Genomic DNA, 288,358 nt, shown 5'->3' with positions numbered 1-288,358 from the left:
ACACATCGCTGAGGAGAAGTACTACCGCGAATCGAAGTCTTTCCTAATAACTGGATTCGCCCTGTATCTTGCCATGTAAGTATAGAAACAACCCGTTATTTGTTGTTCAACTTGACTTCACTTCTGCGGAAGCATCGGTAACTGTGAAAAAAACTAAAATTAAGCTGAGGGGACATTTACAGTCCATTGTGATTGAGAAATATCTTATCATGTGCTGACAAAAAAACAGTGTAACATCCATGAAATTGTCGTCTTATCATCAACTTGTGATTTGTTCTCTATCATGCAGTGTTCTCCACCTGTTACGAAGTGCCATCGCCAAGAGAGCCGCCCTTGAGAAGGAACTGGAGGAGGCCAGTGCTAAACCGTCCCCAAAAAGTGCGCATGTGCAGTCTGAGGAAATCGAAGCCTTGAAGGTACACCCGAAAACCCGTTAGCCAAGAGTGAGAGAGTGCTTAAAATGCCGATTAACATCACAATGTGCAATATTTGTACAAATATAAGTTGAATTGCGTACGGGTTAGTACATACGAAATTCATTGATCCCTTTTAGCAGGTAGACCCGGATCAATGTCCCCCATGGTTAAATCAGCAGAAGAGAGGACATCCATTTGTGTAGATTTATATATTCAAAATGCAAATAACTAACCCTTAACTGGAGACTGATAGCATCATCCTAGAACATCCCTTTTGGAGAAAGAATTATAGTAGCGTTTGCGAATTTGATTGGTTTAGCACGAATATTACACAGTTATTTTCACTGCTTACATTTATTACCATATGATGCTTTGCAGAAAAGTGGAATCGAAGCCAAGGTAGAACTCAAAGAAGCCAAACAAGGTAAATATTAGCACTATTGTCACCGAACTTGCTCCTCGTATATAATGCGATAGCGCATGCGTAGAAGGTCTCTGGAATGACAGGATGTCGGTCGAACGAGTAGACGAAATTTCGTACTAATACGTCCCTTTATTTTAGCGTTTATTCACAATAAACGTCCGTTTATTCACAATAATGTCGACCGTATTGGAGACTTTGAGTGTACCCGCAAAACAGAGTATTAATTCTTACGGCTTCGGGCGCACAGAGTATTAATACTTACGGCCTACTCGCTGATCGAATCAGTCAGTTCGCTGGTTTTATTACAGTGATACCTGCCCGGACTAAGATCTGGGCCCGAGCACTTTACTCACAGAAACCCTGTGATTTTTATGTTTTATTTATTTCCCAGCTCTGTCTAAGGCTGAAGCTGAACTTGGTGAGATGAAAGAGAAGTACCTGAGAATGAACGTGGACTATGACGAGTTATCGAAAAATTATCAGAAACTCCAGGTACGAGAAATTCGGTGAATGCTTCGCTCGTGCGATCGTTCAAGCAAATGATTGTTGAAGGAAATCTTCAACATCATTCATCCAATAACAATCATCCTTCTGCAGCCCCTTATTTTAGTTCGTCTGTACGGAGCACTTGTTGCAACCTTTTACAATGCTTGCCTTTTTGAATTTTCTCAAAGGTGAGAACGTCGAAATGCAAAATAAAACTTGCTTTGCCACCACAGTTCATCATTGAAAACATGTCACCTTATCGTTGGAAAACGAAACTTAGTGCGGACTAAAATACAGTTGTCAACAATATCGGTTACCTTCAAGGACATGACACAAGCGTTGAGTGTTTTGACACGATGGGCACTGGGGCATGCAGACATGGTTATGGGAGTAGAATGAGAGTACATCTGTTGTTGCCAATGACGTGATGAAATCTAGAAATCATGTTAACAAAAATGTATGTTTACTCATTTCCTACGGTCAATATGCCGAATTTATGTAAATTTCTCAAATCCTAGTTAAGCTTGGTTCTTCCACCTTGGCACTTTTGGTCAGCCTACGGTCCTGTTGGCAATATGTGTCTTTAAAGCGCAAGTCTCATATTATGCGGAAAGAAGTTACTTTCTCTAAGCATCGATTTATTTTCAATTTTATGATCATTTGGGAAGAGTATTTTATCTGCCTGAACTTTAAATCATTATGATGAAAGATTGTTTAGCAAAAGCTTCATCCCTCTCACAGACATAACACATAAAAAACTATGATTTCTGGCCGCCGTCAGAAATATATTCTAGTGTTCCAAGGGGCCAAATGGTTGATGTAATAAAGAGCTAAACTTAGAGTTATGGGCGTTTGATGATTAAAACACGCGTGAGACAAACGAAACTCATTGTGTTCAGTGTGGGAGGCTGGACTTTATCTCTATCTCCATTATTGTGTTCGCGTGATATACTCAGTCACCGCTCAGAGTTTATGACAGAAATTTTTGGTGTATGGGAGGGGGAAGTTAAAATCATTGTTTCAGCGTCGGATTTTCGTAATTATGAACTTTCGATTCGGGAATGTGGGAATTAGGTCAAACATGATATACATCGTATTTCGTTTGCCACGCGCGTGTCGTATTTTCGGATTCTTTACACGCACGTCATGCGTGGTCAATGTAAAGGCTGTCCCTGTATGGTCTCATATAGCCAATGTATTGCCCAGTACCCAATCAAAAATGCTTTGCTAGGTTTTGTTTTTTTCTTTTTCAGGAACAAACCAACGTGTCGGAGGAGTCTAAGAAAGATCTGTAATAACACGTCAGGTCTGCTAAAGTTGGAATGGAGTGAAAAATAATTCTAGAAACAGCTGAGCGTTGGCAATAAGAGTGTTTCCAAAGAAGATAGACAACAGTTTGAAATTAGGTGATGATGTCTGTTGGAAATTGAAGCTCACACTACTATGTCTAAATCAGAACAATTACAAATATTTTACATTATAGAGTTTCGAGCGTAAAAATTATCTTTCTTGCTTGTAAACAAATCATTGGAGATTTTAGATGTCCAGTTCATTACATATTATTCATGATGTAGTTTGAGATGTGATACTCATATTGTTAGAATTATTCCGAGATAATATTACACAATAGATCACATCAATTCACTTCAGTAAAGACTTGTGCTTGTTAAAAAAGGATTGCTGTAAAACTTTGTCGGCATACGATTCGGATATATGTGCCATGTAATTACCGCCTAGTAGACGAGCGCGCCTCCACACGAAGTCATCGAGATTATTCTTTTGTTTTCTTCAAATCACGGCTGTCACTGTTTTCAAGCTACCCATCACTCGTTGACAGTTGTCTCTCGGTTGTTTTGCACTCTTGTTACCGCCTTATTCCTTCCTAGACCTATCGTACACGAGGATAGGAGCAGCATTTTACCAGGGAAGGAGATACGATGTCATTTGGTATGACATGCCGGTTTTTTTTAATTTCAAACATAAAGTAAAAATGGAAAATGTAAATATATGGTCTCGCTTTTCTTGATTCTATAAGTGATGATTTAGCGTTTGCCTTAGAAAATATGTTTCTCATGAGACAAAATAAGATAGTGATATTTATGTGCTTGGTTTTTCAATAAAACAGTTCCTATCCTGCGGTATTTGCTGATTGACTTCGTACGTAAGCGAGCCTAGAACAGCTGACTGTGATATAACATGGTCGGATACGTGAACCAACAAGGGATAATACTGGTGATGTAGTTCGAGTATGGCGAGTGAATAGATTAGACAGTATTGCAACTTACAATACGTGGGAAAATTCCATTCTTATTCAAATATAAGTCTTAAACTCTATAAGCAAGACAGCTTGTTTCGGCTAATTCTTGTACGATGCGGCGTACTCAGAACATTCAAATCAGTAGGGCGCTACAAAATAGCCTCTTGTCAATACTGTGCGTGAGGTCACTTAATTCGGATTGAATGATGACATTGGTATTTCAAAACATGATGGATCCAAAGGGAGTGTAGCAACGCCCTCTGTGTTGAAGCCAGTGCCATTTCTTCTCACATGCGTGTGCTCGTACGTTTTGCTTGAAGTTTTTTGAAAGTTTATTTAAAAATGTAAGGTGAATAATCAAATCTATATAATTGTAAATCTGTAAAGAAAAACATCGAACAGCTGCTGCAGCTGTTAGATCATAGAGCCTCCAGGATCTACGGTTAGATTTTGGAATTAATGAATGACAGGAATATGTAATATTTAAACCCAAAATAGATTATCAGAGGTTTAAAATTCTGTACGTAAGTTCAATAGGTCTGACCTCGTCATAACAACCAGGGCTCCGCATTTGATATTCCCTTGTCTCTTTTGTCATGCTGCGTATACCTTGTTATTCGGTTCCTCAACGAACGTGTTACCAGAGATGAACCAGGGTCTAGACTTGTAGATGATTAACAAGAATCATTTATTTCTTCGACAACGCTCCATTGCAGAAGTATTCGCTGATGATGAGAGGGCTGGTCTTGCAAAATTGCACGTCTTCCTAAGATTTTGTCTAAATTGTAGCACATCATACAAAATTTATTTTATCATACAACTGAAAATAGAAGTTCATCTCGTCGTGAAACTCAATTTGAAATCATTCTTAGAGTGATCATGTGGCCCAACTTTACATTTCATCATAGTACTACTATTATTAGCCCCCTCAGGCGAAGTCGAAGGGACTTATGGATTGGTTCCGTCAGTCTGTCTATCTGTCCGTCCACGCAGATATCTCAGACATGCATGAGACAATTTCTTTCAAACTCCGGCGATACAAGGATAATACACTATGGCATACACATGCACGTCCATTGTTTTTTGTATGGCGTGCACAACTAGTGCTAATTGGCATAATTAGTTATTTTGAAAAAGTTCTCTGTCTAGACAGACTTCGCCAAATTTGGTGAAATTTTGTACGCATGTTGGTCATACACACACGACTCTAATAGCGCACAAATACATATGTCAGCATTGTGTCAATTAATTGCCCAATTTGCATATTTAATTAATTTAATTTTCATAATTCAGGTTGCAAAAAATACGCAAATTCCATGAATCTTAGTACAGATGTTGAGATCTCAGTGCTGTTATATTGTGCAATCATATTTAGAAGTATCATGTCATTAATTGCTAATTTGCATATTTTCATAATTAGGATAATATGTCAGAATTGTCTAGAAATACTGCAGCATATTACAACCATTTTCAGTATTAGACAGCGAAGCCACTGCAGTGAACTGCATAAAACTGCTTACACTAATTACATGTAGTTTCAGCTGTAGCAAGCTGGCAAAGTCGACAACATTAACGACACAAGATCAGCTTTAACTCTGCATGTGGGCATTCAAAATAAATTACACCCGTGCCACTTTAGTGTTGATCAAGCCTACTTGATACAGACAGAAATGCTGCGTGTATAAAGACAAAACAGGCCCTGCCAAGGCTTGTATAGAGCTAAAAATTGAGACCCCGTGTTAAAAATTGAGACACAAGATATCACTTCCATTCATGAAAGCCTCTACTCGATAATTTGTTTATTGAGGCAACACGCATGAGCTCACTGCTATAGCATCAAGTAAATTGTATGTCCCATGCAGACAGTCTATCTGAGGAAGTTGAAATAAACAAGATTTGTTCATGAACCAGAGTATGGTAATGTTACATTGTATCTTAATCTTGAACACAGGGTGCCAATCGTTTCATTTACAAACCCAGACAGAGATAGTAACAGAAACTTCCCAGTTATAACGACACTACACGCCAATCTGCCAGCTGGCTACAGCTGAAACTAATTAGTTTTATTGCAGTTCACTGCTGTAATTTCGCTGTCTAATACTGAAAATGGTTGTAAATGAAACGCAGTACAAATCTTGAGCAGACAGTGTTGTTATAGTGTGCAAAGGCATTTTGCAGTATCATGTCAATTAATCAGTTGGGGGTAATCTTTCAAGGTCTTGCCTCTGTTAAGTCCCAGAGACTAATGTTATGCTGACGAGACAGGAATCACGCGGTTTCCAGTTGTTGACATCAATAACTCGTGGAATGGACATTCCAACCTCTCCCTGAGACAGCGTATCTTCGAATAAACGCCATCCCAATCTAAGAAAGCGCCTTCCAGATGTCTCACTGAATCTTCGGTAACTTCGAATGCGTTTCGTCCGTGTAGAATACGGGTATTATCAAACATGATGACGTCCCCTGTCAGAGAATATCAGTATATTATCAGACAAGGCAATTGCTAATACTTCGCCTCGACAAAGGCTCAGACAGGGGATATACTTTATAATCCTGTACTTCACACAAAAACATTGAATCAATAGCAAAATAATGTTCCTTTAGTGAGCAGAAGTGTCACTGTTGATTATGTGTTTATATGGAACCATAGGTTCAATTCTTCTGACCACTTACCAGGTTGCATTCGATAGATGACTGTATTCTCTTCCCGATGTATGATGTCATTGTAAGTCGTTATGGCTTTGTAGAACGGGTACACCTGCTCTACAGGCATGCGCAGTCTGGTGTCCCTCACTGGATTGTTGAAATGCACTTGTGCCAGCTTGCCGTGTCTGTTGAGGCTGTTCTGAAAATACAAAAAAGTGTCCCCATTTGATCAACACTGACAAACACGCATCTGTGGGCAAGAGTCACCAGTCACCTTCAACAACAGCACGTGCTCCGAACAGGAGTCAAATATGAGCATCACGATCATGGCGAAATCATTCGCAGTTTTGTCGAAAGTTGAACACGTCCCCGACCAAATACAAAGAAGGCATCTCAAAACTTGTAAAGCCGGTCATTTATCATATTTTAAAAGAAGCTGAATGAGAGAGCCCCTTGATTCTATCAAATTTGAACGAATTTAGTCACTGAGAAAACGTGTAATCCAGGAATAACGGAAAAAAATAAAAAAAAATAAAAAAATAGCTGATTACATTTGTATTTTGCAAACATTTGTGAATCTTGGTATTTTTTTTGAAGTGAGTTCATTTCAATATTCCTACGGCGTTATGAGGAAGAAGTGGTTCAGGTGTGGCATGTTTTTCCCAACATTCCTATCTGCCTCACTTGTGTCCAGAGGAAATCACGGGCATACATGGAAGGATAGGGTTTATTTACGTATATTGAAAAGGCTTGACCCGTGTACACGCCCAAGGAAATCCGTAAGCTCCATGAGATAATGACAGTTCCTGGAATTCATACTGGATGCAACATATCATGCTTCTTTCATAAAGGCTCATCCAGCCTAAAAGAGGTAAAGCTTTTGAAAAAACAAATCAAAATGCCAAAATTTTCGTCGAGGGTATTTCAATAAGTAAGTGACATGTCAAATATAGAATGCTACTTATGCATGAAAGTGGGGGATAGTGGTTTCAGAAAGAAGCAGATTCGATACCCATCGATGACAGCTTATAACGGACAAGCTTTTTAAAATAGGAATTTTGAATATTTTGACTTAAACGTCTTTGCGTTTACCTGAAAATTGGCCGAGCATATTTATTATAATATTCACCAAATGGCATTTCTACACCTTTGTCTATGAAGTCGCAGTGGGTGTTACAAAGTATCTCGAAGGCTGCGGGGTCCTCTTCCTTAAGTTGCAGGGCAGTCTTGAAACCGTCGGCGAAAACGCTCTCTCCGCCGGTCTTGCTTTGCTTGATACAGTGAAATACTAAAATCTATAATTGAAGAGGTAGAAATGTTGGACAAAGATTCAAGGTTTTTAGACACACTCATAACATTTGTTTATGCAGAATTTCATCTATCTCACAAGCTCATAGTTCAATACACAGTTCCGTTTTGTTGAATTCTGTCAGCGGAGGATGAAATGCCACAAAGTTGTCATGATGTTTCTGTAAGGCTCACTTTGAAGCTCTAAGTTTTCGCAGTCTAACTTTTAATTTCCCAAACGAGGTAATGTAGGGATCTTATATATCGGTAAAGTCTTCAGGGCTCCCACCTAGACTGGAAGATCCGTCGCTCGAGGGCGCTCTCTTTACTCGTAGAGAGCGCCCTCGAGCGACGGATCATCCAGTCTAGCTCCTACCTTAAACAAAGCGAAATCAGTCGCTACCAACCTATTCAGTATACTGGTAAGGAATAACTTTACCCGCATGATTGAAATGTCAACTCCCAGTGTCTTTTACAAGAATGAGGTTTCTAATGAAAAGCCAGTCTGGGGTATTAAAACAATATAGTCAAACCTGAGAAACAAAATACTGCTCTAAACATGGTTGATGGTAACACAGGGCGTGTTTCAGACCCTTTTGTTTTTGAGAATGCTTTTAACATTTTCTGTTTTTCATTATTTCAAAAATATTTAATAATTCCGTCGACAAAACTGGAAAATGTTATGTTACATAATGCCACATTCTCAAAATTTGTTAAAAGGCACCACTACAGGTATAGACAATATCACTGATAACTTGTTGCGTGTTTGTCACCAATTGTTTCATCGTCTCTTACAAAAGTGTTAAATTTTAGCATCGGACAGAGCAACTTTTCCAGGAATTTTCAAGTGCGCTAGAATCGTTCCGATTTATACTTATACTCGAATGTTAATGAAATGCCAAAATTTTTTTTAAATGTCATGTGCATCGCAATTTTTATGATTTTTGTCCTGCTAGTGTTTTAAAGACAATGCAGTGGTTGTCTTTTTGGGAGTTCTTTCTGAACCTTTCAGAGGCGTTTGGTCAACTTGTTACTCTTCTCAAAAAAACTTTCCTTGGTATGGGCTACAAAAAAACAATCTATATCGGTCTACATCATACCTTTCCGATCGTTCAAAGACCGTCTTTCAAATAGGTAAAACCCCGAAATGTTAACGGGTACTTGATACTTTGTTCTTTGTTTTCAACGATTTTCATTTATGATTTACCATGGTCTTTAACCTTTAATTCTCGCTTAGGCATAAGCCAAAGATCTGACTCTTCTTTCACTAGGGTTTCTCTTTTTCAGAAAGTGAATTGTTCACTTCAAAACAAAGCCATTTGCTTGTGTATTTTGTTAAAAGAAATGGTGTGGAAGTCAATGCTATATAAGTTGAAATTGTTTCACTTTACGCAAGAAGTTTCTCTTGTTAATTCTGAGAAGACACCGGGTCGGAGTGACTGACTTTGGACAATTTGATTTCATAACTTACGCCAGGTGGAGAGCGACATTGTGGCAGGTCAGTGTGTAGTCCCAGTTTGTGTCCAGTGTAGGCCAAATTGTTAGCCCCTACCTTGCTTTTTACGGTTTGAAAGTACCTGCAGAATGATAATGAGACGATTTAAAATGTCAGATCATAAAGCGTTTTGTAATCAACTAAGAGATTACTTTGTCTTCACGAGATGCTGTTTGTCGATTACAAAGTAAAAGATGTCACTTTTAGGACAATTACTTTCTCCTTTCATTATTGTTTACAGTGGAACAAAATTTTGGATGAAGTGTGATCGATTTCTCTTTGATACACTAGCAGATAGATGGCAGATAGCAATAGCCTCATTGAATGAAAATCACTGTTACCTGTACACTTGGTCGCTGTGATTATTGTCTCTCTCAATGGTACGAGCACGTGACAGTGATGTCCGATTTGTCCTTGAACGAGTTATTTTTACTCCTTGAGTTTCCATTGACAATACAACAGAGCCAGTTTCAACAGCGTGCCACACGTATTCACAAACCTCCGCGGTCTGATGGTTATATTTGGATATCTGTTAAGAAGTACGTCACGCGTTCGCGAAGTAATTTTGCCTATGTTGAATCGCAAGTAAAGTTAACAACTCTCTCAACAATAGCGAAAAGAACTCTGGTCGTACAGACAACAAAGCAAATCTAAATCTCTATTGCTAATAATGACAATGAACGGCACACACAGATGTAGATGTTTACATGTATATGTAAACATATACATACATTTATATATATATATATATATATATATATATATATATATATATATATATATTTATATATATATATATATAAACATAAACGAGGACATCCGTATACTTCGAGACAAACACACACACACACACACACACATATATATATATATATATATATATATATATATATATATATATATATATATATATATATATATATATATATACAGTGGTGAATGAAAAGTGACCCATGCGGGACTCGAACCCACACCCCCCGTATACATTACGGATGCTCTACCAACTGAGCTAATGGATCAGTCGGTACAATGTGGGCGGTCCTGACTCTTAGATGGGGCTTTTCATTCGTTGTGCGTTGATGGTGAGTAAGGCGGCTAAACTCATCACCTAACCTTTCAACCTATATATATATATATATATATATATATATATATATATATATATATATATATATATATATATATATATATATATATATATATATATATATATATATATATATATATATATATATATATATAATATATATATATATATATATATCTGTGTGTGGGGGTGTATGGGTGTGTGTGTGTGAACAAAATGCTAAAAAACTTGTTAAATGATACAGTCGTAACTTAAACAAGGACAATATCGAAGCAATAAAACTTGGTATGGCAATCGTATTCTAGGGCAATAAAATTGTTATGTAAAGCGAAGCTTGTTACGTACCCATCGCTGGTAATTTTCAGGAACGATATCCTGTCAACAAGTTTTGCTACATGCCCAGTTTCCGCTGGAACATCCTTCAAAAGTGTTAGTCCTACGTCTCGTAAGTCTTCAAGAAAATTCAACAACTTCGTATCATCTCTCATTATTTCGTTGAACTGAAATGTTGGCAGGTGATCGAGAAGCTCAGATCCCCACATACGGATATTTTCCTTTGGAAGTTCGTCTTCGAACCTTACGTCATGTAGCAGGCTGGTTTCAAAAGGGGACGTGTGATTGTCTGGCCAGTGGATGTCCACTTTGCTCCCGTCTTCGGACATGGCAACACCGATTGGTTCAATATCTACATCCAAGTTCTCCATTAAGATTATCCTGCCACGCGCATCGTGGTGCCAGCACGAAGGACAGCGGCAGTTGTCTCGCAGCCACACGAAAGGATATCTGGAAGTGGTTCCGTCATTCCACTCCAACAGTACCATTTTGGACGATCTCACAAATATTTGACTTTTTCGCTAAAGAAGGTTTTGCCACACCATCAACAGTTGGAGTGGTTTGCGAGGCCAGATTGCGAGCCGAGAAGGCCACTCGGACACTGTTACGTGCGGAATAGCCTCCATTTTTATGATGACCATAGGACATCACAAATGTTGAGGTCGTACAAAGCCAATGGAGTCGTGCTGCCTTGAGGTTGACGACGTTGTACAGACTCGTTACGAACAAAGCGAATGCTGCTGGGGAGCGGCAAAATCGATCTGCATCGGCCTGCAAGTCGTAACATCGCTGACTACGCACTGGGAAGCTTAACAGTGTCTCGATCAGCCCAAACACCGTTGACCCTCACAATCACTGACTGAGGAGTGACGTCAGTAGGTGAAATGCACTTGAGCGAGGTGAATGAGAGATTAGACGATACAGAAGAGCAAATGATACAGAAAGTGTGTGAAAAATGTTGTGCCATTTCTGTATGTTGAAACTTTGAATATTGGTTTGGTCGTTGAAAGATTCGAACTTCATTTTATTCACTCCGCTGTGATCAAAAACTGACGTAAGAACCGCCAAGTACCCTGATGATTCGCGGTCAAGAATACTATAGTATGCTACGTCACAGTCCTTCGGGTCGTGACTATTTAGGCAAAAAATAAATAAATTGTGCTGTTGCGATAACATGGTTTTCAAAAATAGAGTAGGTAGGTCGGAAGGAAATCTTTAGTTTCCAAAATATTTTTATTTTTAAATATGCACTTTCAGGGGTTCAGGGGTTCAAACACTGGCCAAAACATTTCCAGAAAAATGTATCATACATATAAAAGGAAAAAAGACATAAAAGACATCCACGTTCTAGCAAAAATCAACTGCCAATTAACGAACGCGTGATTTTACAGGTTTTTTCTTTCCTTTTTTTTACTTCCGTGTTTACGTAGCTCTAAAAAGTTCATGGTCGGTAGGTAAAAAATAGGTATGTCGGGTTATCGGAACAGTACAATTTTTTTTTTGTTCGGCCTTACATTTGAAAGAGATATCGTTAAAAACAGACATGCATCTGGGCACTATCGAGAATTTTCTATACTTAACAGAACACATTTAAATAGGGGTTTCTTGCGTAAATTTCTACTGGGACATCAAAACAGATTTGATTTAAAATATTTGGTGGATCATAATGTGAATGGATTGTTTTGTATAAAAAGTACATGTCAAGGGTTAGTCTTCTATTGTATAACTTAGGAATATTCAGAATTCTGCAATAAAATGGGTTTCTGGATTTGCTGCTGTGAAAATCGAGTTTGTGACAAATGTGCTTCACATAATTTTCTACAATAACAGAACACATTTAAATAGGGGTTTCTTGCGTAAATTTCTACTGGGACATCAAAACAGATTTGATTTAAAATATTTGGTGGATCATAACGTGAATGGATTGTTTTGTATAAAAGTACATGTCAAGGTTAGTCTTCTATTGTATAACTTAGGAATATTCAGAATTCTGCAATAAAATGGGTTTCTGGATTTGCTGCTGTGAAAATCGAGTTTGTGACAAATGTGCTTCACATACTTAATTTGTACTCGCGCATTTTTTTCTGACAGGCCCTGCTGATGGATTGACCACACAACAGAGCCGTACTCTAGAATAGATCTTACATAAACAAAATACAGAGCATAATTGCTGATATGTCATTGAATGGCTGGCAGAGACGCTTAATAAAACCAGAGATTTGAAGGCTCGAGAACAATTTTATTGATGTGAAAAGAATAATTAAGATTGAAGTAAGGTAAATGTCAAAATCCTTGATAACAGAGACCCATTGAAGAGGAGTACCATTGATGGAGTAATCAAGAGAGGAAATGACTTTTTAAGTGTAAAACTGATAAATTTACATTTACTGATATTAGGTGACAGCTTCCAGTTGTTACACCATTCAAGCCATTGCGTGTTCATGTCACTTGCTGCTGAGGTCAGGTTAAGTCATGTCAGATCAGATCAGGTCAGGTCAGGTCAATTTACTATCAGAATAAACCCACTGCATTTTGTTTTTGATGAGATGCTTATAATTGTGTGTGCAAAATTGTCGACTTTTTAGATAAAAAAAGTTCCTATCCTGCAGTATTTTCTGATTGACTTCGTACGTAAGCCAGCCTATAACAACTGACTGTGATAGAACATGGTTAGACCAATTGACAAACACAGAGATAATAATGGCGATGTATTTCGAATACCATGAAAGAATAGATATGACAGTTTAGAAAACTCAGTTTTTATCTAATGCTAGTCATAAACTTTATCAGCAAGGTACCTTGGTTAGGCTAATTCTTATGTCTATTTCTATTCTACTATGTGATGGCATGGCATTTCAAATCTGAAATGAGTGTAGCAACGCCCTCTGTGTTTAAAGCCAGTATAATTTTGTCTCAGAAGTATATGCTAATAATGTTTTCCTCTAATTATTTTTTGAAAGTAAAGTTTATTCCAACATTAACGTATATAGTCAAATCTATATAATTGTAAATCTGTAAAGCAAATATCGAAGGAGCCATTTGGACATAGAGACTCTAGGATCTACAGTGCGTTTCACCTAGGTACCGCAACTCAGCGTATGAGACGGACACAATCCACGTACGAAACACACGATTAGCTTGGGTATCACGGACACATTTCAAAGCCACCGACTCGTCGATTTATTACAGTAAACCAGCATGGGGCAGCCGCTGTCTAGACTGAGAGATAAACAGTTGACCAGACTTGATCTACAATGTAACTTTTTCTTGTACAATTTCAGCTAAGAGTTCAAGAGGTGATGGTATTCTCAACAGAAACTACTAAAAGCCACACATTGTAGATCAAATGTATCTCTCAGTCTAGACAGAACGGCTGTCCCATGCTGGTTTACTGTAATTAATCAATGAGTCGGTGACTTTCAAATGTGTCGTGATACCCAAACTTATCGTTTGTTTTGTACGTGGATTGTGTCCGTCTCGTACGCTGAGTTGCGGTACATAGGTGAAATGCACTGTATGGTTAGACTTGGGAATCCCTTTGATCAAATATTTTTAATAATAAATGACAGGAATATGGAATATTCAAATCCAAAATAGATGACCGGATGTTTAAAACTTATGTTCGTAAGTTCAATAGATCTATCCTCAGCATGACGACGAGAGATCCACCTTTGATATTACCTAGTCTCTTTTGTCTTATTACTTCAATCCACTTGTTCTTCGGTTCCTGAACGATCAGGATGCCAGAGATCAACCATGGTCTAGACTTGTGGATGACGAACAAAAATCGTTTGTCACTTCTTCGACAAAGCTCAACGCAGAGCTTACTGCTGATGATGAAAGGGCTAGTCAACTAAACTTGCAACTCTCTCTTCAAGGCTTAGTCTAAAATGTAGCACAATTACAGATTTAAATTATCCTAGTACTAAAGGTTAATTATTACAATCACCTTCCGTTATCGTTCTTTAATTTAATTTAAACTTTTGGTTTGCTTGTGAAGACATACATTGATGTCTTTTTTAAAATTAGAAACTGCTTGATCGCTAGCAATTATCAATGAAATACCCATTGAAGGTGTAAATTTAAAAGGTAACGCATCATAACTTCTGAAATTTATTTGAAACATAGAGTCAACGACACTTGGCTCACACTTGATTCAATGTGGCAGGCCAGAGTAAATATACTTTTAACTAAGTTTACCCGTGGGAACATCTATACTAAGTTCAAAGCAATCGTACGAGTGATTTCAGAAAAAATATTTTTTGGCCAAAAATGGGGGAATATTGACCAAAAAAGACAAATATGAAAATTTCGATACAATTAGAAGACACTCTACTATGGTTGTCTCTAGATACATGCATACTAAGTTTCAAAGCAATCAGAATAATTAATTCAGAGAAAATGATTTTTTGACCTTAAATGGGGAAAATGCTCCAAAAATAAAAGTATTAAACTTTCACCAAACTCTTAACAAATCTCACAGAGGCAAACCCTAGGATCATGCATACCAAGTTTCAATGCAACTGGACAAGCGCTTTGAGAGAAGAAGATTTTTGACTAAAAAGGAGAAAAATTGCCCCAAAATACAACTATCAAAATTTCACCACAATTTCAACAAATCAGACTAAAGTCACCATAAAGAACCTGCATAGCAAATTTATATTAAAGCTGGCCTGTGGTTACAGAGTTTTAGTAATTTGCATGATTTTCCCTTTTCACATCACTTGCATATTTTTGAACTGACATGTTCATTTGAACAAATTCACATCTCCACCCCTGGGTGCACCTGTACACCAAATACTAAGATGGTAGGTGCCGCGGTTTTGGAGTTTTTGATGTGGATGGACATACATACATACATTCATCAATGCATGCATACATACATACATACATACATACATACATACATACATACATACATACATACATACATACATACATACATACATACATACATACATACATACATGCATGCATGCATGCATGCATGCATGCATGCATGCATGCATGCATGCATGCATGCATACATACATACATACATACATACATACATACATACACACACACACCACACAACATACAGACAGACAGACAGACAGACAGACAGACAGACAGACAGACAGACAGACAGACAGACAGACAGACAGACAGACAGACAGACAGACAGACAGACAGACAGACAGACAGACAGACAGACGCCACCGACTTACAATATAAGCTCTCTTTGGTATAGATACATATACCACATGTGAGCTAAAACACGAAAATAAATCTGAAAATAGAACAAGCTTTGACTGCTTATTTCTATGCATGGCTTTTCGGTAGTGTAAATACACCCGAAGATTCCTTTTGTTAGTTGGAGGCACTCTCTGCGGGTTTTGCCTCAATTATGCTTGCACTATATCCCCTGGGGCACGACAATGGAATCACTTGGTTTCCGGTTGTGTCAATATTCGTGGAAGGACATTCACAGCCTCTCTAACTTCAAATGCGTTTCGTCCATATAGAACACGGCTATTATCAAACATAAGTAATTCACCTGAAAAAGAATGACAGCAAATATCAGACAAGGCAATAGCTAATACTTCGCCTCGGCAAAGTCTCAGACAGGGGATAGACACTATCTTGCAGATGACAAAAAGACATGGATCAAGATGTAAGTGTAATATAACGTTCCTTCACTGTGTACAAGTATTGATTATGTGTTTTTTTGGAACCAGAGGCTCAGTTCATCTGACATTTACCAGGTTGCATTCGATATATGACTGTATTCTCTTCCCGATGTATGATGTCGTTGTAAGTAGTTATGACTTTGTAGAAGGGGTACACCTGTTCTACAGGCATGCGCAGTCTGGTGTCCCTTACCGGATTGTTGAAATGCGCTTGTGCAAGATTGCCGTGTCTATCAAAACTGTTTTGAAAATTACAAAAAAAATAATGTCCCGATTTGATCAACATTCACAAACACGCATGTGCGGGTAACAGCGGTCCAATAGAAGTCACTTTCAACAACAGCACACGTTCCTATAGGAGTCAAATATGAGCATGATGATAAAGAGGTCACCACAAAACCATCGACAGTTTTGTCGAAATTTCAATACATCCTAGTTCAAATATAAAGAAAGCATCTCAAAACTATGAAGTTAGTAGTTTATCATATTTTCAAACGGTACTTGATGAGAATGCCCCTTCATTCGATCATATTTGAAAGAATTTTGTCACCGAGAAGGTGTTTTGCCAAGAATAAAAAAAAATAAATTAAAAAAGATAAACATGCTAATTCCATTAGTAATGCGCAAACATTTGTTACCCTTAGTGTCATTTCTTAAGTGAATTTACCTCAGTTTTTCTACGGTCCTATGAGAACGAAATGGCTGAGGTATAGCAAATATTTTTTCTCCCAAGTTCCCCATTTGTTTTATTTGTGTTCATCGCAGATAGCTGAAATCGCGGACGAAACGCCTGAACTTAATATTGATATCATTGAACTGGCTTGACCCGTCATCAGCTTTGTAAGGGCGTCTTCTAAGCTCTTCTGAAACTCACACCTACTGCGAAACATAGCGCTACTGTCCTAAAAGCTCATCCTCCTCAATAAAGGTAAAACTTTCAAAAAAATTTTCATCAACAGCTCTTCAATATCTCTATGAACAATCTTATTTTTGCAGGATGGTGCTTTGGAAACGAAGCAGATTGGATACTCATCGACGACAGCTTGACACAGACGTGCTCTATAAAAAGATAAAAACAGGAATTTGAAATTTTGTGATGCAAACTTCTTTAACAACGTTTACCTGAAAATTGGCCAAGCACTTTTATTGTAATATTCACCCAATGGCATTTCTACACCTTTATCTATGAAGTCGCAGTGGGTGTTGCAAAGTATCTCGAAGGCTGCGGGATCCTCTTCCTTAAGTTGCAGGGCAGTCTTGAAACCGTCGGCGAAAACGCTCTCTCCGCCAGTCTTGCTTTGCTGGATACAGTGAAATATTAACATCTGTGACAGAAGAGTTAGAAATGTTGGATAAAAATTCAGGGTTTTTAGACACACCCATAACATTTGTTTTTGTTGAATTTCACCTATTTTAAAAGCTCAAATTTGAATACACTAATCAGTTTGAGACACTAATCAGTTTTGTAGAAATCTTTCCGTGAAGTAATAAATCCACACGACTAGTATCATGTCTCATAGTCTGGTAGATCATGGTTGAATAAAGGAAATGCTCTGTTAAACGTGAATGAGCCTCCAGGATAGATATTTGGAGTCTCAAAGTTTTATTTTATGCTTCTGTATGGCTCATTTGAAGCACTAGGAGTAAATAACAGCACGAAAACGATTTCCCTTAGCCGAAAACCTGAAATTTCATGAATTTTTATTTTAAAAAAGTAAAATATCAGTTAAATTATGAAGATGTTCGATTTGGAGAAGTAATTTTTGCTTTAGTTGCCTTTGCATATTCCATTGCTGATATTTATGAGGAAAACATTAATTTTAAGGCTATTGTCTGGGCTATTTTAAACACTAACCGTGTAGTACCTTGTTTTCAGATTTTGTCATCTTTTTGTTGCAGTAGATGGTAAAATGCAGTGCAGGGGAAAACCGGATATTCGGTTGGCATGGCGACAATTTCAGGGTTAAAAATATGAGGAAATTTGTGGCAAAGATATCTATTCAACGAAAAGTCATACAATAACCGAATTTTTCTGTAGCATTCAGATGTATATGTATTACAATATGAACCTAAATCTATGACTGTATAAGATGTCAATATAAATTAAATCATAGTCATCTCGGTAAGATTGAAAAATTAATAAATTTCACAACTTTCCGTCAAGTTTCTACTATGACATGATTGGATGACCTTGTTTTCTGAGGTTTATTTTGTAAAGTATTTAATTTCACATATGTTGGCTGATTTTCATTGCATTCCAACCATGCTTTCAAGAGTTATTACTGCCACAAGAAACGAATGCAGTACAAAACACAATTGTTAGGAGTATTGGATTGAAATGTTTACAACATAAAGGTGATACTCATACTTCATGCAAAGTTTACGACCTCAAAATAGGGTATTCGACAAGTTTAAATGTCGGTTAGAATTCTATTTACAAAGCCTGGTTGTAATTGCTTTCTAAGTGAAAAATGAACTGTTAATTATCAAAAAAACATTGATTTTATAATCAGCATGATAATGAAATTCATGTGAGATTCTTTACTTGTTATGTATATGGACACCATAACGTCTAATATGGTTTGTTTTCTGGTTTAATTGCTATACCTGAATGAAAATCTTCATATGCCTTACAGTAATATCCACACAAAATATAAAAAAGAATCATTTGTTGCAAATTTCTTCCGATTACTCATTGATCTGGCTTTTTTAGACTGCAATTAGTCTCAAACTCACAATTTCCACAACGCCAATATTTTTACCTCTGAAAAAGCTGCTTCAATAAGCAAGCAAATGGTCACTACTTCATACATGATGCCATAACTCAACAAAGTTTTTAGGCAACCAAAAATAGCGATTTACCTGTTTTGAATATATAATTAGACTAAATAAAATTTGACCAGGGGTCAGAGGGAAAAAACGCGATTTTTCTCGATTTTAGTTAATATTTTTTTGAAGAATGATATAAGTACTGTGCGTGCAAGTTCCCTTTGTGTTCAAGTGTTGTGCAGGTGTACATTCTCTCCCGCATATCAGGCGTTTGGCTTTTGTGCAGGTGTTACGCTGAACATGTAAATTACCCCCTCCCTTTATACAGCCGAGTTTGAATTTAGGCAGTTCAGACCACCTCGGTAAATTTGAGTGTGTAGACTCTCGTAACACTGTGTTCGGTGTCAAGATTTCCGTCTTTTTCCGTTTGCACATGGTACAACTGGCTATCGCCCCCCGAAAGTGTCACAATCTGAGGTAAGCAAGAGCGCTTTTCCTGTATAACTCTTCTTTCCTTCAAGTGTGCAGGTCAACGAACATTGTTCCTTGTACGATGACGTGGCATTTATATGTACGTACAGAATGGCCGTCGGCAGACTACAGTATCGTAGACCCAATTTAGTTTCCAGTGAAAATTACAACAAAAGTCTTAAATTTACTTGAAGTGAATTCTTTGTAATTTCTTCGTTTCAATTTACCTGCCATGTAATTTCATTTAAGCACAAATTTATTTGCCATGTAATTTTCTTTTCTTTACTATTCAGAACCGTATTTCGTACTCCGTATGACAAATGCCGTATGCCGTGCGCCGTATGCCGTGTTTTGAACTTCGTATTCTGTATTCTGTATACACTCTTTATTGAGTCTGCATGTGTGTATATGCAGTTTCAAAGGAATTAAAAGGAGTCAAACGTGATACGAGTTTCCTGAGTGTGTTCATCGGGGGCCCATAGCGACGTAGAATTTTCAGATTCTACATAGTTCTCAGATTTCGCAGACAAACAAGTCAAGTTCTGAGCCATGGCATGCAAAGGTGGTGTTGACCAGCAACCTACAAGGGCAACTTCAGACGTTTCGGACCACGTGGTAACATTTGTAGTGGTAGTTCAACTTCTTCATCAGATGTGGAAGAAGAGAACCAGACCAGCTACCCGAAGACTGAAGGTAAGTCAATTGATCATCTCAATAAGTTAAAGAGATCGGCAATTGCTTACCGTGGACATATGACTAGAGTGTACATGGAAATTGAAACTCTGTTAATGAAGTCCACCCATTACGAAGAAGTTAAGCGCAAGTGCGTGGATATAGATAGACTGTTAGACTCCTATCAAAGGACATGTCATGAATACAAAAAGTATGTTTCTCAAGAAGAAAGAGACAACGTTGAACTTGAGTATGAAGCAGAAATTAAAAGAAAACAATGTTTGGATCAGCGCCTTGGAAATTGGATGGCAACTAGCAGTACAATACCTCCAGAAATCAAGCAGAAACGAACAATTGTTTGTCACGACCAGTCTACTGGCCATTTGCCAACGAAGAATGCCCAGGTGAGTACTGTTGCTGCACCAACCATTTGTGAAACACTGTCTGAAGCTTCAGTTCGTTCACATCGTTCTCAATGTAAAGAACATTCGAGAAATTCTACTTCTAGCCGTAAGAAAGAAAGTGCTCCTAGAGAAGATGTTAACAGAGCTCAAGGTAGTCGAGAATCTTCTGTCAAGAGTGAAAACTTTTCTGTGTCAAGTTCAAAGTCAAGTTGTGCGTCGAAGTCCGCAAAGAAGATTTTAATTGCACAGTTCGAACTTGATAGGTTGAAGCAAGAAATGAAAGTCATGGAAGCTGAGCATAGAGTGAAATTAGCAGAAATGGACGGTGAATTACTTGAAGATAAGTCAGCCGTTTCTCAGACTACAGAGATGCCAAGTGATATGGAACAAGTAAACAGGTATTTCCAGTCATTTCCTGTTCATTCTCAAAGTCAGAAACCTGACCATGATATTACTAACTCACGACCTGAATGTGAAAAAGCTGAAGGTTTGAATCCAAATGCACAAGAATAGCATCCATGTGACCCAACAGAAAATTATAGAGGATATAGGCCAGATGAAATGGAACCTTTTGATCATCAGCAAGATGCTATTGAACGTATGCTTGTACACCAACGTGAAACTATGCAGGCACTTACACTTAATTTAAGTATGCCAAAACGTGAATTCCTGTCATTTGATGGAGATCCTGTGTCTTATCCAGTCTTCACTAAAAATTTTGAAGTGAATGTCGAACAACAGGTCACAGATGACAATACCAGATTAGCATATCTGATACAGCACTGTACTGGACCAGCGAAGGAGGCAATAAAGAACTGCGTCATTTTGCCACCGGATCAAGGGTATAAAGAGGCAAAGAGAATACTGCATCACAACTTTGGGCAAAAACATCTTATTGTTAGAGCTACAATAGACAAAGTTGTTAAAGGACCACAACTTAAAGGGTTTGAAACCGACAAATTGCTTCAATTAGCCCGGAACATGAAGAGCTGTAATCTTAGTTCATTTCATATGAATTACAGAGCTGACATTAACTCCATGGATACTCTAGAAAAAATCGTCAAGCGCTTACCAACATATCTGCAAGCTGATTGGGCAAAGGAAGCTGGTAAGTTGATATATTCTGGAACTGAACCTGAATTCTCCCATTTGACGCAATTTGTGGAAAGTAGAGCAGCCATAGCTAACACGAGGTTTGGTAAATTGATTGGATCCAAACCAGACTCTGATAAAGATGCAAGACCAAAGACAAAGGGCAAGTTTGTGCAACCATCAACAAAGGTAACAACTTTAACCACACAGGGTAGTAATGTTGATAAGACCAGCAGGACATTTGCGAACCCAGCAGCGAAATCTGATCGTGCTGACAGGCAAAACACAGAAACTGGGTGTTTGTTTTGTAAAGGTCAACACACAATCGACAGATGCTGTATATCTGCAGGAAAATCGTACGAAGATAGGAAAGGTTTTATCAGAAAACACAAGTTATGTGATTGTTGCCTTGAAGCAAGTCCTCCACACATCGCTAGAAATTGTAAGAGTGGTTTGTTCTGCCCTGTTACCAATTGTGGAAGACGCCATCATGCTCTATTACATCCCATTTCTTCATCTGACACACGCCAAGCAAGTAATGCAAGTAATAATGCATATCCTTTATCAAGCAGTCCTTCATCTTTGCCAACATCTGGAAGACAAACGGAAAGGCAAGAAAATGAAGATACTCCAGGCTCGAGCAATGGTGCCAGTGGTACATCATATTGTGGTACTGTTCACGACTAGCAGACCTCGCATCAGTCTTCAAGTCGTTCCTGTCAGAGTCGGTAAACCAAATGGTGGGCCAGAAATCGAAACCTATGCCTTCCTCGACAGTGGATCTGACACTACAATATGTCTTGATAGCCTAGGGACCGTCTTGAGCTTAATGGGAGGTCAGTCAACTACACTTTATCAACATTAAATGATGAAAAGAGTAAGCATGGTCTAGAAGTCCAGCTTGATGTGAAATCGTTACACGACTCCATGGGTGTGTATCTGGATAAAGTTTGGACAACAGACAAGCTTCCAATATCTGAAAACAGTATTCCATCTGTGAGAGACACACAGAGATGGTCACATCTCAAAGATGTTCAACTGCCCGAATTGAAGAATAAAGAGGTGACCATCCTAATTGGCAATGACGTTCCTGAAGCACATTGGATTTTGGAAGAAAGACGAGGAGGAAGAAAACAGCCATATGCAGTGAAAACACTCCTTGGTTGGACTCTCATTGGACCAATGGCTGGATCAAAGACACTTGATGCTAATGTCAACTACATAAAGATGGACCAAGCCCTCAACTGTGAAAATTCTTTCCAGTGTGCAGAAACTATTTCTTCTATATTGCAGCAGATGTACAATACAGACTTCAGTGAATCTCTACATGACACCAGGGTATGTATGTCATTAGAAGATAAAAGAGCCAAGGCAATCATGGATCGCTCTATTTGTTTGCATAATGGGCATTATCAACTAAACTCCCATGGCAGTTTGATACACCAACATTACCGAACAACAAACAGTTGGCTGAGAAGAGACTACACTTGCTAAAGAGACGCCTTCTTAAAGATGACACACTACTTGACAGATATTCATCAACTATGGAGGATTATATTTCACAAGGCCATGCAAGGAGAGTCCCTAAAGAAGAAAATGTTGTGGTAAAAGACCAACCTGTATGGTACTTACCTCACCATCCGGTAATCAACCCTCACAAACCAGACAAATGTAGAGTTGTGTTTGATTGTGCAGCCAAATATGGTGGTACATCTCTGAATGATCAGCTCCTTCAGGGCCCAGATATGACAAATTCTCTCATTGGAGTCCTACTTCGGTTTCGACAGGATCCAGTAGCACTGGTAGCTGACATAAAACAAATGTTTCACCAAGTACGAGTTGATCCATCAGACTGTGATGTCTTGAGATTTCTGTGGTGGCCCAATGGTGATTTAACCAAAGATCCTATCGACCATCAAATGTTAGTTCATCTATTTGGCGCAACTTCATCACCAAGCTGTGCATCGTATGCTCTCAGAAGGACAGCAGATGACAACAGAGGCAACTTTGATTCAGACATTATTAACTCTGTGTATAGAAACTTTTATGTTGATGATTTCTTGAAATCTGTTCTCAATTCTTCAGTAGCAAAGAAGTTCGTCGAAGAAATAACCTCTCTGTTATCAGAAGGAGGATTTCAGTTAACAAAGTGGATCTCAAACAGCAGAGAAGTCTTATCGTCAATACCGGCTGCAGAAAGAGCGCCATCTGTCATGAACCTCGACCTGAGTGATCTACCTGTGGACAGAGCTTTGGGGTTGCAGTGGGATGTAGAGGAAGATGTGTTCAAGTTCAAGGTGGGTAAAGAAGTAAAGGATGAAACTCGAAGAGGATTGCTCTCTGTTGTAGCTTCTGTCTATGATCCTCTTGGCTTAGTTGCACCATTTATCCTACCAGCAAAGCAAATTCTCCAACAGCTGTGTAAAATTGGTTACAACTGGGATGAAAAGGTACCAGAAGAGTATCTCGCTGGTTGGCAGAGATGGTACAACGGAATACTTCTACTCAGAGATATTGCTATTCCAAGATGCTACAAACCCCAACACTTCGGAAGACTAGAAAGTGTTGAACTTCATCATTTCTCAGATGCATCCATGGAAGGATACGGTGTTGCATCATATCTTCGCCTCGTAGATGTCAGTGGTAGCATACATTGTTGTCTCATAGTGGGAAAGTCTAGAGTTGCTCCAATGAAGACTGTGACAATTCCAAGACTAGAGCTGACAGCTGCAACAGTGTCTGCGAAGATCAGCAAACAACTTCATGAAGAATTACAACTACCAATACATCAGGAGCAGTTCTGGACAGACTCTACCATAGTACTACAGTACATTCGCAACTCAACGAGGAGGTTCCAAACATTCGTTGCTAATCGTATTCAAGTGATTCACGATGCATCGACACCAAGCCAATGGCATCATGTACCATCTGAGCTGAATCCTGCAGATTGTGCATCACGTGGTATACAACTTGACCACATCAATGGTAGATTATTGCAGTTATGGTATGAAGGTCCACAGTTTTTGTGGCAACCACGGTCAAGCTGGCCAACCCAACCTACTGATTTACCAGAAATTTCTGAAGATGACAAAGAACTGAAGAAAGCCAAAGTTTATGCAATGCAGAAGAACACCTCTCCTGATGATTCAGATAGCCTTGAATCCCTAATGTACAGATGTTCATCATGGTATAAACTTCAAAAATCAGTCGCTTGGTTACTACGATACAAAAGGTATCTATCCACCAAATATGGAAGATGCAATGGTGGTACCATCGAAGCTGGCCGACAAACAGTCCAAGAACTTACTCTAGCTACAAAGGAAATTGTTAAACTGGTTCAGAAGAAAGCATTTCCACAGGAAATCACGACGATGAAACCACCAAGTGGAAGACGGGATAGCAAAGGATATATCAGCCCTCTTAGTAAGTTAAATCCAGTCATCTTAAATGGTGTTCTGTGTGTTGGAGGAAGATTACATAATGCCTCAATCAGTCAACAATCTAAACATCCGATGATTTTACCTCATAGTCATCATGTCACAGAAATAATCATTCGACATTTCCATGAGAAGGAAGGCCATGTGGGATCCAGTCACGTACTCTCTCTCATCAGGAAGGAATTTTGGATCACCAGAGGTCTCTCTACAGTAAGAAGAGTGCTTAGAAAGTGTATCCTCTGCAGAAATTGAATGCGACTCCTGTAAAACAATAATGGCTCCACTTCCAGCACCAAGAGTAACACAAGGTGAACCTCCATTCTCTTCAGTCGGTATAGATTATTTTGGTCCTCTAATGGTTAAATGGAGAAGAGGAACAGCAAAGAGGTATGGATGCCTTTTCACATGTATGGCTATTCGTGCAGTCCACATAGAAGTATCTCACAGCCTGTCAACAGATTCTTTTATTCAAGCTATTTGGCGTTTCATAAGTCGTCGTGGACCACCAGTATCGATATATAGTGATAATGGAACCAATTTTCGTGGAGCAGAAGAAGAGGTAAAGAAAGCTCTTCAAAAGTGGAACCAGGACAAAATAACAGATTCTCTGCATTCACGAAATATCCAGTGGTATTTCAACCCACCAGCAGCCAGTCACACTGGAGGAGTATGGGAGCGAATGATCCGGTCTGTAAAAAGAATTCTGCGATCACTCATGAGCAACCAGTTAGTCGATGATGAGACTCTACTTACCTTGTTATCTGAAGTTGAAAGAATACTGAATGACAGACCATTGGTACAGCAGTCTGATGATCCCAATGACATGGAAGTTCTAACACCAAACAGTCTGTTACTGCTACGACGTAACCCATGTACCTCAAGTGATCTTCCGGCAGCCCTAACTCTCCATGATCGGAGAAGGCAAGCACAACGTATGGCAGATAATTTTTGGCAGCGATGGACCACAGAATATCTCCCTTCACTTCAGCAAAGGCAGAAATGGTTACGACCGAGACGAAACCTTGTACCAGGGGATTTGGTGATTATCATGGATGAAAACCAACCAAGAGGCTACTGGTTGAAAGGTGTAATACAGCACACATTTCCAGATCGGTATGGCAACACTCGCCAAGTGATAGTCAAAACTGCAAATGGTGTACTTCGGCGAGATGTGCGGAAATTGTGTTTGTTAGAAGAAGCTCAGTAATGCAAATGATGTTAATAAATGATGAAAATAAGACTTAAAGTCGAAATTATAGTTAATGCAGCAGTTCAAAGTATATAGGTTTCAATATCATTTATTGTCATTGAAATATTTTAACAGTTCTCCTCTGTTCTATTTCAGGTCTTGCACGAAAAAGTTGTTTGAAAAATGCTCCTTGGATTGTGCGCTTTTTGGGGCCGGTATGTGCGTGCAAGTTCCCTTTGTGTTCAAGTGTTGTGCAGGTGTACATTCTCTCCCGCATATCAGGCGTTTGGCTTTTGTGCAGGTGTTACGCTGAACATGTAAATTACCCCCTCCCTTTATACAGCCGAGTTTGAATTTAGGCAGTTCAGACCACCTCGGTAAATTTGAGTGTGTAGACTCTCGTAACACTGTGTTCGGTGTCAAGATTTCCGTCTTTTTCCGTTTGCACATGGTACAACTGGCTATCGCCCCCCGAAAGTGTCACAATCTGAGGTAAGCAAGAGCGCTTTTCCTGTATAACTCTTCTTTCCTTCAAGTGTGCAGGTCAACGAACATTGTTCCTTGTACGATGACGTGGCATTTATATGTACGTACAGAATGGCCGTCGGCAGACTACAGTATCGTAGACCCAATTTAGTTTCCAGTGAAAATTACAACAAAAGTCTTAAATTTACTTGAAGTGAATTCTTTGTAATTTCTTCGTTTCAATTTACCTGCCATGTAATTTCATTTAAGCACAAATTTATTTGCCATGTAATTTTCTTTTCTTTACTATTCAGAACCGTATTTCGTACTCCGTATGACAAATGCCGTATGCCGTGCGCCGTATGCCGTGTTTTGAACTTCGTATTCTGTATTCTGTATACACTCTTTATTGAGTCTGCATGTGTGTATATGCAGTTTCAAAGAATTAAAAGGAGTCAAACGTGATACGAGTTTCCTGAGTGTGTTCATCGGGGGCCCATAGCGACGTAGAATTTTCAGATTCTACAATATAGCTTATTTGAAAGTATACATGTCGAGGGTGACAATGAAGGAAAAAAATAAAATTTGATTTTTTGAGCATTTTGACCGACATTAGCCCAGACGATGGCCTTAAAGCATTTGGCAAGAAATCCCATACTTTCAGTATGGTGAAAAAAATCAACACTGATCAATGGTGTAAACATTTTTCCAAATTACAAATGTAAACTGATCACTAATTTGTTTAAAATTAAAATTCAAAAATTTCAAAGAAATGTTGATATCTGTACTCAATCACAGAAAAATTCACAACGAAAAAATCACAATGTGACATTTATGGTTTTTAAACCAATATTTTTGTGTGTTATCTTACACTTAATGGGTTTTGTACTGTAAAGCCTATAATTGTTGCATAAAAAGCATCGATGGCAATTATGAAATAGATTTACAGGAATTTCTACTAAAACACATGGGACTTCTTCTTTTAGTTGGTCATTCAAAGTTAGTTCTCATACAAATCAAGAAATTTCTTGCAACAGACACAACAAACCATGCAAGATTTCTTGCAAGGGACACACCCATCCATGCAAGAAATTTCTTGCAAGGGACACACCTATCCATGCAAGAAATTTCTTGCAACAGACACACCCATCCATGCAAGAAATTTCTTGCAAGGGACACACCCACAGATGCAAAAAAATTGCAAGGGACACAACCATCCATGCAAGAAATTTCTTGCAACAGACACACCAATCCATGCAAGAAATTTCTTGCAAGGGACACACCTATCCATGCAAGAAATTTCTTGCAAGGGACACACCCATCCATGCAAGAAATTTCTTGCAAGGGACACACCCATCCATGCAAGAAATTTCTTGCAAGGGACACACCCACCCATGCAAGAAATTTCTTGCGAGGGACACACCCATCCATGCAAGAAATTTCTTACAAGGGACACACCCATCCATGCAAGAAATTTCTTGCAAGGGACACACCCATCCATGCAAGAAATTGCTTGCAAGGGACACACCCATCCATGCAAGAAATTTCTTGCAAGGGACACACCCATCCATGCAAGAAATTTCTTGCAAGGGACACACCCATCCATGCAAGAAATTTCTTGCAAGGGACACACCCACCCATGCAAGAAATTGCTTGCAAGGGACACACCCATCCATGCGAGAAATTTCTTACAAGGTATACACCTATCCATGCAAGAAATGTCCACAGGGGCTCAGAAGTGGCTATATAAGTCAATATTACAGCGTTTTTCTTTCTTTTTCAATGTTAAAAATAAACTAGCTGAAGAGCACAACACTTGTGTAGCTGTCTTTTGTGTAGCTTGTATTGGCATGTATAGTGCGCCCTCAATAGGGAGTGTGATCATATGTAAATGCGACCTTTAGTTCCGTGACCTCTAGCCATGCCTACTTCCTGTCCTCGCTATGCTTACTGTACTAATGGGAAATTAGTACAGTAAACACACCGACGTCAGTAAACACAGCGACGTCTGTACGCATGGCCGGCCATATGGAGAGGGAAGTAGGCATGGCTAGAGGTCACGGAACTAAAGGTCACATTTACATATGATCACACTCCCTATTGAGGGCGCACTATACATGCCAATACAAGCTACACACAAAAGACAGCTACACAAGTGTTGTGCTCTTCAGCTAGTTATTTTTAACATTGAAAAGAAAGAAAAACGCTGTAATATTGACTTATATAGCCACTTCTGAGCCCCTGTGGACATTTCTTGCATGGATAGGTGTATACCTTGTAAGAAATTTCTCGCATGGATGGGTGTGTCCCTTGCAAGCAATTTCCATCTTCCAGTGTTTATTTGTGAAGACTGCTTTCTCTGCAATTCCTGTTTCTACAGTACCAAAATTTCGGAGGACGACCCGGTGTATGGTTACGGCAGTAAAGTTGTCACCTCAACTCACAACGGGCACGTAGGCCTTGGTCATCGTTTCCGTATCATAACTGTTTTGGTTTATTCCCCTACGTCTAAAAAGCCGTTGGCTTTCTAGCCGTCTAACATTTTTATTCTGGTACGGTAACTTTTGATTTAACGCTGTACTCGACACTCGTTTACTTCAGTATTTTGTTCATCAGCATCATCATGAACACCAGCATCATCATGGGCTGTCGGCATTATATAATCTTGTTATTGTTCTCCAGTCTAATTTTATGCATTGGAGATGTGAAAACAGCTGCTGGAAGTCCCATTACCTACACCTGGCCTCGTGCAGCCAAATTTTCCAAGTCCAGAATTGTTTACTATAGTAACCACATCGCAACATATAATATCATTTTGCAAAGCAAGATCACACCAATACACGTGGAATTTTCGAATCTGCTTCTGTCTGGAGACATCCATGTTAACCCTGGACCACCTAAATTTCCTTGCGGTGCTTGCAATAAACCAGTGCGTAAAAATCAGTACGGGTTGAAATGTTCTACATGTGAGTACTGGTTTCATACGAGGTGCGAAAGAATCACCGATTCGGATTACTCAAGGCTATGGGATGCATTTCAGGAAGATTGGAACTGCACAAAGTGTTCGTTACCTATCCCATCAGACTCTTTCTACAGCGATCCTGGTTCTGATCTGCATTCAATACAAGGTAACACAGACGATTCGCTACTAACAAATACGCAAGTGGCTGAAAACAGAACTGGTGAAGGTGTTATCTCTCATGATCTTGTCAGATTGTATTATCAGAATACTCGGAGTATTTGTAACAAGCTTGATTCGTTCAACATGTTTTTCAGTGATGGCGCTTTTGACTTAATTGCCATCACCGAAACTTGGTTACATAGTGGTGTTAATGACTCAGAAATTTTACATGATAATTACATCATTTACCGCAAAGATAGAGACAGACATGCACATGTCACTTCTAAATCTCGGGGCGGTGGCGTGCTGTTAGCTGTTAACAAATGTTTGCCTAGTATCCACAAACCTGATTTGGAAACTGATGAGTTAGAAATTCTGTGGTTAATGCTACCTTTCCGTCGTTACAGTGTTTTTGTTGGTGTTGTTTATATTCCACCTGATGCAACGTCTGATTTGCTTGACAAACTGGAGATGTCAATCTCTCGTGTCATCAGACGTTGCTAAACAGCATGATTTATTTATCTCTGTGGAGACTTTAATCTCCCAGATATCATTTGGCGTCAACACGACGGAAATGTTGCTGAACCGGTCACTTGGAATTCCATTAAATCAGATAAATTTATTGAAACCCTTTCTGAGCACAGTCTTTTCCAATTAAATTATCATTGTACTAGAAATTCCAATATTCTTGACCTGATTTGCGCTAATGACACAGGCGTGTCAGTCAGCGTGTGTGAGGGGGCTGTGCAATCAGATCATCTGCCGCTAGAATGCCATCTCTCATGTAAAGTTGACAAAGGTGTAAAGTCTGCTGATAAATTTGTCTTTAATTATAGAAAGGCTGATTTTGATCATCTTAGAAAGCAGCTGCAATTGATTCCCTGGAATATCTTAAATTCATTCGAGGTAGAAGACTGCGTGCAGATCTTCTATGATTTTCTGTACGCAGCAATCAAAGACAGCGTTCCTATCTCCAGAATTCGTTCACGTAAATACCCACAATGGTACACGACTGATATGATTCTCTTGCTGCGCGAGAAAAGTAAAGCTCATTCCCGTTTTAAACGTACAGGCAAGCATTCTGACTACCTGACCTTTTCTCGTTTACGTGCCCAATTCAAGATCTACAGCGTGCTACTTATGCTGAGTTTATCAACAACATTCAGGTGTCGATTATCGATAATTCTAAACGCTTTTGGTCATTTGTTAAATGCAAACGTAAATGTTCTTCTTTCCCCTCAACTTTATGCTACAACGATTCTCAATGCTCGACCATCGATGATATCACGGAAATGTTCCGTTGTTATTTTTTGAGCACATATTGTGCAGATTCTGATTCTGATCTTACCGATGTCCCATCCTGTCAGGTTTTCAAAATGATACTTTAGTAATTTGCACTTTACAGTTGACGAAGTTTCTAGGGCTCTGAAGACGGTCGATTGTAGTAAGGCATGCGGCCCAGACAAAATTCCACCCACAATTTTATTACAGTGCACAGATGAGTTAAGTGTCCCGCTCTGCATTATTTTTAATAAGTCTCTCAGTGCTGGCTATTTTCCGTCTGCCTTTAAAATCGCGAATGTTGTTCCGATTTTTAAGTCTGGTGCTAGAAACGATGTCACAAACTATAGACCTATATCTCTTTTGCCACTTTTTAGCAAGATTTTTGAGGGTTTAGTTCATAAGTATAATATTTACAATCACGTTAAAAGTACAATTCACGATTCTCAGCATGGGTTTCTTCCGCGCAGATCAACAGCCACTAATCTTCTGTCATACAACAAGTTTATTACTGAGGCTGTTTCCACTGGTCTTCAAGTAGATACCATTTACACCGGTTTTTCAAAAGCTTTCGATTCAGTTAATCATAAGCTTTTGGTTCACAAATTAAATTATTACGGCATACATGGAAACCTACTCTCTTGGTTTTATTCGTACCTAGAGGGTAGGAGACAAAGGGTTGTTATCGGTGGGCACGAGTCTGCGGAGATGTGTGTTCCCTCTGGTGTTCCTCAAGGCTCACTACTGGGTCCGCTTTTATTTATTTTATATATCAATGACCTGCCCATGTCTATCCATCATTCGACCATGTTTCTGTATGCCGATGATTCGAAATTTTCTCGGATCATCAAAACTGAATCGGATTGCAGACTATTGCAATCAGATATCTCTCTTGTTGGTAATTGGTGCAAAGCATGGAAAGTGAAACTAAATCTTAAAAAGTGTTTTGTTATTTCATTCTCCAACAAGCGTATTCCAGTTCATTCCAATTATAAGCTTTACAAGCAATCAATCACACGTGTTGATGTCATCAAGGATCTTGGTGTTTATTTCTCCAAAAATCTAAGCTTTGTACATCATATCATTGCACAATCAAAGAGCACATCAATTGATCAATTGATCAAACGGACTTGCTGCGACTTCACTAATACCACTGCCATCAAAAGTATTTACATTGCACTTGTTAGGAGTATCCTTGAGTATTGTTCAGTAGTGTGGTCTCCACACCAGAAGTCGTACATTGACAAAATTGAACGAGTTCAGAAGAAATTTATTAAATTTCTTTGTTTTAAGGAGGGTGTGGAGTACATGTTGATAATTATTTTACATTATGTTCTTATTTTAACTTTCGCCTCTTTTTATTCGTCGTCAAGTTTTAGATCTTTGTTTTATTCACAAGTGTGTCAATTTCATTACCGATTGTCCAGATATTATTGCTCCTTCACTTTCTTTGTGCCCCCAAGGCGTCTCAGGTCTTCTGACCTTTTCCGGATTCCAAATCACCGCGTTAACCTGTCTAAATATTGTTTTTCGTCTCGGGCAATGTCACTTTTAAATAGTGTCTATCGTTTTGATATTGATTTGTTTACCAGTCTTAGTGCTTTTAAAACACAAGTGTCATCTGTTTTATTATCTCTTGCTGATAGTCATTTTACTATCGAGAGTTTTTGATGTTTGTCAGTCTCTGTTGTTACTAGTTTAGTGACTTTTTTTTAAAATTAGTTTCTGCATGTTGTAATTTGTCTTTTTCTTGTTTTAATTTTTCTCTGTTTGCATCCAGTTATTGGGCTATGCCTGTTGGATGTCAGAACGAATAAATAAATAAATAAATAAATAAATAAATAAATAAAAATTTCTTGCATGGGTGGGTGTGTCCCTTGCAAGAAATTTCTTGCATGGATGGGTGTGTCCCTTGTAAGAAATTCCTTGCATGGATGGGTGTGTCCCTTGCAAGCAATTTCTTGCATGGTTGGGTGTGTCCCTTGCAAGCAATTTCTTGCATGGATGGGTGTGTCCCTTGTAAGAAATTTCTTGCATGGATGGGTGTGTCCTTCGCAAGAAATTCTTGCATGGGTGGGTGTGTCCCTTGCAAGAAATTTCTTGCATGTATGGGCGTGTCCCTTGTAAAAATTTCTTGCATGGATGGGTGTGTCCCTTGCAAGAAATTTCTTGCATGGATGGGTGTGTCCCTTGTAAGAAATCTTGCATGGTTTGTTGTGTCTGTTGCAAGAAATTTCTTGATTTGTATGAGAACTAACTTTGAATGACCAACTAAAAGAAGAAGTCCCATGTGTTTTAGTGGAAATTCCTGTAAATCTATTTCATAATTGCCATCGATGCTTTTTATGCAACAATTATAGGCTTTACAGTACAAAACCCATTAAGTGTAAGATAACACACAAAATCTTGGTTTAAAAAACCATAAATGTCACATTGTGATTTTTTCGTTGTGAATTTTTCTGTGATTGAGTACAGATATCAACATTTCTTTGAAATTTTTGAATTTTATTTTAAACAAATTAGTGATCAGTTTTACATTTGTAATTTGGAAAAATGTTTACAGCATTGATCAGTGTTGATTTTTTTCACCATACTTGAAAGTATGGGATTTCTTGCCAAATGCTTTAAAATTAATGTTTTCCTCATAAATATCAGCAATGGAATATGCAAAGGCAACTAAAGCAAAAATTACTTCTCCAAATCTGAACATCTTCATAATTTAACTGATATTTTTACTTTTTTAAAATGAAAATTCATGAAATTTCAGGTTTTCGGCTAAAGGGAAATCGTTTTCGTGCTGTTATTACTCCTAGTGCTTCAAAATGAGCCATACAGAAGCATAAAATAAAACTTTGAGACTCCAAATATCTATCCTGGAGGCACATTTACGCTTAACAGAGCATTTCCTTTATTCAACCATGATCTACCAGACTATGAGACATGATACTAGTCGTGTGGATTTATTACTTCACGGAAAGATTTCCCCAAAACTGATCAGTGTATTCAAATTTGAGCTTTTAAAATAGGTGAAATTCAACAAAAACAAATGTTATGGGTGTGTCTAAAAACCCTGAATTTTTATCCAACATTTCTAACTCTTCTGTCACAGATGTTAATATTTCACTGTATCCAGCAAAGCAAGACTGGCGGAGAGAGCGTTTTCGCCGACGGTTTCAAGACTGCCCTGCAACTTAAGGAAGAGGATCCCGCAGCCTTCGAGATACTTTCCAACACCCACTGCGACTTCATGGACAAAGGTGTAGAAATACCATTGGGTAAAATTTACAATAAAAGTGCTTGGCCAATTTTCAGGTAAACGTTGTTAAAGAAGTTTGCATCACAAAATTTCAAATTCCTGTTTTTATCTTTTTATAGAGCACGTCCGTGTCAAGCTGTCGTCGATGAGTATCCAATCTGCTTCGTTTCGAAAGCACCATCCTGCAAAAATAAGATTGTTCATAGAGATATTGAAAAGCTGCTGATGAAAATTTTGGCAATTATTTTTTTAAAAGTTTTACCTTTATTGAGGAGGATGAGCTTTTAGGACAGTAGCGCTATGTTTCGCAGTAGGTGTGAGTTTCAGAAGAGCTTAGAAGACGCCCTTACAAAGCTGATGACGGGTCAAGCCAGTTCAATGATATCAATATTAAGTTCAGGTGTTTCGTCAGCGATTTCAGCTATCCTCGAATCCCTAGTGTATACCTTGCGATGAACACAAATAAAACAAATGGGGAACTTGGGAGAAAAAATATTTGCTATACCTCAGCCATTTCGTTCTCATAGGACCGTAGAAAAACTGAGGTAAATTCACTTAAGAAATGACACTAAGGGTAACAAATGTTTTGCGCATTAGGCCTACTAATGGAATTAGCATTTTTATTTATAATATTTATTTTTTTTATTCTTGGCAAAACACCTTCTCGGTGACAAAATTCTTTCAAAACTACCAACTTCATAGTTTTGAGATGCTTTCTTATATTTGAACTAGGATGTATTGAAATTCGACAAAACTGTCGATGGTTTTGTGGTGACCTCTTTATCATCATGCTCATATTTGACTCCTATAAGACCGCATGCTGCTGTTGAAAGTGACTACTATTGGACCGCTGTTACCCGCACATGCGTGTTTGTGAATGTTGATCAAATCGGGACATTATTTTTTTGTAATTTTCAAAACAGTTTTGATAGACACGGCAATCTTGCACAAGTGCATTTCAACAATCCAGTAAGGGACACCAGACTGCGCATGCCTGTGGAGAAGGTGTACCCATTCTACAAAGTCATAACGACTTACAATGACATCATACATCGGGAAGAGAATACAGTCATATATCGAATGCAACCTGGTAAATGTCAGATGAACTGAGCCTCTGGTTCCAAAAAAACACATAATCAATACTTGTACACAGTGAAGGAACGTTATATTACAGTTACATCTTGATCCATGTCTTTGTGTCATCTGCAAGATAGTGTCTGTCCCCTGTCTGAGACTTTGCCGAGGCGAAGTATTAGCTATTGCCTTGTCTGATATTTGCTGTCATTCTTTTTCAGGTGAATTACTTATGTTTGATAATAGCCGTGTTCTATATGGACGAAACACATTTGAAGTTAGAGAGGCTGGGAATGTCCTTCCACGAATATTGACACAACCGGAAACCAAGTGATTCCATTGTGAAATTAGTACAGTAAACACATCGACGTCAGTAAACACAGCGACGTCTGTACGCATCTCAGGTATGTTAATGCATGGTTATAGGCTTACGTACATGTAAAATCAGTTTGAGCATCTTTTTAATCAGACCTGTCAGAAAGTTGTGAAAATTGCCAAAAATATGTTTCGCATTTGATTAAGTTGAATTTATCATGATATATTACCTTAGTCAGGTCACGTGACCATAATCTGTTATTTTCCCGCCAAAATTGTATATTGCAAATAACTGAATATTCCAACCGCTAAACATCAAAATATTTAAAATATTATGACCAATTAATGTAAAATGGGATGGGAACTTGTGTTACAACTAGTGGCAGATGCAAAATTATTGAATTTTGAATATTATTTCTTCACAAAAAACAACAAATATAATATTTTTGACGTTTTACATGAATATTTTGAATATCAGAAAGAAGTAAAGATAGAGTTTCATGAGTGGCCATGTATTTTTGAAAGAATATGATAGATGTTGTTTCCAAAATGCAAAGAAAATCAAGAAAATTTACGGTTTACGGTTGGAATATTAAAATTAATAAAGACGTAAATTTTGGCGGGAAAATATCAGATTTGGTCACGTGACTCAACTCGTCAAGATTCAGGCAGACATTTTTTGAAAGAATTTAATAATTCCAATAATTAGGCCAAATATCAATCAAATCTGGTGGTTTTTAAAGATAATTGATCATTTTCTTACTTTTGGGCTTGATGGGTACAAACACCCATGCATTAACTTACTTGAGATGGCCGGCCATATGGAGAGGGAAGTAGGCATGGCTAGAGGTCACGGAACTAAAGGTCACATTTACATATGATCACACTCCTATTGAGGGCGCACTATACATGCCAATACAAGCTACACAAAAGACAGCTACACAAGTGTTGTGCTCTTCAGCTAGTTTATTTTACATGAAAACATGAAAAGAAAGAAAAACGCTGTAATATTGACTTATATAGCCACTTCTGAGCCCCTGTGAAATGTCTTACAAGGTATACACCCATCCATGCAAGAAATTTCTTACAAGGGACACATCCATCCATGCAAGAAATTTCTTGCAAGGGACACACCCAACCATGCAAGAAATAGCTTGCAAGGGACACACCCACCCATGCAAGAAATTGCTTGCAAGGGACACACCCATCCATGCAAGAAATTTCTTACAAGGGACACACCCATCCATGCAAGAAATTTCTTGCAAGGGACCACAGGGAACAGATGAAAGGACCCTGGGGTGGGGAGGAGGTTTTTTTGTGCAACGGTTTACCTTATTTATTTCATTAATTTTGACTGTGATATTTCAAATAAAGAGTTCAACTCCACACCGTCTGACTGCTTTATATATTACCGACAAGTCCTTATCTCCTCTCCAACTTGTGTATACACCACTGTAATTGCTCCGAAAACATTGCCAACTTGCTAATCCGCTGTCCGTATCAGCGGATTAAGTGATGAGTCAACACCACAGCCGTCACACACGTAGTAAAATAAGGAAAGGGTTGAAGATCTCAGACACATTGTTAAAAAAAAAAACGCAAATCTGAGCAGATATAGAAGTCAATCGAAATTTAACGACTATCAAAAGCATCGCTATACGATGAACTGTTACATGCCAAAGTACGCCGTCTAAAATGGTCATCTTGAGCCAGAAAACCAACCTACATTTTTGAGTCGGTCATGGTCCGATGTCGTCCGTAAGAGCGGAAGTCGGAAGTAGAACCTTTTGACCTCAAACCTTTTTATTTCCAATCCAGAAGTAACATATTTCCCATGATGCGTTTGATGTTACATAATGTCAAAGTTAGTACATCATGCTCAAAATGAGCAAAAGTTTTATAAGATCACGCTACACGACTGATTTAATCAATCCTACAAAATCAAACAAGGGACACACCATCCCAAGGATTCAATTCCTTTTTGTCACAAAATGTTGCTAACGATGAGTTCGAGAATATAACCAAAACTTCTGTAAATCCTGCACGGAAAGAGCTGAAGGGCGAGGTATCACGTTTCCTGCCTCTGCATCTACACAAACCTCCTTGGTCAATCGAGGTGGTAGCTTCAACAGCCACAGATAAGGAGAATTTTTCTCCTTGTGGCGAGGCTCAGACAGCATCAACCGAACCGAACACCGCTGCAGGCAGCTCAATATGGATTGATGTCATCGTGTATGCCAGTATCATACACTATCCATATTCAGATATTATTCGATGCCACCATCGTCACCGTACATCTATAGCGTCTATCGTAAACGTAGCACACCGTCATCGACTGTGACTGACTCGTTTGCCCGGCCTCCCCGCTAATACATCAGCGACAATCCGTACCAATGAAGTTCTCACCTACAGGTACTCCAAAAGAACCTCAACAATGTGCACATCGTATTAACAAAACATCTTGAATGGCAGGAACACGATTAGACTTCCTAATATTAACCCCAGTTATTACCAGGATTACGAATTTACTGACATTTTCTTGCCCGTTCTCGTGTGTTTTTCACTTCCGCGTCCATGTGTAGCGTAAGTTATAGTATTTTCCCCAAAGACGGACAGCCCTAGCTTCACTTTCCGAGAACAAGATTGATAAAATTATCAACTTTTTATTCAGTTTTTTGTTTGTGTGCTGGTACTGCAAGCACGCCTTTTCAATGAAAACGATTTCATGGTATTTGATACATTGTCTGTGTATTCTGTCTGTAAAAACGTCAGCGGCTGCGTTTGGGTTGTTGCGCGGCACAACAGAGGGTCAACGCTGACTTTTATATATTTTCGCTGTATTGTTATGCACTTTCCACAGTATCATTCCTCAAACACGCAATTCAACGACGACAGCACATAATCTGACTGAACTGAAAGGATGGACTTAGCTTTTTAAAGTTCCAGGGTAGGAAAATTTAGTCAGGAACTTAATCTATGTCATTAATGTTGCTGTTCTCCTTCAGGCCGTCCAGATCATGTATTTTAATTTTTTCTGAGCTGTGTCTCCACATGGCTGTTGTTAGTGACTTTTTAACTTTTCTACATTTTCTCTCCTGATCGGTCGGACGGTAGCCTAGTTGATTTCATCACAGACAAGGAGCTTCAATTTCCCTCCACGAGAATAGTTTAAGCGTCCACGCTCGTAGATTTCAGGTTTCCGATTTTTTCCCAATATTTTCTCTCCACAACCGATCGCACCAGGTCGTGGCTGTAAATTGTTGAATTTTCACAACATTTTCTCAACGACCGTGACTTTCAGGTATTCAACTTCATTTTCTGTCCACGACCGGTTGAGGTAGTGGCCGTAAAGTGTTAAATTTTTCCCGACATTTTCTCAACGATTGGTCATGAGGTTATGGCTTTCAAGCTTTGACTTTTTTCCCCGGTAATTATTTTCAACGACCGGTCGTGGCTATAAAGTGTTGAATTAAGCCCGAAATTTTGTCAATGATCGGTGATGAGGTTATGGCTTTCAGGTTTTTACTTTTTTTCCCGTAATGTTTCTCCATGACCGATCGTGAGGTCGTGGCTGTAAGTGTAAAGTGTGGAATTTTTGCCAACATTTGTCTACACGACCGGTCGCGAGGTTGTTGCTTTCAGTAATTTCTCTCAATGGCCGGTCACTAGGGAGCTCCTTTACCGTTTATTTATGAATAATAAGTTGTGTACCTTCCTGTTTATTTACGAATTCATGAATATTTTAAGCGTCCACTAGTTTTTAACGGACGACATCGTGACACTGTGTCTGTGATTTTCAACCCTTTCCTTATTTTAATGCGAGTGGGACGGCTGTGTTGTTGACTCAATCACTTAATCCGCTGATACGGACAGCGGATTAGCAAGTTGGCAATGTTTTCGGAAGCAATTACAGTGGTGTATACACAAGTTGGAGAGGAGATAAGGACTTGTCGGTAATATATAAAGCTGTCAGACGGTGTGGAGTTGAACTCTTTATTTGAAATATCACAGTGTCAAAATTAATAAATTACTTGTAGCAATAAAGAAAACAGGTGTGGAGTTGAACTCTTTATTTGAAATATCACAGTCAAAATTAATAAAATCAATTAAGTTAAAGCGTTGCCCAAAAAACCCTCCCTCCCACCCCAGGGGACTGATTTCTTTCCCCTATGAAGGGACACACCCACCCATGCAAGAAATTGCTTGCAAGGGACACACCCATCCATGCAAGAAATTTCTTACAAGGGACACACCCATCCATGCAAGAAATTTCTTGCAAGGGACACACCCACCCATGCAAGAAATTGCTTGCAAGGGACACAACCCATCCATGCACAGGTGACCCAATAGGTTCTGAGTTTTTCACACTGTTTTCTCTATCATTTTCTCTTCTTTCTTCATGCTCTGAATGATCGGAATAAATAAAATAAATGGTTTATATAACCTAACCTAGACTCTGTGACTCTTTATTTATTTTACACTCCATTACAAGGACGTATATCTCTCATACACACATGCTGTAATTAATTAGTCAACACAACTAATTATGTTAATCGTGGACTTATCAGGGATTTTACGGTTGGTCAACATCGCGAAAGATAGGAATGGTTACTAAAACGGGAAGGTAAGAAGCTCTCCTGAAATGTGTCCAGAAATTACCAAATTGCGGCCAGTCATGACCATTTATCCAAAATCTACTGCAGCCAATGTATTTCGATGGCCGAGGAGAGCCAGCTACTCTTATTTCAAACGTTTAAATGGTCGCGAACAGTGCAAACCCTGCCAGTGCCTTGCCTGCAGTTCATGGCATGAGGACGTCCGTAAAGCAGGAAGTCGGAAGTTGGAACCTTTGACCTTTACGTTGTTATATGTGGGCAAACTTGTAAACATATTTCCCAGGGACAAGTCTGATTTTGACTAGGGTCAAAGTTCGTGTGGTTAAGCGTGGTTCTCTCAATCCATGCAATCGGGTGGTGTTGCTAAGGTTTTGTCTGCCCGCCGTCCGTGGGTGTACGGACGGTGGTCTGCCTTTCAGTTTAGCTGTGCGTTCTCGATAATTTTGCTGTATTTTTTCTCACAAACATTGGAAATTCGTTAAGTTTTAAGAAACATTAATTTTATATGAGGAATATTCTAGCTTGTATCCTCGAATTAAATCAGCCGATTTTCTTTGATACAGTTTTTTATATGGTTTGGAGAACTCTTTGGGGCGGCGTCAGATAACAAGTGGAATGAGACAACAACATTTCGTTCATGTAAGGAAATCATATAGCAAGTACTTCTTGCGCTGGTGCAAACTCTACGAAATATTATGATATCAAAGATGTTTTCCATGATAGTTTACAAGGTTTCTTGTCTAAATTCGCGGAAATCATCAAGAATAATCTAAAAAATACTACACGTAATTATGACTACATTTTGTATGTGTAGAGGTGTTGTTTGCCGTTCCGAACGTATATGTTCTACACGTACGCGACGTATGGTTATCACTGATCAGCTGATGATGGAACGTAATTACGTGTAACTAAACTTCTCCATAACGATATGTTACCGGCAGACATGGAGATAATAGCGAGTGAATAGAAATGACGGTGACTGGTTTAAAAAATTCACAGTGCTGGTAAAAATTCTCACAGGCTTCTTAACGTAGTGACCGACATCATCGGTGATGTCAGTTTGTGTTTCGATGTTGCTTGGTCACCACTCAGGTGACTTTAGTGACGGGCTGCTCTGAGCCTCGTCAATCGCTTGTACGCCAGAAAAAGAACGGTCTGCGAGTAGTCATGTCGGAAAAAGCTGGAAAAACTGCGATAGTTTGGTGATTTTTGAGCGGATTTCTGGTAGTGGTAGGCCCCTAATAACCATGTTGTCGATGAGTGTTGGCAATTTGGTTGGAAAATTTTCGAAATATCGACAAACAAAGTTGCGACAAGCGTGCTGTCGGGCAGAACATGGACGTTCCCATGGCTGTGGTGGTGACGTTTAAGTCAAAACCAGCCGTAAAAGGCAGAAATCCCGTCCGAAAACACCACAGCTATGGACCCAAAGCTAGCCTAACAGTACAAACGAAGTTTTATAGCCCGTGCGCCGCTTCTTTCGGGAATTTTGCTAACAGCAAAAGGCACGATTGAAAATCGATGAATTCCTTAGACTGACCATGGAGCTAGAAACTAGCTCCATGTAGCGACCAACTCTCTTTTATTATGCGAAAAAAAAAACCGGCGACTCTTTGACGCCGTACAGTCATTCTAGTCATGAGCTTGGTTGCTACCGTATACCAGAAAACAACCGACTTTAACGTCAAAGGCCTATTGCTGGTACGTACTTTGAGACAGAAAATAACGATATGTTAGCGGTAGACATGGAGTTAATAGCGAGTGCAGAGAAATGAAGGTGACTGGTTTAAAAAATTCACAGTGCTGGCCAAAATTCTCCAGTGTGTGCTCCTGCTAATGTGTCACCATTGTGCCTTGAATCACGACGCGGTTTGTAAATTATACTCGGTATATACACTCGCAGAAAACGACGGCGTGAAGCATACATCTATATAATTTTGTTGAAAAACTCATGAAACGGCAACTCCGGCGATCTTTTTCTGCTTGGTCGGTCGATACTTTCTGGGTGGCATTTGTACATGGAGCAGGACCATGTCTGCTTAGTTATGTTAGAATTTGGCGCTTGGCAACGAAAAGCATGCGCGTTTCCAGCGTTCCTTTCGATCTAACTTCCCGTTTATTTTTGAATAATGAGCAGTGTTTGTTTGCGCATATCATGAATATATAAGCGTCCACTAGGTTTACGGACGTCCTCGGGACCATAGGCGGCCCATACATATTGATAAGCTTATTATTAAGTTTTTCTCAGTTTTCTCTGTCACTGTCAGCCCCTCTCCTTTTCTTCATGCTCTGACTGATCGTAGTAAATAAAATAAATGACTATATAGCCTAACCTATAGCCTCTTGACTCTTTATTCATTTTACACTCCATTACAAGGACGTATATCTCTCATACACACATGCTGTAATTGATTAGTCAACACAACTAATTATGCTAATCCGTGGACTTATCAGAGGTTGGTCAACATCGGAAAGATAGTGATGTTAATGAAAAAGGAGAAGGTATGAAGATCTTGGGAAACATGTCCCGAGGACGTCCGTAAACCTAGTGGACGCTTATATATTCATGATATGCGCAAACAAACACTGCTCATTATTCAAAAATAAACGGGAAGTTAGATCGAAAGGAACACTGAAACGCGCATGCTTTTCGTTGCCAAGCGCCAAATTCTAACATAACTAAGCAGACATGGTCCTGCTCCATGTAACAAATGCCACCCAGAAAGTATCGACCGACCAAGCAGAAAAAGATCGCCGGAGTTGCCGTTTCATGAGTTTTTCAACAAAATTATATAGATGTATGTTTCACGTCGTCGTTTTCTGGGAGTGTATATACCAAGTATAATTTACAAACCGCGTCGTGATTCAAGGCACAATGGTGACACATTAGCAGGAGCACACACTGGAGAATTTTGGCCAGCACTGTGAATTTTTAAACCAGTCACCTTCATTTCTCTGCACTCGCTATTAACTCCATGTCTACCGGTAACATATCGTTATTTTCTGTCTCAAAATACGTACCAGCAACAGGCCTTTGACGTCAAAGTCGGTTATTTTCTGGTGTACGGTAGCAACCAAGCTCATGACTAGAATGACTGTACGGCGTCAAAGAGTTAATGTCGCCGGTTACTTTTTCGCATAGTAAAAGAGAGTTGGTCGCTACATAGAGCTAGTTTCTAGCTCCATGGTCGCTACTAGTCTAAGGAATTCATCGATTTTCAATCGTACCTTATGCAGTGTTAGTGCACAAAATTCCCGAAAGAAGCGGCGCACGGGCTATAAAACTTCGTTTATACTGTTAGGCTAGCTTTGGGTCCATATTTTCCACCCAAATTGCCAACACTCATCGACAACATGGTTATTAGGAGCCTACCACTACCAGAAATCCGCTCGAAAATCACCAAGCTATCGCCGTTTTTCCAGCTTTTTCCGACATGGCTACTCGCAGACCGTTCTTTTTCTGGCGTACTTGTAAGCGATTGTGCTCAGTGTAGCCCGTCTCTAAAGTCACCTGAGCGGTGACCTCGCACATCGAAACACAAACTGACATCACCGATGATGTCGGCCACTACGTTAAGAAGCCTGTGAGAATTTTTACCAGCACTGTGAATTTTTTAAACCAGTCACCGTCATTTCTATTCACTCGCTATTATCTCCATGTCTGCCGGTAACATATCGTTATGGAGAAGTTTAGTTACACGTAATTACGTTCCATCGTCAGCTGATCAGTGATAACCATACGTCGCGTCGCGTACGTGTAGAACATATGTTCGGAACGGCAAACAACACCTCTACACATACAAAATGTAGTCATAATTACGTGTAGTATTTTTTAGATATTCTTGATGATTTCCGCGAATTTAGACAAGAAACCTTGTAAACTATCATGGAAAACATCGTTGATATCATAATATTTCGTAGAGTTTGCACTCAGCGCAAGAAGTACTTGCTATATGATTTCCTTACATGAACGAAATGTTTCTTAAAACTTAAACGAATTTCCAATGTTTGTGAGAAAAAATACAGCAAAATTATCGAGAACGCAAAGCAGACATTAGGCAGACCACCGTCCCTCCACCCACGGACGGTGGGCAGACAAAACCTTAGCAACACCACCCGATTGAGAGAACCACGCTTAACCACACGAACTTTGACCCTAGTCAAAATCAGGGAAATATGTTTACAAGTTTGCCCACATATAAACAACGTAAAGGTCAAAGGTTTCAACTTCCGACTTCCTGCTTTACGGACGTCCTCATGCCATGAACTGCAGGCAAGGCACTGGCAGGGTTTGCACTGTTCGCGACCATTTAAACGTTTGAAATAAGAGTAGCTGGCTCCCCTCGGCCATCGAAATACATTGGCTGCAGTAGATTTTGGATAAATGGTCATGACTGGCCGCAATTTGGTAATTTCTGGACACATTTCAGGAGAGCTTCTTACCTTCCCGTTTTAGTAACCATTCCTATCTTTCGCGATGTTGACCAACCCGTAAAATCCCTGATAAGTCCACGGATTAGCATAATTAGTTGTGTTGACTAATTAATTACAGCAAGGGTGTATGAGAGATATACGTCCTTGTAATGGAGTGTAAAATAAATAAAGAGTTACAGAGGCTAGGTTATGTTATATAAACCATTTATTTTATTTATTCCGATCATTCAGAGCATGAAGAAAGAAGAGAAATGATAGAGAAAACACTGAAAAACTCATTAGTACTTATTGGGTCGCCTGTGTCGGGACACGTTTCCCATGATCTTCATACCTTCCCCTTTTTCATTAACATCACTATCTTTCCGATGTTGACCAACCTCTGATAAGTCCACAGATTAGCATAATTAGTTGTGTTGACTAATTAATTACAGCATGTGTGTATGAGAGATATACGTCCTTGTAATGGAGTGTAAAATAAATAAAGAGTCACAGAGGCTAGGTTAGGTTATATAAACCATTTATTTTATTTATTCCGATCATTCAGAGCATGAAGAAAGAAGAGAAAATGATAGAGAAAACAGTGTGAAAAACTCAGAACCTATTGGGTCGCCTGTGCTCCATGCAAGAATATTCTTACAAGGGACACACCTATCCATGCAAGAAATTTTCTGCAAGAGGCACACCCATCCATGCAAGAAATTTCTTGCAGGGTACACACCCATCTATGCAAGAAATTTCTTGCAAGGGACACATCCACCCATGCAAGAAATTTCTTGCAAGGGACACACCCATCCATGCAAAAATTTCTTGCAAAGGACTCACCCATCCATGCAAGAAATTTCTTACAAGGGACACGCCCATACATGCAAGAAATTTCTTACAACAGACACACCTATCCATGCAAGAACTTTCTTACAAGGTATACACCCATCCATGCAAGAAATTTCTTGCAAAGGACACACCTATCCATGCAAGAAATTTCTTGCAATAGTCTAGTCGGAAGGTAGGGTTCCCATGCACCCCATGGATGTATTTTTTTAACCTACATTTTTGTAATCCTTAGGGTCTATATTTAATGAATTTTGATGTTCCCAAAATCAAATCGTGTCCCAGGGGTTCATTTGGCGCCATCTTTACCGCCATCTTGGCCGCCATCTTGGATTTCAACAATTGGGTAGGGGTCACGTATCTACCGCTCGACGGAAACAGAAACAATAAAATACTATAAACGTTACATTTTTAGAAAGCCAAGATCATGGCCTTTTCATTGATATATAACTTAATAGGGATTAATTAATATTCGAACGTCGATTAGACTTTATATCGGTCATTGGCCGTAAATCGTAAAATTTGCTAAATTTCACACCCAATAATTAAGTTCCCGTTCCTCCAAACAATTTTTCATAAGATATTTATATATTTTTTGGAAGAACTTAGTGCAATAAACAAGAAAAACAAGATTAAAAGTATGTGTCTTGAGATTTAGTGGGTGCATGAGCTTGTTTTCTTATTACGCGGTATGCCACATATCCGTGTGTAACATAAGGGGTAGGGGTAATGTTTCCCTTTCTGTTTCGAATCATGAATGATGAAACCATAAAAATGTTACATTTTTTGAAAGTGCTGCATCAGACCTTTCTAAAAATATATAGATTTATGGGGAAAAATTGCATATTAAAAAGTTACAAAGCTTAAACCTTTCGGTTTGTGTCGATTTCAAGTGATTTTTTAAGAACGAAATTACAACATATGGGGTAGGGGTAATGTTTCCCTTTCTGCCTCGAACCATGAATTACGAAACCATATAAATATTATACTGTTTGAAAGCTCTGAAATTAGCCTTTCCAAACATGTATAGTTTTATTGGGAAAAGTCCATATTTAAAGTCACACAGCTTATGCCTTTCAGCTTGTGTCAATTTTAAGTGATTTTTTAAGAACGAAATTACAACACATGGGGTAGGGGTAATGTTTACCTTTCTCCCTCAAACCATGAATTATGAAACAATATAAATGTTATACTGTTTGAAAGCTCTGAAGTGGGCCTTTCCAACATGTATAGTTTTATTGGAAAAGTCCATATTTTAAAGTTACAAAGCTTAAAACTTTCAGTTTGTGTAAATTTTAAGTCATTTTTAAGAACGAAATTACAACATATGGGGTAGGGGTAATGTTTCCCTTTCTGCCTTGAACCATGAATTATGAAACCATATAAATGTTATACCGTTTGAAAGCTCTGAAATGGGCCTTTCCAAACATGTATAGTCTTATTGGGAAAATTCCATATTTTAAATTTACAAAGCTCAAGCCTTTCAGTTAGTGTCAATTTTAAGTGATTTTTTTAAACAAAATTATAATATAAGGGGTAGGGGTAATGTTTCCCGTTCTGCCTTGGACCATGAATTATGAAACCATATAAATGTTATACTGTTTGAAAGCTCTGAAATGGGCCTTTCCAAACATGTATAGTTTCATTGGGGAAAGTTGCATATTTGAAAGTTACAAAGCTTAAGCCGTTCAGTTTGTGTCAATTTTAAGTGATTTTTTGAACAATATGCACAAAACAGTTAGTCCGTTGGCCAGGTATCGAAATCATCCCCTCTAAGGCATTTTACCCACTATGATTTTCTGTTAGCTAGTATTCTCAGCTGTCATAATCTGCTTATTTTCCATTTAACTGATGGTGTGTGAGAGTGTAACGACTTGTTTGTGAAGGGCTGTCACGCCTCAGTAGTAAAATAGGGATGGGTTAGGGGTAACATATTTACCGCTAGTCGGAAAAAAAACAAAAAGTACCATAAACAATACATTCTTAGAAAGCCCAGATAATCCCTTACCATTGGTATAAAACTAAATGGGGATAAATCGATATTCAAACATCGATTAGATTTTATATCGGACATGAAATGTAAATTGTAAAATTTGCTTAATTTCAAAAAACCAATAATTAGTTCATGTTCCTCCAAACAATTTTTACAAGGTATTTATATATCATTTGAAAGAACTTAATGCAATAGAGAAGTAAAAAACATTAAAAGAGTGTATCTTCTTGAGACTTAGGGGGTCGTCGATTGTTTACCTAATATATGGTGTGCCGTACACCCCTCTATAGTATACATTTAAGGGATAGGGGTATGGGTAATGTTTCCTCTCCTACAAAACGCTGCGAATAAGGAAGCCAAATAAATATCATATCTCTGAAACACTAAGGCAGTTGTTTTTCCAACAAGATATGTCTTGATGGGGTAAACTCAAAAATTATGCAGTGACAATGCCTAAACTCAAAAGTTTGTGTTACTTAACTGACATTTACTTGTTAAAAGGAACATAGAAAAATACTCTATAGGCATTAAATAGCACTAAAAAGCTAAAATGGTGGTTAATAAAAGACGTTTTACTCATTTCAATAACTCAAATTAGGGAAAGAAAGTTAACAGCTATAATATGTCAAAAATTATATATTCCAAACCCACAAACACTAAATTGGATGTCATAGTCGTCATGCAAAGTTGATATGACAGCAGCAACAATCAATCCCTTTTCTTTAATTGTATCGCGAGAGATATATAAGCAATAAAGCACCACTTTGAAAGGATACCACACGGTTTCGACCGGTAAACAACATATACGCACGAACTTCAGTCGTGTGTATAAGGAGTGAAATGGTCAAAACCGAGCTCGAGTGGTGTACCCAACTTATAGGGGTTGTTTATCGCTATATTATATCAGTATATTGAAACTTGTGATGAAAATACAAACAATGTGAAACAAACCCACTTTGGAGATAGGAATGGCCAACTTTACAGTATATCGTAAATACATGCACAGTCACGTGACCGTCTGGGCAAATCAGAGCTCACTATTAATAGTGTTACTTTTAATACCACACGGGAACACGAGAGAATCTTTTATCGCTGAAAACCAATCACCATTAATCCACAATATAGCTTCTCCATAATAAGATAAGATGGATCGACAACACTTTACCTTCCTTTAATACCAGAAAACAAGAGATCATAACCAATTTTTCGAAATATTTTACAACGCAGAACACTATATACTCCCAATGAGGATTACATTTTCGACTTGGTACTAAAATTCAATAGCAAAATAATTCTGGAACCAAAACCCGAAAAGCCAAATGTCACAGAACGCATTCAAATTACGCAACTAAATAGTAAACAGAAGGCGAACAAACACTCTCTACACCAAGCAATAAGAAGGCGAGACAAACCTCAGAAAATGACTAAAAAGGCTTATATTCCCATTGACACCTCAATGTTTAAAATGCCTTGTGAGTGAATCTATCATTAGTTTCTTATCATGGATGACATTTAACCAATGTTAGACCCTGACGTCTTTGAAGCAAAGACCCTAAAAACGGACGTTTTAGGGTCAATGCTTGAAGATACCATTCCCACCAGCATGATCGAATCAGAGAGATTAGATTGATCTAACTTTCGAGTTAGATCAGCCACCAACAGCTGAGAAAAAATAAGTCAACATAATCATCAGAGTCAAGCGAGGTAGACAACGGCTTCACACATTATACTCCACAGAGAGGACATTCTTACACAATTCACAAAAAGCGTTCAAAAGCTTCGTTAAAGGCATTGTTCGCGATCCCAAGGATGGGCATGGCTGGTGGTGTGGCAAATGCAAAATGTTAGTCATGCTGAATCAAGGTGTAATCAAGTAATAGCTTATTTATAGATTGGGAAAATCCTAATCCTGATAGTAATGATGGAATATAAACTTTGTGAAAAGTTGAGAAAATTTGCCACTTCTTTGATTTGTATGTTTTACATTCATGTTGTACTAGCCTGTACTATACATGAACAGTCAATACACCTGGCAAGTATTCTGTGCTTTTCTTTTATAGTTAGGTCCCCGCAATCCGAGATAAGTCTTTCTATAGTGTCAACCATTCTCTTCGATTACTGTAATCTACTCCAATAAATTCCCATTTAACTCATTTGTATGATTACAGGGAAGCCTAAGCCTATCTCTTACAGTCTAAGATTTGAGATATTTGACAACAATATATATGCAATTTTCATATTTTTCATAGGCCTAAATAACACACAGAAGAAAGTCATACTCAATGTTTTGTCCAATTGAAAGTCAAATTTTCACCGAAACAAGTAGAGGTGGCCATCTGTAAGCCAAACGAGAATTAATATTAGCAAAGATGGATATTAATTGAGCCTTTCCCATTTCCGATCCCAGTTACTCATACAACGGGGTATAAGCGAAAGCCAAGAGTATCGAATGTGTTGAAACCTAAGTGGCCCCTATTCAGTACCACGTAGCCTACAGGTACACCTTAAAAGCATACTTACCAGGCCAAAATACCGAGTGTTGATTCCTTCAAAAGTGGCAACACCTGGAAAGACACTGCGGCAACCATTTATCTCCCTGATCTCTAACTATTTACCTCTACACCCAATAAAGCACCGGGACTCAAGACAGTTGTACATCACAAACTTAAGAGAGCGATCGAAGACACTCGCTACACAGAACGCAGGATGGAAGGCTGTAAAGACGATTCTTCAAATAGGCAAAAAAGAGGCTAAAAACAACACAAACATTCACAGCAACGACGACAGGTCGGGTTTTCTTCCTATACTACGGTACAAAACCAAACCAAAGGGTCTTTCAAAGTCCACCGCACTTCCCTTAAAGCCCGGCTCGAAATGGACTGGGATCATGATTAGTGCCAAGTTTGGTTGGGCGTTTTGGGGCATGGCTCTGCATAATGAGTCTGTTGGTAACGGTTGCGATCGTTCGCATTATCTGCGGATCTGTTTGCTCTCAGATCACGCTCAGGCTCGGACTAATATAGATACGTACAGCCTTCGTTTCAAGGTTCGTTTCAGTCTTGCCATGGCAAATACTCGAAATAAAAAAGAAAGGAAAACTATCAACTTAATCAAACAAGAGTTTGCTTGAATGAATTTACGGAAGTTTCAGGCCATATCACGTTCGTTATGTGAATGATTCAGCTGCTGACCGCATGTACATACGGAATATTGGCGCCATCTAAAGTCGAATAATTATCAAAAAAGTAAAAAGCTTATATCTGGGCTTTCTAAGAATGTATTGTTTATGGTACTTTTGTGTTTTTGTTTCCGACTAGCGGTAAATATGTTACCCCTAACCCATTCCTATTTTACTACCGAGGGCGTGACAGCCCTTCACAAACAAGTCGTTACACTCTCACACACCATCAGTTAAATGGAAAATAAGCAGATTATGACAGCTGAGAATACTAGCTAACAGAAAATCATAGTGGGTAAAATGCCTTAGAGGGGATGATTTCGATACTGGCCAACGGACTAACTGTTTTGTGCATATGTGTTCAAAAAATCACTTAAATTGACACAAACTGAAAGGCTTAAGCTTTGTAACTTTCAAATATGCAACTTTCCCCGATGAAACTATACATTTTGGAAAGGCCCATTTCAGAGCTTTCAAACAGTATAACATTTATATGGTTTCATAATTCATGGTTCAAGGCAGAACGGGAAACATTACCCCTACCCTTATATTATAATTTTGTTCAAAAAATCACTTAAAATTGACACAAACTGAAAGGCTTAAGCTTTGTAACTTTCAAATATGCAACTTTCCCAATAAGACTATACATGTTTGGAAAGGCCAATTTCAGAGCTTTCAAACAGTATAACATTTATATGGTTTCATAATTCATGGTTCAAGGCAGAACGGGAAACATTACCCCTACCCCTTATATTATAATTTTGTTTAAAAAATCACTTAAAATTGACACAAACTGAAAGTATAAGCTTTGTAACTTTAAAATATGGACTTTTACCAATAAGACTATACATGTTTGGAAAGGCCCATTTCAGAGCTTTCAAACGGTATAACATTTATATGGTTTCATAATTCATGGTTCAAGGCAGAACGGGAAACATTACCCCTACCCCTTATATTAAAATTTTGTTTAAAAAATCACTTAAAATTGACACAAACTGAAAGGCATAAGCTTTGTAACTTTAAAATATGGACTTTTCCCAATAAGACTATACATGTTTGGAAAGGCCCATTTCAGAGCTTTCAAATAGTATAACATTTATGTGGTTTCATATTGATGGTTCGAGGCAGAACGGGAAACATTACCCCTACCCCTTATATTATAATTTTGTTCAAAAAATCACTTAAAATTGACACAAACTGAAAGGCTTAAGCTTTGTAACTTTCAAATATGCAACTTTTCCCAATAAAACTATACATGTTTGGAAAGGCCTATTTCAGAGCTTTCAAACAGTATAACATTTATATGGTTTCATAATTCATGGTTCAAGGCAGAACGGGAAACATTACCCCTACCCCTTATATTATAATTTTGTTTAAAAAATCACTTAAAATTGACACAAACTGAAAGGTATAAGCTTTGTAACTTTAAAATATGGACTTTTACCAATAAGACTATACATGTTTGGAAAGGCCCATTTCAGAGCTTTCAAACGGTATAACATTTATATGGTTTCATAATTCATGGTTCAAGGCAGAACGGGAAACATTACCCCTACCCCTTATATTATAATTTTGTTTAAAAAAAATGACTTAAAGTTGACACAAACTGAAAGGTTTAAGCTTTGTAACTTTAAAATATGGACTTTTCCCAATAAGACTAAGCATGTTTGTAAACGCCAATTTCAGAGCTTTCAAATAGTATAACATTTATGTGGTTTCATAATTCATGGTTCGAGGCAGAAAGGGAAACATTACCCCTACCTCATATGTTGTAATTTCGTCCTTAAAAAATCACTTAAAATTTACACAAACTGAAAGGCATAAGCTTTGTAACTTTAAAATATGGACTTTTCCCAATAAAACTATACATGTTTGGAAAGGCCCATTTCAGAGCTTTCAAACAGTATAACATTTATATGGTTTCGTAATTCATGGTTCGAGGCAGAAAGGGAAACATTACCCTACCCCATATGTTGTAATTTCGTTCTTAAAAAATCACTTGAAATCGACACAAACCGAAAGGTTTAAGCTTTGTAACTTTTTAATATGCAATTTTTCCCATAAATCTATATATTTTTAGAAAGGTCTGATGCAGCACTTTCAAAAAATGTAACATTTTTATGGTTTCATCATTCATGATTCGAAACAGAAGGGAAACATTACCCCTACCCCTTATGTTACACACGGATATGTGGCATACGCGTAATAAAAAACAAGCTCATGCACCCACTAAATCTCAAGACACATACTTTTAATCTTGTTTTTCTTGTTTATTGCACTAAGTTCTTCCAAAATATATAAATACCTTATGAAAAATTGTTTGGAGGAACGGGAACTTAATTATTGGGTGTGAAATTTAGCAAATTTTACGATTTACGGCCAATGACCGATATAAAGTCTAATCGACGTTCGAATATTAATTAATCCCTATTAAGTTATATATCAATGAAAAGGCCATGATCTTGGCTTTCTAAAAATGTAACGTTTATAGTATTTTATTGTTTCTGTTTCCGTCGAGCGGTAGATACGTGACCCCTACCCAATTGTTGAAATCCAAGATGGCGGCCAAGATGGCGGCAAAGATGGCGCCAAATGAACCCCATGGGACACGATTTGATTTTGGGAACATCAAAATTCATTAAATATAGACCCTAAGGATTACAAAAATGTAGGTTAAAAAAATACATCCATGGGGTGCATGGGAACCCTACCTTCCGACCCGACTAAAAGGGACACACCCACCCATGCAAGAAATTTCTTGCAAGGGACACACCCATCCATGCAAAAAATTTCTTGCAAAGGACACACCCATCCATGCAAGAAATTTTTTGCAAGGGACACACCCATCTATGCAAGAAATGTCTTGCAAGGGACACACCCACCCGTGCAAGAAATTTCTTGCAACAGACACACCTAGACTGAAAGATTCAGTCGCGTGCGGGCGCTCCGGCGCACTGCGACCTACGACCCTTTACCACGACTGAAGGCACACTGTACTTGGCCGCGGCAAACTCAAAGAAAAAAAGTACCGCCCACAACTGACTTCACAGACTTTTCAAATATGTAAATCATGGTAGTGTAATTTGAATATTGCTCACGTGGGCTGTTTATGGCATAATGAACACGCGGTAGTCAAGACAACAATGTCAATCAACTGCATCGGCAGCGCCGACATTGCATAATCGCTCTACTCGGCAGATGAAAACAACGACACGTGTGTGTAAGCTTTATAGGCTAGCCGCTTGTCGGAGAAAAAACTTACATGTAGATACAATTGTCTGTATGGCTCAATTGACGCCTATAAAAAAAAACTCCATAGCGTCTTTCGCGCTGAGCGCAGCAGAATGTGCAGTCTGTGGGGAGCTCGGAAGAAAAGGTCGATCTTTTCGAAAACGACCGATATCGAGAAACTGAAGCAACTCTACACAAACAAAACATTGTACCGTACACACTAATCCAAACTTCCCTACAAAAATCTGAGGCGAAACTGTATGGGATGGGGATTTGAGCAAGGTTCTGGGTCAGTATAATAACTGGATCGACACCCGAATCAGCGTTCAACCGCTTTATTGACTAGAACTCAACAACACTAAAACTAGTACTGAACAGTAACATCTAGAACGTGAGAAAAGTATCCATTTTTGGCGGGATACCGCAACATCACAAACTCGATGTGATTGGCTAATGAATACTGAAAGCTGATTGGCTATCACAGTTCAGTCTGAATCCACACAAGTCCACGAAAATAAACTTTCATCTCCGATATTTCTCCCAGGCCGCGGAATTTATGAGAAATAGCTCAATCAATATATCGAATGAAAACATGAACATTGTTTTATCTAAACACCAAATGAAATGCGGAAATGTGTCTTTACTCAGTTATTGTAATGCACATTAATGAGAGCAAGAGTTAACTTCTAATGGGTAAAGTTTGTTCACGGGTCTACTTGTATGTCCCATGGCTGTCTTAATCTCCGCTGATCTTACAAGGTTGTCGCGTCCGTAGTTGAGTCTTTCAACTTTAGCCAAACTCCAATTTAGGCGTCGCTTCACGTCGTCCTGAACAAGTACTATGTCTCCAACCTTGATGGCATTTACAGTTTTTCCGGACAAGTTATGGCTCTCCGCGTAGAGCTGGTAAATACTCTGACACCCATCGACGCCAGAATCGCGTGTGAAGTGTAGTTAGCAGAGTATAGCGTTTGTTTAACTCATCGTGGTTGCCATATGTAGGGTCAGTGAGTTCGTCATCATCAACAGATAGATATGGCAACGTAGTCAAGGGACGACCATGCAGTAGATGAGCTGGAGTTAACGGTATATTGTCTCTAACGTCGGCAGAGACATACGTTATCGGCCGGTCGTTCAGCATTGCCTCGACTTCAGTTAGCAGGGTGTTCAGCTCATCGTAGGTTACATACGCACGTCCCAGAGTTTTCTTTATGGCGTTCTTCGTTAGCCCAATCAATCGCTCCCAAAACCCCCCAAACCATGGGGCTCGTTTGGGTATGAATTTCCATTCAACTCGTTTATTCACCAAGTAGTCCTTCACTTCAGGCGCGTCGAATAATCGGTTCAATTCGTCTGATGCTGATATGAAGTTAGTCGCGTTGTCCGAGATCATTTTACTAGGAAGTGAACGTCTCGCTGCGAAGCGACGGAATGCTTGCAGGAAACCTCTCGTCGATAAGTCAGTGACTAGCTCTAAATGAACCGCGCGTGTTACTGCACAGGTGAATAGGCACGCGTACACCTTAGTGTCACGTACAGTTTTCGTAGATTTGATGTACAACGCTCCAGTAAAGTCTACTCCTGTCACAGTAAACGGTGGTGTAATGTTCACACGGTCTGTTTGTAGTGCCTGTACTGGATATGTGTACGAAGTTCCGCTTATCTTACGGCATGTGACGCACTTTCTCAGGAGAGATCTCGCAGTATGTCGTAGTTTCGGGATCCAGAATCGCTGCTGTAAGTTTGTTACAGTTGACTGGACTCCAGCGTGAAGAAGTCGTGAATGTGCGTCGAGAATTAAGTGATCGGTGAATCGATGATTGTTCGGCAATAAAATCGGGAATTTCACATCGTAGCCAATAGGCGCGTTCTGTAATCTTCCATCGCATCTCAGTATTCCGCTTTCGTCGGCGAAAAGTTTCAGTTGTTTCTGTGTTGTAGCAAACTGTACTTTCTGTTGCACTGAACGTCTGCCGTAAGTCTCTTGTTGGATATGTTTGATCCAAATGAGTTCCGCGTGTTGTATTTCATCTGCAGTGATGGGTCCGCGTTTCCGAACAGTTGATTTCTTCAAATTCGAGACGAATCTTAAGACCAAGGCAGACACGCGAAGGAGTTTTGGCAGTTTGCTGTATCTGTTCGCGTCCACAATGAATTGTATACCAGTCACTGGCATTTCGCGTTCCGGTTCGCTGACAATTTTGTTATCTCCTGTTTGATCTGAGTTACCAAGGAGATCGTCGTCTCTTGCAGCTGACAGTGAAACGTGGTGTATAGCACTGTCAAACAGTTCGCTGATTGGCCAGTCGCCGTGGTGTAACCAAGAGGGTCCATTCCACCAAAGTTTGTTTGTCTCAAGGTTACGCGCAGAAATCCCTCGGGTTAGCAAATCTGCTGGATTTTCCTTGGTAGGACAGTATTTAGCTGTGCAGGAAATTCCTCTGATTTCCTTGACGCGATTGGCAATAAAGACTGGAAGTTTCTTGTCGCTGTTTAACCAGTGTAGAACTATCTCGCTGTCTGACCATAAATACACTGTTGAAATACGTAGTTTTATCCATAAATGCGTTGCACAAGAACTTTATTAGCCTGGAGCCAACCAAGGCAGCCATCAACTCCAACTGAGGTAAAGTTAGTTCTTTGAGAGGCGCAACTCGAGTTTTGGCCATCACGATTGCGGTCTTGTTGCCATGACGAAGGTATGCGACCGCACCATATGCCTTCTTGCTTGCATCGGCAAACACGTGTAAGTCGTGGTCTTGGCTGTCAGGTTGAATTGGAGAATCGAAGTACTGTCGCTTGAATTTCAGCTCTGTAGTTTTACTGAGATCATGCGCTATATCTGTCCACTGTTTACACATTTCGTTACCAAGGGGTTCATCCCAGGCCAGTCCTTTCTTCCATAATTGTTGTATGAACACCTTTGCCTTGACATGAACTGGAGAGAGGTAGCCAAGAGGGTCGTACAAGCTCGCTGTTGTTCTGACGACTTCGCGTTTCGTGGTGAGACTATCGATCGGTTTGTGATCTTTCTTGGCGTACGTTAGTTCATCTGTTTCAGTCAACCAACGGAGTCCAAGTGCGTTTACGTTAGTGTCCGGTTCGAGTTTATTGTCTCTTTCTGCAAGCACGCGAATATCTTCACAGTTAGACGACCAGCTTCGTAGATTAAATCCGCACGATTCAAACAGGTGGTTTGACTCTTCATAGTATTCGACCGCATCGTCGTTGTTATCGGTTCCGCTGAGGATATTATCCACGTAAATATTGTTCTCGAGGTCGGTCGAAGTTGGGGTGCGTTCGTGAGATTCTAAGTGGGTCTTTACAACCGCGTTGAGGATGAATGGGGAGCTGACGGCGCCAAAGAGTATCACCTTGAAACAATACGTTTTGAACGGACTTTCCGGGTTCATTGGTTCGGATAACCACAAGAACTTTGTAAACTGACGGTCACTTTCATCCAATCGCACGTGTAGAAAGGCCTTTTCGATGTCGCTCGAAAAGGCGATGCGGTTTACCCGAAATCGAAGTAGAATTTGCGTTAGGTCGTTCAGTAGAGGCGGGCCCGTTAGTAGGCAATCGTTCAAACTTGGAGAATCGGTCGACTGCTTGCAACTACAGTCATAAACAATCCGTATTGGCGTCGTGGCTGAATCTTTCTTGACTGGGTGATGTGGCAGATAGTGGCCACTGCGACGCTCGCTTTCATTATCTGTGGTTTTTTCGATGAAATCCCGCGCCTTTTGGTCGGAAATGATTTTGTCATAAGCCTCCAGAATGTCCGGTGTCAGTCTGCGAGCCATAGAACGCGTACGCATCTCCGCGATATTGTAGTTTGTAGGTAGGGCCGGGTGGTCTGGTTTCCATGGCAACCATGCCACATACTTGCCATTTTCGATGCGCAAGTGAGTGTCTCTGTACAGTTCGAAGTCATCTTTCGTTTTGTTGTTTTCGAGCAGTTCGTCTTTGATGCCGATTGTCTCGAGATCCCAATAAACTCTGAGTTGAGACTCCTCTTCGTAGGTGTCTGTGAGAATGTGTAGAATCGTGGCTGGGTTTTTGGTCGCCTTTCCTGAGTGAATGGGACCGGAAAGGAGATATCCGAACTTTGAGGACACGGCGGTAGGTCCTGAGCCACGAATCACGCGATCTTCTACAAAATCCCAATAATAGTCCGCACCGATCAACACAGATATCTCGAATGAAGTAGCATCCAAACGGGTGAGCATCGACGGGGGAGCTAGTTTCAGTTCTCGTAGGTAGGGTACATCGATGAGCGATCGTGTGACAAAGTTAGTCATTCTTGTGGTGATCTGAGGTACGACGAGCACAGAAATGTCTATTTTCTGTCCAGAGAGCGTATTCAGTGTAAGCGTGGTTACATCGATTGATCTTTCGCGAGGTTGATTGTCACCGAATGATGTCAGCCGAATTACTTCAGTGCCTTTAATCTTCAAACCGAGTTTTGTAGCGAAAGTTCTCGTGACGAATGAACGCGTAGCACCTTCGTCGAATAACACCGTAGCGTCAACTGTTTGGCGTTTCGTAGAGACTGGAACGACGGCTGTTTTGAGAAGGATTGGTCCGTTTCGCGAGTTACTGGCATTGTAGCTCTCCTCCGTCTTGGCAAATTGAACGTGTGTCTCAGTAGCTGGGGTATTTTCGGTTGCCTTTGCAGTTTTATCAGTGTTATTGTCCGTGTGATCTTGATGAAGAGACGTATGATGTTTTCTGCGGCATACACGACAACTGAATCTTGATTTGCACTCACTGACTCGGTGCTTTCCCAAGCAATTGAAACAAAGTTTATCGCGTTTCACAATATCAAGTCGCTTGGCGCGATCTGAGACGACAATGCAGTCGTTGGGAAAATGAGAGTCCTCACAATAGGCACACTATCTTGATTTCTTGGGTTTAGCTGGAGAAACTTTGGTGTGAAATGCGGTGGTCATGGATGGTTTGTCGGAGGAATCGCAGTCTAGTTCATCGGTTGAGCATCCAGCATGAAGTGCATTGATTTCCTTGTGAATCGCTTTCCTTAGGTCGGCCTGGTTCAACTCGTTGTTACCGTGTTCCCATGCGATTTGTTTGCGAGTATTTACGGGAAGTTTTTCCAACACTATGGGTACAAGTAAATCTCCATACGATTCTTCACTTTCCCCAAGAGATTGAAGGCCGCAAATAAAGATCTCAAGGGTGTCGTAGAAATTTCTGAGACTACTGAGTTCTCCTGTGGGAGTAGACATGTCCCACAACGCTTTCATGTAGGCGCTTATGATTTTGTGTTTCTGGCCATACCGTTCATCCAAAAGTTGAAGTGCATGTCCGTAGTTTAAACTCGTGAGAGATAGACCTTCGATGGTCCGAGCTGCCTCACCTTGAAGCTGAGCGCGTAAGTACTGGAATTTCTGTACGTCTCCCAGATTTTTGTCGTCATTTACAGCAGACTTGAAGGCGTCAAAGAAACTCACCCATTTCAGTATGTCCCCAGAGAAGGTGGGTAGTTGAAGTTTCGGTAGACTAGTGGTTTTCACAGAAGTAGACTGAGTCGCGGGTACCCGTAGGAAACGTGCAGATCTTCATTTGGCTGCAGCAGATCGGTTTCAGAGCTGTGACAGCTCAAACCAGCTTTAATGCAGATCTGCACAGAGCGTTTGGAGCTGTCATTTGTCTGCTGCAGATTCGAGTGTCTCTGGAAGACGAAATGCAGACTTGTGCAGCTCTTGGCCGATCGGTCAACAGCCGTTATGCAGCTCAAAATCGTTCGAAGTAAAACTTTGTTGACACTACAATTGTCACAGCTCTATGGCAGCTCGAAACGTTCACTGGCAGCAAAACATGAGCCAGTCAAGGTATATATAAGGGTATGCACCACCGTAGTTGAGTTTTCGTTTCTAGTAGAGTGAAGTTATAAGGACGGTCAGGTATTTAATGAGTTCAGTCCATTTTCAAATTAAAATTTGCGTGCGTCCGTTTTGCGATCTCGGCTCAGAAAATTGATCGAGTACGCGTGTACGTGTACATGTAGTCTATCAGCGTAATCCTATGGGCACACATATAAAAACGCCGGGAAAGCCCTGTGCATCAATGAGAAGTTGCCTTATAATTATCAACGTGTCTTCCTCAGAATCATTGTTCATTCGATGTTAAGCTGTGCTCCGTTTTACCTTTGATATTTGTAGATCCGAGCACCGCTACTTTTGCTACTCCCCACAGGTCCGAACATCAAATCATAGACCCTTGAGAAAAACGTGTACGTTGCATGTTGTTGTTGGTTAGGCTGCATCACGCATGATGACGTCATTTATCATGTGAAAAGTTGTCCGCGATTGGTCAGATTCGCTAAATGACCCAGGTCACGCAGGTCAAAGTGTTAGCGGCAAGACACATCGACCGTTAATCTACACGTATTGAATTAGCTTCAGGGTTACTCTGTCATGTTTCTTTGCTAAACTTTGGATGAAATTTCGCCGAAAACGGTATCCAAACTTTGATAAAATGGTAGCAAATTGAACGAGTATACTTGACGACATATTCAACGTACCAATAGGTCTCGCCGTCAGGAGAAATGAGGTCAAACCATGGATATATTGCCTGCAAATTGCAATTGCAAACGGCATTGCAAACCGCATACTGATCCCAATGATACTATAGGTAAGTTACTTTGACATATCTCCTTCATATGCGTTTTTTATTTGTACAGATCTTTCTGAAGATTACATTCGGTATATCGAGGATATCTAGTTGATTCAAAGTTCAAGCCAGGCATCAGTAAAACTGCCGATTTGCGATTGTACGGTTCAAGAAGACAGGGTGCTGAAATAATATACACAGTCAATCCAACACAATTGTCATCAATAAAATTGCCGATTTTCGATCACCATGTAATCAGTGTTTCATCTAGGCTTTTGATCTGCTTCATGAAAATGCTGTTGAAACAATATACTACACGTAAATTTTCCGTACGCTGATTTTGCATATGAAAGCCTGCCAGTTGAGAGTTACGTGTACGTTCACAAAGTTCATTGCCCTAGCCCGATACGGTTTCTGTGTCACATTATCTCTGTACGATTGAGAAAAGGAGACAAACTGAAGTTTTTATGCATTGTATGGATGTCCATAACACTCTGAAAATAATTCTGATAGCAAAATCGACACGAACAATCGGACTTTATTGTCACAGAAACGTGTTCAGTGCAGACGGCATGCAATGAAAGTCACAAGCAAACTGTGGTGTCAATGGCCCACACAATGGGTCCTGTTTTTGAATTCAGTGAACAGACAAACTTATTTTTCGGGGCAAATAAACCCGTACAAGTTACAAGTTAAGTTCCCAAAAATTTTAAAATCCCCTCGAAAATTCCAGTGGAAGGGGACCAATCCCCCCACCCTGGTGTAGTATCCTAGATGAAACACTGTGTACCGGTAATATGGTTCAGTGTTTGCCAGCCTGCAGCCTTGCTTCACTTTCTTTTTCATCGACAGGCCTTAACTGGCTTATTGATAGTTCGCTAATGTAAATTCTCACTGGATTTTAAAGCTACGTGAACCTTTTGTCTGCATTTAAGCACTGTAAATCATATATTTTCACATTTCAGTAACTTGTGTTTCTCATTCTTCTATCATTTCAGAGTTCATCTGTGACTGGTATTAAGGCTTCACGTTGAAGGAAAACTTCACAGTTTTACACTATAAAAGTATCAAAAACGCGAGCGATTAAATTTAGAGCGTAGCCCTACATGTATCATTGTGTCGTTTCAGCATGGAAATCCCTTGGTTTGAGTGAGTAAACAGAATTTGTAAACATGTTTGCTGCGAAGTGATTTTACATAAAGTAACACTTTTACTTCCCATGGTCCATCTGGGTGAATTGTATCTATTTAAATTACACCCTCGCGATTCTTCTTTTCATTAAATGCCAAAACAATGTGTATTGCTTGATATATAGTTTGATGTCCTTTCCATATAGAGGATCTCAATTTCATTACTACTACCGGTATTTGTTCAAAGCTTCCTATATTTATTCTATACATCAGAATACCTTTGTTGGAATTGATAAGTACTGGAAATATTTGAATAAACTACAAGAACTTTGATCTATTTTACAATTCTGAGATTAACTCTTCACAATTTCTCAGAAGAAGTTTGATTCATCAAACAATGCTGAGGTAAACATCTCACAATATCTCCAACATCAGTTGTTCATGACAGTAAACTTGGACTAGTTTGTACTAGTTTTGATATAACATTATGCTAGCTTCATAAAGGTTTTAGACTTTTTTCCTTTGTTCTATTCAGTGTAATTTTTCCCGTAACCTTTAGTAATAAATGAGTGTTTCTTCATCCTACATCAGGTGTTATCTTTTTCTACTCACATGTGAGCTAATTCACTGGTATGGTAACTTTGATGAGGTGTGTCACATTTATCTAACAGGGTGACGAGGATCTCCAGCTGCTTGTGTTGTATTGTTGTGAGCCATTGAAGTGAGCATGACATGAGGTAGAAATAATATATTTTTGTGTGTGCAAATAAAATATGACCCATTACATGCAGTATGATAATGGTGAATGAGCAATGTCCATTTTGAGCTGTTATATGTCTTCAAGTGGTCTAATATGAGCTGCTGTATGTCTGCAGGTCAAAGTCATGGGCTGAAAGTTGTCTGCAATGAGCTGTGGCATGTCTGCAGGTCAAAAGTCATGGGCTGAAAGTTGTCTGCTATGAGCTGCTGTATGTCTGCAGGTCAAAAGTCACGGGCTGCATTTGAGCTGTCATGTGTATGTCATTGATCTGCATACCATGCCCCATGAGCTGCAATTTGCAGCTCAAAGCTAATTATATATGCACAAAATCAGACCATTTGCAGATATCTGCAAGTGATCTGCTACAGCCGAGCTGCGAAGATCTGAAACAGCCATCTGGCAGGTCTGCAGGTTTGGTAAGGGTAAAGCTCCTCCGTTGTTAGATCTGGCTGGTGATGAGCTTTCCGGATTTCTGTCGATAAATCTGCATATCTTACGTTTCCTGTCGAACACGTTATGGAGATAGTCGTCGGCCTCTTCGATGACTCCTTCGAGTGCACCCTCTTCAACACTTTCGATTATTTTCAAATCTACTGATGCAAGAATATCGTACTTAGAGTTTATCAACTCACTCAGAGTGATGAGATTGTCCAGGGCAGTCGTCTTGTTGGCTTCAGAGTCGAAAGAGGCGATGAGATTTTCGGCCTTGTTGAAGAGTTTGGTCAGCGAAGCCCGATGGCCTCTTCTCGTTCCCTTCAGTCTCGTGAGTGGTGTCGATACGGGTTGCTCTGGAGCGTCTGCCATCCTGGTCTCGGCACCAAAAAATGTATGGGATGGGGATTTGAGCAAGGTTCTGGGTCAGTATAATAACTGGATCGACACCCGAATCAGCGTTCAACCGCTTTATTGACTAGAACTCAACAACACTAAAACTAGTACTGAACAGTAACATCTAGAACGTGAGAAAAGTATCCATTTTTGGCGGGATACCGCAACATCACAAACTCGATGTGATTGGCTAATGAATACTGAAAGCTGATTGGCTATCACAGTTCAGTCTGAATCCGCACAAGTCCACGAAAATAAACTTTCATCTCCGATAGAAACAAATATTTTTATTAACACAAACAATCGGATAAGAATGTAGGAACACATTTTTGAAACGAATCAAACACAAACTCGACACAAAAACATTTTGGATAGTTAGGTGGGGAGCCTCTTTCACATTTTTACTTTCGCGCTGAGCGCAGCAGAATGTGCAGTCTGCGGAGAGACTGTACTCTCGGAAGAAAAGGTCGATCTTTTCGAAAATGACCGATATCGCCGAGAAACTGAAGCAACTCTACAGTGGAGCCTGCCTTTGTAAAAAATAAACACAGTGTGCTTCGTCGATGGCAATTCCAACAAGATTTTCTTGATAGACATCGCAACTGAGTAATCTCCGCCACTCTCTCGTCATGATAGCCTCTCTGGCGAACTGAACACAACCTGGAATTTACCACGCACAATTTGTTCCTTGGTACGTACGTCGTTTCGGAGATCTGAACCGATCAAAGCCGCCTTCACACCCATTTCGCTGCACTTCTGCACTTGATCTTTCATGAGTGAAATCAGGGGCGAAATCCCCAGAGCGATCGATCCTGAACGGTTCTTAAGTGTGTCCATAACTTTGGGTGCCAGCGTGTAAATCATAGATTTCCCATACCGTGGGGCCCCGTTGGTAAAATAGCGGATACATCTCTGCCGCCGCAAAAACTCTTTGAGTGCGTCTCTTTGCTCTCTTTTCAACATAATATTATATAGGCCTACATCAGGACATTTACTGACTGCCTCGGCAATGCGAGTCGGCGATTGTTCGGATCGGCCATAATGATCAAATCGGAACGCTAGCCACAGACGTCAACGTGAGTATAGCTTCGGCCGTTTGATTTTCAATACTTCGAGTTTGAGAAAACACGTTGTGTTTGTTGACAAACGAGACATGATATAAGCTAATAGGCGGGACAAAAGCCGGGCGACAGTTTTGAATATGCTAATCACGATCACGCACTGAGTGAGCGATGTGGGCGGTCTTGTTACCCTACATACTGTCAATTAACTCGTTTCTGTAATACGATTGGTTCCAACAAAATTTTGTTGGAGAACAGGATTTCAACAGTGTGCCTTCAGTCGTGGTAAAGGGTCGTAGGTCGCAGTGCGCCGGAGCGCCCGCACGCGACTGAATCTTTCAGTCTACAGACACACCCATCCATGCAAGAAATTTCTTGCAACAGACACACCCACCCATGCAAGAAATTTCTTGCAAGGGACACACCCACAGATGCAAAAAATTGCAAGGGACACAACTATCCATGTAAGAAATTTCTTGCAAGGGACACACCCATCCCTGCAAGAAATTTCTTGCAAGGGACACACCCATCCATGCAAGAAATTTCTTGCACGGAACACACCCACCAATGCAAGAAATTTCTTGCAAGGGACACACCCACCCATGCAAGAATTTCTTGCAAGGGACACACCCATCCATGCAAGAAATTTCTTACAAGGGACACACCCATCCATGCAAGAAATTTCTTGCAAGGGACACACCCATCCATGCAAATAAAGTTTTCACTGTTCAAAATTTATTTTCCCCATTGAGTTAAAATAGAGATCTGGTTCATTTCGAATTTTAAATATCGGTTAATTAAAGGTAGTAAGTTGCATTGCAACATTTTTTAGCTTTTTAAAGGCTTCTTTGACTTTTGAGATTAGAAGTCAGATATAATAGCGTGTTAATTTTACTTTTCTACCCCAACTATCGGCTTTTAGGAGACAGAAGTTGTCGACATTCGGATAGTTTTCACGTGATCACTGCAGGAAGGAAATTATAATAAATCATGTATATTTTTTATTTTTTAGTCCTGGCGGATTGTGTTGCATCATTTATGAGTTCAATAGAATTCAATCTCATTACTGTGCACTACTTTATACGTGCTGTTAGGTGCACAGCTAACGTAAATGACCCTGAGTCACAGATCCGTCTAGCGATAGCCTAGAAACACACTTCTGTTTATTCCCTTGCGAAAGAGATGGAGAGCCACAATTCTATGAAAAGCTTAGAACTGCAATATTTCTCAGCGGTTGAAAGAGCAGACGTCCCAACCCTGCAAGATATTTTGAGACACAAGTCCCGATTCGATGTCAGTGCTGTAAATACCGACGGCAAAACTGCCTTTCAATTGGCAGTAAGGCGTAAGAGCGCTGGTGAGTTTGCTAATGCTTATCTGTCTGTCTGTCTGTCTGTCTGTGTCTGTCTGTCTGTCTGTGTCTGTCTGTCTGTCTGTATTTTTTCTGTCAGTGTTTGTCTGTCTGTCTGTGTATATACCTGGCTGTTTGTTTGTCTGTCTGTCTGTGCGTCTATCCGTCTGTCTGTCTTTTCCTGTGTTTGTATTATGGTTTTGAAAGTAGAATTATTTGGATTATTTGGAAACATGTCACTTTCATCATCAATATTTGGATCAAGAGACAGAAAATTTGCACCAGACGCCGAAATCGGGAGTACGTCTTTCTCTTCCACCCCCTTGTCCATGATAAGTGCGAAAGAAATGTTCCCACCAGTTCTCGTGGTTGACGTATTTGACGTTAGAAACATTTTGAAAGATGCTTACTCTTTTCAAACTGGATATAGTGCGTTATCAACTGTTCTGCTTCCTGATATTCCGCAGCACATATATATGTTGCCTGAAGCATGTTTCTGTAGAACTGTACATACGCTGTGCAGTGTTGGATCTAGAACGTGGCACCTAGAAAAAGGGTTAAGGTATAAAAGGTATGGCGACTTGACCTCATGTCTAAATATCGTTTTAGATTGTTTTAAGATACAAAGGGGGAAAATTAAACCATTCATATCACAAATCCCTGGTATAATGTTGTTTCTGACGGTAAAGTGATTGACGGATTGATGCAAAGCGCTATGGATAGCTAAAGTAGTATTACCAAGATTTGGATTTTGTATCAATCATCATACTTACGCTTGATGAAATGGGTATACTGCGCCATTTTACAATCTGTAACTCTAAGTAATGTGTACTCGTCCTCTAGAAAGGATTGCTCAACCAACCAACGTATACGTGAAGGGAGATAGGGGTGGCCTTTTGAAAGTTATAAACATTTAAAGTTTAGAGGTTTCATACATGTACTTGCGTCTTCCTTTTGCTATTGACTAGATTTTCCGTATTTTGTAGGTAAGATAGGACTAAATTTTATACTCGTGCTTATAAAATATCCAAAGTATGTCACCTATCACGTCAAAATAGTGGTTTTGTCAAAACTATCACTGAATTCAAGTGTCTTTGTCTCGAGTCGAAGCGTGACCTCATGACTGTGTATGTGCACGACGTACGTAACGATCAACATCAGTAATAGCGGGAAGTCTATTTCCCTAGCAATTCCCTTGATTGAAACAATTGTTTAAATATCTTTATAGACGATGGTTATATAACTTTGAGTGCATAAATGATATCCAGGCTGTAGGTTACTTGTAACACACAGTTTCATTAAAAGCATTGAGTACACCATAGCGCCCGGCCAAAATTGCATTAACTTATTAATTATACGTCGGCAAGCTCATGAAAGTGATTCGTAAGCTGCAAATATGATAAAACTAGATGACAAAGGAAAATATATATTAATAATATCAACCTCAAGACTGTTTTTGCTACCGAGTGAACTTCGAGACCTTTGTTAATTAGGGAATGAAAATACCCGTTTCCTTATCTGCTGTGAAAACAATTTCCATGCATAACATTAAACTTATTAAGTCTGTTTCTAGCTCTGGTGACTAGAAAGAAAACATGAATGCTACGTTCAATGTTTTTACTTCAAATTGCTCTGTTTTATTGTTTTGATTATCTTTGTAATGTTTTCAATGTAAACATCTTGCAAGCTTGTGCTTTGGCTATGGGTCTTTATTCAGTAGTTCTAGGCCATCGGCCCAGCATACTTAACATAGTAGCATCAATATACAAAAATTGACAGGAAAATAATAATTACAAACACTCAGAAAAATTGATTATCATTTATCCTCCTTTCTCACTTTCATAGCGTGAAAAGAGAAAGCGGCTAGACGTTGCATTATATTTGGATCATCAGATGTCATCAGAGAAATAAATTTTCTTTCTGTTGGTGGACTGAAAAAATAACGAGGAATATACTCATCCTCAAGTTATCAAAAAAGTACAAAGTAAAACAAAATGGTATTGATTTTCGACTTCGTTACTATCATATAGCAAACATACTCTTTCATTTGCATCATTTTTTCAATTTTCTGTCAGTCTTAATACGCAAATAGTGAGAAGAGCATCTCAATCGAGCTAACATAGACATGTGTACATTAATTTTGACAACAGAAAGATATTTTTCTGGTGTAAGTGAACACTATGCAAATAACTCTTTAAGTTCTCTACAAAAGTACATATGAAGCTATTCTCATCGGGAACTTCTTGTTGCTCCCATACTTCTTGCAAATTACAGAGACACAGTAAGTTTTTGACGTGGTGTATCCATGTGGGTTTGACCTGACACCAGATTTATCAATGTGATATAGCATTTCATAACACTTCCTTGGAAAGCGGTTTTCTGGCATTTTTAAAAGTTTACACCAATATTTAACACATTTTTGGCTGTATACAAGTTAAACTGGAAATCTGCCACACTCGCCCAACACTGCAACATTTGGGGTATTACCTGAAACACCAAGAAAACTCTTACATGCCAAATACTGGATTCTTTCAAGATAATCATATTTTGCATAACCCCATACTTCTGAGCCATAGGTCAGTATTGGCAACACCATTTAATCAAAAATCTTGAAAAAAGTATCATATGTAAAACGACCTGTCTTGTTACTCGCTCTAATAATACCCATTAGTACTTTTCTTGCTTGTTGTGCAAGTGTTTTTGTGGACATTGTCCACTGCAACCTACAGGAAAACAGAATACCCAAATACTTATAATACGACACAACGTTAACTTTTTCTCCATTATAAAACCATTTTTTCTGTTTTTGCAAGGTAACCACCAGCTTTAAATACAACTACTTTGGTCTTCTGTAAGTTTACCGTCATTTTCCATTTTTTACAATAGGAATGCAAAGAATTCAAAAGGCGCTGCAGACCAATTACAGTGTCAGAAAAAAGTACAACGTCATCTGCGAATAATAAACATAATATTTCAGTTAAAGCAGGAGAAAGTTGTATAACACGCTGACCACTATTCTGTACATCATGTGTCATACATCCCTGTCGAACTCCGACCAGGCAGTTGAAATATTTAGTAAAATTACAATTGATTCTCACACAAGATTTAACGTCATTATACATGGCATTCAAAATTTTAAACATTTTTCCATTAATACCACCTTTCAAAAGTATGAACCAAAGTCTCTGACGTTCAACAGTGTCAAATGCTTTTGCAAAATCAACAAAGGCACATAAAACTTACCACGTTTCCTCGATAAATATTTTTGGATGACTGACTGCAAAATAAAAATGTTATCTACTGTTGAATACCCATGTCGAAAACCTGCTTGTGTTCATCGATTTTTTAAGTGCATCTGCCCAAAAGGGAAGACGATTATTCAAAATCGAAGTGAAAATCTTACTAAAAATGCTCAATAAAGAAATCCCTCTGTAATTGTCAGGAGAGTTAGATGAACCACTTTTATGAAGAGGTACAATGATTGCCTTAGACCAATCGTTCGGGAAGATACCAGTATCAAATAGTCTATTGAAAAGGATATTCAAATATGGTGTCAAAAATGACTTGTGGATTTAAAAAATTCTCCCAACAGCAAGTCAGGACCAGCTGATTTTCCATTTTTCAATTTTTGATAGCCCTTTCAATTTCATCATTTGTAATAGGACTATTTAAGAAGTCCCAATTTAACTCTGATTCGTGGTTTACAATGTCATCTACAGAGCTTATCATACTATCTAGTTCATCAGAAAGGGAAAAGTCATCGTTAACAGATACATTACTTTGAAATAAATTGTTGAAATAATCGTAAAATACATCGGGATGGATGTCATTTTGGACTCTACGCACAGACATACAGCGCCTTACAGAAGCCCAAAACTGTTTCGAATCTGTGAAAGCAAGAATGGACAATTTTGCCTTTTGTTCATTTAAAAAGAACGTGTTTTGTTTCGACAAACATTTCTAAATTCATTTCTGGCATCTTTATACAATTTCAACTCTGTTTCGCCACTGTTATTTCTAAATTTTCTCAGAAAACAATATTTCTTTTTCTTTAAGGAAATACACTCATTGTCAAACCAAATAGGCTGTTGTCTATGATTTGGCCTGGTCGGCGAAATTTTCTTTACCATGTTACAGTGTTCAGCAGCGTACATAAAGGCACTGCCAAGTTTATCAATAAAATTCGCTACACTAAAATCAGGCAATAGAATAACATCTTCAAGACCATTATTTGCCATAAACAGCTGAACAGAGTTAGAAAAATCAGTCTCTTTTTCAGAAACCCATGAGCATTTACGTAAAACTCGATTACACATGTGATCTGTACTGATAGCATTTTGTTTCACTGACACATTTGAAGCTAATGAAAATGACAAAGGAAAGTGGTCAGATTCACTGCGTAGTTCTATTGAAAAGGATTGAACACTTGTGAAAAGTTCTGAAGATACCAATGTGTAATCTACAACACTTGCACCCGTGTTAGCAGTACATGTAAATTCTGCCTTATTCTGATCAACACCAACTCTACCATTCAAGATATGTAAATTGTAAGTACAGCACAGTGACAAGAGAGATCGACCATACAAATTTACATCTTTGTCTTTTGACACTCGTGTCAAATTAAAGGAGTCATTATCATAACTATACGAAGAATCAGTGACATCCTCAGTATTGTCATCCATGGTATATAATCAGGTTCTTCACCTGTACGAGCGTTGAAGTCACCTGTGATGATGACATAAACCTCTTGTAGATTTTAAGAATCTCAGACAATTCATTTTCGAAAAGTTCAACACCATCTGTAGATGTCAAACTATCATAGACTTTCGAATATCGTGGTGATATGTAAACACTACAAAAACACATCTTTATCCAGAGTAAAGATTTGTCCCTTGAAAAGTAAAAAATACAGTCATGTAGTTTGGAAGTGATTTTTGTAACATACGGAACAAGTTTGTTACGTATTACTGTGCAAACACCGCCTGGATAACGACCATGATCGGTGATTCTTTTCCGCACTCTGTTAAAGACAGTAAAACTAGGAAAATTACAGTCAAACTGAGATACATTTTCGGACCATGTTTCTATGAAGGAAATGACATCATAGTTCAGTATATAATTAGCAAAATCAAAAGACGGAAGTTTGTGTTTTTAAACCTTGTATATCCATGTTAAAAAGATACTGAATCTATACCTGGGCCTTGGCCGAGTCCTCAGTGCTTTGGCTATATTATGAAGCAACATTCTATTCTATATCGAGGACTCAGTGTCTGCTTTTAAAAACTTGTTCAGCTTCTGACAGAGTGTAAATAATACAGCTCAATGAGTATAATTATTAGGAAGTTACTAAAGTGAAAATACAGAAAAGGAATCTGGAAACTTGGATTAAGTTTTTTCGGAAATTATTTAAATGATATCGATACTGTAACAATAAAGTGATAAATTGTAAAGGAGTGCTCCCTGTACATCGATCCATTGCTGTGATATGCGGAGGTATTGTATGCAGTATTTATTATGTCTGTCCTACCTCTATGATCTCAATCCTGAAAAAGAAATGCGTAAATTCGTGCAAATAAATGCAGATTCCTAGACTTTTTTGCCATTCCTACAGATTTTACTTGAATTGAATACTAATTTCCGCTTCTATGGCAATTTTAAGAGTTCATGTGTTCTCGAAATGGCTACCGAAGTACTTTAAATAAAGATGGGAGAAAGCACTCAAGGAGAGGATTGGGCAACTCTGTTCTTCCCGTTTGGGTTATAGTAAAAATTTATATTCTTTAACCTGAGTGGACAGTATTGCTGGTGGATATTTACTTGTCCCCGAGTCTGTCTGATAGCTCAGTAAAAAGCTTCGCGCTTTTCCGATTATATATGTGTGTGTACTGTTTCTGTATGTCGTCTGCTCCACGCACACCGTGTTGCTCGTCGCGCACAGAATTGCAACATCTAAGTCAATTGCTGTGACCAACTCTTTTGGGTTGGAAGCAGTGGCCGACTGGTTTTGTGTGAGGCCTATCAGCTAGGCGATGTTGCCGTGAGTGTGTGGGGATTCGAATCCCGTTTGGGTTATAGTAAAATTTATATTCCAAGAACATTTCAAGGTGACCTAAATACTGTCAGCGCCCCATCATTTTATGTAGGGGCCGAAATGGCCCCTGATTCTATAATCCTAGAATCATTCACCATATCGGTAGTAAAAACATCACGAGATGTCATACGTTTTGCCAAAAGCATCATTTGTAGTTTTAGATTCTGAGAGGGACAATAACTGTAATAGATGATGCCGTATTTCTCCGCGAAGGCGCCAAGGGTCGCAGCATTTAGATTTATTTTGAAATTGGGGTTGGGATGGGCGTTCAACCCTGACCGCATCTCGACACACACTCATTTCCAGGTTTCGTTTCGAACTTTCTTTCCTGAACATTTCTTACCTTATGGCAAAATATAGAAAATAAAGTCACTGAAACATACAATCTTTATAAACTTGACATTACAAACGCGAATGCTATGCATAAATGACGAAGTGAGGCAGTGAGGTAAGAACAGGCGCGTGTGGAGGCAGGCTAAAGATTGTCTATTCCAATTAAAAGTGTGATTGTTAAATTTCAGCAACTATTTTGAAAAAAGGAAAACAGAAAGAGAACAAAGTTATTTCAATATTTTAGGAATTTTTAATACCGACAAACTCGCTACAAGTTTTTCGAATCTGCAGCCTGTTTTTACTATGTGCAAGACGTAAACCATATGACACTGACTGGGGACCAATATTCACGCGCATGTTGTCTCTCTTCTAATGGTTTTCTGCGGACAGGCCTTACGAAAGAACGATGAAGTTTCTTGTTTAAACATCTCGAAGACCACCATATTTAAGTGTTGGCCTGAATCACATGTCTATTTAAATCGTATTTTTATTCTGGAAATCACGAATTACTTCTATATATGCTGGAATGATACAGCATATTTTGTAAACCGCGTCATGTTATTGTAGATAAGGTAATTACTTTCATGACTGACAGAAGTCCATTGAGAAGTCTACTATAAAATTAGACGTGTTCACAAACAAAACACATACAACGTTTGTTTACAAGTTACCACAAGGTAGTTCTACTCAATTAAAGTATATCGAGGTTTCATTTTACAACAACGAAAACACACTTGCAGTATGAAAAGTTCCTATTTTTGAGTTTAAAATACTGTTTTACCCGATAGACGTCGTAAGAGTATTATACACCACGATGTCAATATTGGAGACGCCTTATTTCACGCAATCGAAGAAAAGTTCATCAAAGCCATCGAACTGATACTGAATCATCCACAGGTAAGTTGTCTGTGGTAGCCATACTGTTTGTAGCTCTAGTGTCCGCAAATGAGAGCAAGCAAGTCAGAGTCTGAGCATTTGTGTGGTGTTTCTGATTGTCAATCTGATGGCACGACGTTCAAAGATCGACTTATCATGTTTTGATGAAATTTTGTAGATGATTAGGCTGGAGCTCTTGACGGGGAGAATTATAGTGAATTTAAAAATAGCTTGAAATTACAACGTGCTTGGTTGATTAGAAAAACGTTTCTGGCGATAAAATAACGTCAACTGCACCAATTGCAACAGTTACCTTTTGATAGATTTTGCTACAGTTTAACCCAATACGACGTCCAGGCGGTTCTCATTTTGAGAATACGTTCATTGTAGTAAAATGCCAATCGGTGTCCCGACCCGTACACATTGTACCCCCCAAAAAAACTATCGTTAGTATTCTGTGCAGTTTCATCGCCGGGAATGTGATAAAGGCACTGTAAGAATGTTCAAGCAGCCAGTGTACGGGTGATTGTTCAAGTTGGAACGTGGCAACACTGACGATGTTGACCGTGAGAACGTCGTATTGATTAAATTGTTACAAAATTTATCGAAGGACAAATTTTGTAATGAATGCAAGTGGCGAGATTTTCAACGGCCAGGAACGTTTTTCTTATCACCCAAGCACGTTCAAGTTCCAAGCTATTTCGAAATTAAGTATAAGCGGACGTTACATGGCCTTTTCTTTACAAAATGATCCTTTTCTTTCAAAAAGATTTGTTGAATTTTTATGAATTTGTGAACCCGAGATGGAATATCGGTAAGGTTTACTTTTGGTTCGACAAGCAGTCGTAAGTTCGGTGAGAAAGTAGACATTTATGCAAATATATGCAGATTTCCTTGCTCCTTTACCTCCCGTATAATTTTTCAAAAAAATATTTATTATAGCCTATACATAAAAATTGGTAGCCGAGAGTAAGTGACCATTTACCCTCCTTACGTAAGACAAATGGCCTGTCTGGTGAGCGTGACATCCAATTTTTCCCATATTCAATGTCTGACTATAATAAGACAGTATATGAATCCTGATTGCACCGATTCCGACCGCCAAGCGTCATTTATGATACTTAGGGTTGGTTATGCTGACAGTTTGATAAGCATTACACACTGATTGTTAGCATATTTAATAAGGCTATATCAATACTGAATGTACTGATTTTAACCAGACCTCTCGATCATTTTGGTCACACTTAGGCCTGGAAGTACTAAAAGTTTGATGGGCATGACATATTAATTTTTTGCTCATTTGCATATTTGATGAATTGCCGTAATAAGGCAATATATTAATACTGAAAGAATGGACATAAACTGGACCTCTGATATTCATTGATCATACTTAGGTTGGGTCGACAGTTCAGGAACTTACAAAATATAGTAAATTAGAATTTTTGATAACTTTTTTACAACATTGAGGCTATGATCTCTGGTATGACGTCAACCTATGTTGTTGCTAGGCTATAATTACTGAAAATATGACATCCAGTGTGAACCAGCCCCCCCCCCCCACACACACACACACACACACACGCTTAAATCCCCTATCTGTTAATTTTCTAACAAAATATTAATTAAATCACTTCTTACATGGCTAGGATTATTCGTGATCTGAACTTCACACAATTTGATGTTTTATATATAGTTTGCTTTTTCCAACGTATGTGGTCACCAAATTGAGCCTAGATTAGCGTGTAATATTTAGCCTCGTTTGAAGAAAAATTAAATATCTGGTAAATATTCGTCACGTGAGGATATTTACTATAACTAGTAAATTCCCGCAATTGTTTAGAATTTGCTCAAAGTTTGCTGAGTACAGCCTTATTATAATTGGCACATGGGCATACCTCTATAATTCATATACAGCACTGTACGCGGCCTCGCGTCTTTGGCGTGCAATATCTTCAAAAGCACGTGCAAAAATTATCGAGGAGGCCTGAATGGCTCCGAGAAAGAGCATGAAGGTATAAAGGTATGGCGACTTGACCTCATGCCTAAATATCGGTTTTTATGATTGTTGTTAAGCTACAAAGTGGAAAAATTAAACCATTCGATATCACAAATCGACGGTATGATGTTATTTCTGACGGAAAAGTGATTGGCGGATTGATGCAAAGCGTTATAAGCTAAGTTAGTGTTACCAAGATTTGGATTTTGTATCAATTATTATACTTACGCTTGATGAAATGGGTGTACTGTGTAACATCTAAGTAACGTGTACCCTTCCTCTAGAAAGGATTGCTCAACCAACCATAGTATACATGAAGGGAGATAGGGATTGCGTTTGGAAATTTATAAACATTTGAAAGTTTAGAGGTACATACGTGTACTTGCGTCCTCCTTTTGCTATTGACTAGATTTTCCTTAATTTGTAGGTACGATAAGACTAAATTTATGCTCGTGGTTATGAAATATCCAACGTCTGCAACCCAACACGTCGCAGTAGTGGTTTTGTCAAAACTATCACTGCATTCAAGTGTCTGTGTCTCGAGTCAAAGCGTGACCTCATGACTGTGTATACGCAAAACGTACGTAACGATCAACATCAGTAACAGCGGGAAGTCTATTTCCCTAGCAATGCCCTTGATTGAAACAATTGTTAAAATATAATTATGGTTATATAACTTTGAGTGCATAACGATATCTAGGCTGTAGGCTACTCGTACCTCTGAGACAAAGTTTCACTAAAAGTACTGAGTACACCATAGCGCGCGGCGCCAGAATTGCATTAACTTTTTAATCTTTACTTTGGGGATAGAATTAGATGACAAAGGAAAATGAATATTTAATTATTACCGAGTGAACTTCGAGAGATCAAGGATGGCAGACCTTTAGGAATTACGGAATGAGAATACCCGTTTCCTTATCTGCTGTGAAAACAATTTTTATGCAGATCAATTAGACTTATTAAGTCTGCTTCTAGATCTGGTGACTAGAAAGAAACATAAATGCTATGTTCAATGTTTTTACTTCAAATTGCCCCATTTTGTTGTTTTAATTATCTTTATAATGTTTTCAATGTAAACATTTTGCAAGCTTGTGCTTTGGCTATATTATGAAAGCAATTTTTTGTTATATAGAGGACTCAGAGTCTGCTTTTTAAAGCCTGTACAGCTTGTGACAGAGTTTAAATAATACAGCTAAATGAATACATTTATTAGGGAACTACTAAAGTGAAAATACAGAAGAGGAATCTGGAAACTTTGATTGAGTTTTTCGGAAATTATTTAAATGATACAATAAACTTATAATTTATAAAGGAGTGCTCCTTATACTTATCCATATTTGTAATCTCCGTCATAACTCCATGATCTCAATCATGAAAAGGAAATGCATAAATTCGCGTAAATAAATGCAACACGATTGGAATTAATTTGGGATAATTGGATGATGTCGATTTAATCTACAAATTTTATCTCATCTGCTTTTCTTTTTATATTACAAACTTGTTTTTATGAGTATTTGCGATATTGCAACATTCAGCAATATGGCACCTAACACTTTTGAGAAATTGGCAGAATATGAATATCTAATTATCCCAAATAAGTTCCAATCGTGTTTGCAGATTCTTAGGCTTTTTGCCATTTCTAAAGATTTCGGATAACCCAGTTTTAGTTGAATTCGATACTAATTGCGAGTTCTATGGCAATTTTAAGAAAACATGTGTTCACGAAATGGCTACCGAAGTACATAAAATGGGGAAAGCGCTCGAGCAGAGTATAAAACACGTGTAGACTGATAAACAATGACAGGGCAACTCTTTTTTTTCCAAGTGCATTTCAAAGTTAGCCCCCCCTCCCCCAAAAAAGTCATGGCCGCATCATTTTTATGTAGTGGGGCAATATCCCCTGATTCTACTATCGCAGATTCGACACTGCATAACCAGAATTAAACGTATACAAAATTTTAAGTTACACTGGTCAAACGTAAATATATTCAGTTAATGTACAAAGTGTGGCGATTATGATATGCTCATTATTATCTTTTATCATTATATCTATTATCATTATTATCTCATTTTCATATTTGAGGGCATTCTGTCGTATGGCTGTATATCAAAACTGAATCAACTTGATTTAGTTAATTAGACTTCTTGAAAGTGCATTGGTTACACTTGTATTTCGACGTGATGGAAGTTTGATGAGTGTGACAACAGGGCATTGAGGACAATATTCGTGTAGTAGTTATGAGGAAGAAATGTCATATGTTAAGTATTTTTATAATACAAGCCTTACTTTTGCCATGTGTGTTTCTATTACCTCGTCCTCGCTATCTCTGTATAGTATTTTATAAGAAAACAGTCCACATTCTGTTAATTACTCTCTCTAATACCCTCCATTAATTTGTTCTACGATCTCTAATTCAGGGGATTATCTCCCTGGCTCAATTAATCGTTTGCAGCTTATAAGGTAAGCGACGGAAAGGAAGGAAACTCAGGGTTTGATTTAAACAAATGCATTTTCTGAGAGTTATGTGACATCAATTTTCAAAGAACGTCAGCACAAGACTTTGTACCGAACAAAAAGAAGAACACTGACTGGTTATTTCGAGGATTCAATAATCTTAAACACAGTAAAACGATAGACTGGTTCTACCAGTCTATGGCATGAGGATAGAAGTAACGTCGAAGACAGGAAAGGAAAGGCCTGTATATTTATTATATGGTCGCATAAGTTAAATAAGCGAAATTCATTCGTTTACGCGCGGTTGGCCTCCATTCAAGTAGTGAACTTCACTTGCGCACTTTCATTTTGTGATCACAAGTTCTCTTTACATTGTGTGTAAAAATAAGTAAAAACTTCACACTCTTACCAACAAATTTTGCTGTAGCTGCTTCCAACTCATACCTGTCATGCTATGTTTGGTACTCAAATTTAATCGCTCATTTTCTTGACAATATAACATGGTCAGGGGAGACATATTTTTCAGAAGGGTTATCAAAATGCTACATCGTACTCTCAGGCAGACATCAATATTTCGCACTTTTGAACTGTCGTTTAGTGTTAGGGGGGGGTTGATGTAAACGAGGGAATTTCGTTTCTTGAACATGTGCGACAATCTGAGACAGTTCCTTAGTCATGCTGGAAGTTCATGAGTGAGATTTGCTATGATATCAGGCTTTTAATGAATTCCTTTTGGTACACTGTGTCAGCTGAAGTCTGACTTTGATTATATTATTATGCATATAATGATTTACGTTACGTCATTGTGTTAACGAGTCCTACATAATCATGCAGAATGTGCTTTGTGAAGTGATATCCGGTTGAAATGGAAAGTTACTGTATTTGTATTCACCAAATCATGCAGGGTCAAGACTTGATCGATGCTCAAGCTGGAAGTTCAAGCGAAGAATTCCACCCAGAACACACTCCCCTGATATTGGCCGCACACCACAATAACCACGATATCATCAAGGTATTCTATCTTGTACGAGGGTAGTTTGGACTGTGTAGGTGTATTTGTACAAATAAAGGGTGCGGTTGTTATTAATAGAGTATAAGCTGGATTGAGCGCCCTCTGCAAGCGTATGGGCATTCCTGCAGTAGCCTCCACTACAGTATTGTAGCCCGTCTTTCTCAGCGTACATTATGTACTCTGCTACTAGTATCCATGTTTAGACAAAACAGTGAATTACAGGCTGATAATGCTCAAGCGTGCCATATTGTCATTTAACCCGACATCGTTTTTTAAGTTACTCATTAAGAACGGAGCAACTCCAATTGCTGTATCCAGCTATCAGACAGAGAACCACACCATTCAACGCTCCATCGGTACACTGAATGTATACAAGGCACTGGCTAGTGAAGCTTACATGTGCGTCATGGAAACGGAGACAGAGACTAAACCAGACCCCTTCCGAAGAGCTTTGAGGTATGGAACAGTTGGAGAACACCAAATAAATTCTGGCATCCATTTCATATCGCAACTGCTGATTAGAATATCTAAACTCCTGCAGCTACATTGTATGTCATGAAATTAGAAATATTAAGTCTACTTTGTACAATGGGTGTCACACATATACGTCTTTTTACTTGGGCAGGGCCTTCCAATGCTCACTGTTAACCAAAAGGAAATGGATTCGACTGCGACAACACGTAGAAATATCAGTGGACAAAAGGTTCAATAGTCGACGATCAGACTTATCTTCTTACACTATGGGAAATTCTTAACAGCAAAATGAATAACGTCGAGTTTACGCTAAGCGTTTTTCAAGTTGACATAATCCATAGGGTATATTTTGATTTTGCAAATCCTCAATAAGAATGAACATCTCCATTATTTGGAGAATTGGTCAAGAACATTGGCAAAAAGCACTCGCCGAATAGTGAGGCCTAAGCTAGCCGTTGACTGCTTTGCTTTGCTTATTAACTTGCCTTATTACGCCAATGGAAAGCAGATTTGCTTTTTATGCCATACCATTTGTTTGTGTTTCACTAACTTATGAATGACTATAGGAAAAGTATACAGATTGGTAATACATCTGTCTTTTTTCAATATTTCCGATACTAATTTGTTCGCCCTTTGTATGCGATATTTCTATGCCTTTCCATGGTAACAATAATCCGAAAAAGTATACCAACTGTTCTGACTCATTCCAGGACACCTAATAACTTAAATTTAAATGTGCTTTACATGTTCTTACACATGCATGAGAACCGCACACATTACTTTTTGTTTTCACAGCTATGTCACAAATTGCGCAGAGAGAGTTCCAAAGAGTATGAATTTCGCGAAGAGTACCTAGAGCTTGCTTCAAAATGTGAGCAGTTCTCTGCTGATTTGCTCGGCCAGACACGGGATTCCGCCGAGCTGAAAATTGTACTCAGTCATGACTCCCAGATGGGTAAAAGAGGCGTTGGTAAGGAAGGTCGCCCGATGAAAGTCTTGTATGCCGTACAAAGACGGCATAAGAAGGTAAAATGAGACTTATCGAAGGATATGCTAGGTGATACTAAATTTGTTCATTACCTCGACCAAAAAAAAATGAACACAAAGCCAGCATTTGTGTTACTCAACACAATGTTTACATTTCTTGCACGGGTGATAATAAAACAAGGACGCACATTTTTTAAACCAAAGAAACTGGACGTAAATTAGCGGGGTGTATTTCGCATGACAGCGCAGGAAAAAATCATGTTTTCCAAAAATGTATGACGTTCCTTAAAAGTAAGTTTCATTTCACTATATATAGTAGTCTGTGAGGCAAACTATCTCTTCATTTGTGTATGCTTGAGCATTGATGAACATATAATAGATCAGAACACGGTGATTAAAAGCTTGCTTAGATGGCGAACAAATATGCTAAAACTTCACTAAAAATCTGTTAAATATGAGAGTCTTTGGGGCAAACTATGAAACTCGTCAATACAGAGCCAATTACTGTCGAAGTTAGCTGTTCGATCGATTTAATTTGCGTGAATGTCTTTTATCCACTCCAATCGTCTGCGGTATTAGTATTCCCATGATGGTCAACTATTGTTTTAATTTCTCATGCTCGCACTTTGACAGTCAGCATTATTGTGTTTACAACCATAAACTGTTTATGATTGACACCACTGATACATTGGATAATCTCTGAAGACTAGTTTTATGCAAAATTTGTTTTGTGTCACATGCAGACTGATTTATCGGTATGATTTGCATCGAGTAAAAGTTCTATAAGGTACCCCCTCATGGTACTCTGGAATTTTAAAGAATACCCTTTTTTCATGAACCTCCCATTTTTTCTTCGACCCTGCTTTAATTGTGCTCATTACGAACCTACATAAACGGATATATGCTATATGCAAAAATTGCGTCTTGACTGTTAAAGGAAGGATAATGTTCCAAATGTCATAGTTGGCGATTTATTCTGGAGACAACTCAAGATTGGTGAGATTTGACTAGTCTAAAGAGATCTCCTTGTAAGAAGCATGTATCTCAAATGTATTGGTACAATGAACATCAGGTAGTTCCCTCCAACTTCACTCATTGAGTGTGACAAAATTTCCTTCCAACTAGGGTTTTGAGTAGAGATAAGATAAGAGCATCCCGATTGATCTCATCTTTATCATTCCAGATAAATTTGAATACTATATCTTTTATTTCTTTAATAATACTCCTGGTATCATGGTTGCTATATGGATGAATTGTGAGAAGCCAATGTTTTCAAGATTTGAATTTTACCAATGGTGGAGAGCCCTCTCTGGGAGCAAAGTGTGAAATGTTGCTTTGGTCTAGCTGAAAAAGAAATGAAATCTTCTTGAGTTGCTCTACTGTAGATATATGACAAGTAAACACCTATCTAGTATTGTAATACCGTCAGAAAATTTATGTCAGCTCTTTTCATCCCGGAATTGCAAGAACTACTTATCCAGAGTGCTTCTGTTTTTGCCGGTTCAACATTAAACTGGAAAATTTGCTGAATCTGTCAATTGTCTATAGAAGTGAATCTTCAACTGCATGCAAAGAATTTAAAGGCACATGAGCTGCAACTTTTGGCATTATTTTGATGATTTTATATAAAGATTAGAATTAGTTCATAGAAATGTCCTTACTCAGAGATGTTTACCCAAGTATAATTATCCACTGAGTGGGACTGCATGGGGAGGTTTCAGTAAGACAAATAATAAACGAGTGCCACACCCAAATATGGCCATCTCCATACAACTACATGATAACCAGCATAAATAGTGCATGTACATATTTGAATCTTTACATGGTGCAACCAAATGATAGGACGGAAAGGGATTCACTCCACTTTGATAAAAATTTCTCCTTTTTTAACATAACATGGCAAGATTTTGAAAATTGCGGGAAATTTAAAATGAACAAAAATCTGTTCAACTTCTTGCCTATTCCGCCACAAGCAAACATTGCTGAGGCATACTTCATGACTCTATCATGCAACTTTCAGATTGCAATGAATATCTGAGGAAATTGGAGGTTTGACAAATTTTGCAGAGTTGCAGCTCATGGACCTTTAGGACAACTGACACAATGATAATAATAATATAAGTATTATATAGAAATGATAACGCGAATAATAATAGGTTAAATTTCACTAGTAGGGTATTTTGGGTCGAAAAGACCAAATACGATATCGATTTTACTGCCCCATGTTTCCATGGTAACCATTTTAGGGGTTGAAATTTCAGTTTTTTCTAATATCCAATGAAAAGTTAATTTGATTTTTCCCAAATTCCATTAAAAGTAATCCCAGTTACTATGCAAATGCTCTCCTAAGTGTATTTATCACAGCATGAACTCCATGTTCATTTTTGTTTTATGTTGCCATGGTAACCATTTTGGTAACCACAGTTTTTTCATTCAAAACATAATTCACTGTTTTCTATTTATTTTATTGATTTCTAAGTAACAACTCTTAACATTTGTTCTATAATAATAATAATTGTAATTTCTTTGCCTTCATTCTAGGAAGAATAATAAAGATAATGTATATGGGGGCCATTCTGGTCAAAATTATGTTTTCCGTTAATTTTAGTGTGTTAGAATTAATTTTATATACACCAGAAATAATTTTCAAGCACTTTTAATTTGTTTCATGAAGTCATCACAAATAAGTGTTATATAGTTATAGTACTAACTCATTATGCATTCATCGAATTAAGATTATGCCTTCAAATTAATTAATTCTACAAGTATCTCAAATTAATTTTATGAACACTATTCCCCTTAGCACCCAATGTACCATTATTTATCACAAGAAGTAACAGTAGCACACATTTTTTTATTTAAAACATAATTCACTGGTACTTATTGATTTTATGGATTTATAACTAAGGACGAATTAATATTCATTTTATAATAATTTATTTTGATTTCTTTGCCTCATTCCAGGAAGAATAATGAAGGCAAATTATTGTGAAGACAAATTGTTTCTGATTGTTTAACTAAAGTAAAATTATGACCATGTAGTGGTGCATCATTTTTTGTGTGACCTGGCGTGACCCCATTAACTCTGATTAGCTAGATCTCCCCTTTCCATGATGGCAATGGCTAAATTTGAACATGGTGCCTGTATACCTTTAAAAATTTTGACTAGGGCTCTAAATAAAATTAAACTAACCACAAGTTTCACTGAATTTTGCCCTATTTCTCATCGGTTGCTTGTTTGTTTGTTTAATCAAACACACCATTTACACATGTAATATGTGTTTATTAACCTCGGAATAAATAGTGTTTTTTTATGTATTCTGTCAAACATGATATTTACACATGTGTTGCGATTTTACCGTGGTTTTGAGAGCTAGACGTCGCCATAGAAAACAATGGATTTGGGTCAAACTATGAAGGTGAAAGGGTTAAAATACTGGCTTTTATAGGTAAGGGTCGCATCAAAAAACTGTAACAACTAATTTGCATATCGGACGTCGGAGAAAGCAATTGTGCGAAGTCGTCGGAAACATTCATTGCAACAATTTACCCTAATATAAAGATTCGGCGGTCAATTGAACTGCGAATGCTAACCAACCAATAGCACGAGATCGGAGACGAAGTTCTACTGTCACGCGCACATAGACTCAATTGCACATGCTGATTTTGACAGACTACACTGGCATAGACTCTCCACAGTAGCGTTGCCTTGTTTTGTGCGAGCTCACGATGGGCCTACATTCGAAGGCTACGCTGTGCAGCTGTGAGCATGAGCTGCCAGACACAGCGACTATCGGTTTTTGCAAGTATATGAATATTCATAAGGGTAGTGACGTCAAAAGAAACACCTATCTAACTGGGCGGAAAGAATATATACTATAGTAACTGGGTGGAGAGAATATATACCATAGTAGCTGGTAGACCAATATACGCGGTATCTTTTTATTTTTCATTTTTAATTTTATTTGGCTATGGTACTTGTCATTTTTTTTATTAACGGATGTGTGGACTTCTATAAAGTACCCGGATCAGGCAGAAATCCGACCGGTCGCTTGCAAGAACATCCAGACCCTGGGATTCGAGTCGCGTCTCTGAAGGGCGCGCGCGTGTTCCAACAGGGAAGAACGCGAATCGCAGGGTCTCTGCCAGACTACACTGGCAGGGCGAAACATGCGAAATGCAGAAAAATATTTATTCTGCAATGCCAATATGACGCTTACGAGGTAAGTCTGAATAAATTTTAAATTTTACATCAGAATGAATCCAAACATGTGGGGGATATGTATGCGAGAAGTTTTAGGTGTTGAATGCCAGAAAAAATGCGCCAGAAATTCTTCTTTCCAACTCTAGGCTGGCCACGCGAGTCTTAGTAGACCTACCGTATATATACTAAGGAAGACGTAAAAAGATCGATGTTTACAAAAAAACTTAGGGCCTAATTGCTTAAGTTTGGGGTGGGGGGTTGGCCAAATAAATTTCTGTGCAGTCATAAACGATTTTACTTCTTTTTAGCAAATTTTATAATTCAAGACTGCTTTTTGTTGTTTTTGTTGTGTTCTGTTGGGTTGCAATAAGAGTAGGCCTATTTTTGTAAATTAATAATGGTTTTCCGTTTTTATTTAATTCAATGGTACATTGGTACGTTTATGAAAGAATTAGTACAGGACACGTGTCCGATATGTTTTTCAATTTTAGGTCAGTTCTAGTTAGGTAGGGGGTCCTGAGACCTAACTTAAGCAATGAAGTTAGATTTATATAATGAACTTTAGATGTTACCCCTACACACAGTCCCTCCACCAAACGGTCAGGAAACGCTATTGTCAAAACGTGCGAACGAGGGGATTAGCTGGTAGGATGCGCGTTGCGCTGGCGTTCGCTGTTGATGACGTCACACCAGCTGTAGCGTCCCCTCAAAGAGTGGGTACGGTGGTGTCGTCTTCGACGAAGAAACTAGCCTGAATCGGCCGTAAAGTGTACAGCTATTTTTAAACGTCAGCATATTCTCGATAAGCAATATTTCTTTATAAGGAAAGTGGGTGATCTTTTTATTCCCAATCGATTTTCAGCGCTAAATCGGCGTTTGTATTCGCTATCGCGTGTAGGTCATTTTCATTGAATTGCGTCTTTATGTGTCAGGAGAACATGAATTTTTGTTCGCTCTACACTGCAAAATTATGACGGTCTGTTTCATTCTGATGTCTGTACTTGTGATTAAAGTATACGTAAAATTACTCTGACGAACCCAGTTTTTGAATAAAGGTTTATAATGAGACGCAAACTGATAGTTTATTGTGTAATGCTTTGCTCTGCAATTTAGAAAATGGCGTCCACTGACGATCTGTGTTCGCGTTGTGTGAAGAGTCGAAATATTCATGGTTTTTCGTTTTGATGACTGGTCAAATAAGTTCGATTGGGACCTATTTATCTGATTGAAAGCAATTTCAACTTATTTTAGCGATTCAATAACTGCAAATCGAAGTATAAGGGAAGGATAGAAAAGCAGATGACCCAAACTCGGCCGAACGCCATTTGTTTTTGCGACCCTCGCAGAGTCGATGTTCGATCCTTTGAAATCTTTTTTGATCTCTGTGCCTTGCGTACTACATGGTATTTAACGTAGATTTTCTTGATTTGGTACTTGTATAAACACCATTTAAAATACTGTGACGACGCAATTTTTGTGATCAAACGTATCCATTGGCGGGAATTTTACGTGAAAATATTGTTTTGATTCAACCCATTGCGGTTTTTCTGGCGTGTCATGAAGCCCTATCGAGCCATGTGCTTGATGTGTCACACAGGTCTCCCGGTAGCTGTAAAACAATGCCGCTACGAATGCCGCTACGAATAGGAAAATGTACATCAAAGAAAGGTCATTTTTGTTTCGATGTCCTATGTCCTAGAAAATCGCTGGCTCCTTGCACTCGTTTTCACGGACGGGGCATGTGAACTTCGTTTTAACTTAAACTTAAAGTTATACAATCGGAAAACTGTAGACCTCTTCACTCTGTTCCTCTAAAATGTGTTGAAATCGATGTCTGGTCTTCAAAAGAAATGAAATCATGGTCGTAATGATTGCATTGGTGTTGACTGCAAGCGTAGTCTAGTCAAACGCAACCAGCACGTGTAAATACGAAACACAACCTATGTACGCATGCACATTGTCCTTTAGTTCATTGCATGTCAGGTAAAAATGGTGTCATCCTTTATGCTAATGTTAGACCAAGTCGCGATAATTTCTTTACGCCAATAAACAGTGTAACGGAAGCGCAACGCGCATCAGGACAATAAAAATACATTGCGTTTCCCGACCGTTTTGTGGAGGGACTGTGCCCTACAGTATGGAAAATATTCGTTCGGTGGTCGCAGCAAAGACATGTCACTGCAGAGAGAGAGGAGAGAGAGAGAGAGAGAGAGAGAGAGAGAGAGAGAGAGAGAGAGAGAGAGAGAGAGAGAGAGAGAGAGAGAGAGAGAGAGAGAGAGAGAGAGAGAGAGAGATTGTTAATTTATCTTGGAAATCGTTTTCATAGTCGTGAGTTTCGATGTAAGAAAACTAAAAACAAAATTAAATTGAACAGATATAACGTGTAACCATAAAGTTCGCACAAAAGTTAAAAATCTATACCTGCTGGTATCGCTTAAACTGCTTAGTGTCACTTTTCTGACAAGCATTACCCCTTTGCTTAATGATATCCCCCTCTCTCCGTACAGTATGATGCATAATTCTGCGCTGCACGTACGACAATTAGAAGTCATCCCAATTAAGAAAATTAAAATAACAACTCCTCTTTTTCAGATTCCCACAGCTTCAATTAACTGTTATTAGATTTCCATATAATATCACTGCCCCTAAACTTGTAGTAGTAATAATAATAATAATAACAAGGCAGTATTGCTGAAGGTAATGAGTACTTGGGCCGTGATAGAGTAATTTTGAGGACAATATATACTACTATTCAAATATGGTCTTGAATTTCCTCCTGTCAATTAGGCATTTGATTAACTGGTTATTAAACGAAGCAATGGCATGACAACGGCAAAATATGTCTAGCAACTTTTGTGGAGTTTGAAGCAGGGGTTCATTATTTATAGTGGAAATTGCTTAAACTCCTTAAATATTCAAATTACAGCAAATTTCTTTTGTTCTCGATGGTAGATGTCTAATATTTAGATGGGCATATTTAGATTCCTACCCTATAGTTATCCCTATATAGCAAAAATCGGACATCCAGCTCTATTGGCTTGCTCAGAATTAGATATGTACATAATTAATGAGGTACAATATGTGGTGTCATAAGGTGTTCCATCATACCAAATATGAAGGGTGTAGCACTTGTGGTTACTGAGTTGTGGACAAATATATATATTTGAGGTCAAAGGTCATTGAGGTCACGTGACATTTTGTCAAAATAATTGTATTGCTAAGTTATTCCTATATACCAAAAATCAGACCTCTAGCTCTATTGGCTCGCTCAAAATTAGATATGCGCATAATTGATGAGGTACAATATGTGGTGTCATAAGGTGTCTTATCATACCAAATATGAAGGATGTAGCACTTGTGGTTACTGAGTTGTGGACAAATATATATATTTGAGGTCAAAGGTCATTGAGGTCACGTCAAATTTTGTCATAATAATTGTATTGCTAAGTTATTCCTATATACCAAAAATCAGACCTCTAGCTCTATTGGCTCGCTCAAAATAAGATATGCGCATAATTAATGAGGTACAATATATGGTGTCATAAGGTGTCCTATCATACCAAATATGAAGGGTGTAGCACTTGTGGTTACTGAGTTGTGGACAAATATGTATATTTGAGGTCAAAGGTCATTGAGGTCACGTGACGTTTTGTCAAACAAATTATATTGTTAACTTATCCCTATATACCAAAATCAGACCTCTAGCTCTATTGGCTCGCTCAAAATTAGATATGCACATAATTAATGGGTACAATATGTGGCGTCATAAGGTGTCCCATCATACCAAATATGAAAGGTTTAGCACTTGTGGTTACTGAGTTATGGACAATAATGTATATTTGAGGTCAAAGGTCACCAAGGTCACATGATATTTTGTCAAAATGTCTGAGATATCTGCGTGAACCGATGGACTCACTGATGGACTCACGGACGGATATGAACCAATATATAAGCCCCCTGGACTTTATCCGTGGGGACAAAAAACTGTGTCACTGCATCCTTTAGGCAATATGAATACGATGAGAAACTAAATTTTTATTTTTCTTGGCCTTATACATGGGAGCTATGGAGAATTGCCTTATACATGGGAGTCTATGGAGGTGTAAACTAAAAAGTCCTCTAACACGGCCAAATTCGATCGCATTGTAAAAACATATCGACGTGCATCTGTATGGGGTTGGGTACTATTCTTGTGCAAAGTTTGAAAGAAATTGACCAGGGCATGTCTGAGATATCTGCGTGAACGGACGGACGGACGGACTGACATGACCAAACCTATAACTCCCCCAGGACTTCGTCCGTGGGCACTAAAAACAACGCAACAGTTATTACAGCTACACCGGCGGTAGGTTCATATCCAGAGCCCCGTACGGTCGAGGTCTGCCGCCGTCGCTTGAAAACAATCTCATAAACCTGGCCATATGGGCAACTGTGTATGTGCAGCTGGGTACTTGACTTCCCGGAGAAGGCGAGCTGTCACGTTCAAGCTCAGGATTATTTGTCGATCAAATTTCAGTAAATTTACCTTACCTGGATGAAATTTTGTCTATAGGCTGAAATTTCGCCGACATTTGACAAAATTGCATCGATTTTTCAGGTTCATATCCGACATTTTTGAGTTTTGAGTGCAGACAGAAATAAGTTTTGAGGCAACATGGCTGCGACCCCATGTTGACCCCTAGCCCAGCGTACGATGCTATGTGCTACAGCTAACACACAGCATGTACGCAGGGCTAGCGAGAGAGTTGCCGACATCGACGGTTATTTACGAGAAGTGAATAAAAGACTGTCATTGTTGGAAGCGATCGAGTAGCTGAGGTAGGCTGGGATACGACTTGGGCCCAAGAACGCTGAATTTCGGCAGTAATTTGGCTTTTTACGTCAAGTCCCAAAATGGATTTGAAGTCACCGACCCTACGTACGGTCTTTGCAGGGCTGTGGTGAGCGGGGCGATTAGCTGTAGCGGAACACACAGCATCGTACGCAGGGCTAGTTGACCCCAAGTGAAAATGTGTTCGCGATCAAATCTTCCGATATTTTTTTCAGAATTTTCGACAAAATCATTGCTTCTTAAATCTTTTGTAAAATATAAAATACTAAAATAAAAATGCGATGTGCCATGTCTCCAGATTTCTAAAATATCGTTAGTTGACCGTTCGACGGAATACTCATTTCGCAAACTTTTGACGCAGTTGAAATTCAATACTGACCGCCAAATAATCTTAATGAGACGAGATCATTCTAGACATCCTCCAAATTATCCAACCATTCGCGTTAGAGTTCAGCTCGCTTAGAGTATATCATAACATTCTTCGGCCTTCGTTTAGATCGACCCTAATCTCTCCCATTTAGGAAATAAATACACAAGCTACCTTGACAAAACTTCGCGCACCATCCAGGACCAAACGCACTACAAATCTGTCTTGACGTCATCATCTCTTACATGGTAATCGGCATACCGTATTTTTTAGCAAAGAGACACAGAATACGTCGGAGTATTCAGTTTCAAAACGTATTACATTGTGTGATGTTGTCAAAAAAGGTAATGTTACTGCAGTGGTATAAATTACAAAACACAAAAGTTCAAATCAGTTTTTTTTGGACTGGCTTTACCCAACATTTCATATTGTTTCTTATGCCAGATTTGACCACGTGCTTACTGGCGACCCCTTTACATGCAAATTTTGTGTCAAATGGTGTGTTCTCCTGGAAAAACAAACGTACGATTTCTATATGAAGGAGGCGAAATTTGCCCTCAAAACTCGAAACCACCCCTTTATGGGGTGTACCTAGCTATTTTGAACGAGCTTCTCGAATCTGCAGCTCTATTTCGAAATGATGGTCTGGTTTTCTCAGCTCAAGGATAAGTGTTCTCCATCGCTGTGGGCATTACTATTCTCAACTGGGGGTACAGTTTTCCAGTCGTAATGTTTTTCATTGTGTCCGGGATATAAAACCTTTCCTTTCCACAATTTTACTTTGGTTAACACTAGTCCACGTCTTGTCAGCGATTAAACATGTTTCAAGTTTAAATGTTAAATTCTGGTCTCGATCCCTCTTGTTCGACCAAACTGAAATTACCCCTCCCACTTTGGCTCGTCCAGTGGGTGTAGCAAGGGTCGTGCCATCGCCTAGGAAACGGAGGGTGCATTAATGTTGCATTTCGATGCACATTTTGATTATATTCAGAAGATTTTGTGGCAAAAACTCAGATAGAGAAGCATTAACATTCACATCTCACTTATTCAAGACTGGCTGAGAGCAGCACTTCCATTCAGTTAACATCATTACGCCATTTATTATGCCAAGAAAGATGAAGCCAAGACATTTTGCCCTCCCTGGTCTCAGCCAGATATGGTTATACCTTACAGAGTTTTTTCCCACGGAATGAAAACAAATGTACTTGGGCTGAGGCCCAAGTACAATAATAATAATAATAATAATAATAATAATAATAATAAAAATAATAATAATAACAACTCCTCATCACTGATGACACAGTCCTCGCTGGATTATGGTGTTTGAATTATAGTGATTGAATTATATGCTTGATAGCTTCATTACAGAGGAGAGGGTAAATTTGTTAATAGTTGGGAAATCACATGATACAGGTCTGTTGAGGGTCATGTTTGTGTACTTGGGACAGTAAAGTTATGGCTGTTGGTATTTTCCATGGCAAGATCATGGTTACATTTATTTTATTATTGATTTTCATAAATTGCTGCAGCCAAATTGGATCACATGGCACCATTAATTGATAAGCACATGCACACTACTATAAAATGTCTGTGTGCCATTTTTTGAAAGAAATCGGTTCAGGGATAGTTGAGTTATGGTTCAAAAACATGAAAACATCGCGACAAAATGGCCGCCCGGCGGCCATATCGGATCGTATTGCGAAATAAATTGACATGCATATGTATGCCACAGTACTTTATCCTTGCACACAGTTTGAAAAAAATTGGCTCAGCGGTGACAGACACATGGCTGCTGACGGACGAGACGGACGGGACCCGATCTATGAGTCCCCGCCGAACTGTGTCCGCGAATACTACTACTACTACTACTACTACTACTACTACTACTACTACTACTACTACTACTACTACTACTACTACTACTACTACTACTACTACTACTACTACTACTACTGCTGCTGCTACTGCTACTACTACTACTTATAATAGTTATTATTATTATTATTATTATTATTATTATTATTATTATTATTATTTTTATTATTATTATTTATTTATTTATTTATTTATTATTTTATTTATTTATTTATTTATTTATTTATTTATTTATTTATTTATTCATTTATTTATTTATTTGTAAAGAATCTATATCCACTGTAATAAAAGTGTTCAAAGACGGTACATTGAAAACCACACTGCTATTTAAACCAGATATGAAATGAATATGCTCACGTGTTTTACAACAGGTTCATTAATAGTAGTGTGCTTCACAGAACAATGAGATACATGTATATGTTATCATTATATGTAGCAGGTTTCATCAATTTTCGCACGGTACTCTCAGAATTATTTCACTAATTACAAACCTTTATTTAATATGCAAATGAGCTGTTTACTAACTTGACACTGGTCAATGCTTGATGGGACAATTAGATATCTATCAAATCAAAATTTGTAGCACGTTTTATCAATTTGAAATTTAATGCTGTAATTTTGGGGTAATATCACGAATTAAATATGCAAAGTTCATTAAATATGTAAATAAACCCAAGCTGGTAGATAAACGCAAGCTGGTAGATAAATACAATATCTCTCTTCGACAAATGATCACTGATGGCATCGGTGACATTTGGCCTTAGTTAGTGACCACTACCTATCTGACTTATAGATTGATATATGGCGGGTGCCACATGTGGGGGAGGATGCGCTTACTATTTTCGAAACACCTGACATCACTTCTTGGTCTTCTGGCCAGAGGTCCATATATCTTTCTTTCATGAATATGACTTTGTTTGTGTACCGTCTATTTACTGTCTATTCTGTGCTGTTTTGTGTCTATGTTTACAACTATTGTCTTGCGAATTCTGACCTACTGTCATTGGATTATGGATTGGTATGATTGCGATTATTTTGACTGTTCGATGATTAATAGCACAATTAAATATTTATCGAAACAATATCTGTAGGACGTTTCACAAAATTTGGTGCCGAATTTCAGAGTTATATACCAATTTACAAAGTTTATTTAATATGCAAATGAACCCTTAAATAACTTTACACTACTAAATGCTTTACAGTTAGATATCTGTCGTATCAGTATGTGCAGCAGTTTTCATCACATTTGATGCAGTTATTTCGGAGTTATATGACTAATTATAAGACTTCATGAAATATGCAAATGAGCTAATTATTAACTTGAACTGCTCAATGCTTCTCAGTACAATTGGATATTTATCAGATCAACATCTGTAGCAAGTTTCATCAAATTTAACGCTGTAATTTTGGAGTAATATCACTATTTACAAAGTTCATTAAATATGCAAATGAACCCTTAATTAACTTCACACAACTAAATGCTCTACACTACAATTAGATATCTGTCGGATCAGTATCTGCAGCAGATTTCATCACATTTGGTGCAGTTATTTTGGAGTTATATCACTAATTACAAAACTTCATAAAATATGCAAATGACCTATTTGTTAACTTGACACTGCCAAATGCTTCTCAGTACAATTGGATATTTATCAAAACAATATCTGTACCAAATTTCACTGACTTGGGTGCCGTAATTTCAGAGTTATATACCTAATTACAAAGTTCATTAAATATGCAAATCAACCCTTAATTAATTTCACACTACTAAATGCTTTACACTACAGTTAGATATCAGTCGGATCAGTATCTGCAGCAGATTTCATCACATTTGGTGAAGTTATATCGGAGTAATATGACTAATTACAAACCTTCATAAAATATGCAAATGAGCTATTTATCAACGTTACACTGCCTAATGCTTCTAAGTATTATTGGATATATATCAGATCAATATTTGTTGCAAGTATCATCAAGTTTTGTCCAGAAATTTCAGAGTTATCTCATTAATAACAAAAGTTCATTAAATATGCAAATGAGAAGGTAATTGACATGACACTCACATTATCATCATAATGTTCTAAGATTGTCATCTGTGAAAAGTTTCATGAAATTTTATGCAGTATTTCTTGATATATGTGTACACTGTCATCACCGTCTCCATTGGGAAACCATTGTATGGAAAAAACGATATTGCATAACTTCATTAGCAGGCAAGCCACACTTATCAAAATCTAACCAGTTCTTGCAAGTAGCATATGGTACCTTTGTACCAATTCTGACTAGAATCTGTTCAGGCGTTTTTGAGTTATCGCGTAAACAGATAGACAGACACATACACACGCACACACGGACAAGGAGACAGACATCGCTATGACATTACCCCACGTGTTTACACACGTGAGCTAAAAACGGAAAAAGATTAAATAATATACAGTTGTTAATTTCATTTATAGTATTCAATTATTATACAAATAACGGGCGACGCGCTAACCATTAACGTTTATTTTTGGGCAAGGTTGAGAGGACTTGCCTCGCCCATTAATTTTGGCTTTCCTCGAGCCCGCGTCCATAAATAAATGTTAATGGTCTGGGTAAAGTCTGTTATTTTCATTATATTATCAAAAAAACCAAGAAAACCGTCAAAATTTCCGAAAATTTCAGGAGCGAACGACAACTTTGCCCCAGAAACTGAGCAATACGCGACACACTGTCACGCGCGCTGTAATAATTTGGCAAGTCCGGAGATGTTTCAGAAGAAAAGTATCTCAACTTTGCCACAAGTGCTCCATTTTATTTGTGATTGATTATGATTTACGTTTCAGCTGTAAATTTACGATACTTTGAGTTGTTAATCTTATTATTCATATTCTGGAGCATGTAAACAAACCATTACTGGTATTATATTACCATCCCCTGCCCGTCGCAATTTGATTGGTCGAGCTGAACCACGTGACTGACCACAAATACACAGTAATGGTTTGTTTGCAAGTCCGTGAATATGAATAATAAGATTAACAACTCAAAGTATCGTAACTTTACAGCTCAAACGTAAATCATAATCAATCACAAAATAAAATGGAGCACTTGTAGGTCAAGTTGAGATACTTTTTTCTGAAAACATCTCCGGATTTGCAAAATTTTTTACAGCGCGCGTGACAGTGCGTCGCGTATTGCTCAGTTTCTGGGGCAAAGTTGTCGTTCGCTCCTGAAATTTTCGGAAATTTTGACGGTTTTCTTGGGTTCTCTGATAATATAATGGAAATAACAGACTCCGCTCTGACCATTAATGTTTATTTGTGGGCGCTGGCTCGAGGAAAGCCAAATTAACGGGCTCGGCAAGCCTCGCCCGTTAATTTTTGGCTTTGCTCTCGCCCTTGCCCACAAATAAACGTTAATGGTCAGCGCGTCGCCCGTTATTTCTATATTTGAGGTCAGTCACGTTGTTAACCCGACCAATCAAAATGCGACGGGCAGGGCACGGTATATAATATATATCATATAATGCATGGTTAGTCATACAGTGTCAAGTTCAAGATAACATTTCAGCTCACAGCCGCAGACAACTCCTTATGGCGTAGTGGTTAGAGTGGGTACTCTAATAAGGCGTCCTGAGTTCGAATCCCAGATAGGCGTAGGGCAAAATTTGAATGTAACTTGTAAAATTTGAAGGTAGTGTGAAAGTAACGCTTATCAAGGCATGGTACAAGGTAAATCATGTGGCGACAGTAGTAGAAAAGATGCACACGTAGTTTTCGCGTTTGTTCGAGAACCTTCCATTTTCATCAGTTTCGATTTGACATCATTTTCGACAAACCAACATTGTCGTTATAAAGTGTTAAGGGGTAAATGTCCGGGTGGTAAGGTGATTGTCCACAGGGTATTTGTCTGCGTGGTAACTGCCCTAGAACCCTCAAAGGAGCTCGAAAACTTGCCCCAACAATTTACCCATGCAAATTCCATAGTGTTTTATTCAAAAGGGCAATGCAGGCACCAACATTAAAATTTGAACGCTATCTCACCAGTATGTTTTCGGGAAAAGTTATTTTGTCATAAATGAATATAATTGCACGAAAAGGTTACACACTGCACGAGGCAGTCCTCGAAGTCGCTCGTAAGATTCATGGATGCTGACATCTCGAAGTTGAAGGCACAGGCGTAGAAATTATTTGGCTACTAATGGGCCACTGCATGCCATTCACGACCACGCAAGTAAACGGATTCTCTGAACCCCAAGGTCCTTTGTTTATCCACAGTTCGTTGTTCATCCACATTGTCAAAAGCAATTAGGTGAACTCTGGTACCGTGGGTTGGAGAATTGGCGAGATTCAGGTTCGATATGGGCCTTCATCATCTCCACTCTGATGATGATGGCATTTCCCGTACTAGGTCTGCTGTACCTCATCTATCCGTATGGAAAATTTGGAAGATTCATGAGATACCGTGAGTGATACTATTGACACGCTTTCTTAAAATGATATAAAACAGTCTTCAAATCTAAAAAGCGACGATACATTATGTCCTCCACTTTACTTAGTTATGATAATTTTGCCCCAAGTATCTTGAATCATACAAAAGTGGCAAATTTTACGTTCAAAGACAAATCCTTGATCCTCAGTCACATGACAAGAACGTACCTATACATCGATCATTTTCACACATCGTTCATTTTCTGACAGACTAGATGGAAGCCTTAAATCAAGCCTGGTATTTTACAAAAAGCGAAGAAAGGATTAAAATCTCGACATTAAACACAAACTATGTGATGTCGTTTTCACAACCGCTGTCCTCGCGCTTTGTGGTATTATCATGTAAACCCTTTTCTTGTAAAAGGTAGGCATTCTTGTTCAAAGATGAAGAGAATTAAAATTAAAATTGCTGAGTAATTATAAATGAAGAGCTCATCTTAACATTGTCACAGTATCTATGTAACTGTGTCATCATCTACATCAATATATGCCTTTCTTTGCAGATACATCAAGTTTCTGATGCACACAGGATCGTATATTTGTTTCTTGGTCTTCCTATTCCTGACGACAGCACATCTGAACAACACTTATGGTAAACATTACAAGTCTGTAGTAGGAGAGCTTAGATTCGAACAAATGCTCAGTCAACAACGAGGGTCTCTTCCCACAAAGTTGGAACTCTTCATTACACTTTGGATCTTTGGTATGTCTTCGCTTTCGATAGCTCCTTATCTTAAAACGGCCAGTAGCCGTTAATTTGAAGATTATGTTTCAATATTGTCTTTCTGTATGGCTACATCAAAATGTATGTATCCCCAAAGCATGTATGTATGTATGTATGTATGTATGTATGTATGTATGTATGTATGTATGTATGTATGTATGTATGTATGTATGTATGTATGTATGTATGTATGTATGTATGTATGTATGTATGTATGTATGTATGTATGTATGTATGTATGTATGTATGTATGTATGTATGTATGTATGTATGTATGTATGTATGTATGTATGCATGCATGCATGCATGCATGCATGTATGTATGTATGTATGTATGTATGTACATGTATGTATGTATGTATGTATGTATGTATGTATGTATGTATGTATGTATGTATGTATGTATGTATGTATGTATGTATGTATGTATGTATGTATGTATGTATGTATGTATGTATGTATGTATGTATATGTATGTATGTATGTATGTATGTATGTATGTATGCATGAATGCATGCATGCATGCATGCATGCATGCATGCATGTATGTGTGTATGTATGTATGTATGTATGTATGTATGTATGTATGTATGTATGTATGTATGTATGTATGTATGTATGTATGTATGTATGTATGTATGTATGTATGTATGTATGTATGTATGTATGTATTTACATGTATGTATTTACATGTATATATGTATGTATACGTATTCTGATATCATTTGTAATATCAGATCAATTGTACAATGACCTCTGCGGGTTTTCTTTACTTTTTCTTCAAGGAATGACATGGCGAGAGATCCGTGAAATGTGGAATTCTGGCCTCTCTGATTACTTGAGAAACGCCTGGAATATACTTGATCTAATGCAACTTGGATTGTACTGGGTTTGGCTAGGCCTTAGGACCGCCTCCATAGTTACAGTATGTCAGACTTTTGAAAGATATTTCGGCATTAATGTAAAATAAATAAGACAAAATGCGTCTTCTCAGGAAAACAGAGAAGATGTCTAGTTAGCCGAGGGGATGATATGCTTATAAACATCACTGATCCTTGAGAGATAGCCATATGAAATTTATAGAAAAAGTGAGTTTCTAATTGCCAGCATATTCGGAGTAATTAACATTTTTATAAAACTAATCTCTATTGTGACTATTCATTTAGATATTTGCGGCCGAAGTCGCCTATCCACCCGCTATTTACTTAACGTTGTGCACTGAGCAAGACCATAACATTTCGCCAGTCTTGAATGATAATTCAGTTGCCCCCTCGTTCGCCAAGAAACCGACGGAGAATATATTTTCAAGGTAGTATGCGCATCGAAAATGAACGACACAAATCTTTGCTCAAACCTTCCTAAAGAAACGTTCCATCATCCTCTTTCAAAATCAAGAAAAGAATAAAAATAAGGGGTCACCGTGGAAAGTTTGGTAACAGAGAAATACATTACCATATATTGACCATTTATGTTAGAGCTTTGTCAGTGGCGGTGAATGCCAGATTATTACTGATGATGTATCCGATTATCCAGTATTGTGATCAAATATGTTTCCCAATCATTCTACAAATTCCTTTGCATTGCGAAAATAGCATATAGTACCCCTTCCCATCCCAAAATGGACAAAAGCCAGTTTGCACTCCACCATGTACTTGGCTTCGCCGCGTACATTATATTACGGTGTGCAAAGTTTGCTTTCGTCCATTATGGTCCAGGTTTGGGTTTATTTTTGCGTAAATTAAAATGGCCGCTGTTCCTGTATTAACGTACGTGTAAAAATAAAGTTCTAATTGTCACAAAGTAAGATGGCGAGAACTTTCCTTACTCCAAAGGCTTCATGATAAGCCCCCACAAGCAGTAATTCAGAAATTTTTTACGAACATTTAAGATTCCAAATATCTGTCACCGAGGCTCATTCTACTTAAAGTTCCATTAGCTGTATCTTCTGGCGATTTTTCCGTTAGTTTTGATTGAAATGATCACTGGCTCATGTTGAAGAGTCTGTCAAATAACAGAGAATCGCATATTATTCGGAAACATTACGTGCCCGACAACTAAATAACATGTGATTTTACAAGGAAAATTTCAATTTTGTCGGACAGAAATACAAACTCTGTTGACACGTGGATTCCAACGTAGGCATTCTTCTGCACCTGCGCGAGCCATTTACAGCAATTTAAAAATAAATATTCATTACTTATGCCCGGTACTTACGTCGTAGTCCATTGTCCGAACACGTTGCGTAGCCAGATGTCTGGCAATCCACGACGCAATGTTGTTTTGATCCCGCATATCTGCGTTCTCCCCAGCACGCTGAGCATGCCAGACGTCAACAAACGAGCTCGGAAGGGCAACACGTTTGTACAAAAATTAGCAGTTTTATGTGGCTATAACATCACTAATCATGTTTTTTTCTTCGTAAAACAACATTTTGCAACAAATATGAGCCCCCAACATGGAATTTTCCGGGGTAAAAATGGTCAAAAGTTACAAATAATGGCCCTTTAATACAAAAGTGGACAGCTTCCTCTAATTTTCTTGCTGTATGTAGCATAGGCGCACGACGAATTTTAAAATCAATTATCTGAATTTTAATGTTGAAACATGCATTTTATTAACAAATGTGCAAACGGAAATCGTGCGTCCAGATTTTTGAGGCATACAGTGAACATAGCTCTGCATGGCTGGGCTATGTGTTACCGGTGTTATACGGCCTCCCACCGTGGGAGTGAACAGTGAACAGTGCCATGGCATCACTACACTACATTGCAGTGCACGGCTGTGGCCGTTTAGCTCTGCTGTTACTTACACACTCGGCGAATTCTAAAACCACTTGTCTGTAATTGAATGGTGAGACATGCTGTGAGCAGCGCCCATAACACAGCTGTGGCCGCTCGGCTGTCTTGTACACATTACACACTTAAGTATTGGGAAAATAATTTTTTAAAAATCCGTAAAATAAAATTTCGGCAACCCTGGCGATTCAAACTTCTCCGTGTTGTCGCATGCGTGGTACTAAATCGATCGACTGGGTTCTTGAAACACAAAACGCTAATTTTACCTCCGGACAACTCCCGTGACACCGCCATTTTGAAGGCTATTCCTCAGTACGAATAACAATGACGTATTGGTTTAAAAGGAAAGTATGCGCATGCGTCAACTTCAAGCTGCACACTTTGAAAATGGCGCTGGCACGGGACTTGTCCGTAAAAAACATAGCGGTAAGGGAGCGTTCAGTTATTATGGCCGGGGGTGGGCCGGCAAAATCCAGGGGGGGGGGTCACCTCAAATTTGAAAACTGCAAAGGGGGTCATGTATTTTTCAAAGAGCTCAGAAGGGGGGCTCACTTTATTTTCATAAGTGTCCGTCCCGTCAAAAAGCAGTTTCAGTCTTCAGAAATATTCTGGGAGATAAAAATGATTTGTTGCATGATATCATTCTGAGTTATTCACCTGTAAATCTGAACAAAAGTATAATTATCTGTCACATGAACATCTTGACTTGACAACTCTGAGGCTTGTCTTATTATAAATCAAGCTCACTGAGGGCAATGAACAATTCCTATTGCTTACATATTAGAGATATAGCAAGTTTTGTCAGGGAAATTATTTAACAGTTACCTGTACTGAGACTACTAGTACCATGAAAAGTTAAATAATACTTTTAGGTGAAATTCCACTATCATAATTGTTGTCCACATCTGAACTTTTAAATACCCTATTTGAATCAAGTACATTTGTATCAATTATCAAACACCTATAAAAGCACAAATTAATTTAATTTAGCATTGTAAAAAAATTATTCTTAGTTTTCTCATAGACTCCAGTGTATAGTGAATCAGCATTTCAGTGAAATTCCAAAATCTAATTTCTTGCACACACATCAACCTTAAACCATCCTAGGCTAACTAAGTACTTTAAAATGAATTATCAAATGTCTATAAATACACAGATTTTGATAGTTTTGTATTGGAAAAAATTATTCATATTTTCCTCATAGACTCCCATGTACAGTGAATCTACATTTTGGTATAATTCCAAAATCCAATTTCTGGCGAACACATCCATTTGTTACCACCCTAATCTAATCAAATACATTGATATCAATAATCGAGAGTACATAAATACATGGATTTACCTATTTTTGTATTGGAAAAAAATTATTCATACTTTCCTCATAGACTCCCATGTATAGTGGATGAACATTTTCAGTGAAATTCCATAATCAGATTTCTTGTATACATAATATGCACCTTTAACCATCATATTCTAATCAAGTACAATTATGTTAATTATTGAACGTCTGTATATGCACAAGTATACCAAGTTTTTCATTGGAAAAAAAATTATTCACAATTTTATCATTGACTCCCATGTATAGTGGATGAACATTTTTGGTGAAATTCTAAGGTCAAACTTTTTGTCCACATGCCAGTTGTAACAACCCTATTTCATTTAAGTACATTTATGTAATTTATCAAATATCTATAAATGCATAGATATAGTTTTGCATTGAAAAAGTATTACATAGATTCCTCATACATGTATGAGAAAATATATGTATACCATGTACAGTGAATCAACATTATCAACAGCTGATTTTAATTAAATCCAAATATCAAAATATGTACACACACGCTTGCGCAAAAATATTGCGATCCACCAGTAATTTCTGTCCAACCCCTTTGAGGGGTAATTTCAAAATTATAGCAAGTCAGAATGGGAAATCTGAGCATTAACACCTTTTGAGTTTGTAAGGAAGGTCATTTGAAAAAATCTAAGCTCTTTTTTGGGGGGATTCTATCGCTCCATACCCTGAGGTGTTTGTGTGTGCAGCTAATTTACTCAAGCAATGTGGGGGGGGGGGGTCATGAAATCTTTGTCATCTTGAAAGGGGGGGTCATCAATTTTTTGGTGCAATGGGTAGGGGGGTTCACTTATTTTGACTGATGCGCAGGAAGAATTTGCCGGCCCACCCCCGGCCATAATAACTGAACGCTCCCTAATTATCAGCCGTAGATAGGGCCGATGTTGACTTTACAAGTTAGGAAAACAATCGATCGATTTTTGTGAGTATTCCCTTGATTAAGTTGAAGTTTGAATCTCGAGGATGGCCAATAACCGTTAATTTTGTCTAATTATTCCCAACGGACACCGTCCGGGGGGACTTGTAGGTTTGGTCATGTTTGTGCGACCGTGCGTCCGTCCGTCCGTCCGTCCGTCCGTTCACACAGATATCTCAGAGATGCCTGGAGCAATTTCGTTCAAACTTGGTACAAGGATTATTACCTAGCCATACATATGCATGTCGATTTGCTTTACGATCCGATCCAATATGGCCGTCTGGCGGCCATTTTGTTCCTGTATTTGATGTTGGTGCGTACGTTCATGCAAATTTCTCAGTGATGCTAGGAGCGATTCCATTCAAATTTGGTACATAGATTACTCTCTATTTTATACATATGCACATTGACATTGACCTATATCATACATATGCATGTCAATTTGTTTCGTGATACAATCCAATATGGCTGCCGTGCCGCCATTTTGTTACGATTTTGTCATGTACGGAGCCATAACTCAGGCGCATCTCAACCAATTTTATTCAAAGTTGGTACAAGGACATTGACCTATATCATACATATGCATGTCAATTTGTTTAACGATATGATCCAATATGGCCGCATGGCGGCCATTTTGTTACAATTTTTTCATGTCCTTAGCCATAACTCAGACATGTATCATCTGATTTTATTCAAAGTTGGTACAAGGACATTGACTAATGTCATAAATCTGCATGTCAATTGGTTTCACAATCAAATGCAATATGGCTGCCTTGTGGCCATTTTGTTATGATTTTGTCATCTCCTGAGCCATAATTTGGATACGTATCAACTGATTTTTTTCAAAGTTGGCACAAGGACATTGACCTGTCATATCATAAATATGCATGTCTTTTGTTTTACAGTCCAATGCAATATAATGGCTGCCTGGTGGCCATGGTCATACATATGCACATCAATTTGTTTAACGACAAGTAGCAGTATCATGTCAATTATTGAATTTTCGTAATTAGTCAGATATGTCAAGAAATACTGCATCAACTTTCATGAAACTGGTAGAGATGTTGAGCTCACATTGCTTTAACAGTAAAAAAGACATTTATCAGTGTCAAGTTGATTAATTTTTAATTGCATATGTAATGAATTACAGTGATATATTCACAAATACTGCGGTAACCCTTTTCCTACCAAGTCCATATTTCACCAAGGTCAAGATGATTAAAATTAATGAAAGACAACATATTCCATATGGTGTATTTAACATAGCATTGAACATTTGAAGGCTGTTGAAAACATAAATACTGTAAACTTGATTTTGTTTTACTAAAGACGCTACAACAGACCAAGCCAAGTGGGTGAAAATACATCATGCTTTGGCTCAATACCGCTTTTTACTGACTTGGCAGGAAAAGGGTTCAGGTTGATGAAACTTGGTACAGATTTTGATCTCATAGTGTTGTAAATACAAATCAATGACACTTAGTGGTATCATTTATAGATATAAATTAATTGCTAGTTTGCATTTACATAATGGATTTTTTTATGGTGAATGTCCAAAGTACTGCATCAAACTTTATGAAATATGGTACCGGTGATAATCTGTCAGTGTTAGGATAGGATGCAAAAATGTTTGGCAGCATCCTGTCGATTAAGTACTAATTGATTCATTTTAATGACCTTTTGTATTAGTATGGCGGCTTACATTGGTTTTTTTGTTTTCACCACCATGGAACTCATTTTTGGCCATTAAGCCCCATCTGTATCGCAGTATTTTTAATCACAGACCTAATTAATGAAGAGGACTCTTTCCTCTCAGAGGACTTGTAATTAAAGTAAAAGTGGGGACTGTGTCATTGTCAATGACTTGTTTAAAATTATTTTCTCAATACTTTCGTACCTTTAGAGTAATGTGTACAAGACAGCCTAGCGGCCGCAGTCATGTTCTGGGCGCTGCTCACTGTATGTCTCAAAAGCTGTCTGTATGATTTCCGTTCGCACAGTTATCAATAAATGCATGTTTCAACATTAAAATTGTAGACAAGTGATTTTAAAAGTCGCCATTTGTCTCAAAAGCTGTCTGTATGATTTCCGTTCGTACAGTTATCAATAAATGCATGTTTCAACATTAAATTGTAGACAAGTGATTTTAAAAGTCACCATTTGTATTAAGCCAGTAACGTTAACAGTAGAGCTGAGCGGCCACAGCCGTGCAAGGGGCGCTGTTCACTGTATTTCCCAATAGCTACCCGTACGATTTCCGTTTGCACAGATTTTGATAAAATGCATGTTTCAACATTAAAATTGTAGACAAGTGATTTTAAATTTCGCCGTTTCTATAAAGTTAGTAACGTTAAGAGTAGAGCTGAGCGGCCACAGCCGTGCAAGGGGCACTGTTCACTGTATTTCTCAATAGCTACCCGTACGATTTCCGTTTGCACAGATTTTGATAAAATGCATGTTTCAACATTAAAATTACAGACAAGGGGTTTTAAAAGACGTCGTGCGCCTGTGGTATGTAGTACATGGAAGTCATTCTTTGCGTAAAAAAATCGTTTTATCATCCATGAGAATGACGTCACCCCAAACTTATGGCACAAATTCGAACTAAAAATTTCACTAATTGGTTCTTCAGTCTCTCCGCTTCAAGTCGATTGAGATTGCAGTTGTTTATAAACGCTTAATAAGAACGAGGCACCCAATAAATACTTTATTTTATTTTTTATTTATTTTATTTTATTTGCTCATCAACAGCGCCATCAGGCAGCCACTTACAGACAAGAAAATAAAGAAAAGATAAAATACACTAAAATTTAAACAACAAAAAGTACCGTAAACATCAAACAATGACAAAAATAAATTAATGTCTTTTAAAAGTTGAATGAGATTCTTCAAAAACATCGACATAGCAAACCGTATCAAACAAATCATTAAAAAGTCATGACGTACGTCCAATCAGGCCATTTTTTTGTAACATCAACTGTAGAGTAAGGGATGTGTAATAGAGGTCTATGTCTAGCAGAGTATCTACACTGTAAAATAGCGGACGCTAGACGCGTCTTACGCGTTCAAAATGTACATGTCGGTGTTCAAATTTGAACGGCTGGTGTTCATATTGTTAACACTAGTGTTCATAATATTAACAATGATGTTCTAAACCTGAACACTTAAACAACGATCTCCTTCAAGTGTTCAAAAACTCAGCATCATAGACATTTTACAATACTGTGAAACAATTAACAGTCTTTTGTGTTTTTTACTTTACAATGGCTATATTAACTTTAGTATTGCTTCACTGTCCGGTAAACGTACACGGATTTGGTGTAACGAATTTCACACTAAGTGAAAAATATTTCCGGCCTGCAATTGCTGAAAGCATGTTTTTTCTAAAAAAGGAAGTATACAAAATAATTTTACACGTTTATTACGGGTTGAAAGTTTAAAAATTGGAAAAGAAAATCAGAAAACCACCATGAACGTTTTAATTTTAACATCGGCGTGCAAGAAGCGTTCTACTTCTAAACACTTGGTGTTCAAGTTTGGTGTCTTTTCCTATCCCATGATGCATCCAAACGGAAGTTGCGACATTTTTCTTGTAAGCGCACCCTGAAGTCGTGATCGTGCGGAAGCAAGACCAGAAAGGGTAAGTTTCCTCTCCAAAATAGTGAAAGCTATTAGATTTTTGAAGCATCTATATTATCGTCCTTTGAAATTAATTGTATTGTACCTTGAAATAGCTTAACTACGTGAAGAAACCTTTTTTTCTTTCAGTGGCTGGTATACCAACAACTGGCTGTGAATACGCAGTGGTACTTTTGGCCATGGCCTATCGATCGATCTCACTTGGGTCAAGGGTCATCGCAACACAACTGTAGCGATAACCCTTGACCTGAGCGCGATCGATACGCCTTGCATAGTGCTGCTGCGTAATCACAGCTAACACATGTCTTTTAGTAGACACAATCGCATGTAAAACATCAGGTAAACATCGTAGAGTATACATTGTATTGTTTCAGCAAATGAGAGTTTGGCTTTTTTATTTTAATCAGTTGATGACAAGAAGCAGCAAATATTTTGTAACAGTATTGAAGAGAGGCACTGTATATGAAAGTCTCCCCTTTTCCTTAACCTAATCAGTCCCTTGTCTTTCATTTAAAGTTTCATCTCGCCATATTACCTATTGTTGCATTTTTTCAGGATGTAAAAAGTTGGATTTAACTGAAAATCGAAGAGTTGTTACAGAAGCTGGTAATACAGATAATGAAGAAGATGAGTGTACAGGTAGCTGTCTGGAAACAAGTGTGAGAACCTCAGTTCATCTGTAATGTACATTTAAACTTCCAAGGGTCAGTAACTGAATTTTGATAAATTTCTGTATTTTTGTTCTGAATTAATCTAAGCTTTGGTAGCATGCTATGATCTTTGATAGCTTATGCCCTTGTAACATTTAGTTGATCATAGCCTGCTACCAAACCGTAGATTATTTTGTATTGTAGCTCAACACGTCTCTTGTACTTAGCAACTGGTTTTTAGCTTTGCTGTCAGTTAAATAGGTGGATGCATGTGTAGCATTATCCTCAAATTTGTACATCCAGAGGTTTTTCTTCAAAACAGCCTGTACGAATCCTTTAATATTTGGATTTCCTAATCAGATATGTTCAAATTATGCTGAAATATGCAAATTTATTTCTGAGGCAAATTTTGCTATTTTTTGGCAAAAATCTTCTTCTCTTTTACTTACGTCTTCAATATTTGGTAAACATGTCCCTAAAAATGACCTTAGTCAAATTTGTGCTAGTTGTGATGAAATATTCAAATTTTTATATTTCATGGCAAGTTTTGTCATTTTTGGTCAAAAAATCTTTAAAAAATCTTTTTCAAAACTGCTAATCGGACGGCTTTGATATTTAGGACATAGATCTCTACTGATAGTCTTTTTCAGATTGTTCAAATTATGCAGAAATTTACACTTTGTATTTTTAGGACATTAAGGACATTTCACACATTTTTAAGACATTAGGGATTACCAGAATTTGATATATTCAAGTTATGATGAAATGTACATTTTTTTCATTTTAAGGGTGATTTTTACCATTTTTGGTAAAAAAAATTGTATAAAAATTAATAGCAGGGTACACCAGAATTCGAAAGGTCTTTACGAATATGTTTTAAATTTCTGAGAAGTTATTTTTTGAAATGTCACCAATTTATTTCAGGGTTTATTTAAAGATATTACAAACAAACAAACCTTTTTTCTTTATGAAGGACTTTGTTGGACAAGGAAATAGGTTTACCCTGCCAAGGACCCATTTTCCCCACTTTCTGCATGTTGTGCCTTACTGTGACACTTTGACAACTTAACATGTTGTGTTTACTTTAGTGTGGATATACCATATATACCATGTGCTCTAGAGAAGCCTTGACTAACTCCTTTTTTCTTCAAATTTACAATTATCTATACAAGAGGAAATTTCTTTAAGAAACCATCTTACAAAAATGGGGTATGCACTTTTCAACACAATAAGTATGCCAAATTTTGAGCTTTTTCAGATGATTTTTGTACATTTTAAACAAGTATGAACATAAAACGTAATCCACAATATGGTGATTTTTATTGCTTATGTTTTTGATAGGAAGGTGTTAACACTGTTAGTTTTTTCCATTGACAAACTTTACATACAAAGTTGCGATGTTTATTAGCCCATTTTACAGTAAATTATTGTATTTCATTCTAGAAATGTTTCGTGTATTTTTAGAATAAATAATTTTACTGGATATCAATGGTCTGTAATGTTATTTCAAGGCTTGAACATCCCGTGAACGCCCAAAATTAAAGGTGTTCAACAAGCGCGCATCATGTGTTCTAGCCTTTAACACACTTATCGTTGAACGGCGTCCATGCGTTCAAAAAGTGTTACAGCCCTTTGAACGCGTAAAAGCGTTCAATTTTTAGAACACATTTCCTGTGCAACGTGTGTTCAGATATGGAACACATGGCGTTCAATATAATGTCTGATGAACACGTAGCGTTCAAAATCTGCACACGTGTGTTCAAAAATTGAACGTTGGTTGAACACGTAGTGTTAAATTTCTGAACGTCTAGAGGCGTTCAAAAAGTGTTACAAAAAGGCGTTTAATTGGTGTTCTATCCTTTAACACTTAACTTTACAGTGTAGGTACGCATAGGCCGTAAAAACCTGTACAATCCGTAGAGTCATATAATGATAAAAGCATTTACGCACAAACATACAATCAAAATAGTTTCCTACGTAAGAACAGAGATAGAATTTTAAATAAATTACAGAGCAATTTATAGTCACAATTACACCAAGATGAAGAGTCACTGTGACATCCCTGCTTATGATGTAAATATCTAAGAAAACGTTTCTGAATTGACTCAATACGGTTTGCCTGACTGTCAGAAATTGAATTGAAAATGACTGTATTATATTCTAAAATTGGACGCACCATAGTAATAAACAGATGTCGAAGGACAGCAACTTGAATGATCAAATTAAAATTGCGTTTAATGAGACCAATTATGCGATTGGTTTTATCTACAATAGAGTCAATGTGATGAACAAAAGTGAGTTTGGAATCAAAAATGATACCCAAATCCTTAATGTGAGAACGTGATCGAGCATACAATTATCTACTTGGTAATGAAACTTAATAGGTTTCTTTTTTAAGGTGATGGTAAGTACCTTACATTTGCTAGCATTCAAATCTAAGCGCCAAATTTTTGACCACTGAACAAGTTTATCTACAGACTTTTGTAAGTGCTTGCTATCATCAAGAGTTTTAACACGACTGAAAGTTTGGCATCGTCTGCAAACAGCAATGACTGAACAGATACAGTCATCGGCAACTCATTTATGTATAATATATATAACAGAGGCCCAAGAATGGAACCTTGTGGCACACCGGATGTTATCTGGCACCAAGTCGGCGCTGCTCCATTTACTAGTACATATTGCTGCCTATTATTCAAATAACTTTTCAACCATTTCAGAATATTGTGATGAATGCCAAAATACTGTAATTTGTAGAGCAGTAAAACATGATCAACTCTATCAAAAGCCTTGCTGAAATCTGTATAGATAACATCAAGTTGTTGCGTACTTTCTATTGCATTGATAACATTTTTCACAAGAACAGCAAGATTGGTTGTGCAAGAGCGCTGTTTTGTTGTGATAACTGGACTAATAGAGTATAAATATTAGCACAGATTAGCCTTTCAAACAATTTTGCTGTAGTTGAAAGTAGCGAGACTGGCCACAGGCGGCCCAATCACTATTAATAAGCTTATTATTGAGTTTTTCTCAGTTTTCTCTGTGACTGTCAGTCCCTCTCGTTTTTTCATGCTCTGACTGATCGTAGTAAATAAAATAAATGACTATATAGCCTAACCTATCGCCACCTGACTCTTTATTTTTTACACCCCATTACAAGGACGTTTATCTCTCATATACACATCTTGTAATTAATTAGTCAACACAACTAATTATGCTAATCCGTGGACTTATCAAGGGTTGGTCAACATTGCAAAGATAGAGATGTAAATAATTAGTCAACACAACTAATTATGCTAATCCGTGGACTTATCAACATTGCAAAGATAGAGATGTAAATGAAAAAGGAGTTAGTAACCTTTCCTATCTTTCGCGATGTTGACTAACCTATAAAATCCCTGATAAGTCCACGGATTAGCATAATTAGTCATGTTGACTAATTAATTACAAGATGTGTGTATATGAGAGATAAACGTCCTTGTAATGGGGTGTAAAATAAATAAAGAGTCAAGAGGCTAGGTTAGGCTATAAAGTCATTTCTTTTTATTTACTACGATCAGTCAGAGCATGAAGAAAAGGAAAAGAACTGATAGAAAAAAACTGAGAAAAACTCAATAAATTGCCCTTTTCCAGATGTCAGGAAAATACCCGGAGAGAGTGATGTTACAAATAGCTTCCAAACTGGGACAGATAGTCCAATTGAGCATTTTGATAAAACATGATTACTAATATTATCAGCACCCTGGACCTTCTCAACATTGATACTCAAAACCAAGTGAAAGAACCAGGAATTAAATGTTTTTTCACTGTTTTATGTTTAGGTATATCGTAAAACAAACAGAGCTAGATGACATCTATAGTTTTTCGTACGATGACAGTCACAATGGTATCAAGAGTGATGTTACAAATAGCTTCCAAACTGGGACAGATAGTCCAATTGAACATTTTGATAACGCATGATTACTAATATTATCAGCATCCTGGACCTTCTCCACATTGATACTCAAAACCAAGTGAAAGAACCAGGAGTTAAGGCCAGAGAAAAAAAATCTTGTTCATCGGATTTTTTGGACCAAGTCCCAGGAGCGGCGAGCGAAAATTTTTTTTTATTTTTTTTAGGCCGAAGGTAAACGCGGTGGCATTTTTGCACAGATGCAGACAAGGCAAGATAATTGTTTCCCTTTTTACCAGAAATATCTCAGACAAGAAACACTGATACTGGTAACTGAATTCAATACTATATTTCCCAACAATAACATAGGCCATTACATTCACAGTTAGTGTTTGCACAACATATCCTGAGCATTTCAACATTCTCTCAGAATAAAACTGAAATGTACAGCAAATCACTGAAATTCAACAATTCAGTATTGTCCTTTAATATTGTCCTGGTGGGACCTAGCATCTGAGTTTTTTCATTTTACTTTGGCCCCATGTTTTGGCCTCTTTACCACTGTCTATATATACACATTTTACACAATGGTCTAACAACACTGTACTGTGATCGGAGTGAAGTTATATAGTCATCATTCAGATCGTACTTTAACATCGACGCAACCATGTGTTTTGTCATTGCCGTAAATTTTTATACTTTCGATGCAATTTTCATTCAATCGGATGCACCGTCACCTGCTGTCACGATCTTGTTGAACAAATCGCCGAACGTAATATCAGGACAAACACTGCACTGAATAGCGTCTCTGGAACTAACTGTTGGCCATCACGTAGAATGTTGGCGATCAAATTAATACTCATTCGACATGTACTAACCTTTACAAAACGAGCAAATTTCTGGCCAAATCGACCCACTTTGCGTCGTGATTCGCCAAATTCAGACGTAACAACAACGTGTTGGCGGTCAACTAAGTCCGAACACGAATGAAGTCTCATTCAGAATCCCGTGCCAGCGAAAACCCGACACAGTGTAGGGCGCCACCAGCGGCAGTACTAAAAATATTTGTAATGCGGAAGTAAGAATTTGCCGCGATCAAAAAAAAATTCCAAATATGCCAAAGTAGAAGCGGCGATTCCGATGAACAATTTATTTTTTCTTCCTGGCCTAAATGTTGTTTTTTTTCACTGTTTTATGTGTAGGTATATCGTAAACAAAGAGAGCTAGATGACATCCATAGTTTTTCGTACGATGACAGTCACAATGGTATCAAGTTCAGGCTACCAATGAAACCACGTTTTGGAATGTGACAGATGTTATGGAACACTTCGGCTCCTCCGTCAAAAGTACAACGCCGACCTACTTTACCTCCCTTACAAACACTAAGATAAATCAAGAATTGGATGAAGCTCTGAAACAGGTATTGGATGCCATCGCCAAAGTCGTCGATAAGATCGGGATCACAGCGGTCTACGAAGAAGCAATCGCAAACATATCCCTGCAACTGAATAGGCTCGGCCAGGCCGTTTCTGGCAGCGGCGCAGAAGATTACTTGAAGGATAACATTCCCCTTCTTACCGTTCTGGGTGGAGTATTGCAAAGAGTCATGTACCCGGAGCGGCGCAAATACTGGAACCAGTACGACCCGACGCTACTTGCGGATCTCGTCATAGCTGTCGCCAATGTCATTAGCGTCATGCGTTTCCTGAGGATGATGGTGATAAACGAATACATGGGACCTCTTCAGATCTCTGTCGGCAAAATGTTGACGGACATTATGAAGTTTATGTGCATCTTTGGTTTAGTGTGGGTTGCGTTCGCAGTGGGCTTGACTCAGGTTTACTGGGGATACGCCCCGACGCGATACTTGACTGCATGAACAATTATCTGTCGTATGAAGAATGTTATGGGAAAAAATTCTTCGCAGAGTAAATACGAGATAATTATATCGTATCTATAATTACAAGTCACTTACTCGATAGTCTAAATCTGATCACAACTTTCTGACATGCCTCTCTTTCGGTTCGTCTCCTTCACGGATTTCAACATTTCTGTTTTAATGCCAATCTCTCAGCTGTTCTGTCTCTTGACTCCTCCGCACATCTCCAACTATGTCTATGTAACTTGATTTGTCTGTCTGTCCGTCACTTCTTGTCTGTCTTCCTTCTCTCTTCTCCCTCCCTCTTTCCCTTTCGTCCCTCCAACCTCTCTCTCTCTCTCTCTCTCTCTCTCTCTCTCTCTCTCTCTCTCTCTCTCTCTCTCTCTCTCTCTCTCTCTCTCTCTCTCTCTATATATATATATATATATATATATATATATATATGCAGGCTTATTTAATTATAGTCTCCTTAGCTTTGTCATCGTTGCCATGCTCAACCCTCTGATGTTATTAAATGAGGTGTCATGTAGACAGGTACAACGCATGTATAGTAAATAGCAAAGATCTACAATCTGCATCGCGTCCAAACTTTCTCATATGATAGCGTAAGACCCCTTTGTACTCTATACTCTCTCAGAGAAGGGTTAAAATTAAAGAACAAAGCGTTCGGACGATAAGGTCTTTTTCAACAATTACTGTGGATACCATTAAGAGTGAACTGTATAATTTTTTGACTTGACCCCCTTTACAATGACGTTGATATGAAACGGAAGAGCAACAGACGTGTTAGACGCAACTAATAATGGATCATCGATCAAACTTGTATGCGTTCATCGATTTTCAAATGATGTCTAAGAATATCACTAAACGCTTTTCAGTCGTACGAGGGTGTAAAACGATGGGCATAATTAATCATCTGCGACTTAAGATAGTACGCGCCTCGAATATGAAAGACTTCAACTTTTGCTCAAAGTTTCTGCAACTCTAAACTAGTACCTTTATAAATCATAATGAAATTGGAGATGACAATGCAAAATTTGGTACTAGAGAAGCAAGTAACCAAACATTTACCGACACTTGAAATTCAAAGTGGTCACCATGCCTGTGTTAATTTTTGTGAGAAAAAGTAACTTTTCCGATTTTCACAGAAATAGGTCGTAAAAAATGAGCTCTGCGTGGTCATTTCTTTCAAATAAATGTTTAGTTGCAATTATGATTTCATTGTAAATTGCTCTTGAAGCCGCTAACTGAGCATGTGTTGGTGAGTGGATTTCTGTCTGTTATATAGTCAATTATATTCTTGTTTTCTATGTTGAAATCCACATTTGTCTTCCTGTCTTCCTCACCGTGCATCTCGCGGAGCAGTATATCGGCGTCATTGAAGACTCTGTTTTGGTCTCTGTACGGACTGATCGATCTGGAAGCACTGCAGGTTGAAGCCGACCACCTGTCAACAGAATTCGTTGGAGGGTTACTGTTCGCCTGTTATCAAATTGTAGCCGTCATAATTCTACTAAATCTCCTCATTGCATTGATGGGAACACCTATGACAGTATTGTGGTAAGCATCCGGATTGTGTTAGCCAATTTTAATCATTCACTATCCTCCAATCTCCCTCCATAAAAAATTCTATCCTCAAAAGCATTTCAGAACATCATAGGACCATCAGGGCACGAATTGTAAGATTCTGTACTCTACAATGTCCGAAAGGTATTTTAGGGTTGGTTTTTATAGCATCACTTTCAGTATGGGTGATAAAAGTGCGTAGGGACACAATTCTGCTGGTGTTTACTTTAGGTGAGATGTCGAAATGAAGAAAATTGCTTGGTCGTGGTATTCGTGAAACTTGCTGGTACTGAACTCAAGGCTACGTCCCTTAATCACAAGTACCGTGCTTATACTTTATAATGTCCTGTTTCCCTAAAATCAATATGCATTGAACATGTAACAACACTGTAACGGAATAAACGACAGAAACACAGTAACTGCCTCAAATACAAGTGAGGGACTCACATTCGTCAACGACGATGGGATCGCAAGGAAATTGCAGTTAATTTTCTCAAATAAAATCGATTATCTTTTACAGGAAAATGCGGACATTGAATGGAAATTCTATCGCTCCGACATGTGGATGGATTATTTCAGCAGAGGTGTCACTGAAGCGCCCCCATTCAATATCTTGCCGAGTAGCAGGTCCTTCATCAAGTGTTTTCGACGGATCTACCACTGCCTCTGCTGCCGAAAGGATGTTAAAATGGAAACAAAGGTCGGTATTTTTATGGTTCATGTTGAATTGTGATTTTCATACAGTATAATACCATCATCACCATCATCGTCATCGTCACCTCTGCTACCACCACCACCACCACCGTCGGTACCATATGTTCGCCTTGACTTATTCATTATGCATCGGTTGCATTCGCCAAATGAGTTATTCTTCAATCTATGTTCCATGATGGATTCATTGATTGACTGATGTGATCGAATATGAAGAGTGGTTGAAAAACTACAGATCGGTGGGATGATTAAAACTTTGTGCATTATTTCAAGATACGGGACCTGTTTAGGAGATCAAGGGAGAGTAACAAGGAGACAAGAGATGGGATACAGTGAGACATTGCTGGATGATGAAAGCAGACGATCGATGAAGCTAAAAACTATAGCTGTCAATGATTTGAGCAAATGTTGGAGATGACAGACAAGGCGAAACCAACTACCTGAGGGGATAAGACCTAAAGTCATCAGCTGATGAATTTAAGAAGAAAATACTGGGTGCTTGATGTTGACTTGGGAAACACAGGGGAATGTATACGCTGATAGCAATCACTTGCATTCTTTTTGTATTTCGTTGACAGGTTACGCGAAGAAAACGAATTAATCAAAGAAAGTCAGGAATATTACGAGGCAAGCAAAACATGTTCAGTCGTTTTAGTTTGGTGCGTTTACTGCGATAAGTTACTCCGGGCCCCATGAAGGTTGACATTACGTTTTGTGTTATTTATAAAGGGAGATACACAAGGTTAAATGTACCCTACATTTACAAACTGAGCATCTCTGCGAACATGTGCACATACAGCACATTTGTTCGACATAAGTGCAAAGTCTGAAAGCGTATCCTCATGACCCGTACTTCCCGTTGTCTTGTCTGAGAACTGTTGTGTACATAAAAGAAAACAGTTTTCTGCGATCGCCATTTCCCCACAGCGGAATGGTAATAGAAAATAATGTTTGTGCCGATATTTATCACGAAATTATGAAACCATTCAAAATGTTTAGTACCGTGGTAAAAATGCTACTTCTAAAGATAAAGCAAACAATAATTCTGCAATTTTCGATGAAGTGTCACAATCACCGTTAGTTTAAATTTAGAAAGTGCCATGCCAGGCACGAACCCAGGGAGTACTAGTAACGACGAAAGATTACAGGTGTCAGAGAGAGAGCGAGAGTGTGTGTTATCTCATTCACCTTTCTGTGAAATGTAATTTCCTCTTCTTTCATTTTCGCCGTTCCAGGTCGTTTGTAGGCGTCTCATTCAGAGATATCGCACTGACAAATTGGCTCAGTGTATCGACAACTCTAGTGGCGGTTATTCTTCAAGCAGTGACTTGGCCAGGTAATTTCGAAGTTAAAAAATAATTTCAGGAAGAATAAGCGCTAATGGGTTAACTTCGTTCTCGGTGAGTGAATAATGATCAGGCTGGAGCAGTCCAATCTAACCAGTTGAACATGTCTCCAGTTGTGAAATACTATATTATTTCTGGCTGATCGACAGGGGCTGTAATTTTCCTCATCTCTGATTATAGTTTGCAACGTGGAACAATTATATGTTGTTTTGATGGGGTTTCGGAATATTGTTGGTAAAACTCTGCTACCAAATATCAGAAAATATATATTATACCCTCTACATACCAGAAACCTCGGTTAGATTAAGTAGATCCCGAAAGTGGACGAGTGGAGTTTTGCTCACATTTTCCTCTCAACGAAACTCAACCATACTCTTACCAAATCCAGAATAAAAACCAAGGGTCACTGCGCAAAGTATTGGTGCTAAATAAACAAATATATTAATCTGTCATTTACCGATATTTCAAATGCAAAATGACCACCATCTAAATGTTAACTTTATGATAAGAATTCTTTTTAAATTTTCGGAAAATCTAAATACTCCAAGAACTTTTAAAATGAGCCCCCATAAGTGGTAGATCAGAAAAGCATTGTGAAAATTTGAGCGTCAGAATGTCTTTCCCCGAGGCGCATTCTACCTGAAGTGGCTTGCTACTCTCACTTTCTCTACGTGAAACTGAACACTATCATATGTTATTTGTTTTTTACAATTAGATTAGAACTACGCGATATGATCCAGCGCCTGGAGAGGTCAATCCATCAACTCAGGGAGGAATTACGAGACAAGCTGCGAGGTATCGATGACAGCCGACAGCAAGCCGATTGGAGGGGAGAAGATGCGGGCAGAGTGAAACGCGGCCACCAGATGGGAAAGTTTCGTCGAGTTGAAGACTGTTCTGCAAGCGCACAGGATGAAAGATAAAAAGTCCCCAGTGACAGGACATTTGTGTCGACAGACACAACAGAAAGTTAGAGGAAAGGATACTATCTGTTAGGCTTTGTAATATTTCCATTAATTTTCTGAACAAATATTCAATTTTACTGTTTACAAATGAATTCTCCTTTATTTAGATTAAGATCCATGTGTTTGCAATAACAACTTGACATTGATGATTACATAGTACGAGCTGTGCTGATACGTTGAACACTGGGCTTTTTGGGGTCATTCAAGGAGTAGAACTAGAAATTGTAGTTTGCAGATAGAACATACTACAAATAGATAAGCATATGATGAGGAGATACCCATTTAATAAATATTCATAATGTGTGAATGAAGCAGACGCTGGACAACATGAAGGATACTGGACTAAAGCGTCCTCATGGTTAAAATCAGTTATTGCCTTAATGATAGCTTTAATCATGAATCAATACAGACAGAATCTCTAGAATAATAATGAATTGTATTGTAGCTAGGCGTGAGCGAACTTTTCTGACTCTTCACTCTGCAGAGAAAAAGTTATGTCAACGATTGACAACGTGAATTTCATAGGAACAGTTTGGTAAATTATTAACTTCGGTAGAGTATTACCTACACAATTATCGAGTTGCATCTCCAAAGGCGCTCGTAATTATATCGCAGTTGGTTAAATTTATAATTAACCACTTTCGAAAACCAAAAACATCATCACAATTACCCTGCCTTACTGTTCTGCATTTAATTTAAACTTTTGGTGTGCTTGAGAAGACGTACTGTTGGACTTAGGTATCTTTTTTAACTGCCAAATCGCCACCAATTACAAGTGGATTCCGCAATGTAAGTGCAAAGTTGAAAGCTAACGGATGACAACATCTGTACTGTATCTGAAAAACAAATATAAATCTGACAAAAATAAATCTGACAATAGAACAAGCTTTGACTGCTTTTTTGGCTTTTAGGTACTGCGAATAGACCCGAAGATACATGAAGATTCCTTCCGGATTTTGCCTCAGTTATGCCCGTAGTCTATCCTTAGAGACAGGGCACGGGAATCACACGGTTTCCGGTTGTTAACATCACTCGTGGAAGGGCATTCCCAGCCTCTCCCTGAGGCATCGTATCTTCGAATGCACGCCATCCCAATCCAAGAAAGCGCTTTCCAGATGTCTCACTGAATCTTCGGTAACTTCGAATGCGTTTCGACCATGTAGGATACGGCTATTATCAAACATTAGTAATTCACCTGAAAAAGAAGGGCAGTATATAATCGGCCAAGGCAATTGCTGATACATGTATTTCGGTTTGAGAATGGCTCAGACAAAACGACAATTGAAAAGGCGTTATAATCTTACATATTACACAAAAACATTGATCAACAGGTAACTGCAAAATAATATTCCTTCACTGCATATAATTGTTGATTATGTGTTTATATGGAACCATAGGTTCAATTCTTCTTGCACTTACCAGGTTGCATTCGATGGATGACTGTATTGTCTTCCCGGTGTATGATGTCATTGTAAGTTGTTATTGCTTTGTAGAATGGGTACACCTTCTCCACAGGCATGCGCAGTCTGGTGTCCCTAACTGGATTGTTGAAATGCACTTGTGCAAGATTGCCATGCCTGTCAAAGCTGTTTTGACAATAACCAAAAATAGTGTCTCAATTTGATCAACATAGACAAACACACATGTGTAGGTAACATTGCTGCAATACTGGTCACTTTCATTAACCGCACGTGCCGTAACAGGAGCCGGATATGAGCAACAAGATAATAAGGTTGCCTCAAAGCCATTTCCGATTTAATCGTTCGAAATTTCAAAACGTCCCCGATAAAATATAAGGAAGGCCAAAACTCGTAAAGCTTGTAATATATCATTAATTTAAGACTGCTGAATGAGAACGTCTATTGATTCGATCCAATTTGAAAGATGTCGGTCATTAAAAAGGTGTTTTTGCAAAGAATAACAAAACAGAGCGCCAATGCAATGACTGTGAGATTCCATTTTTATCACAATCTAATGTGACATTAAGGTATTACGCGCCTCCAAATTGAAAGATTTAAACTCGTTCAAACTTTCCTTGAGAAAATTTCAACCACTCCATTTCAAAATCGAGAATAACCTTACAAATTTTGGTACAAGAGACGCAAATGACCCAAGATTTACCTACAGTGCGTTTCACCTAGGTACCGCAACTCAGCGTATGAGACGGACACAATCCACGTACAAACACACGATTAGCTTGTGTATCACGGACACATTTCAAAGCCACCGACTCGTCGATTAATTACAGTAAACCAGCATGGGGCAGCCGCTGTCTAGACTGAGAGATAAACCGTTGACTCGACTTGATCTACAATGTAACTGTTTCTTTTACAATTTCAGCAAAGAGTTCAAGAGGTGAAGGTATTCTCAACAGAAACTAACTAAAAAGCCACACATTGTAGATCAAGTGTATCTCTCAGTCTAGACAGAGCGGCTGCCCTATGTTGGTTTACTGTAATTAATCAATGAGTCGGTGACTTTCAAATGTGTCGTGATACCCACGCTTATCGTTTGTTTTTAACATGGATTGTGTCCGTCTCATACGCTGAGTTGCGGTACCTATGTGAAACGCACTGTATTTTTAAATTCAAAATGGCCGCCATCCCTGTGTTAACTCTATGAAGAAAAATACAATTTTTGAATTCCGAGAAACTAGGCCGGTGAAAAGTCTTCCTACACCAAGAGCTTTAAAATGAACCCCCTCTAGTGGTATACCAGAAAAGAATTGTAAAAGTTTGAGAGTCCAAATATCTGTCCCAGAGGCGCATTCTACCTTAATGTGAACTGTGTCTATTTGAAAAAACTCACTATCATCTTGGTCAAAGTAAAGTTATCGTGTGCGGGTAGTTTTGTAATAATTCAGAAAAGTTCACGTGAACACATGGTCGGAAACATCAAATTTGAAGGCATAAGCTGCTCTTTACTTAAAAAAATGATGGTGATCCACAAAGATGTTCTCTCAGAAAATATGATGCCGCTAACTTTTTGTCTCTACACAAACGAGTTGCGGCTGATATAGCTCCGCTGTGATATTTCAGACAAGATAACAAGTGTAGCTGGTTTGTCAATTTAGGGAATACTGATGAACATGGGACTTGCGGATATGAAAGTCCAACACGTGATCATTAGCATACATCATTGCTAGTTGTATGCTGGTACACTTTGCCTGAGTACTAACATTTAATGATAGCTCAACTCTCCCAACAAATATTGTTTCATTAAAATCAGCAAAAAAATTCCAAAAAATAGAAATATGCATATTTTGTCATAATTTCAACAAATCTGAATAGGGCCATTCCTATAAACCTGCACACAAAAGCTATCGGAATAGGAGATTCTAAGAATGTTGATAATTTTTGAGATTTTATTACCAAAAATTGCAAAACTTGTCCAAAAATACAGCTTGCATATTTGTCACGATTTGTACAGCACTTATATTGATCATCCCAACGGGCCTTCATATCAAATTTCAAAGAAATATCATAAGCGGGATCAATTTTTTTTATAACAGTATAAAACTGTCCCAAAATCAAATATGCAAATTCCAGCTTGATTGTAAAACGATCAAATTATTTGATCAAAACAGGAAAGTGCCTGAAAAATATAAATATACAAATTTCACTATAGTTTGCATAAACCTTACATTGGTCATACCTAGCAACCTGGCATACCAAATATCAAACCAATTGGACGAGCAGTTTCAGAGAAGAAAATAAAATTCCATTTTTATCACTTGTTGAAATTCGATTTCGGTGTTGACCGAAAACACGAAAATTGTCCCAAAATACAAATGTGCATATTCCAGCAAGATTTGAACCTTGATACCAAGTTTCAAAACAATCAGACAAGCGGTATCAGAGAAGATGTTTTGACCAAAATCACGGAAATCGCCTAACAATTCAAATATGAAAATTCTGGCAAGATTTGAACATATCTTACTGAAGTGAATCAACCGAACCTTAATACCAAGGTTCAAAGTACCGCGTCTTGGACAGCAAATCTAAAAGTGATTTGCCTTGTCTCTCATCAGTAGATTTAGTTGACACAACAAAGCAGAAGTACTTGAAATTGAATTTCAAGAAGTGATTATTGGTATAAGGTTCCATACACAGACGGTGCGTTCATAATAGCCAGACATATAAAACATTTGCAAAGTAATCACAGTTCTCAAAATAACAATTCTCTATTCTAAAACTGTTGATATCTCTCATTTCATTTACATTTTAATAGATAAAATATGTAACAACACTTGTAAAATTTCAACTTAATAGCTACAAAATAATAATCAGAGGATCTCGACCTATGCTTTCTGAGTACTAGACTTTTAACCATTTTCACCTATTTTTACCTAATTTGCGTATTTGACACATGTTCATTTGTACAATTTCACAACTCCACCCTTTTATGCATCTGCACACCAAATTTCTGAATTCTATTAGGAGGGAATGGCTGTGGCATTTGTCTTTCTCAAAAGTTGCTATTGGTATTACTGATAGGAACGTGTTAATTTGTATGTAATATTTACAACAAATAGAACTGCCTTGACCCTCAGCTCAAGGGCGTCTTCCTCCTATTCAAATCGCTGGAAGATACCATGTATCATGCTCGTCATCCTGATAACGGTAACACTATTGAAAAACAAACCAAAATTCCAAAGTTTCCGTTGAGGGCATTTCAATATATCAGTGACATGTCAGATGAAGAATGTTATTTCTGCATGGGAGGTAGGGTCGTAGTTTCGGGAAGAAGCAAATCCAATACCAATCGATGACAGCTTAACACGGACGTGCTCTATAAACAGATGAAAACATGAATTTTAAATTTTGTGTTTACAATGAAACTTCTTTGACGATATTTACCTGAAAATTGGCCGAGCATATTTTTTATAATATTCCGATTGAAAACTATCCGAATTTTCTACCCTGGGTAGGTAACACTGCTGGTGGACAGAATTGTCCCCGAGGTTATCGTTCGCCCAGTTAAAGCGATGAAATTCGTTTCTTCGCTTCGATAAAGTGTGTATGTGCGATGTGTGATAGTGAGCATGCGTGCGTGAGTGCTTCACGAACTCTACAACGTGTTGAGCGGCCTCAGTCAGAAAAATGTAACAACTTAGCCGGCTATTGAACCACTCTTTTTTGGGAGTGGAGATTTAGCCGACTGGTTCTGTCTGTGGCCTTTCAGCTAGGCGACTGATGCCGTATGTTGTGGGTTCGAATCCGATTGAAAACTATCCGAATTCACCCACTGGCATTAATACACCTTTGTCCATGAAGTCGCAGTGAGTGTTGGAAAGTATCTCGAAGGCTTCCGGGTCCTCTTCCTTAAGTTGTAGGGCAGTCTTGAAACCGTCGGCGAAAATGCTCTCTCCACCGATTTTGCTTTGCTGGATACAGTGAAGTACTAACAACTATGATCGAAAAGGTAGAAAGGCTGGACATTAGTACAGGGTTGTGAAATACTCATAACAGTTGCTTGCTTTGTATTTTATCACTTACACAAGCCAACATTTGAAACACTGTAGTTTTTGGAATTCTGTAAGTGAAGTAAAAAATCCGCTCGACTCGTATCAGGTAAGTCCGTTGGTTCATGGTTGGATGAAGAAAATACTGCGCGCCTCAAGTACAGATATTCGAACTCTCAACCTTTATAAAATGTTTCTGTATGGTACATTTTGAAGCTTTTCGAGCAAATAAAGTTTTCATCGTCAAAAATTTATTTTTCCCAATCGAGTTGAAATCGGGGATCGTTTTGACTTTCAAATATCAGTAAAATGATGGGTAATTTGTTACTTTGGTACTAAACTTTGCAAGGTAATCCATGCAGCTCAACTGTGTGAGGCTCTTGCTAGCCTGCACAAAGGGAAATCGGTCGCTACCAACCTTAACATTGTATACTGGCAAGGAATAAATTTGTCCATGTGCATTGAAACGTCACAACGCCAGTGCCTTTTTGCCAGAACTCAGACATAAAGGTTCTTATCCGAAGGCAGCCTGGAATATTTACAAGAACACATTAAAACCTAGGAAACAAAATACTTCTCCGATCAAGGTTGACTTTACCCTTAGGCGTGTTTTGGACCCTTCTGCAATTGCCAATGCCTTTAATTGTCTCTCTTCCGATATTTCAAACACTTTAAAGGTTTCTGTGAACAACAACCCCTTATTCTCTTTATAAGTAGATAATCGCCGAGGAAGAGTTGATGATGCTACATTAGATATTCCACATCTTTCCTCATAGTTTGTTAAAAAAGGCATTACTGCAGGCCAAGTCAACGGGTGCAGACAGAATTACTGCAAACTTGTTTGCGTATTGGTGTACTAGTTATTTCATCGTCTCTTACAAAAGTGTTAAGTTTTAGCATTGACAGAGAACAACTTTTCCTGTAATTTTCAAGTGAGCCAGAATCGTTCCAATTTATTTTGCTGAGGACGCTTGGGGCCGCGGTAATATGGACGAAATGTCGAAATGTACTATAGTCAGATTTTAACCGTTATCTAAGAGGTTTAAGAAAATCATGTACATAGTCATTTTTTAGGAATTTGTCTGATAAGTGTTTGCTGCACATGACAAAGTCAGGATTCAGAAATTCGATCATTTGTGCCATACGGCCCTGCTGCGTATCTATGACGATTTGTTAGAAAACATCGACAGCAGTCGTCTTTTTGAAGTCTTCTTTCTAGACCTTTAGATGTGTTAGGTCTTGTTGCTCACAGTAGCCATCTCAAGAAGCTTTCCTTGTATGGGCTACGAGAAAGGGAATCTAAATTTGTCCGCATCATACTTACCTTTCGGATCGTGCACAGATCGTCTGTCGTATGGGTAAGACCTCAGAAAGTCAACGAGTAATGGTTGGTGAACATATCTACTTTGTCCTTTGTTGTTTACAGTTCTCATCAATGTTTTACCATTGTTTTTTAAACCTTTAATTCTCACTTGGATATACATGTTCGCCGGTGACCTGACTCATCTTACAATAGGGTTTTCGATTTCCTAGGTTTACTAGTGACTTAGTTCTACACTTGAAAACAAAGCAATACCCTTGTGTATAGTTGGTTAAGAGTAGTGGTGTGGCAATCAAAGTTATGTTAGCTGAGTCTCGCCAGAGTCTTCTTACTACTGATTTATTTGAGTGCCGAAAAAATGATATTGCCACACTTTACACCAATATTTCTATTGTTAATTCTGAGAAAATACCAGGCAAGGGTGACTGACTCTAAACAATTTGATTTGATGACTTACGTCAGGTGGGAAGCGATAATGTGGCAGGTCAGTGTGGAGTCCCAGTTTGTGTCCGGTGTAGGCCAAATTGTTAATCCCTGCCATGCTTTTTATCGTGTGAATGTACCTGTAACATTGGCATTATAAAAAAGACAATTTTGAAATGTGAGGTCATAAAACGCTAACTTTGTCATCAGACAAACTGACAAAATATATAAAAATGGCCGCAAAATGACCATACTAGCTCACAAAACAAAATGATGTACAACTGTATGTCATGGCAAAGGGAGACCTCAGGACACTGCCATCTTGTTATAGAGACCTGGAGTCACAAGTGGTGCTTCAATAAAACTTGTGAGTCAGTTTCAGTTACTGAAAGCATTACCATGCAGACTGTAACCTAACCTCACATTCCCGAAACGACTGAAATGTGTCTAAGCATGTCATGACCCACATGCGTCAATTCATTAAAATTGCAAATGAGCTAATTATGATATTTCAGACTCACCAAAGTTTGAGTATAACTTAATTGAGGTATTACCTGTGCACCTCTGCATTTGATAAAATTCGGTATGTTCCTTTGATATATTGCCTAATACTTAAAGTCAGTGAATATGGAAATTAGCAAATAATAACATAATATTCACCAGACTGTCAGCATATAAATTTCAGTATACGCGTTGTTCTTTGGAAGTCTCCAAAAATTCATCTGTATTAGTTTTGACATATGTTATGACCTAGTCAAAGCACTTCATCAAATGCGCAGATGAGTTCATAGTCAGAATGCCTTGGTCATTGAAATTGTAGCAAAAGTAGACCTACACATGATCACTGACTATCTGATGTTTAGTAAACATCAGTGCATTCAATAATGATTAATGGCCTAATTAGAGAAGTTCATCAAATATGCAAATGACCTAATAATCAGAATGTCATGCCCATCAAACTTACAGTATGGGGTGGCCCAAGTATGATTAATGAATTGCAAAGGTTTAGTCCAAATCAATGCCTTCAGAATTGATATATGACCTAATTACAGAAAGTCATCAAACATTCAAATTAGCTACGTAATCAGAGCATTGTGCTTATCAAACTTATAGCATAAGTGGATCTAAATATGATCAATGAATAGCGGAGGTTTGGTCGAAATCCATGGATTAAGTATTGATATACGGCCTAATCAGAAAACATTCATTAAATATAAAATTTAGCAAATTATTAGTATCTCACAGTTATCAAACATTTAGCATTACTTGTCCTACATAAGACAAAACCACGTCTGAGGTCTATTATGACGCCGAAAACGTCGAAGGGCTCACTCGACCGGGTAACCATGGAAACCGGTCAGTACATCGTTCACCGGCCCGCTAACTCCCCGGATGTTCCTATTCAAATCAATGTACTCATTTGCTCTCACATCGAGGCATGTAATTAAAACATCACGCACTTACATATGAATAGAATACCTTACTGTGAATAGAAATACGTTTTTCGGCCCAAATGATTATGTAAAGCCAAACTTGTTACATACCCATGGCTGGTAATTTTCAGGTACGATATCCTGTCAACAAGTTTTGCTACATGCCCAGTTTCCGCTGGTGCATTCTGCAAAAGTGTCAGTCCTACGTCTCGTAAGTCTTCAAGAAAATTCAACAACTTCGTCTCATCTTTCATTATTTCGTTGAACTGGAACGTTGGCAGTTGTTCGAGAAGCTCAGATCCCCACATACGGATATTTTTCTTTGGCACTTCGTCTTCGAACCTTACGTCATGTAGCATGCTGGTAGCAAACGGGGACAGGTGGTTGTCTGGCCAGTGGATGTCCACCTTTGCCCCGTCATCGGACACGGTGATACCATTTGGTTGGATGTCTACATTCAAATCTGCGGTCAAGGCGATCCTGCTTTCTGTGTCTGGATGCCAGCACGCCCTGCAGCGACAGTTGTCGCGCAACCACACGAAGGGATATCTAGAAACGGTTCCGTCATTCCACTCTAACAGCAGCATATGTGACGACTCACAGATTTGTGCCTTTTTCGCTAAGGGACTGGTCAGTTTCTTCGGCCTGGGGGGGGCCGGTGGATTATTTTTTGCCGACGTCAAAAAGTGGCTGACCCCCCCTATTCCAAATTTTGAAAACAGGGTGACCCCCCCCCCTATTCCAAATTTCGAAAACAGGGTGACCCCCCCCCTGGCGCGCGACATAGGTAAAACAAAAGGTGGACATAAATTATATATATATATATATATATATATATATATATATATATATATATATATATATATTATATTTTACATTTTACATATATTTATATTTTAAATAGTCATGCTATATTTAATGAAATTGTTGACATGCCAGTTGTAAGATAGGAATTTCAAAGTGTCAATCTTAAAGTTTGAACACAGTACATTTTGAATGAGCTGTATTTTGAATGAGCTGTGAATGTATTTCACACTTTCTATGCTTAACCAGATGTCCTGAACTGTTGTACAGAAATGGATGTCAATCATTAATATCAAAGAGGAAAAAGCAGTGAATCAAAAACTTTGATGGGTGTTAAGACTTGCCAACCATCCAATTAAATCTCCTGAGGAGCCAAAGAGAGCTTTTTAGCCAAATCTGATGTGTACAGTGTCTGAGAGGACCTTTCTTGTAACATTGAAACCATAGAAGCACAGCTAATAATGACAAAAACTGCCTTTTTAACTGTTATTTTGTTCATAAAAAAGCATCTTTCTACAGAAAACCTGTGACAAAAAGGAAAATAATTGCATTAATGAGAAGGAAAGATATCTTGTCATTTTTCTATCTCTAAAATAAGTCACTGTATCAAATATATATTGTGAAATATTTGTGCTGTTGCTTTCTCATACTGAATTCTCATAGAGAGAACAGAAAAGTATCAGGAATTTTTCATCCTTTTCATATGAAATGCAGACTTCATAATGGTACACTTTCACTTAGCAAACATCAAGATATCTCTGATTTATTAAAGTATGGCGCCCGAAGGGCGCGCCGAAAAATATGAAACATCCTGATATCTCTGATATATATGCCTTGTATATTAAAGTCATGCACCTGAAGGGCATGCTGAAAAATGTCTGATATATTAAAGTAATGAGCTTGAAAAGCATACTGAAAAATATGGAATGTACAGATATCTCTGATGTATGTATGTACGCTTGATATGTTAAAGTGGGGCGTGCTGAAAAATATGACTGATTATTAAAGTCACGCGCCTGAAGGGTGCGCCGAAAAATACAACTGAATGATGAAATTTGTGGCTGACACTAGTATTTTAGGCAATGATGAGCCTGTGTCAAAATTCAAAAACACACTGACCCCCCTATTGGGCATTTCAAAAACATGGTGACCCCCCCCCCCTATCACCAAAGTCAAAAACAGGGTGACCCCCCCATGAATCCACCGCCCCCCCCCCCAGGCTGAAGAAACTGACCAGTCCCTAACGGAGGTTTGGCACGCCTAGAGCAGATAGGGTGGCTTGCGAGGCCAGATTGCGAACCGAGAAGGCCACTCTGGCACTGTTACATGCGGAATAGCCTCCATTTTTGTGATGACCACAGGATATCACAGATGTTGAGGTCGTACTAAGCCATGGAGTCGTGCTGACTAGAGGTTGACGACGTTGCACAGACTCGTTCAGAGCAAATCTCCAGCTGCCGGAGAGCGGCAAAATCGATCTGCATCGGCCTGCAAGTCGTAACATTGCAGACAACGGGCTGGGAAGCTTGTTATAAGTGTGTCAATGAACTTTGCCCTTAAAAGCTTGAACTCGTACATCATTGTTTCTGATAAGCTTATGTTAGGGAGCTTTCAGGAATTACAAGGGGTGGGCCGGGGGAATTGGGGGAGGGTCATTTTTTATAAACCTATCTTGGGGGAGGGTCACTTTTGACAGAAGTTGATTTTATGACCAAAACTTTGATTGTCAATATGATATTTCCTGAATAGGAAATCACCAACAAAATACGTACACATTGTAGACCGCCTTGCATAGTAAATTGACATTTCAGTGAAATTCCAAAATCAAATTTCTTACACAACCATAGACTTGTAACCACTCTAGTCTAATCAAGAACAATAATCTAAATAATCAAGCATACATAAATGCACAGATTTATCTAATTTTGTACTGAGAAAAAATTATTCATAGTTTCATCATAGACCGCAATGCATAGTGAATCGACATTTCAGTGAAATTCCAAAATCAAATTTCTTGCACAACCATTGACTTGTAACCACTCTAGTCTAATCAAGAACAATAATGTGAATAATCAAGCATACATAAATGCACAGATTTATCTAATTTTGTACTGAAAAAAATTATTCATAGTTTCATCATAGACCGCAATGCATAGTGAATCGACATTTCGGTGAAATTCCAAAATCAAATTTCTTACACAACCATAGACTTGTAACCACTCTAGTCTAATCAAGAAAATTAATATCAATAATCAAGAGTACTCAAATGGAAAGATTTACCTATTTTTGTACTGAAAAAAATTATTCATAGTTTCATCATAGACCGCAATGCATAGTGAATCAACATTTAGGTGAAATTCCAAAATCAAATTTCTTACACAACCAAAGACTTGTAACCACTCTAGTCTTATTAAGAACAATAATCTAAATAATCAAGCATACATAAATGCACAGATTTATCTAATTTTGTACTGAAAAAAAATTATTCATAGTTTCATCATAGACCCCTATGCATAGTGAATCGACATTTCAGAGAAATTCCAAAATCAAATTTCTTACACAACCATAGACTTGTAACCACTCTAGTCTAATCAAGAAAATTAATATCAATAATCAAGAGTACTCAAATGGAAAGATTTACTTATTTTGTATTGGAAAAAACTATTCATAATATCATCATAGACACCATGGATAGTGAACCAACTTTTTAGATGAAATTCAGAAATAAATTTCTTGTACACAAATGCACATTTTACTTCCCTATTCAAGCAAAGTACATTTAAATACATTATCAAACATATATAAAATACAGATATAGCATGTTTTGTGGAGGTAAATTGTCAATAATTTGCCTGATAGACTCCATGTATTATTATTTGATATTTTTGGATGAAGCACTAAATCAGCTACATCTTGCCTTCTTATAGTTGCACAAAATATGGTGACCCTCCCTCAAATGTATGAAATACCATATATCTTCAAAAATTCTTGCGTGATAAATTGCGACTGTCCCTCCAAAAACACCAGCCCTCCCCTCTGTAATTTGTCCCTAACATAACAATTGAACCAATTGTTATGTAAATTGGCTGATACTGTTTTAGTTATTCCTGGGGAGAATACCGCAGTGGTTGGGGGGAGGGTCAAGTTTTAGAATGTCGGACAAGGGGGAGGGTCACATTTTAGACAGGAGGATATGGGGGAGGGTCACATTTTACGGTACAGGTACAGAAATTCCCCCGGCCCACCCCCTGTAATTACTGAAAGCTCCCTACGTCACAGTCCCTCGGACCGTGCCTATACGTATGTAGCTTCTTGTATTTCTCCCATGCCACGCATGCATTTTTTAATATTTTTTTGGTCTTTTTTTGAAAAAGACAAATTATTCCAACAAAATGACAAATAAAACAAATCTACATAATTGTGAATGTGTCGAGAGCGAAAGAACAAAATTATATATACCTATATGCAGCTTCCTTTTAGAAAGATAAGTTTAATCATTCTAAAAAGAAGCCTCATACGTGCATATATTTCTTCTTTTTAGAAAAAAAATTATTCAAATAAAATGGCAAATATTAACAAATCTACATATTACCTGTAAATGTGTCGAGCGAACGAAAAAAATTACAAAGCAACTTGTTTGAAAAAAATAGTAATTTGACTAGAAAGAAGAGAAAGGAAAGGGTCTAAAAAATCATATCATCATATGAATGCGTTGTTCAGGACACATCCTTCTCCTTTAAGTCTTACAAGGCTTGAAAACTTCGTGATGAGATTGTCAGCTTTGTTTATCATCTTATAAGTGAAGCACTGTGTATTTATCTATGAAGAAAGATAGTATTTTAGTTACATAACATAGGACTGGACGATAACTTTCATCCCACCTAGAGTAGATGAATTTCTAATATTCCAAACAGTGTTTTTTACAAAGGAAGTGATACAGTATATTGTGTCTGATGTTGCATCACTATCATTTTCGCCACATCACAACTGAAAGACATAAGGCCGCCATGACACTAAAGTCAGGCTTTACTTAGCGCGTATTGAAATTTTCATATTCGACATTTTCTATAATAATATTTTAGTAACGGCGAATTACTGTCTCCTCAGTAATGCGGGCTTGTGGAAGTCCATGGGTCACTATTTTATCGGCTTGACTGTGTCCAGTACTATGTGCCTAGTCAGTATATTATCTGCCTGCGTGCATTTTAGCTCTGTACACTGCACAGCGACAATAAATAATTTTTGTTCGACATTACATCACTGAAAAAGAGACAACAGGTCTCAGAGAAAAATATTTTTAACAAGTCATCGTTCATGATATGGTCCGCGTGTGATAAACTCATCCTTGTAGCTGTTGATCCCTGTTTGGATTGTAACATGTATTGACTGTGATTGGTAAATCAACGATCGGACTTCGCGCGATTGATTGCAATTTGCGATCTAAATGCTGGTGACCTAGTTTTAGTTTTGTTACTGCAAGGCAGGTACTTAAAAATGCGTGAGACAGTTTGGCCTGTGTAAGGCTACAACTCGACAGTGACGTATAACATGGTACACTGATTATTTGGCAAAAGTTGAGGTGCTAAAGGAAATATATGGTACAACATTATTGCACCAAGTTTGAATGTTATCGGTTCAGATCCCCAAAGAAGTGACTCTGGACGCAAGGAAATCGTAACAAATGGCCGCCCGGCAACCATGCTGGATGTTACTTTTGCGACACAAATTAACGTGGATATGTATTATAGTACATTGTCTTTAAACCAACTTTGGCGGAGATCTGTCCAGGTATGTCTGTGCTTTTGCTCTGGGCGTGAAAATTAGCTACAAAATGGCCGACGGCGGTCATAACGCCATGTACCAAATTTTTAAGAATTCAGTTCAAGCACGTCTGAGTATAATTGGTTGTGAATACGAAATAGTTGTACAAAAAATCATATCGGATTTAATTCATCGCAAAACAAATCGACGTGCCAAATGTGAGTCATTTTATTAGTCCCCACGGACACCGTCCGGGGGGACTTATAGGTTTGGTCATGTCCGTGCGTGCGTCCGTGCGTGCGTGCGTCCGTCCGTCCGTTCTCGCAGATATCTCAGACATGCCCAGGTCAATTTCTTTCAAACTTTGCACAAGGATAGTACCCTACCCCATACAGATGCACGTCGATTTGTTTCACAATGCAATCAAATTTGACCGTGTTAGAGGACTTTTTAGTTTTCACCTCCATAGACTCCCATGTATAAGGCAGTCTCCATAGACTCCCATGTATAAGGCAGTCCATAGACTCCCATGTATAAGGCAGTCCATAGACTCCCATGTATAAGGCCAAGAAAAATAAAAATTTAGTTTCTCATCGTATTCATATCGCAAAAAGGATGCAGTGACACAGTTTTTTGTACCCACGGATGAAGTCCAGGGGGCTTATAGATTGGGTCATGTCCGTCTGTGAGTCCATCCGTGAGTCCATCTGTTCATGCAGATATCTCAGATATTTTGACAAAATGTCATGTGACCTTGGTGACCTTTGACCTCAAATATATATATTTGTCCATAACTCAGTAACCACAAGTGGTACACCCTTCATATATATTATGATGGGACAGCTTATGACGCCACATATTGTACCTCATTAATTATGCGCATATCTAATTTTGAGCGAGCCAATAGAGCTAGAGGTCTGATTTTTGGTATATAGGGATAACTTAGCAATACTATTTTTTTTTCAAAATGTCACGTGACCTCGGTGACCTTTGACCTCAAATATATATATTTGTCCATAACTCAGTAGCCACAAGTGCTACACCCTTAATGTATGGTATAATGGGAGAGCTTATGACGCCACATATTGTACCTCATTAATTATGCGCATATCTAATTTTGAGCAAGCCAATAGAGCTACAGGTCTGATTTTTGGTATATAGGGATAACTTAGCAATACAATTTTTTTGACAAAATGTCACGTGACCTCAGTGACCTTTGACCTCAAATATACATATTTGTCCATAACTCAGTAACCACAAGTGCTACACCCTTCATATATGGTATGATGGGACAGCTTATGACGCCACATATTGTACCTCATTAATTATGCGCATATCTAATTTTGAGCAAGTCAATAGAGCTAGAGGTCTGATTTTTGGTATATAGGGATAACTTAGCAATACAATTTTTTTGACAAAATGTCACGTGACGTCGGTGACCTTTGACCTCAAATATACATATTTGTCCATAACTCAGTAACCACAAGTGCTACACCCTTCATATATGGTATGATGGGACAGCTTATGACGCCACATATTGTACCTCATTAATTATGCGCATATCTAATTTTGAGCAAGCCAATAGAGCTAGAGGTCTGATTTTTGGTATATAGGGATAACTTAGCAATAAATTTTTTGACAAAATGTCACATGACCTCGGAGACCTTTGACCTCAAATATATATATTTGTCCATAACTCAGTAACCACAAGTGGTACACCCTTCATATATGGTATGATGGGACAGCTTATGACGCCACATATTGTACCTCATTAATTATGCGCATATCTAATTTTGAGCGAGTCAATAGACTAGAGGTCTGATTTTTGGTATATAGAGATAACTTAGCAATACAATTTTTTTTGACAAATGTCACGTGACCTTGGTGACCTTTGACCTCAAATATACATATTTGTCCATAACTCAGTAACCACAAGTGGTACACCCTTCATATATGGTATGATGGGAGACCTTATGATGCTTCATACTGTACCTCATTAATTATGCATATATCTAATTCTGAGCAAGCCCATAGAGCTGGATGTCTGATTTTTAGTATATAAGGATAACTATAGGATAGAAATATTTTTACCAAATGTCATGTGACCTCGATGACCTTTGACCTGAAATATACGTTTATGTCGATAAATACGTAACCACAAGTGCTATGTCCTTTATATCTATACCCTCTAATTCTGATAGGATATTAGACCTTAAGATGTCACATCTTGTACCTCATTATTATGCGCATATGTATTTCTTGGCTGGCCAATACAGTTAGAGGTCTGATCTTTTTTCCCGATTTAGAACCGTAACTTAGACATGCCTCATGTGTTTCAAATTGGGAACAACGACATAGACCTATGTGCCCATAGATCTCAACATATACACTCCAGTGATACTTCTTAATGACCACATTTCCCTGCTCCATCAAGACTAATACTCCTATTATAAGTGGGGACTATGTCATTGTCAATGACTTGTTATCCTATAAGTTTATTATCCTTGTACCAGCTTTCACATTGAAATAATATGGTTCAAACATGTAGGAGAAACTGCTCCAGAGCAGACGCACGTACGCACGCACGGGGCCGTTCTGAACAGCCCCCCCCCCCCCCCGCCACATTTGCTGAAGAGCGTTCAGTTATCATCGAATGAGACATACTATTCTCAAGTCACTGCCACTTGAATCTCTCAAATCAGAGAAATGGTGCTGCAATATCCACAATGTATGCAACAACTGGATCATCTGTTGTGGTGTAGCGAATAGTCTGCTTACATGCACAAGTCAAGACAGTGCGTTGGCAAGAGCGGGTTACTGCAAACACGCTGATATGATCGTTCCCACTTGTCAACAATCAGGTAGATCGCTGGTTACTTGGAGCCATGGACCAAACTTTGGGTAGGAGAGAGACCAACACATGAGAATTAATGCGTTGAGAAAAGGCTTACAAAGTCCCAATCACACCAAATAGTCAATTTAAAGAGCGCCTTCATACGAACTCATCAAGATTATTCTTTTGTTTTCTTCCAATCACAGCTGTCACATGGTGCTTATAACTACCCACAACTCGTTGACAGTTGTTGCTCAGCTGTTTTGCACCCGTGCCAAAAAATTTACAGTCGATTAACCGCATTCCCTATCATCGACATTTCGCCTTGAGTCTGTCTCTTTGAATGTGACAATTTTAGCCAATCGCTTGCGTCATCAGTAGATTAATCGAGAGCTTCCTCTTCACAAGGCACATTAATATGTCCATGCATGTCATTATTTTTATTAAAAGAGCAAGAACATGTCATTATTTTTTCCTAAAAAAAGCTAGAAGACTACATGTAAAGAAATGATGCCAAGAGAAATATCCTCCTACTGTCGTCAATTATACTGCTCTCGATATTTCGGAGAGAAATATAAGCTGCGTTTAATTCTACTCAGACTGAAAGATCCGTCGCTAGAGGACGCCCTCGAGCGACGGATCTTTCAGTCTAAATTCTACTCGGCACAAACAATAACATCATGATCCCCACGTGTAAGATACTCCTTATCAGGCGTTGATTGACAAGGATCTATTCCTTATGCCATGACTTTCAGCTGTTGGAAAGGTGGCGGTCATGAATATTTGAACTTACTTATCCTACATCACCCGTCAGGGCATCCTGCAGACCTCCGTCTTTTGGGACAAGGAGAACGCGTGAAGTTTTCTATCATGAGTGTACTCGAACCTAAACGTTTAATAGCACATTTAAAGGAATGCTACGCACGGTCCCTTCTCTCAGTCTTAATAGACAGCATTGCGGTATAATAAAACCTGTACGGCTCAGCTGTGCATAATAAAATATATGTTAAGTTAATCGCTTGGGAGGCTTGGGGGAAAAAGAAATTTTGCAGATGGCGTGTCCTCTTTTCTGAACTGACGAAGTCCATATATGAACACAGTCTGAAAGGAGGGTACTTCATTTGCATGCATAATTAGGGATTTAGTTCAAATTCGAACAGCGCCCTCTAGCCAGTGAGTGACGGTTATGGCATTTTTCGCCAGAATTTTATCCGCAGATATCTCAGCCTTCGTTTAGCATCCGTCCTGTTTCAAGTTAGCGGCTGAATTGTACTCTTAGTTAGTTTTCGCCGATGAATTTTTGTGGGGTTTTATCGATTCGTTTTTGCGTTAGCCTTATTTTCATGGTTTTCGAGCGATCGAAAATGCCGTTCACTAAACACTGCCTCAAAAGCATATCCAAAGTCAAATTTCCATGAGAAGAAGGGAGATGACGTATCTTGAGTAGGTCCATACGATCTGAAAAAATCTCAGTGGCTTAAGCCTCCGTTTTTGAAACACGTCTCGTTGAAGTTGACTATGCAGCGACGTTCATGTGTTAAATCTAACATGGCGACCAGCGTACAGCTTGAGTGAGTGTACACGTAGACTCTTTCAGCTCTTTCTCGGTCCTAACCGGCTAACTTAGCAGATTTTTTCGGTTCTATTTATGTTTTCAATGATTGCACGATTGTGACGAGGAAGCCAGACTGCAAGCTTGTGTTACCTCTGGACCTCACTGGCCAACACCATCTGCCTGGCTGGCTTCTCGGTAAAGTCGTGGACAGCGCAAATGGAAAAAAAAGACACTACGGTGACACCGCGATAGAAGGGCTACATTTATCACTGTATGCGCACACTTAGTATATAGTGGAAGACACCCGTCGTACTGACTAGCAGTGCTGTTTCGTTTATGAGTGATTTTTTCGTTTTCGCATTCTAGTAGCTAGCAATCATACAAAAACTGTAGGAAATAACATCGGCCGCAAAAAATCTCCGTGGATAAATACGGCTACCCTGTATCCCGCACACGAGTACGTGAATATACAATAGATGCGGCTAGAATGATAGCCGGTGAACAGCTGCGCGCTGCGGCCGTCCCTGCTAGCATTGCCGGTGATCTGCGACCTACCCTACCTGCGATCTACTCTTCCACTCATGAATAATTAATTAGATTTTTGCAAGCCTGACAGCGAATTCTATTCAGACTACACAGCCTATTTCAAAACGGAGTGTGGTAAATACGAAAGTGTAATGGGAGAAACGTGGTTTTTACGATCACGCAATCATAGAGAGGTTATGCTTACAGGTGATGAACTTCTTGTCCATGTTTAGTAACCTTTCCAATGTTTTGCACGTATCACCGCGCATCATTATGATTTGATCATTGACAGTCCTCGCATGTGACTCGGAGTCGTTGACGGGTCAAGTCGTAGAGAGATAAAATTCGTCTAACTACCTCCATCCATGGCCAAGCTGAACTGAGAGGTATGTTTTTCCTAGTCTTCTGAATGTGAAAATGTTGGGTCAAGACAACAACGCAACATGACAAGCCCGGCGAAGTCGTCAATGTGTGGCACGATTTTCATGGAGCTAGTGTATTGATCATAGTGTCGATTGGATTGATCAACAGTTAATTTTGGAATACAGAATGTGTGAATGTGATGAAACTGTTCGACTTGTGAACGCTGATGGTCTTAATTAGTGTACTGTCGGTCGCTCATGTCAAAAAGCGTTCTTGTTTTTGAAGTACCGCTGCTTGTTGTTATTTTCCTGTACAGAGTGAAGACTTACAAATGCACGGAACTTGTCAAGTATGACCGATGAAGTGATAAAGTGTATGACAAGGCCAACGCAAGGCAAGGCTAAAACCTATGTGATACTCATTATTCAAAGAGCGGTACAATAAAGGTGTATTTCATCTTCTACTGAACTATCATTGCAATAAATACATTTTGTGTCTTGTATACTTCTTCCCCTATATCTACCAGTGTCTGTACAGGATGGCAATATCCCAAAGTAAATAGGGCATGAATTGGACAACCATCCCTCAGTAAGATGTTAAATAAATAGTTGTACCTTTCATGGGTGTTTTTAAATATTCTATATCTCTCACTCCTTGGATGTTTGGAAGGTATAATTCGGTTTCTCCATTTCTAGGTCAGGATTAAAATGCAAAACTGTAAGCAAATGTTTTATATTGTGACTAATTGTTTTATACAGTTGTTATCAGAAAATTCTGTTTGACATACACCCATAAGTTATGGATAATTTTGCCTATCCTTTTTCACCAAAAATCTGTTTTATTTGATCAAATCTCGACCCCATGTGAAGACATGGAAATAAAACACTTTAAAGTTATTTTGTCTTATTTTAATATGCCTTATTTAGTTGGCAGTGGGGTTGCTATCTATATGACCTGCATAAGAGACGACATGAAAAGTTCAACATCTGATAAAAAAATGTATATTTCTATTGCTGTAAATTATCATAGTTTGATAGAGGGAAGATAGCTGGAAATGGGAGTATAGATGGCAATGGGAGTATAGATGGCAATGGGAGTATAGATGGCAATGGAAAATAGATGACCTGCATAAGAGACGACGTCAAAATTTCTGACCCAACACCCAAACGCCCACCTCCATTGAAACTTAATTGATGAATATCAATAATCAGAGGTTCCCATTTAATCTTCACTGTGATAATTCCAATCATACTTAAAACATTACCAGGATGGAAAGTTGCAAATAACGACAATGTTATAATGAAAAAAAACCACAACATTTATTTCTGTTAAAAAGGCTTATCGGTAAGATAAGTCCCTGTAATATAAGCAGGTCAATATATAAATGTCTTTCAGACAAAATCAAACAAGAATATCGTTTTATGCAGGATGAAACTTTTTTGGGTTAAACCCCCTCACCACAAACCCACCCCACCCCAAACTTAAAGAATTCGGATTTTTATTTTTTGACGTGGTCTCGAAGGGAAGTGATATGGTTACCAGGCTCAAGCTATACCTGCGAACTACACTTCCCCGGCGACCATTAACACTGGCTGCACTGAATAGCTGTGACGCCTGTGACTATTATGTGGTGAGGTTTTTGGCATCGATAACCAACCCCTAATTATTGTTTTAGAATGGCTTAATATTGACTGGAGTCTATAAATTGAACGAAATCAGCAAAATATATTTGGGAAGCGTAAATCGCAAGGGAAGTATAGATCGCAGAGGTATCGGCGAGGTAAACTTCCTGCGGCCAACACTGCACTTCCCCGTGCCGATGGATGTGAATCTTATGTTGCGGGGTTTGTGGTATCGAAAATTATTTGATCCTGCATAATTGTTTTCGAATGTTTAGTATAAGTTTGAATTATCAATCGAACGAAACAGTAAAATGCATCTGGGAAGCGTTGATCGCAAAGGGAAGTATAGATCGCAAGGGAGGATAGATCGCAGAATTACCGGCGAGCTATACTTCCTGCGATCAACAATGGCTGCCATTGTGGTGATAGTAGTTAATCGTATGTTGCGATCTTTGTGGCATCGACATCGATCAACGGTCACTGATAATTGTTTTGGAGTGATTTAGTATTAAATCGAATTTATAAATTGAACGGTAATAATAAAATACGTTTGAGAACCTATATAGCAGAGGGAAGTATAGATCGCAAGGGAAGGATAGATCGCAGAGTTACCTGCGAGCTATACTTCCTGCGATCAACACTGGCTGCCATTGTGGTGATGCCAGTGAATCGTATGTTGGGAGGCTTGTGACATCGGTAATCGGTCCCGGATAATTGTTTTGGCATGACTTAGTATTACATCGAATTTATCAACTGATTAGCAATAATAAAATATGTTTGAGAAGCCTGGAGGCAAAGGGAAGAATAGATCACAGTGTTACCTGCGAGCTATACTTCCTGTGATCAACACTGGCTGCCATTGTGGTGATGCCAGTGAATCGTATAATTGCGAGGCTTGTTGCATCGAAAATCTATCCCGGATAATTGTCCAGGTATGATTTAATATTACATCGAATTTACCAACTGAAAAGTAATAATAAAATAGGTTGGAGAAGCATAAATAGCAGAGGGAAGTATAGATCGCAAGGGAAGGATAGATCGCAAAGTTACCTGCGAGCTATGCTTCCTGCGATCAACACTGGCTGCTATTGTGGTGATGCCAGTGAATCGTATTTTGCGAGGTTTGTGACATCGACATCGATCCCGGATAATTGTTTTAGTATGATTTAATATTACATCAAATTTATCAATTGAACGGTAATAATAAAATACGTAGCTCGCAAAGGGAAGTATTGATCCCAGTCACCTGCATCTACGATTATGATCATTGCTCCGCGATCAGACCGACACTGCCTTTAGATAGGGTGACTTCATTTATTGAAGTTAGATGTTGCGACATTCACGGTACGTATCGAGGTGTGGTAGTTAGCTTGTGACAATTCTTCTGTGAACCGAAAGAACAGATATGCTTGCTATAAGTTGTAAAATTTGTTGGAGTTGCGTAGATAGCAAGGGAAGTATTGATCGCAGGTGTGTTTGATAGAAAACCATGCGATCTACCCAACTCTATCTTGTAGTAATTTGATCTATAAGCTTACTTGTAGGCCTACCATTTAGATGAATATTTTATTTATTTGATTTATTAAAGGATGGATGTGCCGATTATGCTTAAATCTTTAAATTTGTCAGGACATTATTTATTCCATCATGAGTTTCTTACCTTCACATCGCAAGTAATTACAACCATCTCACCATGGCTAATACACCAAATAGCCGACAATACACATGATAAAACATGAATATTAATAATTCCGAAATAATACACAATCAGACCATACCACATGTACGAAACATTAAAATACACTAATGAGAATTGTGGAGCAACCTTGCTCTATTTTACTCAGACATTAGTATAGAGTTTATAACACAATGCAAGGAAGTAATGGCTAGAGGAAAGTTGTAAATTTCCCACTTAGAAGATTTGCAGTCGTCACAACAAAATTACTGGCTGCAAACAGATTAGAGCGAAAACGGTGATTAGCGAAAAGCACGCAAACTTTGCCGAATTTGCAGTTTGCTCCTTACGACGCTCGCGTTCGCTAAGGATCTGAAATACAAAATGAAAATGAAATATAAATCAACTGAAGGCCTCCTTTACATCATGCACTGTAGGCCTAACGGACTGAATGTACGGCTACAGTTGGCTGCAAATCTGCAATCGTGGAGCGTAGATGGCAAGGCAGCATAGCTCGCAAGTCAGCATAGATCGCAGTATATACCTGCGATCTATTCACCCATCTTTCACGGGCGCACATGAAATTTGCATAAACCTGTACATTTTTGCATAAATCTAATTAATTATTCATGAGTGGAAGAGTAGATCGCAGGTAGGGTAGGTCGCAGATCACCGGCAACGGTGCGTGCTCGAATTAGACATGGCACATTTTATAACTCATGTAGGCCCTAGCAAAAATTTGATTTTTTTAAAGTATTGATGGTCATAATGTGACATAAATTATATACTTCATTTATATATTACATCAGTGACCCGATTATAGGAGTAAACTTTGAAAAAAATGAAAGATTAATCGTGTAACGCCCGCGCCGTGTGAACGACAAGTGGTTTGGTCGCAGTAAACAGCGTGGAGTGTACGTAGCGTGACGGGTGTTCGTATACTCATAGACCCTCGAGATCTACGTATACAGCGATATGGTAACTGCATGCCAACATTCAACACTGCCGCAAATACATGTCCATGGTCGCACGGTCATGAAAATTTCACCAAATGTTGATAATAGGTAAATAAATATTATCTGAAATTTTCGGCTTGGCTTAAGACCTCTAAGGTCATTATCGAGCTGTTTACGAAAAAGGTGAAGTTTACTTCCGCATTTGGCGGGTCGACCTCGCCACCCACTTTGTAGCGATTTAAATAAAATCTTCTCAACTTTTGTGAGTTAACCCTAGGAAAACAGATCATTAGTATGTATGCTACAACTGAAAGCAAAAATTATAGTTCTAGCTATTGTACGTTTTGCTTCACGTCGATATTTAAAGCCCGCCCTTTCGCCGCATTTTATCCCTCACTGCAGTGGCGGTCAGCGTAACGAAAACGAGGCTCTACAACACGAACTTTTATGCAAATTTCATAGGCTCCTTTCAGACTGAACAACCATATCACAGATCCATTGCAGCTTCCAACATTCTTTAGCATTGGATTATGCGCATTCTAGCCCTGGTATTACAATTGCAACTGATTATAAATACTGAAGATAAATTTTAGTCGACTGATGATGAAAGTGTGGCAAACTTTCGAAACATAGAGGATTGTGGTGTTATACAGTTTCTCCTTTCTGCATAAGTAGAGATTGTACAATGACACGCAGACTACAGCTGTGTCTCGTCGAGTCTCATTAGTTCATACACAAAACGGCGGAATATAAAATGCACTTGCAAAATACGCACTATCATACACTAAACGTAAACTGCCAAACAACCAAGATATAAACGATATATATTAAAATTGCATGTGATGAAGTATTTGCATCAGCGAAATATTGGTGACTTACTGGATTGAATTCCTTCTTTCGACACTTCCCATTCTGTCGAGGGATAGCGCACATTTCTCGCATACTTTGGTTTGCCGCAGACCATGTGGGCCCAACCGCTACCATACTGCCACGGGCGGCCTGACCGTCAGGCCGTTCACAAGTTCGAGGTTCAGGAGTGACGGGATGTAAACAATCACGAATGCGATCGTCGTGCTCTGGATCATTTTAGAAACGTCTCTGCAACCTCAACGGTCGAGGTCTTGAACGGATACGTTCATCATGTCGGTTTTGTTGCTAGCGTGTTGATTGAAATTTCATTTGTCTATACGAGTACGGCAGCGCAAAATTTCCAGGGTTTTCAAAAAAAAGCAAGAGTGATGCATACTTTTCTATTGAGAACAGGCACCGATTTCTTCCTAGTGGCAACACGGCCTTTTTAGCCCGACTTCTTGTGTCTATATTCATTCGAATTCCGCATGCGCACGTGAATGCAGTGAGAAAATAGATCAGGGATTGAAACTCGGAAGATTGTGTAAGATTCCATCAGAGATTGAAACTCCGACAGATTGTTTAAAATTCTGGGCAAGATCTGTCAAGTGTCTTGAAAACAGACTCGGACAAGTCGCTTAATCCCCAGGGCTGTTAACGGTGTTAGACGAACGAATCAATACGTGACATGGCTCAGCAAAATAGTCCCTTGTCGGTTACACTATGTACATCATTTTGCACGATAAAATCAACGACAGCACAACAATATTCTATTACTATGAGAAGCCATTGTGCCCCATTTTGAAATTCTTTACGAAATAAAAAAAAATGTTCGACATTAAACAAGGAAACTCCACGTGTAAACTTTTTTATTACGTAAAACGAAAGTAGATAAAATTATTCTCCACACACATCACAGATTATGTACAGAATACGAGTCTACCATGCCTTGAAATAAAAATTACCTACTTCTTAGACACGTGCTGTATATAAACCGCAAGATGCAGTAGAACAGAAATTTTCATCATTATTTTTCTTTGTTTATTTATTTATTTTATTTATATATTTATTAAATTTATTTATATATCTATTTATTCATTCATGTATATTTTTGTTGTCAGGAAAAACACCTTAGAAGCAATGAGAAACGTAGATGCCTGTCGCTATGGTTACAGCTATAAAAGTCTCATTTCCTTAAGGCAGTTTGAGTTAAACTGAGACATTAACATTAAACTACTTGAATAGTACATTTATTCCATACTCAAAGGCAAATATTCAAATCTAACGAACAATGTTCTTGGCATTCAATGAAATACTCTAAGTACCTCAATGATCATATATAAATCATGGCATTCCGTAGAGTAGAAACTACACAAATATTGTAATTATTGGTGGCTAAGTGGCGACATGCCATTTCTATACATTTTAACAAGCATTACTTACGCATTTTTCGGCTTTATATAGGTGTATGGAATTATAACGTTTTACATGAAGAGTAATTACAATTTCCCCTATACGTCCAACTAACAGACGCGACACTTGACACACATTCCTTCAAAAAGTATTCGATGGCCAATGGTGTAACTCAGCATTTTACAAATGCTTTTCTCCCGTATTCGCTATGAATCTTGAAGTTTGAGATTTTGGTTCAACTCTTTTTGGTGATATTGTTAGGCAGAAATGAAAAAAAAAATGTTCATATCATCGGAAAGTAGAAATATGTGCATTTCTGAAAAAAATGCAACCGGTTTCCTCTGCCGACGCGAGAGAAGAAGCATTGGAAGGCAGCAAAATAGTATGGTAATGCTGATAAATGCCCAAGATCACTGAAACTGCCAATCTTTGACAAATTCTTGTGAATTTGGCTTTTCATCTTTCAGGAAACTTTCCTAGCCACCTGAACTCCTGGGAAATACTTCAAACTTGTTTTTGAATTCGGCTGAACTGACGGATCGTCTTCGAAAATTTGGGTATTGCTCGAGAGAGTTATGCAAAGATGCAGCATTTAAAGGGAAGCAGTCGTCGGAACTGCGCGTGTGAGACTTCTTGTTAACAAAATAATGTATTTCATGCACGATATCTAGATGCATCAAGTCAACATAGCTGCAACATTTAAATTTTACATGTTTAAACTTTCATCAATCGCCAACGTACCATAGATACAGTGTTTACATCGGTCGTAGGGGTCCCTGGCAACCTTTGAGCAGAGTTCCGACGACTGCCTCCCTTTAAGGCTAATTTTCACAGGCAAATGCAGAAGCGACATGATGACACCGCGACGCTTGGCCTGATACATTGTAAATTTTCTTCATCTTCAAGATTCTACGTGCTGCGTTTTGTTAAAAATTAATGTAAACACAAAGATTTCACGTATTTGAACCTGGTACCCTTTTGATTTTATGACGACAGGTAAGCATTCTGTATTTTACAGACGTACTACAACTTGTTCTAACAACGATTCGAATTCGTGTTAATTTTTCCCGTCGACACGACGTCTTCCCCTCAAGCTACGTAGGGTCCACTAGCATATTTCCCGAACGAACGACATATTCCAGCTTTCCAAATAGAAGTGGCTTGTTGGAATACGTCTATTGACAGAGACACCAAAAACATGGCTGCTTATGGACTTTTAGAAAAACATTGCCATCTACGGGTAAAACAATCTTGAAGCCCTCTCTACTGGAGTGAAAATTTCCTATCTTCGTACATATTTGGCTTGCGACTGCTTGATCGTCCAATGTTGAACTCTTCTGAACCCGTTGTCGATGCTATACTCCTCCTCGATCGATAGTAATTTCTGTGTAACTCCATGTACTTCCCGACGCTCATTCCCCGTAGTAAGCTCACCATTCCACGTATCGTGAACTCGACGCTCCGGAGGGCCGTGTAAGACTCGGTCAGAAAATTTCCCAGCGTCCTCGTAACCTGACGAATTCTGCGGGGGCCGCCGGCGTCCCACACTGGGACGTGTGTGGTAGCCCTGACGGCAGCCTCGAACACACCCCGAACGCCCTGTCGTTCGTAGGCTGAGCATTCCAAATACCCGGCCGCGCCGCATTTTTTAGCAACTTTTGTGGCCACTGATGTTTTTACAGGTTTGTCGCAGCGATTATTACCGTCCCCGGATGCGGACAGTGTTGCCAGTTTGTCCAGTTGCGTACCGACAAGCAGAAATGGTGTCTTGGGACTCCACTTTTTGATGTCAGGTATCCAGATATCCTTGGCAACTTGCAGAGAGTGAGATGACGTCACAGCAAAGCATACGATGAAGACGTCTGCGCCGTGGTACGAGACTGGCCGAAGTCGACCGAAATCTTCCTGACAACGAAAAAAAAAGGAGAAACATATACGTGAACCAAACGTTAACTGAATATTACGATCCAGTGTATTAAAAATGTTGTATTGCGCAGTTCTCTGTAAATTAACATTTTCGTTTTCTCAGATTTCATCTCCATAAGCTGACCATGAAGTCCAAGTGAAAGTTTGTTAAAAATGTAATTCCTGACTAATTGATCTCCAATATGTCTTCCAGTGCGCAATTTTACAGTTACAATTAATATTAACAGCAAAATCAATCGGATTGGGAGCGGACATTTAAGAGGTCACAGCAAACTTTCAAAAGTTTGATATGTAATGCAAATTTATATGACATGAAACCGCAATGTTTTCACGTTGATTGTGGGGTAGAGTAACCGTGGTTGATTCAACATTGATGTTATGAGCAATATCACTACCGAGTTTCATCAAATTTGGTATTGTCATCGTCGATACATAGCTTCATATTAAAAGTGTCATTAAATATATGCAAATTGTCCGCTAAATGTCTTTCACTGCTTATAGATCTTTGAATCATTAATACATGTACCAAGTTTCGTAAGATTTGGTCAAGTCCTTCCAGATACTGTGTATATCCCCTATTACGACAGTTCCTGAAATATGCAACTGAACAATATCATTGACGTTGAACTGCTGAAATGACCTCGAGGACTATCACAGAGAAAACATGTTTCCAGCAACCCGAGCTTAAAGCCCCATTTGGCAAAACAATTGTTTCTCATTCTAGGTCTCTTACAAAAACGGTGTAGCAGCCGCGCGGTTTGTTTTTACTCAATTTGTTTTCCTCTGTTTTCAGCTTACAAGAATTAACTACAGACGTAAAAATCAACAAATTTCAATAAACAGCAGTTTACACACGCATTGACTGAGTTGACAAGCTGAATACTGTGTTTCTTAATATGCTTTAAAGGGATACAGTTTTCGGAACTGCGCTCAAAGGTCGTATGGGACCCATACGACCAGCGTAAACACTGTAGCCAAGGTACGATGGTGATTGATGAAAGTTAAAAGTTAAAACGTGTTTGTCATAATCTACATCGTATAATTTAAAATACTGTAGCTATGATGATGAGGTGCATCTAGATATCGTGCATGAAATACATTGTATGTGAACAAGAAACTCGCACAGGCGCAGTTCCGACGACCTTTAAGGAGTAGTATAAGAATCTAGAAGATAAGAAAAATAGTGGAACAAATCACAAAGGTCCTTCTAAAAAGTGTATTTTCATCATGTGAAAATCACTTTCTTGTTTCAACTAAAGTAATGTCGAAATGCCCAGAGTTCAATGTCCGATGTTATCGTTGATGGCTGGATTTGGGTCCAAGCTGCCATCTATTTGTCAATAATAAGATTGCATGTTGTGTTGACAGGACTTTTACTTAACATTTCAACATACTCTAAACAGAAGCTTGCTTGACAGAACAAAAACACTGAAAACATTGTAAGAAGTTACCGCTATTGTCCCGTGCAGGTCATTGACCCTATGGAATTCTGCCAATTTGAATGCTCTTTTGTTGATCAACAACTGAAATGATCGGAAGTTCTCGACCGACCCTCCATATAATCAGGAGGCACACGTCGCACATTGTTAGACATATGTAAATGGCGAGTTATGGCAGCAATTTGCACCGTACTGGATAAATCTCCTGATTCATGAGACAAATTCAAAACTACATAAAGAGAGAGGCGATTCTGGCCTTCCAGGCCAGTTATGATCCTTATAAATTTACATACATAATGACGAGTACCATTATTATTTCGGCCCCGAAACGATCGTATGTAGGTACGGGCCATTATTGGCTGACTACTTTTCGAAGTGTAGAAACAGTGAATTTAGCGGATGACTAGTGATTCCTATCAAGACAGAAATTTTGCGTTAATGGTTTCCAGAGATATGGAATGATGGCATGATTACCAAAAGTGACATAATGGTATTGAGACGCCCTACAATTCCGTGTCTGTTACGCAAGATATCAAGACATTTACATGTTAAAAGTGAGGAATAATGGCTTCCATGGCAGCGTGTGACTCGCCGTGATACGTTTCATTCCTTGAAACTATGCAACTTCAAGGACGGAAACGTCATCCGGGCACGCATAACTCTTACCTCCCCTGTTGTATCCCACAACGTCAAAGAGTAGACCTGTCCGTCCAATTTTAATTTCACTGAAAACAATAGATAAAAAATGTACGTCACTAATGGAGAAATCTTGCCCACACAAAACCACAGATTATTTTTGTGGACTTAACACTTGAGTAAGAATCTTGATAAACTAATTATATGTGAGTTGGGAACGTTTTTGGAATAATTGCAGCTTGTGAAACGTCAAATTCAAAGTGATATTTTCCTTGTTTATTTTGGGGGTCATTAACATATTTTGTATAACCACGAAAATAATTTATTTGCGAATGGTTACTTTCAAATCTCCTCGCCAAAACTTTTCGTAACAAACCTAAATGGTCGTCATATCAATGCAATTCCCCCAAAAAGTTTGAGCCGTGTTAATCACAAAACTGTACTTGATGTGGGGAAGTGCCGGACCTGACCAACCCACAGTCAATCAAGAGACGTTGCGGATTTGACCTTGCATCAAACAAGAACCATTTAGGCCAAAGTTTCCAAGAGCAGGATCGATTATGCGCCGGTGCATTTTTAGCTACACGTGTACAAATCACAGCTTCTCCATCAGGTCTGAATGGCAGTTCCTGGAATTTACATGTCATCCAATGGATGTATTAGGGGCCAGTAGATGTAACATTCATTATTTTTTTACGATTTCTGTCTTAAATGTCAACTACAATTTCTTGTTCTTCTCCCAAAAGCCCACTGAGATGTGCAGTATTCAGCTAGTCAACTCGGTCTAACATGTGTAAACTGCCCTGTTATCCTTGAAAAATGGATTCTAGTCAGGACTACATTCAAATGTACACAGTGTATGATGTATACTGTACGCAAACAGAGCATTACACTTAAAGACGCTGTGTTGACAAGCTAAATAGTGGTGTTTCAACATGATCTGAGGAGTAGGAATACTTGCAGTTGACATATAAAACAACCATAATGGAAAAACAACTCATCAAAAAGCTCTAGCTTACATTATGGTCTACGTTTTACAGTTCATGACGAATGGGAACTAAAACTTTTTCTAGCGATCAACAATGATATCGAGCGTTACGCCCAGCTTCCATTGGTACGGTGTTTTATATTTATCATGTGTATGGGTGCGGGCTACAGTCACGACAATGGACAAGCACATTATTACTGTTCGCTATTTTTGTTCTTCGTTCCATAAAAATTCATGAAAGCTTTAGGCTAGACGCACCGACGTTTTTAAACAGAGCTCGGCGGCTGCAGTGGGCATTAGCTGTCACGTCGGACTCTCACGGGTCGACAAGCTGCTGTCGGCTTATTAGTCTGAGTTACGCTGACCACAAATTGTTTAGTTAGTTTATTGGTTTGTTTGTATGTTACTATGTTGGGACCATGTTCTTTGAACCATGCAATTGAAATTATCTGTACGCTTGGGTGTATTCTTACGAAAACAGTGCATGAGATTCATTTGCGGGTCGTTCAAGAACATAGTTCCAATCTCCGTCACCTTGGAGAATGCGCCATCCTAGGTGAATTTGACAGGTTGATGGAGTAGCTTTTTGACGGACTTGCCAATGCGGGCCGAATTTCAGACGATGTAAACCGCTGGGCATGCACAGATTAAAGCTTAAAATGACTTGAAAGCGAATGCGTTTGAATATATTTACACTGTGATAGGAGCTGGCATTCTGACGACACTTATCGTCTGCTGAAATCTTTTTGACGGACGAACGCGTTACATATAGTCTGATGACAATTTTACTTATGGCTACGGCACAGTTAAACAGGAGAGATTTACTCCTGGAGGGGGATTAGCTTTACACTAGTAGGATGACCTTTTTCTCCCTTCATCAATCAGTGCAGGCTGTTTCGTGAGAGACGTTTCCTGTGTGTGCAGTGTCGGGGAAAGCATACAGCGACATCTCACTGTGTTTTCTGTTTTCCTACAGTCTATGCTGTGTGTAAATTTGATTTCTATTTTGGCAATTTCAGAATCAGAATCACATGGGGGAACACGACTACAATGTAAGCACATAAAGTGAACAACACCACTCTCCTCTGGATGCACTGTCTCATGTAAGGATTTCATGATGTCATTCTCATTTTTGCGAAATGTTACAATCAGACACGACCGGTCAGGTACGCGCAGTAGTTTATCCTGTGATACTTCCGTTGCCGTGGTTACTCGGAAGATATTTATTGGAGTCGGATATTTAGAGAAAATGAGCATTGCGATTGTACATTGAATCGAGGAGACTAAATGCAGAAAAAGGGCGAACAGTGATATTTACGTGTGTACGCAATGTATATTTATGTATGTATGTGATATATATATATATATATATATATATATATATATATATATATTGTGTGTGTGTGTGTGTGTGTGTCTGTCTGTCTGTCTGTCTGTCTGTCTGTCTGTCTGTCTGCCTGCCTGCCTGCCTGCCTGTCTGTCTGTGTATCTGTAGTATCCCTGTGTGTATCTGTGTGTATATATGTATGTACAAATAGGTGAACTCATGCCGACAGTCGTGCATGACAATAGTTATGGTCGCAGTGCAAGGCAGCTGGCCATAACTGACTGGGGTCGTGACATTCGATACCATATGCCGAAACAAGGGCCTGCTGTGAAGATAAACACGAATGACAGCGATATGACGATTGGAGCAGAGTCAAGTTTCATCAACTCTCGAAATAAATATGGAAAAATTGTTTACCTGATGTGGAAAGACTCTCTCTCTCTCTCTCTCTCTCTCTCTCTCTCTCTCTGCATCGCTCGCTACTTGCTCGTGTATCTCTGTCAGGTTCACCCACATCATTACATCAGTGTAATTGCTACGTTGTGCTAGGTACGGGGATGGTCCTACCCGGATGTGTACGATGAAATATAGAAATGTAGTGCGTCCTTGCCAGCAAAAATGAAAGGAATTCATAAATGTCTGACATGGGAGCCAAATGCGGACTTGAGAGAAGTTCGCGTCCTTCCACTGAATATGATGCTACAAACCTCCGTAGTCTGATAATAATTACTAAGCCCAAGTGGTGGAAGGACGGTGGCCCAAGTATTATTTATAAGCTTACATTTATGGAAGTGGCGTTACTTAACACACACCACTGGTTCAGATGGCGGTTGCCGTATGAACTCAAATCATCACTCGACCCCTACGTCTGACACACCCACCTGCCGTGTACTCGAAGACTGTGGGTACATATTCAGGAGGCCATTCTTTGCCTTCCATCAACGTGACAAAGCTCTGCAGTAGAAGCGTCTTCTCCGCGCTCTGATCCCCAACCACTACACATTTCACGATCTTCATTGCTGCGCCGACTTTGCTGAGCTATCCTCTTGCGGCGAACGAGCGCCTTGTTGTAGTTGCCGAGTTCTAAATGCGGTACAAATAGTATACATATGAGGCACGGTCTACAACGGACACAGACTCGACGGGAACCGTGCGAAAGACGTACAACTACAAGTCGACCCGGTCGGTTAACCACGACTGCACTGGCGGGTAAACTATTCATGCAAATGACGTTCCTACTACGAGTATCCTATGATAAATCGCCAGGGAGTGCCATGTCGCCTATTGCCGCTCCAAAGTTCCCCTTCTGCTGGTTTACAGCGAGGAAATGACACGAACTTTACCCTGTGTTGTCGTGTGTACTGTACCTTTGTACTGCACAAAAGCACATACACAAACTAGGCCTGTACACGAACAGTGAACACAATTTTATGAAGTTTCCCGGTTCCAAAGAAAGCGCGCCCTCATACGACCCCAATTTGTCAATCCCAACACTGAGGAGATGCTCATGCTCGCCCAGTGCAGTCTTCGGTTTCATAATAACTGTCTCTGGAAAAGCCATTATCAAACCCGACAATCGCTGACGTCAGATGTTCGTGGATTCTGTAAACGAATATAGGGTGGACATGGTTTCCTACCTTTGTTGTTACATGTACACAGAACCTTCCCTTTTCAAATACGATCCAAAATTCGCTTGAAGTTCAGGAAGTTGTCAGTAACGGTCAACATGTCAACAATTTTCTGCTATTTCTGTGATTCTTCTAAATTTCAATTAAATATTATGCTGAAACAGTGGACATTTACGGGCTTCTTTCAGATCACGGACTCTGGCGAAGCGTGACAAGTCTTCCTTCTTAAAATTGGGAATAACTGTGAAGATGTTACACGTAAGGCTGAGTTCACAAACACCTCCGGAAGAGGGTGTGAGCCTCGGTCTCTAGATTCTATAGGTTTTGAAGTCCCCCATAATTACCCCCTCCCCACAAGTCGCAAAAATAGGTGTTCAGTCCGCAGGGGTGGTGACGGACTGCACAGTTCATTTTTTGCGCATGCCAAGACACGTATTATCTTGTCTTTTTGAACCAAAAGTATAATAATGATCATTAGAAGATAAAAGTGGAAACAAAAGTAACATAAAAACAAACATTCAACACCATGGCCAAGTAAACGCTTGTCTGGTCCCCTGACCCATTTCTACAGCGCAGCCAGCGGTAGAAATGGGTCAGGGGATCAGACTAAGTAAATGCTTCACGCGAGAAAGAATAGTTTTAAACACAAAAATAGTTTTAATGATTGTACATATCTTCTCTATACATGCTCTTCAACAAGGAACGTTTCTGTTCACGGGACGAGGTGACCGGAGTAGTTTCAATGTATGGGTGTGAGAAAGTACCTATGTTTATTATAATTTATTTGTACTGTAAATACACAATTTATAACCAATTTATTTTTTAAACTTTACTTTTTTGTGACTTTAGTTGAACATTAGTCCACAATGATACATTTAACCGGCAGCAGTATTTTTTCATGTCCCTTTTCGGTCCCAAAGTATCTTAAATTCCCCCTCCACGTGCCTTCAATTTGTTCAAGCCTCCTCAATCGCCCCGCCCTCCACCAGTTTTTGTGAAGGCAGCCGTATTATGAAATCTGCTCAAGGATATACCACATACATGTTACGTCATCACTGACGTTAATAACATTTCGACGTTTCAAACAAACTCCAGGCTCCCTGCATTCGCTACTTGACAGAATGCCTAACGTCTACAAGGTGACGTGTCCCTCCGGTAATTTCATCGACAATACTTTTCTTTGCCACTGGCAGTTTGATTTTGAATAACAAAGTAAGCAAATTCGCTTGGTGCCTATCACACAAACATGCTGCCATTCCCATATAGACTTCGCAAAATATTGGGATTTGCCTGTGTTCCTTGATGAAATTAATGAGATTGCATGCGTAGGGATACAACGGTGGGTATCTTTGGGATAGGCCGAAGGTTCCTAGAAAAAACTTGCCGACCGACTCGGAGGAAATGTTTGTTTATTAAGTGTTGATGAACCTAACCCAATATGGGAGGAAAATTGCCCATCCCCCTCCCCTGTTTGGAGTGTTTTTCGTCCCATTTCCTCCGGCTCCCTATCAATACTTGCTAGCTATTTTACGTGTACATGTAAACCATGCTATAGTGCTATTATGAAAGACAACAAAACACGTACACGCTTCACATATCCGGTATCATCATTGAAAAGTGGAAATCAACGTGCCAGCAGTTGACAAGACAAGCTGTCTTTTGACCTTTATTTTGGTTATTGTGTTCCTTGATTGCAAGTGTGATTTATGCTTCCTGCCCAACGTAAATTAGTCAAGTGTAGTCGGTTAAATTGCTGCAATGTGAAAGAGAGCTACAACCCTGTATATTTAACATATAAATACCTCATGACGTAATTGTTGGGAGACAGCACATGAATGTCCTTCGTACACAAGCTTTTGAAAAGTTCAAAGGCGAGGGCTATACATATTTCTGTCAGAAGAGCAGAGTAGACCACATAGTTTCGATAGCTGGTGTAATTTATGCGAATTTACCATTGTATGTGAGAAAACACAGATCGTTGACTTGCGTGTTAGTCTATTATTGACGCCGGAGAATATTTTGTCAAGAAATTTAATACAGTGCGAGTGAAAAATGAAACCCTATACGTGATCAGTGTAAAGTTTATGCACTCATAAAGAGTTGGCGTGGCTATATATTTGTTGAGTTGAACTTTACAGAGTACGCGAGAACTGCACGGATTTTTACTAACCCTTTCGTATCGGAGTATATTACCATTCGCTTTGTGGGTCACTTTTTATTGCGAAACTCTCCTTTAGGCTGCGTTCACAAAAAATGGTTAGGGGGGGCTGGAGGAATTCAGGGGGGATTCGAAAATTTTTGGGGTAGTAGAGGGGGGGACTTAAAAATTTTGCTCTGCCTGCAGGGGGGGACTTAAAAATTTTTCGGTTCCCCTTTGAGTTTTACATTTTCCAAGTTTTTGTAGGTAATTCAATGAAAAATGAATACCCATTTTTATGTCATCCAATTGTTGTAATGTTAGTAATAATTTAACAAAATCTAGAACCATTTTGTCACATTTCATGACTTTTATCTCGACAAAATCTAAATTTTTGTGATCTGTCATAAAAAAAACAAACTTGAGCCTGGTAACAGGGCAGAAGCAGCAACTGTTGATGATTTTTGCAATATTTCTATGTAGTAAACGCAGTTTCTTGTTGTCTCCCTACAGCATGCTCAAACACACAATATTCAGTTTGTCGACACAGTCTGTATATATAAATATGTATTAGGTGATAATTTATTAGAGTCCAGACTGACAGTCAGTTGTCAGTGACACAAACACAGGCTGTGATAGCAAGCTGAATACTGGACAGTTCAACATGCTGTAGGTAGTAGAACAAGAGCGCAGTTGTATAAACTTTATTGAACAAAAATTACGGTATTGTCAAAATTATCAAATTTAATACAGCTACTCCCTGCAGGCAGTGTCACTCTTACATACTGCCCTGCTACTGCAGTATCACTGTCACTGCATACCTGAGCAGTGATAGAGATAGCTCTGACTCTGATGTACATGGTCATTGAGGAAGAGTTTGGATCAAATGACACTCATGACAGTGAAAACTACTCGTACCAAAGATTAGGCCAGAGAGCAACACATGGAAGACCAGGGATTTTTGAATTCTGGCATATGAGAATAATCAAATATTAAAGAAAAAATGCTTGTTTTCTTAATTTTCAAATTCTCTTCATAAAATAATACAAAAGTAAAACTTTGAGCAGTAAAGACTAAATGAAAGAATATGTGACTAATGGAATTATTTATTTTTTAATAAATTTTGCCATTATTACATCCAACATTTCTGAGATTGAAATATTTATTTGATGGAATATTGTAACTTTCCAGTATCGCCAATTTTGAATAGCATCTAATTCATATATGTCTTGTACTTTGTGAAACAATTTTTGGTGGGTCACTGTGCTGAGCTTTTTACAATATGGCAATTAGCCAGAATTCACAATTTGCCTACTCTCTCATGATCGTCATTTTGTGTGCTCTTCGGCAGGAGCAACTGACCTGGCCAGAGTTGAATTAACTCAAGTTGACTTAGATTGATAAATCCAAAAATTTCACTGATGCATTTAAAAATGAATCAATTTAAAAACTTGCCTTAGGAATATGACTTTACAAAGTGCTAATAACAGGTAGTCTTGAACACCTGTGAGCGGAATGGCGCAATACAAGTTTATTTTTGTCCGCGCACACATCCTTTACAAATATGTTGGCTTGTGATAGTTGGGGGGGGACTTGAAAATTTTTGATCATATAGAGGGGGGGCATTTGAAAAACTTTTAGGGTATTGAGGGGGGATCTGAAAAAAAAAGGATTTCAATCACGATTCCTCCAGGCCCCCCTAATCATTATTTGTGAACGCAGCCTTATGTGAGAGACAAATAGTCATCTAATCGGCATCCAAGAACTGATGTCAATCTGATTAGAATCAATTGTAGAGATGGGGCGGTCTTTTTGCACGGTTGTATTGCGGGGGACCGCAGAAAGACCGTAATACGATAGCGTAAGACCAACCCATCCCTACATAAGATTTTAATCAGATTGGAACTGATGTTCTGAACGATCAAAGTTAGCCAACCAACAGATTTTGAGAAATTGTAATGTAGGTATTTTTACGCATAAATTCTTACGTATTTAAAAACAAATGAAATTTGCTGCCCCGGTTACAATTCTAGATATGAGCTATAACGTAATCGACATATATGAGCTTTCAAAATGTCATCCCCTTGCTGCATAACCCCCCCCCCCGCCCGCCTACAGGCAAAGTCCCGACAACAATCGAATCATACTCCCTGTCCGCTCATGTTGGCCTTATTTTCAAATTACCTGCTCTATGCGCTCAGCAGCAGAATGAAATGTTCCCGACCGCTAACCAAGAAAGATCTTCCTACCCGCTGATAAGGAAAAATAGCGCACTCACGAATAGCGTATTGCACGATAGTTTTGTTACTACTCCTTAACGATGGAACACATCTATCGGCTTGACCTTAATTAACCTTACAACCCCCCCTCGCCCCGGGTGACTGCGACTCACGTTGAAACTGGAAAAATAGCGAGGGCGTCGAGGCAATGTTTGTGAGGGCGCCGCTATATCTTGCCTTCTCTTCAAATTTAACAATATATATTCATTTCTGTTGTTCTCAAATATGCCATAGTGCGATGTGGTAACATTTACATCACTTAGATCTGCTGGGAATTTTCTAAATTTAAGTTTTCATGACAGTGTTCGCGGGTTTAACATTTAAATATGCTATTCCCTCGTCTCTTCGGAAGCAACATATCAGTATATAATTGACATTCTATCGGTCAAACCACAGTCACCTGTGGTCTATTCCGCTCTGCGTCTATATATGCGCCCCATAGACGTCTGTACATACATGTATGCCTATGAACACATCTATGGAGCACATATATGGACGCAGAGCGGAATAGACCACAGGTGACTGTGGTCAAACAGACCGTGAGGAAACATCTTCAGTTCCATCATACATAAAAGGTCACGTTGGTTTTGTTGCCGTTAATAATTGTATTGATTACGATGTCGTTATTTTTTATTGATTATCACAAATATATAACAAGCTTGTGAAGGCCATATGTGAGTCAGATCGGTACTTTCAGAAGTCACTACAGTTGTTGAGGAGGCAGCTGTATACATGTAATGTATGGGACATTAGTTTTTTGTATGATGACCTTAGACCAGAGGCATCAATTAACATTCTTTGACAGTTTGTAATCTTTCTTTTTCTTTTCTATGGACCACTTAAGTCTGAAATAAACATAATAATATAATAACATGGGGGCATAAATGTCTTGCTTTGAAGACAGTGGCTGGCCTCAGTCATGACCTTTCGAACAAAACCGAAATATTTTGTCGCGATTCCTCGGAATAGATGCGCAAATCACTGTCCGTAATGCTTGCAAAGTGTATCCAGTTCATGAAGAGGGTGAAATTGGGAGTGTTGGCATTTTGAAATAGCCATGGATGATGGCTGTATATAATAACATGGGGGCATAAATGTCTTGCTTTGAAGACAGTGGCTGGCCTCAGTCATGACCTTTCGAACAAAACCGAAATATTTTGTCGCGATTCCTCGGAATAGATGCGCAAATCACTGTCCGTAATGCTTGCAAAGTGTATCCAGTTCATGAAGAGGGTGAAATTGGGAGTGTTGGCATTTTGAAATAGCCATGGATGATGGCTGTAAAGAGCAGTATACCTATTGAAACGTAAATTGTACTAAAAAAAACAGTCAGGTGAGGTCATGCACCATCTGGTCTGGGCATTTTCTGTTTCCATGGCCATAAGGGTAGACAAAGCAGAGTGTATTCTGGTTGATATCCTGAGGTCACGTCCGGCAACACAGCACAAATAGTTCAAAAGCGGACATAGAGCATGCATCAATGCGACCGACAATAGTCATGAAACACCTGTCTGGCAAGGCAAGCCATGAAATGGAAAACAGACGACAACAACACAGCGTTGTGTAATATTAGCTGTCAGTTGTTGTTGGTAACAAATTTCGCTCCACGACGGTATTGTAATCGAGTTACCTAATCCGATTCCCTCAAGGGTTGACGTTAATGAAATTCCTTAAAGGGGTTTTGTATATTATTACAGATTTTGGTGTAAAACTCAATGTAACGAACTCTTGGTTATTCTTTACATGGTGGGTAAATCAATTGAAATTTATACTTATTAACTGGTTTGGTGGAGTGGGCGCGAGTTTATCTAATTTGTTTTGTAAACTGTAGTACACATCAGTTCTGAAACAATTCGTGGCCAAAGTCGTTGCCTTTCAAAGATAGTTTTGTCAATTTTGTAATTCAGAAGTGTTTTTCAGAAGTGTTTTCTTTTCTTGGAAAACATGCTCAAACGCTGGTCGGCAAGTCATAACTGTGACCCTAAAAGAACTGATTAAGGTTTTTTCAACAAATTGCAAAATCGGTGTCTATAGTATAGCAAGCGTTTACTGGCCAGTCATGCAATTGAAAGAAGTGTTATTAACTGTGTTAAGTCTTAGACGCTGCTCCCAGAAACTCTGACCCGAGACTAAAAGCTCAAAACCGCTCTATGTTGATTATTTTTCACACTGAGATCAACTGGACAAAATTTAACCGAAACTAGCCATGGATGGTGTGATGATGGTGGTGGTGGTGGTGGTGGTGGTGGTGATTGTGATGATGATGATGGTGATGGTGATGATGATGAACGAATATTATCCGCGAGATCAAGAATAATTGCGATGGATTACAACTATTTGCTGTAAATCATTGTAAACCCCGGTGTGTCTATATTCTGATGTGGCGTCATTGTTATACATGATACTCCTGATGTAGTCTAAGTTCATAGCATAAGTGGAATCACACTTTGTTGTGACGGTAAGGTCAAAGTTCAATGGGTTAATCCAAATTGATTTGCGCAAGCAATTTGTCACACTCCATAGCCTTATTTTTACAGTATGTTAGTCCACAGTCCCTCTATCCACAGAGGGACTGTGGTTAGTCAAAGTTTCGAAGCAATGACTTCGACTGACATTTTATCAGGTGATCCGAGTCCATCCTTCGATTTGTCTTTCCGATCGAAGTTGAATGGGATGATTTCCAAACCAATAAATTACAACAATTGGGGAACTTCTCGTAAAGAAACTAATTGAAGCAAATTTGTTTGGAGATCGTTAAATGCTTTCACTTTTCACAACAGCGTGACAGAAGCGCGCTGTTTTGTGCTGTTTCCATACACTACACTGTTGATCACCACGGGAATCTGTCACAGGTGATTTCAGACAGACAATTGTGTATGCGTTTTCGTATGTGCTATTGATGTCACGCGTCTCTCTTCCGACAGTTTGAAAATAAAGAAAAGTCGACCGATAAAAGGGAACAAACACGTAAATATTCACCACCTCAACAATGCCCAACAAGCTACACACTCCCATACATTGGTAAACGCCATTGATCGGTATTGGAAACCTCTGTGCGGTCGCTACCATTTGTAAGTAGGGTGTTGTAGAGAAACCTCCACATTTGAAACAGTTGTAATGACGACGTCTGTCCTGTTAAAGACAATTTTTGCAATTTTAGAGAGGAGATCAAGGGTAGGACAGGCACATTCTAGCGAAACAAGGTGTTTTCTACTGTTTAAAGGTGCTAACGGAATAGCGACGCTCGCGAAAGGGGCAGTGGTATTGCCCGTCTCCACAGAAACCGGGACGCCAACAGACCGGTGACTTAAACAATACCTGGCATTTAAGGGGTGCCATTATTAATATATTGCGTAGAGGAGACGTGTAGTGTAATATGGTGTCAGAATAAGCGACCCAGACTTCGACAAGAATGCTATAAAGGTGAGGAAAGCAACCTTTTTCCTGCACGGTTCCACCAAAACGACAGTAGGTGTAAGTGTTTTTTGTCGGACAACACAAGTTTACCGGCAGTATGTCTGAGCGCCAGACTACTGTGTGGAAGTCATTTGCCTTGTCATTTGTCCAGCCTTTCAATAGCTGAACAAAGTCGAAGGTTATTGTGTAGCCACGGAGTGACCGCGGTGTAGCATACAAATGGCGGCGATATTAACCAACCATAGGAGTCCCCTAAACGGACCAAGCGACTTGGCTGCCCGCTTTACTTCGTAGTTTTTACTTCATTTAATATTTGAGTATATTATTTCATTTGAGGTTGACCCAAACGTCAACAAATTCTGGCAGATCCGGGTTCTGGAGGAACGCTATGTTTGTTTACCGATATCAGCGGCTACCTGTATCTTGTTTGGCTGGTTATTTTGATTCAATGTTAAACATAAGGTTGTTTGTTCGGGTACACATGTTATTAGTTCACGTTGCGTTGGAGTTGGGCACCATACCTGAGGCAATGGACGTCTCTGTGGTACCCCAAGCTCAGACTCGAGAAACTGTTGTCTATAGGTCGTCTAATTGTGTTGCTTTTGGTAAGTATAGGGTGAGCAAAGAGCACAGTCGATGCATGGTCCTGTCCTACTCAGTAGGGGCTAGTCTATCTGTCGATAACGGGTTCAAAAAGGTCGGTCTCTTTTATTGGTATATTGCACGACACTCAGCGAGAGACGGTAAACATTGGCGCGGCTATTGTTTGCCCTCCATACGTACTTGGTCATAGCCCTTTACACTTGCTATTCAGGTAAAAGTGTAGAGTAAAGCTGTGTAGAGCGAGGTCCTTCTATTTTAAGTGCCTCTAGTGCAATCACGCACTATGGGCTTTGTGAAGAATCTTACTGTAAAGTTGGCGATTACTAATAGTTTATGAAGTGTTCTTTCACCTGTAAATAAGAGAACAACGACAGTGTAAACGAACAATCGTGAATTCACGTGTATGTTTGTATCATGAAGGTAGCACACGATTGCAGACTACCACCTCCACGGTATGTATGTATGTATGTATGTATGTATGTATGTATGTATGTATGTACGCATACTTACAAACTGTATATCAATAATACCGATGTATATACGTAGATAGTAAACAGACAATTTAGACAAACTGAACAAAGAGACAGACGAGCAACACTACGGCAAACTAAGAGGAATTCTCTTGGGTATATGTATTACTTTATACGTATGAATGAATAACTTCTTTTATCTTTGAAGAAAATGGCATATTTATTAATACCATACAAAACTGCAGCCCATAATTGTTATGGACTTATTTATTGCAGATCATCTTGTATGAAACTGTACAGGTGACAAGACTCAGACCGAGGGAGTTACCCGAGAGAAATTTTGCCAGTGGACACACAATGATAACCTGTTGATTGTATTCTTTGTCAGCCACGAATTGATGTTAGTAGATTTCGCGTGACCAGACAGTCTCGAGCGATCGGCTAGAGGAACAATGGCTGAAGGGGAGACAGAACAGATTAACCGTACATCTGCGGTCGGTTCTCGGCGATCTTCGGCAAGGAGCAGCAGGAGCAACGAATCCCGCCGATCTGGCCAGAGGAGCGGCTACGACTACGCCATTAGACCATTCGGATTCCACAACAAGACGAATTTCATCGCCACGGACAATCTCATCGTTAGACGCAGCGACAGTTACACGCTGCGGAAACCTCCCCCAGACGATGACATATGGAAACGCCCTCCCCCTGACTTTCGCCCTCAGGTGTGGAGGCCCAAACCGCCTAAAAGGAACACACAAGACAGTATGATGCCGTGGAAGTACGGCACTTTTCCCGGGGATTATAAAAATAAATTCGTGAAACCGAAGCCTCAGGTTTTACCGTTTCTACTTCAAGAGCCTAGATCTGCCAGTCCAGAGTTTGCAACCAGGTTTAGAGTGCCGGATCCATACGAAGCCAAACTCATGTTTGTCAAAAGTGGGGTTCATCCAAGGGGCTCCTACGTCATGCCAAAACCACACGATTTCAGAGGGGTGAGTATGCAACCGTCATTGTCAGAAATTAATTACTTGTGAACAACATGACGTTGGATAGTACAACGTTGATCGTACTCTCCATGACAACTGGCACCATGGCAACTGATTACCAGTTGTCAAGTGTATGGTTTCATCAGAAGTCACAATCTCGCTATATCGTGTACACATGGGTAGGAATGCAAATTTATAGAAAATTGTTTGGGATTTTGTACGTATTGAGACAAAGTTGCGTGAATCTATCTCGTGCACCGTTAAAGAATGGTAAATATCTCTCGAACAATCCTACTTTTCAAGTCAGTAATAGATTCAGTTCATACGAAAAAAGAAAGTATAAAGACTACTATTATAGTGTCTCATGATAAACAAATCCATAATACTGACGCATTTTGAATTGATTCAGGTAGTAGTCGCCTCGAAAGAGAAAGACTTAAACATTCGCTTAAACTTTCCTCGAGGACACATTCAACCACTTTCTCTCAAAATCAAGAATAAGACTCGGGGGTCACCGTGCTAAATGTCGATACTAGAGAAACATCACCCAACATTTATCGTCAATTGAAATTTAAAATGGCCGCCATCCCAGTGTTATCTCTATGAGAGAAAATTAAATTTCTGACTTCCACAAGACTAAGCCGGTGAAAATTTTACTTGCTCCAAGAGCTACAACGAGTGGTAGACCAGAAAAGTGTTGGAACAATATCTGTCACCGAGGCGCATTCTTCTCTACTCATTAGATGCATAATTCATTACTGAAACATGCAATAAATACATACTCATTTGATACATAATTCATAACTGAAAAATGAAGTTGCTTTAAATAGATACATAACTCATTAGAACAAATCTACACGTAAACGCATGAACAGTTTTTCAGTAAGCTATGGTTGCACTGGGTCAACTCACCGCCTGGCGAAAGATGTATCTGAAAAAAATGTTGTTTAGAGACAGAGCAAGAAGTGCATTTTAGGTGGAAATGACCATAGTTTTTCTCGAAGGTCTATGAAATGACGAGTAAAATAAAATGACTGAATAAAATGAATTGCCACTTTCCCCTTCGTTGATTTCAAAATTTCAGAAATGCCTCAAAATAAGCCCCAATTTACAATTTTTCGTCGTAATCGTGTCGTTCTGCATGGACTTGATGTTCCATCACGTCGTGCACGCATAGTTTTGAAACATAATTTATGCTTCATTCTATTTTCAACATAGACCAAATCGGTGATTATGTCTTCATTATCACGAGTCATTCGGCAAATTAATTGTTCGAACAAAATTATCGCTTTTGTCTTTTTTTCTCACTTGCCTGAGGGGATTTCCATAGCAACAGCCTTGTTTACACTGTCAGTGGCAGTTTCTCGTATTTCTTTAATTCCTGACCGTGCAATGACGTATATGTCCGCCGTATGAAAACTGTACAGAAGTCATCACAACACAATTGTTTGCAGTCACTTGTAGCTTATCGGCTTCTGATAACGCCAACTTGGCAACGAAAATGACAGTGGTTGTGCTTGCTCTTGAAGTGATAACTTGGTTGGCAACCCTTCACAGAACAGTAGTGAACGCACTGTTAGCTCTTCAAGAGTTTTAAAAGTAATGCACTTGTGGCATGCAACACTCATGACGTCCGTCTTGTAATCCAAAATAGCTGTTTATCTGGAAAGTTATGGTAATTTTAATGCAGAGGCTGCTGAGACATTGCGTTGAAATTGTAAGCCTGCGCAGATAAGCTTGGATTTTGTTCACAGTCACGAAGGGCTTCTTGTTATGATAGGCGAAACGTTCTACTCCCGTCAAACGCTAACTAACCCCACATGATTATTAAGAAGTCTTGCAGTTGTACTCAAGCAATACAGCGCATCTATATTTGCTTGTTCCGAAGTGGTCTAACAGGCCATCGCCGAACACATGGCGTTTACACGAATCACGAAAGATCACGAAAGATCAACGATACAACTCAAGCGACCTCAAGCATCACGCATCGCCGAACGTTGACGTCGACGGCGATGGCTCTATGACGACACGGCAATTCTCGCGAGTGCGCAAACATGTCACGCGCTTACAGTAAAGTACATGCGGCGTGAAGTCATCAAACTCAATTTCCAATGCAAACAATATCGATTTAAACTCACAGACGCCGGTGTAATTTACTTCGCATAGTGATATATATCATACTCCAAATATCAACAGGAGGTAGATTTATTTCTTGGTCTGTTCTAATGTAGCGGCTACCCGTTTGCCATTGCCTCGCGATTGAAGGGGGAGGGGATCTTGCCAGCCACATGAAAATTAACTGATTATAATCAAATCTCTTGTTTTGATTTCAAATTCAATTAGAGGCGGGGTGATGATCAGATTAAGTCCCTGGCGTATTGAGTTACCTGCGAGATTGTTGTGACTGAACGCGTGTTATCCGAGTTGCTATGGAGATATCTCAGGTGTGCAAAAAAGAGCGCGCTGTAATCAACATGTAATTGACACAGGAGACATTGGTTGATTAAGAGAAGCTGTACAGACGTTTACATTCGGTTTCGCCACTTAACGATAAGTGCCTGTGTGTTACTCAACAGAAATTTGCAATTTCCTTCAATTGGATTGAGGGCAAAAAATACCCTTTAATAAACTACAGATGTGACCAGCTGATGTTAATTTATGAAGTGTTTTTTGTCTGGCCATATTTACACATATCTGCGTGGATAGAATTGAAAAAGTTGGCTGCCAAGAAACATAGACAAGGGCATCACGCCCACTGAGAAGAAAAATATGGCTGTCAGAGCCGCACTTGTCCCCCGTTAACCTAATTCCAACCGGAAAGGTCGCGTTCTCCGATCGACGTTTTAAACACTCGAATTTCCCCTTTAGTTAGGTATGACATGACTTTAATAAATATCATGAGTCTGAAGGGTCTCTTGTTTTACTTGGAAGATCCTCCTAAGAACGAAAGCCAAAAAAAAAAAAATTGCTACGATCAATGCCAAGGCAAATAGACCAACGTCAAGTACGTATTTAGAAACTCATCAGACTTCATGCGTTGATCGAGTTGCCTGAACTGTCGAGCAAAATGAAACAACTTTACACAATTAGTCATGTTGCAAGCACGTATAAGGTCTACTTCATTTTTCGTATGTTAATGATATGCAAATACAATAAGACTAGTTGCAGATTGAGATCACTGATCAATGTGCATTCTACATTCTCGCTGACTCAAATGACATCTCTACCAGTGTAAGAATGTTTTATAAACAGAAAACTGCATTGTTGATATTTTCCTAGCTTTGAGACAGTATTAACCTTTGGAATACCTCCTTTGATCTCGGCAAATGGTTTCAAGCGATGATTTACGGCGAATATCACATTGTGTATGCATGCAGCAATCTGTTCTCTGTCTGCTTTAAATGAAATCTAGTTTTGACAAGATCAATATTTTTAACATGGGAACGTTTTTTCTGCCTTACGTTTGCATTTAGCTTGGTTGTTAATATATGTATGCATAAACAGATAGTATGAGCGACACACACACATGTATGTATGTGTATATATATATATATATATATATATATATATATATATATATATATATATATATATATATATATATATATATATATATATATATATATATATATATATATATATATATATATATATACTGCATATAGTTATAAAACTGTAAATTGCTTTGTATTTGCAAATATTACAAACTGTCAACTTCTTGGTTTAAATGAAAATCTTGTCCGTGCAGATATGTACAAAAATGATAACTATGTGACTTTTATCGTTGCAGTATCCACCAATATCATCATTAGGTTTGCCAGATTTCGAAGTGTTCGGAGAACACGATCCTTACAACTTGAAGTTCAAGTCAGAAAACTTGGATATCAGTAAGTATGAACTCCGTGGGCAGGTTGAATGGTCAAAGTCCGGAGACTATGCCACTGTAATTGGCCGCGGTATAACCAAGGTTGACCTTTTGTTGATCTAGCTTTTAGTGCCTTTTATTTCCCTACAAAAAAGTATGTGAAAATTTGTATGTAAGCCCATCCTTTGAAATACAGCTTTAAATTCATAATCCTCACCGATTAGTTTTTGCGTTATTCAGAAAGGCCAAAACAAGCCATTACAGCTCAGACAGATGCTTTCGATTGAAAGTCAAAGGATTATGCCTAACTCCATGTAAGAAACTTTAGAACACGTCCCCATAAGTTTCACTAAAAATTCACCTCCCTGTCAGTTGTGGCTAAGTTCCTCGAGGGGGGGGGGGGGGGGGGGGGGTAGCGTGGGTTGGTTCAAGTTTGAGATCTACTGACCAAGAAGTGGGGTTAAAACTAAGGGATGGAACAGAGTTTAGCTAATTTTGAAAGCTGTTAGAGAAGGAGGCAGTAAATATGTAAATTGTTGGTTCAGACGTTGGCATAATTTCTATCAATCTGATTAAAATCAGATGTAGAGTATGGCGACGTCTTCTTATGCGTACGCTGCATAAGAAGGACGTCGCCGTACTCTACATCTGATTTTAATCAGATTGAATTTCTATGAAAGGGGCGGTACACCCACGAAACTAATACCTGAGTACCGTCCCGGCTAAAACCCGTGTAATCGCTTAAACCGAGAATTCCATGTGTATTGTTGGGAACACAACAGCTTCACGCCACATTAAACGCTGAGCTGTGAAAAATAGCCCTATATCTAACCTTATCACCTTTTACCCTAATATGGGTCATTTGACATAAGAGGTATCACACAGACAAATGGAACTCTCCGGTCTGTTCTTGTTTCAAACGAGCTTATACAGATGCCTGCTATTGTTATAGTAGACTTGCTAGGTGAAAATCCTGAAGTGAACAAAATATCACATTGTCACTGGACAAATCTGTCTATCGACCGGCTTCCAGCTAATTCAAAATGTTCTCTACAGCACAAATTTTCATAGTACATACTATGCACTACTTTAGGGAACGCGTTTTCTATGGAAACCTATTTTTATATCAAATGTAGTACTGTTAGATTCTAGTTTCATTTATAAATAAACGAGAAAAATAAAACAAGCAACGAGACGTTTAAATTTGAATTTACACGTTCTGTAAACACGAATGTTGAAGATTGAGTGTATCTTGTATTTAAGTGTATTTGTAGAAACTAGCGTACCTGAACCTGTTTAATTAACTGGTCACCAGATCGAATTGTTTGGGGAGTTCCACATGTATATTAACATTTGTTAGTTTATTAAGAACAAACGTTTCGTCAACATCCAGATCCATTGAAGACGTAAAGGATGATGTAACATTCGGTACAGCTACACGCATCCTTACTTATAAATACGAGGTAGTTCGGAATGTGATCTATACTACTGTACATATATAAATACCACAATTTTTCTGGAACATCTCTCTCTCTCTCTCTCTCTCTCTCTCTCTCTCTCTCTCTCTCTCTCTCTCACACACACACACACATACATACATACATACAATATCACGAACAGATAACGAATGCGCAATGATGTCACAAAGACTTTTCCACCGCGAATTTAATTCAACCTGTTTACTGACAGTGAACTAAATTCATCCAATTTACCCAGTACAAACGACATTCATAAGAAATTCAATGGTTTAATGGACTTGTCGGTTAGTTGTTATGTAAGATTTCCGTCGTGTTGGCAGGAACACAGTTGGAAGTAAAGTTTCAAAGGAAACCGCTTTCCAATGTAATGAACGGGCCCTTTTTAACCATAGCGTCATCACATGATGCATGCACTTATCCATGGCGGCAGTATATAGATGATATATCCTGCTCGAAATATTGCGCTGAGCGCAGTTGGTTCTCGTCTGCTCCCGCCCGGTATCTTTTGATTAATCGTGTCAATTAGTGCACGGAATGTCAGAAACCCTCTTTCTTCCCACGCTGTTAGAATCATGAGCTTCTTTACTGAGTGTTATTTCATCGGCAGAGGCAAACATCCCTTTATGAATGACATCCTACTTCTGTGTTCATTTCATTTGAACGCATCTAAGAACGAGTTACGAATATATGATATTCATGATGGTGAAAACTGTTATTATCTCAATCAATTATGTGTGTATATACATGGCATTACACACATTTTATATATATATATATATATATATATATATATATATATATATATATATATAATATAATTAATAAAAGATTATAAGAAATCGCAGATTAGCACACGCAAGTGTACTTATTGTATAATGGTTGATGTTTGAACATATAGTTTAATAACATAGCTGTTTTTTCTGTGCTGTGTTCAGTTTATGGCCTGAAACAACCTCCGGATCCCCGATCCATGGGGAAACAGATGGGCGAGCCGCCGTTGAAAGGCAAACCAAGATATGAACCAGACTTGATTATGCCCAGGGATAAATGGCCGACTAAATCAGGAGCATTTACGGTAGGTTAGCGACACATGTCCCCAAGATGTGTGTAAATTAGCAAAGGCTCGAAATTCTCAAGTGTTGAAGTTATTTGTTTTCTAACCAGTTGTATTGACTGGTAGCTCTTCGAAATGTAATCTGGCGTTAGTTTTCACCAATGAATCTCAAAACAGCTGTCATTTCGTTTATTTTCTGACAAAGACTGCAAGGCCTTTTTCACGCCCGTAATCTGTTCTTAGTTTTCGTGGTATTTCTAAATCCATTTAGACAAGCATTCTTCCGATGCCGTTGACCGTATATGCTCCATGGAAAATTTCCTTGAAAAGCTGACTTCTGAATTATTTATTTAGTTGGCACGACACTCGCTAACGGAATGATAAATAAACGTGGCGAATAAAGTACTCCAGCTGTATTTATGAAGAATTTCAATGGCAAGTAGTTAAACTACTTTTATTTCAACATCCTTGCAGAGATATCGAAGAATGCACAGAAGTCCGCACAGCGCCCTCATGGAACATATAGAGGACAGACTTTCGAGGAAGTGGGCCAAGGAAAGAGAGGCGCGGGATAGAATAGAGCGAGAGCTCGAGGAGGAAAGGAAACAACTAAAGGAGCAAGAACTGTTAGCAAAAGAACTGGAAGCGGCAACCTCATCAATGGCAAATTAACGAAATTCAGCGTCATAGCAACCGTCAAAGTCGGATCAATTTCCACCAATAAACTTCTTTCTGGTCTCCACGGTAACGGGCTTGACTAAATCTGTGGTGGCAATTTATCCAAGGAACTACTCAGACCAACTGATACTTAAATGGAAAGGAAGTCATGAATGTTGCAACGAGTTGAAATGCGGCCGAACAGTAAAAATGGCGGCAGGTGCCTTGTGGAATATTTTCGACGACTTCTGATAAACAAAAGGTTTACAAAAATCACCGAAATTATCCATTCACATGGTATATAAATATTTAAGGGTACAATAACTGAAACCTTTGATCACATATCCATTATTTTTCCCCGAGAAAACGGATGTATGCAGGTCCAGTAAAACTGGTACTGCTGACAAATTACTCTGTTCGGATATACAGCTGTTAACAACAAAATTTGAGTCACCTAACGCACACCGGCTGTCACGGTTGACAAAAGTTGAAGACTAGGCATTTTGGAGTGAAAAGGAAGGTGTACTTTAAAACAACAAAAGTACTGGAAAATCGTAAACAGTTACAGATAATTGGGCTTAAATTGATAAAAACGCTGACCCTAACCTTCCACGAGGATCTTTGCCGCGACCCGGGTGACTGCAATGAACTTCCAGTTCACTTGAAATAGATACTTCTTGTACATTGAGTTTGTTGTTTTTGTTTTACTATTCTTTGTGACGGAGTTCTCAAGATCGTGCCAGAATACGTCAGCCATTTTTGATAGAGTACGAACAGTCTGTTGATGCAATACAGTAAAAATGTTGGGCTGTTCTCTCTTCTTCCACTCGATCAAAAGCATTTTACGTATATGAAAAGATGGGCACTCATGAAATTTTAAGTTCATATATGCCAAACCACTGAGTTCCAGGCCCTGGGTTTGAGAAAGGTCACCCCTTCATGTTGGGGAGTGCAGTACAAAGTGCTGCATGGCGAACAATTAGATTTTCGGGATCATAAAATCTTGAAACATCGCACAAATTCGCCGTCATACAAGTAGACTACAATAAAACCAGGATAAACAAAAAGTCTTTATAGGACCACAGGCTAATTAGGCGTCAATAGTCTAAGAATATGATATTAAGTGTCATCATAATTACGAAATATTGATATTACTTGTAAAAGTTTTTTTTTGATATTTCATGAGGTTTGAGCTTCCTTTCTGCTCTACAATACGAGGAATTTCACTCAACGGGTACGGATCATAACTGAAAAAGACGTCTTCTGGGCGTCCAATATAGTACAGGTGTATATATTAAGGGCATCTATACACTATATTGGACTCCAAGAAAACCGCTATGTAGTGTGTGACGGAATCGACAAAATGATTTTTCAAGTATGAGAACCGAAAGGGAGCTCAACGCAGATGAAATTCCCAAAACTAATTTATTAATGATATTCATATTTTATGATTATGATGTTAATATAAGATTTCTCAGACTATTCACGTCTAGTTAGCCTATGATAGGACTTGTTGAACTCAGCAGTGCCGACAGTGTTGGTCTCTTTCTGCAATATTATCAAAAAACCGTCCACGATACATTTTTATCAAACTTATTTTTTACAAATAAAATGTTGTGCTTTTTGTGTGATATTTTTTAACTGACACAAAAATAGAATATGGCTTGATCTAGCTATATACATTCTTTCAGCATTGGCTGGTTATATCAGCTGTATTTAAAACAATTTACACGTACTGGAGTGTGGATACCTGTGACTGTGTTAATTCAAATTAATTGGCCAATCGGACATTTATGCATTTTAGTTGATTTATGGATCAATAAATGAAATAACAGAATAAAGTTGTGTTTGACTAAGCTCCTTGTATTCGAATTATTGACATGATTTCTATAGATTTCTCGGTATAGAACCCAACACTGAATAATTCATTCAACTCTGATGGAAATAATGGGAAATGCATTCACAATGTACACAAACTCATTCCTAATTGACCCCAAGGGGGCGCCATATAATATCCACGAATGGATTTGTGTTCAAATTGAACGATTTATAGACATTTCTCGGTATGGAAATAGGCACTCTAATTAAACTACAACTGAGGTGGAAATTCTTTCGCCAGTATGAAATGCATTCACAATGTACAAAAACTCACTCTTAATTGCCCTCAGGGGGCGCCATAACATCGATGGACGGGAATCTACAAATTTTCGTGATGTGGATGTAACTCCAGTAACGGAAAGGGAGTGAATAAATTAGATGTTTTTTTCTCTATCTATTGGTAACTGTGATAAGATGCAAATAAATAATATTCGGATTTTCGAGGAAGTGGAAGGAAAATGTATGTTTGGTGTGTGCTCTCGGACTTGCTTTCAAATTTTAGTGAAATATTCTGTACAAAATAACTATCCAAGAATCAATGTTATTGTACTCAGAATACTCAGAAAGTGCAGAATCTTGTCATCAGTCCCTTTTCAGAAAAAGAATTTCAAATTTTGCCAAACCATAGTGTCATCAGTGGGTTTCTTATTAGAATCAGTTCACAACTATTATTACACAGAAATGGGGAGGTTTCAGTGAATCAAGATCTTCTAGTTTCAAAAACATAATACTGTAAATGTTTTAAACTTGCTTCAATTTTGCTATCCCAACTTCTCTGTGACAATACAGCATGTTCGAAATGTGAAAATGCAATAAGTCATCATAATGCATGGGGAGTATTGGTTTTTAATTCAGCCATCTTTTCCTATACAATATGTAACCTCTGGGGGCAGTATTTTCACATTAAAACTTTTCAATACATTTCTGATCTACTTTATGTATTAACTCCATTTGAAATGTCTGGAGTCAACGAAGTTGTGTTTATTTCGCGAAAATAGCAAATTGAAATTTCTAAGAAAGGGGGGGGGGGGGCTAGAGTTAAAACAGGGTGGCAGCCATTTGAATTTCAAAGATCAGTAAATATTTGATGAGATGATTCTCTCATCGTACATTTGGCTCAGTGGCCCCGGTTTATACTTTGATTGTGACAGGAAATAGTTTATTTAAACATTAAATATAAAGCATCAGAATGCTAATAGCGACATGAAACATCAAACAATCATTTATCAATGTATCATTTCAATAAATCACATTTATTGACGAATTCATTACAAAATAGAACATTTGCACTTGGAATTTTAGCTGTAATCGATTTCGTATGTTGATAGAGGGCGCTTTTTTCCATCATTGACTCTCCAACTTCTTCAATTTTTTCCAGTAATCGGCGACTTCAATTCCTTCCCATGTCTTGTTTTTGAGTGGTTTGAAGAACCTGGCAAAATAAATAATGTTTTACATGCGAAACTGTTCAACATGGGGCCTGGGGGCACCGACGTCCTTTGTACCTCCTTACTGTTTATTAATTGCCATAAATGTGAAATTTGGCAAAAAGTCAAATTGTTTTGACATAAATGAAAGTTATTTGAACTGGTTGGTTACCGCTCCAGCATAAGTTCAAGTGTGGATTATAAGTATCAACAACCTTGATATGAACCATTGACTAAAAAACATTTGCTTGTTACACTCACCACACTTGTGCTTAGTATTTGGAGTGTACACCTATCTACAATACAATGATAAAAAGTTTGGACTCTGTAGGTCAACAGTGCATCTTTAATGTATGAGACTAAATAAGTTACCCCTCAAGTATGTATAGGCCAAAAACAATATTTAATTTTGAATTATGTAGTGCAGGGAAGGACATACAATATGGTGAAAAGCAAACTAAATATAAAAACTGAATATACAATTATATGGAAATGTTGTTTTACAGTCATGAGTATCTGGTGTGTGCCGAGAGACAAATATTAAAATTGGACAGTATCATCCTGACCACAGTTTGTCTGACTGGTTGTTTCCTTCTGATTTTCTGACACGGTGATAGGTACAAAATATTATGCTATTCACGATAGTTATACAACATAGCTTGCATTTTGTTCACAGTAGAACTGAGTTTTACATGTAAGATAACTTTCTCGTAAACTGTAAATTCTGGCTTCTGGCAGCTCAAACGTCGCAATACTACATTTTTTGATATGATATGGAGTGATTTGCACACATGCAGTGACAGTCGATATATTCATAGTATGAGAGTCTACTGTACATTAAAGCATAGTGATGTTGACAACTACATGCATGCCAGTGCACGATTTCAAAGTAGCCAGGAGGAAATTCTAATGGTCTTTTAGTGGAAATATACTAGGTATTAAACGACAGTGAAACAAACAACATTAGTTATCGTGACCTTGCTAAACTGCAATCTCGGATCATGTATGATCTGATGATCATGCCAAATTACCATGTCGGATTTAGCCCTGCGTACGATGCTGTGTGTTCCGCTACAGCTATTCGCCCCGCTCACCACAGCCCTGCAAAGACCCGTACGTAGGGTCGGTGACTTCAAATCCATTTTGGGACTTGACGTAAAAAGCCAAATTACTGCCGAAATTCAGCGTTCTTGGGCCCAAGTCGTATCCCTGCCCCCTCAGCTACTCGATCGCTTCCAAAAATGCCAGTCTTTTATTCACTTTTCGTAAATAACCGTCGATGTCGGCAACTCTCTCGCTAGCCCTGCGTACGTACGCAGTGCATTCCCTGTGTGCGTTCCTAACACACAGCATCGTACGCAGGGCTAGCGAGAGAGCTGCCGACATCGACGGCTATTAAGTAAAAGATGATGTCAAAATCAATGCACAACTGTCGAAATTACCCAAAATAAGCAACAGAAAACTAAAAGTTATCGCTGTGTCGAAAGGACAGTATATCAACATAAAAAGACGCTAGTTTGTTATGACATGGAGGCCGGAGGTAGAAGGACAGAGCATTCCCTCGCTCTCACCCAGCTATTAGTACGGGCCGCCGGTGGGATTGCCTCGCTATTAAAAGCAATGGATTCGCCGGTACTGGGGAGTACGGAGGCCATCATTCTTCAGTCTATCGAAGGAGCGGTTCGTGCCAAAAAATACATGACAGCAATCAATATACGCTAAAACCAACCTAAAACGTCAAAATTTCGCAACTGACCGAGAAACATAACTTGTTATGTGCGCATGCGCATATTAAGGGAGACCCATTTGATTTCGGGGGGGGGGGGTATGCAGGAAGTGGGTATGGGAACTTTTTTTGTTAGAGAGACAGCATTTTTTTATTTCTACAGTCAGACCTGCATCAATTTTTTTTTCAAATGGAGTAGCAGTGCAATTTTCAAATTTAAGCCAGTGTTTCACATATCACAGGATGTTTTTATTTATTCATTTTACATTCCAACAAATGACAAACAAAATGGAAAGTCTATTATATATATAACTTTAAATTTTAGAACACTTTTTTGGCAAATCAACTGTGATCAGTACTATACCTGCTTTTCTTTAAAACAGTCAATTCCTTTTAAGTTCTCAGGGGAGATGTTATCTTTTGTGGTCAGAGAAACAAGGCTCACACATTGTATTCAATTATATTTGTTGTTCCTCAATTTTCATTGTCAACTTGTAATCTTTCTAACATATTTATATTGAGAGAATAATGTATTGGTTTTAACACTAGTTTATTGACTCCTATCTTGTGTTTTAAATTTTCACGATTTAGAGAAGTCAAATAGTCCCATCTAGATATTGCCTATACCATTGAGATATTGCAACAGAAATCCTGAAACAGATTTCTTGGGTCAGAAAAGGGAAGGAAAACATCAAGTGCACCGAGGTGTACAGTAGTGAATGCTTATATCATAAGTGCTGGAAAAAAAACACATAAGAATTACTTGTGGTAAAAAGATTTGCGTGCCTTTGGCAGCATGCCAGCAAAGAATACATGAGAATGAAGTTTCCCAAATTTTGCTCATTTCAACAGCATTGTGACAATTCCTTTTTATTTCTGTCTGTTATGAGAATATTTTTCCTTAAGCCATTACAGGCTTAATTTTTGTCTTTTATTTTACCTGGTGACAATTTTTTTTCCTCGAAATCCTCCATACCCCCCCCCAGAAATCAAGTGGTTTTCTCCCTAAGTGAGCCCCTGACCTATACGGGCCAGTGGATTACTTCCTCAGTAGAACTGATATGCCTGCCAGTACCGGTGTTTATCGCCTACGGAGGCCATCATTCTTCAGTCGATCAAAGGCGCCTTTCGTACCAAAAAATACACGACAGCTGCAAAAGTGCATCACTGTCAACTTCATAACTATAGAACAAAGTAAAAAATGTGTCCATACCGAGAAACAAGATGGCGTCCGTTTCGATTTTTCAACTCAGATTTTGTCCTACAGTTGTGCGCATGCGCAGACGGTAGCTTTAGCGAAAGTGAGGCAAAATCAAGTAAATATAAAATAAAATGGATAAAAATATTGTTTAAAAATAATGTAAGGCATGTATCACCAAATTTTGAACATTTCTGACGGTATTTCAACTATACGAACACCCATGCCAAACATCACAATAATCAAATCAGTGGTTTTGAGGAAAAAGTGAAAATAGTGGTTTTCAGAAAAAAGCTAAAAAAGTGACTTTAAAATGATTCAATCAAAAAAAGAAAAAAGACCGTTTGAGATACATGCCCAAGTGACCACCAGACCAAATTTCAGAAAAAGTTACTGAAGCGTTTCTGAGATACCTGCGTCCACAGCATACGGCCCACTATGTTGGCCGTATTGGGCCGCGCCATCACATTAGTACCTTGTGCCCACAGGGCACAAAGTACTAATAAATTGACTGTCAACTTAAAAAACCAAGTTTCTATCCAGGAAAGGGGTGATTCATGTTATTGAACGTATAAAAATATTGTTTTAAGCCATTTACTTTTATTGCATGCTTTTGTCATGTTTGATTCATTTCTGGCAATTCATTGAAACCTCTATAAGTCTATTGTTCATGCACTGAATGTAAAAAGAACTTTGAAACTCTTTGTGTTTTGACAAATTAAATCACAATTTCAACCTTCTGGGGGGGGGAGGAAGAGGAATATGAGAGTGTTTGCCACTAAATTTAACATTTGCTTAACTTTAAGCAAACTAAGCATTATGTAGACTTTCATTAAAAAAATTTCCAAAAAACCTAAACTGCATGTCAGGAACACTGTTGACTTACTTTTCCATGATATCAGACAAGGTATCTTTCTCCACAGTTGATAATGTTCTATTTACGCTGTCTAGATTGGTTTGAAGATTGACCATCCTTTACATGCAAAAAAGCATATATAATCCCATTTTGATTTTTCTTTCAAATGATCATTATCTTCATTTGGAAGCAGTGATATGTCTCTATCTGATGAGGGTATCTCCTTTGATGGGTTCGTTAAACATACACAATTTTGTGAAACATTTTAATAAAAAAAACAAAAAATTATTCTACTGATTTTCTGAAAAGATTAATTTTTCCCAACCATAAATTAAAATAGAATTTGTAAATTGGTATAAAAAGTCACATGACAAGGATATAACCAGAAAATTCATATTTTTCTTTGTCATCGGTAAAGCAACTTTCATCAATAAAGCATCTGTTAGCCATATGATATGTTAAGCTTTCTGCTGATATGGAAGCTGTATGACATACATTCAAAGAACAAAACTGCTAGCAAAACTGCTAGAAGAGTTTGCTTTTCTTGCTAAAGACTACTTTCAGAGTGGTTTTCATTTTTATCAGTTGTCTGAAATTACATGGAGATTTTGCGACATTTTCAAAAACTTTTGGCAATTTCTGGTAATATATGTACCGGTATAGTCTTTGCTGTTTTGAGTTAGCTTATTTCTCAGGATTGCACTGCATGCTTTAGTCCACTTTGACAACTTTAAAGCTGCTCAGCTTACCAGTCACACAAAATTTATAAATTCATCGGTCCACAACACTGTCAGGGCTGTTTGATTTGGTAGTCTAGTCATAGACCCTCTATGGTCTGGTGGCTGATTATGGAACAGCCATGTGACAAACTCACCTTGCAGTGCTTACAAGAGTTGTTGGCACTCCCTCCTGGTTGAGAGTGAAGTGCATAGCCAGTTTGGATATGTCCACATCTTTACTTTGACAATATTCAGCAGCCTCTTTGCAGGCTGTTCTGATCTCAGCGGTAGCTGGGTGCCAAGATGGCGGACCTCTGTGTGTCAACAAACCCATGGAGATCGGAGAAGCATTGACAACCCTATGCCCTTTTCCTGAATAAGAAATACAGGCAGAATTATTCAATTTTCAGAACCAAGCATCCAGTAACAAGAGAAATAAAATGTCACTCACACTACAGTATGAAGAAGCTACATCTTTCATATTGTTTTATAACCTTCTAAATTTGTGTTTGTATATTGCTAGTTGTAATAACTCATGCCAGCAGATTGTCTATCATTACTGTCTAAGCAAACTTTGAATAAGTATTTCAACTTTGCCCTCTGACCCGCTGACCTACCTTGAAGTATGGCAGATGATCCATCAATGAGGAGTCGTTCATTGAGCAATGGCAGTAGGTCAGTATAGTGTCTATTTTCACTGTACTTTTTTCAATCACATTCCTGGAGGGCAGGTAAAAGAAAACACAAAACATGTTGAAATGTTCTGTCTATTTTTAAAATTAAAGTTTAATGCAGGTCTATATATTTTATAAACATACACAGAAGTTATTTGATAGAAAAGTCTTCACAGAGTGAAGTGCATGTGAAGAGTTTGACATTTCATGATAAGGCCAATTAAAGAAAATTCATTGTTTGCTGTCCTTGGATTTTTGAAAAACCTACCAGCCAGTCAGGCGAAAAAACAAACAGAGAAAAAAAACACAAGTGTATTAACATAAGCTAAATTTTCATCTGGTTTCCTTTGGAAAAATAATGTTTTTATTTGTAATAGTGTTAATATTGAGTTTGTTTTCTTAATTTTCTTTGAAAATCTACCAGCACGCGGACGGCAAACAATGAATCCCATTTAAAGTGCCTAATGAAGTACTGCAAAACTTGACCACGAGTGCCAAAGAGGTGAAAAATTATCTAAAGGGTAGAAAATAGCATTCATGAGCATGTTCACACCTGAAATTTTCCATTGGATACCCTGTTATTCCAATAAATCTGGCCTTTCCGGCTTCTTTCACTTTCTGCAAGGCCGGAAGAGTTTCGTTCACTATGGTATCAAGGCTTGGAGCAAATTCCATGTCATGAACCTACCAGCAAAGAATGTGAAAGAAATAATGCATGAAATCATGATATCACTGAAGGGTATTAGGATGTTGTTGTTCACTGTGTTGTTATTAATCTAATTTGTAACAAAGGCTATCCATTCAACATGTGATTTATTTGCAGTTAAAAACTATCTACTGTTGATTGACCAATCAGAGTGCTCAATTCAGGGTGTTTTATTTACTCATAAAGCCTTGTCACCAAATTCCAAAAACGAATGACAGCGCTGTAGTAAAGTACTGTCCAATCACAAGTGAACATGTCATATTCTGTAGACATCTGGTACATTTTAATATTCAAATTTTGTAACACAGCGGAAACCAGCTGAAAAACAAAATCTGCTGTGCCCTAGGGCATTTATATAATGTGCACTAGGGCATTTATAGAATGTTTCATTACATTGGAAGGCTATTTCACAAATAAAAGTTTTAATTCATATCCTAAACATGTTACATTGACAAAGGGGACGGTTGACGTAAACACTTTGAAAACGAAAATATATCAGTTAGGGGCGATAGTTTTTAAAGTCGGATAAAACCCTCGTACTCAGGCTCTTCTGGTATATAAAGTCCAACCCTACGATAAAATGTCTCGGCCTGCGGCCTCGACATTTTATCGTTGGGTTGGACTTTATATACCAGAAGAGCCCTCGTACTCAGGCTTTATCCTATACATATATAGGTTGAGGGCGCTCTCCATTATCCATTCCCTCATATACGAGACCTTCAATGACTGACTAAATCATGGCTAGTATCATGAGTCTGAGTGACAAATCTTTCAGTCTGGTAATTACCATAATTACCCTCTTAATAAATTCTATGTAAGAACATTATATATATATATATATATATATATATATATATATATATATATATATATATATATATATATATATATATATATATATATATATATATATATATTATATATAATATATATATAATATGTTGATGACATCAACAATTTTGTGATGAACAAACTGTCAGTCCTGACAAGAGGACAGTCTTTCAGTAAAAGTTTTAAATCAAGTCTTGTTAAAAGTCATTAGTCAAGTTTCAGTGCATTTGAAAATATCAATGGCTATTAGACTGTTTATAAGCTCTGATAATTACCTTTTATAGTCTTTGTATTAACGGGTAAAAATGTTTCGTTGCTTTTAAATATACTCAAGTCCGCAAAATTAAGCATATTTTGCATCTGCCCACATTTGTGAAGAAGTTTTGAATTCTCAAAGTTTATTGGTCTCTCTCTCTCTCTCTCTCTCTCTCTCTCTCATTGTTCAGATTACAAGTCATCATTAACTAGTACACTGTATGTCTCTGTATGTTTGAATTTTGGATAATTTCTAACCTGGATTATATCAACATAGTCCAGTCCCAGCCTTTGCAGACTCTCATCCACGCTCTGTATCGTCCTTTCAGCGGAGAAGTCAAACATCTCTTCAGGATTGGCTTTGTAGCGACACACTTTAGTTGCAATGTAATATGACTGCCTTGGTATGCCGGCAAGTGCCTACAAGATGCATGTACAGTATCAATAGTTAAAGGAAGCACGACAAGTATGCAGACGTTTATTGTGATTTCAAAAACTATGTCTTGGTGTCCAAAATGTTCATTTTCTATACTGAAACCATCCTCTGAAAATACACTTGACAGTTTCTCTGAGCCTTTTATCATAAATTTGTAAAATCTCTTTCCAAAGTGGTAAAAGTTGCAACTGCCAATTCAAATCTAGTTGGAAAGTCCCTGACTACTACCCGGTAGATTTGGGCTGAGTGTTGAAATTATCACCTGTCAGTTATGTCGGATTTGATGTGACATCTGAATTCTGAATATTTTTGAAAATAACAAAACTATACCTGAACTTGAATTTGTAATAGTTGTAAAGACATCTTGGGCTAAAAACAGACATGTCACAAAATTCAAGTGGTTTAAGCTGGAGCTTTTACAAACACTGGGTTTATATAAAAGGTTTACCTTGCCAAGAACTGTCTCTGATTTGCCATGGCCGTACCAGGGTGCAGTGTCTATGTAATTGATACCACTCTTGACAGCATGGTGGACAACCTGTATAGACTCAGTGTCATCCGTGTCGTGGAATACACTGCCTAGGGATGAAGCTCCTAGAAAATGAAAAATTAAATATACAGCAAATTTTATTCTTTGTTAATTCCTGATCATTTTAAGGGATGTAGTCATCAAGTCTAAATGTGAGACACTAAACATCGCATTTCTTTTTTTTTGAGAAAGGTATGACAAACTTTTGTACATTTTGACTTTCATATTTTACTGTAATGCCTGGTTTCAATCATTGCGGTCAATGATGAATGCCCAAAAAATTAAAATAAGCTAATAAAATTAAATGTCTAATTCATGATAATACACACTGAACTAATGACAAACCAAAACTAAGAACCGAGACTTTCAAGCCAGTCTCTCCAAGAGGCTTGTAAATCATCCTCTTCACTGCTTCATTGTCATGGAAACCATCCACGTGTGTGGCCGGAAAACTGAAAATGAAATTGAACATTCTTAGTGTATGGCTCCACAGTGCGAATCGTGTCTTTTGCTTCAGTCAAAAAGTACACTAAACCACAACAAACACTTTATTGATGCATGGTATGTTTTGCTTCCATTCTACATTAACTTTTGACGAAATTAAATTACTAGGCTTATCTGCAGTTTCAAGACTTACAAGTAAATTTATACTGAATGGACTGCTAATCTGCTGGTTGGATCACATTATCATTTAACAGGATCACAGATATTTATCAATTCCTGTAGAGATGATTGAAAGGGGCATGTAATGATGTGATAGAAGCATCCTTCTACCTGGAGCCATGATATTTTTTGACAAATTTGTCCATAAGTATTGAGAAGCCATTATTAAACAGTTCCTTTACAACCTCAATTTGTGATACCTATCCCTTGATTAATTATTTTCTTTTCATAGTTTTGATGATATCTTTTGACTTTTTGAAGTATAAGTGTCAAGGTATCTTTTGTTTTATGGTCAATGAATTTTCTGTAGCATATCATCGTAATTTTAAATTCTCAGCCTTGAGTGTACTGTTTGTTCACAATATACTGCTGAAATCACTAATGTGTTCAAAACGTAAAAACAAAGACACTGCCGCCAGCACGTCTGACCGCAACTTTTTCCGGCTGTCAGAAAGACATGTCAACCGAAAACATGAACCCGCCACATTCAAAACATCGACGCGCGAAACAGAAAAGTTTGACTGCCCAGACCAAAAACATAAAACCACGCCCACCTTCCAAACGCCGACCACCGCACACTTACGCTGTGTTTGAAGCGTGTTTGTGCACAGCTTTTCTCTTGATTTGCTTACTGGTTTACTAGACTTGGTTCAAGTTCATGATTTGTAATCGTGTGAGTTGGGTGATCGCTTGGAATGCAATGATTTGTGTTCTGTTTTCAACTGAAACGTGTGAGTAGGATATGATTATGAACGCATTGAGTGGGGTGAACGCGATACAGGGAAGTTTCACCCGGCACTCACTGTAGCTGCACAGACTAAATAAAAACGCGTTTGATCGCTACGTAAACCTGACCTGGGCTGCCAAATTTACACGATGAACTTTTACAGATCATTTTATTTTTCGAAAATTCACCGACTTGAACCAATTCTCTGCTGGTTAATTTACCTTCGTCCTATGATACCCTAATGGCTCAAACGGAGATATAGGAGTGGAAAGGCAATCTTGCCCAAGTTGCAGGATTGTAATGGAAATCTTACTGCGTGGTGGGGATAAAGTACTGGCGATTTTCTCGTCATGCAGAGAGGTGGCGAAAAGTTCCGTTTCAGCGATCGTGGGTTACGAAATTAATGGCAACGCTTTGTATCGTGTCAAGTGTTAGATATCTCTCAAAGAAAAACAAAGCAAAAGAAAATGACGAATATGGCAATAGTGCAGACGATGTCTCAACCAGTGCCGTCGCACGATGTGTGAGAAGCCAATGATCAGTTTGGGAATGGACTTTTAAAAAACTGACGCCTGCAGTAGCCTATGAGAAATTCACCGATGAGAATATTGCTAACTGTGATGAATATGTGAATTCTTTTCTGAACAACACTCAAACAAAATCCAGTTCTTTGATTTCCAGTTCTTGCATATTTCACAAAGTCCTATAGTCCATGATTACGAGCCATGCTTCCAGTTGTTTCTCCCGCGGCGTGTCGATGTTCTGTTCGGGTAAATCCTGTTCATCATCTCACAATTTTTTTCAATTTTCCAAAGATGAACGACAGAATGTCTGCCGGCCGCGCCAGTCGACAGGACCACGATGTCTGAACAACGTCTGAGAAAGTTGTTGATCGTGAAATTTGAGGTCAAAATTGGAGGCGTGGTTTAACAGATTTGCTCTGGCGGGTAGAACTTTTCTATTTCGCGCCACGATCTTTTGAGTTTGGCGGGTCGATGTTTTCACTTGACAAGTTGAGTGACAGCTGGGAATATCTTGCGGTAAGACGCGCTGGCGGCTGGGCCTTTGTTTTGACGTTTTGAACACATCAGTGATTTCAGCAGTATGGATGTCTCAAAAATTGTGTTTATTTTGTAGGGGCCTGTTTTATATCGTACTGTCTCATCGGTCAAACAACAACAAGCAAACAAACGAATACATTAAAATGAATGAATTGAATGAATGGATCATAGCTATATACAAACAAAAAAACAAACAAACAAACAAATAATAAAACAAACAAATAATAAATAAATAAATAAATAAATAAGCAAGCATCACTGGCAACTCAGAGTCCCGTATTAAGTCAGACAGCTCTGAAATCTTGAATGTCGGTCTTGACTGACTTCCATACGCCTATCACCTGTGGCGAACGTAAGACATTGCCATTGTTGATTGTGGGATCTGGGTGGTGCCCGGATTTTGCTGAGTTTTCATGACTTTCTTTCCCTCGATAAATGAGCTCTGCCTACTGTACCTGTCTTCCGCCATACTTGTCCCTGTGATAAACGTCACAAAACCCAAGATTCAGTCGTGTCTTCAAACTTCCCGCAATGCTAACTGTATAAATGTTGACAACGAGAATACATACGAGAATGCATGACTCGCTTGATTTAGGTCACTTGTTCAGGGTTCAGAGTTCAAGGGTTACAATTTCGAAAAGGAGGCTGAAATCACCTGACTTTCATCGACCAACCCTACGAAGTATTCATCATGCTCTCTCGATCAGCTGTTCGCCTCCTTTGCCAGCCTCTGGCTCACTTACCAAAGTCCGCCTTTCGGTGTTTAGCGACAAGGTAGGTCTGTTATATTTGTCATATAAACGATTTGATCATATGTTTACGAGAACTACTGTTTTGCTTCAAACATCATATGTGCATTCGTTCCTTATGATAATAGCAGATTACGATTGATATGGTTGACGGCCAGGCCAAGTAGTTATGTAATTTTACGTCAATTTTCCTATCTTTTAACAAAGCAGATATCATTCATTCTATAGACTATCACATCCTGCATGTTTAGACACAGATAACGATTTTGAGTATGCAAGCCTAGGCTTTCTGCAATGCAGAGTTCTCCTAGTATATAACAAGATTAGAACTCGAGAAGAATATTTGACGTGATGTATTGATTTCTAAGGGCAGTCATAGTATTTTCGTGGTACAACTAATTTAGTAATTATGAACTGCACCCCATGGTTGAATATATTTCGAAAACAGTAATAATAATAAATAATAATAATAATAATAATAATAATAATAATAATACATCGTATGTGTGTAAATATGTAATATGAAAATATTTCTAACATTTAATCAGTATATATCTCTGAAAGAGTTGGCCATCACTTAGACCACTTGCAAAATTATATACAGGTTAATTGCTGCAAATGAATGAAATGGGTTAAAAAAAGCATAAGAGATAAATATCTGATCACACCTTCGCTTGAGTTAAAACTGTTAAATAAGATAACACCATGAAAAATAAGTTGGGCGTTTGTTGTGTGTTTCAATGATAAAAAGTAAGAATGTTCTGATAGTTGAACCCTTAAACAAAAAAGTCGACATGGCCATTTCCTCAAATTGTAACCTATTGTTACAGAACAATTACATTGTTGTGGAAGGAAAAAAATGCTTTTGTACTGGTGCTGAAGCTGATCCACACATGGTATTGTACTTGTCAAATGACGTGTATTACTTTGTTGTTTCCTGTGTATTGTTTCCTTTTTTAAATCCAGCTGAATTAGACAAACAATAAAAGAGAAATGGGCACGTATAAACAATTGCAATATCTTGAATAGGTAGGAGACAACACGATTTGATGGTCAAGTCTGTGTCACCAGCGGTGAAATTCATGGTTAGAAATTCTAGTGTAAATATAATCATTGCGTATTCATCCCAATTTTTATATCATTGTTCCTAGAAGAAGGAATGAAATATCTAGCTGCAGAAGTAACTAGTAAAACTCCAGAGTTCATATTTTGTGACATTTCACCAGTGCAGAAATGACAAATAAGAAAGCAATACCTTGTACAGCTTGTCAGTTTTCGTAAGTTTTTGGGAAAAACACTACAACTTTCAAAATTACAAAACATTTTCTGGATCTATCTATCTGGACCCAGGATTTAACAATCAAACTATAAATTAGATATCTCAGATGTCCTTGTTTCTTACATTTTTTGTCGTTTCATGGAATTATTTTTCAATGAATTTATTTATTCTATATCAAATGTGGCAATCTGTCCATTTTACATGTAAAACCCAAGTAACTTGGTTTGAATTTGACAGGTAGACAGTGACACTAATCAATAATGGCAGTGGCCACCAGAAATCTCAAATTTGTAGTGTCTAACTGTTTGTTTGTTTGTTTGATTTGCGTCAATTCCACAGAGCCATGGCAGCTGATTTGACTCAAGGTCTGGATGAAACACAAGTGCAATTGTTGAAAGAAGAATGCATAGTGATTGACGAGAATGACAAAGTCATCGGATCAGACTCCAAGAAAACCTGCCACTTAATGGAAAATATTGACAAAGGTAAATTCCACTAAATTTTTGCGCATCTTAGGTTTATTTTACAAAGGTTTGAAGTGATATGACCAGTTCATACTGAATTCAGTCTCAGAGAATTGATGATCATATTCGGGATGTGTCGTTCTCATTTTATGAATAATTAAACCGACCCATCGCCTGCAGGGAAATGTATAGAAAGATTTGGATACAGATGGTAGATTTTAAAATGATTGAATATTCAGTTCCCATTTTGTTACATGCATATATATAATGGGAGATATCGTTACCCATAATAAACCATATGTGTCTGTATGTCTGTCTGTCTGTGTGTATGTTTCTATATCCTGAACTATCTGATTTGGAAAATTCATAGGAAAAAATGTAAGCAGTGTTTCATCTAGAGAGGGGGATGGGGGATTCCCCTTCTGTTGACATATTGGCACCCCTAGTAATTCGTCAAGGGGGACCAGAGCCCCCTTGAAATGGTGCCAGTCACACCTTCGAGATACAAGTAGAACACATGAACTGGTGAAATACCCCCTACATTTTCTGATAAAGGGGGAAAATCCCCCCTGTTGATGTCATCCTGGATGAAAGACTGTGTAAGGTGTGTTACCGTATTATGCATTCCAAGAGCCATGATGCTGTTTTCTTACCCCAATATGCTATCAATAAACTAAACCTTACACTTATTTGTTCAGACAACATTTTGTCGAAGAACAGATATTCAATACCATGCCTTCAGTCATGGTTAAGGTTAGAGTAGACAGACTACCTATACACAAATTAATTTTTCACTCAAACATTTGTACAGACTTGTCACTTTTCAGACAGGGGTCGCCAACTGCAATCTGACATACATTTCTCTTACGCTGCATTCCTGTTGATATCGTATTCATCCAAATAGGTCTACTTCACAGAGCATTCAGTGTGTTTCTCTTCAACCCAAACAATGAACTCTTGCTACAACAGAGATCTGATGAAAAGATCACATTTCCAGGTAAGTGTACTTCTCCCTGTCCTCTTAAACATGGTTCAGCTTTTCCCATTCCTTCTACAAGATCATTGAGTACTGAGTAGAAATTTGAATGGAGTTGACAAAACTGGTAACTAAAAGTTTTGATCATGTCAGCAAGAAACTTAGTCATGCACACTCATTCTGTCATCCTGAACAAGCAGTAAGGAATATCAAGATGATCTGAAAGTAAGCAGTGTTTGCAGTCGATGCTTTGAGAGAGAAAATACTTAGAATTACAACACCACTTTTAAATTGTTCTTAAAAGCTCTTAATTGTATGGAACTCACAATCATACAACCATTTCTGCTGAAAATGATATATTCTTACTGTAATACCATTTAGGTGCATTTATTGGATTTCAAATGTGTGCAGGTAACAATAATATCAAAAATGTTGTATGAAATGTCGGCAGTGAACACTGTCATATAAGTTATTATAGCAGAAGAAAGTTTAGCAATGTCAGTATTTTGTGGACACTGATTGACTGAATTATGTATGTATCATGGTTCACTATGTTACAGAATACTCTCTCTTAATTTTTCTTTGTTTTACCCTATCTTTTCCCTTCCCCTATCAGGCTATTGGACTAACACATGCTGCAGTCATCCGCTCAGCTTTGAAGCAGAACTTGAAGAAAAAGACTGCCTAGGTGTGAAGCGAGCAGCTCAGAGAAAACTTGAACATGAACTTGGTATCAAAGCAGAACAGGTAAGATACATGTATATCAGTATCAGCTTATTATGTCTTTTAACCTGAAAACCCGCAACATCGAGAGCAAGATTCCAGTGGTTCTGGTTTTGTTGCAAAAGATTATAGGTCAGAATAGGTATGTTGACTTTAGGTTACAGTGTGATAAATTTTGATTTGCTTGCAGTCAAACTATCATCTCTAAGTTGCATTTGCTTTGACAAGAAGTGATCAATTCAATGCCCTATACACTGGATATAGATATTTACTTTTCAAATGTCAAAATCTCCCTTTAGTCAGTTGTTGTCAAAGTGAATATCTGATACTTTGGGTGATGTAATTGGCTGGAAAAACATGCTATATTATCAAAAACATGGAAAGAAGTCAAGAAGAAGATGTGTTCTTCTGATTTGTTTGAATCTGATAAGCTCTTTTACCATATAGTAAGAAAGTTTATAGCAACTTGGAACAGTGTTTGTGAAAGTTCACGGTACTTGGCACAGTTGAAAAAATGACTATGTACAGGCTAGCATGAAAACAAACACTGATAATATTAATGATTTGATTTTTTTATCTCTATATCAAGAAACTTTTTTTCCCATCTAGTTCATTTTATGCAATTTTTCGTTTCATTTTGCAGGCACCTCTTGATGGCTTTGATTACCTGACTAGGATCCACTATAAAGCGCCCTCAAACGGCCAGTGGGGAGAGCATGAAATTGACTACATTCTGTTCATGAAGGGGAGCGTCAATGTGGAACCCAATCTCAACGAAGTTCAAGCATACCGTTACGTGAACATTGAGCAGCTGAAAGAATTTATTGCCAATTCTGAAAAGGACGGAATCAAGCTGACTCCATGGTTCAAATTGATTGTCAACAACTTCCTCTACAAATGGTGGGAAAATATGAACAGTCTTGAACAATTTCGTGATCACAAGACAATTCATCGAATGTAAACCCAGGAAACACTGAAATTCAGAATCAGGGCACTCTAATTATGCCATGCAACAGCTTTGTTATATATCGAATCACTGCAATTTTTTATCTCTGACCGTGTCTGGCAATGGCAGACCTATTTATGAAAGTTTTTTGGAGTCATTCATGAGCAAGAATAGAAATCCATTGGCAACAAATAGGCATTCATTTTCTGAACATTCAGAGTGCACACGTCTCTTCCGTCTAACAGTCATCAGACTGACATGTTTGAATTTACATATATTACGTGTATACCAAACAATTCTAGGTTTTATTTCTCCCTTTGCAAATTCACTGGAGAAACAGGTTGGAAAAATAAAAACTTTTTTATCACAAATAGGGACATATTAATATTATGCACATTTCAGAAAAGTGCATTGTAGCTGATTTCACTTGAATTGGCATGTGCAATAATAAGGTGAATTGTACGTATGCAGCTGTTCGTTGATGTCAGAAATTCACAAGATTCAAATGAATCCAGCAGAATGGTTTGTTGGCAAATTATTAGAAATTATTTCTCAGCACTTTTTTTATGAGGTATCATGTAATTTTCCATGGAAATATATTTTGATTACAATGTTTGTATTTCGTTCATGGTTTACTCTTGAACATGAAAGTGACATCAACAGAACCAAATGGTCTCGTAAATAATATTTGTATATTATTTTTTTAAACCCGTTCAATGAACTCGCATTTGTGCTGTGATTTGTGCTGTACAAGTCAATGAGACACCCCAGCTACTCATGGTCTATGATGTGCTACAGAATATTTCTCATATCATATTTACTGCTTCATTTTCCTTTCGCTCCCCAGAAACCACCTGCAATGTAAATCGGGTTGGGCAAGCTATCACAAGCTGGTGCCAAAGTTACCAAATTTTTGTATTTCAGTTACTGGTAATCACCAACATAATAGAACTTGATGCACTGCAAATCATGGCTGGAAATATTTCATATCATTATTTTGTAGAAATCAAGGTAATAATGTATGGAGGTGTATTTCAATATGTGTTTTAAATAAAATACCATGGATGGTTGTCCAAGATAGGCACTAAGTTAGTCTTGTGTTGTTTATTAAGAATGTACATACCTTTTTCAAGATGATAGAAATGCTTTTCTTTGTTGGTATTGATATCAGGATTTCAGCTAAACCACTGTTGCTTTTCCATGATTCATTTTTCTAAGAAAAAATTAAATTTATTCGCAAGGTAAAACCCTGATAGTAGATGTACATCAACATTGTAAGTATTAGTTGAAACAAGTGCATGTCAAATGACACCCGTGGATGTTTTGACAGCCATCCCCACCAAAAAGTTTGGAAGTGTGGAAATCTGACCAAAAAAGCACTATTTCAAAACTCCCCCAAAGATGATAAGCTGCTGTTCTTGGCAGTTGGGGGCTTTTAAATTACTGGCAGGTATTGAACAATGAACATTTCAAAACAAAATCTAACTCTGGTGATTATGCATACGGCTAGCCCTTATACACAGTCTACCTTGAGTGTGAATTCACACATGATTATTTAAATGTGGCCAAAATCCCTCCCCAAAATTAATGTAATGGCAGGTACATCCACCATTAACATGGGAATTCACATACAAGCATACATAGTGAAGTAAAGAAAACGTTCCACTTCTTTCAGTAAATGAGAATGTTGTGATTGGAAGGAGAAAATAAAAATGTACTGCCATGATTTCAAGGTACATCTTTTACTTTCAAGGCTGATGTGGCTTGAAAATTTAGCTCAAAGTCATAAAGTTTGTTGTCGTATATAAAGAACAAAGTATTCATCCATGAAGCACTGTAGTCTCTACAGGTAATGGATAACTTCTAGATGGCGCCCTCTATAGTCGACTACCCTGGTATTCCTTCTCACTCTCGCTGACCGAGAGAGCATTTCTCAGTCACAAAGTGCTTAAACTTTTTTTTCTGCAATTCGTAACTGCAGTTTTTGACAGCTACAAAGTATGTGCTTTGAAAGAAGGAGATTGGATGATCATGAGGAGATGAAAGTCTGGTTGCTGCTTTTTCTTGGGCCACCCCACCCCTCACTATAACACTTGTTCTGTCATGACAGCTGATAATGAGAGAGATCTGATTTTGTAAAGTTATTGATGTAGATTTTGAATGATGCATATTGAAGTGATGTGACACATCTCCAGGACTGTAGTAAAAATCAACGGAATATTTTTCACAAGGAGTTCATCCCTGGGTGTACAGTCTATTTCATATCTGGTGAATGAAGCGGCTGTTCAGAAGTACTCTCTCTGCTATCATCTTAGATTTGAATAGTATCATTACAGAACTTAGTTTTAGGATGTACTTTGGCTTCATATATGTAGTAACTATAAAATTATGTCTCTGCACTCAAACTTTCATTGGCAAATTTGCCATGTTGTCTGCAGATTTTGACTCTTTGCAGTCAGAACACTCTGGACAAGTTTGCTCTGTGACACTCATTCTTGAAAAATTCTGGACATTTCTGCTAGTTACAGAACTGGTTTTGAGCAGACATTGGTTTACTACTCCTGATCAAATGTCCACTTTACATTTCATGTGTTCTGGCTTACGATTAACTTCTTGAATTATTTATTGTTGTTGGAGCATTGACTCTATCAAACATATGGAAAAGATACACTACAGCACGTTTCGTCTTTTTTTGCCATATTGTTATTTATTTAACTGCATATAAAAGATACATATTCATTTGAATCTACTATCCATATTTTCAGTAAAACTTGTCATAACATGATTCATTTTCATCAAATGCCTTTTTAAAACCATGCTAGTAAAATGTTCTGTACTCCAGTCTGAGCAGGAAAAAACAAAAAAGGAAATCAGTAAAAAGTGAGTTGTGTTAATTCATATAAATAACCACAGAACAAATCGGGGCAAAGTAAACTCGTATGGCGCCATCAACATATCACATACTATGTACTTTCGTTTTTATCCAAGTTTGCGGGGAAGCAGGATGTCCCCAAATTTTAACCTAATATATACCAGGGCATGCAGGTAACAACCTCAAAATCAATCATATTTACAGGAAGTTCATCTTGAGTGGAGAATATGTAAAAAAGGCATACTATATAGGGCTTTGATACATTGGTTTAACAAAAACTTCTACAAACTGGGCAATGTATGTTCACTGATGCTACCATAAAATAATAAATGACACAGATATAATATAAAATAAGAGAGACTTGAAGACACTTCATACAAGTTGACATTTGGACAGCACTGGAACTGCAAAATAGACATGCAAACACAATGTACCGATCACGACATGATAAACAAACTAAAATCAAAAGACAAAAATCTTTGCTTGCAAATGGGACATTTTGATAAGTTCTACACCTCCTTTGGAGAAGGGGAGCTTTTTCCCGCATGCACAGGAAACAATGTTCTCTGCAAATCATGATCAAAACTCTTAATTTTGAAACATTTACACCAATGGTATATCTTCCAGTTGTAGCATTGTTCTGATGACTGGAATTTCTATATCCTTGAACACAGTTTGAATGTCACGGTCATTGACATTCTCTGGTCCATGGATATCTGACGTTTGCTGCCACTTTCAGTTCTGACTTTCCAGTGACATTTCATAAGAAAACGGTGTAATAATGTATATTTTCTGCGGGTTTTGCAGCAACATATTTGCCAGTTCTAGGGACACTTGGCCTTACCACAAGTGGCAATAACTGTACAACAAAGTAGCACGAGGACAATGCTATCAGGCGTAACCACTTTTTTCTACTGACACCCCCCTTTGATAGTGGAAGATTCCAATTATTTCATTAATTTGCACCGCATCATGGTCCCCAATACACAGGAAATATGGATGAGTGAAAGCTTTTTTGAGGTATACAGCGAGATGGGTTTCAATTGTTGAGATGACAAGGAGGATGCATGGCAATTTCCATCAATTGGATGTTTCTAATCTGGAGATAACTAATGATAAACAGTTGATATCCATGAACTGTTGAATGCTGGTAAGAAAATATGTGGCCACAAACTGCGTATGGGTTTAAATGTAATGCTCAGTGCAGTGACCAGGACTACATGAATGAGAAAAAGGGTTTTTTTTTTTCAAATTGTTTGTTGTTTACAAAAATAATGAATGGCAAGAAAAGAATAAAAACAAAAAGATGTAACTGAGGTAGTTGGCATTTTTTGTTGCTTTGTACATCTATCACAAACCCATTTTTGATAAATTGCTACCACAGGGCTCTAAAAGTTGTGGGGCCTCACCTGACGAACACTATCTATGTAGCTCAAGAGGAGTGGTTTTTTCTTGCCCAAATAATTACAGATTGTGCAAATCATCATTTATACTCTTGATGGCACGACGGTTTCTTTCTCATGAGCGGGCAATGTTTACTCCGTATTTAATCAACTAATCTTCGTGACAGAATCTGCGTAATTACTAGAAGCTGGGTAGATATATGAAACTTTTGATACTACATCGTTTGACAAGATATGGGTTGAAATGTACCACATACCGAAACTAAACAAATAAAGCTCATACCAGTTGTGTAAGTTACGGCAATGGATTGTGCACTGAACAGACCCCACAAGCACCTGAAATTTATAGTATGTTACACATGATGCTTTAAAACAAGTTGAGGAAGGTCAAAGTTTCCATGGGAAAAATGTTTATGCATTTCCATTCATGAAGTGTTATGTCAGTTTACTGGAGGCCAAGACTGGCTGTGACAAACCTTGACCAAACATTTCTAGAAGTTGGGATAAATATCATAACAACTATCCTACTGGATAATGTATTTCACTATACATGAGGTTACCTGTATGGATTTATGCTTACTACCTAAAAAAGAACTTACAATTTTTGCCATCCAGGGAAATGGGTTGATAATACTGACAATGTGTTTGCCTATGAAAAAAAAAACAAAACAATTTACACAGACAACCGTAGAGGGGGCAACACTCATAAAATGCATAAAAACAGATGTATGCACCCATTCTATCTATGCTTCAGTGTAGAACACAAAACCTCCTCTGACCAACTCACTCACTTGAAAAATAAAGCGTTTCCATTTCGACCTCCTGCTGCAAAATCCAGGAAAGTATGTGTAAAATTGTTCGTAAATGATTACAAAGCTAGGGAAATTCACATGAATTATATCTACAATTTCAAAAAAGCTAATCGTAAAGAGAAAAAAAAATTGCTCATTGCGGGTGATATAAATTATTAAAAGTCAATGCCTTCATGGAGATTATTTTTTTTTGTTTTAGTGATATACAAAACGAAACAACCCTTGGAAATTAACTTTGATATGTATTTATACAGAATTCACAGTGTATTTCAATGACATTTATGAAAGAGATCTCTATGCGCTGAATCCATAGTCATTTGCCGACGATCAAGTGTTTTTTTTCGCGTTTCTCAAGGAGCCACAGCTACCCCTATTTTCAAAAGTGGTTCAATCCTCACCAAAAATATTACACTGTACATTCAGGATTAAACCAACGATGACTATGAATGTAGGTGTAAACTGGCCCATTGGATGACGGAGGGGAAGCACTTTTTTTTGTCCCTGAAGTAACCATCATATGAGTTCACCCCGGAAAAATGTTACATCACAATAATATCTGGTAAATGTCCAATTGAATTTCACGATCTGTCACCAAAACCTTCGGTGGTAAATATGGTAGATAAGATGCTATTTACACCTTTACCCAATACTAAAAATGAGGGTAAGTTTTATAGAGTGGTGGATCTTTATGATTCCACCATAGGGGTTAAAAACTTGTAACCTTCACTTCCAGGCATTGTGTAGAGAGATTCTCAGACAATGCTTGATATCGTAATTTTTAGCAAGTCCAGCTTAACTGCGATAGTGGATCCAAGAGCAGTAGAAGGTAAAACTCACGCTTCAACAAATTACATACTTCCAAAATATGGTATTGACATGTGACAGCTCATGCTGACCAATAGCGGCCATGCTGTTGTAACAACGACTGTTCACATGGTCACAACCAATCGCAACCCTTGTTTCAGACCTTTTCAGGATCCCTGGTGTCTCTGTAGAAATACCTTGCGTCTCCATACTCATGCACATCTCCGTAGTTTGAAGTTTCCCTATTATTCCTGGAATCTGCGTAGTTTCTTGCGTCCCTGTAATGCCTGGAGCCGGGACTGTTCCTACTGTCTCCGTACACCCTATTCTGGCCGTAGTAAAGATCGTCATCCAAATTACTGGAATGCCTGTAGCTCTTCGGTGCTGCGTACTTGCTACTATGGTTGTTCCTCGTGTCTCTGTAGTCACCGTGATCAAATCTATCCCCGTAGTGTCCGGAATTTTCATAGTTTCTGAGATTGCTGTAATTCCCCTGGTCAGTATAATTTCTAGGGTCAGCGTAATTCCCGGCATTGTGATTGCTGGCATCTACGTCCCTATAGGGCGTACTCCTCCCCTGATAGTCTGTTCTGAGCGATGGAGTTGCCCGCCCCTGAGAGCTCTCTCCGTGATACTGTCCACGGCTTCCGAGCCCTTGTTGCGGCTGAGTCTGTGATTGTGCCTGCTTCTGCACCGGAAGTGACGGAGTCGTCCTCCCTTGCACATTGGAATGTCCTCTGTCTGAAAGTTGGGACCGGGAATGAGGCTGCGTCTGTGCCTGTAGCTTTGACGGTCTGCCAAGGCTACCGTAGGAATAGGCAGTCCTCGGCTGCTGGGCGTAGTAATCTGAGTATCTCAATTCTGGTTTAGTGTGATCCATATAATTGTAAGTGCGTGGTTTAGAAGGTGAAGCTCCATAGGGGTTCGGAGAGTCTCGGCCTTCTTGATATCTAACAAAAGAAGAAAAATAATATTGATTAATTATGACTTAAGCTCATGACAGTCTTTTCCCTGGTGACTGGTTTTATGCACTTTCATGCATACAGACTTGGTTTTGAAAAAGTGAGAAAAATTTTTCTCTTACGGTGACAAACAAAAGCAGACACCAATTTCTTATTCCTGGTATGTGTTGAAACACTACATCAATATTTTTTGTTGCAGTATATTCCAGCATATATTTGATAAGAGATACATAAATTCCTTAGTCACCAATCTAGGTTGTGTACTTTATTTCAAAATGCGCTGAGGTTGCTTCAAATATTGTCTGCCTACATGGTCGTCTTATAAGATGGGCTGTCAAACTTCTCACATTTGGCAATTGCCTGTGTTACAGGCCATACAAAGTATACATCATATTGACTCTATTTGTCAATCATATCTCTGAGACTGGGCCTCTGGCAGGCAATATTTGAAGCAAGTTTGACACATTTGGAAACAAATTATATCGCATCAATATTTATCAAGTAAAGTGTATTGTTTGTGTCTCTAATCTTGAAGTTTGTTCTGAAATTGGTTACGGCACGCAAAAAGAACCGTGAACACACACTGCCTATCTGCATATCAATTAAGACAGCTACGAGTTCTTTCACAGCTAACGCCTGAAGGCTGGCCAGGATTACTGAAATACCACTGATTTGACAGTATGACAAAAAGCCACTCAGCAGATTCTATAAATGTGGATTTTTGCTTTTGCTTTGGTTGGTTTACCAATCGCATACTATATCATGACCACCAAATTTATCTCCACACAAGGTAGATTGTAAATTACTTGGATCTTGGCAAGCTACACTTCAGTTCATCATGATCTTATGGGGTATGTTCTAGTCCCTCACTATGGTAGGCATCCATAGGCAGGCGGCTTACTGCTGTAATATGAATTGGATCCATTATACTAAAGCCATGTTTTAGTTTTCTCTTGGTGTGAGATTTGACACATTTTCGAAAAACTTTCATGAACATATACTCCAACGGGGTGACATCACAGATTTTCCACAGCCATACGTGACAGTGGACCAACAGTAATGATCAAACTTCACAATCTAGAAATAGGATATCAGCTGCTAACTATGCTACAAGACCATGTAAAGCTTGTGGTGGAAACCAACTTCTGCATTATTAAAAGCTGTTCAAATTACAGCGTGGAAGATTTTTGACAAATAGTTGTTGATGACAGTCAATCAAAATGTTGTGTTATTCACTGCAGTTCCTGTGGTGACCTGATCATGTGTTCAAGTGTTCTCTAAACAGTAAAAATTCTGGTGACAATCCCAGTCGTCATCATGGATGTTTAGAAAAGTGTCAACATTTCCATAATGCGACTTCCATTCTTCATCAGAATATACATTATAAGTTGAACAGCTACAGCTTCAAAGAATGATGCATTAGTAACAATGAATATGAAGACAAGGTGACTACGTGGGGTGCTATGTTGTTTAATACCTTCAAAGCCAGTACCTTTCCCCAAGTGAAATTTAAAGCTGAGTTATTTTTGTACATTCCAGATTTATTCTCATTGTGTTGGGCTAAAAACTTGTAGGCAAGTGTCTTTTGATAGATGAAAATTGAAACAATATACACCGGAAGGTGGGATTGGAGATGTGCACATGGCTTTGAAGGGAGTTCAAACACTAGTTTTATGCCGGGGACTGTATGCCGGGAGAGGCAGGTCACTAGGACTGTAGAAAGAGCACTGTAGAGCCAAACTTCCCGCATAGCACAGCACAACAAAGCGAAACACAGTATCGGCGGAAACCCTTCACAGCCATGCTTGCTCCAAAGAAAAAGCACCAATACCACGGCATGTCAAAGTCCATGCGGTTATTAACCCTGCCGGCAGCTCACCTCGACTTATTGTATTCTGAATCTGTTGCCTTGGCGACCGATGAGGATGAAGGCTCCTGGAATCTTTGCTCTCTCTGAGTTAAATACTGGGAGATGTGGGCGTCAGTTGAGCTATAGTTGCTATTGTTACTGTCCTGTTAAAGATAGAGTTGTTCGGAGTGCGTAGAAATGAGTGTTAAGCTTACAATGAAACCACTTAAGTTACAAACAAATGATGAATAAAAAGTCACAGAACATGTAAAGGAATGACACATTATTGAGTTGCACGATAAATGTGATCTGGGGGAATTTGAACAGAATTACATGTAGAACTGATCAGGTGGCAATACATGGTAGCCTGTTATTATGTATGCTGACAAACCTATCCGTTTTTGAGCCAGAAAATCTGTAATAAAAAGTCACTATTTGGAATTATTTTGTTGTCATTTTATATGTTCTTCCTCCGAAACAGTTTTTATAAGCAGAGTTTTAGTAGTAGTTACACATTCTTATTACTACAGAATTAATCCTGGGTAATTACGCCAGGGATCAGAGTTAGAGTGATCAGAGTGTTAGACAAAAAATCCCACAAAAACACGTTTTACATATATTGAATTCATTTCCAGGCAACTAACATATTTCAGCGTTAGTTTGTCACAAGGTTGAGTAAATTAACAGAAATCAGTAAGTCAGAACACAACGGCTGGTACAACATGTTGCCACTCAATCGAGTTCATTAGTTATTGAAGTGTTGTGGTATGTCATGACAGTATGAAATTTGTTATTACGTAGGACAGACCTTGATGAGCATAACACATAGCCTTTACTCTTAAACTGAATATTTTGTTTCACACATAGAATGCAGCCACACAATTTATTAGGGGATCAACTTAAAACAGGCTCCTGTTATCTACATTAGGAGAAAAACCAGAGAATAGTAAGATATTTCATGATTTTCTGAGCTGTAGTTGGGGATGGGGTGGTGGGGGATGAGGATATAACTTGATCCAGACCCCTTTCTTCCATGCCCCAAGTTTTTTTTGACTTACTGTTTGATTATCCTCGGCATTGTCTAGATCATCTCTTGCGTATTGTCCTTGCCTCTGTTGGTGGCGCTGTTGATGCTGCTGACGGAGTTGTAACATTCGCTCGGCTTTGCTCACAGCTTCTTGGCTACCAGCGTTTCTGTTCTGTAGTTGTTGTTGTTGCTGTTCAAGCTGTTTCTGTAATGCCTGCTGTTCCCGTAACTTCCGATGTTGCTCTTGTATCCTAGCATAATAATGGAATGAACGAGGGGAAAATGCATTTCCACATTACTTTAAGTGAGAAATGTACCTGTGAAGAGTTCCACTACTTTTCACTCTAGCCAAAAGCAGTATTCCCTCTGAGCCAATTTGACACACTGCTAGCTAATGAGTTTTCACACTTACTAAAGAAATTTATACATGTTACATGCATAGGTGTTGGGCAGACTTAACCCTTTGAGCGCCAAAGTCAATTTTTGTCGCCTTTATAAAATATATCCCAGTCAATTTTTTCAGATTTTTGTCACAATTTTGACAAGAAGTGTAGCCAATGAAATGTGATTTCCATTTGGTCAAAAATTATCAAGAAAATTTCAGAAAAATCCATAAAAATTAGTAAAATGTTGCACTAATTTTTGGCGGGAAAAATAACAGCAGTCAAAGGGTTAAAGGAATATCTAGAAATTCCTACACTGATTCAAGGACACACTACTCAAATAGCGAATAATTTTTCAGGAAAAAATCTGTGAGTAAATGAAAATATCAAGTTAAAACTATTGTTGTCCTGTTTCTGTTCTTGTTCTATGACAAGAAACTTGACAATGATTAAGAGCCTTAGTGGGAAGCTGAATATTATTTATCTACATTCAAATCAGATTTATTGTTACATATGACATCAAAAATGGTCCAATATAATAACCATAATCATTCAAGGTGAAATCATCACGAGGTCTGTGACACATATTTTGTTTAAACATTAAGTTGGACCATCCAATCAAAGTTACTGTTTCAAAATTATTTTCAAATTAATTTTATCTTCAAATGCAATTTTTTTTAAAATTTGATTTATTTTCAAATTCATTTTTTTTCCAAATTTCAATTCTTTACAAATTCATTTTTCCACATTAAAATTCCTCCAAATGTTCTGTAATTGGCCACACCTGTGCTATTTAAGACAATGGTAGTACTGGTAATGAAAGGTAGGTGGGTTTCAAATACATATAAGTACTAACCTTTGGTGTTCATCTTTGGCAGCCTGCCTGGCCTTGTACCTCTCAATTTCTTCCTGCTTCTGTTTCTCCATCAACTCCGTTTTCTGACTCTCTGATTGTCTGGATTCACCGTACGGCCTTCGTTTCTGCCCAAACCTGTGTGGTTGATGCAAAATTCATGATTCAAAAATGATGTCATGAAAACCTATGAAACTGTCAATATGGGTTGCTGTTAAGAGAACATAAGTGAAAGTGCCTCTTAATTTGCATAATCTAACAAATTTCTTCAGACTTCAGCTCAGTATGGCACCTGTAAGCAAAAGTCTGGAAAAATAATCATTGATGATTTACTTGTCATGTTTTGCACCACAACAGCAAAACTTTTTTAAAGTAAGGTAAACACTGTATCTTAATAATGCGGTTTCAATGAATAGATGTAACGCTCGGGGCTTTTATTCATAACACATGTGCAAGTCATTGTGAGTTTTGTCAATTTTTCATTAGTCATTTCTGGCATATAGGGTTTTCCACAAGGGGATTTTGAGGGAAGGGCAACCCTGTTTTCTGAGCAATCTATTCATATGTTAATAGCCACACAAAAGAAGACATTTTCAGTACAAAAGAATATGCAAATTATGCAAATGTGAAAACTGGTCATTCCTCTGTTTTTCCTTGCTGTGGAGAACACGGGATGATATTTGAATATTCACGACACATAATCAACATCGACACATTTGCTTACTTGAACAATCCCTTGAAGATACTGCCACCTTTCTTTTTCTGTTTTGGAGGTTTGAGCGGCTTGCCAGAGACGGGATCTGACGTGTTGGTCAGCGAGTCTACCGAGGACCTCGTCGAACCCGTCGGTGATCTGCTCCTTGACTCAAGCTCATCACTGATCTCTTCCACTGAAGCGTAAAATAATCAGCAAAACGAAAGTGATGATGACGTACGATGTTAGAAAATGACAAGAGAAAGGACAAGAGGGGTTTTTTGTGATAGATGATCGTGCATCATGCTGTAGGTGTGAAGATTTTGTATGACGACATAGACATCCTTCACAGCGACACTTCACAATCACTGCGATTTTACACCACAATATCAATGGCAGTAATGTCACTTCTCAAGCATACTGGATCCGATCCTCTTTATGGTTTAGTAAATTACGTATTTCCAGGAGCTTTTTAATGTTAAAGAGTGGAAACATACCCTCTAGGATAATGAGACTGTCATTGTATTAAAGCTACAAATGGGTCCCGTATTATGCAGGCTTGCACTGGTAATTGCTACCTGCTTGATTGTTGTTTGCTTGTTTGTGGTTTTGTTTCACTTTAGATCACTGTCATTGTTTTATCTAAGTAAGCAACTGGTGCAATGTATCAGAAAGTGCTTGAATGAAATGAATACAATACAGCACACATACACTTCCAGCATTTCAAATATGCTTGTAAGATTCAATTGAAAAGAATATGATGCATGGTTGCAAATTTATCTGTAAACACTTTACATATGAGGTATCAATTTCATCATGTATATACCAGTAAGTTGAAGAGAATGTTAATCTAGAGAGAGCTTCTGTAGAATCCTTACCACCTCAAAATTTGCAGGTCAAAGGTGGCTTTATAGAATACCCCCGGGAGAATACCCAGAGGTCGCGGTAAAATATTTTGTTGTGCGGATTTTTTACGCGTTCAATGAAAAAAATGCGTCAAAATCATTTGACTGTGCGTCAAAAGCGTGTTTACTTCAATTAACAGAACAATGTAGCCACAAGAACGTAACTAAACATTACCGGATACAACTTGAATCATTTTCCAGTCAACGATGAGCATCGCATTACACAATGTGATCAAAAGAACGATGATCAAACTCAACGATAAATGTTCAATAATAAACGCCCCAAAATACAACACTGGGGTCAGACACCATTACAAAGTCATGGATTTGATGTCAGAAAAACGGTGGGTAATCAAAATCTTTCTGGTTTTTTTTTTTAAATTCTTTTATGGATCGATCAAGTTGCTCTGTAAAAATTCCGATTGTGTCACTGGCATTGAACCAGAGTGAACACACCAGCACTATGGCTGAACACATGCAAAAACTACAGTTTACAGTTTCCGGACAATCGTCTCTCGAACGTTATTGTCATGTTGTTGTTATATAATTATTTCTTTCTGTTCTTTGCATTAAACGCTGTGACGGCACGATCTATATCAAAGTCAGGTAGCTCGGGCCCGTGTATCGAAATCAGCATCAAAGTGTCAACGTGTTTGTCCGTTAGTCGACTGCGCCGGGCTGTCTTGATTCTGTTCTGTGTACTAAAACCTCGCTCACATGGCACGCTGGACATCGGCAAAACTAATGCCAAAGTTGCCAAAACCTTGAACTCTGGAAAAATGTCCGCGTAATCTTCAATGAGGACACCACAAGCTTCTTCAAATGTACGAACGCCGTGACCCGCCAGGGAACGTTTTACCGTCACGAACTGTTCACGTAAATCATCCCCGTTTACAATAGGTGGGACCTCCACGTTGTCATCGTTGCGTCTTGGTGTACCATAGAAATCAGCCAGCACTTCCATTTCAGCCATAGCGTAATCATTCAGGTTTTCAGCGGGGTATTTATGTACATTTAGAACCCTGTCTAAACAGCTGAGTATGTGAAGATCTTGGTCGGGAAATCGCTCATGAAGACTTGCTATTAGATGATCAATGAACCCACGGCGAACCCCGTTATAGGCATTGACATTGACATCTGACGCATACGTGAGTCGGTGCCCTCTGAAGTGGCGATCGGTCTGTCGAAACTCCCGTTCAAATTGCTGCTCTTTCACACCAGACATACCATTACGTCGCAACTCAGCTAGACTGGCAATCGTAGCACTGACCACGGGTTTCACCACCGACAAATTCACGTTCTCGCGTTGAAACACTAAATTCAGTCGATCCATTACAGGAAGTACGTCGGACAAAGTATGGGTTAAAGCTACGAAAGAGAACTGCTTTATCTGTCGTAGAATTCCATCGGCAGTTGGGTTATTGCGCGCGTCTTCGTCTAACTCCATTATCAATGCTGGCCAGTTACATTCGATGGCTTTTACTGCCCTTGACAGTGACAACCAACGTACGGAGCAAGGTTGTTTTAGACTTAAAAAGTCTGCGTTATCCAAGGCCCTGTTCAGTTCCCGTAGACGCTCATATCGGAGGCCGAATATTCAAAGTAGTTGTAGATGGAGTTGACAGTACGCCTGTAGTTAGCTACTGGTTCAATCCCCTTGGTTGCGTCTGAAGATGCCAATGCGACTCTGTGTGCAGCGCAATGGATTTGCGTCAAAAACGGGTTCACTCGCTGCATACGAACACCAACGCCATTGTGCCGTCCAGTCATAACAGATGCTCCGTCAGAGCCAAGGCCGATGACCTTGGCAGTATCGATATTCATTTTCTCAAGCTGAGAAAATATCGCGGCTGTCACAGTCTCTGCATTGCCAGCGGTGATTGTGATGTTTCCTGCAAATATATTCTTTGGTTTGCCATTTTTGATGATTCTTAGAAACATGATCAGTTTCTTGTCAATGGTGATGTTCACTGTCTCATCGACTATTACAGATATTAGAGGACTGGCTTCAATTTCCTCATACAGATCTTCATTGATAACTTGGGCGATTGCCTGCTGCATTTCTTCTATGCTGCTATGATGTTTGTAGGTCGGGACATCGCAAAGGGCTTTACATTCATTTTGTTGATTAAGTTCGATCAGCGACGAAAAAACGGAGTCGGGCATTTCATTTTTCGCCATGGTATACAAGATACGCATCATTGCAGTGTGAGAGTCCACTTTCTTGGCAGAGTTTTCCGATAAGACGCACTGCATGCGTGATTTCAGAGGTTTGTTTTTGACAGCAGTTCTGTGTTCTTCCGTATCTCGGTGTCGCTTCAAAGCCGATATCTGGAGATCGCCGCATCCGTAAAGACTGGTGAATGTGTTTTTCATTCCACCACTGTGACATACTGTACAAAACATTCTGTCGACTTCGCGACCGCCTAATGACAACCTTTGCTTTTCCAACCACTGAAACTCATTTTCCCATTCAGGGCGGTATTTTCTTACTGTTACGATCTTGGCTCTTTTCTTTGGGGAGTCGTTTGTTGTCAAACCCTCTCGACTTTCGGCAAGCTTATCTACGGCCGTTTCATCAGCAGTGGCACTGGCAGTATCTGGGCTCGTAAACTCATTATTTTCGACTGACCTTGTTATTTCACTCCCACCTGCTGCAGTTGCTAGCGTATCACTATTTGCATTCGTTCCAGTGGCGGGTGTTCGAGTGAAGTGATAAGACAGTAAACTTGGTTGTATTTTTTTCGGCATCGTGCAATTACCGTCTCAACAAACATCGAAAATATTATGAGGCAATTTGTGTACGGTTAACGGAAATTTTGAAATGTTGCAATCTTTATTTCTTATCGAATCGTTCTTCGTAAAATTGATACATTTTGACTCAGCTGAGAAGACCAAGCATGCTGAGCCCTCATGATTGATTTATACACCCTTCCAACGCGCGCGGTGCATTGATATGCTAATTTGTGAAAGAAAGAAAGCAACAAGCTCGACTAGCGATTGTGCTGTGTACTGTTTTTTAGGTCGCTGCTCTGTTGCGTGAGCTGACGACATCGCGACACAGGTTGTGGAAGCACTGAAAGATATTTCCTACGCGTCATCATTTACGCACGACATTTCATTTTTGCGTAAAAAAAAATATTTTTGCGTCAAATACGTATGTTTTTTGCGTAAACGCGACCTCTGATACCCCAATGCATTTTGGGTAAAGTCAGCTATTTTCAGAGATAGATGCTTTAGAAACGTCTAGGAGACAGTTGCCATGGAGAGATCTTTACCTGCTTCCAGAGGCTCTTCCTCCTCCTCTTCCTCATCCTCATCATCATCTTGATTTCTGTCGTCATAGGAACGATCCACAGCAGCCCTGAAACTCTCATTACAGCCTCTCCCTCGAACAACTTTGGCTTTAGGTCTGGGGTAGGGAGTGTCATCATCCGTGGCAACTTGGGCAACCATGGTCTGTAGGCTTTCCAAGGAGCTAGACTTAACCATTCCCAGGGCTGGTCCCAACTCGCTGTTCTCTGCTGGTGATGCTGTGAATGAGATTACAAAACAAAGTTACGGATCACAGCCCTCTTGACTAAAGTTGGAGAGAGTGAAGACTATTGCCATGGTTTAGCAGTCAAAGCTCACTTTCATACTGCACCTATGGTGTTGCCTCTCTGTATATTTCGGATACATGACACAAACACAGAGTTGTACACTTTTTTCAACCAGTCAATAAAAATGTACATTTCCTGTATGCTATTTTAATAGCACTCAGAAGCGTACTTTTGGGGTTTTTTTTAACAAGAGGCGATACTTATGCAATAGTACAGGGTGGCTTGCAATTTATGTACCTGTAATCATTGAGATAGAAATGGCAAGTTCAAACCATCCATAACTGTAGTACACCTCACTCCAATAAATGCATTGACTCATATCCCACACCTCTCTTTTAATTAAAACATCACGTTAAATTTAAATGAGTCCTTCCATCACCACTGTTGAATGCATGCCTGTTATTAACAATGATGCGGTTGAATTGATGCACTTGTTAAGTGTGGATGATGAGATTAATTTTCTGTTTCAGTCGACTTTTTCTTTATTGTTACCATGTTTGCATTCCCAAATATAAATGCATCGTTTCATCTAATGAACACAAATTTATAATATCCAGACACTTCTTGATCACACAAAAACCAGGTAAGGTTCCAGTTCTGCTTCCATCCGACTGATTAACTGGATTTTCCCCATATTTCAGTTACCTGTCAAATTTTACACTCTATCAATCAGTGGTGCATGCAAGACACTTGGAAAGGACAGCGCTCTGATAGTCATCCGCAATGTGATGACACCGAATATGAACGCGTAAATCTTCTCAACTGTCCAATAAAAATGCAAATCCACAATATATAACGCACAGGCTGATGCTTTATTGTTATTGTGTGATGTACGTTATGAAATATGTCCCAGCATTTCACATGATGTTAGTCAGTATGTCTCTAGTTTGCCTGCAGAATATGAATCAGTCACTACAATGTAGATATTACAGTAATGAATTACTGACAGTTCTTTACGGTGACAAGCCATAACCTTAGCAAGCCCCAATCCTCTAATATATCAAGCAGTTACACTGGCGTGATTTACTCTCCCATGCAACTTGTGCGTTGCATAGCAACAGTTGCTATGGCAATGAGATGTTAGAAATGTAATTTGTGGGGCTAAAAGACATGGAGATGTCAGGAGTAATACCCAATAGGTATGACGTGGGAATTGAGCAAAATAATACCCTATTGATGAGACGTGGAAATGTGTGAAGTAATTCCCAACATGTGTGAAGTAATACCAGAGAAATGCGTGAAGTAACATCCTCAATACGTATAAAGTAATACCCAACAGGTATAAAATAATACCCGATATGTGTGAAGTAAAATCCAGGATGTGATACCCGATGGGTATAAAGTAATACCCAATATGTACCCAAAATGTAATACCCAATAGGTACTGTATGAAGTTACACCCACGATGTGATACCCAATAGGTATGAAGTAAATCTATATGTATGAAGTAATACCCAATAAGTAATAGCCACTACGGTAGATATAAAGTTATCCGATCTAGACAGTTTTGCTAGGAAAACAGTCAAACAGAAAATCTACCGATAAAGAATTTGCCTTTTTTCCCCCAGTTTACTCTCACCTTCTAAAAGAGAAAAAATATTCAAAGAGTATATCAAGTCAATAACCTTTTGATTTCTAATTTCAAGACAATGCCTCAAAAATGAGGTCTTTTTGTTCTTCTCCAATTCATAAATACAGAAAGTCTTACACATTGGTTTACCTTGACAATAGAAAACATAGCGTGGAATCACTCCATTATTTGGAATTGTATTGTTTTGGCCAAAACAATTAGTTCTCACTCTCTTTCACTCAGGCAGAACCGTTTTGGTATGTCTAGCACACTTCTGATTTCAAAATATCTGTTGAAACACTACAGCCTCAACAACTACATGCGTGGAAATGTAAGTTTCGGACTCCTGAAGTAAATAATTACAATCAACCAATCAGATATAGCCTTTTGAGCCACTGCACATCGAACCCAAATTTTTTGGCGCAGCAGTGTCAAGGAATTTGCATGACACATTATGCAAATGAGTCATGCAAATGAATATGAATTTCAGTCAATAATCTGTAATGTGCACCCTTGGAGAGAACATTTGTTGACAAGACAAGGCTTGGTGAAAATTACATCTTAGAGTTTTTATGATATCGATGGGAAAAATTAAAATGTTAGTCCAATGAGTATGAAATGTTAAGGCTAGGGTGAACCAAGTTGCCTGAATGCATGAGAGATTACAATTACAGCGATTGTATACTGCTTTGGCGTGTGAGTAATGCTCGTCTCCCGATGGTTAGATGATGAGGAGCATAACACTCTACGTTAGAAATCCGCTACTGGAAAGATGGAGAAACAACGGTCGAAAAATATTATGGAATACCTGGACGTGACTGGGAAGACTCAGTCTCCGCATGTTCTGGAAAATAGAAGAGTTTGGTTTTGATAGAACTAAAGCTGACATTGATTGGTGACACAGGCAATCTTGTAGTCTGCGCATACTCAAAATTTTGTAAAGAAGTAACCAAGCTGATCTGATGGGGCGAAAGGTGTATTGCGGTGATTTGGGGGGGCCAGCCAGTTATAATAATAAAAATTCAAAAAAAACTTCTAAAAAAACTCAAACTTAATGTACACGTATTGATAGACTAACATACACACAGACAAACTGCACTGACAACACACAACATAACAGATGGCATATGGTTCATACATGGTCAGAAGCGGCTGACGTCAAAATGCAAACTTGAGGAAATACTTGACGTCCGGGTGTTTTGACATTTCAAGGTTAAAGATACTATATTTGTGAATGAGAGAAAGTGTGTTTTGGGCAGGTGTTAGCAAAGTCTATTTATATTCTGTGTGTCGCTTGTGAATGATGTGTCGATGGACTAAAAAGATGCTGAACAAGGACTTGTATGTTTTGTCTCAGTAGCTATGGAATTTATATATGCATGCAGAACATGACTGTCCCTTATGATATGAGAAGACAAAAATTGTTGTCTTCAATATGCACCAGCGTAGAACGGCATCTACATGTAAACCCTGAACCCTATCGCCTTCATTGCTATGTGTACAGGTCCAACCCAACAACTGAAAACAATGCAACTGGGCCAAACCATTAGCTGTGAAAGGTTTAACCCTTTCACCACCATGGTTTGTCCCAAATCCATTGTTTTCTATGGTAAAGTTGGACCTGTATACAGGGAACTGGGGGTGAAAGGGTTAATGTGCATTTCCAATTTGAAAACAACTTGAACATATCTCCATTCTGTGTCTCCCCAAAGCTGTGATTCAAATGTGGAGCTGAACGGATATATTAGCCAGACCAATTTCATGCTTTGGGGGAAACAGTATTAAACAGTAAGCGACCCAACATTGGGTGCTGTAACTCAACAGACTATTAACAAATGAGAAGAAAGAACTGCACAGAATTTTCGCAAAAGGTGCAATATCCAATTCGAGCATCCATATTTGTGCTTTTCATGATGACCATGAAGGATAACTTGTCACATCAAATCTTTAGATATATTTTGATTTCAATACTGTTAAGAAATACGCAAATGCTGAATAGAGCGTCTGTGTTGAGGAATCAAAGCATCTACACCTACCTACTAACCATTTAAGCATATTTGTTGGTAAAGCAGTGCTAGGGTCAAGCTGTATTCAAACTCAACAAGCTGTGCACCTACTTAAAAGCTCACTGTGGATTTTATTAGCTCATTCTGAATAGCCATGAATGCAAAACCCGAATTAACTTGCTCTGGCTTTCAAATGAAATATTCTATCAAAACAAAAAAAAACAGTGCGTCATCATGGCTGCACAATGATGTCATAATAATAACAAATGTTGGAGACGAACCAGAAATGAAATAGGAGCTATTGTTTGGGCTATATTGGGTTTCAACTCCAATTATGACAGATCAGGAAAAACACTGACTCTGACTCTGTATGAAATCGAGATTTCACAATTGTTTTCTTGAAGGCTTTTAATTAAGGTGGCCTTAATTGAAAAAAATACCAATTTTCATTTGGAATATTGCCATATTTCATAAAATTTATCTTACACACTTGAATTTTGTTTTTCAAAAAAGAACTGCAATATAACTTCAAAATAAACCTTGTTTGGTATGGTTTTTATGCCTAAAACTGGTTGAAAAGAGCAAGAAAATCTTGAGAAACAACAGCTACACTGTTTTAGATACCAACGTAACTTTGCAAAATCAGTGTTTGATTGTGGTGCCTTTTTTTCATAGCAATACTGCTGTTATTGACCATGATGTAGTTTAGAATCTAAAGATAGTGAAACTAATGAACAGACAAAACTTGGCATTGACGTGCAAATACGCATGTTACAAGATCTGTTGGTGTATAATAGAATGAGATTTTAAACTTTTTTGAACTAATGTGGCAAAAAATACTCATTGAACGTGATTGTCACTGTGATCCTATGAGAGCCCACCAGTACATGTGCATTTCCAATGTTATTGTTGATACCAAAATTTAAATCTGTACTACCGGTAGAATTCATTGTCAATACACAAATTGCATATTGCACGTAATGTGTTTTGTTTACAGCGTAACACTTTGTTTTTCAGCATACTTTACAGAGAAGAACAAAGAAAAATATTTGATTTCTGATACAAAAATAATGATGATAATATTTTCAAGAATTAAAGCAACCTGTCCCATTTTTTAGAGCAGCACGAAGACTTGACTGTGGGCACAACTGGACAGTAAACACAAATTACATTGGCTTCGGATGACTGAGACGATGCATGCAGGCAGGGTGCTGTTACAGAAATTGTATCAGATCTGTGTACCAAATGGTTGCACACTCACATACACTGATAGACAGGTTGACAGACAGGCTGTCAGAGACAGCAACACAAAGAACAGCAAAACCCACATGAATTTAAAGACAAATATAGATAATGCAGTGCATTTGGGAATTCAAAGTGGCAAGACAGGTGGATAAAGATATTTATAAAAAAGTAATAAACTATAGAGGAAAACTTAGTGTGTAGGCTGACAGCATCCATTAGCAGCAAGACAGATTGGTTGACACAAGACATACACACAAAACACACAATAAACAGATATATTGCCACTTAATGATCATTACATTATGAACTTGACAGATGCACAAAAAAGCCTACATTAACAATATAAACAGGTCCCCCTACTGAGTAACTTTTCACCATATCTGAGCAATTAGAAATCCTGGCTGATATAAAGTAAAGAAACGGGATTTGACATATCCCCCCTGGGCGAAAGGATACTGACTCTGGCAACAGTTCGCACAGTACAGATGATCGGAACCACTTCAGGGTGGAAAAAACCCCAGAAATTTTAGATTCTTCTGAGAGGAGATCACTTTTCTGCAAGTTTACTGATGCCAATGCAGAATTACAAGATAATCCTTGGTTTATTAGGTGTTTGGAAAAGGTATCGATTCACTTATGACATTATTCAATACATGTAACTAAAGTGGCCTTGGTATTTCTTTAAACAGGGGACAATAGTATATAGAACTACTGCAATATCAAGGACTCTTTTAGAGTGTCATAAATTTTGCATGTGGACACGAGAAACGAGGAATCATCTTGTATGTTATTCCCGACGCAGAAAATGTCTTCGAGATAGAACATACACCATCTCATCCTGGCTAATCTAGATCTGTCATATTCTGATACAATCAATGTCAAAAATACTCAACTGAAATTGACAGAACACTTTACAGGTTTTCTCCTGGTATGCTACACTCCTTTTGATAGAATCGTAAAAGGCTCTTTGGTGACACGGCCTCTGATTATCAATACATTAACTGTACGACTCTCATGGGAAATCAACAGATTCCAGTGTATTGAAAAAAAAACCTGTGAGTTGAATACTAATAGTGCCAGTGCCTCATTACAGGCACACTTAGTATCTTCCCTTACAAAATTTGCCGCTTAATTTCAATATCCTGTGACATCCAGTAGGCTTTCATGAAATTCAAGGACGTCGCTCAGCCATAGACCGTGTGTTGCACTCCTTTGTTGTACACAAATTGTGAAACGGCAATGACCTGAATGCTGTGTGTTTCTTACAGGATGTACTGGGTGTGTTTCCTTTCATCTTGAGATAAATGTTTCAGTTTTTAATGTTGCAATAAACTTCAAAATAATCTAATTCAAAATTTATGAAATCCAGTCTCACACATACCTGCAAAACTATCTCTTGCCGAGATGGTCGTGAAAATGCAGATATATTTTGGGAAAATTTTATATCCTTCATATTAACATGTCTTCCATTGACAAATGAGCCATTGGAGGAAATTAGAACACAACTCTGAACATAATAACAGAGTTTCTTCAAGCAGAAAATAAAATAATACAGTTTCAATTGAGCGGTAAATATTATGGCATTTCACTGACAACTACTCATCCTGGGAGAACACGACATACATGTATACAGCACTTACCATCAGCAGCTGTGGATCTGTTGAGGAGTGAGTCGGCAGAATTAACACGAACTAAAGTCCCTGGAGAGGTAATGGCAGGAGCTATACAGATTGACAAAATGGAAAAAAAAACGACATTAAAAACGTTAATTAAAAAAATTCTTTTTCTGTAGAAACTATACATGACCAGCCATTTATGTGACTTAATCTATATCTTGCTGCCAAGTAAGTGTGGAAATTATTGGAAAACGAATCAAGCATCACCACAAATTCAAACACCGCATCTTCACGCACAGTGCAATCATTGCTAACAACACCACATTTCAGAAACTGTAGATGATCATTTGCAACCCCAAAATATCATGATTCAGTCTTGCTCCTTCCACAGTACAAACAGCAAACACTCATCAGCACAATCACTTTTTCACTAACAAAACACAAACTGCTCCACCAAAACTTGAGCAATTTCTCAGATGCAAACACACAGCGCGCACACTGTAATTTAATTTTAATTTGGGGAGGGATTATCGTTAATCGCACGTAAAAGTGAACGCATTAAATTAATTTCACTTCTGTTGCTTATTCAAATAATCCTGTAAATGCCTACGGTTGATGACTCAATAAGCAAATTACACTAGAATTACGATGACCATGTACTTATCAAACTCACTGAATACTAAACAGGCAGAATACAACAATAGAACTACCGGTGAAAATACCGGACTATATTCTCATAATGTTACGGTACTCTGACCTGCTCTCAAGGAATCTACACACAATTTTCCTCTACAACCGTTTTTTTTTTGAAATTTCAACATTCTCCTGAACTCCTAAACCAGTACAGGACATCCCTTCATTTTGTAAGTGAGGGGTTGTTTAAACCAGTAAGTGCCAAATTCCGGCACCAAGGTTAGGGTTGCTACAGCAAAGTTTGACCACAAATACAAGAGACATCAATCACAAGACTAAATTGTCAAGTGTGTATGAACTTGAGATGTCAGGCTTACATGTGGTGAAATACATCACACACTGAATCCCGCCACTGAGTGTTCTCACTGTGTGTAAGAGTTGTCCCTCGTGTCGCATGGCTCCCGACGATGTCTTTCCATACACTGGTGCTCTCCTACGTCTCGGCATCTCTGCACAGATTGCACACCGGGTGCCACCCAACAGATGGCATCAACAGCATCAGGCTAGCCGGAAACCACTCACACAGTTAACTAGCGTCACAGCACTAATTTTTCCCAAGTTGAAACATTTTCAATGACATATTTGATGTTAGTTCTCATGTGAACTGCACTTGAAAGGTATACACCGATGCCAAGATACACTAGACTCGATCACCGACTTATTGCACAACAGCCACATGCCACTGATTGAACATGAATGGTGAATCTAACTAGTGTTGATGTTGTCCCCTGTTATTACAGTTATGGACTCAACCACTTGGCAGACAGGGGTGATCAAGGTCTGAATGACAAATTGCAAGAGAACATTCTAGTTGTCCTGACAATGGTATAATCCTCATTGCTTTAGGGCATTTCAATAAATAAAAATGTCCTTGTACGAGCTGCTTGCCCTGAAATACCTTTTAACATGTAAAAAAATATGATTTCATATGATATATTGTTTTATCCTACTTATGATTCTATTGATGAAAATGAAATCTCAGGGCACGATTTACATTATTTACTATCTTTCAACCTGTTTTCCACACATGCATGTATAATGTTTCCCGTTCACAGTTGGAAGAGGAACACACAATACTGACGATTTCGTTTCAAATATCTCCATCTCTACGGAGTCTACGATTTGTCCACATGGCTGAGCATGAAGGTCAGCTTGGTCTTATACCTTTCTTGACATCATGCAGCAACTCAGGCAACACGCAGATTAAGTGATGAATATTTAACTGGAAACAACTCCGACCAAGGATAGAGTGTCTTGTCATCTCCATTATTGAAGATTTCGTTTTTTTCACCAATATCGCATGGATTCAATACAATGGATCTTTTCCACCCAGCCATGAAATTCTCTACCCCACAAGACTTCTCAGTTAGCTCAAATCCAGTGCAACGACAATACAGATTGCGTGTCAGAAACTACTTCCACCAGTGAGTTCAGTCAAAACCTCAGATATCCTAATTCCACCGTTCCATGTAAACGGCTTCACTGCACACGTCAATAACCATTAAGGGATCAAACGCAGTCACACTTTAATACCAAAGAGGAATTAAGATAATCCAATGTAGGCGTAGACTTTGAGATGAATACATACAAAAATAGCGCCAATGGCACTTGATCACAACTGGCACATTGTGAAACTACTCATAATTAATGAGGTACAATATGTGGCGTCATGCGGTGTCCCATCATACCATATATGAAGGGTGTAGCACTTGTGGTTACTGAGTTATGGACAAATATGTATATTTCAGGTCAAATGTCACTGAGGTCATGTGACATTTTGTCAAAAAAATTGAATTGCTAAGTCATCCCTATATACCAAAAATCAGACCTAGCTCTATTGGCTCGCTCAAAATTAGATATGCACATAATTAATGAGGTACAATATGTGGCGTCATAAGGTGTCCCATCATACCATATATGAAGGGTGTAGCACTTGTGGTTACTGAGTTATGGAAAAATATGTATATTTGAGGTCAAAGGTCACCGAGGTCACGGGAGATTTTGTCAAAATATTTTATATATCTGCGTGAACGGAGGGACATGACCCAATCTATAAGGCCCTGGACTTCATCCATGGGGACTAAAAACTGTGTCACTGAATCCTTTTTGCAATATGAATATGATGACAAACTAAATTTTTATTTTACTTGGCCTTATACATGGGATTCTATAGACAGCTGACTTATACATGGTAGTCTATGGTGGTGTAAACTAAAAAGTTCTCTAACATGGCCAAATCGACGTGCATCTGTATGGGGTAGGGTACTATCCTTGTGCAAAGTTTGAAAGAAATTGACCAGGGCATGTCTGAGATATCTGCGTGAACAGACGGACGGATGCACACACGGACGCAGGCACGCACACACTGACATGACCAAACCTATAAGTCCCCCCGGACGGTGTCCATGGAGACTAATTAGACAGACCACGAAGTCAATGAGCAACATACAGCTGAAAGACTATTTTTCACATTGCGATTTTAAGCCCATTTTTATGAGAAAAGGGACATGTATATGTATATGGAGAAAACAGCAGAACTGAAGACATATTTGTAAATTGTTTGTTAAGTGACAATCATATATGCATCTCTTGAAATTTTGTGGTTATAAAGTATAACAATAGTGTAAGAATAACGAGGTTAGAATAAGTTAGTAAAGCTAAGTTGACAGTAATTAAGATTACAAAATTTATACACTAAGCTGAGGAAATCTGAATGAAATAAATGTTGAAAAGTAGCAAAGTCATGGTCATCTTTTGTCTAATACCTTGTGTAAGTTCATGAACTTTACATAAATCTTGCTATAGATTTGTTGCTAATGTGCAATAACTGTGTTTCAGATCATTTGAGAGCAATCCATCCATGACAGGTTTAAATAGTAATATACTTCTATTTAAAGGAGAGAAACTTCTCAAATAATTTTTTTCCCTGTAATTTCCTGTGAGAACACATGGACATGCGTAGGACTCTATGCTGGTGCTACCTTGCAACTTGTCATGGCATTGTCTAACCTGTTCACCCCAATTTCCTGTAGACAGGTCCACACTCACCATTGATAACAATGGGTTTGGGCCATACCATGGTAGTGAAAGACTGTAACATGTGAGGTCATGGATACTTAATCTCAGGAATGTCAAAGTCTGTATATTGACTCAAGGATGTTTACATAACAAATGCTTAGGGTCATCTCAAAAGTGAGAATCTAAACTATGAAATATGTTTTTTTTTATTGCTTTTGATACCCAAAAGAGCATAGAAATCTCTTATACTTTGAATCAGCCATCCTGCATATTTCTAACATTCATCAAAACCTCATTTCTGTTCCACAACTCATAAAACAGTCCACAATGCAGGATTGGTGTACATTCCAAAACTACATATATGAAAGACCCCTAAAATCAATTAGTTAAAAAGGGGGGTTAGAAATTTCCCAAAACTACATAACCTCCGCTCCGTTTGGCTCAATTTTTCCGAATTGGAACCTTGGAACCAGTCTATGTATCGGTACCAAATATCAACGCAGTCTGTTCAGCAGTTTTTGACTTTTTGTCGTTTACGGAAATGGACGACATCAAACACCGGTTGAAACCACCTCTATATCACAACTTCCAGTTGTGATAAAAAGGACTCAGAATGTTATACAACTTTCAATGGGTAAACTTGTTTGTAATCTGTGGTAAAGCGAAAGGCACCGATGGAGGAATTTATTTTTAAAAGTTTAGTTTTGCAATGAACTATTTTAATACTGTATTCAAGTTTTGCCAAATCTCAGTGCAGTCACAAAGAATTGATGTGCTACATGGGGAACACACTTTGTTCTACAATAGGAACACACTTTGTACACTCTCAGTATTTTTAAATCCATTAAAAAATTTTTGATTTATGTAATTGTATATTGTTGTCTCACTAAGTTGTCAGGGTGAACCTGGATAGGCCTCATGTTGTCGGATTCAAAATCAGAGCAGTCTTTCAGAACTCTTGGAATTAATTTTATACATTTTCTAATCGATGATTGAAGTTTTAATTTGTGCCAAATTATGCACATTATCGCTGCATGGGAATTGTCCATAAAATCTAATAATAGATCTAGAATGCCCATACTTATTTCTTTTGCATGTTCAAATGATTAGTTTCTTTGCCAGACTACAAGAAGTGGGCGGAGACCAGATGGGACACCGCTATTATGAGCCAGGTTATAGGTTATACATATTATCAAATCTTCTTCAGACACTCTATATTGAGTAGCAACACTTCTATTACGTATAACCAAGGACAAAAATGTTAAAGCCAATTCCAAGTACATTATTCTATAGACTCTGAAGTATTTTATGTTCTCTGATGCTCCCATACAAAGATGAAATATTGTCTATACACCTACACACATACATATATACACGAGCACACACACACACTTCATAATACACACGATCACTGACATCAAAATGCCAGCTCGAACAGACATCTGAGCTGAACACTGCCTCTTCACCATGGCAACCACATCAAACTTGCTGACACACACCGCGCACTGTCTTTTCGATGAAATTGCATTCCTGCCTTGGATAAAATTACCGGATACTGACATACAAGTTGAATAGCTCACCTGGCTGTGTTGTCACCTCTGGATTGCTTGACAGATCTGTAGCGTCAGAATTCTGTTTCCGGTGCTTGGCATACCAGTCAGTCTGCGGGTGAAAAAACAGACAGATATATTAGATCCCTGCTGCGTTTTTTCAATCTTCATTATTCAGTGTTCATGTTGAGATTTGGAATCACTTGTCCATTTATTCAAAGTCCTCTACAATTTCTAATCAATAAAGCAGTTAGTGCCCATATTGGATCAAGTAGGTTTTAGTAAATTGCTAGGTTTCCAGGTCAGTAACACTTCATAATACAAATAAATGCTCTATTATAAATGGAAATTACATGCAGTCTGTCTCACAGCAAGTGATTTATGAAAGATATATATCACATTTCAATCTTCAATGTTTTAATCAATATTCATGTATATATCCAAAAACACGTACACTACCACATACAGACCCACACACACACACATACACAAACACACACACACACACACACACACACACACACACACACATACAAATTACATATATGTGTGTATGAATTTGTATGTCCATGCATATATGCTAACATATTACATGTGTGTGTGTGTGTGTTTGTGTGTGAGTGTGTGCATATATGTTTATGCATATATGCTAACGTATTATATATTTTTTCATATATGCTTACGTATATATATATGTGCTTGTGTGTGTGTATGTGTATATGTATACATACACAAACATACTAACATACGCACAGGCATTTTTTCTAATTTTATTATGTTGAGAATGTTATATCCTGAGGCTTATACTACAATCTGGTCATCTGACATCTAAGCTCTACGTATATACTTGCATACATTTCTTGTCTGAGAGAGACCTTTACCGATTTCTTCACTTGTGAAGCATGACGGGTTAAAAAGTCCACTAAGGAAATCACAAACATTCAACGATGTTTTGAAAGTCAAAATGTTCCCCTCTCCCTACAGGACTTTCCTTCAATATAAAGCTGAAACACATTTGAATTAATTGTTTTGTTACGTGTCATGGATCACTCTGCTTTCCTATTTGATATCATTGGAATTGATGCTAAATGTGACATGATCTTATTTACCAGGAAACAGCTGTAACACACAACAACACATTCAGCACTTTTTCAGTGTATTTTCCATGCCGTCTTGAAATACAGAGTTCTGGTGTTGACCTCACTAACTCAGTGTATCGAGCACAATATTCAAATCATTGCATCATTCTTAATGAATAAAATTCTAGTTCCACCTAACATCCAGCTGTGAATGATGACACTAAACATATCACACATACAGGCTATGATGCAAGGTTAAATATTTGGCATTTTGATATAATTTTGGGGATAGAACAAGAAAATTTCTGTATTTTAGATACAGAACAAAAATACTGACAAAATACATTACGGTACAAGTTACAGCTATTGTAAAATTACACGCGAAACATTAAAATAAATGTGTTACCGTAAATTTTATTTCTGCAACAAAAAAGGCACAGCTGATTTCTATCAGGAATGATGGTGACCTGATGCACTAAGTTATAAATTAATAAATACTTCACTAGAGGTCATGGACATGTTGAACATTCAGATATTGTCAGTCGTATGTGCCAGGTATATTATCTTACACTACTTACACAGAAAACAGATTACATTATCCAACTTCAAGGTTTCAGAGCTTCAATGACAGGTGAAAGGAGGCAAATGCTAGGCTACAGTAGTTTTTGCTGAGGTTTGACCCCTTTACCCACCCCCACCCACCCCATTTCACTATACAGAGGTCTGACCTCACCATAGAAAACAATGGGGTTGTTCTACAGTTTAGTGGTGAGGGGGTAGGGAGATCTAACAGGTGTCATGACCAGAGGGCATGAAACATTGAGTCAATGACAAGGAACAAAGAAGTGTGATTTGCACTGATGATGAATTTCTCACACAATGCAAGTTTGTCTACACACGTCAATCTGTCCCTATTTCACAGATAAATTGGGCAGACTTTTTATCAGCTTTAACTCTGAACAAATTCTTTATTACACCTGGAAACAACTTTCCAACAAGAACTAGAGGACTAAATGTCCTGTAAATAGTTACAACTGCCTCTTTAAAATAGACAAACTTCTAAGCACAAGGTTGCATGTGTACCATTCTAAAATGCTATAAATAGTTGCAAGGACTTTGCATCGCAAGTTCAGTGGAAATTAATGCTCTGCTTAACGATACAATAGAAGACTGTATATTCATGGTGGTTTAATATAAGTAATTACTTTGAAACACACTGATCCATGTCCAACCTAGTCAGATGCTTCATGTATTCGTGATCAAGACTGCAGTTTAACATCGCTTGACCTTTCATTATCTTTAAATATTCAACAATCATTCAATGCATTGCCACACATGGCATTCTGTCACTCTGACATTGACTTGTATATGATCTTTATGAATATATAGAACAACATTAATCGCACAATGGAATGACAATTTACACTTGTTTTGAAGGCTACTTTTCTATTTTTTTCCTCACCTGTTTTGCATCTATTGTTGATGTCCCCTTGTGTTTCTCAGAAATACTCTGCCTTCCGAAACCATCTCTCTGGAAAAATGCTTTGTCATCGTCCTCGGGACTTCTGGGAGGAAAATACAGGGTATTTGTTGAGTTGCGTGCTTGTGAAATTGAATAGAACAGCAGATAAGAAAGCCATCAATGTGTTCACCTAAATAAAGGGTTACTTAGTTTATGAACATTCTGGGGTAGTGTGAGGAGGGTTCACCACAAACTGGCAATGTTTGAAGAAATTTGAAGAAAGCAAATTGGCAACATCTATGACCTACATTTACACTGAAAGTGAGTGTAAAGAGATGCAGTGCCAATCAGAGCTACAACTCCCATCTCAAACCTGGCCACATTACGTGGTAATATTCATTTATCAGTTTCAAGATAATACTTCTCATTCTGAACAGCATAATACCCCATTACATCTGAAATGCTACATGTGGCATTTTAGGTGTATAATTTTTTCATGCTGACATACTCCATGTTGTTATAAAGACTAATGTTTTTGTACTACAGTCCTCAGCAATTTGGCATTGCATCAGAAGTTAAACATCAGACAATTAGAAATTGTTAAACTTTGCACTGAAACTACATGGTACATCAAACTCTATGACAGTTGTAAGTTGTATAATAAACCTAAGTCAAGCCAAATGCCCACTTACTTGGCATCAGTGTCTTCCCACTCTTTGGACCACTTAGGTGATGATGATGCTTGCGGCGATAATGACTTTTCAGCTGCTGGATTATCCTGAAAAAAAACATAACTACAGTGTTTTACATGGAATATGTGGAACAGACACTAACCAATGTAATGCACAGTGTCTGTCTGTCTGTCTGTCTGTCTGTCTGTCTGTCTGTCTGTCTGTCTGTCTGTCTGTCTCTCTCTCTCTCTCTCTCTCTCTCTCTCTCTCTCTCTCTCTCTCTCTCTCACTAAACAAATCCCTATGCCTTTGAAGTACAAGCATGCTGCATAATTGATTGCAAAATCTTTTTACCCATCAAATTACACCATCAAGATAATGCCATCAGTGTTTTAGGAACAGAAAAGTACAATAATTTGAGAGATTAGAGATTAACACAATCCTTGGGGTCCCATTTTATTCAGTACAGGAGGGCTCCCTAAGAAATCCTACTGTTTTTGTAAGGAAGAATGGCCTCTGTGTTTTTCAGAAACACTAGGACAAAAAATTATTATACGAAGGTAGCAAAATGGATGACATCCAAAACATGTTTGGAAAACGAAAATGTGAGGATGACGTGTCAATAAAGAAACATTAACATACTGTATCTGGGCGAAGATTGCCAGTTACTATAATCTTTTGACTGTATATGCTCCCTGAGGAGATCTATCATTATTCTGCCAGGTTTAACTGTGACAATCAGGCCCAGTTGGTTACAACCAGTAATGTAACACACTGAACTTTAGACACACCTTACACATACATAAATTTCATTTTTCCTGGCTTGTCTTGCCAAGACACCCATACGGTATACACCGTGATTTTCACTGCTGGACCTGATAACGATGGTGTATACAACAGCAGTATCATCAGACTAATGATCTGTGTACCTTGAATTTCATGGTGATTTTTTGGATGACTTGAAGTGAAAAAGGCACTGGACAAAGACTCAATGACCCTAAAGCTATGATTTGCAGATGAAGCCAGCCTACGATGATGAGTGGAAAGTTACATGACTTTGTAACTGCAAGAGAACAAAGAGCAGCAGGCTCACTGCAAAAGTCTCTCAGTCGAGTTGAAGGTCAAATGCCAGCCTACCTGTTCTGTGTCTGTATCTTCAATGATGACAGTTTCTGTGTTTCCCATGGGTAACGTTGGCGCCACAAATCCCTGGATGGAATGTGATGGTGTAAAGCTAGGATCTGTTGAGGCCCCGTCGGGGCTGTCATTGTTCACTGTAAATTTACGCTGGCTGGGGCCATCGGTTGTAAACATTGCAAGGTTGTAAGAATTGTTCCTTGCCAGGGCACTCCCTGGGGAGAGTCTCTTGACAAGCCGATGTCGCATGACTTCTTGGAGTTCGTCCGGATGGCCATCAGTGTCCATCGGTGGATTGTACAACACGGTATTGTCTGAGTTCTCGCTGGTCTCTGATGCCGACGCTGATGCCGCCGACGCATGCGATGAAGGTGCGTTCTGATTGAGATTATCCTCTGATTTGCTAAATTTTAATCCAATGTCAATAGGCTGGTCGCTGGAATCCAGCAAGGATTCCTGCGACTTGGCTTTGTCCGATGACGAAAAGGAGAGATTCGTAAAACTGCTGGGACTTGAAGGCGAGGAGTCTATTCGCCGCGCAACAACAAGCTTAATCGTTGAGCGTGGGGATTTCTCGTTGGACATTGCTTTCCGCAAGGTTTCCATGGCTTCACTGTTTGAAAGTTTCAGTAAACTGACGTCATTTATGTACAGGAGTTGGTCATTTTGTCGAAGCCTTCCATCCTGAAAGGAACAACATATACGTGGTACCGACATGCTCATTTTTTTTTTTCGAAAGAGAAAAATCTAACTGACAAGGAAACAATGTCTTTTCTGTTAAAGCTTTTCTCAAACTTCAGCATGCCAATTGCCAATGGCTGTTTGGTATATTTGGAAAATATGAAATGTTCTGTGGTCAAATAAAGCACATTGCATGATCAAAACAGAGTTGTCCTTGCTTCAATACACAAGCACATACAGGTACACCTACAATGAGTCAAAGAAAACACCCATGTTTTTTTTATAATTTTGCTTAGTCTAAGTCTACTGGGAACTAAATATTTTTATCAGGGCATAATAATGGTACCAGCAGAATAAGAGAAGGATTCATGTTCACAGCAATACTAAAAAGCCGGTATAGGAGTGTTTTCTGTTGTATCACACTAACGTTGGAAATGTATACTCATATAAACTTTATGGCAAGCATTTGTATGACCTAGAAGGAAAAAATGTAAATGCCCAGACTTAAGAGGTTCTAGGTGAGGGTTCAAGGTGAGGATTACAGTTAGGGCCCCCTAAGAAAAAGTTGTCCGCACAACAGGATGCACAGTCCTCAGCACATATCTATGAAATAGGGACAATGCTCACCTTGGATGCAGCTCCTCCATGGATCACTGCTTTGATGAATATTCCAAGATCTCTTATCTCACCTTTCCCGCTCCCAGTTGTTTTGCCCTTTACACTGACACCTAACCCTGCTGACCCTGTGTCATTGAGTGCAATGTCAAAGGTCAAGATTTCTTTTGTTTTGTTGGGTGTGGGATCCTCTGGTTCTTGGTTGGGCTGGTGGGAGAAATAAAGATCATAGGTTCTTGTTAGGTAATTGGGGGGTGTTATTTTGTTTGTGAAGGATAATAAACTAAACAATTTCTCAACTTAGGAAAATTGCAAGAAAGATGATCGATTCAGAATATGTTATAATCACAAAATGACTGCTTAGATGCTGCCAACTACGTAAAAAGCAAGGCTTGCTGCAAAACTTTTCACACAGCCAATAGAGGGCGCTCTCAGCTATACATTGATGAGACCATACTAGGTTGATTTCACAGCAAGGGAATATTCATCTTAAAAACAGCCAGTGATGGCAATTCAAAGTCAATCAGCCAATTCTTATATTGTACTCTATGTACACATGCAACAGAATGTTGGAAAACAACTCTGTACTGTTTGTATTGTCAAAATCTTTTTGTCAAAACAAGTTCTTACAGTCAGCACACTACATTATTTTTGATGTACTACTACCAGGCATATAATGTGTCAATTATAAACTATCTGAGTATGTACTTAGCATCACAAACATGAAGACTTTGTTAAACATACCATCTGCCGGGGAAGCTTTGCACTGACGTGTTCCTGCCTGGAGACCACCAGGTGTACAACACTGCCTAGCTTTGTACTGCGTAGGATTGACACTGCATCAGCTTGAGGCTTGCCAGTCATTTCCATGCCATTCACCTACAGAACACACATCACAAACATATGTCTCGGTTCCTTCTTACACAAGTAATGACATTAGTCCTCTAAAACTGCATGACAATGACTTGTCAATCTGGACATTGTACCCAATTAAAAAGACTTCTTACAACTAAAGCAGAACAAATATTCAACATTTGTTCATGGATTCATCATATCAATCTTGCCAATTCAATATCAGTCAATGAAATAATTTTGTGAATACCTCACTGAGTATCTATTTCAAACAGGTATGATTTTGTGTGATTTGTTGATTGTAACACAGATAAAACCACTGCTGGGGGCTCTCCTGTCTCTAAGTGACAGGTCTCTAATTACTAAGCAATGAAGAAAACTTATAAAGTTTTTAGAGGAGGCCTTGGTAGCATGGATGCCACTGAGAACTCAGACCACAAACAAAACAAATTGCCATAGCAACCAGATAGTTAGGAAAGTGAGTAAACTTCATTTTAAAAATCTAAGCAAGTAGTTTGGAAAGGGTTCACAATTTTGTAATGCATGCTAAAAACAGACTAATTAACCCTTTGAAGTTTGAGCCTTGATAACGTCTCTACCCTTCTACTACTTAAATCAGGCACAACTGGAATATGTGCTATCATGTAATAGTTGTTATCTCAGGTCACTGAAACAGTGTACACACACATACACCACGGTGTTTGGGTCAGGTAGGGGTAACTTTATTTGCTAACTGCACATCTAGACTCTGAAAGTGCCATGTTGTACCCTGAATTCTAGCAAGCTGTGAGAATTACAGAACAGTAACTGTAGAGGGTGAACACTGGCCCACTGCAATTATAAGGAGAACTAAAGTACAAACTAAATGTATTCATGACTACACGAAGTGTTATGTAGGTCATTTCCCCCACACTCATCATGACCTGAGTTCAATTAGTCTAGAACATTCTCAAGGTCACTGCCCTTGATGACCTCAACACCTTGAATTCAATTAGTCATGTTTGGAATGTTCTGGAAAGTTGATTAGTTGTGTAAGGGAGATAATTTTAGAACAGTAATTAGCATGTCAATAAAAGTTCTAGATTGTTCTTATATGCCTTTATAAAAGGGACGTGCACAGCTTCCAGTCAGACTTTTGGGATCGTGTCTCTTGTGTGTTACTAAACTCCAGCAGTAGTCATTCTCAAGACTTTTCAAGACCTTCACTGTCAACGCTGGATTTATACTGTGGACTTTATGCAGCTTCAAGCCTGCAAGCCAAAGGACTGTTCATTCATCCGACTGACTGTTACAACTCTGAGACTGGAGCTTTGCCGTCCCAGCTGAGATAAGTAGTCTGTACACTTTTAAAGCTTGTACTCTATCCCTGACTTAGCAATTAGTTTTATTTTCGTAATAAATTTTGTTTAAACGTTAACTGCTGAGTTCACCCTTTTGTTCGTTTTCTCTGCACGTAACAAAATTGGGGGCTCGTCTGGGAGACGAATATTTGAGCCGTTTGACAACATTTTGCCAGCCTTGTTAAAAACTACTGTATACTGTGAACTCAGAGAAATTCAATCATGGCGGAATTCAAGCCAGACGAATTTATGGATGACCTTGATCAGGACACATTTAATTCCCTCAGAAAAGACAACCTCATAGCACTGGCAAATTTCCTTAAAGTAGATGTCAAAAGATCTATGCGCAAGCGAGAAATTCAGTTCAAGATTGCAAAACATTTAGTTAATTCTGGCCATTTTGAGGAGTCTGCCTTAAAAGATTATGAGCCTGAGTCCTCCTTCGAACTCAAAAAATTAGAATTAGAAATACAGGCAGATTTGGAGCTTAAGAAATTGGAATTAGAAAAGGAAAAATTGCAAATGGAAGAAAGGGAAAGGCAGGAAAAATTACAAATGAAAGACAAAGAATTACAAATGGAAGAAAGACAGAGAGAAAAGGAGAGAGAATTGGAAGAACATCGACTACAGTTAGAAATGAGACGTTTAGAGCTTGGACAGTCAGGAAAATTCTTCCCTTCAGACAAGTTTGACATCACTAAGCATTTCAGGTTAGTTCCCCCTTTCCAAGAAAAGGATGTTGATAAATATTTCCTCCATTTTGAGAAAATGCTCAGAGTCTGAATTGGCCTAAGGAGTCCTGGTCTATGCTTTTGCAGAGTGCTTTGGTGGGTAAAGCCAGAGAAATTTACATTCAGTTGTCAGTAGAGCAGGCTTCAGATTATGATTCTGTGAAGGAATTAATTCTCAAGGGCTATGAGTTGGTGCCTGAAGCTTACCGTCAGAAATTTAGGGATTGTGAGAAGGTGAAGGATCAAACTTATGTTGAATTTGCTCGAACAAAAGAACAACTGTTTGATCGTTGGTGTTCTTCGGAAAAGGTCAGTCAGAATTATGACAAATTACGACAGCTTGTTTTGATTGAGGAATTTAAAAGGTGCATCCGGAGTGACATCAAGACATTTATCAGTGAACAAAAGGCAGATACGTTGGAGGTTGCTGCACGTTTGGCCGATGATTATTCATTGACCCACAAATCTTCCTTTCTCAGCAAACCATCCCAGTCCTTTTCATACAGAAACAATGCAGGTAAATTTAACTCCTCCTTTTCATCCAAGAATTTCTCAAAGGACAGTAGAAAATCAAATGACAACAGTTCACAAAATTCAAGTAACACTCCCACATCATCAGATCCCAAGTCTCAATCTCCTTCTGACAAACAGTTCGGTACACTTTCTTGTAATTATTGTAAGAAAGACGGCCATTTAATGTCAGATGTGTTTCAAATTGAAAAGAAAACGTGAAGGTCAAAGTGGTCAAAGTGGATCTAAGCCCACCGGCTTTATTTCTTCATCAACTCAATTAGAGTCTAATAATGTGTGCAACACATTTTCTGAGGTTAAACCCTCTTATCCCCAATTAATGAGGTCAAGGTCAATTCTTCTCAAGATAGCATTATGGGTATTTTCGAACCATTTATTCATGATGGTTTTATATCACTTTCTAGTGATTTTTCTTCCGCTACCCTGTCAAAATTTTAAGAGATACCGGGGCTTCCCAGTCTCTTTTGTTGCAGATACCCTGCCGTTTTCTGAAAAGTCATTTTCAGGTTCTAAAGTTCTTATTAAGGGGGTAGATTGTAATGACTACATTCCTGTTCCTCTCCATAATGTCTATTTGTCTTCGGATTTGTTTCTGGACCTGTGGCTTTAGGTATTAGGCCTTTTTTGCCTTTCGAAGGGATTCACCTTCTTCTTGGAAATGACCTTGCTGGGGACAAGGTCATTACTAATCCACTTGTGACTGATAATCCTAGTTTAGATCAGGATCCAGAGCCAATTGAACAAGAGATACCCGATTTATTTCCTTCATGTGCCATTACTCGAGCCATGTCAAAGAAAACTTCCGAGAATCAAAATACTCTCAAAAATAATGTCACAGATGTTGACTTAAATGACACCTTTCTCAGTCAGGTGTTTGACACGGATCATTCCGTTATCCCTCGTGGATTTGAAACTTCCAGTAAAACTTCTGCTGACCAAAGTCAGACATTTTCTAGATCAAATCTCATTGCAGAACAACACAAAGACCCAGATATTTTGTCTTGTTTGACAGGGTAGATGATGAAGGTAAAACTTCAGATAGCTCTGTTTCCTATTATACAAAATCTGGTATTCTCATGCGTAAATGGAGACCTCCAGATGTTTTGGTTGATGACGATTGGGCTATAAAACATCAAATTGTGGTTCCAAAGCCCTACCGTGCTGAAATATTGCGCCTGGCCCACGAAACGCCCTGGGCTGGTCACTTAGGAGTCAGGAAAACTTATCATAAAATTCTCAGTCACTTTTATTGGCCTAATCTCAGGCAGGATGTAGCACATTTCTGTAAAACTTGTCACACATGTCAAATGGTAGGAAAGCCAAATCAGACTATTCCAAAGGCCCCTTTACAGCCAATTCCTGCATTTCAAGAACCATTTAGTAGGATACTAATAGACTGTGTTGGGCCCCTACCAAAAACAAGATCAGGAAATGAGTACATGTTGACAATTATGTGTACATCAACTCGGTTCCCAGAAGCCATACCACTGAGAAATATAAAGACAAAGACTATAGTGAGAGCTTTAGTCAAATTTTTCACTTTATTCGGCCTCCCTAAATGCGTCCAGTCCGATCAAGGCTCCAACTTTATGTCTGGAATTTTTCAACAAGTAATGGATCAGCTAGGCATTAAACAGTATAGGTCATCCGCCTATCATCCAGAAAGTCAGGGTGCTCTGAGCGATTTCATCAAACTTTGAAAAACATGATTAGGACCTACTGTTTTGACACAGAGAAGCAGTGGGATGAAGGAATTCATTTTTTGCTCTTTGCTGTTAGAGAGTCAATTCAAGAGTCTCTTGGTTTTAGCCCATTTGAGCTTGTATTTGGACATACAGTCCGTGGCCCACTTAAGCTCGTTAAAGAGAAATTCCTATCAGACGATGATGATTGTCTGAATATTTTGCAATATGTCTCAGATTTTCGTACAAAGTCTCTAAAGCATGTGAATTAGCCAGAGAAAATCTTGAGTCATCTCAGCAGTCAATGAAAACCAAATATGATAAAAACACCTCAAAACGGAAGTTTGAACCAGGTCAAAAAGTTCTTGTTCTACTTCCAATTCCTGGCAAACCACTCCATGCTCGTTACTTTGGGCCATACCTAATGATAAGAAATTGAGTGATTTAAATTACATCATAATAACACCTGACAGGCGAAAACAAAAACAGCTATGTCACATAAATATGCTTAAGCCATATTTGGATAGGGATAATCCTACTATAACTCAGCCTGTCAGTGCAGTCAGTTCAAGCCATTATGAAGATAGTGATACTGAAACTGACTTGAGTGAAAATACTCTAAACTCAAAGCTGGGCTCGGTCAAGCTTCAGAACTCAGAAATCCTGGAGAAGCTGGAGTCTACAAAGTTGGCACACCTCCAGCCAGAACAACAACAACAGGTAAAAGAACTGCTTCACGAATATAAACACCTGTTCCAAGATATCCCAACGAGGACAAACGTCATCTATCACAACGAAGATGTCTGCGACAGTAATCCAGTGGAACAACATCCAGACGGACTGAATCCTGCGAAAGCGGAACATCTCCAGGAGGAAGCCAAGTATTTGCCGAACAATGACTTTATCGAACTCAATAAAAATAACTGGACTTTGCCATGCATACTTTATGCCAAGTTCAGTGCCATTTCGAGTTTTCCAATACCAAATTGCAAGAGGATAGTCATGGGACCGATCATCCTGTTTGCTATTTTTCACGCAAATTTAACAAATCCCAGAGTATACTCTACAATTGAAAAAGAGTGTTTATCTTTGATATTAGCTTTACAGCATTTCGAAGTTTATGTTACTTCTTCAAATCAGCCAATAGTGGTTTATATTGATCACAACCTCTTGTTTTTCTGCAGAAATTTAAAGGCAAAATCAGAGATTGCTAAGATGGAGTTTAATGTTACAGGAGTTTAATCTTGACACATATCAAAGGCAGAGACAATTTAATTGCAGACTGTCTCTCTCGTATTTAGAGCTTATTGTTGTTCACACTTTTCAAGATTACATTTGCAAAAGAAAGATTTTTCTTTGAAAAATTTTCTTTTTTTGAAGAGGGGGTGTGTTATGTAGGTCATTTCCCCCACACTCATCATGACCTGAGTTCAATTAGTCTAGAACATTCTCAAGGTCACTGCCCTTGATGACCTAACAACCTTGAATTCAATTAGTCATGTTTGGAATGTTCTGGAAAGTTGATTAGTTGTGTAAGGGAGATAATTTTAGAACAGTAATTAGCATGTCAATAAAAGTTCTAGATTGTTCTTATATGCCTTTATAAAAGGGACGTGCACAGCTTCCAGTCAGACTTTTGGGATCGTGTCTCTTGTGTGTTACTAAACTCCAGCAGTAGTCATTCTCAAGACTTTTCAAGACCTTCACTGTCAACGCTGGATTTATACTGTGGACTTTGTGCAGCTTCAAGCCTGCAAGCCAAAGGACTGTTCATTCATCCGACTGACTGTTACAACTCTGAGACTGGAGCTTTGCCGTCCCAGCTGAGATAAGTAATCTGTACACTTTTAAAGCTTGTACTCTATCCCTGACTTAGCAATTAGTTTATTTTTGTAATAAATTTTGTTTAAACGTTAACTGCTGAGTTCACCCTTTTGTTCGTTTTCTCTGCACGTAACAGAAGTCCGAAGACATCCAAACACCACAGGTCACAGGGTCACATGGGTAGGTCATGGGGAGCAAGATAAACAGGATCTAAGTCTGGGCCTTTGATAACAAATGCCATCTCAACCTTTCCACTGCAAAATTGGCTAGAACCCAACTGTTCTCTATGCCAAAGTTGAGCCTCTATGCAGGGAAATGTGAATAAACGTGGGACTTGAGTTTCATGACTGTTCTTTACTCACCTCTAAAAGTCTGTCTCCCGGTTTGAGTCTTCCATCAGCGATAGCAGCACCTTTTGGCAGTATATTTTTTATGTAGATTGGGTTCTTGCCACCAGCTGGGTTGTCACGAGTTGTAATGCTAAAACCTAAGCCTTGTGGGCCTGGAAGATACAGCACATTGCAGACAACACTGTGAATCGTGATATTATATCACCAATCAACCGGAAAAGCACACACCATTGTGAAATAAATTTTGCTGGAAGTGATGCATTGAAAATGACACACTTGGTAATTAAAAAATGTTGTGAAGTTGCCGACAGGTATCTAAAGAAAATTGAAAGTGAATATAAAACACAACATTATGCTTTTTCATGTTATGCAATTTCATATTGAATGTATCAGTGTCTGATAAAAATCACACTTCATGGATACAGTGTGTACTATGTAATTATAACAAGACAGTGCAAGAGGAGGACAGGTAGTGAGGGACAGTAAGGGGTAACAGAAAAGCAGAGTCAGAGAGACATATAGACAAAGAAAGATAGTGACAGACATGGTTGAAGTAATGAAACAAAACACACGCAGACACTTGAAAAAATGTAGAATTTGTATGGACCAAAAGGATTGGTAATTTATTGGTAAAATTGATCATACCTTTTGTAAGTTGGATATGTATCTTTTTGCCGATCTTTCTGACATTTGTCCTGTCCTTCATTGGAGTTGTTGTTAATACTGTAGTGGGTGACCGGAGTGGTACAACGGGAGGAGGTTTCCGTCTGACAGGCGTTGCCGGCCTGGCATCTTTTGCTAGGTCTGGAATGTTTTCCGCCTGGAAGTTATCTTTTCTGTCTTCCGGAGAGTCCTCCTTTGAGCTGTTGAGGGGACTGTCTTCTTCCGATACCTGCCGAGACGGCTGTTTATCTCTCTCTATTCTTAACCTCACATAAGGAAATTGTGTCATGGCCTCTCGGAATATTTCTTGTGCTCTGTAAGGGAGAAAGACATAACCAGGTTATTGAGGTATGATTGATTTTCATTCCTGTCATCTTTTGTCTCTTCCTTGGTGCATGAAATTTTTTTTTTTCAAACAATGTTCAACGAAGTCACATCACTTCAATATATGTGCAATTTTAATTAAATATACCATTTCATGTTGCCTGAGTGTATTCATAAAAGTCTGCTTTGATTAACATCAACATTTCAGAAACTGTTGGCAGACAAGATTATATTTAGCATTTGTAACACTTAGGTTATATCTAATGACTTCATTTCAATTTTCGAACTTAGAACTGAAAATCGTTTCCTTAATGATTTTCCCATTCCTAGTATCACAATATATCTCAGGCTGATCTAACTTTCACTTTACATTTTAAAGACATTCAACTCATATTATTGTTTGCAGCAAGTGGAAATAGAATGTTTTGTTTACAAAGGCAGGTATGTGTTGTAGAGAAGAGAAACATACTTTCTTTTTCAGGCATTCAAAAAAGGGTACTGCTGGCGAAAGACTTTGCTCTCCTTGTGAAACTGTTTACGGTAGAAAAGTGACGTAAGACTTTTATGAAGGAAACACATTCTTTATTTTCCCAAAACACGCAATGTTGTCATGATCTTATCATGATAAACATCTATAGACGTTTGGTAATTCAGACCATAAACTGCAATAGCTTGCACACCTTTCAAAACTAATACCAGCTAATAATAGGTTATTGATTTCAACGATCCTGTCGTCTATTACTATACGTCCATTCCTGAAGGCCTTGCTGCCTTTCTCAACACCTCTCACCAGCATGCCGAGTTCCCTGTAATGGAAGACAACGTTACAAGATTTGAGTTTATAAAAATCACTGTATCAACACCACATCTGAACTGAAATGTACAGATCGTCCCTAGTGGCACAGTGGATACTTTGATCTGTTATTGAGAATAAACGCAATAGATTGACCAATCACACTTTAGCAAGACCAACTGTTCTAAAAAAGCTGGTAGAACTGTTTGAATCTTTCCACTGATCCTTCAGTCAAGTACTTGTCATCATTAATATGAATTTTTTTCAGTTGTACGACAGCAATTTTCACAAAAAACAACAAGTTTCTGAAGGATTCAACACAAGCAGCATACCAGCAAAGTATTGTAAATCTTTAAGAATCAGAGTATCTGTACCCAAGGCACATTCAAACCCAATGTGATATTTTGCTTTGCCAGAGCTATCTGGTCATGTCAAAAAAAGGCATGAGAAGATGACAAACTTTGGTGTACTAAGCTGGGCGCTATCAGTATCAACCCCCTTCATAAGTGGAGACTGATTTTTCACAAATTTTGTTTATATTCTCTTCTATCCTCCTTACCTTCCATCTTTATGATCAGTGTATGGGACAACGTGTAAGCCCATAGGTTCTCCATCATTTTGTATGTCCACATAAAATGACTCCATATCTGAGTCTTGTGACGATCCATCAGCTGGGCTCTTCTCAACGACTGGTAAGTCACCACCCACCGGGTCATGTCGGTTTTGCTCAGTCTGAAATAAAATAAGACAAAAAAACAAATTAATACCACAAATCAAAATGTTCGCCTTACGATCTCGTCAAGTATCTGTGTAAATGGGACTTTATTTTCTATTGTAGTATTTATTATGAAAAAGAGCTATTTTTTAACATAAAAGCAAGAAGGTAAAGAATAAGAAAGATTTGCTCGATTTGTCAACACAAGCTTCAGTGTATGATTTTCAGCAGGCTACAATGAATTTGACCAGAAAAAGTATATCGATTATCATTCTGTTGGACAGTAAAAACTTTGCAGCTCTTTTAAGATAAGCATAGTCTCAATGCTGATTGGCTTAAAGGAAGCTATAAACAGGCCTACAACTGGTGACCAGCCAATGAAAATGAACATTGGATATGAAAATTGAATTACAACTTTGTTCTTTATCACCAGTCATGGCCTCATTGCTGATTGGCTATGAGGAAGCTGCAAACTAAAACTATATCAGGTGACTAGTGAATGATGATAAACCATGGTTATAAGTTAGAATCAGCGTCCATAAGTCTCACCTCTAAGCCCACTTTATCCTGTGCTTCGGCCCATTTATACATAGCTGGGTGATTACCAAGTATGGACTGTCTGGCTGAATCACGGCCAAATCTGGAAAAGGCACTGAATTGTTCCCCCTCAGTTCTGTCAACCCCATTTGTCTTCTCCTGTTGATACCACGAAAACAGACATATTTTGATCAGTTGAATTGAGTGACAGCCCCAGCTTTTGTATAGGTGAAAACTTCCAGGACCGCCAACAGAGGGCGCTGTTCTACAGTATGGAATATCAAAGTTTCCGAAACATTGCCAGTTGTCGCAATGAGAAACTGTGTTTGCAATGGGAAACACTATGAATAAATAAAGCTCATTAAACAGTAAAAAGGTTGTGAAATTTCTGCGAAATCTTGCATCCCAGGAGCATGATATATTGTGACATGGCCTTGGCTGAGATGAAACAGAATGGTGTAACATCTTAACCAGTTTCAACACATTTCCTAAAATGCAACTGTTTCACACACAGGCACTATAATAATCTGTCAATATTATTGTACGGAATGCCAATACACTAATTTATTGCCTGTGCAAATTATCTTAAACTTAAAACACTGATGGTGACAGGAGGGAAAGAGGGAGGGAGGGAGGAAAGGAAAGATATCAAAGTCTATTACTTTGATAGATTTCTTTAACAGCAGTTTCGGGTCAAAAAACTTGGACAATGTGTTTACTTCGATGTAAACAGATACTTGACAGATTTGCAGGAAACCTTTCCCTAGCAGACAGTAAGTAAATAACCCCTATCAAGCAATTAAAATTCATCGTTGTTTTTTTTTGAGTTGGTGCTGCAAAATGCAATGAGGCTCAACTTTTGTGGGCCTGAATATTATCATGTCTTGAGGCATGGACTTATCTGTGTATCAACATGTATTATAATCTGCAGTGATTTGAAACCCAGAATGTGAAAACCCTTGGGCTGAAGTGAATGGGTACATGCCACAAAACCAACACAGATTCTGAGAATGTAAACAGAGTATAGAGGGGTGACTGGATGATATTGTTACCAAGCCACAAGAGTTATGAGAACACTATAATATATATACACACCAACAGTCCAGTGATATACCGGTATGTAACTTGCTGGGGATGGGAGATGAAGAGGAGAAAGAGGGTTTACATATGGATAAAAAATTGAGCCTTGTTGCATTTCTGATCTCAAATATCTTTAAAATCCCTCACTTGCACCTATATCCCATCGTCCTGCATAAAAATCAAAACTAGTCCCGATGTAAGTGTTGAATATCACCCACCTGACTGAATCACATTATTCTTTCAAAGATAATTTCATGCTTTCCTGGCAAAACACGTTCTTCAAAAACATTCGATTTCATTTTTTTTTTCTTTTTTCTACTTTTTGCTGTGAGGAACATAAGCGCAATTGAAAAATTCTACAAGTCTAGACTAGTGCAGTTACAGTTTAAGGGAGGCTTATCTGTAACTCAGAACTGTATGACAGGATCCAGCAAACACAGTAAACATGAAAATCTACCCAGCGCTTGACAATGTTGACAAATCACTCATGCGGTAATGTTTATCCACGCTGCCTCATATTTTTTTATTGAATACTAATTCATGCCGATCAAACCAACCACCCTGTGCGTGCAGAAAAAATAACATTATCATTACTTTTCAAAATTTGACATGGCATTTGCTGACCTTTGAGCAAATTTCACTAAAGCATGCAATTGAGAAATGACTGCATTATGAAATTGGCATGTTAATTAATAAGGTAAATGTTCAGGCGATGTGAGGCCTCCATGTACCTGTAATTATTAGCACTCTATTTTATACCAATTCATATTTTGAAAAAATGTTACACATGAACTAGTGGTAATTATAAAAAAGGAACTCTATTACAAATTCATGTTTTGAAAAATGTAAGAACAAGAATTGAAGAGAATCAACAAGAGTAAAATAAAAACATGTCACAAGGAAAGATGGTTGAAAACATTTCTTTCTGCCTAATGGATAGTATGTGCTGAGTAATGTTTCAAACTTTCATGCTACTTATCATTATCTGGTCCGGTCTATATTACACTCATGTATCAATCCATGACATTTTATGAACTGCACTTACGACTGCCCTGTAAATTTTCTACATTTCATCATGAAAAGACCTTTTGAAGCAATGAAGCAAAAAGCACAATATTTTAGGAAAAAACATGCTATCTTCCCTGAGGTCTGACATTTCGTATGTGAAGTTTGGACACACTGTGACACACAAAAATTCCTGACACAAAACTGAACATAAATAAATGCTTTGGTCCGAACATTCTAAATTCAAAACATGAACAACCACATTGAATAAAGAAATGATTTTTTTTCCCTGCTAAAATGGAAATCCAGTTGTGTGCCACACTGGGTTAACATCGCTCAGATAAAATTTCAGCTATGAAGCTCAAAAATGCAGACTACATTTTACATTTCAACACTGGTTGGTGATCTAACAGTGTAGAGAAACGTCACGAGAAACGCCTGACAAAGATGTCTGTGTTGATGAAAATATAACCTTGGAATGCAGCACAGAAATGTCTTCAGTGAAATATTCACATTTCTTCTCTGCTTGTCACTGTATTCAGGAAGTTTGTACTTTTGGGACTGAATTTTGTTGGCATATGATAACAAATCAGAACACATAAACAAGACACAGAAAACCTGAATACAATCAGCAATATCAGATTGTTACTTTCAACACCGATGAAAAGTGAGTTACATTCAGATGGACTAGTAAAGTGCAAACAAATAATATGTGATCTCAATTTGCAATAATTCCTCTTCTGAAGTTTTACTATGATGCATATACTATTTTTCACTGAAAAATTCCCATTTTATGGGAATGACTCTGGTAAGTTGTTTGTCTATTACGCCAACTCTAAAATTTTGAATTTATAAATCAGAAAAATTTCACTGCAAAAGTCTATGAAAATGATTGAGTAAAATAAGCTAGCATTCACTGATGTTATGAACTATGCATCATGAATTATTTACACTTGAAATATTGAAATATGCAGTTGAGAGAAATTTCCGTAGATTTTGATGCTATTTTAACAATAGCATACAGAAGTGGGTACATCTAACAGGTATGTTTAAGAATTTTCACCTACCAGTGAGGCAAGTTTGGCGGCGACTGAGATGATTAGACACGGAGTTGTCGGCCACACAATGCAGAGCATAGACCGCATCATAGTTTTGGAACAAATCTCACAGCCAGTGCATCAGCGAGTGTATAGGCCTCGACTAACGCAGGCAGGTGACGGAACTACATTCGTAATGCGGCAGCTAGGCCTTATTTGCCGAGTGACAACAATTCCGCCAGCTTGTTTACCTCTCAGTGAGCGCCCAGAAAGAGAAGCAGTCGGTTTGTCAGCGCAACTGAACACAAACACACTGCGGACTGATGGCTCCCTCAGCACTGCGTGTAACGCAAGCTCATTTCAGACTGAAACGAGAGACATCCTGCTGGCCTGCAACCCAGTAATTAATTCCCAGGTAATGCGGAGAGAGGCTTTCATTCATATCCTTCTTAATTCACATGACACAGGGGAGCAAAGAGACTCGTTATCTTGCCTGTCACATCTCAATTCATTGAGTGGCCTCGTTCCCTTTATTGAAAACACCAACAGTACCTTTAATGACTCATTTCAGGCCCCAGAAGTTCCAGCAAAAAAACTTCATTTCTTTACACTGATTGGCATATTCTGATCAAAAGCAATGCATTTTATATATAATTTAGATCAATTCTTACAATTCAACATCATCAAAAACACACGAGTAAATGTCAGATATCAAGTTATATTATTTTTTCTCCTCTAATAATATCTATGATTGAAATTCATTTGGCTATCATCCTGTTACCCAGAATATACCATAAAAATTTTCATTTTTCTTTTTTCTCTCGTCATAAATGGCATTTCATTTTCAGTTCATTTCAACCATTCAGCTGTAAAGATATCAGTAGAAATGATTTCACAGGCAACATCAATTTTGTATATTATGCTACAAAATGCCGCCGGCGAATTTGCTGCGCTAATTTGCATAACAGCCTCAATTGAGTACGATAAAGATCAAACGGCGCACCGCAAAATTTTGCATAGCAGTGAATATTTTTCAATCTTAAACACTGCTGATCAGGTTTTTTTTCAACATCAATCTAATGGTGTTTTCTGCACTAATTTTCCCTTGGTGAGCACTTAAGCCACTGCATAGCTCTAAAGTATTTTGACAGAACAAGGTCGGTCCTGATGTCATGGAATTACTAATAACCAACAACAATATCAAACATTCTCAGAAATGCACGTACAGTGAGAAGATTATTTTTTTTTCAGGATAAGATATTTTTTTCATGGATCAGACCAATCGAAAGCAGAATTTTGAACTTTTTACTTTTTTTCAACTAAGCTTCTCTTCAAGTAATTTGAGAACTTAAAACTCTTTCAGTGTATGGATTAAAGTATTATTGTTTAGTGAAAGATTCTGAGGATATCTAACGTCATTATGTATGGCGATAGTCTTGTCTTTTTCAGGTATATATGGTGAGACTGAGATACGCTGTGATCAACTCATAATCCACCTTTACCAAGATACATTTGACTCTGAACACAATGCAGTATATTTCCTCAACTGGAAAGACAGTAATATGATTTCTACTGGTTCACCATCAGCTGAGACCTAAATTAGCAAAGAAGACTTGAATTCACAAATGCAATGAGCTGATTTTCTAAATGGATGAAATCATCCAATCCTGCTTTAACCCTTTCATCCCCAGTTCCCTGTATACAGATCCAACTTTACCATAGAAAACAATGGATTTGGGACAAACCATGGTGGTGAAAGGGTTAAAGTACATCGTATACAGTAAAAATCCCTGACGGTTGAATCATTTCACAGAGTGTTCAAGTTGTCCAGAAATGCAACATCCTCTGAAAACGCAAATGCACAAATGTACACTATACAAAATAACACACTTGCATAATTTCAGCAGAGGTTCAAATTATTCTTCTGTGATTTCACACACAACTTGGAAGAATCTGGGTACGACAGCGTATAAACTGAACAGCAAATGGGTGAAGCCAACTCAAAGCATCTGCATGAACATGATTGAGAGCACAGAGAGAGACACTGGAGAATGACTCTGTTCTCGGTGAACAAAAAGCCATTACAGCTTCCTGAGATGAGTCTGAGATAGTGTAGGACTTCTTAAAAGAGGATGATATTCATTTATTGAGGCATGATAAAGGGAAGCCATTTACTCAAGTAGAACAGTGATTACAACCTTTCAAAGACTCAACATCCTTTTGAAAAGTTTCCTGTGCTGCGGATATTTGGTCCAACTTTTTTGTAGAGGAGAAATTCTCCTTATCACGGCGCCAATTTTCTTTCCATCTTTACAATGACATCCTTGACTGTGAATACAGATTACTGGTTCGGTCGATCAGTTGATGATCAGTTCCTACATTTTTATTACTTTGAATTTTACAGGTGATATCAGTATGATAAGTGATGGTACATTTCAAAGAAAAAGCATCTCTTGATAAAAGACACAATCAATTTTCCATGCATGTGACTTGGGTTTCTGAACTGAGTTGAGTATGTATACGCATGTATATGCGCTGATTTTTTAAAGTTGCGTTAAACAGTGTTTTGCGCTGAGGCCAACCTGATTTCTTAAACTACACTGGTACTTTTAGCGTATTAGGCACTACCAGTAAGTTGGTATATTGTAACCAGTGCTGCTAAATTATTTTACAACGGTTGCCATCGATACATTGCAGCTATCATTTTAAGGGCAGCAGCATGTTTCAAATCAGGGTACATTCAATTCATTTCTATCCCCAAACCTTCAGAACAAACACAGAAATCTGTCACATGTCTGGATGTGGGGGTCTTGTTGTCGTAGGTGGTGTATGAGAGAAAAAATCTGTGGAACTCACCCCTCGTAAAACGGGAGAATTACTGGCAGGACCATGGACATCTTCAAATGCTGCAACTGTAGACCACCTCTTGCCCTTGTCTTCATCATCATATCTGCTCTCTTCCTCGTAAGACTCCGGGTCCATGGATCTGAGGGCCGGCTCACTGCCATGCCGCACATGTAATTTGTTGTCTGTAACAGAAAAACAAAGCATAATAAATTTATTGGTCAACCATAGGTATGGCATCTCCAAGTTGTCGATGCTATGAATTTTGAACCATACCCATATCAATAAATTGTGAGTTAGAACAGCTAAAAACTGTGACCAACTGTCAAATATTTTCATTTACACTATTACAAGTGCGTTTCGTACGTGTAGGCCTTTTCAGTTCTGACCTACCTTTATGTAAAACACAGTTATTCTCGTATCATTGTAATGTTTTATTGTTGTAGAATTTCACTATTATGTGCATGCAGAAAAAGTAATAAAAGATTTAAATACTCAAGGTTTTCCTTTAAATAAGTTTCATAAGCTATCATGATAGAATAAAATATGAATATTAACAAAAAGTAACTTTCAGGGCTATGAAGTAATTGGTTGCTTCAGTCACAGAAGTAAAATAAATATGATGTAAAGAGCCCTCTGTATAGTCATGTCTTGTCTGCTTCACGACAGACAGTCAATCAGAGTAGATAAAGATAATTCTATGGGGAAATAGCTTGATGAGCATGATCTGGATTATATCTGTCAACAGTCAATTTTCTTTATTGGAATATTATGCTAATACAAAAGGGCTGGTAATAGGATTCATCCGTATCAATGACCGACTTATTACTATGTGCTTTCAAAAAGCTATCAAACGGTGATGTGCAAAACCTGGGCTTGGACTAGGACACTGATGACCTAACCGTTACCAATGACATTATAAAACAGATATCCGACACCTTTTTAATGTCTTTTTTATTGGCGGCAGCCATCAATCTCAGTGAGTGTTAAAAATCTGGATGTGGTGGAGTTTTTAAATAATCACAGAGATTGTTAAAAAATCTGATGCGGTGATGTTTTTTCCCTGACAGCACCTCACTGAGTCATCATAACTTTTCCACTCTATGCATGGAAATTAGCCATTTATCAGATACAGTCACTGTCTCTGAACACCACAGCTCCCTGGCTGAGGCAAAATATATCGCATTTCCACACATCCGCGGGGCTCCATCAACTGTGACAAGAAATTTTATGAAGCTTCAGATTGTGATGGACAGACTGGTATGCGGCTTGTGAGAGACATAAGTACCTGATTCCACACATAGAGTTGCGACTGTCAGTCCCTGACATGGGTGAATTTATCATGCAATAAAACAGAGAGCCCTAGGGGTTACTCAGCTAATTACCATTATTACCTATATATATATGGAACACAGAAGTAATTTTTTTCCTTCATGGTTGAAGTTTCTTGACTTAAACTATTATCTGTGTTCAAGAATCCAACATCTTGCATTCTGTAGATGTAATAATCTACAATAAATTCATGAAATATGGCTACCTAGTTCACCCTTTGGCTTGGACTGATATTATTTTCACTAAATGATCACTTACATTCAGATTCTGACCTTTTCAGTGATATATTGCTTTCACTTTTTGGTTGCTGTTGGTTTTTTATCACCATGCCTACGCTCTCATTTCACGATATGATGCATTAACATTCACTACACATTCGCCTATCAGCACATTTCCAATGCAAGTGGAATGCTATCGTTGAAAATGCATGACTTGAACCTGCCTCGAGCACCTGTCTTGATACCACAGGCAATTGTTGACTAGAAAACAATACCGATTCGAGAAAATTCAGCTGCTGCTAGAATTCTCTGTGAGTCATCGGGGAGTCACACAATTTCCAGCTTTCTTTCATGATACAGATGATAAAGAAATCTGACTTCACTTTTTTGATCTGCAGGTGATGTATTGATCTGAAAGCATCTGAAAATACGGCAGAACCTTGAAGCAGATCGTTTACGACCAATGAATACAGTGCCTGTGCAAGGATGGTTGTAATCTTTGTTTGATTGACATGACTTCTTATGGGACATACCTCCCTGTGGGAGACAACTCATCAGTGATGGTTAGCTAATATTTTTCAGGGCAGAATCACCGATATTTGACATCGCGTTGGTCATGTTTTTCATTAAGATACTTCTCTTTATCTTCCACCTTAAACAACAGTATGGCCTGTTGAACGTTCTGACTCTATAGTAAAACCATGGCTGTGAAAACTTTGGCTACAGAATTCAACAGCTTTTGGAAATGTCACAGGTATAAGCTTCTCATAAAACAAGAGCTGGGGTGGTATCGTATAAAAGTTGACTGTTTCAAGGTGTAACACATAAACAAGTTGACTGCATCATAAACTAGATTACTGCTCTCCACAGCTTGGAAAAAACAGAGAGGCTCAATTTACATAACAATCCATAATTTGCATATGTTGTGAAAATGCATTCTCTTTATGGTTTTTAGCATATATGCATCGATAGCTTATAAAAACACAGAGGGATGGCAAACGCCTGAAAATCCCCCTTGTGGAAAACCCTGCCGGCTGCCAATAAATAAGATATTAAAGATAGCAATTGATTTGCCATGTTTCATAAAGGATGATCACAGCATTTTTTCTTGACCCAAACAAAATAACACTCATCGATGAGAGTATACATTGTAGTTGTATCACTGCCACAGCATGGACAAACTCCTTACCTGTCACTTGAAGACTGGTAGTCACATCTACGTCTATGTCGTGTGAAATGTACGGCTGGAAGCCGACCTTCTGACCTCTCTCCCTGTCTCTGGCTAACGCACTGGCTATCTCGCTGTGAAACATTTCTGGGCTGGCTGTTCCTGCAGAACTTGCACTGGTACCGTCACCACCATTGTGTGGAGGGAGCGGCCTCCCTTGCTCCTCAAAGATGGCTAGTAACTGTGAACAAAAAGAAGAGAATATGCTTCTGTTGAACGACATACCGGTATGCCAAAAGGAAAAGTACATGAGCTAAATGCAGAACTGAGGCAGCTGGCATCTTTTTGTGAACAACATGTAGTAGAGCTGATAAGCCAAAGTAACATGATGATACATATAAGATGCTCGACCTACCCATCAGATTTAACAGACAATATTGAAGTTAGTGATTTAATTTCCCATTGGAATATGGAAAGTTGCACATTTTTGGTAAAATCTCAAGGACTTTCCTTGTGAGTTCTGAATTAACTGACAAAAATGATCCAAGACCACTGAGGAGTTACAATTACATTGTATCCTCCTGAAAAGTTACTGGGAGAAATGTGATGTTATAAAATTTTGTTTTTCTGCTTTTAATAACCACATGTCCTAGCAATTTTTGTCACCAACAGAACAAGCGAGTATAGATAATATGCATGCTACATGATGTACAAGTCCATAAATCAGACAGTATTAAAAAGTGAAATTGAGAGGACCTTCTGCCTGTATCACTGAAAATGAAATTCATCTTTAAAAGTTACAGTCTCAAATTCACTGATGGTATTTTTATATGCATTCTACAACTTAAACTAAAATACGTGACTTCAACTTCAAACAACTTTACATACAGAAAACAAGTTTGAAAATCTTCAGAATGCCGTGGCAATATAACCAAAGCACAATACCCTCATGTGACCCTACTCAAGTTCAACTAAGGTCACCCAGTTGAAACTGTCATACCAACAAGTACTTAGTACCACACTTTGTAGCAGCTGTCACACTATTATTGTTTCCAATCCACATCTCTACTATGGCATGTGGAAAATAAACATTTCCTGGCTGCAGACAGCTGCCATTGGAAAGTCAACTAAAATAAACTCTCGGTAGAGATACTTCAAAGACCATTAGAGTTGAAGGGCTGTCACTGTTTAATAACACTGTCTTGTTTATTTGACCATGGAAATGTACACATACATCGACATCTTGCTAACTACAAGTCTATTTCAGAGATACGCCACTGTGGTATACGCTGAGCTAATTGTTGATAATAATGTACACTTCTCCAAGACCTCAAAAGCAGAAAGCCACCAGAAACTTTCATTTACAATTACAGACAAAGGACAGCATCGTTTTGCCAAAGAATCTAGGCACCTGGGATTGATTTGAACAGATCAAACATTATCATCAAAGTGTACCGATATCTGATTCTGCCAATAACAAATAGAGTGTTGAAAACAACGATATTTCATCTGCCTGTGGGGCCCTCATTGAAGTCTTGAATACCCCTTATCAGACCTTTCATGGAACGTCTCACTCTCACGCCAAATCAGCAACTTGTGAAAGCTCCAGATTGTCACTTTTGATATCAAAGTACAGAAAATGTCACTGAATGTATGTGAAGGTGATTGCATTCACCAGCGCGCTTTTGCCTTTTAACTAAAGATATCGGATCAACATTTCATGGACTTCAAATGGGTTGCATTGAAGGCTTCATTGAAGGTTTCACTGATGTGATCATTATAATTTCATTGGTATATATTGTCTATTTGAATCTTACTATTCAGTATCCTGATACAATAGTAACAGTAATTTAGTAAATAAGCTACTTAAATACCAGATAGAAGTCCATGAAACTTTATTGCTCAAAATTTAATGGCTATCAATTAAAATTACAGTGCCACCGTATGGTCTAGCTTCAGATGATAAGTTTTACTCTATCATATACCCTACGGTACCTCTATTGATCATACAATACAGGCGATGAAATCAGTAAATTGTTGACTGTCATATCTTTCCTTACTTGATTTGAAGAACCACATGTATTTCCCAATGGCAGGAGTAAATTTTTATGTTTGGAGTTCAGACAGTTGTACAGAATAGAAATTTTAATGACTGGTTAAAGTTGCCTTTGTAAGTGGACACAGAAACAATAAATATACTGATTCAATAGATGAATTTGTACAGATGTGTTATGAGGCAATTTCATGACCCCTTCAAGACCTTAAATTGCATTCAAACTTTGACATTTATAAAGGAAAAACGCAAGTTTTGTTGTTGATAAAATACACCGACAATGCACTTCAGCATTCGATGAATCTGAACAGAGTGTTGTATAAAATTGGTGTTACCATGCCAACAAAAACACCAGGATGTAAGGTCATGTACAGGTGATGAAAATGGCCAACTGACGGATAATACCTTTTGGAGGCTTACTGTTTGAAATGGTGAGTTGTATTTTTCACACAGCCACGGAAGAATTACCGAGTGAGCTACTAAGGGGACTGGACTAGAGTTCTTACGACAACAAAGACTTGTATGTCCTTTTGAGAAAACATGATTAAGTGTGTAGACAGTATCTCCAAGGCTATGCCTGCTTGTTTAACAAGGTAAAACACAACTACAAGATAGGGTACACATAGCGGACATTTGAAGGACAAGATTAGATGACTAACATAGCCTTGACTTGGTCAGATAGATGTGTTACATGGATGAAACTGTCACACTGCTCTGTAGAAAGTGAAATGCAACAGAGACAGTGAAGGGCTTTGAAAATGCAGAGGTGATTCTAGGGTTGGGCATGAATAGTTAGCCATGAATGGAGCAGATTAATTGTATGATCTATATCCCGGAGATTATCCTTGAGTCAATTACAAAGGCAAGTGTTAAAGCAATTACTGGGCACGTTGGTAACTGATAACAGAGATGGGCGTCACCCGGGAAACCATCATCAGTCGAAGGGTAGCAATGTGAATCACCAAATCGCCATGGTGATTGTACAACATGGGATTAATACAACATGCCATTGATGCAATCTCACAGAAGAAATGCTGACTAAATGAAATCCTGTGAGTGTGGGCCTAGCACTTCATCCACATGCGACACATTCCTTGATGTCATTCACCTATCGTTCTGTATGTTATACCGTTTGAAGGGACACATTCCATTAATGTAATACACCTATCGTTATATATGCATACCTATACAATTCAAATTTTAAAAGACTCCGTCTTCCATTCTTAATTTGAGATCTTTTAAAACAATTTTGATTTTTTTGTAATCTTATTAGAATGTCTTCACATCTCTCAAGATGGTTTAGTGTCTTTAAAATTCCTTTTCTCTGAACAGCAATAAAACTTGATGAACTTGTACATACAAATACAGATGAGAGTTTCGAGTTATACATATGGATCTATTTATTGGGGCTAGGAGAGTATTCTAAGTTCAAATTTATATACAGTCATTTGGGTGACAACTGAGCCAGTGATAAAATTAGAAGGAAAGGAATGTCAAATGCCTTGTCCATCAAAAAACACCTACAGTGATTTCCGCACGATTTCCACTATTGAACAATCATTTCCACATTATAATGGGCTGTACACAATATCCACTGATCCATATACATCCCTGCATCATAAGCAGATGAATTCAATTGAACAATATTGGGGAAATCACTTTAAATATCCCTGTCTACAATCCGCCATTCCTGCCCTACACACCAGCTTTCACAGAACAAAAACTATGGTACACAGTGCATATCACATTGCAATAGCACTGTTTGCTTGTACAAAATCTAACCTTCTCTGGGCAATTAATGGATTAAGGACGGCATTATCCCTCAAAAGGATGCCTAATCCCCTTTAGGTTCATACAACCAGAGTAAATATTTGGGTCTGTTTGGTCATACATCACTGGTCAAGTTAAAAGCTGAGGTCACTGTACTTGTCCCTGAGAAAAATTTACAAAATACCAATACTGTTATACAAAATACTAATACTAGGATGGGCTGCAGAGTTTTCAGATACTAAGATAACAAACTGTTTGACCAAAGTAAAAATAATTGGATGATTTCTCACAAGTCTTGGGGGTCTTCTTATTTACAGATGCTGGACAATGGCGTATCTAAAATCTGTTGGCTACAAAGTACAAGCCCACGCGTTGACAAACCCTGTCTACAGACGGAACAGATGATGGACAACATACAATTCTGAAATTCTGCTATCTGCCAGAAATAAATTTTATGCAAATAAGCTTATTTATGGCTGCTTTGATAACAAACAACAAACCAATTAGTATTTTATAGATGACCAACATTGTAAGTGTTGATGTTTTGATATTTTGTTACAGAGAAACACATTGAAAACAGCCAATTCATCCCTTGAAACACTGTCTCATAATGAATACCACAGTTGTGGCATGTCCAATGAAGTCATGATCAGAGACAGGGTCAATTGAGGTCACTTCTTAAAAATAAACACTCCATCTCTGGTAAGAGGGTTGGGGAATGTTTAAAATATGTAAGTGTGTGGCTCAAGAAGTGGCTAGTTGTCATGGATACTACGCCTGTTCTATCATAAATCTAAGGCAATTACTATCAGTAAGGCATTTCAGTTACATGTCAGCCTTAAAATCCGTCCCATGTACTGAATGTTCATATGATGTTCAAAATTTTTTAAAAATCAGGATTTGATAATTTATTGAATGGTTGCAGTGATATTGAGACCATCAAATTAGGTCAATATTGAGGATACAGTTGATTCTGACGACTAGGATTGCTCATAGGTTGATCATTGTAAGCCAAACACAAGAACTGTGGTCTTGTTTAATATCAAGGGATGATTTGAAAAGGAGGCATTTGACAGAGAGAGGTCAGCAACACTCCTGAGCTCATAGAAGTCATACACCACTGCAAAAACTGCCGAGTGGAAAACGGAATCTGAGTACCCTGGAGACTGTTTGGATTTGTTGTGACCTTTGACCTCTTCAGGTTTAAGAATGATGGAGGCATGCCAAGTTTCCTTGGGTACATATTTCTAGTATTACAACAAACACTTTTAAAGCGCATATCTCACAATTTGTGCATTGCATATCGTTTGAATGTGGTTTCTTGTTAACAGTAACTCTTCATTACAATCTTTTCCACCCTTTGCTGCAGGCAATTTTGGTCAAAGGCACCGCAATTGTCAGATATAAGATGAGTTTTTTCATTAAAAATCAGTTTATTTTCTCACAGTTCAACAGTGTTGATACTTTTGAATACTGAACCTCTGGAAATAATTTTTGGTGATACTTTTCGGCTGTCCCAATAACTTCCAATAGGAGTTCCTTACAACTGCATGCTATGACCGTTGGTAGAAAACAAGGGCATCATCAGACCTGTGGGTATACCAACTGAGATTGCAAAGTGGCCTCCCTTCGCACTCGGAGATATGTCGGAGATGTCAACAGGCCGGAATTACCTTCTCAAAGCCCTATGAGTTGATTGAGTTCTTGTGTTTCCCTGGAGCGTGTGTTGGAGTGATTTAGAGTTAATAAAATTCTGTTCTCCGAGCTGCAAGGGTCACCATGACAGCAGCTGGTTAATCATGATGGTGGGTGCTAGTAAACTGCATATTAGATTTGGGCACTTCAACTTATACAATTATTTCCCCTCAAAAACTGCTGGCTGAGTTAAATTCACAAGCCATATTGGTTCAAGTGTGTGGAAGTTAGGATCAGAAGTATGCCTACACTTGTTGCCAATGGTTCCACTACTCACTGTAATGTATACGCATACATAATTTATGACAAAATATAAATAAAGTTGAGTCTATTTCTAGACATTCATAATTTACAACCATGATACATCTGGTGTGTTGATGAACACAAATGACTGGTGATATTTTGCTGGTCACAGTTCTGGTACATGAAATGATACACTTCTGGGTCAGCAGGCAGAGTGTTCGTGTATCAACTTTTGAATGTACTTCTGCAGGTATTACCAGGGTAGACAGCTAAAAAGTAGTCCACTGTCTGTTTGGCAGGGAAAATACATAAAAACTTGTGTAGCTATCCATTGATGCAAATTTATCAATACATATTATCAACACTCTCACTGGTGTTGAATCTTGTCCTGTGTTTTATGACTATTAGAATCAAACGACTGAGTCTTCGAAAAACATGGCCTAATTCTGGACTGCAGTCTCAGGGTTGCTGTCAACTCAACTGAAATATTTTCTCATGATATTTTCTGGAGCTGAGCTGGGGAGCAGATTTGTACAATAAGCAACGCCATAATCTGCAATATCAATCTTGCTGTAGCTGACTATGAACGTCAAATGCACAGGTGTGAGTTAATTAGCTGAGTGGCTCCAACTAGATGCATTGTCCAAGATAAACCTACAGCATTATTTTTGAGCATAGGTTAATTTTGAATTGTCCACAAACATCTGCTGTAATGGTAGTAAAAATTTGAGAACTTCTAAAACCAATTTTGAACTATTCTGCAAGACACTTTATTGGAGATACTGACAACTTTGCCATGTAGCATAACAACATTTGTAGTTTGGTAAAGCAACTGTCATAAGTAGGTCATTAATATGTATTTTTTCTGCATACCAGAAATTTGTGTCATGGTTTCTTTCTCTGTTTTCTCCATAAGCATAGTTGGAGGTATGTGTAAGCTTTGTCAACCACTACATGTAAGATGCTGAAGGATATACAGCCAAATTCTCAAATAATATGAAGTTGACGTTCAAAAGAAAGTGTCCTTGTCCCTTCTAGCATGGCTGTTTTTATGACTTACCTTCATTACTCTGCTTTTAGGAGGTGTATACTTTTGCCGGTGGGCCATTTCATAGCATATTATAATACACCATTACTATTCCTATCCAAAAGCGGCCTTTACCTCATTTGACCCTACACAGAACTGAACTAATGCAGTTTGTCAGTCTACCAGCAATATGATGGGGGTTTTTGTCATGACATGGCCACAACAAATATACACATGCACTTCACACTGTATTCCATTTGCACTTTATAAGGCTTCCTTTGCTTTGACACTTCAAAAGATTTATTGCACACGACCTTTGCCCTTGGCAAAGAGCCTTGGAATTTGGAAGTCCTCAGTCTTTAGGTGCTGCCCATGGTCAAGGTGCTCATATGAACAATTATTGCAGATGTTTCTAATTTGAGAACATCTTAGTATCATAGCTGTTTTGTACAATAGCTGTTTTGTACAATAGCTGTTTTGTACAATGTTAGTATACGGTACATGCTGGGAGACTTGCAACGACAACTTTTACACCAACTACGGACAAATCTTCTAGAGTTGTGTAAATATCAAAACTTCTACGCCATAATTTTTACACGTCTGTGCTTATACTATCACTGTCATTAAACTGCTGATGATCTAATCCATCATGAATGTACACTATGGCATGCCTCTATACTGGAAAAAAAAAATGAAAACTCCATGAACCATGGGTAAAATAGAGGTCGGAAGGTTGGTGACATTAAACTATGCGAAAAGTGAAGTGTTACATTGAGTTGGGTTCTGTGCAATATCCATGATGAACTTACATAACCTGAACGGAGCCGTTGGCTATAAAATTTTAATTTCCTTCAGTGAGATTTCCTGGAGGTGGTTTGTCAACTGACTGGGTTTGATTTCATGGTACCTACGAAGTATTATATTACTTTACACAGAAATGCTACATTTTCAATTCTCTTTCTTTGTTCAGTTGGAATTAAACTGCTCCAGGCCGTCCGTGGGCAAATAAGAATTTATCTGACGAATGCAGGAATTCCCATCTTGATTGCATGACATATGAAAGTACAATGGACTCAAAATATTGAATGTTGTCTTCATCTGATAAAGAGAATACAAGCAGTTTAGTTTAAGAACAAATATTGTAGCGTTTTTTTTTTCTTGTGATGACAGTGTGTTTTGCTAGAATATGGGAAGGCAGATAATAGTCTGGAAACCGAGGTTCCATTTATAGTGTTCCCATTTACTAGTAAACAGGATTGTATTTACAATATTCAAAATCAGTACACTCAAAGTCACCAAAGTTCCTGGACTTTCACAGACTTTTCCAGCACTTTCAAAGGGTTTTCTTGAAATCCATACCATTTTCTGGATATGATTTTTACAATATATTATTTTATATATCATTTTACATATCATTTTCACAATATAATGACTGATCATCATGTCAGTTTTGAATATTGTGGGTGGATAATCAGTTTTCCAGGACTATCAAGGACTCAATTTCACTTTTTTAAGGACTTTTCCAGGAGGCTTAGATTTCAATGACTTTCCAGGAACGTATTACATTCCTGGAAAGTCATTGAAATCTAAGCAGGACCCTGTATATCATGGGAAAGGGGAACTCTGTAGCGTGACTTTGGAACCCTGGGTACAATTTACCAGGGTACCGCCCATAACAAAAACACTGAGTTCAAAATAGCAGGTAGAAGAGTTTGACTGTTTGCTTTGGCAGCTGACACCAACTACAAAAGTACAGTACACTATCAAATACTCATAGGAAATGTATTATTTCCTATATCAATGATATTCAAATGAAACTAACAGTAGCCAGAATTATTATATCAGTATACCGGTATGTTGCTACTACTAGTTTCTTATTCCTACCTTACTGTTCCTTCAGATATGTTCACATCTATCCAATGATCATATGAAACAAAAGAAGGAAATTTCAAGCAGAAGGCTGCTGCTCTGGCATTTGTCTGCATGCTTTCAATCTTTCATGCATACCGGCCAGCAACCAGAGGTGTACCACTATGTAATCTTTATACAACTACACACGACTCATATATCCTGTACTGTTCCTCTCAAGCATTGACCTGGTGTTAGTAACACTTCACAGCAAATAACTTGTCAAACTTTTTAACAAGTAGCATCTGGATCTTCACATATATTTTCCATATCAGAGATTCGCATATTTTTTTCGGTCCACAGAATAAAGAATGAAAATTACGATACATTAACCCTTCAACCATCAAATTCTGACTCAATTCTGTTATTTTCTACATCTAAATCAAATTTTTGTGGGAAAAATGGAGGTGGACCCAGATAAATGCTGTGTTCTTCCAAATACATACATGTAGATGTAATGTACCTGTATGGAAAAGTTCTTTTTTATCACTCTTATCTGTAACCCTTCCCCAATTTCTCTTGCACAAGCCCTATATTAAACATGGAAAACATTAGAACTCTGTCTACATTTGGTAGTGAAGGGTTAATATAAAGTTATTTTACTGGTTGTCAAGTGATACAGTTGATTTATTAAGGAAGTTGCAATTCAGGCACAGAAAATGATCTTAGAATAAAGACATTCAGCACACTGCAATAACTAAACTACTAGCCGGGTCTAGGTACATACATAACAGTCCAGCGATGGAACCGTAATTCACACAGAAACTCGACAAGTACATCGGCTTTCGTGTACCTTGCCACGATTGGAAATCACGCCCATTTCTCACTGATATCAAGTGATCCCTGAATTATTACAGCAACTAATGACATGGCTTAGTCCCCAGTATCATGTAACAAGTAATATTCTAACCAATCAAGATTAGTTGTTCCATAGCCTCCAGAGTAATCAAGGAGTGAGTAATGATATTGATGCCCTCTGTGCAGCAAGCCATGACTGTTCCATATGTTATAATTTATACAGCCATTAAAGTTCCATTAACTGTAACTTTTGATTTCCAGTAATTTTGTTATGTCTATAAAATCTTATTTCTTTCCGTACTTCTAAATTCAAGTTGACACGCTACGTGTTCAACTTCTACAAAACTTTGTATATATGTTGACAACTGAATTTTAGTCTACACTTATATTTATTTGTCAACAACAACATTGCACACAGTTACACAAAATATTGTGTTGGCACGGCTAATTCTCCACGTTTTGACATATTTCAGAAAACTGTTAAAATGTGTTTCGCAGAACAAAATCATGAAAATAATATCAAAATTTACAACTCTTATCTGTTTCAGTGGAGACAAACAACATGGCCGTGACATTCATTCGACCTCTCTTGTACTTCTTCTTACCTTCTCTCTATCATCTGCTACGTCATACACTTGATCGTCGGGATCTAAGATTCCTCCATCACTGAGGTTTTCAAGACTGCGTACATTCACCCAGTAGTCAGGGGGCTGGATATGGCGGAAGACAAAACAGAAAAAAAAAATTGATCAGTACATATTACTTTTGAAAAAACTGGTCAAATTATTACTTTTATATACCAAGAGATGTTACAAATGTGATTCAAAATACTGTGACTTAAAAGCTCTTGTAGAGATCACATCTGTGACACAATGGTCACATATGAAACATTATTACAGTACATTTAATAGAACTATTCACATTTCGCAAATGATTACGTCTAGCTTTTATGAAATGGTACTAACAACAGCAAAATATATCCTCAGAAACAGACAAGATGCAAAAGCAGGATATTCTTTAGAAGTCATATTGATACAGTTTCATTGTCATGATACACATCAGTATCCTGTACAAAAATGCCCTGGGGTACTTCACATTGACATGACATTGAAGACTTTATGGTAATTTCTACTGGTAAATATACACACGTCACCAAGAGACGTCATGCGTCAATGGCATATCAGGTTAGAGGGCAAAGTAGACATCGCGCATTAAGTAGGTCACATGTAGCAAAGAACTCCAAAATGCTAAATGTATGTTGAGTTTTATTCTACCATCAGTGCACTTTTCAGTCCAATGTTGGATGGGTAAATTTCAGTGCATGCTGTCATAGCGACCACAGTATGACAAGGACCAACACATCAAACCCCAATTTCCAATGTGACTCAGCGGGGTTTCTTTGAACAGTAATAAAATAGAAGCCCTATTGTCTGACTCAAATCACTGACATAATAATTTGATGAGAAAGGACGTCATTAGTGTTTAGAAATAGGTATATTGTATGGAAGACTTAGAAGTCAACTGCAACAGATACAGTAAACCTTGGTCAATGTTGATCAGAGTATGAAAGATGTATGATAGACTTTGTACCTTAACTTCTTCCTTTTAAATAGCTATCTTTGAATCCTTTCTCTATTGAAAAATGCTTTGATGAAACTGTTCTCCACAGTTCAGGTGCATCACTATGATTTGATACAATTCAACAATCCAAATGAGTCAATTTGAGCTGTAGATACATGTGAGGAGTATTATCTTCCCTTTCACAGCTATGATCTGGCATGACCTTATTATTCAAACTTGTCAAAATTGAACTTGTATGTCACAGAAATGGGTGTAATATTTGATTTCAACCCCTTCTGTCTGTTTGCTCTATTGACATCAGAGTTTGACACAGAAAACAATATGATTCTACATGTTCTAAGATTTGGTGGTGAGATATTCAGTGGTGTGTTATAGGCCTAGTACCTGTAAATGAGGAAATGTGGTACAGAAGCAAACTCAAACTGTTCCAATACAGCATGGGGTGGAACAACACTGATATGTTATGTTACAGAAAGACAGAAGTCAATAGATGGTTGCATAAAGGGTTTCAGCAGGAAGGTCACGCCAACACAAAAACCACTTGCACCAGAGACTCTGCAGACAATGGAAGGAATTGTGTAGTGTCCATGCTGAGCTATAAACTGAACAATTACATTGTGTGTTAGGGATGTTTTTCTCTGAAACAAACTCCTCCAGACAAACGTTGTGATGCAAAACCCCAACTAATAGTATCTCACTCTGTACAGGTCACTACAATATGTCATGTTCTGTGGTGTATGAAACCGTTGAGATACCCCAACAAACCAAATACATGATGAAGCAATATATAGACTCATCTCATGATCCGATAATCTTCGATAGAGCAATTATAGAAACCACACCCGTACCTTTCGAAATATCTTAATATAGCAGGCTCCCATGATGAGACTGGTTGCTCTCCTAGTGTCATACACTTTACACACTGTCACGAAATTTTACACTGAGCTAAAATCCATTCAACAAAGGCTTTCTGGCATACATACATGCAACAGCTGCTCAGAAAACATAGATGTGTTTGTCCTGTGTGTGAGTCAGTTGTGGTACACAGAACTGAGTGGATTTTGATGATTCTTTCAATTCATCCAAGCTATCTATTATGTCAGGCCAGTCACATCTGATAAAGCTCTGACACAGTCTATATATCTACTTATCAATTTATTTCAGAGGAGTGAATCTTTTTCTGAATAAAAAGCTGAATGGATTAATAAAAGATATGTGATGATTTACAGACTAGATGTAAGCCATACAAGCCTGTCATATGGTTCCCATCACCTGAGCAGTGATGAATATATGTAGATATCGCCAGTAGGATTTCATATTACATACTGTCATGGCAAATTTCAAAACTATTTATCAGCGAAAACACAACTCTTTCTTTGTGTTATCCCCCGAAAAAGCTTCAATTGAAATTCCTTTTTTGTCATTTTTTCCTTCTTTCCAAAAAAAATTTCAAATTTACATGGATAGAGAATTTGCTCAACAGACTAGTCACAAATTTGGAGATACACCATAAAGATTTCATCCATCTTGATTTTCTCCGACACAATTTTGTTACTTTGCCACATGTTTTCATTTCACATCATTGACATTTACGCGGCAAACGCAACATGTCTTTAGATGAAAGTAATCACCAGAATTACACTAGGATTTATCTGAAGTGTGTGAAGGAATGTTTCTATAAACACAGAAATACTCAACTACACATCTAGATACATGTATAGTGAAATTGAATAATTTCAAACACGAGTATGGTACTTTTATGTTAACTCAGATTCAATACCTTGATTGAAGTACACCAAAGCAGTATTTTGACTTTTTCTTTTCACACCTCCATTTGAGAATGCACATTTTTGTTAACAAAAGTCAGAAGAAACCAATCAATTAAGATGCTCTGGTATTTGTACTACAAAGGCATAGCTCTTCCTCTACACATCTTTTACTATTGAAAGGTGAGTTCTGAAATATTGCAATTTCTCTATTCAATGAAACGTGGAGTAAGTGCAACCGGGGAAATTTTTGTACACTATCTTCCAGGTTGACGTCACATTTCACACATTTAGATAACAGGGTTCGCAGCTGGTTTCTTTGTTGCCACCAATCTCTTGTTCATATTTGTACATGTGCACACATCTAGCATTGCATGGCATTCTCAGGAAGCAAATGATGCAGATAACATTATGTCTTTGAATGTGAAATCACTCCACAAAGATGAGAGTGATATGGATTGGTTTGGTAGCCATGGGAACAGTTGCTATGGAGACCGTATCTAAGTGATAATCCCCACTCTGGAAACAGTGGTTGACTGAATACTATATGATACTTATGTCTAGTTCTTAGGATGAACCTTTACTTCAAAGTTTTGTGAAGTTATATATCTGATGGGAAGTTTAACCACTGAGAAAGAAAGATACAGCATAAAGGCTACACAACATGTATGTATATACATATCCCTTGTAAGTTGTAGATAAAGAGAACTACTTAGAACCCTGGCAGATTGTGCCAGGGAATGGTTAGCATGTGTTTGTACAATTGTGCCTAGATTATATATAAATCCAGTTGGTGCCAAGCCACAAACTATACAATGTTTATCTAAACAGTTTAAAATATACTGGATTTTCATCACGGTCCAAGATACACCCAGTATTGCACAATGTTGTCAGTGTACAACAATGCGTCCAAGGGACATCATGTGATAAATTGGACACACCCAGTCTAAATTTCTGTCTTTGAACGCAAGATATTGCACGTAAAGCAATTTCGTGTCAGAAGCCCATCGAAACTCAAGCTTTTCATTTTAAATTGGTCTTTCGTTTCTACGAAAATGTTTCTAACCATCTCAGACTTGAAATCTGTTCACAGGATATGCACTGCATATGGCCTATTTGAACACATTTTGCCTGCTATTTCCATCCTGCAGAATGTGACAAAACTTCAGTTCATTCACAGCCCACATGGTAATAAACCTGTGATAAAAAGAGTCTGTTTGCTTTTCAAACAGAAAACAAGCAATTCTGTGGTTTTCCTCAGCTCTAAAGATACATTCATTCACAGGGTATGAGTACTCATTTTTCTGGACAAATCTCAGTTGAAGTGTGTCCCGTATAATGCTTTGAAATAGCACAATAATATCATATCTGTTTACACTCACAGAGTTCTGAAATTTACAAACTTTGGAATTGCCGTACTTTTGTACCATCATCCCCAACCAAATTACAATTGGGCACTGAAGAAAGTTAACCTATACCAGAATGCACAGCATGCTAGACATAGCACATTATGAGAGCTGGTAAAACACTCTTGGCAGGGTAGAACGTCTGTGTACTTACTTGTGAAGAAAAGTGAAAGTTGGCTAGCTTTTTACCAGACAGACAGCAGCAGTGTTAGCAGGTCCTTGAAGATTTGCTACAACAACAAATACTCTCATGCATCAGCCAGGACAGCGAGAATGTCACCCCAAAAAGTTATCAGCAGATGAGTAGAAAATGAATTCCAGTGAAATTCAGCACGGTACACATCAAACACTTTGGTATAACAACAGTACCATGGATGAACTCAAAGTTGCCGAAGAGTTTCTCAGCCAAGTTGATCACCAAATTGGCTTTGTCCCGTGATAAACACAGCCTCAAGCTGAATGAGTGTTTACATCCCCAGCGTTGTACAGCAGATGACGCTGTCTCAGACTCACTGCTTGTCTGCAGTGATAGGGAGTCCGTTTCCCAAGCGGAGTATCAGTAACCCATAACCAGCTCTATGCATCGGAATGTCAGATATTCTCTGACCAAACCGTAACGTCTGCCACAACAGTGAGACTTGCCATATGATATTAAATGTTATTGGCTGGTGGTCGGTTTTTCTGCAAAACAGTAGATGTCACGCTGTAGTCGTACAACCATGTTAATTACCCTGCTTGTTTCCTCTCATCCACTTCACAGACCAACATCAATCCACTGGCAGAAAGCCTCTCAATTTCATAGTACAGACATACATGTACTGACTGTGGCAATGACATTGACCAGTAATTCAGTCATATATGTATCTTACATCATCACATCTGCTTTCTTGACACCATGTACTCCTTGTTCGCCTGTTCCTGAGATCAGGTTTCCTCCTGACCAGTATGGAGAGCAAAGACCTTCAGTCCAAACAACAATTTGAAGCCAACAGCCTTTCATGTAAAGCGGTACACACTGTTATGACATTATGTAAGATATTGTCCTTGCATGGCATTGTTTTTTGTCATGTGTAACAACTTTTGTTATGTTTTTAGAAACTCACATAGGTGGTTGTCATAACATTGCTGTTACCTTGCAAGTGGGGATGGAATCTTACAATTCAACAACAAATTATTTTAACATGCATTGTAGAATGCATGAGACGAAATGTGGCATTTTCCACGTTTATGATTGTTCTACATTTGCGAAGTGGAGTTTGTAGTATGTCATTTTGAAAAATGTAATGCAAGAAGGGTGTTCAAAGACTGTTGACATTACTTGTACTGTTTTCTCTTACATTTTGTAAACTTTATGATTGTAATATTCAGAATGATTGCCTTGCCCTCTCGCGTTTTACAATTGGAAACTCTGCTACAAGTGTATCAAGCCTGCACCAACACTACCTTTTCCATTGCACTACCGGTAGTGGCTGTCCAAATCCCTGTGATGCTTGAAATACAAGGCACGAGAGGCTACAGCCAGTCCTGTGTTCTCTGCATATATGTTATTTGAGGAAAATCAACAATTCTTAGTTTTTGGCATGTTTTGTCATGTAGGAAATTACTCACAGGAATTATTTGAATTATATACAGTAAATTTGTGTTGATGTCATCTTTATTTGGACTCTTCACATCTACTCTTTCTTTTCAAATAAGGTATTTCAGAACAACTGATGAGCACACTTTAAGACTTTCGTTTTCCAGGACCATAGATATACGCTTGAGAAATCACATATTTATACTATTGAGAATCGAAGCTGTGCTCTGACAACCTACACATTATAAGTATTGAATATTTCATTGAGAACCTTACTAAACAAGAAAAGTCTTATTAATGATGAGACAGTTACAGTAACATTGCATTTACAGCACTATCCTACTGTACACATTTGCTGGATTAAAAGCACTTGATCTACACACACATAAGATTCTTTCAATTGACGAGAAGTTGTCAATTCAAACCATTAATTTGTTGACACTATGGAGTGTGCAAACTCAAATTTCACCCCATTCATCCAGTAGTGATGATGTCATCCTCTCAAAAATCCACTTCTCCTCATGACAACAAACTTCAAAGATCATTGGAGAAATACACACTGTAACTTTAATTGCAGACCAGTCTATTATCCTTAACATAACTACGACTCAATTCATGTGTCAGAAATATAATACATGTGAGTAACTTAAATTGACTCATCGCAGCAAAATGTGTACATGTATAACGCTGGCTACACTGTACATTGGGAGCTGTCACAATAATCACCTGTACTGGAAGTTCATTCAGTGGCAGAATTAGAATCATTAAGCAAACCCTCATATAAACCACCTCAAGGCAAGTTTTAGTCAAAGAACCTGCCATAGTGTTTGGCCAGAGGCAGATTATTTCTATTACTAATGAGCATCAGCAAGTGTTAGGACTGGAAAGACAGAAATTGCACTGACACCTTGTTACTTTGCACTCGTGACAAAGATTTGACTCTCTCCAGTGTCAATATATCAAACCCTTGCATTGATTGACTGATGAAACACACTCAATTTTCACAGATCTTACATTTCTCAGATCAAAGAAGATGTCTTTTACATTTCTCAAAAGAAGAAAAGCTGTCAGTTCAATTTTGAGGGAAGCTAGGACTGATTATCAGCGATGGAACGCTCTGATTCATGCCCATGATTCTGCTTCTGTATCTGCTGCAAAAGTTAACAGCTTAACAATGTTGATGATAAACCACACAATCACACCATAACCACAGACTACCAAACCTGTTGTGTGTTTTTGCATGTATACCATCGTTATCACTATTCAAAATTTGACAGCATTGAGTTTGCAAGCCTTTGACAGTTTCTACCCATAGGTTTTCCTAATTTTAATTCTTTTACAGCTACGCTTACTGCTTTCATTTTATATCGTTTAAATTGCATGAGATGAAAACCAATAATCTGACAGCAGTTCAATGGTTGTGTCGCCTAGGGGACAGATTGTCGGACTGTCAAATTTCTGCAATTCTTTTCTGATCTACCACTTGTGGGGGCTCATTTTAAAGCTCTTGGAGAAAGAAAAATTTTACCGTCTTAGTTTTTTCTAAACTCCAAAAATTTAATTTTCCCCCATAGAGTTAACACAGGAGTGGTGGCCATTTTGAATTTCAAATGTCGCAAAATGTTTATCATATTTGTTTCTCGAGTTCCAAAATTTGCACAGTGACCCCTGATTTTTATTGTTGATTTGGTAAGAGCATGGTTGAAAGTTTCATTTCGGAAAGCTGCAGCAAAAGTTTTTATGTCTCACTTTTGAGGCCCATACTACCTTAAAATCAGCAATGCAAGGAGTCTCCTATGTTACTTTAAACATTTGATAGTGTAACCCACAGGAGAGATAGTCATAATTTACAACTGGTGAGAACACATACAACTGTACTATCTGATCTCAAGAATCAATACCTGGGGTTGTAGGGTACATCAAAGTGATAGGTCCTATCAACAAGGAACTACATGTTACTCACGCCCCTGACAACCTTCTATCACCGGCAAACTCAAAAACGCACCTCCAGGCTGGAACTATATCTTGGCACAGTTCATGCAACAAGCAGCATCATCTCTAGTCTCCACTACACTGATTTTGTTCCCCAAATCTTATCTCTGAGTCTCAATCACATTGATGCTGAGAGTGAAAGTGGCATTCAGTAATGATGATGATGATGATGATGATGATGATGATGATGATGATGACAACGATTGAAATAATACATGGGATGGAAGATGATCTGCTCATTAGAGGCTGAGAGATCTGTCATCATGTACCTATCATTCACTTTTACAGAACTGCACTAATACTTCCATTCTGTAAACAACATCCATCATGATTTCACTGTGCCCATTCTGCAAGAAGATTGATCATCTACCGGTGTTCATACAATATCTGGTACTTGTAGTGGCAGAATAGATGGGCTGATAATACTGTGCAGCTATTAACTAGAATGTACAAAACATACTCAGCTAAGCCATTGAGAACCCCTGGTGAGCTGAGAATAAGGCAAAAGTTACACTCACAGTAAGAAACCCCTGTATATCTATGTGATGTTCTTGAGGATGATGCTGTTTGGGATTAGTAATGAGTTTTGCTGATTTCAATAAAGCATGTGCAGTACAACCAATGTGTACAAGTATTCTGTAATCATTGAGATTACACCACATTCACAGGTGGCAAATCATGACAAGTTACAAGTGACAAATCACATGTTATTTGGCTTCTCTGCACTGCACAACAAAAGCTTACACTATACATGTACCGGTATTTGGTATAAGCTTGGGGGGCTCCAATGTTCTAAATAGAGGAGGGATAGATACACGATGTACTTCTCTGTTATAATTATTAAAGATGAAGGACTACAAAATAATAACACAAAACGTTTTTCTATTACATATTAATACACACATACCTCTACATATTTGACAACAATGCAGACATTGCCTTGATGAAAACTGACTGTTTTTATGGTAAATGTACAGGAACTCAGTAACTACTAGTATTTGCTTTCATCTAGCCAGTCTAATACCATTATATTATATACAGATACAGAAATCATAAAACTGCAGCACCACCCTACTCCAACACTCTTTCTTCAAAATAAAGGTTATTTTTATAAATTTGTAAATTATACCAGTGTCCTGATATCCTTTTCATTCGTAAGCCATTAAAATAGAGCAAAATATTCAGAAATAGAAACTGGGTCCTTGAATGTTTATGACTTCCTCAGTGTTGAAGCGAATGGACTTTCAATGACCCACGCAGCACTGACGTTGTTTATCCACTATTGTTCAAAAATAGCTCAGCTGACTCGGTGAATCTGGATAACGTAGTTAACATAAAATGCCTCAATCCATTTTTACACATCCGGTATTTGGGTGTTTATAGTATTTCACCCATGGAATGACAAAATTGCAATATGTACTGAGACAAACTCTATCCAGAAACTATGATACAGCACACACCTACACAGTACCAGTAATTTTCAACTGAACCACAATGTTCGCTGCTCTAGCAGTCTCGTATGGTGCTGATTCTAAATGAGAACAATTGTACTACATGACACATTGTCAACAGACTTATTTACAGCAAAGTAATTCCCATTAATATTTTGTTGCACTAACAGCCTTGTATGGGGTGAATTCTGAATGAGAACACTTTATACTAAACCACACGTTGTGTACAGACTATTTTACAGCGAAGTGCTTCTATCAAAAAGCCAAACATGTTTTTTTTTACACTGACACTACAGTAAAAATTTTACCTTTTGATTTATCAAGGGATTTTGTGCGATTTCACTAGTTGTGAAATTGGACAGTTTAACTGTTTTAAAACTTGCTCAGAACGACTGTAGGTTACAAATGTACAGTTTATAGACTTTCACAGGTGAGACAGGATGAGGTTTGTAATAGCGTGTCATTCAAGTAAGCATTAAAATGTATCTTGTAACCCATAGGTGAGCGTGTCATTGACACCTTCAGGCCATTCTGTGATGAACACGGAAGCCTGATCTAAATAGAGTCCAGCCATTCTGTATTTGTGATGCTTGTTTGTCCTGACAGACGAATGTTGGTCGTCAGGCCTTAAATGTCATCCTCAGCCTAAAACTACTGATAACTGTTCCGTATAAAGCAAAGATCTCCATGAATATGCATAGACATGTACCAGAAAGCTATCACCATGGACTACCCGACCGTTACATGAAATACCCGACATGACGTCTGCACTTGTGCTCATAAAAATACTTCTTCCGATAAACATATTATCTCATATTTCCTCCACCATAATTGACTCAACGGATTCTAACATGTCGGAAACAATTGAAACAAGACTAGCATCTACCGCTACTGTTGATGCTACATCTGGTTTGCAGTGTTTCACTTTGAGAATTGTAACTACATTCTGGACTACCAACTCACATCCGTGTCTTCCGCCCCAAATATCCTTATTTACTGGTACAAATAAAGACAAAAGGATTCTCTAATGAGTCTACCATGAACTGTACTCGGTGATTCCAAATGGCAGGTCACGAAAGGTTACACATTATATAGCTATTAGCGCCTATGTTTAATGCTTCATGAATGTCATGCCTTAAGCCTCATGCCATTAAACTATCAATATGGTCTGCTGCAGTTTCTGGAAAGTTGGTGTTTATGGCGTCGATACTTTGTACACAGATAAATGGGCCAGAAATTAGCAAAGGATGGGCCAGATTGCGACATGCAAACATACAATAGAAGCAAACATTGAATGATGCACAGTTTTCATCTTGGAGTTCAACCTGCTCAGAATGGAACTTCAACTAGTCTCCAGCTATATTTCAAAATTCCATCTTTATATGGACTCTGTTCACCAAAGCAACGAAAAAGTTTTAGAGCCACGTACATGACTAATACATGTAAGTTTGGTAGTTTTCCTTCTAAACACCGCAATTTTTTTTACCAAACTGGGATATGTACGGTACATGTAAATGAAGTGAAATCAATTATTGGAAACAGAGAGTAATGTATCATTCAGTACAGGCAATCAAACTGCTGTACCATGACTCGGAGCTTGTATTCGTCATGAAAAAATAAGACACAAATACATGTAAAACCTGCATAACGAGTTAATTACTTTTTGTCAAAGCAAACGAAGTAATTCTGACATTTTAATCACTATACAGGAATGTTTTATAATTAAGTCAATGGATCTCTTGATTGGTAAAAAATACACAGTTATTTCTGGGCGAGTGAACATGTTCGTTTATCATCATGTCTCGTACAAAAGATAGAGAGTGGAACATTTCTACAAGCACATTAGCAATGTATGTCATCTGCAGCCACGGTAACCAAATTATGAAAATCCTTTTGACAACAAATATCTATGTCTTGCCGGCTAAAATCGGTATGTATACACCTTACAATAGGTGTGGAGTGTGCTTGTCAACACAATATTGTAGCACTACTATGGAAATGTTTTCATCTCCAAAGAGCCGCAATGGTAAATAATGTAATAGGCTGATGGTGGATGCATTTCATAATTAATTAAATACAGGATGTACTTTTATTATAGCAACAATCCAATTCAACAGTCATCAAATTTCACGACCGTACACGCGTACAAACATATACAGTGGGTGCGGGTTGGATCACAGCTGCCAGGGTGTACATGCACTGTGCATCCTGAAAGTTACCACTATTGTACAAAAATTTAGATAGCCACAAGCCTATGACTGAAACAGGGAAGCTCTGCTGTCCTGCAATTTTTGTAGGTTGATTAAATATCCCCAAAATGACGGATTTTTTCAAATTTTAAAATTTGTCAAATTTTAAAATGGTTCTGAATTGTTGAAGGGTTTTCGAGTGCACACATTTGCATGCAGCAGACAGTTCATGACTATGGAATATGTTCAGTTTAACCTTCAGCTAGGATTTCTGAAATCTTAGACTCGATTTAGGAATTCCTTCAAATTTCTTTGTGTCAGCAAACATTACATGTGACACCAATAGTTTACTGAAGCCACAAAGAACTCTCCTGATTAACTGGGACATGAACTTGGCATACAGAGAACACAGTCTGTACACTGTTCATTACTATGGCAGTGGAATAGAGTTCATAATTGAACATCATTTATGACTTGTCAACAACAGTCAACTATTTTATTGCCCATACAGTTCAGTTGAAGAATCTCTAACCCATTCATTGTAAATGTCACGTCAGCCCTCAAGGGGAAAGTCATATATCAGTTTCCTTATCAGGTAAAAAGTACATATTTTCCATCCATTGTATAATGTGGATTCAAAACTTTCACCACAGAAATACATGTAGAAGTGTCAGCTTGTCAAAGTTGACCATGATATATTTAGCTTGCAAATTGTGTCAAGGTGACCTTGTTAGGCCAGGCAGGCCAGAAATTGATAAAGTTTTGATTGGTTAGCATACATTTTGTATGGTAACCTCGAGATTCATCGTGTAATACTGTAGTCCATTGACTCAAACTGTTTGTATACAGTATGATCAGGATACACTTCATCTAATGCGAAGTTGCAACTTTGTGTAATACTACAGACTGTGTCCAACTTTTGCACCACATCAGTTCAGAAATCTAGTCATTACAGATCAGTACCTGAGTGATTTATTTTCTCTCTGGTGTTTACATTAAGTCTTATCTACAATATTTTATGTGTAAGACATTTGATACAACTCCGATTATTACCACTTTTGATGGGCTATACATAAATTTCTCATTCAAAGCCTACTTACATGGGCCATTTGCGTAAAATGTATCCAGATTGCTCTCAAGGGTTTTCTGATTGTAGCTGATATAACAAGAAAAGTAATTGACATTTAATGATCTATCTTGCCAATATCCAATCAACATATACACACACCCCCACCCACACACACACACATACACACACACATATATCTATATCAATTGAACTTGACCTCATCACTAAATTTTAGTCATTGATAGTAATCAGCTACCAACACATGAATTTCCATTTTATATATATATATATATATATATATATATATATATATATATATATATATATATATATATATATATATATATATATATATATATATATATATATATATATATATATATATAATTTTTCATGAAGTTACTGGGGCAAAGAAGTCATGTTCTCCTTCCTATCTATCTTGCCAGATTACACTTTTACTGTACATACCGGTACAAATGCTCCAGACTAAAGGACCTTTGACATTTCCAGACACCGCCCCCATACAATCTATTGCGCTATGACATCATCAGTGGGCATTCAGAACATCTGTTGTCATCAGTGAAACACTGATGAGGGTGATATTGAGTGATATTGACCAATTTCACATCTCTTTTTTTCCAGAATTCTGGCATTTAGTGCCAGTGATTAAGCCTGTTTGTCCTTGTATAAAAACACTGTAATGTATATCTCTACAAAGAAATCAGGCTTTAAACAATGTAATAGATAGTGAAGCCCCTTTCACAATGTTTGTTGTGCAATCACCGAAGCAGAATGGCTTTCTATGAATCATACCTGTGTTCCCGAGCCATCAGATTTAACAGGTGTTCACGACAAGAACACTTGTTCAATAGATTTTTAAAGTCCTGGTTCTACCTGACCTGAATACAAATAGATACTTTTTACTGTTCCTATATCCAAAATCAAGTCATCATGAGATCTTCATATCAGGGCACACAGTCCATGTAGCCGACAATTAGATGCAAATGATATGCAGTTAAGGTCTCCTCAACTAACTTTCAGCTGGTTGTTCACTTTCTACTATTTTTATAGTATTTTATACAAAGACACAGACTTATTCTACCTGCAACTTACAACTGATAGTGATTTTGTAGCTCATTCTTTACCATTTTTCATAGTTTTCGGTAGCCGGTAACAGACACTTCGTGTTCGTGTCGGCTACATGGACGATCTGCCCATATCAGCATGAGTTGATTTTGGCTCATAAATGTAACAGACTTTGGATAACAACCATATTATATGCAACACTCTGGGGATAATTCTCATTCACTTGATAATCACACCGAGAAAAATACTCAAAGTATGAATAAACTGTTATTCAGTTTGTGAACGCCATCAGAACGTAATTGGATCAAGAGGCCAGATGAAGTGTTTAACTGAGTTACATGTAGTAGCTGTCCACATCCCAATCAAATTTTTGTCCATAAATACATTAGCGGATCGCAAAGCTCACAACCACCATTTCATATACCAGCAAAATGTACCATTTCAAATTTTTGTGTGACGTCAATCAAGTAAAACTGCAAGTCTAATTTCTCTATGTAAATTGTAATTCACAAATTATTGCTTACAAGTTTTCTCTGCACTCCAATTATAAAATGTGTATACGAGTACAAAGTTTTCATCAATTGACACCACAGGTATATTAAAGTGACTGTTCTTCTATGTCATAACATAGAAGAAATTTCATAAGAAAGCCCTGTGTTGGTAGTGAAAGATGTCTTTTGACTGTGAGATTTTGTAGAGTACACTACAGGTGTACAGTATGTGCTTTCCAGATCTAGGTTGAGCTCTCGATATACATGTAACTGGTACATACCCGATAGACCAGTTGTTTCAGCTTGGAAAACACCGCTTTGGAAACATCCTTGGCATGTTTCAAAATCTGCTGGCCAGAAACAATCCTGTCCCACAGGAACTTTTTCAAAGATGATACCGCATCCATTGTGGGATTCTCCCCGTATCCACAGTCACAACTTTGACATAAAAATTTCACACTCAGCTTAATAGCCAGACAACGCCTTCATGATGCCGATGATACCGCTAGCAACACTTTTTTTTTATATTTAAATTCATAACAACAATAACATAAGGGTGCTGAACGTCCATATGACGCCCATCGCTAACCCCTCCTGACCTTTCTACATGCAGATTAGGATGAATATTAATGGCTACAAATGCTTAAAAATATCACATCGGTGATGATGCTGGCATAATATCTGTACAAGGATGGTGAACGTCATTTCATGAGAACAATATCAAACTTAGTACGTGTCAAAGTCACTGGCTCTGAGGTTGAATTAAGTTATAAATATTTTTTCAGTATTATTTGAGAGGTGAAAAGTTGTGTTGGAAAGAACTGTAAAACACACTACCGGGTATGTGAGGTTGACAATATACAAAATTCAACCTTAATCAGAGAGAGAATGTATAGCGACAGTACTGATGCCTCTGGTTATATCTACCAGACACATTAAACTGTTCAAACAAGCTATTGGCTACCGGCTCTAACAAACCACAATTTGGTATGAATATAGGCAATGGTAAATTGCAATCGAAACTGAAGGTGAACTACGTATATTTTGTCCGGCATGACAATGTAATGTGCATCTACATGGATGGTATATGATCAACAACATTCAGATATTTCACTCGTAAATGGCTATTGTCTAGATGGTGAATGATAACAAATCTTCATAAACAGCTGGATTTCAACATAAATGTACGTGAATCGCGAATAACAACTGTGTCTAAATATATTAAAGTCGAGCTGTCGTAAGTGTACAAAAAATAACTTCCCTATTGTTCCATCAGAGGCCGGCTTCTATTACATCTGCACATGTGCATTGCTGCATAGTTATAAATAACATGAACATAACAAAAGTACAACAAATGGTTGAAACCGTACTCCATACGGAAGATGCATGACCTTTCCAGACAGATTGTTATGCCTTATTACAACATATGGCTTCATCACTGCAGCTATCTTTTCTCATAGAAATGTCGTGTAGAGTGACTGACAAATTAACTTTCTGAAATTGTCTGAATAAACATTCACCACAGGATTATTGCCTGGTTTGTCTTATCTACGTAAATGTCAATCACTGAGTTATTGTCTTTTATAATATCCAACAGTAATATGATAGATTACCAGCACCTAATGATATACATGTACTGTATAGCATTATCTTAATATTCTATCTGCATGACTGTAAAATGTCAATTCAGAGTTGTAATCAATGTGATGACGGTGATGACTGTCTTTTAAATTTAGTTTTCACAACAAATCAGCAATGACTTTGGTACAGCCCTATTGTAGAAAACACTGAAATTTCAATTTTTGTGTTTTGTGCAAGTCTTCAGGTACCTTCCATATTAATAAGTCAAAACATACCCTCTGTGTTAATTAATGTTAAATTGTAATATGGCTTAGCATGAGCCCACTTTTCTTAATCTTGTCAACTTTTTCTATGTATCATGTTCTCATTCAGTGAATTCACTGAGTATGAAAAAATACCTATCCACATAGAATACTGACCAAATACAACCGCTATGGCTATGATAATATTACACTTGAAAGTAGATTTATCCACACCATTTGCCTGTTCGGTGTTTATTAATAAATTCCTCCATAAATGAAATCAAATCCTCCAATTATTTTTATTCTTGAACTGAACACTTACAGTTTATTTTCTTCATCAAAATTCTCATATCAAGCCCTTGGTTGTGGCTAATAAGTTGCTAGTGTTTAATTAAAACAACTTTTTTCAGTTTAGAAAGGAGGGCTAGATACTGGAATTTAGAGATTTAACAATAACTAATTTCCATAGGGTGATCTTGTGATTCTCGAATAGGCAAATTCACGTCACATGGTTATGACATAAGGGATAAAGTCAACATGCTGCGCATTCCCATTGGTAGAATACTGATGCATTATGGGTACAGCAAATGTTGATGAAACATAAACACTTAACTAGACCTAAAGTTTGGCATGTGTTTATCTTTTTCAAACAAAATAGGATTTTAAATGCTATATAACAGTACAATGTGCTGTTTGCTAAGGGTTTGAGTGCCAAGTGTATATGATTAGAGAGTTTTTGTAGTACAATTCTCGATAATTGAAGCAAAGTTACCAACTACGCTTTACCATGAGAAGTAGCAAATTACACTATCTCAAAAATTGCCCATTTAAGTACCTCTCCACAATAGCTTTCAGGATGGCATTTTGGTTTTTAAATTTGCTGTTAGTTGTCTTTGCCCATAATGGAACACTGATTACATTAACATCTGTACAATGTCTTGAGAGTACAATCAAATCAGACACATCTCAAGTCTGGCAACTTTGTTTTGTCCATTTCTGCAGCACCTGCATGTGAATTAGATTACACCCATAGACTCAGGAAAGTGAAGCCATTATCTGCAGGCAAGACTGGCATCTGTCTCCAAATCAAAGATCCTCCCATACTTTGCCACTGTTTAATTCATCAAGGTGACCAGGAATGTTGACAATAACAAGGGATGTAGCCCCCTCCTACACACCTGAAGGGAACGTCTCAAAACAAGCTATTTGACAAATGGGACAGGACTTGGCAAACCACTCACTCAACAGATTAGCTTCCACTCATCACTCTGGGACTTCTGGACATGTAGATCAAAAGAAAAGGAACGGCTGTTTGGAGTTTTGCTTGCCTAATATCTGATCTTTTAGGCAAGCATTTTGCCAACAATGGATTCAGCCTCAGGTGTGCCAAAGGCAATCAAGATGGATGGTTGAGGCTGCCAAGTGAAAGGGATCACCTCTCAGCGTGGAACTGCTGGGACTTGAGGGGGAAACAAATCAAAATATATGCTCAGAAACAGCATTACCTTAGGCCTAACCTACTACAAAACTCATGATAATTAAGACTTGTAATTACAAGTAAAGTAAAAGATTATCCCTATTCCTTAAACAGAGGAATTTGGGAAGATTGTGATTACAGAACTAGGTACCGACCTTATTCATCGTACACATCATGGACACAGAATCAGATACACTGTATGAAATGAAATGAAAGATCATGAAATATTCCAAAGCTAGGGAGGACCAAACGAAAGGAATGGGTAAAAAATGTAAAAAACTGTGTAATCTTGAAAGTTCATTCAAGTTTCTGATAATTTGCATGACATTAATACTTTGCACAGCACACACAGTGTTTACTTTTATTTTTGATGTTGGCAGGAAAAATGAATACACTCTCGAAAGGCATGATTCAGTTTACTGGAATAGAGCTCAGTACATGCTGTCCATAAATGTGTCAGTGGAATAAAGGTATAATTGATTCCAGCATATGCCAGTACTTATTTATCTGACATGTGGTGGAGATCAGAATAATGACAAGGGATTATTGCCCGTGAAATGATGAAAAAACAAAGCAAAAACAAGGATCATAACACGGTAAACTTCATAGCAACATTGTGATTTTGTACAATGCTAGCTGAACAACGGGTAAGATACAGGCAAATGGGACCCTTGATATTGGTCTGTCAGTAATTGCCAATCGACAATAATATATTAATAATGCATCAATATATACAGATAATCTTTTTTGATGAAGTTTGGAAAACACAGGTACAGTACATGACATGGTGACAACAGAAATATTTCTGCTAATCTCCTATGATGATTGTGCTTACAATAAATGCCAAAGAGAACATAGGAAATTGGGAACTTGTGATATAATTTACCGCCTCTAATGAAAACACTGTACAGGGAAAAATGGCAATATTATTTACTGTTGCGGTATGCATGCATAATATTATAGATTGCATTATTATGCATGTAGATATTCAGCACTCATATTTCTTATTGGTTGGACAGGGATCAACTAGATATCTGTACAGATATCCGTGACGTATTTGCAAGAAATGTTGTTGAAGAAGAGTTGCTGAAAACACGCGAAATCCTTACAAACCTGGGACTGTCAAAATATGTCAGTGCACGGCATATGCACGATTTGGCACACTGTAAAAGTACATGTAGCTATTCTATCATGATACACACAGAAATCTTCTACGTGGTCTACTCTTTTCATCAGAGATGTTGGCCTCTTGCTGAGTCCATTGTACAGTTTCTAAACCCTTGTAAATCCCTTTCACATCCTAATCCAGTCATTACTGCAACAAAATTTCTACAGTCACATAAATCTCCATCAGACAGATAAAGTAAAAGTAAAATCCTTCCCTAGGCTATATTGTAGAGCAGTCAAAGGAATAACGTGCTGAGAGTGTTCAGATGTGTCAAGGATTTTGGATTAATTCCTAGCCAGAGTATAATCAGGAAATATTCTTTTTATGCCTTTAGTTAAGTTATGATTCCCAACTCATTTTTACTAAAATTTATGGAACTCTAGGAATTAATGCAGATTACTCAAGGCTGTGTGCACTCAATTCATATAAATGCGCTTGAAGGTCAAATTTACCATCCGGAACATTTTAGAAGATAAATGTGTATGGTACGTTAAATTTGATTATCTAATGATTTATAAAAGCACTGACTAAAACATGCCAGTATCAAAAAGCCTATAGAAAAAATAATACATTTATATATATTATATAACTTTACCACACCGTTAATTTTGAGCTCAGACAATTTCCCTAGGCACAGGAAACATTACAGTTTATCAGGTAGATATCTGAAGAAATATTACAACTGTGAGGGCAGTAGCAACAGTTTTATTGATAACTACATGAACATCTAAACATAACACTCTAAAACGTCCTCTGAAAATTTCATATATTCTTCAAGAACCTTGGAATGCCATTCTGTCAATAAGATGTCAGTTTGAGCAGTTACATTTCATCCTGAAAATAAACTTTTTCAAGTGGTCTTCTGGATAAACGCTGTGATGGCATGTCGGGCATTCTGTGAAAATTTCAATTTGCCGTCTAGCTCTGAGAAAGGAATGCCCTATTAGAATGCTACATGAATTCTTCTACCCAATACGTCATATTCCTTGCAGTGATGAAGACTTTATGCATAAGCATTTGGTTATTGACGTAATAACAGTACAAGGTCAAATACAGAGATGGCTATATACAGTTCATGAAGATGCTCAGTCAATGAACAACATACATGTCAATGAGAAACAGGACTCTAAAAATTTGACATTAAAAGATATCAAATAACAATAAAGATTTTTTTTTCTGTTTGAAAAATTTATTTTTCAACTGAAAGTTGACAGTTCACAATTTCTAAATTAAGGGAAGCACCATTTATCTTGAGAGGGATGGGCAAAGTAACAATTATTTTATCACAAAAAAAAACGGGGCAGCTTTGTTTGAATATACAGATCCATTCTTACAAATTCATCTGTACTACATGTAAATCTACCATACTAAAACCTGTATTTACTCCAATTTAAATATCCAACATTGGGTATGTCATCAAAAATAACTCCAGTCCATCAGAAGATACATGTACATGTGCCTTACTAACATGATTATTAAAACTATAACATAATTTGTGATGAGAATCTTTCACAAAAATTGACAAAAACACGAGATAAAAGTTGTAAAATTACACAGCATTGCCGTGGGCAATGAAATCCACTCAGCAGGTTAGAAATTTCTGTTTGATATAAAAAGATGACATACGTCATATCTCTCCTATGCTGTGATTTACTATCATACTTTGTCAGCATTCTCTCAATAAAAAGATATCCGTAAGCTGGCTCTTCATTACTGTTTGTAGGGACAACTACGTCAATACTCTTTGGTGCTTTCTTTTATAGCTAGGCTCTTTGTTCATTAAATAGATTGCTTCACAAATGACTTGTTTTCCTTCACTCACGACAAGGTGTTTGAGATGCGGCTATATCTCCATAGTTACGCTATTCATGTTATAAACCCTGAGGTTTCTTAAGATGCGAGGAAAGGGGCCTTTAAGATGACTTGGAAGGCATTTCAGAGAAGATATCAAAAGATCCAATACACTGCTCCTCCAACTGCTGCGTATCAACACTCTTCCCACGGTTACAGGCATGAGGATACAAGGTGATGTTGTTGCCATGGAAACAAGCAATGTGAACATCACTTGAATGTGCTGCAGATCCCATATGGATTTCCTGAAGGTCAAGTTCTTGTTTACTTGAAGACATCACAGTACTACAATAACCTGGTAAACCTTGCAACGACATCTAGTGTGACTAATTCATGTCAAAGGTCAACCTACCCACACAGCATTCTCTGGGGATGCATCAGTAAGGCCAGAGATAATACAAATGAAACAAATTGCAGCGGCTGATGTACGATTGTCCTTCACAATTAAAATCTATTTCAAGTATGCTTTTATGTCCATACGTTAACTGTAAGCATTAGTTTAAATAATATGATAATTCTCATTGAATACAAATTTTGCATAATTTCAAACAGTTGTGATCAACAATTTGAATACATTTACATTAAATTTTAATGAATCTTTGATTTTGGATGAGCTGACACTTGCTGAGTATTTATCACACAGTTTTTGTGCTTGGTAATCCAAAGATAAATTTGCAGCTTGTATAGACTGGCATTATTTAATGGCATTAATTTGCAGTACATGTACAAAGTCCCAGTAAAATACAGTGATTATTAATGAACAATGATTATATACTGCACGGTTATCTATTAACCACGCCAAGCCCAAACTGAGGTCAAAAGTTTGAACATGAATTCTGGTTGTAATCCTGTGACAGTAGGAAGTTTTATCAAGTGGGCACAGTGCACTGCTCATTGCTGTTGCCTGCTTGTCCGAGTTGATTTATATGATGAACAATACTGAACATTGTACGACCACTTCAAGATCAAAATGATAGGAAATGTAAAACTGGTGCTAAAACTATAAACAGTATACCGAGTTATCAAATTAAAATAGTCAGCCACTTGTGAGTGGATAGAGTATTGATAATGTAACAAATGTCATCAAAATTTTCTCTAATTTTTAAAACAAAATGTGTTGCAGATCCATAGAAATAAATGTAGGTCGATTTGGCTGACCATGCGATTTTGTATGTACACATTTGCATAAAACAAACACTTTCATGTCAAACATGTGGCTATTAGTGTACCATGAGGACAACCAGTAAACTTGCATCATAAACACTTGCTTTGACACTTTTACAAATATTGAGTGTCAAAACTCATCAAAAAGAACATCTGTGCTACATATTGTTTGACATAGACATCTTTGAATGTGAGTAGTCACCTGTATGTACTGGTATTCATTTCCATTTATACAAAACCAGACTGATTTCATTTCTTTGTATGGTTATAAAATTCAGCAGCAATAGTCATGTTCACTTCTATAAACATTTACCTGGGCAAAACTGACAGCGCATTGGCCCAGCAAAATTGATAATTCATCAAACGTCTTGCAGCACATTGGATTGACATGATTGGGTGGTGATTTTAGCACAACACAATATCAATGCATACCTGCATCAGCAGGTGTCCACTGAACTCTATAATTCTGCTGATGAAGTAATGAAAGTTGTTGCGATGACAGAAAAGATGTCAGGTACATTGCTCAATCCTATCTTTTTGTTGCCTGCAGTGTTACTTTTAATCAGAATGAGGTAGATTTTGCAGCTTGATACCCGAGAGAGACAAATACATGGTAAAGGCAATAAGTTTTAATCAACAAATGGTACATTTGCAGGAATCTATTGAATGGCTATTTTTGTTTCCAACAACATGGATATTTATCTATGAGAACTTTTCTATGACTTTTTTGAATGATTTAAAACATTTCGTTAGACCTTTTCTAGTTTTCTTCACCACTATCAGGAAGAATTTCATCAACGCTGGAATAGTGAATATCAGCTTTACACTTTTGCCTACAGCTGGTGAGGAAAAACAACTTCCTTATCAGATTGTTCATGATTACTGAAAAAGTTTCCATGAATGACTTTCATTATTACAGGAACAGAGTGCCCAACATACATGCACAGGAAAGATTCAATTTCAAACTGAAAACAGCATGCATACATGGAACACAACAGTTATACGTTTGTTGGTTCAGTCATCCAGCCGTGTCCTTTTTGCTGTTTAATATTCAAGCCCATAGCTGTTCCTAAAGGGTATGGCAGACCTTTCTGCATTGTACATTTCAAATGTCAGAAGAATGCTTTATTGTATGCTGTGTGTATTGTTGTAGGGGAAAGTACAGTATGCAAATGTACAGATACACTGTACCCAGACCCTGGCTATGTTAAATGTATACTCTTTATTTGATTGATAACTTGTACATGTAGGTTCAAAGCAACTGCTGCAACTTATCACAACAATGAGTTCATTTCATAGAGTCACAGTTACTTTTTTTTTGCCATCTTTTCATTAAATCCATCCAGGCACTTTCCCTTGTTACCTGAGACAATGGCAGACACAATTAATGCAGGAATCTCATACTGTATGTGCCTTCCTGTCCAGTCAATGCCATACAATCCATGTATGTCACAATGTCAATACAGCATTTATCTTTGAAATATTAATATGTACGTATAGCCCAAATATGGGACTACCGGTATGTGCCCAAGGGTAGGTGACCATTTGCCCTCCTTATGTCAGGCAAATGGTCTCAGGCCTCAAGGGTATATAGTCCCATGTTTGGGCTATAATGCCTTCATTATATGCCTCTCTTACACAATTTTCACTCCAAATATTTGTTTTTACACACAAATGACAATTATATACTTTAGTTCCATGCTAGACAAACTCTATTGAAAAAAAAGACTGATTATCATTATGGAATGGCCCATAGCTATTGAAATCACTGATACGTGGTTTATCAATTTTTTTGCATAATTTTGTAAAAAAACAGTATTTACTATGTTAACACACAAAATTTTTATCATTTTAAATCCCGAAGTTGTCAAGGTGAAAACAGTTCCGGTTCACTTTCACTCACATGATGACTATGCGACCTGTGACGTCATCAACGTATTACCATTGAATCCTATGGAGAGCTTGCAATGTTCAAAATACAAGACATGTAATAACATGTACAGAGTTATATATAGTATATGATATTTGTGAAATTGGTTTGAAAAAACTGAAGATGATGTAGCTACTGGGCAATATTGTATACTGAGAACATGATGTATAAATTGAAATCATACATACTGGTACACCATTGAAGATGACTAATTTGTAGGATCATACATGTATATCTGCTGTTATAATAATCTTTTCATAGTACTTTACGCATACTGGCATGCTGCCATGGATTTTTTGTTTTTGATCTATTTTCTACCAACTGAACTATTGACTGAATACTGACATTGCAAATGCCACTCTAACCCTTACATATTCATAACAACGCTACCCTCATAGAGTATGACCCTAGACAATACCATAGCACTCATTTATTGATCTTCAGATAATGCCAACTCCCGGATTTTTGAAGAAATTATTATACATACATATTCATTATTATTTGTTTAAATTTTATTCATTTGTTTCATTATTTACTTTATTGCTAACACAGACATAAAATAAAGAAAAAGAGTAAATAGCTGTAGGCAATGTAACATTCTGTAACAATGCTTTTGTTCTTCTCTTGAAATACTCTATTATGTACAAAATAAGTGTTTGATTGATGTGACAGTGGCACAAAACCGTCAGATATCCAAAAGCAATGAGAAATAGATAAAATAGCCAGGAAGCATAAAATGAGAAAACTAGAGCAAATTCATGACGTAAATACAATAGCACTGATGACTACTGTCCAGGAAGTGGTTCTGATAACAGTAATGGTATGCTTCATGGATGGCTTATATGGGCACCACAGCAGAAACAAAGTGAACAAGGGCAATTTTGGAGAAAATACAAACGGATCGCCTGGTGATACTCTTGCCAGGGTAACCTGTAGAACTAGGTTATTTGTGGCAGAGGCTATCTTGCTTTCAAGGGCCTTAGGGAAATCACAGTAGTACCACTCAAACAAATCAATACAATGGCTTGACATTATCTGTGCGAATTCCTACACATTGCAGGGGTCAGTCAGTCAACACATTTAGGTTCAAGTAAAGCATCTTGAATTGTTTTCCTTTAAATGACCTTTGACTTGTGACACAGATAGAGGTGACAGAAAATGGATGGTTGGTATGAGATAATTGACAGAGGATGTTTATCATTGTACCTTGGCACAGGGTATATCAGTAACCTTACTGACTCTAACTACAACATTACACGTACCTCAATAACACATCGCAATGGTAAAGGTAATATTCTATTAAGGCTGGGCATAAAATTTGATGTGTGTATCCATAACATTGGTTCTTCAGCCTTACTATTGGAATACAAAGCAGACTGACTCTTTAGAATAAATCAATCTGTTAATGACTGATATGACAGTATGAAAAAGTTCAACAACATTGGACACCTGCACTCGAACTTGGTTTTACGGCAAGGGAAGAATGTCAGCATATTGTAAATTCTCTTTTCCTATCTACAACATCGATTTGATAAACTTTAAACAAAAGGATTGTCAAATCATACGGACAAAGATTCCATATGTCTAAACTAAAAAGTACACGTACATATATGCATTGATCTCTAGGCTTTCAAAGCAACTGGACTAGTAAGAGAATAGATTCTGTTATATCCTTCCTTTTCTATTCCAATCACATGCTGTTCAAGTTCCATCTTGCCTTGCATGAAGACAATTATACTTCAAAGATACAAACAAACCCTACCATTACAATTTCCATTCGAAGGTGAATGATATATTGTACCAGAATATTATTTCTATCATGTTCTTGAACAATATCTCAACAATTTTCATCACAGGCAATAGTACACCCAGGACTGGGCTAAAACCTGAACAAATATTCTGAAAACATGCAAAAACAAGCAAAGTTTTAGAAACAAAAGAGACTGGTTGGCACTAGCTAGGCACCATTTTACAAGTGGTATAGCCACAAACTGATGACGTCAAATTGCAATACACAATACACAGTGCCATAATTACAATTTCAAATGTGTACGGCCATTTGACGTCATTAGTTTGTAGCTATACCACTTGTAAAATGCTGCCCTAGCTACAACAATGTCACTTTGCCAATAAAAGCAAAGACTGAAATCATCCCGGTCAAAGCGGCATATAACTCCAATAAATGGGATTGAACGGTCGGTAGATTTTTCAGTGGATTTAAAATTGCATGAAAAACAAGACTTTCAAAACAGGATTGAGATAACTACACATTGAGAACAATAGGTGTACTACAATCAAAGAATATGACCCTTTAACCTGGCAAGCTGTGCTTATTACTGAGGCATTAAACCAACAGAAGACAGTTATTATTTTCAATTAGATGCATTATAATAGATTTCATGGTGTCGATGGACAACAGAAAAACCTGCAAAAGAGAACACAATGGCTGGCTGGCCATAAGAAGCACAGGTGTGAACGTGTCCAATGTAGAGAGAACAGAAAACGAACAGGGAACTCAACAAAACATGGGAGAAAACACTACTCAGTCTGTTAACTTCTATATCATGGCCAATTAGTACTGCTATTACTAGTCCTGAGTTCACAACAATTGCTGAGCAGCAGTTTACACGTATGTGAGGACGATATGCACCATTAGATAACAATTCTTTCTAGTACATAAAAACACCTACATAACAGAATGTCCTTCACTGTAACAGCTGTATAATATTGAGCTCCCTGTGATGCAAATAGTATGGAACTAAATTGCAAATTTTGTCTCATTCAGACGTGACTGACTTGTTTATCCTACACTGATCACTGCTGTCTCTTTGCATCCAAAAGCTTTACTCCAATTTCATGCAGAGCACTTTTCCCACTGACATTACAGTGATATTGGTTTACAAGTTGTCTTCTCGGACTGGCCCACGGAGCCAATTTATTTCCAAATTTGCTAAATATTTAAATTACTTTTTGCTAATTAATATTTGCAAAGGAATTAACATTTTGAAATAATTTCTGGTGCTTGGCTGTCTTGTCAAAATTCAAAACCGTCAGAACACAATAATGGTGATGAGGTGTGCAGTTAATTAACAAATTACATTATCACCCACTAGAACCAGGATGGGAATATTACATTGCCTTCAGTAAACTGTGTTTGTTGTTAGTTTATCTATTCAATTTGAAAAAGCAATGATTGATGTACTGGAAGTCTGGCATACCAACAGTTATGAAACTTTTTCTCACTGCAAAGTGATTTTCACTTCTCTGTTCAACAAGTCTGGTCTGTCACTCAATGACCATAATGAGCAGAAACCATTGTTTTAAAGTATTTTTAGTATTTTTATCATTATTATAAATCAAAGCCAAGATTGTTATTTAGAGTATGGCAACTCAGCCTCTTTCAAGCCTTGGATACTTGAATAAATGTTTACATAAACGTGTATCTCATTCAACACTGAAACAAAGACCTACTAGCAACATAAACAACTAGCATATCATAAACGTCAGGGATAAAGGCATAAACCCAAGACAGTTTCATGGTTTCATTGAATATGTGGCCAATCCGTGACATTTACAAATTGTTAAAAAAATTACGGTCATTTCAGTATGAAAATTTCAGATGAAAATATTTCAGAATTGTACTTTTTTAGTGTAAAGCTCTGCACTTCACTATACCTCTGATAATGATTTAAAACAGCTCTTTTATCAGCCTCCATCAGTCGCAAGAAATTCCACAAGTTCTAATTACTCAACCAGTCATACTACAATAAAGGCCATTCTCTGTGGAAACAAAGGTGTGACAAGCTTGGAGATAAAAATTTTTCCGATGTTCAGGGACACAAGGAGTTATGCCCTAACTTGTTCCCCAGCTTGGGCTGGGGCCAAAGCAGTCCGATAGTTGCCCAGCAATGCCAATTGAGAGGTGTTATCTCAGATTTTACATTTTGTGATTTTACTTTAACATATACATGCCCCCATCTCCAACCTGTTGACAGTTCTCTGTGCGCGGTGCTACACATCTCTATGTAGGCATCAGTTAGGGGCAGATTGCTCATAAATTACACGGCTTTCTGTTACAAACGAGAGAGAAACCAGTGATAAACTGACTGCCTCTACCTATACAATGAAACCTGTCCTTGCCAGTATCTCTTTAATCAGGACACCTCATTATTTGTGGAGCGTTTTGCCAGCCAGAAAATTGCAAGTTTAATAGAATTTTATGTGCCCACTATGAATGCCTCACGGAAGGACAGTTCTGGCTGTCCAATTAAAATACTGAGCAGTTTGCTGCAGTGGGAATTGACTATGATAAGTTGGTCAATTTAAACAGACTGATTTCCATATCTACTGTATTGGTCTTCATTTCAGGGAAATCCCTTGTATTCAAAATTATGGAAATCTGATCAACAAAATCACTAGCTATTACTACCGGTATGTTATCTGGTACACTTTCCAAGTGTGAATCTACCATATCAACAATTTCCACATTTCCCCTGACACAAATTCCTACCTCTGGCACGTCTTGAATTTACAAATCACTTCATTTTCTGAATGGTTTACTTAATGATTCCCGAGTAAAAACTTCTCTGATAGACCATACTGTACATGACTATTTGATTTCAAAGACATCAATTAGACCAAAGCCATTTTAAGGTACATTATCTAAAAGATAATTTTTTGTCAGGTTCAACTTCTCTTTCCATACTAATAATATGTAACTCAGTGTATTACCATTGAAAGCACAGACACAGAGGATACCAGGTTAAAACAACTACACAAAAGGACACTTTGGCAAGTACATAGTAAATATCTGGAAGCAGGAATTGCCCTTGTAGGAGTAATCCCAATATTGCTACTGGACGGAATGATGACCTCCCTCAAGGGTGAAGTGTAAACCATTTCTGCTCACGTTTCATGGTCAGCTGAGGTCAATAGGTTAACAAGACCACTATCAATGAAAGGAGAAGCTCTAAAAACACCAGTTGATTTAAGGGCCTGGGTGGATCCTCAGACTGAAGCATGTACATGTACTACACTGTCAGTCGTGTGCTGTACTTCCCTAATGGCTGTGTTTCTTTGCACAAATATACAAAGGTAAACTTCATCTATCAGTCAATAGACAAGGGAAAGGCTTTGTAAAGATGGCTTTCACAGCAAGATACACATTCAGGGATGTTGTCAAGGAACTGATGGTGTTTACCCACAGGCTCTGCACACAGTGGTCGGCTTGTCAAACTCTTCATTAGACCTCTACTTTGTGATAGTATTCCTAGCTGACCTGATAGCATGTGTATCAGTGAAGACTCTAATGTAAATTTGTACAAGACATCATGCTACACACTAAAGCACCATACATATTAGACAACATTTGGTAGCTGTAAAATTTTGCAGTGTAACTTCATCATCAGTGTTAAAACAGAGCACTACACTGTATTTTCAGATCTCCTACCAATTCAACACATATATGTAATCTGTTCTGTACATTCTCATATATGCAAAAGGCTGAAGCAGCTGCATGCGAGAGACATTATGTCAACAAGGCGCTTACAATAAACTTTACACAGGACAAATTACTGTCCAAGTCAAACAAAGTTCACACTCACTGATGGGTGATACAAGTTCTGATAGGCGGGTGAACTTTCTATTAATTTTCAATTTCCATTTTGACAAATAAATTATTGTAAGAAAGGTGGACTGCGCTAGACATGCTCTCACATATGACAAGGAATATTTCACAACACTTGAGACACCGGAGACGTAATTCCAGAAGATGCACGGATGTGACATCTGCCCTCACAGCTAGATGACTGCAATGTCCAGATTAAAAAAATCGACATTCCATCACACTTCCAATTTCATTAAGAACTTATTTCGGAAATCGAATTGTTACGCTCATCTGTCACAATGGCTTGATGAAAAGATCATCTGTCACAGTAATGCTTCCAATGGGATACAGTGCCCTAGAGAAATATAATCTGTTTTATTCAGGGCAACCTACTGTCCCTGACATTGGAAACATTATACTTGTTAAAGTGGACAAGACAGGTTCAGCCAGCACTTTGCCTTGCAAGCTTGTCACAAACTGTGCAACATCGCCTAACATTATACAGTTTCTGAATAACTCACAGCTATGTTCAACTCCCTGGCAATGCCATAGTATTTTGACAGACAGCAGCATAAATCAATATCACAGCTGTTCACTTCCTAGCTCTAGGAATGCAGACATTTGACAACGCTGCACTGACTAACTCATCACACACTAGCAATGATAGGAAATATCGCACTTCATAGGGGATAGATGACATGTGCTACCTAGCCAAAGAGTAGTGTGCCAAAAGGCAGATCATTTATATTGAGCAACCAATGGCTTAACCTTTGTCTCTGAAGTGGGGGCATTTTTCATGATAAAAACTTTTGAAGTACATTTTATTTGCTCTTGCATTTATCATTTTCAAAACTTTACTATCGAAACACAAGATAACTTTTCCTTTATTATTGGAAGGAGCAATAGTAAGATAGTCACATTCACTTTCTCTGACTCTGCTGGCATACGGTCACCGATCAGATACTGTGATGCAGTTGTGAAAGAAAATATACATACTGGTACACTGGATCTATTGCACGTAAGCAGGTGTGCGTTTACAACCACAAATGGAAAGCCATTGTGTCAGATCACTGGAGTGTGGCTGCCATATTATACTAGAAAAACACCACTGCTATAGGGAATCTCACCAGGTACAGCCATTGTTCAAGGATGTCTGTCTCAAATTATACATCACTGTGAATAGCCGGTATTGTCTCCGCCATCATCGCTAGGAAATGCAGTGTTTATTCTTGATCTAATTGGGAACTAGACGAGTTTTCTCAAACTGTTTGTGACAGCTTGAAAAGTAAAGAGAAAAAGCTGTCACAGTGGTATTCTTATTTAAATACTTTTAAAAAACAGAACTATTAGGTAACAATAACTGCTACTATATTTATTCTGAGCTTTAGTTTGGGCGATCAAAACATTATATTATAAGGCTAATGCTTCCTTCCATAATCTAACACTTCCTGATTTTCTGACAATTAAATAAATCATGAAAGTAGATGGGCTCGCCAGCTGCATTTTCCATTGTGATTTTATGTGATTTTACCTCCATATATTGACAAAGAAACAAGCACGGCAACCCCAAAGTGTCGGCTGAGGTCACCACAATGTGCGCTTGGGAAAAAGCCTGACAGCTACATCTGTCTGTCGTGCACAGGTTTTAACCCTTTCACCACCATGGTTTGTCCCAAATCCATTGTTTTCTGTGGTAAAGTTGGACCTGTATACAGGGAACTGGGGGTGAAAGGGTTTTAAAGTTCACCGACCGTGATTTTTGTGTAGTACTGTAAAATTATATTAAAATAATCATGTGTGCCACAGTTCAATTGCGTTTTAATTAAACTTGTACACCGTATGCCGGTCATGAAAGGATGTTGAAGGTAAATGTAAATACAAAAATGTGTCATTTGGACAGCTGAATTTAATTGTACTAAAAACACATCAAAAATCTGGTCCTAAAAATAGTAAAACATTTTAAGTCAACACCATCAGGTAGGCAGACACAGGCGAGGACACACATCATCATCTGCCAACTCTACATACATAATGGTTAAACATTACACAAATACCAACAAGTAACAAACTCAACACACACTTGCTAGCTATTGTTTACAGTATGGCCTGGCCTTTTTTTTTATCGCATGATATTCAGTGTAAAGTCGGTGACTTTGCATTTGAACAGACATCCTGGAATGACTTCTCTGTCTCCATGTACTGATGTAGTACTAGTTCAATGGCCATGGTACTGGCTAGGCACAAAACTAACAACATCAACTTCCACTGTCAGTGATGAGCTTCTGCTCAGTGACATCATCAACTATGCAGGGCGGCAAGAGACTAGACAAAATGCCTCGCATATTACCCGAGTCAAAGAGGAGTCTGATTTATGATTTAGTTTACTTGACATCACTTGAATAGAGAAGCTTAAAGAGTCATTTGAGCACATGACCTGAAGTGACCTCTTGCAATGATGGTGCTCTAGAAGTTCACCTTACACAGATTGCACCTGTGACCAGAAGTCTGTCACTCTTTAGACTGTCAGCAGTAAAATGCTTTGCAGTAAAATATTCAAGAGAGTGTCTAAAACAGCATCTGCACTCATGTTTTGCACATTTAACTAAATTGGTTGAGAAAATCTTCGTTCTCTCAAGTTTCCTGCCTTTCTAAACACTGTCCACAGTTCATTTACAATAGCAATTACTTTGACTAAAGTCACTGCATAAATGTTGGACTCTTTGTGGGGCTTTTATTCACATCATGATTATGGTAACACACAAACTACACTTTAACTGCTTGTTGTATGCACACTGGGCTGATTCAAAGTCAGTTCCCATAGTTTCCCCTGCACAAACAATAGAGCTATTTCATACTTCCCCCAGGAAATGATCAATGATTTATTAAGTTTTGTTCACGGAAAATATTAGAATAGTTTGTTCACAGATACACTCTGAATGCGATGCTATTACAGGAATAATCAATACAAAATTGTTAGTGGCATAAGACACAAACCTATAAATATTATGGTGCATGAGTAAATCTTTATGTCTTCCAAATTGAAAAGAACAAGTCATGTATACTATGTGAAGGATTTCATGGCCGGGGTATGCAAAAAAGAAATATTTGGCCATTACAGACCTTCAATATTTCATATGTATGAGCTTTTTCTGTTTTGAATCATAATGACACGAACTCAACTTTGCATTCAAAGTTTCTAATTTTGCGAGCCAAGGGTGTTTATTCGGGCAGGGGACCTTCCCTTAAAATGACTGGTTACAGAGACTACACTACGCCAACCTCAGCTGTGCGAACTTGATGATGTCATAGTTTCTGACTGTACACTTCTTGGCCTTCATAACCACAACTTGCAATCTGCATGTACTGTTACCCCTGGTCTCTACAAATTCATAAATGTTGGAATGATGATCGATGTGGAAGTAATAAAAGGAAAACAGGATTCTATACTTTTTACTGCCAAGATCATATCGGCAACAATTGGTAAAACTTTTGTGGAAGTTTTATGTCAATGCGTTTACTGGTCATACCATTTCAACAATTTCCTTCCTTTGGTTAAACTTACTCTTCCTGTTTGCCTGAATGTGAAATAGGAACTTTTGGTTTACGTTGCCTTTGAAATTACAACACCTCTTTGAGCTAGTTCTGGATACATATTCATCTATTGTCTGGGACCTCTCCATAGTTTTGGTATGCAGACCCCAAAACACTGGGATATTATACCACAACTACAAAGAGGTTCTAGGCAGGCTTGAATCTGTGTTTTCACTGAATATTGGAAGTGAAAGTCCTCCTTGAATCATACACACACTGAAACTGGAACATTTCAGCATCACTGTGGTACGTCCTTTCTGTTTTCAGCATTATGGGCGGACCTACATACAGGGATATGGGGGTGAGAGGGTTAAAGTGGATGATTGTTTACTCAGCATTGATAGTAAACAAGAGGTTGAGTACTCCACTTCCACAGAAGGTTTGCAAATAATTTACATACGTCGGTACATGCAACAGCACACATATGGAAGACCAATAGAAATATCATTTATTATTACAGCTTTTAAAACCAACTCTCTGGCACGACTGGTAGATCCATTAAAATAGTCTATGTTGACCAAGCAACGGTGATGCACTTGGCTCAACTACGACGAAAATAGCTCTGTCATAAAGATAACAACCATGTACTCATGAATGAAATCATTGTGGTGATAACCAACAGCACAGCTACAGATCGGACAATGGATTTTTTTGTGGGCAACCAGACTGTTCAATATCACTGTCAGTAAACGCAACATTAGGTCGGAATGGTGTATGTATGTTTCAACTGCGTGAATCAGAGGTGCTGTTCTGCTTCGAAACTTGCCACACATGTGCACTGTGAAATGAGTCATGTCTACAAACAAGGATTATGTCACAGACAAAAACCGAAAGCATGCCTTACACTACTACACTGTTGTTTTTTTTTGTCTTGCTGCAGTGACTAATACCGGGTACTGTCTTGTAGTCTTGACTGTGCTGAAAATATGTGAGAGGAAACCCCTTGGGGAAAGATTAGTGCTTTCTCATTCAATTGTTTCCTTCTTAGGATCTACTACACAAAGCCACTGCACTTCAAAATATGCCTTGTTTTTCTTTTATTACAGAAATATTTCAAGCCAAAAAGAGTGTGGTCGAACTACACATCTTAGCTTCCGTTCTACTCATGAACTATGCCTGGCACAGAAAAATGCCCAAGTCGGTCTTTTGTTAAAGCACAGTCCCTGTGGTTTAGAGGTGACTCTCTTTCACGCCCGACAATGCTATTGTTACGCTGGCGTCCCTGACATGCTAAATTGCAGTCCCGCTGAACAGAAAGGACCCGAATGGGTACACACGACACCATATAACTGGGGCACCGTCATGTCAGAAAAGTCACCAAATGTACTCTCATGGCTTAATCAAGTAAACAAAAAAAAGACAGTCACTGTTTTAGTGGCAGATAAATGCCAGGTGTCTTGGAGGAAATATGTAACTGAAGAGACTTTAATTCACTAGAAGAAACTCTTGCAAAGTAGTTTGACAAGAATGCTAGTGCCACGGCTACACTATTGCTGTTTTAGATGCTGGAAAGCAGCCAAATGTTCCTACTATACAATATGTGCATGACAATATGGTATGACACTCACTGGGGCCATATGTCTATAATGCCACCAGCTAATTATTAGATACTGATAGACACATTGTCATGATTTGAGCTTACCAGGTTTTGAAGGTTTATTAAGTTGATGAATGTTGAGACACCATGGGTAGGTGTTATTGTATGTATATATGAAGGAAAGACGACACCAAAAATGTAAATAAGTTAATTCAAAACTAAACATATACGGTATTTATGGGCCTTGAATAGCTGATTTACCAAATCATGTGGAACTTGAGAAAGATAAGTTTTGATTGTCAAGATAATTGATATCTGCGTACATTTTCAACTAGGTTCAGCTTTATAATTGTGATCTGTGTCCCACTGCAGGTAAAGGATAGCTGTAATGATATTAAATAATCCACAATATTTAAAGAGTACATTTGCATAATGTGCTGAAAAATTTCGTCCATCAAATATGATGAGAACCTATAAAGTCGCCACTACGTGACCTCAAAAAAAATTGAACCCCAGTCCTCCCCCCTTTAAAACTCCACAATCTTCTGAATTCTCTGAAATCAGACATCTTTTCTTCAACCTAATTGGCAAGAGCCTGAACTTATCCATTTTGTAAAGACTGCTAAAAGTTTTTGTGTCGCCAAGCAACTTGTTTGAAGCGCATTTATTGGAAAGCGACTTACATAGAAATTGTGGGGTTTCCTTCAGCACAGAAAAGCAGCATCAAATCTACGCAAGGCTTAAAGGGAGTGAAATGCCTGCACAGCCAATGAATTAGTAAAACTGGACGACAAAACTATGCACCGGAATAAAGTTACCATGCCACAAATATCAGACATAAAAATATGTTGCCACTGGCTGAAACTGTAATTTTGACAGTGCAGGGTCTCTGGTATGTGACACAGGTACTGACTTTAAATAGCTAGATGTATCTGCCATTCATTAAAGTACAGTGCTATCTTGGGCACTAGCATTGATTTTCAGTTATGAAAAAGTGGCAGACTATAATTATCAAAATTGTACAATTAGTGATTTACCCGATATAAGTTCTTTAAATACACCTAATTTTCGGTCTACATGTACTATCACAAGGTCATTGCCATTTTCTAGTCCTCCAAATCAATTGAGTAAACATTACATTGGGTACAATCACATCCAGCAGCCAGCTGTCCAGTGATTGCAGTCATTGACAGAAGATTCTGTGAGCATATGTGTTAGAGTTTCAAAATTCCAGATACGAAAACACATGAGGATTGTGAAATTGGAACCTTAACACATAAAACAGGGATGGGCATGTACTAGTAAATTAATATTTTGTTTTGCCAGACTTTACTAAATTTACCAACAGAAAAGAAAAGGTAAGGAGGGCATAGCACTGACTCATTAGCACTCAGTAGAAAGTTTCTTGTTCATCTATCTCAGTTTAAAAGCTTCCGACAGCTGCATCTCTTTGTCGCAAAACAAAGGAGTGTTGATTGTATGAATCAATACTAATTCTTTTGAAAATAATTTTATATGGGTGTATTTACTGACAAAGCCATGTGTGTGTGTATGCTGTAAGTATGATCATGATTTCACTTTATTGAAGTGAGGCGATTCTGCCTCCAGAATCTCTGAAGTCATCAGAGTCTGTCTGCATGATCAGTTCCATACAGAGGATGGGGAACTATGATTGATATACTGTGGAGAACACACCCAAGCTGAGAAGGTCACAGTGCAGATGGCTAGAACCATACATCAGATGGCGTAAAAGGTTTGGTTTTTTGTTCCATATCTTACGCAATATCAAATGCATCAGAGTAGTGGGCTGTTGTGTGAAAGTTAAAGTTTACTTCATATGATGATTATGGGAATGCTTGCAAGAGCAACTAACAATCATTAACCATTTGGGTATGCGGGATGGGAACCTCACGTTGAAAGAAATCCTTCTTGAAAGATAGCAGATGTATATGTGACACGCCGACTATCGATATTTCCGGGCAATTTAATTTCCAAAATTAATATGCGATAATGAATACCTACGCACTGTAACAAAAATTAAGTGGCTACTGCACAAACCAATCTCAGTCTACACTCTATAACCAACATAGACAGTGATACCGTCCTGATAAATAACATCGATATGCCGCAACGCCAAGATAAAAATCAAAATAAATGTAGTGGAAACTTCGGGTCGAGTCCTATGGTGATTGCAGCTGAATGGGGTCACAAATGCGTGACTTTATTTCGGAATTTCGTTGAATTTGTGACGGACGCCATATTGAAAATTGGCTGAGCACCAAAACACGGTGACAGGGGTCAGCCGCGTAACACACACAATGCAACTAGATACTGACATAAATCGCTCGCAGCCATGACATCAGACAAGACGCCCTGGCTGAAAAATGTAACCATCACTGAAACTAAAACAAAACCTACCTTTCCAGTAGCTTTCTTGTAGCGTAAAATTGATTTCTCGATCAAATCCCGAACAAGGAGTTCCCCGTTCCCGCAGGGAACCACTATTTTGACTTCTCCAAAACAGACGACGACTTTCATTTTGGTTAGGTTACTTCACAATGTTACAAAAAAATCCATAAATTCCGGGCGAGGAGAAATGTCTTAACATTCAAGGTGTAAGTCTTCGGTTTCTCTTCAATGATTCACCGCAGGAAGTTCGCAAATTGAGAGCGTACGCAAGATCATGACTCCGCTACCCACTCGGTATAATCCAAATATGGCTGCCGTACACAATAGCCCGCCCTCATGGTCTTACGCGAACGACTATTAAACTTCACAGGTATTGTGTACCTTGCACGGGATATTTAACCGAAATTAGGTCAACTTCGAAGTTGCGTTGACTTCTGGTACATAAGTGTACGCAATATTGAACAAAACATTCAAGAAAAGCGATTTTCTCTTGACAAAGCATTCAAAAACAATTTGTATTGTTATCAATTTTTACCGTTATGCCAAACCGTCGAGATAACCGATTAGATCAATGTCAACACGTCTTTCAAAGTGGCTTCAGTTCAGTTTAAATGATACATCATGAAACGATCGAACCGCATTTTTTTACACAGGTGTAAGAGAAAGCCCTAGTGTAGCTTTGTAACTTTTACGCAAAACGTAGAGGGAAACATGGGTTGGAAGTGGAAAAAACTATGCCGAGCAGGAAAATCAGGGGAACCTCCCTACTCGCGTGAATAGACCTGAGTCAGTCTATTGTCAAAAAACATATATTTGCATACGGAATTGTTCCGTTGGAAGAGGGAGACAGGCAGCAATAAAAAGAAGCTTCACACCATGACACCGAGATAAGCGGTATGTAATGAAGGCGCCAGACGACACATCAAATGCCTCTTAGGCGACGTCCTGAAAACACCATGGTACAAATAAACGCAGTTGAGTAGTTACACGTAATGTTTCGATCCCTCGACATGATCATAAAATGAAATATAATATCAACAGTCTATACTGATTCATTTGCAAGATGCGCTTGTCGTTAAAAAATAAACGCAACAAATGAAATGAAATAAAAACATGTCTTACTTGTACACCGGGCTTGTACACCTCGAGCAAAAGAGCGTATGATACGTTTTGCGCAAATTTTAAAATTCAGTTTAATCAGAAAAGAATTTTAAACATTTAAGCTTAAGATATTCTAATTCAGTTTATTTGGCCTTGGGGGGATAATAGTATATAAATAGTATATATATATATATATATATATATATATATATATATATATATATATATATATATATATATATATATATATATATATATATATATATATATATATAGTATATATAGTATATTATATATATATTAGTATATTAGGAGGGTACATGATTATTTTATAACTACAGAAAATTATTTTATGTGCCGACACTATATTTTTATATGCATCAGGCATTACTTCATGAGCAAATATTAAGATATTAGGCCTATGTGCATAAAGTATAATTTTAGGTTAATTTACTATTATTTTATGTTCAAACACTATAATATTATGTGTGTACAGTATTATTTTATTTGCAAACATTAAGATATGTGCTTCAACTATTATTTTAAGTTTATTTACCATTTTTTTCATGTTCAAACACTATAATATGTGTCTACAGGAGCATTCTATTTGCAAATATTAAGATATGTGCTTCAAGTATTATTTTAAGTCAATTCACTATTATTTTATGTTCACACACTATGATATTATATGTCTATAGTATTATTTATTTGCAAACATTAAGATATTATGTGCTTCAAGTATTATTTAAGGTCAATTTACTATTATTTTATGTTCAAACACTATGATATTATATGTCTATAGTATTATTTATTTGCAAACATTAAGATATTATGTGCTTCAAGTATTATTTAAGGTCAATTTACTATTATTTTATGTTCAAACACTATGATATTATGTGTCTACAGTATTATTTTATTTGCAAACATTAAGATATTATGTGCTTCAAGTATTATTTAAGGTCAATTTTAGTATTATTTTATGTTCAAACACTATGATATTATGTGTCTACAGTATTATTTTATTTGCAAACAGTAGGATATAGTGCGTGTGTTCTGTCATGTAGTCTTTCATAATGTGATGTATGGAAACTCACCACATATGACAGCCACAGAGTTCCATTTATACATTAAAATATCCATATGACAAGCACAACTTAAATGGACAAAAGTACAATTTAAGTTTCCAGCATTATTAATACAATCCATACAATACAGTCCACAGGCCCTCGAGGGTCTATATTATCACACTACGAATGTTGCGGTTTATCTTATCGCACTTTACCGCATGCTCGCAATTCCGTTTGTTGCAGCAGCAGTGCTCTTAGCGCAGCCACGCGTGGCTCTCAGCAGTGCAGTGAAGCACTTTGAGTTGCGCCCTCTAGAGAGAAGTTTGAAAACTTGTTTTAGAAGTTGCGTGAGCAGCTGACATTGAGCGAGTTGAATGTAAATGTAAAATCCAAGATAAATGTATGATTTCTACAGAGTTTGCTGTGCTTGTTGTGAGACCAAGCCTTTGTGCGCTTTTGAGATACTGGTACTTTACAGTCACCTCATTACACAGGGATCTCTGACTGAATAAAAGTAAACAAGTAAATGAAAAAGAGAAAAAATAAAAAGGTGAACGGCAAGGTGAATGTTGTCTGTTTAATGGAAGTCTCACAATTGATCCATTAGTCGTTTGTTTGTTACCTTGTTTACTTTGTTTTTTGTTTACTTCATTTTTGTTTATTCTATTTTTTTTCTCTTTGACTGTTTTCTATTTTTTTTCTATTTTTTATTAACTGTTTACTGTTATTCAGTCAGAGTTCCCTGTGCTCCAACTCAGCCAGCAAAGTGATTGTGGTATGCAATGAAAATGTACAATAGGAAACCATCTGATATATTGGCTACAGGTCAAATACAACTACCACCCTCAGTATGATATTGCTAAAAGCAACAGACACTAGAGAAACGTAAATGAATCAAAATATTACCAAGAACTAGAGATAACTGAGAACTCTACTTTTGTTTAACCTTTGAGATAAACACTGAAATCTTTATCTACTCTATAAGGAATAAACCTTATATAAATTCAAATACCAGTTTAGGCCTGAGCAAAAAATTATTGTTCCACATTTTATTGGTAAAGCTCGAGAGGCAGACAGTGAATTTATAAAATTGTTTTTCATGAGCCAGTATAATGTTAAACCAGATCTGTTCACTGATGATGTGGAGTCTAGATTTTACAAACTTCTGATGACTGAAGCAAAAAATTTCGTTT

At 38.1% G+C, this 288,358-nt stretch overlaps 11 protein-coding genes and 1 long non-coding RNA gene across 21 annotated transcripts in view; 5 read left to right on the top strand and 7 right to left on the bottom strand.

The window, feature by feature from the left end:
- Positions 1–4,140, top strand: part of LOC139140273 (B-cell receptor-associated protein 29-like) — a 9,562-nt gene extending 5,422 nt beyond the window's left edge. Inside the window, exons 3-7 of the mRNA XM_070709415.1 lie at positions 1–75; positions 290–416; positions 795–840; positions 1,232–1,332; positions 2,580–4,140. The exon at positions 1–75 is cut by the window's left edge and continues 82 nt beyond it. Coding sequence (XP_070565516.1) covers positions 1–75; positions 290–416; positions 795–840; positions 1,232–1,332; positions 2,580–2,621 — 391 coding nt within the window. The 3' untranslated portion in view covers positions 2,622–4,140. The remainder of the gene's footprint in view (positions 76–289; positions 417–794; positions 841–1,231; positions 1,333–2,579) is intronic.
- A 4,784-nt stretch (positions 4,141–8,924) lies between these two features.
- LOC139141204 (gamma-butyrobetaine dioxygenase-like) lies at positions 8,925–10,919 on the bottom strand. Its single transcript, XM_070710828.1, has 2 exons — positions 10,444–10,919; positions 8,925–9,093 (listed from the first exon to the last, which is right to left on the bottom strand). The coding sequence occupies exons 1-2, from the start codon at positions 10,917–10,919 to the stop codon at positions 8,925–8,927; spliced, it is 645 nt and encodes a 214-aa protein (XP_070566929.1).
- A 10,061-nt stretch (positions 10,920–20,980) lies between these two features.
- On the top strand, positions 20,981–22,198 carry LOC139141203 (uncharacterized). The gene has a single exon (XM_070710827.1). It carries the CDS (start codon positions 20,981–20,983, stop codon positions 22,196–22,198), a length of 1,218 nt encoding a protein of 405 aa, XP_070566928.1.
- Positions 22,199–22,438: 240 nt separating this feature from the next.
- On the top strand, positions 22,439–35,668 carry LOC139141202 (uncharacterized). The gene is made up of 7 exons (XM_070710826.1): positions 22,439–22,849; positions 22,945–24,934; positions 25,374–26,151; positions 28,983–29,055; positions 34,114–34,316; positions 35,184–35,350; positions 35,556–35,668. Exons 1-7 carry the CDS (start codon positions 22,439–22,441, stop codon positions 35,666–35,668), a joined length of 3,735 nt encoding a protein of 1,244 aa, XP_070566927.1.
- A 19,144-nt stretch (positions 35,669–54,812) lies between these two features.
- On the bottom strand, positions 54,813–58,230 carry LOC139141201 (uncharacterized). Its single transcript, XM_070710825.1, has 2 exons — positions 56,530–58,230; positions 54,813–56,333 (listed from the first exon to the last, which is right to left on the bottom strand). Exons 1-2 carry the CDS (start codon positions 58,228–58,230, stop codon positions 54,813–54,815), a joined length of 3,222 nt encoding a protein of 1,073 aa, XP_070566926.1.
- A 58,730-nt stretch (positions 58,231–116,960) lies between these two features.
- LOC139140269 (uncharacterized) lies at positions 116,961–121,111 on the bottom strand. Its single transcript, XR_011553969.1, has 3 exons — positions 120,956–121,111; positions 117,516–117,682; positions 116,961–117,291 (listed from the first exon to the last, which is right to left on the bottom strand). It is a non-coding gene; the product is annotated as an uncharacterized lncRNA (long non-coding RNA).
- Positions 121,112–121,326: 215 nt separating this feature from the next.
- LOC139141200 (gamma-butyrobetaine dioxygenase-like) lies at positions 121,327–125,358 on the bottom strand. Its single transcript, XM_070710823.1, has 3 exons — positions 124,849–125,358; positions 123,339–123,444; positions 121,327–121,506 (listed from the first exon to the last, which is right to left on the bottom strand). Exons 1-3 carry the CDS (start codon positions 125,322–125,324, stop codon positions 121,327–121,329), a joined length of 762 nt encoding a protein of 253 aa, XP_070566924.1. The 5' UTR covers positions 125,325–125,358.
- A 16,556-nt stretch (positions 125,359–141,914) lies between these two features.
- LOC139140268 (cell division control protein 42 homolog) lies at positions 141,915–149,827 on the bottom strand. Its single transcript, XM_070709408.1, has 3 exons — positions 149,291–149,827; positions 146,125–146,183; positions 141,915–143,998 (listed from the first exon to the last, which is right to left on the bottom strand). Exons 1-3 carry the CDS (start codon positions 149,424–149,426, stop codon positions 143,357–143,359), a joined length of 837 nt encoding a protein of 278 aa, XP_070565509.1. The 5' UTR covers positions 149,427–149,827; the 3' UTR covers positions 141,915–143,356.
- A 7,920-nt stretch (positions 149,828–157,747) lies between these two features.
- Positions 157,748–168,840, top strand: LOC139140267 (putative uncharacterized protein C7orf78). 2 transcript variants are annotated; one of them, XM_070709406.1, is made up of 5 exons: positions 157,748–157,876; positions 159,220–159,935; positions 163,720–163,816; positions 166,208–166,347; positions 166,801–168,840. In XM_070709406.1, exons 2-5 carry the CDS (start codon positions 159,396–159,398, stop codon positions 166,996–166,998), a joined length of 975 nt encoding a protein of 324 aa, XP_070565507.1. In that variant the 5' UTR covers positions 157,748–157,876; positions 159,220–159,395; the 3' UTR covers positions 166,999–168,840. The 2 variants fall into 2 exon arrangements, with proteins under 2 accessions (XP_070565507.1, XP_070565508.1); XM_070709407.1 differs by having other exon boundaries at positions 157,788–157,927.
- Positions 168,841–170,095: 1,255 nt separating this feature from the next.
- LOC139141199 (uncharacterized) lies at positions 170,096–181,280 on the bottom strand. Its single transcript, XM_070710822.1, has 9 exons — positions 181,125–181,280; positions 178,564–178,670; positions 178,138–178,283; positions 177,512–177,673; positions 176,015–176,145; positions 175,401–175,507; positions 174,943–175,159; positions 174,099–174,185; positions 170,096–170,293 (listed from the first exon to the last, which is right to left on the bottom strand). The coding sequence occupies exons 1-9, from the start codon at positions 181,136–181,138 to the stop codon at positions 170,206–170,208; spliced, it is 1,059 nt and encodes a 352-aa protein (XP_070566923.1). The 5' UTR covers positions 181,139–181,280; the 3' UTR covers positions 170,096–170,205.
- A 2-nt stretch (positions 181,281–181,282) lies between these two features.
- On the top strand, positions 181,283–186,890 carry LOC139140266 (isopentenyl-diphosphate Delta-isomerase 1-like). Its single transcript, XM_070709405.1, has 5 exons — positions 181,283–181,443; positions 183,037–183,182; positions 184,066–184,158; positions 184,754–184,884; positions 185,504–186,890. The coding sequence occupies exons 1-5, from the start codon at positions 181,361–181,363 to the stop codon at positions 185,819–185,821; spliced, it is 771 nt and encodes a 256-aa protein (XP_070565506.1). The 5' UTR covers positions 181,283–181,360; the 3' UTR covers positions 185,822–186,890.
- Positions 186,891–189,884: 2,994 nt separating this feature from the next.
- LOC139140265 (partitioning defective 3 homolog) lies at positions 189,885–285,306 on the bottom strand. Of its 9 annotated transcripts, none has more exons than XM_070709398.1 (23): positions 285,007–285,306; positions 248,441–248,545; positions 238,363–238,582; positions 235,636–235,808; positions 229,670–229,816; positions 228,965–229,137; positions 228,293–228,418; positions 227,271–227,602; positions 226,638–226,777; positions 220,060–220,194; positions 219,328–219,522; positions 218,020–218,703; positions 216,904–216,989; positions 216,212–216,314; positions 213,701–213,782; positions 208,434–208,514; positions 204,351–204,386; positions 201,649–201,903; positions 197,496–197,661; positions 196,775–196,909; positions 195,567–195,786; positions 194,539–194,672; positions 189,885–192,647 (listed from the first exon to the last, which is right to left on the bottom strand). In XM_070709398.1, exons 1-23 carry the CDS (start codon positions 285,124–285,126, stop codon positions 191,855–191,857), a joined length of 4,641 nt encoding a protein of 1,546 aa, XP_070565499.1. In that variant the 5' UTR covers positions 285,127–285,306; the 3' UTR covers positions 189,885–191,854. The 9 variants fall into 9 exon arrangements, with proteins under 9 accessions (XP_070565499.1, XP_070565496.1, XP_070565497.1 ...); XM_070709395.1 differs by lacking the exon at positions 285,007–285,306 and adding an exon at positions 262,724–262,959; XM_070709396.1 differs by lacking the exon at positions 285,007–285,306 and adding an exon at positions 262,724–262,903 and having other exon boundaries at positions 216,212–216,311.
- Positions 285,307–288,358: the final 3,052 nt, after the last annotated feature.

Source organism: Ptychodera flava, chromosome 9 (assembly GCF_041260155.1).
Source record: "Ptychodera flava strain L36383 chromosome 9, AS_Pfla_20210202, whole genome shotgun sequence".
NCBI classification, from domain to species: Eukaryota; Metazoa; Hemichordata; class Enteropneusta; family Ptychoderidae; genus Ptychodera; species Ptychodera flava.
The sequence above is the reverse complement of the archived record's forward strand: the minus strand, read 5'-3'. Positions and strand labels throughout refer to the sequence as shown.

Coding starts and splice junctions, on each gene's coding strand:
- LOC139140268 (XM_070709408.1), bottom strand. CDS start 149,426: ATGAAGATCGTGAAATGTGTAGTGGTTGGGGATCAGAGCGCGGAGAAG. Junction 146,184..149,290: donor AGTCTTCGAGTACACGGCAG/GTGGGTGTGTCA, acceptor TATTGTTTTCAG/TGAAATTAAAATTGGACGGA. Junction 143,999..146,124: donor TGTGGGATACAACAGGGGAG/GTAAGAGTTATG, acceptor TTTCGTTGTCAG/GAAGATTTCGGTCGACTTCG.
- LOC139140266 (XM_070709405.1), top strand. CDS start 181,361: ATGCTCTCTCGATCAGCTGTTCGCCTCCTTTGCCAGCCTCTGGCTCAC. Junction 183,183..184,065: donor AATGGAAAATATTGACAAAG/GTAAATTCCACT, acceptor TCATCCAAATAG/GTCTACTTCACAGAGCATTC. Junction 184,159..184,753: donor TGAAAAGATCACATTTCCAG/GTAAGTGTACTT, acceptor TTCCCCTATCAG/GCTATTGGACTAACACATGC.
- LOC139141203 (XM_070710827.1), top strand. CDS start 20,981: ATGGAACCTTTTGATCATCAGCAAGATGCTATTGAACGTATGCTTGTA.
- LOC139141200 (XM_070710823.1), bottom strand. CDS start 125,324: ATGCTGCTGTTAGAGTGGAATGACGGAACCGTTTCTAGATATCCCTTC. Junction 123,445..124,848: donor CTGAAAATTACCAGCCATGG/GTATGTAACAAG, acceptor CCAATGTTACAG/GTACATTCACACGATAAAAA. Junction 121,507..123,338: donor ATTATCGCTTCCCACCTGAC/GTAAGTCATCAA, acceptor TTTCGATCATAG/TTGTTAGTACTTCACTGTAT.
- LOC139141199 (XM_070710822.1), bottom strand. Junction 175,508..176,014: donor TATCCAATGGAAAATTTCAG/GTGTGAACATGC, acceptor CCTGCCCTCCAG/GAATGTGATTGAAAAAAGTA. Junction 170,294..174,098: donor TTGTCTGATATCATGGAAAA/GTAAGTCAACAG, acceptor TTATTTTGCCAG/GTTCTTCAAACCACTCAAAA.
- LOC139141201 (XM_070710825.1), bottom strand. CDS start 58,230: ATGACTAACTTTGTCACACGATCGCTCATCGATGTACCCTACCTACGA. Junction 56,334..56,529: donor TGGAGTTGATGGCTGCCTTG/GTTGGCTCCAGG, acceptor TGTCCTACCAAG/GAAAATCCAGCAGATTTGCT.
- LOC139141202 (XM_070710826.1), top strand. CDS start 22,439: ATGGGTGTGTATCTGGATAAAGTTTGGACAACAGACAAGCTTCCAATA. Junction 22,850..22,944: donor AATCTCTACATGACACCAGG/GTATGTATGTCA, acceptor CTCCCATGGCAG/TTTGATACACCAACATTACC. Junction 34,317..35,183: donor AGTGCTTGGCCAATTTTCAG/GTAAACGTTGTT, acceptor TTTTCAAAACAG/TTTTGATAGACACGGCAATC.
- LOC139140267 (XM_070709406.1), top strand. CDS start 159,396: ATGGCTGAAGGGGAGACAGAACAGATTAACCGTACATCTGCGGTCGGT. Junction 159,936..163,719: donor AACCACACGATTTCAGAGGG/GTGAGTATGCAA, acceptor TTATCGTTGCAG/TATCCACCAATATCATCATT. Junction 163,817..166,207: donor GTCAGAAAACTTGGATATCA/GTAAGTATGAAC, acceptor TGCTGTGTTCAG/TTTATGGCCTGAAACAACCT.
- LOC139140265 (XM_070709395.1), bottom strand. CDS start 262,849: ATGGATGCGGTATCATCTTTGAAAAAGTTCCTGTGGGACAGGATTGTT. Junction 248,546..262,723: donor TGAAACAACTGGTCTATCGG/GTATGTACCAGT, acceptor CGCCATATCCAG/CCCCCTGACTACTGGGTGAA. Junction 204,387..208,433: donor CAGATCCACAGCTGCTGATG/GTAAGTGCTGTA, acceptor TCTATTTTCCAG/AACATGCGGAGACTGAGTCT.
- LOC139141204 (XM_070710828.1), bottom strand. CDS start 10,919: ATGGTACTGTTGGAGTGGAATGACGGAACCACTTCCAGATATCCTTTC. Junction 9,094..10,443: donor CTGAAAATTACCAGCGATGG/GTACGTAACAAG, acceptor ATCATTCTGCAG/GTACTTTCAAACCGTAAAAA.